Genomic DNA, 288,358 nt, shown 5'->3' with positions numbered 1-288,358 from the left:
AACCAACTATAGGTCCATAGAGTTATTTCTCTGCAGTGCTATTTTCTCTGATGGATCGGAAGGCTGTATGTTGCCTAGACCTGTGTTTCTCACATCCTTAGTTTTCCATGGAAATGCTGGTTAGTGCATCCTTCCCCCAGCTCACTACTGAGTAATGAGAGCTCCTAAGACAGACAGTGACAAGCTTCATTTAATTTCCTAATTATTGTGTCAACTTAACCAGAAGCGATATAATGAAGAGAATCTGATTTTACCCTGCTTCTTCCAGGTTTCAGTTGTTCAAGAAACACACAGAAGAAAACCTTAAATTGGCTCATGCAGGCAGTCTCCCCCCAACTTCTGTGATTAATCCTCACTGTCGTATCATTTTTGTCATGCCAGGGAGCTGTCAAGCCAGATACCACTAGCAGAAGGGACAACATTGTTGTTCAGGAATGATGATATAAAGTGTATTCTAACAACTACAGTGAAATGTTGCTAATGACAACTCAGTAAGAATGTTGACTGCTTCTAAATTCTAGAGTTATTTTGTCTTTTACACTAATACTATGCATTGCAAATAGATCTTTTAGCATTCAAATTAGCATCTACTTGAGTACAAACTTTAAGATGCTTGTGTTGACAATGGTATTTTCATAACAGCACTTGGTGTAGAGATCGGTTTGCACAGTACTTCTGAAAATATTAGAAGTCCAGCAATTCTAGAAAGTTACACACACTCTGCATAAGAGACTTGTCAAACTTCATTTATATGTTAAGCAAATGATCTCTTCATGGAAGAGATAAAATGACACTGAAGACTTCCCTGATTTTTATTTATTTATTTTTAAAACAATCTTCTCCAAATAATAAGGTTAAAGCTTCCAGGGTAACAGTTCTTCACAAAGAAGAACTATTTATTTTTCTATTTCTTCTCATGTGTTTCAGTGCCTAAAGGTACAAATTCATTCATCTCTAAAATCCATGCCATAAAAGCTTCACATATTTTGTTATTAAGAAATCACACCAAAAGGTCCATGCACATGATAAGACAATCATTTTGCACTGAACTTCTCATCCCTTAGTTTTTGCAAAGCAGATACCCAAAATTAATCATACCATATGGGCCAGCTGTTTCCTATCTTTTTCCTATCTGTATTCTCCACGTACACATGGAAAGACTTGTGCCTATTATGCATAAAGAGTTCTATTTTGTCCCAAACTTCATCCTCTTTGGAACATTTCTCACAGCAGATTACACAGTGGGAAGCCAGCTGGAAGCAACCAGAATTAAGTTTGACCTCCCAGCCCCTTACAGATTTCCCATGACTTTTCTGCTATACTAAAGTTTGCTTCTTTTACACAAACCAGCATCAATTTTGGATAACTGTCAACACTATAGCACCAGAACATAGATCACAGAAAATCATTAATAAGCTGATAGAAATATATTCAATATTGCACCTTCAGCTGACTTTAAGAGATTATCAATTCATGTCTATAAAATCTTTATTACCTACTAAAACATTAAAAGAAATACTTATACCTACTTTTGTAACAGCACTTGTGAAATAATTTTGCTTATTTCTACAACCATCAGGAACAGTATTAAGAGATGTAATGATGCAGTTCAGCTCCGTGGCAACTCTTTCACATAGTAAAGTCAAAAACTCAAGCATCATTCAGCCCCAAACTACAAGCTTCAAAATTTGGTTATGATTAACATAAGCATGAACGCAATTCCTTTTTTTTTAGCAAAATGAAGGGAAATACATTATGTGCATGAAATATATTGATTTACTTATGGAATAGCAATATTCTTTTAATTCCTATTCACTTACACTAAGTGCAATACATTTTTCTCAAAAACTAGGAAGACTAATCTTGCAAGAAGGATCTCCATTTATTTTTTTCCTCACCCAACTTCTTGCTAGCTTAAAATATAGGAATAGACTATAGAGTACCACAGTTGTATATCATGAGTTTATTACTAGTTTTTCCTAGCAATCCTGTCTACTCATTACTTGTAACCCAATGTTTTAGTAGGAGTAGAGGCTTCTTCTCAAGAACAGCCCTTCTTGTCTGGCTTCACCTGCTTTACATTACCCAAAAAACAGGTGCTGCTTTAGCTAAGTACTTACTGCTTGCAAACTAGCTCAGCAGCAATTTGAGAGTAGAGGAGGAGGAAACCTAAATTTGCATTCTTCCCTACTTCTTCCCACCCCCAACAAAATATTTACAAACCCTCAGTCTCCTTATAGTTATAATCATTTCACCAGTTTTCAGGAATAAAAATTGATATTCCCTTGCGGACAGCAGAATGCAGTGGGTGCTACCTTACCTTAAAAGGATAAGGATACAATTGTGGTTTGATTTTGGCTAAGAATCACCTAGAAGATGCAACAGCAGGAGGCATCCACAGAGCAGAGCTACTAGCAATATTGCAGATAATATGGGGAAATAAAATTAAGTAAACATGCTTCTCTGAAAGTTCAAGACCATGGTTTGGGTCCATTATTTCATCCTCTCTACACACTTACAGAGTAAGCGTCTTAATTAACATTAACATTATTAACATTATTCTTGTAACATAATAAAAGACACACATTTTAGCAGCTTTTATAGCAAATGCATCTAGGTTCATGCAAGGTAAACTTACCATATGTGTCATGATAGCTGGACATTGCAAAGCCAAGCTTTTCCCTTAGCAGCCACTCATTAACAACTGTTTTCTTCCCTTGTTGTCTGTGGAACCATAGCTGACTTCTGATGCAACAGTTTTTTCACATGCAGGAAGTGTAAAGTCTCACACCAGCTCTTCAATCTTAGGAACAGAGTTAAGTAACTTCATTTCACTCTCCTCAGAGTCCTCAAGAAGAACTTGAGTTTTCCTAGCATCTAGAACTAGAATCCAAGCCTGAGTTCAGACTCAGAGACACCTTCACAATCAAGATGAATCCTCCCATAAGCCTTGCAGTTTCTCTGAACTATATCTAGGAAGAACACCTGTTCAGAAACATCTCTTTATATGACCTTATCACTAGCACAAACATTACCACCATTCCTATAACCTTCTTTAACATCAATAACAAAAATAATATAACTAACTAACCAACCACTCTCTCCACAACACTAAGACCTCCTATGGGGACTCAAAGCTTCACTTCCTACAAAAGCCCTTTATTAATAACCAGTCACAGCTGTGTCTGACCTTTAATTGCCCCTGGCAGCTCTCCAGGTGCTAGGAGCTCACTATTTTTTAAATTATTTTGTGTGTCTGGTTAACTCTTCTAAGTTCAGGGATGGTTGTATCTTCCTCTCTCAAGGATTTATAAGTGAATTCTGTTATTTTGCTTTCAGCCTGGATAGAGGAATAATTTTGTGAAGAGAATGTATTTGAAAAAAAATGCAGCACAATTACAGAAAATTAACATAGGAAGTATTGAGCACCAAAAATTTTGCAGAACATAAGGAAAAAAAAGCTTCTATTGTTTTAATGTTAACTGTGTTGAAAAAGGAAAGACATGCCTGTAATCTACATCAATGTGTTCCAGAAATTCAGGCATGGTTTAAAATCTAAAGCAAGCAAATAAAAAAATATTATTATGAAACAATATGAATAATTCCTCTGTAAAATAATTTAAGTGGTGGAAATTACTCTAGAGAATAAGGCCACATTTTAAAGACATTATGAAATTACTAATTACAGGTTATTTTCATAAAATAAGTTGCCATGTTACCATTTGTTTTGCTTTGCTTTGGCTAATGGATAATAATTTCCTTATCACCTATTTTGTACTGCCTAATTTTATAGATTTCAGAAGGGCTATTTTTGTTTTGCCCTATTCTAAATGTGGTCTGAATCCTGCTTTTTTTTTTTTTTTTTTTTTTTTTTCCCCCCACTCAGTTGTACACGTTTCTTTTGCTGTTTTCTTGTTCTCAGCCCATTAGATCAGACATCTCTTTTCACTCACAGAAAAAGAAAACATCTGTCAGTGTTTGATTTTCTCATTGTCAATTTAATAAAAGTTGTATCTGCATCTTTCCTGATATAAGAAATGGAATGATTGTTCTAAATTTCTTTTGTTTATCTTCTCTATTTATTGCTGATTTTTCAGTACTCCATTATTAGTGCAATACTTAATATTTGGTACAAGGCCAAGCTAAATTGTGTGCCAGTATTGGCTTTTTTTTTTTTTTTTTTTTTTTTTTTTTTTTTAATCTTTGGCTAATGATCTTGTTAATGATTAATTGACTCAGAATCCCCTTCAGTATTATGGTTCATGTAGATCCAGTAGAACAAGTAAAATGAAAGCTCTGGACACCTGCCTGTAGACCCAGTGAAATAACTGAAACATTTAATTTCTTCTGCCATTCATCATCATCCACCAGCCTGCCTTGAATATAACAAATAAGGCTATTGCTTCTTGCATTGAATTTTTTTTTTTCTAACTAAAGCATTTTTTCTCCTGTTGTGTGTAGCAAAACCAAACAAAAACCCTACTGCATCTGATCTGCCTAGTAATTCCCAATTGTAGTAGTTCTGATTGTAGTTCCCAATTCTCATCAAAGATCCATTCAGAGCTCTGCAGTGCTTCTCTTCATTTATGTAAATGTGCTATATCTACACTGTCACCATTATGCTGAGTTCCACCATCAATTGTGCTAGCTCTGCACCTACACATGAACATGAATTTGTACACCAGGGAGACCAGACCTTCCTTGTTCTTGTCAAGCACATTTACTACCTTCTGGCATGCCGTTACAGCAAAGGTAGCTTGCAATGACAGGGAATTTTAGGTCTTTACTTAAATGTTGATGACATAACAGAATGAAAGCCCCAACATATTAGTCCTTTTCACCATGCTAGCAAAGATGATGGGAATAAAATATAAAAAAGGACTGAGGAATTATCAATGAACTCTGCACTTCACACTCAGGAATCCTGAATTTTTGTATTGTTTCAAGGAAATCTGAAGTCATCTATTCAACCTGGAACTACATCACGTTTGGATCAGGTGACAGGATTCATCTTGGGACTGGCTGCTCTTCAGAAGATTGTGGGAACAATTTCAGCCAGCTGTCTGCACCAGCAGTTCTGTCTCATGTGGGAAAAAATATTTCCCTTTTTCTCCTCAGGGAATCCTAAGAATTTCCTTGGATATTTACAACAGATGTTGTAAATATTAATGACTGATATCAATGGAAAGAAAAAAGAAGACTACAAATACACATGAATATCTACAGTACACCAAACTAAAACTACTCAAGCATTCTCTTTCATTAATAAATAAATAAATCCTGGAATTCACTTGCTGAAATGTTTATTTCTGATAACAAACATCAAAAGAAGTTGCAGGGTCTTATTTAGTTGTTCCTAAATGTTTTAGATTCAATTTTTGAAAAGCCTGGAAAAGCCTGGAATTGTCTTCTAGAAGAATTTGAATGCTATTGTGTCTCTCAAAAATACACAGTAAAATCATACTACCTCAAAACATGGTGAAAGATAAAAATGGCAATATACGTGGCTGACATCTAAGGTATGCTCCCTAACAGATTGTCTCTATATATGTCTGATTATGTGAGGAAAATTGATACTAATTAATACTAACGTCACAGGCATTACCTCTTACACTTGACTAACAGTAAATATCAAGGAGCTAGAGGAAACATACAAATAGTTAATAAAACGTGCAGTTTATATTTTTTTTACCTCCTTGTCATTGTCTCTTGGTCTCCATCTCTTCTTCCTGTGAAAAAAAAAAAAAAAAAAAAAGAAAAGATCTAAGCTGTGCAGTAAATCCTTCTGAAATAGAGTTGTTTGTGAGTGAGTACCTTTATAGTCTCTCCTGAGTATACTTCATAGGTGGTTACATTAGTTTCTAGATGAAATTCTGTTGTTCAGCAACTTCAGTGTGAGATATCAGAAATGCAGCCCATTTTCATGCTGATCCACACTCACAGGATATTTGGTACCTATTTAGGATGTCAACAATAGGAAGAGTGAAGCATGCAGGCTTGCAAAGGCTTGTCTGCTCTTCCTAACCAATGGCACAGCCATTGTCACAGTGATTTCTCAGAAGCCACTTATCCATCTTCACTGCATTTCTCCAGACATTTGTCTTCTATCAGCTGTCTTCTTAGACTTGTATCCTGATGGTCATACTCATTTGTGTTGAACAGATAAACTGATGGGGAACATGACATTTATAAAAGTGGTATCCATAACTACTGAATTCTTCAAACTCCCCTACAAAATCACTTTAGTAATTACAACTCAAGACTCTTTTACTTCTCCATTTCCTTTGCATGGCAATATAAAGAATGATTTACTTCATTTTTGTGGTTCTACCTGTTGATGTTCCCTCTGCTGCCTTTATTTGTCAAACTCTTCACAATTTTGCTTTGCAGAGTTGAAAATATCTTGTTTCCTGCAAATGCCTGCATTTTCTGCAGTACTGTTTGTTATTCTACTGACTTGTTCTTTCAGGCTGTTATATTTAAGACTGATGAGACATTCAGTCTCAGGCAAGAAGCTTTTAAAAAGTATACTGAGTTATACAGATAAATTAATTACCACAATTAAATGCTTGTATATATTTAGGAATGATTGTTGACTTTTCCCCCTAAGCACATTGTCTTTAATCAAAGACTGCAGAGGTGAAAATAATCAATTACTTGCTACCTACTTCTACTAAAAATGTCCTCATTTTTCAGACAGGTTAGCTGACTGACTACGAGATAATTTATTGTGCACACAATAGGTAAGCAGATACAAGCCACAAACTCACACTGGAAGAGGAAGTTTAGGGTAATTTCAGATGTTTCCTCGAATGTGAAAAAAAAAAAAAAAAAAAAAACACTTATAAAGTAAGAAGTTCATAGAATTAGAGTTTGTTTGCATGCCTAGATTGCTAGCTGCTTTTTAATTTGCAGCAAGCACAGCTATGTCCCTGAATGTGACTGCTATCACAACTCTAAAAGCATGTCTCTGCTACAGAGTTTAAATAAAATTAGAATAGCAGGCTATTTAAATATTAGCATGAAAATAAGATTATTTCAGGGGTTACTCTGTGTTACTGCTGCTGGGCTGTCTGAAACTTGTCTGGGAACTTCTGCTGCAAACTGCAGTGTCAACATGCCTTTAGTATGGAAAACGTTATATGCAGAGAATTTCAAGGAAAAAGGTGTATTTAACAAAACAAAAGCAAACAAAACCTCTGGGCAGCAATAAAGGATACTTGCTTAAATATTATTACAACTGTAAATTGTAAATCTGTCCCCAGATCTGTAAATCTGGTCCCTGGATCTGGTCCCCGGATCTGGTCCCCAGAATTTTTTCACCAGGAACACAATTCGACAGAGCGGTCAACTGTTTCTTTAGCTTTGAGGATGCTGAAATGGTCCCTGGCTTGAAAAAACAGCTCCTAGCCTGTCTCTAAAAATAGTTGCTTAGGGCTAAAATCTGAGTTCTCTTTCTGATACGTGAACATCCAGAGAAACTCATCCTCCCTTCTCAGTTGAATTCAGTGCTGCCTAGTCTCAAGATTTCCAGTACTCAGCTGGAAATTGGAGAGGAAAATGTTCATGTATACATAAGAATTGTACTCAAATGGCTGATTACACTTTTTCTTACAAGTTAACCAATGCTTACGCCTTTTAACTTTAAACCTGAGAAGCAAGAGGATGTTTCTGTTTCCCCTGGGGATAGTGTACTCTTCTGTGTTTTCCTTCTATACAAACAGTTCAAAATTTTAGAGTCATGTTGTCAGTCATACAGCCAAAAAACCTTGCACGGCATTACTTGTTTCCCCCCAAATAGATCAAGCCCTGAATGCAAGACCAGACAAGTAAATAATGCCAACAAGCAAAACTAACTTGTAAGTACATTACTTTTTAGCAGGTTTTTTTGGCAGCTTGTGGGGCTTAACTGTACTTCAGTGAGATGAGTATCTTCTGGTGTGAACTGAAATTATACCTCTATGCCACAATGTCTTTTTTTTTTTTTTTTTTGGGGGGGGGGGGGGGGGAGCGGAATTCCTTGCGGACACCTGAAGGAGTTGCAAAATAATAATAAAATAATAAAATTTAGGTAAACGAAAAGTACCTTCTCTGTTGTTGTTGTTTTCGTTTTCTTTTCTTTTCCATACAGTTTTAAAATGAAGGTCCCATTTTCTGGTCTTTGGCAGATTGTAAGCATGCCGGAACACTTCACATTACGTAGATCGCATTTGTCTGAAATGATAATATCGTACCTATAGTCTGCCACAGGCTGAAAAGTAGCCTATGCCTCAGGTACTGTTTTATGCCTTAGCTTTTGTCACTATATCCTCATAAGACTTCCAAAGGGAAATGAAATGATGCTATTTAGAAGAAACACCATCCAGAAGAAACTTCAGTTGTTAGGGCCTGAATTCTCACTGAAACCAAAGGCGGGTATAGCATCATAGAGTAGCCTGAGCTTCAAGGGTCCCATAAGGATCATCGAGTCCAACTCCTGGCACCACACAGGTCTACCCAAAAATTCCGACCACGTGACTAAGTGCACAGTTCAAACGTTTCTTAAACTCCGACAGGCTTGGTGCAGTGACTACTTCCCAGAGGAGCCTGTTCCAGTGTGCGACCACCATCTTAGTGAAGAACCTCTTCCTGATGTCTGGCCTAAAGCTCCCCTGCCTCAGCTTGACACCATTCCCGCAGGTCCTATCACTGGTGACTAAAGAGAGTAGATCAGCGCCTGCCTCTCCACTCTCCCTCGTGAGGAAACTGTAGACCGCGATGAGGTTTCCCCTCAGCCTCCTCTTTTCCAGGCTGAACAGGCCAAGTGACCTCAGCCACTCCTCATATGTCTTCCCCTCTAGGCCCTTCACCATCTTTGTAGCCCAGTATCTTCCTGACTTGAAGAAAGAGGCTTTCATCTATCCTGGGTTGTTTACTAATGCAGGAGCACGAAAGAGACGTATGTCCTTGTCTCTGAAGAGGAGGTGAAGGAACAGCTAGTGCAAGGAACACAAAAATCAGTTGTGCCAGACTATATGCGGTTGTATCTGAGCTGCTTGGAGACTGCAATCGTCTCCAAACTTCCAGATCTAGAGGAACATGCCTGTGGTATGGGGAGCATCTTGAGTCAGTACAGGTGAGGTATATAGTATCATGCTTCCAGGGGTAAGGAGAGTAATTTTCCAGGGCTGTCCAAATGTCGTCTTCTATTTGTGGCAAATTATCTAAAGCAAATTGATGTTGTCTCTTTAAGAACGTGCTCAAGCCCATTCTACACTAGGAATGTGGATATTGTTTGAGAATGCTTGGAAATGTAATTAAGGAGCAATGCTTATTTGAATGGATTTAGTAGTCTTTATGTGTTGTAGATAACATTTAGGATGTGTATATGGATTTTTGGAATCCCTTTAGGAATTAAGATTAAAAAATGAAACACTGATAATAAGTCTGATCTTCACAGTGCTATTGAAGTATTTCAGTTAAGCATCTGTCCTTGTTACAACTCTGTCAGCAGGCAGTAGCCCTCCACATGGCAGTTTGCTTCTGGTAAGAGCAGTCAAAGGACATTATTTTTAAAAGCAGGATAGCTAAAACTGAGAGGCTGTTCATAATGGTAGAGAGGGGAATGGATGGCCTACAGAAAATGTATTCTGGAGAGTCTTGGTGCTCCTGACGTAGTGCTGTTCTGTCACTGCATGACCTCATTCTGCTTTACAAGAGTGGTTTCAAATGAGTTGAAACTGCAGACGGCAGACACCCAGACGAATACATGTGGTGTCAGCTTCCTATGCCAGTGACTGCTTTACAGTAGCATATAGCTTTTCAGACTGCTCAGGTAAATATGTTGTTGTTTCAGTTGCAACTGTGAAGGTTACCACAGAAAACTTGTTTGGGAGCATTTCTGACAAGAGTGTAATAAACTCAACATTTTGGTTGATGGCTTAATAGGTTTTTCCTTTTCTTTGAAGCACTCAGGGCAACAATGAAATAGTGTTAATGCTCTACTTAAAAAGCACTTAGGAAGATAAATGGTGTCATGGTATCTCATTTCCTGCTGTGTTCTCTCACTTTTCCAGCAGTATGCTTATGCCAACATGACGACTGTCTAGCAGCTTTTAATGCTTGTCCATATGCATCTCAGTTATTTGCTGTATGCATTGTGAAATGATTTAAGTGACATGAGTTCCAGAGCAAGCAATTGCTGCACACCTTTCAAATTCTTTTGGTCACAAAGTGTGTTCAATGTAAGGACAAATAGCTACTTTATTCCTGACATAGCCAGAAATTATAGCTAAACCAGAAGTGCAAAAAGTCTGAGAAGTTGGAGGACAAAATGTGAATTCAAGACAGTTTCCCAGTATTTTAGAGACCCTGTACTTGATTTGTCTTCCACTCCATTGTGCTTGGAACCTTTTCCTTTAAGGTTTTTATGCACTGAGAAACACTTCAGTGTCTCTTAGTTAATTCAGTGAGTTGTGACAGCTACATTTTGCTGCCCTGAGCTTAGTTGTTCGATCCTAGTACCATAGGGCTTGCACTAGTCTACAGTAATAGGGCAAGGCTTTATCTTTAGTAGGAATGTGACTGCCCATAAGGGCTGTTAGCTGAGAACACTGATTACTCATAGATAACTTTCTCCTGTCATTTAGAGGAGGGAAAAAAAAAATAAATAATAATAATATGCCCCCCCCCCCCCCCAGTGGGTTTGACTGAGGCAGTTATTTCAATATGGAGCTTTTAAGAAACTAATGTTGCTTGGGAATGTGTTGTTTGGTATATAGGTGAAATCCAAGCCTGTTTTCCTCTCTGGGTGGATATGCATTTACAGGAGTAACTACAGCTATATTAACCACTTAACTTTTTCCTCTAATGACCCAGCAGTAGCAGGTCTTTGAAGCCTGAGTATGAAATGAGTTGTGTGGTATAAGAAGAAAGATTAGGCAATATCCTTACTGCATAAGCCTCTTTCTCTACTATTTGGTAAGGCCACAAAAGACTTGATTCTGCATCCCTGCAGAAACAAGCTCACAAACTCTTAAGTAGTCAACGGGCACGAGTCTGCTGGTCACTTGTCAGAGTGCATCACTGATGTTCAGTTGTCATTGCCATTTTGACCACCAGATGTCTACACCGAACTTAATAATGTAATGTAGCCTCAGAAAAAACATTTCTGGAAATAGCAGGAGGGTTAAGAGGCAGGGAAGGGAAGGAAAATGCAAACAGGTTGGGAAGGATTTTCTCCCAGACCTTGGGAGGCCTTAAGGCAGGGATGATTTTCAGGGCTTTCTTGTCATTGTCTTGTTACACAGTCCAGGACTAGATTCACGTGACCTCTATATGCTAAGGTGAGTAGGTCTCACTGTGCAAAGTGGGAGGAGAAAAGACCCTTAGGTTCACAATAACAATGTGAACCTTCTGGGGTTCATTTTTAACAATGTGGCCTTATGGGGTTATGGCTATTTAATCCATAGGTGGCAACATGTCTCTGTAGTTCACAGTGGTCCAGGGCAGAAGGGAGGGGTGTGTTGGAGATACTTGCATTTGGTGTTTGATTGTGATAAGGAAGCAGTTGGACTGAAGCAAAGGCTTGCTGTGATAGATTTATTCTTATCTCAAACTGATGCTTTCTATTTACTTTTAGTGAAAAGGAAGCAGGCCTGCTCGGACACTTCTTGCACAGCCAGTAGAAGACAGCCCTAAGATGTTTCAGCACTGGTGTGAGCCCCACTGCTCCATCTGCTTCACCAGCTCTTGTTATAGACACCAGTCCTGTGTTCACCATGCACTTGCTGAAATATGGAGCTGCACAGAATCATAACGATCAAGGTGAAGCTCATTTTGACTTCAAAGGGAATATGAAATGGGATGGGTAGTAGGCAGATGACAATCTTGTAGCAGCCAATCTTGTGCTGTTGCCTAAGCTGATTAATGTCTGTATTATTTTACAACCAGAGTATAGCAGTAATTTGTATTTAGGCTGTGGAATAGTTATTTGTCACTGTGTAATGAGATTCATGGTACTTCATGCTGTAGTGTGGGAAACTAGTCTAGTGTGACAGAGGAAGTATTGATAGATAAGGCATGGAATGCAGTGTGTGGTTGAGGGCTGGTAACAAAAGGATCACAGGATGACACTGGAGACCTTAGGTCTATCAACAAGTCATGGATGGTCAAAGTAATGAAAACCTGGGAGCAAACAATTTAAGGAGTTTCAAAGAGATCTGATAAAAGCTATGTAGTCTGTACCCTTTTAGTATTCTTTACATGTGAGCTTTGATGTGATGAAGACAACTGAAGAGCGAGATGCCTTACATGTCCTCTGGTGGACAGTAAAGGGGGAAGATGGTATATCATGCCTTTTTTGCCAAAGGATTTGACAGCTTGGAATAACTTCTTTCCCAGTTAAAGTCAATGACCTTTGAACGAACAGGTGTAGTTGAAAGTAAGCACAACAGCGGAGGGGATAAAGAATGAAGATTCTGGACAGCAGTTAGTGTCCTCAGAATTCTCTCTGGATTATAGGGAAATATGGTGCCCTGCACTGCAGGCAGTGTAATGTGGGCTCCATGGCCTTAACTGAGAACCCTCACAGAGTCATCAATGTCCCAGAGAAATCCTGGTGATGCTCTTTATGGTGACTGAAGAAGCAGCTTTTGTCTGAAAGACTTCTTTCTAGTCAAAAGTATTCTGTGAAAGTTGCTGGTGCAAAGATGTTCATCTGCCTGTTTTATGTTGTAAACATAAGCCTTTGAAAGGGAGCTGTTCACAGCTTAATTTTCTGTTCAGATAATCCTTAGGAGCTTGATGTTTAGTGTAGAATTGGAATGTTTAAAATGTCACATAGCCCTATCCTTTTCAGTGAGTAGAAAAGATTTTTGTCACAAGTGAAGCTTGACAGTTGTTGTTCTGTGTAATTTATTTTAGGAGCAGAAGAAAGAATGTACTGTAGGCAGCACAAAGGATTCATACAGTTCAATCTGCAAGATTCAAGAGTTTGCAGGCTATAAGTCATCCATCAAATATCTTTATCCTTTTTTCCTTATCCTCTTGCGTTTCAGGTGTCTGAGGTGTGTTCCTCCTTATCCTCTTGCATTTCAGGTGTCTGAGGTGTGTTCCTGAGAACCTGACTGTGATGGAGACTTTGGAGTTGTACCTGAAAAGACCTATGTTTCTTAGCGTAGAGAATAGCAGGTAAATGTCAAGTCTTTCACTAGTTAATAAAACTCTTCTCACTTGTAGAAATCAAAAGTCTAAAGAAATGTTTCAGAGTGGCAAGCATTCTGAATTCGTTACTTAATTTTAGCTTTGATTCAATAGAGCTGTTCTCATAGTTGTCTCAGAATCTCAGGAATAAAATGGGATTAGTACAGCAATGTGGCTGTCCACTGGAGATGACTGATGGGATTCTGACACCAAATGTGGTAGCTTCATTTCAAAGCGAAAAGTGAAACTGCCTTTTCTTAGAAAGCCACCTAATGAGAGCTATTTTTGTATGCAGTGAAAATACTGTGGTGATGGAAAAGTGTACTACTTTGTGGTGTTTGCTGAAGAAAACTAGAGTGAACTATTGCTTTTTTTTAATGACTAGCCTTAAAACTCCTCAGATCAGAGGTGTTAATTGAGTCTCCAATTTCAAGCAAGTCCAAGATCAAGCAGCACCCTATGGGGTTTAGTATTGCCCGAGTAATTTTTTTGAGCTAAATTAATAAAAATGTGAAGTTCATCTTGAATTTAAATTGATGCATATGCCCAGGTGGCTATATGGAACTTTTGGTGTAATTTTTCAGACATCTGGATCCTTAATGCTTTGATTTCTTCTTACTGCTTGGTGGTGGCTTCTTACTTCCTGATGGTGGACACTGAGATGAGTCTTGATGTATGTTCCAAGGAGCGTAGATTCCTTTGAAGGCTTTGTGTACCTCTGATATAACTTGAGGGCTTCAAGTGGAATAGCAGGTGAGATCAAGGCTGTGTATGCTGTCCTGTCATTTTACATCCATAGCTTTCTATCTGACTGGTACTTAGGCAGGAGATGCTAAGACAGCTCTGTTGCACTTCAGTGCTATGTCTTAGTAACCGACATTGGAGAAATCAATGTCTTATACATAGCTTTCTTTTCAACCTTGCAGGAAGTAAATCATACATATATCAAATCATATCTATACTAGGTCACTGTTAGGAGTCAAGCTGAAAAATATACCTTAAGCAGGTATCTGTATTAGTTACCTATTCAATTACATTAGCAGATTTTTGAGACTTTTTCATGTCTTCAACTACCAACTACTCCAAAGTTTTTTCATGGAACTGTATATCTGAAACATTTTTCTTCTTACAGATAAAAGTCCAGTGTTCTTAGAAAACATTTGAGTATTGGCTTCAAAACCTGTCTGCTTATTGCAATTTACGAAGTCAAGACAATTTAATTAAAAGGTAAGGTTGTGGTTTTTTTTCATACTAGAAGGAGCGCTTGCTGCTTTCATAACAGAAAGCCAAGATTCTCGCTGGGTCTTGGACACAGTCCTGCACTAAACATGTGGTCATTATGTTTCTGCCATTCATTATTTTTTTATATATATATTTTTTGATTCTTTGCATTTCGTGTAGTGCCTTCTTTCCACGTGGGAACTTTTCCTTATTCAAAGTCATTGATACAACACTGGACTTGTATGGTGGATGCTGCTTAATTATCTCAGTACTATATTATCCAACTTTAAACCTGACAAGCTATGTTAATACTTCAGTTAATTGCTCCCATGTCACATAAAAGTGGTTCCACTGCTTTGAATAAACATTTGATGTGGGTTGTTCCAGAAAGTGTTTTTTCAGAAATATTCACACTGACTGGTAGCTTTTTGTAATTTGTCTTTACTTCAGTTGTTGCAGAAACCAAGTAATATTGGACTGTTTCTGTTATAATTCTATTATCAAAATATGGGTGGGCAATTGCAGCCAACTCCACATGGCCATAATAGTTCGATAATTGGTAGTCCACATGATAGACGTGAAGTGTAGTAAGACTCGAGTTTTAGCCCTACAAAGTTAGTGATAGCAGATGATCTTTAAGGTCTCTTTGAATCCAAGCCATGATATGATTGTGGTGTATGTGCAGGATGGGAGCCCAATAAGGAAAAGATTAGTTAATGTTTTGCAAGATCTTTTCCCACAATACAGAGGGCAAAATAGCTATGGTCTTCTTGTTGGGGTAACCTCACAGGATTGAGGTCTGTTTCTTAATACACTTGTGAGGCCTTGACAGTAGCAGTGTCCCTTCAACTACAATTTAGCACATGTAAGATGCTATGAAAGACACTTGTAACTGCAGTACTTACAAAAGCTCTAGAAAATCAAAGCGGAATCCACTGGAAACCAGGTGTTAGTAGATGTCCTTGGAAGGGATTTTTGATTTCTTGCAAAAATGCAGCATAAAGAAAACTATGGTACTTGTCAAAAATCTTGTGGATTTGGAAGTGTGTTGTTTTATTCTACACATTCATTCTTGGGGAGCACGAACAAGTCATTCATTAGAAGATGAGCTTAGAGGATGAAGAGGATGAATGTCTTAAATAGTCTGGGCAGCCTGAGCACCTAATAGTGTTTTTTTGTTTGTTTGTTTTTTGTTTTTAATGTAGACTGCTCAGAAGCTATTAAATGCTTTGACTACAAAAATATTTATTTAGGAAAAATTTTGACTTCATAGGTCTCAGTCTTTGTGCTTTTGGAAATCTACTAGGAAGCATATTCAACTGCATCCTGAACTGCACCCTGTACTGCTCAACACCCTTGAAATATCACCACCTACAGAATAATAAAGTAGCAGGAGAAACCTGCACGCTGGATTGCCAGATTTTGTAATATGCTAATGAAATGAGGACTTGAGTAGAAAGAACTGTGAATTACTTGCTGAAAGATGTTGTCAAAGGGTTTTCCTTGTCATATCTTGCTAAAATGTTGTTTCTGTGAACAAGCTTCCAATAAAAAATAGAGTAGGGAAATGAATGTCCTGAAGCTACATAGCTGAGCTGAGTGTTTCAGCTGGGGCCCCAGGCTGAATGGTGTTATGAAATAGCAGAGGGCAAGGTACCAGCATGTTATGGAGGGACGTTTTTGCTCAAATATCTGTAATTACTAGGAAATTCTTGAACCATTTCTCAGTGCCAAGAAGAACTGTTTGGAAAGAGGGGTCAAGTTGCTAGTCAATATGGGGAAAGACCTCGGATGGGAGAGTGCACAGGTATGCTGTGAGCTGTTCAACACTGAATGTGTTGTCTCCTTGCATAGGCAGCATGTTCTGCATTTAAGTAGACTGAGCTGTGCTTACTATGGAAATGTATTTTGGTACATCCAAAATACAGGAGTCAGTGACACGATCTTAAAGCCCTCTCAAAATTAGTGATGATCTGGCTGGTAAGAAGGTGATGAGCTGCACTGGCTGTGCTTGCTGTGTACTCAGTCCAGCATCCTTGACATACATCTGTTATCTCGTTAAGACAGCTGTCATTGCCCCTCCTAGTGAAGATGAACTGCTTTAAATTAATGCCTAAGGCAAAACTGAGAGTAATTAGGGTAGAAGCTTTGTTTACATTGCTTCTCTCAGCAAAGAGATAAAGCATTCTGTGTGACCTGAAGGAAGTCAATGAGAACAAATTCTTTTGTCTTGAGGCATCCAAAGGGGCTAATGCTTTTGAGCATAATTTTAATTTTGGTTTTGAGAACTTGAAAATAGAAAGTAAAACTAACTTAGGCTGCTTTTCTTCAGCCTTAAAAAGGCTGAATAATGCAAGTATATTTAGAGGGGGGTTATGCTTAATGCTGCTCATTCTGTTGAAACTTGAAACACAAATACAGGACATCAGGCATCATCGTTCTGTAGAGGTAAGTATCCTCAACTGCTACAGAACTAGAGAGCAGTGATAAGAGATATCCTGAGTATTGTATTCAAATGGCTATTAACTGGGATAAAATGTCATAGAATGGTAGACTTGCTCATTGACATGAATACTTGCTCATACTTTAGTTTCCTTGATACTGTAATAAAGACCTTACTACTGTTTTCTAAGCTTTGTAGTGCCCTAGACTGTCTGTGCAACAGTTACCACTTTCAGGTATATGGCAGTGACTCCTAGAAATGGCATTCCAGCTGCTGTCTCCTTCTAAGCATTTACCTCCTTTAATACTAGATTATACCCAATCACAGATTTAAAGCCTGAAAGCATGGCTGCACATCTTCCTCATAGTAGGTCTGGGGCTAGTCAAAAGAATATGTGATCCTTATTCCCTACATATCTGGCAAATTAAGCACGATAGTGCATGGACAACTGATGGGAATGCTGCTGAAATTAGTTGTGGTCTTCTCTTTGCTTGGCATTTGGTAATGTCATATCCAGTCTTCCGTTTATAGCCATGAGATTTAAAATCCACAGTTTGATTAGTTAAGTTAATACTCATCAGAAATGCTGGAATGGCAGGTTGTAGGCAAACCATTTGTGTTTAATATTTGCAGTACTAGCTGTAATGCTAAGGGCTTTGTGCAAATTAACAGTGAGTTATGACCATCAAGGGGTTGAAATTAAGTCCCAGATATTCTAAAAATAAAATAAGATGACCTTTCCCATGCTTCTGAAAAACATTTATGTTCTGCTTTAAAAATTACTCCAAAAATTAAGTGCTTCCAGAGGTGTTGACTTTTCTTTTAATGTAGGTTTGAGCTATTTACTCAGTACTGTTATTTGAGCTGTTATTGGATGAATAAATGCTCTTTTTCTATCTGTAAAGGTCATAGTTATTTAGTCTACCATACAAGTCAAGAGAAATATTTCAATTCCAGTGTTACCTTCTAGATGACTTGAGGTGTATCTAAAACCAGTATTCCTGCATTGGCATTCACTGGTGAATGCAAGGTTTATACCACTTTACAACAGGAGCATTTTCTCTGCTCTGTACCCTCTAGAACCTTGAACTGGGCCTTCCACAGCTCTGCTTTGGTCAAGTGATGTTTCTAGTTGACCTTAGAGTCATATTGTACAACATTTCATCCAGTTGGATTGGTGCTCACAAACGGAATGTTGCCAGTGGCAGGCTTGCCTTGGAATCCTTTGTGTGGCACTTACAGTCAGGCACTGACTCTCTCAGATGAGACTATTGTCTTTGATTTTCTGGTTGGTGCTTGCAAAGCACTGAAAGGGGCTTATTTGTCTAGGCCCCACCTTATGAAGGAAGGCCAGTTCTCACTTCAGAAACACGATTTAATGGTTACTTTCCATTGTGTGTTTTGCTGGGCTTACACAACAGGCCATAGTTGCTCAGATTAATATATGGTTTTCTGAAATGATAGCAAAATGGTCCAAGATAGATAAAGTAAATGGGATATGGTATCTAGGGGAAACTGAAAGGAAGCTTTTTTTTTTTTTTTTTTTTTTTTTTTTCCAGAAGGGGAATAGGAAGTGTAGGTGAGGGCTAGCACCAGAGAACTCAAAGATTAGCATAGGAAGAAAAAAACGAAACTTTACTCATGAAAAACTCACACTTAGATGTGTGAAACAAAGGCAACCTGATGAGGTTTGTATTCCTCAGCTGTCCTAGCTAATTACAAGCCTATGAAATGTACTCACAGCATAAACAGGTTTTTTTCAACAGATTAGACCTAATTCATGTTAAACAGCTAATGGTTGAGGATTACTTGTTTCTCCAAATGGCAATTACTGTTACCACAGAAACTAACCTTTGCTGGAACTTTTTTCTTGATAAAAATATAGAAATAAGCTTGGCAGAAAAGAATCTGAGCAATGGAAGACAAAAGTAAAACATGCTTGAACAGAAACAAGTAAGTAAAGCTTCAATACAAGTTGTTCTTCTAAAACAGTTTTTGTAATGAACTAAAAGGCCATTTTCTTGCCTCTAAATGGCCTGTGTATGCTACCTGAAGAAAATGTGTAGAAAGCACCAGACAGGAAGATGGCTTTTTAGATCTACCCTTTGATTCTAATGACACCTGCTAGGTCTGTGATCCTTGAAGAACAAAGATGCATCTTAAACTACTGATTTCTTTGTTCACCCTTTGTTTAGCTCAGTGATGTACTAAACGTCAAATTATAGGAAAGCTCTATTTCCTGCTATAATGGCAAGTGACATGCAGAGGAAGCTGTATACTGCTATTTTGTTTACAATCTTAAACTCAGGTGTTTTTTTGTAACTCCAGATCATCCATCAAGCTTGCATTTTATAGATTCTTAGTTTAAAACTCCTTAAACTTCAAAATATATTTTTTTGTGCAAATAAGTTCTTGGTTAGTTTCCAGACATATTTGGCTACTGTCTAGACTTGCTTAAAAGGTGCCTTGCCAGAAGAATGAAAGTTAGACCAATAGACATGACTGGGATGCAAGTGTGGTTACAGCAAAGTGTTTGCTTTCTGATATGTTTTCCAGAGGGCTGGTCCAGTGCTGTGTCTTCTTACTTTCTTTCCACTGATGTCTTACTTTTCCAGTATTCAACCTGGCTGGCACAGATATTCAAGTACTAGTTCAGTCTGGTAAAAGGTTGAGGGTCTTGCAAGATAAGATAGTAGTAACTTCAGCCCCACCCATCAATAACATTTGAGTAAGAGGTAGAAAATCCCACTCCTGCTGTTGTCAAATTGTCTGGATTTACTTATTGGCTGTGCAGGAATTCATGCTGCAGACGAAGTCCAGCCCTCGGGTTAGCCACACTACACAGCTCCTTTCCAGACAGCAAGGCTTTTTTCCCAAACGTTGTTCTCTGCCTCCTTAACCTGATAAGATCTCCAAAGTCCCAGATGCTGTTTTTGTGGTCTTAAACTCATCCAGTATCCTGTTCTGAATATCACTGTTGCAGCTTAATAAAGTCAAATTCAGTGCTTACTGTGAGTGATTTCTTGTGTAATAAAACAAACTCCCTTACTTGAAATTTATGTTCCTGTACATATACTTCAATGCTTTCAGTTTACTTTGTTTTCACCAGAGGTGGGATTAAAAACAACCCTTTCTAATTGAGAATAAATGTATTAACCCTGGTTATCAGAGAGAAGTTTCTACTAAGAATCTCTTTCCTTTCTATTTCCTAGGATGGATAGAAACTAGTATTATTCCGGTCTGTCAAAATGGCTAATCTGAGCTGTTGAACTATCTCAGTTCTTGGGTAACTGGTAAAATATCAGCTCAAGGGCTGCTGGGAGTAGAAGAGACCAAAAATACATAAGGAAGACATGACTATTTTTGCAGCGCGATAAATGAGTCTGTAGTTCACTACATCAAGTGAAACAGGATAAGTAAATGAGAGTCAAAGGATGATTTAATAGTGCTTTTTTTTTTTTTTTTTTTTTTGGTATGTACTAGGGTTAGGACCACATGGTCATTTAATCTGTGTTAGGAAAGCAGCTCTGCTTCTGGCAAGTTCAGCACTGAACAAAGGCAGCAGCTTTCAGAAAAGGTGTAATTTAGGGTGCTCACCAGTCTCCTTAGTATTGTACAAAATGCTAAACCTTGGGAACATTACAAGCACTAAGCATAAGGACATGTCTTGCTTGTCAGCTGCTTCTTCTTCCCAGAGCAGTTTTTCCTGTTTGTGCTGTTTTTATTGGCGTTAGAGTTAAGGTTTAATTCCAAAACAGCAAGGAGCATAAATAATCTTTGGGTTCTTATCCTCACTCAATCCAGTGAAAGCATTCACTTAATGGAAGGCATTTACAAGCCACTGCATTCACAGTTTATATTGTTCTTCCAGTGCTGTTACTTAACTGATTCTGGAGGTGGTGATACATCTTTATCTTTTTCTTTTAACCACCCCCCAGCCAAAAAAAAATAAAAATAAAAATAAAAATAAAAATAAAAATAAAAATAAAAATAAAAATATAAAAATAAAAATAAAAATAAAAATAAAAATAAAAATAAAAATAAAAATAAAAATAAAAATAAAAATAAAAATAAAAATAATGGTGTGGTAGCTGCCCAAGTTCTCCAGTAAAAATCTCAGGCTCCTTTTTTATTAGCTATAACCAGCGCACAATGAAAAAAAAAGATGGCAAGCTAAAATGATTATGGTGAGATACATGTAGTTGCTGGTGTGCAAATCAGACCTCCAATGCATTGTCTTAGCGTGTCATATTGGGTGATTAGATGTATTAGTTCTATTAGGGCATAATATTAGAGGAGACATAAGGAAAGAGTTCAAGAATGTTAATAGATAGGTGTTTTTCCCCGATTACTCCATGTTGGTATAAGAAGAAAGCATGAGTATATTCGGTCTGACTGGGTTAGTAATGCGATGTTTTGAAAATGTGCCCTATTAAATGTATCTAGGGCAGAATCATTGCCCTTGTTTTGATTAATACTTTTCTCCTTTATTCATGGGCCTTAGCATCCTACTTTACAGAGACAAGCAAAGAACTACTTCAGTAAAATAGCTAATTTGATCACAACACAGTGATGAATCAATTTAATGAAGCAAAGAGCATCCAGCTTTAGAGAAGTCCTTATAGAAAATAAGTGCCAATAACAGGCCTGGTTTACACGCATTTCTTTTTTTTTTTTTTTTTTTTCTGTTATCAGTTGAGCTGGAGGGACATGATTAGCCTCTTATTATTGTATAAGTTGATGTTGTTAAACTAGTCCAAAATTTCTGAAAGGCTAATCATGAACACTCTTTTTCAAACAGGAATGGCAATTTCAACTTTGCATTAAAAAAGCTCTTTGTGTTTGCTGTCCTGTATTAGCATCCAAATAAGTTTGTATAGTGTTTACCCAAGATAAATATGAGCATTTGCCTTAACTGCACAAATCAGACATGGTGATGTAGAGTTAGCATGGACTGACAAGACATCACTATATTTCTGTTTTCTGAAACATCTTGAAATCTTTCTTTGTCATGCTTTTGAGATATTTCTTTTCATGGTTCCTTCTCCTATACTCCATGTAGCTAGATTCCATTGGAGGTATTTTCCTTGTATTTTCTGCTTGCCCTTGTGGTCTTGCATGTTTGAGGCAGGAAAGGTTCAATCCAAAAAGTCTGGGACATTTCTTAAATGCATTGGTTGTAAAGACATACATCATCACCATCAGTCTCACTGAGAGAGTGTTTTTGTTCCATTGTTGCTAAATGACATGATGACATGGAAGCCCCCTGACTGAACAATCTCTGCAGAAGGAGGTGAAAATATTTGCAGTGTGGTGGTTCTTGCACTGGTCTGTGACCAATAGGCAGAAATCAAATGTGTATGTTTTCAAAGGCTTGACAGCATCTACAGAAAGAGTTTTGTTTGGCTTTGTGTTTATGTTTTACTAGAGAGAGGACTTGCACATGACAAAGTTAAATTTGTGATTAAGTGTTGAAACAGTTTTACAGAAAAGTGTGCTTTGCTCATTAAGTCGAGACAAATTTATGGATGTGATGTCTTGTGCATGTTTGTAGCTTAGAAACAGAGGGATAGACCCTTTGCTCTTACAAATGATTGTAACATCATTATTTTAATGGAGTCAAGATCATTTATGTGAGCTGATCAGTCTCAAAATGTATTCACTGGAACTGTACCACCACCCCAAATGAGCATTTCTCTCCTCTTCCATTCCCATCTTGCTTGCACTACTGTTTGCATTTTGAGTTTCTCTGCTGTTTCCCTTCCCCACCTACAGCTGAGTATTGAAAAAAGCCTACAAATTGCATAAAACTTACCATACGTCTTGTTCCAAACCATCACCTGGAGGATGATTTAGAGACCTCAGAAAGAGCAGCATCATGGACACACTGAGAGTAATGAGATCAGAGCTGCATTGTTCTTTGCATTTTGATTGAGACTGCTCATTTATGGATGAAGGATTCAGCAGTAACAGAATTTGCACGACAGTTTTCCTGACTGTATCATTTCTGCCCGGAAGATGACACTGAGTGGAAAGCTTTCAAGGACAAAATGACTTCAGAACTTTTCTGAATATCTTATGTGAGAAAAAAAACTAGGAGTTAAAATTAGGTAATATTACACTGAGCAATATGTCCAGAACATTAAGAAACAGTCTTTGTTCTTCCTGTCAATAGTACCTGTTTGCATAGTAGCAGGACTTTGCTTCCTCTTTGTGAATGCTCAACATGTGTCTATTTTGACCATGTTACATATATATGTACCTATTTATAATGGCACTATACCTGCTGGGATGATGTAGAAATTTTACCTAATTGTTTTTTCATTCTTCAGCAGACCCAATTTGGCCTGAGATGAAGTCTGCTTTGCGTCAGTTTCACAGAGCAATTCTTTTCGGTTTCTTGGTGTGTGTTTAGGTCAAATTAAGTTAAGTAGGAAGCACAGATTTTTCACTTTTTTTTTTTCTTTTTTCTTTTTTTATTTTTTTCCCAACTGAATTGAGACTTTGGGGATTATGGAAGTCTGAGTTATTTATACATGTAAGTGGTGAAAAATCTGCATCCCCTATTCCTGCAAAAGTTTATCATTGGAGATATTACTGTTGAACACAAATTTTTACAAGTTGGTTTGGTGTCCTGCGCATGCTCAGTTTCAGCACCTCAGCTGCAGATAGCAGCAAAACGTTAGGTAGTATTATACATAGCAGACTTTGCATGGAGTTCATTAACTTTAGATTGGATTTGTCAGCTCCTGCTAGGTGACAAGCTTGAACTGAGCATGGTAGTTGGAACATAAGTGTCTATCATTGGTCTTTGCAAAGTTAATTAATTTTTTTAATTAGCTAATCTGACAAATTAATTTAACGTGTTGTTTTCATTTGATTTATGCTGTTTTAAACAAGTTGATATTCTGGTGTTTATTATCTAAATATTTCTGCAAGCTTTTAATGTTTTCTTCTATGAATAGCCTATGTCATGCCATGACTACTTTGATTATGGGGTCAGGTAGAGATACGTGAAATTATTTTTGATTATTTTGACTCTTCCTAAATGGAAGTAGGACACTATCTCACTCCTCACAATAATCACTCAAGGCATAGCAAGTAACTCAGTGCTAGCAGAGTTGTCCAAATAATTACAGTGCTCGAGTGACTTAAGTATTAATAATAACCCTGTCACAGCTTGACTGCAAAGAGTCGATCCTACAGTTTGAGGCTTCTGAGGAAAGAAAGGAACAGAAGCTAACCAAGGGAGAAAGAAAATGAATGCCCTGAAACTGTGAAAGGTGGTGTGCAATCAGGGCTCTAATAAGAAACAAGATAGCAAATATAGTGATCTCATTAAAATCATCAATTACCTCCCACCAGTCTCTTGGCGCTGCCATTCTACTTGCAATTTTGCCATCTGCTTCCTTTGAGCAGGAAAAAACAGTTATCTCTTCCTATCCTTCAGAGGTGGGGAAGGGAAGGAAGGATTTTCGCTAAGCCATTTCTCCACTTCCCCTGATTTTGTGACTTCCACCCTGCCACACCAAAGCATTTAGAAGCAACTTGGGAATAATTGCCCAGCTCTGGTGTCACTGCAGTATTTCTGTTAATTCAGTGCAGTCAATGGATCTCTGGATCACCCAAGGGTGTTTGTTAATTTGTAAGTTTAGGAAGTTATTGTCAAAAATGTAATGAGTTAAATCTCTATGTTTTCCAGGGCCAACAAGAAAATCATGGTTTCTCTGATCTTTCTGTGAAACACGGTAACTTCATATTAGAGAATTACTGTTATTCTTTCATTCAATATTTTTGTTTGTTTGTTTTCAGATACACCAACTAATTGAAATGGAAGAAGTGTTCTTCCTCATTGTTCAGTCTTTCAATTATATGATTTACTATGAAGATTCTTGTGTGAAAAAGCCCGTGTTTTCTTTCGAGGCATTGTTGGCATGGCTCTCTGGTGGTATGGTAAGAAATGTGCTTCCGGCCAAAAGCTCTCACAATAGCTGCTGCTTCTTCATTTGTTGCACTTACTTGGTTGTAGTAACATTAAAATAATGAGAAAAAAAATTAATCTGAATGTTGGCATGAACCTCTTTCTCCACTAAGTGTTTCTGTTTATTCTAAAGCCTTACAAGAGAACAGTTGGAACACTATTGCAAGCATGATTTGCGTGTTCTAAAATCAAAAACTGAAGGTTTCCATTACTGTTACTTGTTGTAATGCCTGTAGTGTTCAGAGAGACTCTGGGTCATGCCAAGGTCCCATCTACTCTGTCATCACTTTATCTTGTTTTAGAATTGGGCTTAGTGGCTGTGAGCCCTAGAGCTTGGGTGTGCTGTCCTCCAGTACCTCTTGCACAGTCAAATGATGTTATGTAATCTGGGGCAGATTATGATGTGCAAGTACCTTGCTTAACTGTAGAAATCTGGATTTCAGTTTAGAATTTGGGGTTTGGAAACAGTACACTACAAAACCTGAATGACTCTAGCAACGACTGCCTACATATAATAGCAACAGCTATTTATTATTTAAGATTTTACTGCAGCTATGGACAGAAAAGGCAAGTAAAGTCAAGGCTTTGGATTAGGAATTCTGAAAACAAGGACTGGATGACCACTTAATTGTTTATGAGTGTGTATTTTAAGTCTTGCAGGACTGGGAAAAAGACTCTTCCAGTTACTGAGTTGTAACGAGAATTGTTGCAGTTTGGAGCTATCTTGTTATTTTAAAGGTATAATGATAGAAAATTTTCAAGGATATTTCAAGAGCTCCATTTCTAGCTGGATCTTGCTCAAATTGCAGCAATCAGTTGAGGGTTTTTATCAGTAAAGCTTAATGCTTTCTGGTCAGCTTTCTGGTTAGCATGTTCTGAAGAGCGGGGATCACAAAGTTCTTGCTTTTTCCAAGGCTGAGATGAGGGCTTGTAAAAGTAACAAAATTGTTATTGCTTTTTGCTGGGTACATGTTAGACATCTTGATGAAAGTGCAGCAAGCTTCCCGGTGGGGTTTGCTGTTACTAAAAGATAGCATTTGCTCTAGTAGAGCTTTCAAAGCTACAGTGCTAAACATGGGGCTCCCTGTTTTCTATTTTGCTGGGGGTATTTCAGCACTTTTCTCTTTTTAATTAAATACCTGGGTCACACTTGGAATCAGAAATAGGTTTCATGGTAAGCAGAACTGAAGAACTTTGTTGCTAAATGTTGCAGGAGCTATGCCGTTAAGGTGAAGTAGTAGCTGCAGAGGCAGATGGTTTCTGATATTTTTTCTTGGTTATCACTGGGATGTTGTTAGTGCAGGATTTCAGTTTAGAGATTTCTTCTGGTTTCAGGCTATACAGGCTGAAATGCCTTGGTTGCGGCAGCCTGTAAGGCCAAAGGATAACACTTAACAAAGTGGTCTTTATTATAATTAATTTGGTACAATCTCTTGGACCATCTTTAAGGTCACAGGGCTGCAGGTATGCATAGAGATTGGTGTTAGGTTTTTCCTCTTTCTGAAATGAGATGGAACTGAATGTTTCAGGTGGGCTGTGTGCAGACTGGCCAGGTTGGTTAAAGGATATTAGTTTAAAGGACAGGGTTAGGTTTTATTTCAGGAACTGAGGAACCTTGCTTAGGCACAGAAAAGCTTCCACTAGAAATATGTAGAAATTGTGGGCTCAGTGTTTATATTTAAGTGGTGAAAGGTTTGTGTTGATAGAATTGACTGTGCTGTAATTAAAACTGAATCAGGTAAGGGTTAAGGTTTAACTTGAAATTTAAGGTTTGGGTCCACATGCTGATTTGGACCAGAATTAGGATGAGTGGCATTAACCACACCGTTATTTTGTAAGTCAGAAAAACAGCGGCAACAAAATTAGGAAATAATAGAGGCTTTCAACATTTGAGACCAAGGAGAGACATTGCTTCTCATTTGACATAAGACATGATAAACATGTCTGTCATAGGCTAGACTCCAGCTAATGTACGATAACTCCCTGGCACAGAGGGATCAGTTCCCTTCTTCCTTTGTATTGTTGTGCTGCATGGACTGTGCATGGTATGCCTTAACTGCCAGGTTGACATTTACACTCTTTCCAAACTGTACAAACTGTAGGATTTGTACAGATGTTCTTCCCCCCTTTTTATTTCCTTTTTATTTATTTGTTTTTTCCCTCCTTATTCTGGGAAGGATAAGGATGAGAATTTGTTTCGTGTCTGCTGGATTCAGTCAGAGATTGCTTTTTAATGGAGAAGCTGAGTCAAGGATGGACAGCTGCATTTTGTTACATCCTGAGATTTTCTCCCTCACCCTGAGATTTCCTCCTGACGTGTAGTTGCTGTGGAGGAGGATGTTTGCATCTGAGCAAACAGGACATAAACCTGGACATTGCGTGGGTGTTGCTGGCATTTTTCTCTGCTATTTTGTCATCTGTGGGCAATTTGCTCTGGAAGAAAAAAAAAAAAAAAAAAAAAAAAAAAAAAAAGGTACTGCTGAAAAATAAAGAAGTTAAAAACAGTTATCGGGAAAAGAAAAAAAAAAAAAAACAACATCAGGTGTTCTCAGAGGAAAACTGAACCACTCTGAAACAAAGAATTTCTGTCCCCTATACAGATTTCTTCACAATGATGTATTTTTTTGAGAGGCAAATTTCAGATCTGTTTATGTTAAAGAGAATTGGGAAGAAGGGTTGGTTGCAAAGTAAAAAAATTCTCTGCTACTGAGCGGTGGATTTGGGCAATATTCTCAACATCCAAGTCCTCTTCTAAATGTGGTTCCAAATTATACTTTTCAGCACTAGCACCCAAACCCACAAGGTATTTTTTGTCTTTCGTGGAAGACTTGCAAGAGTCAGGCAAAGTGTTTGAGCTGTAACTTCCATCATACCACACTTCTTTTTAATTGTGTACTTCTTAATTGTGAGCCAGGGTTGCTGATGGGCTCCTAAATGGAATTAAATGCCCCAGAATGAGTCTGCATTCTTTTCATATCTGCAATTCCTCCACAGGAAAAGCTGCTAGTAAAATTCTGCAGGGAATGAAGAGAACAAATCTTTAAATTTTCCTATCTGGAAAAGAGGACGAAATGTAAGGCTTCCTGTGTCATTAAATTGGATACTTCAGGATTTCCTCTTGTCACACTTAGCATCCACCTTAGGCAGTTTGCTTTAACAAGCTCTGGAAACCCTAAAATTGAGGTGGAAATAGCAATTATGTCCAGAAGTGGAAGTTAGCATATTCCCTGATTATTTTTAGATTTGCTTTTAAAGTTCACCAGCTTAAACAACACTGGGGAAAAAATGCAGGGGAAATCTTCTTAAGTTCAGTTAAATATTTGAAGAAAGAAAATCCCGTTTTTTTTATGCTTGATATACAAGGAAATGGAAATATATGTCCTCTCACGCTTAGAATGTTTATTTTCACCGTCCCAGAAAAGGCATCAATTGAATGCATTAATGTGAATTGACTGGGTGATTTATTAACTGCACTGGCCTGCAACCAGACCTATTTTTCCCCCTGTTACAGGTTACATTAGGCATTGGGTCAGTCTTGGTTGTAACCTGGGCAGTCTGGCAAGATGTGCTCAACTCCTACTGCAGATGTGCTTCTCATCCCCACCTCAGACTGACAAATGAGCCCTCTCCCGTTGATCTGAGTAGTCCTGGACTTGCCCTTTATGCTGCTCATTTCTGGGGACCTTCGGTCAATGTGAAGTGGTCAGGGCATAACTCTCTGACTGTGCCTCTGTCTGCCACCTGAGCCAGTAAGCAGTGACGCAGCTGTGGCTTCTCTCTGCATCTAGAGGTATTGTGGGCGCATATCTAAGGGATGTTCTTCAGTGCATCAGCTAACACAGTAAAATGAAGTGAAACACACTGAAAAATGCAGATACTGACTTCTCTTTCTGAGCCATTAAAGAAATTTCTGTAGATGAGACTAGTAAGGAAGTGGCAAATGTTGAAAGAAAGATAGCTGCTGCTGTGGCAGGGCAGAAGGTGCAAGCTAGTATTGGTAAGTATCTAATAAAGGTACATATCAGATAACTTTGGTCAGAGCTAGGCTGAAACATGCATACTTCTTGCGATTCATGTTCCTAGCAATTATCAGTAACGATGTGTTGAAGCGCTATATTTTTCCCTTACAACTTTTCAATTTTAATTGTACAAGTACAGAAAAGGAAAATATTTATACTCAAGCAGCTGTCAGGTTCCTCTTGACTACTGTGTTAGAAGTCAAATGTCTGCTCTACAGGAATGGGCATAGTAGATGGTGTGGCAATTACTGTGTCAGCTGAGGTGCTAGAAACCAGCTGATGATCTGCTTTTCCAGATTTAATGTTTTTTCTCAGGGCATCTTTCAAGATGTCACTTTGAAGACATTGCACAATTACTGTTATCAAACCATTTATCTGTTTCTTAATGTGTGTGTTGATGCCTGGAAGCACAAGAACCTAATGCTTCCTATATTTAAAACAAAAACTGGCAGAGAATGTTGTAATAGAAGAAAGATGCTAGGAATCCAAGTGACAAAGCAAAACAGTGGAGAGAAAGAGCCCAAATGATTTGAAGGTAGCTGTGCAGAATTTGGCTTTTTATTCCTTTGGGTAAAGGAGCATTCTGGTGCTATCCCCAAACCAGCAAGGGATGTGTATGGTGTACCTTGTTCTGCCTTGTTCTTACAGAAGGCAGAAAATGATTGGGATGAAAAAATAGACCGTGTTCTTGTTGCAGTCTCTATCTGATGTTGGGCAAGTTGTGCTAATATTGTAGGTGTTCAGTGAAGACCCACTTGCATTTGCTAGATGCCTGAGCAAATATTCTGAGGTCTGAATGACAGCTGTGGAGGACAGTCACAGCTGAAAGCTAGTGGATATGCTCTGTCTAAACTACTAAAAGAGCAGTAACAAGTTCTCCAAAGAAAAAGCACAGACACTTCACTTTGGATGCTGAAACAAGTGTGTTTATCAAATACCTAATATATATATGTATGTATATCTAATATCTCAAAGCTACCACTGTGCTTTGGCTCCTAAACTATAAAATATTTTTATGAACATGAAATGATTAATGATTATGGACCAGCTGGTTGGTGTGGTGCTCATGCTATCAGAAAGATGGCAAGAAAATGGACACCTCAATATTCAAAGCAGATTTTGTAATGGTGGGCAGAAAAGCAGACCTGATTCCATGTACTGCAAAAATTACTATTAGGAAAAGAATATATATATATATCATATATATATAAAATATATATATTTATATATATATATTAAAGAGAAATATTCTGTGCACTGAACATGGCAAAGAAAATAACCCAGATTTGTGACATCAAGTAGGATTATGGTACATATAAAGAGAGGCCATACTGAAGTATTAGGGGTGGTCCACTTGTAACCTTCCCTGATTTTTCTGACTTTGTGTGATTCCAACAAAATTAGGAAAGAGTATGTTGTACTCTGAGTGCCAGTTAGGTATGAGCAAACCACCATTTGCAGATGAAACCTTTCCCCTGAATTGTGGGATAATAAATGTAGCTAGATGCACCCTGTAACAGATTTTGCTACAAATAGAGATGCTGTTCTTTCTATTCCCAGATCTGCTTATTAATTACAGGTGTATTTCCTTTCCCTGTGCTCCTTATCATCTTATTTTTGACTGATGATCTGTGGAGACTTCATATGCATGAGTCCATGTGTCAGGAAGGAGAAGGCTTTATCATAGCCAGGTATGTGAACTTATTTTCCCTACTTTCTGAGCACATCCAGGAAGCGTTCTTTTCACTGTGGGAGGATCAGTCTGGGACAACTACTCCGTCTCTACGTTGACAAAATAAGTCAAAGCCCATCCCTGATGTCTAAACAAGCCTGAGATTTAACCAGAAAACCTACCAACTATTAATCCTGGGGAGATGAGAACCTGATTTCAAACACCACAAATGGTATAGAATAGCAGTCTTGAGTGCAGGGCAGAACTCCTAAGGCACAAGTATTCCATACACTGAGGACTGCAACCCATGAGCTGTTTGGAGGGTGGGGAAATATTTCAGTTTTCCTTTGAAGGAAAGTTGATGACTTGAGCCTTGAGATCTTGAAGGTGGTGGTTGGATGAGTTCAAGGTAAACTTGGCCTAGAAACCTTGTCAGAAGTTGAACAGAGGCTGCAGTAATCCCTATTTTTGAGGTCATTGCTACAGTGCAGGGAACTACACTGCTACAGTACATGGGAAATTCCTTGTACTGCCTTCCTTCTTAGTGTTTTCTCAGACCTAAATATTCACCAGCCAATGCTGTCCAGAGTGAGATTTATATACTCAGTAATTTGCTGTTGAGAGTGTCATACATTCTTTTGAGTAAAGCTAGCTCTCATTAGCTTCTCTGAAAATCAAGCCCATTAATATATATATATATATATAATATTTTTTCTTAAGCATTTACCTTAAGGTCTAATGTAGAATGTCATTACGAGAATTACAGTATCATGTCCATCAGTTTGAAAAATGTATTGTGTAGAAATTTTCTTTCTTTTAATTGCTTGATGTTGAAATAGAAAATATATATCATCTCTCAAAGATCTGAACCTTTGGGCTATTGTGCACAAAGTGAGCACAAAAGCATTAGCACACATTTGGAGCAAATGAAAATTTCATTATTCAAAGTATAGGCTTTCTGTGGGGCCTCTTACTGAGGAGATAAATATTTAGATCATTTGTGAGGAAAGTCGCAAAAAAGAGTACAGAACATATATTTGATTTGCAGGGTAAGGAAGTAGGCTTGTTAAAACTGTGCTGATTTATGTGCTTGCTTATTTTTTGCAAATGAGTTGGTCTGAACTGCCTGGAAAGACTCTACAGAGGGTATCAGTCTTGCAGCTCAGCCCTGGCTGTCATTACAGGAACACCTACAGATCAGCTACTCAGCAGTGCCCAGGCTGAGTTGCAGAAACCGCTTCCCAGGCAGTGGGAGGGTAATTATGCTTCCAGCTGAGGCAAAAACTCCAGCCGAGATCAGTGCCCCTTCTGCATATTCTTAGATATGAGAGATGTCACAGTGGCACTGCATGTCCGCAAGCTTGAAAAGAGCCCCTGATTCAAGGAGCTGGCAGCTCAAGGAAACAAAACAGGTTGGTGCGTGAATCGCTGGCCCAGGCTGACACAGGCAACACGAAGGGTAGGGAGTTGAAGCAAGACGTTGCAGCTTGCCTGCCCATCATACTCCATCTTCCAGTGACCAGGGGATTGTAACCTATGAATGCATCCTGCATGCCATGACTGTTCCTGTAAACAAGGCTGAGACAAGTCATGCTTTTCACAGCGAGGACGAGTTTTCAGCATTCTTTAGACCACATGGGATTGAAACATGTTGCATAGATGAGGAAAGCACCAAGCGCAAAATCACTTACTGTTCAAGACATGACACCTCTGGTTAAACTGCTCTGTCATGTTGGAAGGAGGTTCCAGGTTTTGCATGTGAATCAGCAGACTGAGCTGACTTTGTGTGCAGAAGTGCAATGTATGGAGTCCCATCTCTTTTCCTGTGTGCATGTGTGGTACAAGGCTTCCCTGTGATACTGTTGGGCTGGTGCTGAACAGCCCAGATCATGAGAAGACACTTTTCAAAAAGCAGCTATAGAATGTAGCAGGGACCGCAGAGGTGATGAATAATACTGGGGGTATTTTCCACTGAAATATTCTTTCCACTCTTGTGTTCCTTCTTTTTTTTCCTGCCCTTTTGAGAAGGCTTTATCATTGGAGTTGAATGCCCTGTACATTTTGTTGATGTTCTGGCATGGATATCAGTGTGTACACGTTAGTATCTAGTGCTTGAGTTCTCCAACAGTAAAACTGAGATGATTATCTCTACTTTTCCCAAGTACCATTCTAAAGAACTTTAAGAATTTGAATGCACCTTGCTGGAAAACAAAACAAAACAAAACAAAATAAGCAAACAAAAAATAAACAAACAACAACACAAAAAAAAAAAAAAAAAAAAAAAAGCTTTTTAATTGTCAAGTGGTGACTTTCAGCCTGTGGTTTCTGGATACCCAAAGGTTTTTGAGATCTTTGTGCCTGCTTTGTGCCTGCTTCATGAAAGGTAGCTAAGGAAAGGCAGCGTCTTGTCAGTAGGGTTAATTTGACATTAGGAGCGAGGCACCTACACGGTTCAACATGTTTGGACTTAGTCAAGGAAGCATATGATGGAAGCATATGACCTTTGAATTTGATTATGTATCTTGTGTGCACTTTCATGCATGAAAATTACTCTCTTTCTTGTAGTAATACTTGGTGCAGAATCATTTTCGTGTTAGTAAGGCTAGTGTGATTATGTACATGTTATAGTGGAAATTTTGGCTAATGAGAAGCCTGGGCTTTTACGGACAACGGAAGAATAAAAGGTACACCAGGGAGGATGGGAAGTATGTACAAAGGCAGGAATGGATGGAGTAAGAGGGGTTCTGAACCCTCAAGGTTTGTGCACATGGGACAGGGTCTTTGGGCTGCCCATTATTTACATAGGCCACAGGTGCTTTGCAAAAGTGTATGTGCATGTGTGTTTGCCTTTGGGAAGACAATAAAGCAGCTGTCTACAGACAGTCCCATGCCTGAGTGCATAATGACCCTTTCAGGCCCCTAATCTGTGCCTGGCAGTGGCTAGTTCCACTTGCACGAGAGGAAAAGCTGTGAACTCAACTGTAGAGAACCGCAGGCCACCTTTCTCACAATGGCATGATCTTCCGCCCCCACAGAACCCAGGGAAGGCTAACCACATTAAGGCAGTGACTTGTGATATGATACAATTAGAGCTGGCTTTTCACCTTTGCTGATGTAACTGTTGTGATGGGGATTTGACTGCTTGTTTAAGAAAAGTTTCTGTGTGACAGCATTTCTCAGTGCCATCAGTATTACAGTAGGTTGACTATCACGTACCAAGAGTTCCACTGGGGGTGGTTGACTGACAATAAGCAGTGAGTAAAAGCAATTAAAAGTTTCATAATGTTTTCCGTGTGTCTTTTGGAAATAGGGAACCCAGAAGGACTCACAGTTTCAGTGTTCAGGACCAGTTCTCATCAGCTCCCCTCACAAATAGTGTAGCTCTCTCGGGATAAAGAATGTGACTTTAGCTACAAAACAATCTTTGTGAAAAAATATGTACCATTTATTCAGTACTTTAGAAAGACTATTAAGTGTTGAGGAGTTGTTGAATTCACATTAGTGTTGTAGTACATGGTTCTGAGTAACAGCATCTGTTTGATTTTCTACTTTGCGCTGCTAACATGCTCAGCATGTTTCTCATTAATGGATTTTCTTTTCTTTTTCTAGCTGTACTTACATTCTTATTTGCCCACCATGCATGACAAGTTTATAAACCACCCACAGGGTGTTGAAAGAATTGACTCCTTTTTTTCCTCTTTCTTCATAGGGCTTTTTGTGAGCTTTTGGGGCTTGTTAGGTAATGTGGTTTTACCTTTGTGAGGAAATTGTCTTTGGTAACTTTTCCCACATACAGGTGAGCTGTGTGAGCTGATAAAATTAGCATACAGAGGAAAATATGCCACAGGTCCACAGTTTCTAGCCTGACTGCTGCACGGAATTCACAGAACAATAGAAAAAAAATCACAGAGGGAAAATTGAGAGCAGTGGGAAGAAGAGCTTTGAGCTTCCCATGATGTTTTGTAGCGCCAGTAATGCCCAGATGTGAAGAGAGAGCCTCAGTGTTGTGTCTGCATGGGGGTCAGCAAAGCGGCTCTGGCAGAGACAAAATAACAGCTCTCATCTGAGACAATACGGACCTTGTTCCTTGCAGGAGTTCGTGCAGTGTGGAGGCAACTGTAAAGAGCCTAGTGGAAGGATGTGCTCATGTCATGCTTCCTTTTTCTGGTGAGAAATGCAGCCTTCCTGCAGCCTCTGTGCTCCTGCTGAGCCTGGTACCATATTTCACAGGGCAATCACAGCATCTCCAGAAATTAACCACCTCTCTGCTCTCCTGGCAGTGTGTTACTAATGCTGTGATGCTTCCCAGCAATGGGCACAGCACCAGTTCCTGTCTGCACAGCTGATTTCCTAAGGCTCAGCTTGCTGAAGAGTACCGTGGTACAAGGTGACTTGAGAACTAGTTTTAGAGTTGGGTGGCATCTTCTCTCACCTGAGAAGAAGAACCTCATGCTTGGTCCATCTGTGTCTCTCTCTGTCCCTGTCATTTTCCTTTTCTCCACATTGTTTGTTTAGCAACCCCGAGTGATGCATCTGCTGGCCAAACTCCAAAGCATTTTGAAAATCCATTGGAAATCCAGCTTATCCATGTGTAAATATACCAGTGTGTAAGAGTGGTAAAGGGAAGACAACATGATTTTCTCCAAGTCTTAACCCTGACAGATCAGTATCTTTTTTTTTCCCGTGTTGCTCACTTTAAAAAAAAAAAATGAAGATTTCTCATGTGCTATGTCACATAATCCTATCCGCCAAGAACTTTGCCTCATAACAGTAGCAACTATAAATGCATAGGAAATAAGTGCTGCAGATCTTGTCAGAGAAACCTCTCCTGATCTGTTAAAGAAAGATAGGTCTGTGAGGCAGATAATTAAAAGCCTGTTCTGGTGTCCAAGGTAGGCAATGGGAAGGCTTAACTGTTCATTAGAACTTTAACATCTACCGTTAAGTCTGTAGAGCAGCAAAATGTATTGTGTTTTGTGATTTTTGACTTGGAGCTAAAGGATTATTTTTTTTTTAAACCAGTCTTCACAGATCATGTGAGGCTTCCAAAAGTCTACTACAAGGCAAAACTCCTTTTGCCAGCTCGTTTTTTTTTTTGTGCTTGTGGGACAAATAATAAAATGGAATGGGCCATATTGATATGCCTACTTCAGTGACTATAGGGACAGTTAAATATACAATTGATTTTAACTGTGTATTTCTAAGCAGTTTAAGAATGGAAAGCTTACTGCATCCTGCTCTGCAATTATTATATTTTTCCAGATAGCTGCTGTGTCAGGAATGAGATGGACTCAATTTTAAGGCTTCAGGTTGATCTTAGCCACAAAGTATTCTGCTATTCAGAAGCCTGTGTGGAATCTAAGTCATATCTGGCATGACTTTACTGACTCACGTAGATTTAAAGCAGGCATTAGTTGGCCTCCAAGCATTTTAAAGCAGATAGGAGGACATCAGACTGAAGATATTGTGATAAAGCACATTAATATGTATATATAGCTCCAGTGCTTTAATTTTCCTTCCCTGAAAAATGCTTCTGTCTTTTCCACTTTATTTCATCCTATCTCTGTTTCTATGGATGTCAACAGCACAGTGCAATATAGGCAGAAATATCATATGCATACAATTTTGATGGGAGGAATTGTGATGTAGTTTACAAGCCAGTGGCATATAATACAGTCACAAGTCCAGTGTTTGGCATTCCTTCCCTGTTGCTTTTACTGGCAGAAAATACATAATCCACATACGAGCTTCTGTAATTGCAGGAAAGAGGACAGCAGTATGCTGTAATGTCTTTGAATATCTTAGTACTCTGTGTCTGTTACCCTTACTGACACCATGAAGTCTGACTAGTCTAGCCTTTAAAAGTGCAAGTAACTGATGAAACTTCACTATCCTTTAAAGAAAGTCAACACTTCAAAGTCTGCTTTAGGAGACGCGGGGAACGTGTTTAATCAGAGATACTATCTTAACACTTCTTGAGTAAGAACATATTACATGCTTTGTTTTTCTCTGCCTTGTGAATCTGAAATACCCAGACTATTTCCAGAGCTGCTTTTCACCCTCTGATGACGCGAATCAAGGTGGTAGAAATATTCCCTTTTCCCTCTTTCGGAGTTTCAGTTTAAGAAGTTAACTGGTTATTCATCAAATTCAAATCCAATGGACTGAGTGAGTGTACTGTATACACAGTAACTTAGCTTGTTGCTCATGCATAGATTTAAAAAATGAAGGCCATACTGCGTATTATGCCTAAATTGCTTTCTCATTGCTAAAGATGAAGCTGACGTTTTACTAAAATGAATCTGATCATGCTACAGTTTTACACCATGCTCTCCTTTATGGTCAGGGTGTTGTCTACCACTCTGCTTACAAAACATTGTAGAAGAATATAACCTATTATTTCACAAGAAGGATTGGTGCATCTGTCTAATTTAATTAGATACATCCTGCACCCATTTACTCAGCTGAGATTTTCTGTTCGCAACTCTGGATGTGGTTATTTTGAAGAGCAGCAAAAGAAGTCATGATTATGCCCTTCTGGCCTGGAATGCTGTTCTTTGAGGATAAGGGACAGCATGACATTTAAGACCTCGGGAAACTTAAATGCTGTGTGTTCTCTGCTCACGCTGCTTAGTACTTTCTTACTCAGAGACAAACTGAGTTGCTGTCACTGCAAATGCCATGCCACCTCATGTTTGGGGAGTTGTTTACTTCTTGCATCTATTCACAGCCTGCAATACAAGCCTACATTTATCCCTTCTATACTGTTTGAAAATGTACTTTTAAATGCATCATATGTGTGAATATTCTTATTTTTTCAGACAGGACTGAGCGTTGTTGAAAATTTAGCCTCATCAGATTAAAAGTTTGAATGAATAGCCACCAAAAAAAAAAATCCCTGTCAAACTTTGGTGCTGTCATGCACCACTTCACAGCCTTTGTTTTCTATTTGGGATTCTCATCTATTTGTAATGCAGAATTTTAACTTCTAAATTTAGTCCAACAAATCACAAATGCTATTAAATTAATGTTTATTCTTTACTTTCAATCATGATTTCTTAATTTCTCTTTAAGAAAACCAAATTACACAGACAGTTTGAAAGATAGACCAGAATTCTGTTTTGAGAAGATAGTGTTGACAGATCAGCCTGCATGTGCAACCTAAGTATTGCAATATCCACATAGGCTATGAAAACGACTAGCCAAATATTATTAGATGAAGCAGTATTTATTCACTGAAAGAGGTTTTCTGACTTGCAAGTAAATCACCAAATATCGGAGTTTTGCTTCAAGTCTTTCCACAGTTTTCTGATGATTGTTTGGATTATTTTGAAAGTATAAATAGCTGGCTTCTTTTCCTAACTGATGTTTTAAATTTTTGCAGAATGAGAAGTGTGAAAATGGGGAAAAACATGATTGTCATTTGCAAATACTAATAAGATCAGCAGATTAGTAGCACAACCATGGGCCAAGATGATTTGAGAATATATTTTCCCCTTTGTAACAAATTGGAATTAAAATGTGGTTTACCTTCTCAGAAATCAGCCAGGCAAAACACTGAGAAAAACAGCAAGTCCTTCTCTAGAGAGAATCATTCAAATCATCAATTTGTAACAAAATACCTGAGTTTTAACGAAACATGCATAATGAATTAGGCAAAATAATTGCCCAGTTCTAGGAACAAAGAGTCTGCCAAATAATATATATGTGGAGTTGGAATTTATGTAGAGAATTAATCTCAGTACAAGCAAATGGACTTTTTCATTTTTCCCCATTAATCTGCCAGTATCTTGCAGACAAATAAACTCTTTTTCAAGTATGACTATGCTTTTTAACCTGAGATGTTTCCTTTTCATATTGACCCACAAAATCCACTACTGTAAGTAAATGTAAGACATTAACTTTCTGCTTATACACAATAAGCATGTTAAAATCTTGATTTAGTTCACAGAAAAAAAAAAAAAAAAAGAAGAAAAGAAAAACAAAACAAAACAAAATACGGTTTTGACAAAATTTTCCTGCATTTCAGTTTTTGTTCAAGACAGCAATTTCAGAGAATAAAATATTTTTTTTTTTATGGCTAGAGAAACACTTTTGACCATGCAGTTTGTCTTTGTCTGTATAGGCTGCATAACTTTATCTCAAGGCTGTATGACTTAATCATAATTTAATCATTCATTTATCAGCCCTAGTGGTGTCTGATTGAGCTAAATTGGAGCATGGCTTGAAAAGCTGTGGAGGAACAGCCTCTCTGGAGGGGCTGAAGTAAAGCAGAGCAAACTGCCAAGACTGTGAGTTGCCAGGGAGCTGAAGGCAATCAGGCAGTGGGTAAAATTGACCAGGGACTTGGCTCCCAGTTTGAGGCATTGGCTGGGCTGGGCAGGTAGGTCTTTTGTTAGTTTCTTGTAAAAATCCATCATTTTGACTGAAGTATTTGCATATCAGCATCAAATTCAGCCACCAAAACCTGTTATGGCTTGTGTCCAGCAGTTATTATTCCTATAACAAAAATCATAGAATCATTAAGGTTGGACAAGACCTCCAAGATCATCTGGTCCAACTATCAACCTACCACCAATGTCACCAAGCCATGTCCCCAAGCACCATGTCCAGCCTCTCCTTCAACACCCCCAGGGACGGTGACTGCTCCACCTCCCTGGGCAACCCGTCCCAACGCCTGACTGCTCTTTCCATGAAGAAATGTCTCCAAACACAAGTGATTTGGGTAGAATAACTTTAAAATGTAAAATCACCTCTTGTTTTCTTTTTACTTCTTTTTTTTCTTTCTTTCTTTTTTTTTTCTTTTTTTTTTTTTTCTTCTTTTGGATAATGAAATTCCCTCTCTGCTCTCTGAAAATGTGCTATGTTCTTGCTGCACGTGACCACCAGTCTGCTCAGCTGCAGTTCTTTAAACTACTGTGTGTGATGGTAAGTCACGTTGGGTGTGAGATAGGTTGCAGAGCCAGCTCTACCACCTCCTCACTGCTGAAAAGGCATAAAACATCTCAAAGACAAAATTTTATTGCTATTTTTGTCCTCTTCTTGACCATGGAATTACCTGAGTAGATGTCTGGGCAGTGGTAGCTAGGGGCACGTAGAGGTGCTTCTTGCTGCATAGACATTGACAAGCATCAGAGCCATAAAGTAATACGTATGGCACCAAAATCCTAGCTTAACTCCCTCCCCCCGTTGCCTTTGAATGTGCAGGCATTTCCTTATGTCATTTTACCTGCTGCATCAATTTCCACAGCTCCTAGCTTGTGGTTTGCCTTACACTTGTCTTTCCTCTTCTTCTATTCATTTAATGCAAATTTTAGCAAGCCAATTATTTTTAGCCAGTCTGACTTTCTTTGCTGAAAATGGACTTGTGCTTTTGGGTAGTGAGTTGAGTGTTTGTAAGTGACTATTACCATTATTTTCCTGTTTTCTTTTTTGAAACAGGTACAATTAAAACAGTAATATCTCTGGTATGTGTCTGGACTTCAGTATATGAAGATCTTGAATGTTGTGGCATATGCATGAAGGTTATTCAGGCTGTGAAATGTTCTTATGTATCTTTTACTGTGAAAAATATCCTTGATGAGTACTTTCTGTGTATGTCTTTGGGGGTGTCATTTTTCATTTGTTTTTTGTTGTTTGCCTTGAATTTTGGAAAGGATGCAGCTCTTCTGCCTGAGTTGCCCACTTTATTGGATCCTTTCCATAATCCCAAGCTCTTTCTGTGAAATCAGCTTCACTCTATCTGTACTTTATAAGACTAAGTGGCAGGGTTTCCATCAGAATGCCTCACTCATTTTCTTTGGTCTGTGTGTTTGGTGAAAAGTTCTTTGTTTAAATGAAATACAATCTATCACAGAAATGAAGTTCTGTCATGTACCATGTACTAGTAACCCCCTGTCTCTTGATTGGTTTTGTCTGATTTGCTGCTGGTAGGTATCTATTTGTTCCAATGAAACAGAAGTCAGCTTTAAAAGTAGTGAGCAAAATGAGTCAGAGCAGGTTTCAATAAAAACAGCTCATTATTATTTGGATTTTGTCCTATGCATAAAGAAACAGGATATAGCCAATAGCCTGCCCTGCTGGGTCTTTTTGCCTTTTGGCCTCTGAAATGTAACGGCTGCAGAGATGACTGGTGTCAGCTAATGAGCTTTACTGGCAGTCAGAGCTCAAATGGGAAAGAGAATTTGCTTTTTGCACCTGTGAGATTGTGTTTGGATCCATGCATGCACATACAGGAGGTCTTTTGCTGGCAGCACATTTGGACATGAATGTGCATGTGTTATTATGTTGGTAACTGACTATAATGAGTAACTATTTGACATTTAGTTTTTAATAGGTTATTGTGATGGCAAACAGCTGCAAGAAAGATACAGAAGTGCACACAGCACTTGTCTAGCTGAAACACCATAGAGCTTATTATCAATATTCTTCCAGGTATGTGAGTGGTTCCTAGCCAGGACAAAGGAGCTGTTTCTTTCCTCCTTCTGTCCTGCACTATACTGCTTGGTGTGTAAATTTGTTGACTGTTACAGATTCCTCTAGCGTTAAAGGAAATACCTAAATACATAAATGGACTGTCACCTGAATGTTTATGGAGGTAGGATGGTAGATTGTAATGTCTGTTTCGGAGAAGACACCTGTGCAGCATGTAACTGAATCTTGACAGAGATAGATCCTAACAAGAGCTATCGCATTACTAATCTTCATTTAATAAAAAGGCCTAAGCTTTTCTAAAAGCTTATTATCTGGGTACGTTAAGTGACATGGCTTGTATCTTCTTTTTGTCATCATCTTCTCTGTAGCAATTGTGTGACAATTGCATATGTTGTTGGCTATGAGGACTGTTTTTGAGAAAGGGGTTTAAAAATCAATAAGGGCAGCTTACAAAGCCAGGCTTCAGTGGAATATGTTTTTCTTTTGAGGTTAAGAACTTGTAAAGATACAGATATTGTCCAATGATCACTTAAAGCAGAACTTTTAAATTTTAATTAAGGAAACAAAAGCAAGCAATGCAAAAGCAAACAGAATACAGTGATAGCCTCACCAGGGATTTTAAGACATTTATTAATGCATAATTTGCTTTACTCCCTTGATATTCTGCTGTTTTGGGATCATTTAATTTTAATGACCTGTTTTTTTCATGATTCCACAGTTGTGTTTACTTTTCTTGTCAGTTTAATTCTACAAATTAGTTTTGTTTGTTTGTTTTAATTTTATTTTTTAACAGCAGCTTATTTTCTATAACATTGTCTTTACCTTATGGCACAAATTTTATCTGTTTGCTTTGTATTCTCAGCAGAATGGGAAAGCAGTGAACACTTAAGTGGAGCACCATGAATTTCTTGATTATGTTTCCAGATTTACAGGGTGTTTGGTAAGTGGTTTTGAACCATCTTATTACAAATGCCCATGACAGGTTCTATTTATGTTTTAAATGAGACGTACAATGAAATATTCAGGTTTTGGAAGTAGACAAAATGGTCCTTTAATTCTTAGCAGTATAGTGATGAGTCAAATATTAATTAATATTGACAGTATTAATATTAATTAATATTAACAGTACATCTACAGACATCACACATGATACCTTTTACTAGGCAACATACAGATGCCTAATGAGAAACAGCCCTTGCACCCAAAAGATCGCAATGGAAGGCAACAGGTAAATAGTGAAGAGAATACCAGAGGTATAAAGCCCAAAGCAGCACATCGGTGTAGTCTGTCCTGAGTGTGCAGAAAGGAGAAATATTGAGAAATCTTGTTTGTTTCTACTTGAAAAATGAAGAAGCACTGTGTTCTTTTTATTTGCCTTTTGGATTTTGAGCTCTTAAATGTGCTTTTGGAACTTCATCCAGATCCAGGAAAAGTGCAAAGCAGAATGTTTTTATTTCGAGTGTAAGAGATGTGGCATATTAAGGATTGAGGATTGACCTGGTGTATCACTCCTCCCACATCTCTTGTTACTTGTCTGTTACTGTGGAGCAATGACAGTGCTGCTGAAAAACAATACATGTGCGCACCAAACAAATGGCAAACGGTGTGAGTTGCCATCTGTGGCATCTGCTGGTGTCTGATGCTCCTGCAGTCCCCTGGGCAAAAGAAATGAAAGTTGTTCTTGTCGCGTTAAGGGGTGTAGCTGATTAACCGTTACGGGCCCGGTCAGATTCAGGGGACTGAACCAGTCGGACATTCACCAAAAACACATTAACCGCCTGGGGGTCCAGTCAGACATTCACCATCAACGCATTAACGGCCTGGGGGTCCGTTCAGACATTCACCAAAAACGCATTAACCATCTGGGGGTCCGTTCGGACATTCACCAAAAATGCATTAACCGCCTGGGGGTCTGGTTAGATTCAGAACACTGAACTATCACGGATAACCACCCTCACCCTCGTTGCACTCAATGAGAGTTATCACAATGCAATCAAGTATGGTTTATTACAGCAACAGATAATCAGGTTCTTTTGGATTGCCGGCGATAGTGACTGTCTGCAAAGCAAGCTAGTATGCATAAAATACACAGGTGTTATAGGTGTTATAGGTGTTGCAGATGTTATAGATGTTGTAGGTGTTTACAGGTGTTATAGATGTTACAGATGTTATAGATGTTATAGGTGTTATAGGTGTTTACAGATGTTACAGGTGTTATAGATGTTATAGATGTTATAGATGTTATAGATGTTATAGGTGCGCAGCCTAGAAATAAACGCGTTAAAAGGATCAAAGACTCTATAGAGATTTATAAGCAAGTATTCAGATCTCACCCAAAGGCGTCCCAATGGGGGGGGAAGAGAGGCTCAGCCCGTCGACTGATCCCAGGAGTCAGGAGGTCCTAAGGATGTTGTCCTCGGGATGGTATCTCCCCTGACGGTGGTATCTTCCCTAACATCCCTTCTCTCTTGGGCCAATTTATATTATTTTCTATCTTTTAGGTGGAGCTTGAGTGGCTCTAGTCAAGCATATCTTAGTTATGATTGGTGTAAAGTTTTCCTGTCTCCGTTTAAAGCAATAGGCTCCGAGAAATTCAGAGCGCATGCTCAGTGAGGGGTGGTCGCACCTTGGAGGCGGGTAGCTTTTGGGATGGAGGTGTGTTTTGGTATTATAATGATATTATAATGAGCAAAAAGTACACTAGGGTACAGCATTTGTCAAAACATGACAGGTCTTTGGCTTAGGGTGGCAAAAAGTGCAGCTTTGTGCACAAGAACAATCGAGGCCCCATCTGATTACAGAGCCTAGCCGTGGTGTCTCCACTCCACTCTACGCTCCGTGCTGTTCCTTAGAGCTAGCACACCAAGTTTCCCCAGCGCGATAGCATCTAAGGCTGGGAGCCTAGGGAACGCTCAGATAAAGCAGTTATGCCCTACCCTGAAAGCCTCTTCAATGCTGTACCTTTTCCTTAAAAATGTGAATGTTAGTTTTATTTTCCTAGTTACTTCAGGCATTTACACCACAGTTCTCTCAGCAGAATTTTGCTGTCAATCTGTACAACTGTACCTTGTAAGCTAAAGAAAGCAGTCAGTACCAGCTTCATGGAAACCTTTGTTACTGCCCATCTTTGTGTAAGGTCTAGAGTATGGGATAGAAGAACATTTCTAATACTGCATGAAGCAGTTTGTTACAGATGAGGACTGAAGAAAATGGCCAAAAATGCAGTTGGAGCCCTTGGCTGAACTATGGGGAGAGATGTTTTCCTTTCGTTTATGGAGCCAGGGTGCTGACAGCTTTAGAAGCACATGCCCAGAGAGATGAAACATTCATTATTTTCTCAGTGGAGAGGGGAGAAAAGAGGAAAAATAAAAGCAGACCCCAAGAGTGCTACCAAGTAGGAGATTAGAGTTATTTCTATGTGTCATCTGCTAGTCTGGCACATGTGGTTGAAGACTTGATTTCTTGTTAATCAAATAGCCAGGAAGGGCTGATAGCAGTTATCAGGTCCTGAACACCTGTAAGCATTGTCTAGTAGATCGGAGCAGAAATACTTCTCTGGAGGATTTTGTTCAGTCCTCAGAAAAGGCAAGTTTCTTTAAGCTCTTCTAAAGGTCTCTCTTCACCATGGCAGTCCCTGTCTGAAAATCTGGAAGAGCCCTGGTGTTGAGCAACAGTTTGGGAATGAGGCCTGGGGAGGAGACACAAGGTGCTTCACCTTTGGTGAACTCCCTGCTTCACCCCAACCATCCTCTTCTACAGCATGTCCAGAGGGCAGAAGGAGGGAGTGTATGGTGAGGGGAAAAGAGGGGTTGCATGGGAACCAAAACTTAGGGGATTGTTAACAAATGGGAATTACTTCTAGGCAGTGCTGGGTAAGAGAGGGATGTGTATCATGCTACTGGCTGTTTGGTGGCAACCAGAATAATTTGCTATCAATAGAACAGCCAGTGATCCTCTGTTTAGACTCCAACAGCTGTTGGAAAGCTCAGTATTTGCATACTGAGAGTGTTTGTTAAACCACAGCACAGAAAGGGTAAACCACATATGCTCACTGGCTTTCAGAAATTTCTCTATTAAAACTGTGAAGTGATAGCATAGCAGTAGGAAATCTTTGTTCCTCTTTTTATTCTCCACATTCACAGAAAATATCTCTAAGGTCATCTTCAAGACTGTAGGCTCTAAGCTAGCTCCCTGCCGACAGAGTGGCAAATAATCAGTTTTTGTAGTTTTCAGTCATTTTTTTCTGGTTCTCAGCTGCTGCAGCAGATTCAGACCAGAGTGCTATACAGTGTTTAAATGCCAGAATGTATACAGTGTTTAGTTCTGTTTAATTCAAAATGATATAACAAACATTTTGATTCATCCCTGGAAACTGAAGTTTTCCTAATGCTAAGCCTAAAGTACACTGTCATGAGAAAGCAGGAGGCTAGAGAATTGTGATCATGGCTGCTATTTCCATGCCTTGCTCATCTGAGAAGTTATGGGTTGACAGATGTGGTATCTTTTCCCAGTCATTAGGGACTTTTCTTTCTCTCGATGCAGAGTGATTTCTATAATTCACATACAAAATAAGGAAGGTGGTGGACTGTTTTTTTTTACTCTCATGCAAGTTGTCAGCTCAGATTTCCTTATCTCTGGCTATACAGCTACTTTATGAGCCATCATCACCAATGTGCTCTGTGTAACTGAGCACCTGCAAGCAGTATATGGGAGATATTTAGTAGCTTTTTAGTATTAGTATCACTTTATTTTCTGAAGAACAGTCCACAGAGTTTCACGTTCAATCAGATCGATGGCTGTATCAGAAGAAAGCAGTTGAGGCATGGTAAAGAAGAAAAGTTCTCAGGTGAAAGATAGGCCAGGAGGATTCTGCCACAGGCTTGCAACCACTTTGTACCATTCACCCAATGTTGGCAATGGAAATTAAAATATTCTCTCTGGCACAATCAGCACAGACAGAGGACTTGGCTGTAGCAGTTAGAGACAGCCACAAGGAGTAATTTCCTTAAGCTGAGTACCACTTATGGTCAAGATGAGCACGCCCGTCACTGATGGACAGAGAACTCACTAAATGAGTTGTCTGCTAAAGGAATCCTGAAGTGAGAACATCAGAGGAGCTTTCAGAAGACAGGTCTTCCTTTCTGTCTAGCATACCACCACAGACAAGTGAAAACTGCAGGAACTGTAACTGACAGAACCAGTTTGCTGTCACTGAAGATGGCAAGAAGAGGGGAAAGAATATTGCAATCAGTTATAGACTCATAGGCTGCAAGTCCTGCCATTGCAGAAGTGGAATGGAAGAAGTTCTGGCTTCAGTTGCAGTGGTGATGTTGGACTTCTATTCCTGTGAAGGACAGCATAGTGTGAATTTATGTCAAGATTTTCAAAAGCAACTTGTGGGTAGGCAGTCTCCACAGTTTAAGAGCCTGCTGCAAGTATCTAAACCAATGCTGAGGGAAAAAAACACCTAAGCATGTTTAACAGTTAAAATTAAAAAAATAAATAAATAATGGGTTTGCACTGTCATGGATGTGAACTTCTTCATCATGAATCATGTCAATAAAACTGTGGCAAATTCATGTTTACAGGACTCAGAATTTGGCAATTACAGAGCAATTTCTTAAAGAGGTGTAAAGAGTTTTCTTCACCATTCTATTTGATTTAGCAGAATTTACCTAGAAAACTGCTAATGTGACAGAAATTCCTTGGCCTTTTTATGTAATTCAGTACTTGAGATGTGATTTATTCTACAATAATCTGTGTCATTTGATATGTAATATCACACAGTTTAGGAAGAAAATAATATCCATTACTATGCACAATGGACTATGGAGAATCATGTTTGATCCAGTAAGTACACTTCAGTCTTGCTTGGTTTTCTCTAGTGTGTTATCAAAATTAGCAGTAAATCTACTTTCATATGAATGCTGAGAAGAAGGAGAAATGTATTACATTGCTTTTGGACTGCCTTTGGATCCTGAGTTCTTGAGGTTCATGAAGACTGCCTACAATTTCATTTTTGGATGGGAATGGAAAAAGGTTTTGGTAGCATCTATTTTCTTTCTTTTTTACTTGCATGGACTGTTGAAAAATACACTTGGTGTCTTAGCTCCCAGTTTTCCTATATCCTCTCTTTGAAGTCTTTCCTGTCTTTTTGACTTTTTCCATAACCAAATGGAGTTTCTTGTTTGCAGTTACAGGGTCTTTAACTGCAGCCTACCTCGTCACAGACCTGTGTCATTACAGTTTTCTCAACACTTCTAGCCTCACCTCTTGTGCTTCTTTCATATTTTAAAGCTGTTTGGTTTGCACTTTGTAAATATGAACATCTGCCAAATGCCTTCCCTCTGCAAAACATCTTATCCCAGAAACCATTTCCCTCTTTTATGCTTAATGCCAGTCCCTTTGTGCTCAGTTGCTTGTGTTATCTTCTGCATTGTTTCCTGTTCTTTATTCTTCATCCAGTCTTCATTTTGAAGTTAATGTCCCAATAGAGGTGAGTCACTACAAATAGGAGAGCTGAAATCCATCAAGTCCAAACCTGCCAACTCCTTCCATTATGGCAAAGCAAGGCTCACTAAACTGTACCTGATCTCACCCACTGGGGTAGGACTTTAGACTCTAATGTGTGTGCATTCATTTAGACTTGTCTCAGCTTTCTGCCTGTTATATATCTCTGCGTACATGCAGAAATTTAAGGTTAGCTTAGCCACTCCTTTTCTATACCCTCCTCCCCCCCCCAAATAAATACGTTTTTTACAGATCTTGAAAGCCGATATCATCTTTTGCTTGAATGCTCGTCTCTCTGTGAAAGACATTTAAGATTTTAATATTTCTCAGGAAACAAATGTGTCCAGTGTAACCTATTTACAGTGATTTCCTTCATATCATAGTCTTTTTACTTCAAAAAAATAAAGCACTATAAAACATAATCACCCCAGTACAGTTTATACTTGGTTCCTTTTTCTTTTACTTCACAGATATGAGCAGGGGCAGAGCTGCACCAGAACAGAGGCAAGCCATGACACAAGGATGATGGCAGGGGAGGACCTCCCTGACAGGGGCACAACCCCACGCCAGCAATCAAGAAGAGCAGAGCTGGTCCAGTCCAGGGTCAGCCACAAACTGGAGACCTCCAGAGCAGCCTATAGCAATGAGGGAGGTCTGAAGTCAAGCCAAGAGGCCAAACCAGTGAAGCAAGGTCAGCAAAGCCAGGTATGACATAGCACAATTTCAGCACTGCTCAGACAGAGGCCTGGGCCTGAATTTACATGTGATTTCAGAGTGATTAGTTTGAGGTCGTTTGTACCTCACAAAATGCCACTAGGTTTTGGGAGGGAGGATTTCTTGTGTTTCTGTAGGGACATTATTACCCTGATCACACTTCATCTTTTTCATTAAAATAGAAACTGAGGCAATACAATATGTTTAGTATTTTATGCATACCTCTGTCATCTACTTACTTCTGTAAGGTACCTCTGATTCCAATCCAGTGCTTGTGTTAACATGACCTTTTTCCCATTCTGTGTAATTTCTTTTTAATGACAATAGAGGGCTCTTAACACAACCAATTTTGATTTCATATTATGTATCATAGGGAATGTTTTCTTTTGAACCTGTACTACCATCTCTTCCAGTAATTACTAAATCCCTTATACTTCTTTATTCCTGTATTTTTCCAAAGAGATGTTTTGAGTTCTACCTGTTTGTTGAAGTTTTGTTGAATATGAATGCAGTACAAATGTTTGTTCTGTGGAAGGATTCCCACTACTGGGGATCTAAGTTCAAATATCAGCAGTTTATTATTCTGTCTAAAGGGTCATACCCATGGAATTATAGAGGAAGAGAAATAAACTTAATAGCCTCAGTTTCTAGAGCCTGTATAGCAGTACCAAATTTGGTGACAACTTTGTTTTATAGCGGGTTTACTATGGCATATTACACATCTAGTTAGTATATAAAAATCAAGTAAAAACACATAGATCTTAATAATAATTAAAAAAAACGCCATTCATTTGAACAAGTCAGTCCATTTGCACTCAGACTCTACTGTTTAAATGCTATCAGGCCCAAATTTAGGTGAAGAAATATATTTACAGATTTTAGTTAGGGATTTGGATTGGATGACTTGGATTTCCAAGTTATTTAACAATATTTGAGGCACTTAGCTAAAAGCAGAGTAGTACAAGAAGAAGCATGGATGGAATTTAGGCTCAAAAAGATGATGAATATGTGGGGATTGTAAGTGAGTAGGAATAATGTGTTCAGGAACAGGTTTTCATACCCTACATGCAGGGTGTAAAAACACACTAGACTCTGGAAACTTAGTACCTTACTTGTGACAAAAGATAATTGATTTTAACTCATTTTGAAAGTGGAAGGCGTATACTTATTTGTTTTTCATTGATTAAATTATAACTGTATCAGTAGTGCTTTGAGGTCTGTGGTCTTCTGAGCTGTGGGTTGTAACTCACAAATGCTTCTGGTTCCAAGGACAGCGGATTGCAAAGACAAGCAAGTACTGCCAAGATCTCTGTACTGATCTTATATAATAAAAATAAGAGCGTAACTAAGTACCAGATACTCTTGCTTTTGAATCAGTCACTTAGTGCTGATGAAAAAGTCAATTGGGTATGTCCTGAAAAGTCTGCTTGTGAGCATTCTGGGCATGTACAGTAGAAGAAGAAGAAACCTAGGTCTGCTCCTGCATTTATTGAAATAAATCAGTTGTTAGAACACCTCTTGCCTTGAACAGATATAAAAAAGACTTGGAGAGGGTTAAGGTAGGTCAGATTCTAAACCTGTCCTAAATAGCTGCTAATGTGGGCTTTCCTGTGTTCACAAAATGAGAGGAAATAAGAGCATCTCTTGAATACAACTCAGAATGGTAAGCCTTGGATTTTTATGGTTAAACTCTCAGCTACCAATTGAAGGTACCTTGATGTCTAAATGGCTGTATGGTTTTGAATCACATAACCAAATAGGTGGACTTCTCACTATTGCTACTGGAATCACAACAACAAAAAAGAAAGAGAGGAAAAAACAGTAAATGAAATAATTATCTAATCATGGCAAGAATCATCAGGAATCTGGAGGATGAGATCTCTTCAGTGACATTGGATTACAATTATGCATTTTAATTAGAGGAAATGGGGAAAACGTTGATGGCTGTATTTTCAACTACGAAGTGTACTCCTAGCAAAATTGGAATACCTCATGAAATCCTGTCAGCTTGTACAAATTTCTCTGCCTTTTCTCTATATCCTTTCAGTTCCTCCCCCACAGGCTAATTACTTCATAAGGAACTGTTTGCAGAATGAAATGTTGCTTTTAAAAATACATTTTTTCTTTCACCATTTTGCATTTTATGTTATGCATAGTTCAGTGTCAGTGGGATGTTTTTGTTGCAGCATTCAGAGAACATTCTGAAATTCAGATTTAAAAAAGTAAACTTTATAGTTTATAAAAAACTTTAAAGACTATAAGTCTTTAAAGCTTAACTTCTGCTTTTAGCACAGGTGCGTGTCTAGGGAAGGCAAACCATTAAATGGATTATACTTCAGCATCCTTGCATAAAAGTGAAATGCTAAGGCTGTCTTGAGAATCACCACCTTGAGCCAGACAAACACCTGGGGACATTTTTATGCCTTCCTGGCATTTATTTTGAGCACGTTTTTCAGTGGGATGAATGCAAGCATACACATATATAAATATATTCTCAACAGTTTGATGAATCATTCAGAAGCACATGAAGATACAGGTTAGAAGGGACCTCTGGAAGTCATTTGATCCTTAGCTTTAATCAGAAAACATCTTTGGCAAAAGCTTTTGGGGAAAGAAAAAAAATACTGCAAAAAGAAATTGTCTCAATTATTAGCATATTAAATGTCACTCTACAACCAACACATGACATGACCTGCATGTCATGAAGCAGCCAACAGGGTTTATCCATTTAATTTGATTTTTAAAGAGCACAGTTTTACATGACAAAATACATGATTCAAATTGTATTTCTTGTTGCGGTGAAACAATCTATCTTTCAGAGATTTGGTAGTTGTTCAGATCTAGAACCCAAAAGCAGAACAGATTATATTATCAGACCCTGGATATTTTTCACCAGAAATCTCTGCATTTGAATCGCATATATATGAGCTGTGCCATAAGCAAATGACAGTCCAGATAGAGCCGTATATGGTTTAGCTTTTTGCATAAGAATGGGGAGACATAGCTATAAACTTCAGGAATCCAGACAAGCCAAACTTGGACAGGTAAAATGGGTCTCATTTTCTTAATGTACAAGTGAAGGAAAAAGGACTGGATGGAAGAGATGCAGGAGCTGTGGAATACCTAGGATTCCATAAACCCTTTGTAATAGGGTTTTCAACAGAGCACAGCAGGGCAAGGCATCCATATTTTATTAGATCCTTTGAAAACGCCAGCCTAGCTATAACACATTGTAAACAAAAAACTGCAAAATCAGAGTTCTTGCTGTGGCTTTTTCACACATTACTTCTTGGATATTTTCCTTATTTTATGGTAGCTCAAAAAGGTACAAAGTTTGTGGCAGCACACCTTGAGAAGTTGTCAGTTTTCCTTGACTCTGTAAATCTGTCAGGATTGGAAAGGTACTCCAGTTTACTTGAAGGACTGCAGTTAGATGAACAAGGATGCCTCCTAAGCACTAGGAAATGACCTTACTTGGTAATTGGTACCCAGAAATCCTCACAGGCTAACACACGGTGATGATCTAATCTTGTGGCAGATCTGCGAAGGCTGATCCTTCCCCTAACCTGCATGCCTCCTCGATTTCAGGAGCCTCACTGAGATGCTTCTGGGGTTCCTTTTGTATGTGTCGAGCTCTGTCAGACTGAAGAGGCCCTAACACCATTTTCTCTCCTGCTACTATTAAGTATGATTTATACCCCCCAAATGATAAACAAAACCAAATTGAGATAACCGTAAAAAACATAACACAAATGCCATTTTTCATCATTTATTTCTCAAATTTTCACTCCTATTTATTTCCCAAGCTGCAACAACAATTAATATCACAGAATTAACAAGAAGGAAGGAACCAGAAAAGTGAGTGAAGAGAATGTGACTGAAGATGCTTTTGCCATTTGGAAGGGACTGGTTGGTGTTCAGAAAGTCCAAGTGGAAGTAATATGAGTACAACCACATGAAGACCTAGGAACAGGTAAGCTAGGTTCAAAATTTCAGACTGTATCTCCAATATTTGAGTTACTAAGTGTAATGGAATAACAAATTGACAAGTTCTAGAAACAGGCTTATGCTTCACCGAAGCACCTAAAAGCATAGTACCAAGAGTCCATTGCTAAACAGAAACAGAGTACAGTAAATCAGTAAGTGGATTTATTGGATTAGTTTGGCTTTTAGTGGAGGACTTTTTTTATAAATTTCATTAGGAGGTGTTTTGGCCTACAGATAAACATATTTCTTAATGCAACAGTAAATAAATATATTCTAAGGGAATAGTTTGGTCTGGGTGCCGCGAGGACCAGGTGCTCCCCACAGAGGCTGAGGGGTGTTGTGGGGCTGGCAGGGCAGGCTTCTCACCAGCCAGGGCCTTTCCCACTGCCCCCAGTCAGGGAGCTGGATGTGAAGCCAGGTTTGGCTGAGAGTCCATGTCATCAGAGAAGTTTATGGTAATGAGGCAGGTCTGAGATCAGGCTGGGAAGTCAATCTGCAGGTTGGGGTTAGTGCCTGGACTGCTCGGGCCCATGCTAGGCCCAGGCAGTGCTGCGATGCAGTGAGTGCCATGGTTTCAGTGAAGGATGAACACTGGCAGTGTCAGAGCAGCTCCTGGTGTTGGCTGTGGTGTCCCCACATCTGTCTGAGAGCCTTTCTTCAGGGTCACCATTAGGAAGGGGGATGCCTTTGGCTGCATGGCTTGGAGCTGTCCTGAGCCCCAGCAGTCAAAACCCATGGAAGGGGCATGTGCTCAGGGCCCTGCCAAGTCTCATGATCCCCACCGCTATCCAGCTCCATGGTCTAGCTGGATGCTACACTAGCAGTGATATTTTTGTTGTCTGATATCAGAAGAAAGTTGTAGACATTAGTAACAACTAGCCTTACAAGCTGAAATGTTACCATAAATATTGTTCAAACAACTCCGTTTTGGCCACTCTGAGAAATTCATAGAAGCAAATGAAGGAATGTTCTCCTCTCCATTGGTGAGTGTGGTATAATTGTGTCAGGGTACTGGGCATTGGTGGTATAATTGTGTCAGGGTACATAATTACATAGTTCTCTTTTTCCCTTACTTTGCAATAAAGGGAAGGTAATCCCATTTTAATCAGGTCTTTGCTGCAACTCAGTTCAAGAGCGGTGAGTCATCACTCACTGCAGGGGGGTTGTCCCTGGCTTAAGCTGTTGACAAAGAAGGCTGAATTTTGCTTTCTTCTTGTATTAAAGTTCAGGTAGTATGCAAGTTGCTTATCTTTTTCCAAACAGAAACACCTTGACATTTTTTATTTTGTTAGAAATCCCTTACAAAACAGGAATTTCACATCCCAGTAAAGAAATTCTGCTAGGCATGAGTCTTTTAGAGAGTTCATAGCATGTTTCACTTAATCTCATCATTGCAGGGCTCTTCGAGATCCTCCATCATCAAATCTTGCTGGTTATTCATCCAATTTCCTTTCCGAACTGGCTTCCCCTCCACTTTAGCATGTTGACAATCTTGATCCTGGGGTGTCTGGTAGGTGGCAGCTGGCAAAATGGCATTGCTTTGGCCTCGCTGGGAATAGATGTCCCTGTGAATGATCTTCCTAGAGCAGAGCTGAAATTTAAAGGCTGCCTGAAAGCCTCTGCGAAAGTTTTCATTAAAGAAACCATAGATGATGGGGTTGATGCTGCTGTTGAAAAAGGCCAGCCAGTGAGCAAAAGGATAGATATAAATGTTGATGATCTGCAACTGGACATCTGACAGGTTGGCGTAGTCTGAGAGCATCATCAGAGTCCACAGGGGAAGCCAAGACAGGGTGAAAAGCAAAGCTACGATAATGAGCATTTTGATGACTTTTTGTTTCTTCTTAGACACGCTGTGTCGCTGCTCCTGGCTGTGCTTTCCCACTGTGGGCATTGCTGTGTTAAAGAGAGCAATGCCTATCCTAGCATACATGATAACAATGAGCAACAGGGGAGCAAGATAGATGTTGGCAAACAGAACCGTTGTATAGATCTTTCTCATTCCTGCATTAGGCCAGTTCTCCCGGCACCAATATACAGGGCGGGTTTTATTGCCATAGCCAAGGATCACCCTGAAATGCTTCTCTTCTTGTACCTGCAACATGACTGCAGAAGGACACATGATTGTGATGGCCAGAATCCAGATGACTGTTATAATAATGATTGCAGTTGAGATGGTCAGCTTCTGTTTAAATGGATAAACAATGCATCGAAACCTGCAGCAAAGACACCCAGGGGCATATATGGAGAAGATGTTTAGAGAAAGCTTAATTAAACAGGCAAATAAATTGTTTAAAAATCGCTTTTTTTTTTTTTTTAGAAGTATGGGTGGAATCATCCTGCATAAACCAGTGGAGTTGCATTTAATTGTTCCATTTAAGTATTTTGTTGAGAAAAACAATCTAAAAAAAAAAAAAGTCAAATTTATTGTTAAAATTTCTTTGCTATGATCTGTCTCCTTATCAGCCTGCTGCTGCTGCTTCAGGTAACTGTGACAGCAGGTACCAGTGCTTCTGTTATCTTTTCTATTAGCTTAGTAGCTGGGGAGCTAACCAACTCTAGGCAGCCAGGTATAGCCCAGGCGTACCATTTTTAAGAGATACCTGTTGAGGAACAAATTGCTGTGACTGCTCTTTAGACTTTGGCACACTTTTTTATTTATTTTTTTTACTTTTCTTTTCTAGATTTAGGAGCTAAACCAATTTAATCTATTGCAGGGTTGCATGAATTAATGAATCCACCTCAGTATGATCGTGTGGCCTGAGGAAGATGGAAGTGACAGTTTGCCATTTCTGCATCATCTTACCTGTCTACAGCAATTGCAACCAGAGTGAAGACAGAGGCAGAGACAGAGATTCCTTGGACCATCCCACTCATCTTGCAAACCATGCTCCCAAATGGCCATCCTGGAAGGAAACAGGCTATTGAAATTGCCTCCATTTCATTGCAGCACTTTTCTTATATGCATAAAAGGAAATTTTTGCCCCAGAACTAATACATTTATTTTGCTTTGGCAGGACATAGTAGGAGTTAGTGAGTCAAAAGTTATGTAAAAAAATGCTTTGCCAGATGCCTAGGTAAGTTTCTGATGTCCCAAAAAGCAGCAAAACAATATGTTGCTTTTCAACATCACATTAAAACAGGATGTCAAGATAAGAAAGGGGCTTGACCACTACAGTTGATTGCTCTCTTCATGTGGCTCATTGCATCCACTGAGTCTTCCTAACATATAACCTAGTTGTGGGATAATCCATTGCTAAAGATCCTGGTTGTGGAAATCAGCAAGGACAGCCCCAGTCAGAAGGTATGTTAGAAGTTTGTCTTCCTCACCTGTTCCATCTCCTAACTTGAAATGCCTATGGAACTCCCTCAGAAATGGTAGCATGCAAGTGGGGCTACTGATTTCTCAGTTTAAGGTGAGCTTCATGCTTTGTCACTAAACACATTGCATAGTGAACCCCTTGAGCCCAACCTGCAAAATGAAGGCTTCACATTTCCCCCTAGCTTTCTCACTGGGGTTTCTATTCTGAATGCCAGGGACAGAATAAAAGAGCAATTTGTATTGGTCACTGTCACATGCACTTAACACTTGGGTTCCTCAGGGAGGACTCAGAAATTAAGGCAAATACCCCTCAAGCCCTTTTTGCTATATGGTGTGAACTGGCATACCTGCAATGATGTTGTCCAGGAGGGTGGTGGGCATACAGAAGATTCCCACTAGTAAATCACTGACAGCCAGGTTTAAGATGAAAAGATTTGTGACTGTACGCATGTGTTTACTCCGCAGAACAATATAGCAAACCACTCCGTTGCCAACCATACAAAGCAGGAAGATTAAGAGGTATGAGATGATGAAGACAGCTGCCACTGAAGGCTGATGAAGGTAGAAGTCCACGTAGGAGACGTTGCCTTCAAAGTAGAGGTACTTGTATGTCCCATTATAACTCAGCAGGTGAGGCCAATCAAATGAAGAATTTAAGTCCATTTTCTTACTCATGTTGTAATGTTCCTAGAAAGATATTTTTGAAAAGGTCATTATAGTATGTTTGAAATGGATTTGAGGAAATGTGACTACTTTGGAAATGCAGTGTGCTGAAATTCATGCAAAGCTGTATGTATACTCATCTCTCTGCACCTTACTTTAATGGTCCACGTTCTGCATCCCCATCTTCCCCAGATACTATTAGTTTGATTTTTACAATGCAGGCATATAAAAATGAACAGTAAGACTACTAAAGTTTTTTTTTTTTTTTTTTTTTTTTTTTTTTTTTTTTTCTTTCTGCAATCTCCATAAATGAAGTCCTTCCCTTCACAAAGAAGAAGAAAGTCAGACAGGATGTAAACAAGCCTATTGTGATGTGTCAAGTAAACAAAGAAACAACCTAAGCAGTTTATTTTAAGGAGAAAAAAAAAATCAGAATTCTTGAGAAATCCATTTATTCAACAGCTTGAGTAATCTAATGCTTAGGGGACAGTGAGGCTGCTGAGCCATTAAGAACAGTAATTAAATTAAAGCTTTCAGAAGGCACCAACTTTCTGCCTGAATGTATCCAAACCCAATCCCATTTAACTGAAAAGAAGATGTTTATGTGTACAACTGATATTAGGCCACAAGTGATTTTGCTTTCCTGCTTACAATCTATGTAGATCAGGAGAAAAGTTGGGAAACACAGAATACTACTGTGCTTAAAATGTACTGAAGCATAAGATCTGTTTTCTAGCTCTGTTGCTGAATTTGTATCATTTGGGGGAATTCATTATCTCTTCATGTTGTGGTTTAATCATTAAAAAGCCTGGGTAATACTTTTCCCACATTAGGTATTCACTCTGTAAAGAAAATATCTTATTAGATTCAAGTATTACATTGCAGTTGGCAAAATCTACAGGCTTTTTCTTGGAGACACTTATTTTGAGGTCTGAACTCTCTTGAAATTGGTATCTTCTCTGTTTCAAGCCATAAGTATCTATATCTTTTGTGTTGTAGTAGCAATGTTTTTACTGGTGGGATGGTTCAAAGATAAGGGGTACAAGACCGCTTGGTATTGGTGCAAGAATCACTTTATCAGATACAGAATTTGTGTGCCTTGAACTTACTAACTTCCAAACATAACTCACTGAACTTAACTTTGTAGGCTACAAACTATTTTCTTGCCTTGTAAAACCTATAGCTCTACATGACACTGCACCAAAATTCTAAATCAAGTCTTAACCATGGCAAACTTTTAATGTGTTTATTATATATATGGCATAGAAATTGTATCAGCCTCCAGTAACAAGTCAGCACTGGCTTCTTGATGTTTACAGTTGTCACCAGGTAACATAACTTGCAAGAAGCATTTGAATATATTTTTCCATATTTATTTTATCTGCCAGAGGGAGATTTTGAAACTTAGGTAAAGGGAGCAGGGAAAATGATCACGTTTCCATCTGCTGATGGCTTTTGGATGGCACTTAATTAAAATGGGTTCTGGGGTTACGTTTCTTAAATAGGTGTATTTATATAGATACCTAAAGGGGCAGAAGGAAGGAACTGTCCCTGACTTAAAAGAATAGCAAAACTAACTCCTGGCAAAAGGCACCAAATTAATGTGTGGGAGCAGGTAAGTTCAGAACACTTCCCAAAATCTTCAGTATAAATGGCATTTAAATTGAGGCACAAGGATCCAAATCCTGATGAGGTTGTACATAAGGGAAGCAAAGTGCTGACTTTATCTCTTTTCTTATGAAAGAAAATTCAGAGCTGGCCCTTTTTTGTGCAACTATGGTTTCAGCTGCCTCCCTAGATTCCAAACGCTGAAGGTGGTTTTCCAGTATTTATGGAGTAACAAAAGAAGGTGATGTTCTACTGTCATTTCTAGTAGAGCAGCCCTCTCCCCAGAAAAAGAAAATGAGTGTTAGGTAATGTTGCCAAAAAGATGGGATATTTTTCTTCATTCTTCTTGCTGGGTTTTACTTAAAGACTTTCTAATTAAGATTCCGTCTCTGCCTGCTTTTCCCTGGTATATTTATTCACATCTGTTTGCCAGGACAGTATTGCAGTTTTTGTGTGTGTGTTGTGTTTTTTTTTTTAAATATATATTTTGCTTGTCAATGAAATTCAGCCACATCAAAACCTCTGTAAGTGCTTTACTTCCAGTAGGAAGTGCAGTGAAAAAAAAATATTTATTCTGGTATGCCCCATGTTTGGAACAAACAGAGTAGTGGAGAAAAAAAAAAAAAAAAAAAAAAAAAAACAATTTTATCGTATCTTCTGTCTTTTTAGAAGTCAGTAACAATACAATGCTTACAGTGGGTCTGTATTTTTATATATTCTTTATATATTTTAACAAATCAGTATATAGAAACTAGTCATACTAGTTGTGTGTTCTCTTTGGCTGCTCTTATGCAGAAAGACTGTATTTTTGATTTTTTTTTTTTTAATTTCAAAATAGTTTCAAAACAAATGAAAATATTTTTATTCAAATATTTAACGTACCTGATGTTTTAACTAGCCAGAGATCAGAGTCAGCTACTGTAGAAGGTTTATTAATGTCAATTTTATTATTCACTTAAGAAAGCAGTTACTAATGAATTTGCATACAAACATGCCCAAGATGAACAGTGAGAGCAGAATTCAAAAATAAACATTAGGCAATAGCTTACACCATTCATTTAGTCACAGATTTGGAGCTGTGCTTTATAAATCTCAGGAGATGCTATGTCACTGAAATCCCATTTAAAGCTCAGCATCTCTTGTGCTCCCTTTTGGCTCCCGACAAGAAATAGATTTATTGTTGCTCACTTTGCTCCTCTACCCCAGACAGCTTCTTAGGGTAGTAAAGTGCAGGAGGCCAAGCTCTCCGTACCCAGGGAGATGATGGAGATGACAGTCTGGATGAGAGGCAGTGGTTATAATATGTGCTTCCTTCACCAGGAAAGGCAGTGGAGTGACCTTTCTGCTTGGCATGGCTATTCTGGGTGAGGCCCAAACACGTACCGGCAATCTAAAATGCCAGCATTTGGCCTGTAGCTCTAAGTCATTTATAAGGCTGCCATCAACGGTATTAATCAAGTTAAAAATGCAAGGGTTCTTGGGTTCAGCCACTGTTATCCACTGTCTATTGCTGAGAATAAGTAAGAGTTTGGTTTAACAGTGGAGGTGTAATAGTTACGGAGCAGACGGTGCCATAATCTGACACTTGGTATTTGTTTGGAGCAAACAAAGCAACAGATGAAGGTCCTGTAGACTAATTGCTCCATTTCACATAGTAAATACAAAAGTGTGAGAAAATGGGAGTTCTACTCTACACGGAGCAAGCACGAGACTAGTAGGTGTCACACACAGCTTTTGGGTTTGGCAAACAGTAGCTATCCAATCTCAACCAAAAGTTTGGAAACAGTCAGGCCCCTTGTCCATTCCCATCTAACAAAAATAGATGTGTGTTTGGCTTCTTTTTTTTGTTGTTTTCTCTGAGGTTCTTTGGTCTTGGGAATGCAAAACCTTGAGGGTCATTCCTATGCAGTGGCAGGATTTTAATGAATTCAATTGAATTCCGTTCATTAATACAACTGAAATTATCCCTTTTCATATTAAAAGCATAATTTTAGAATACTTTAGATATTAATTATTCTTTGGATGCTTTTCATGGATTTGGTCTCTTTTTGACAATGTGTTTATAAAGCAACCACTTTCAATCTTTTCAGTAAGGAACTCTGGAATAGTTTTTGTTTGTAACTGGTGAACGAGAAATTGCAAACAACCTCAAGGCACAATTGGAGTTGTGCCTATTTGTCTTACAGAGACTGATTACACAAATGAAACTTTGTACCACTGAAGCTGTACCAAATACAATGAACTTGCCATACAAATACTGTGTCTTACAGGAGATGGCAAAATACACAAATTTTTATTATATTGAAGCTGAGGGGGATAGGATTGGCTGAAAGAAGAAATGAAGGTAGTGCATTGTGTTTTAACAAGCTAAACAGACAGTGATAAATAATTGAGCGAGGTACAGAAGATAGCAGCACAAGTCATCTAAGAAAAGGGAAAAAGTAATGTAATGCATAAATATCATATGATGATAAATAAAAGCAATTTGCTTCCACATGGTAATTTGATAAGGGCACGGCCTCAGTACTTTATTTAATACGCCAGAGGAAAATCTGCAAAAAAATAAAGCAAGAGCCTCAACTATTGAAAAACTGCCCACGCATTGTTTTTAAAACATGCTAGAGTGATAACACTAGTGAAATGTCAATAACGTCCATAGACAAATATGCAGGATTAAGTCTGTGCAACCAGGAGAGTCTTATGCCATCAAATATGGAAAATTAATTTTCCTGTGTAACAATAACAATTCAAGGTAATTATGAAGTCAGTGTAATTACTTTTATGTTGACCACACAAGAATTCCGGCAACCATGGGAGCCAGCCAATACTGTTTCACTTCTGTGTACAACCATTTGTTTCTGTTATCCTAATTTGTGCATGTGTGAAATCTCATCACAGAATCCTCTGAGGGCTTAGAAGAGGAAAAAATGATAAGGAAACACTGAAGAACTTAAAGACAGACATTATGGAAAAAGAAAATGTACTGTGGTAAGTGCTAAAAAAAAGTGTTGTGTCTTTGTCCAGAGCTATACACTTAGTGATGGGTTAACTGCAGAAATTTCCTGGAGACCTTTTTCCTGGAAAATGAGAGCATCTCTGTTCTGCTGAAAAATGAGAAAGTCCTTTCAAAATACAGACACTGTGGGATGGCCAAAAAAAAAAAAAAAGAAAAAAAAAAAAGCACCTCATTCTATAAACACATTGAAAACAAAGGTAAGATTAGTGCACAGATTATCCTATACATCAGTGGATCAGAAGTGTTACTCACAGAAGTCCAAACTGTTCTTGCCTATAAAAAACATGAGAAGGCCAATTACGGACATTATTAGTAGTGAGAATGGCAAATGGTCATAAAATCTTTGCCTTTATGACAAAAGATGTTTGGAGTAGGGGGAAAGACACCTATCAAGGCAATAGCAAGGAACAAGGTCTAATCGCCAACCAGTCACTTTGGCAGCATGTTACCATTTCATATGGAAAAAAGCCTAAGTTCAAAAAGCTGTTCAACAAGGGTAACTTACAGAGCAGTATTCAGTGAAGGAAAAAAAAAAAAAGTGAACAACCAGTTGCATGTCAATACTAGGTACAAGGATCTATGGTTTGTAGGAAGTTACTAGCTGAAAGTCAGGCAGTAGCAGCATGATACTGTAAAACAAGTACTCTATAGAGCATAAGTGTGACAATAGGTGACTAAACACAGGATTCCTTTGGTGTTGTTGATTACCTATGGCTCACTTGATCTGTTGCATGTAGATTTGGTCAATTTAATTCAATGCAGACTTGGACCAAGTGGAGGAAGTCTGGAAGAAAGCTACATAAAAGATCGAGGGGCTCAAAAGTACAACAGAGTGAAACAGTGGAAGTTATAGGGCCATTTCATCTAAAGAAAAATATTTACAAAGGGATATCACCACATCGTTTCATTTTATTAATGGCTTCAGAAGCACTTCATAGCATCTTACATTTCAAAAAGGTTGGATGTGAAGGGCATGTATCTGCAATACATTGTAAGCACGACTCGTCTTTCCCTTCTCTTTCAAAAGGAAGAAGTCCTCAACAACTGACCAAGTTCCAGCATGCAACGGGCAAAGTGCAGAAACTGTTCCCGATAAAACAGAGCATCTGGATTTGCCAAGTTAAATGGCACAAGTGTCTTTATCAAGAAAAGATTTCATTACAGAGTACAATTATTTTCTTGGAACTTGTTACAAAGTATGTTTTAACTTGATATTGCACTTAATGTCATTTTCCTCTACAAGCAGAAACGCTTAGTCTGTACTAATTCATAAATACCTTAGTCTTAATTCATAAATACCCTTAGAGTTTGTACATGCAATTCCAAATAGAGTCCTCTGGAAGTTAACATTTCCTTAACTTTTTCATACATCTTAATTTCACGGTCATTTGTACAAAATACGTATGATTTTATCTCAAATTACATACTGAGTATGTCACAAGGAAAGGGCAGGCTTTCAGCTAAGAAAAAAGCTGTGATAGAGAAGACTAAAACCACCAAGTTACAGAAAATTAATTGAATCTTACTGCCATATACTTCCAAATGAGAAATTTGTTTCTCATTGCATAAGTGGACAATTCCTGGGAGACATATCAAGCTTGAGATTGCATGCAGAGCTCTAATGAATGGGCTTGAACTGTCTGTCTTCTCCTAACAGTCATCTGGGAAATCTGAGTTGGGACCAAAGGAAATATTTTGTCAAAGATTTATTGGGTTTGCTGTTTTTTTTCCTTAGCGTTGTTTTTCATCTTACTTTTTCTTGCCCTAATTACAAAGAGCAATGCTACCAGTAGGAGTGCCGTAATAGACAAAACAACTTAATTGCCAATTACTCATCCACTTAGGCAAGGATTATAAAACCCTTTGCCGAAAACCCAAATTCAAATGCAAATCAAAAGGATGGTATAGCAGGTGAGGCATTCACAGCAAGTTTGTTGTGTGTCTTGAGCACATCAAATTTTCACTTTTTCAAGTTTCTAGCATTCAAATACTGCACAGCTTAAATAAAATTACTTTTTCATTGCTACACTAAATGAAGAATATGAATGCTGAAAATCTGCCATAGGAAAGCCTTGCTCTAACCAACCGTTTTCTGCCTTTTGCTATAAGGTGACCTAAGGCACCCATGTGCATTCCCTTTAAACATACTTGTGACTTCCACCACTTTGCCCAGAAAGATTCCAGATGTGAAGTTCCCAGTTAGAGTACAGGTCAAACCTGGGATAAAAGCTGGTCAGTTAACTTGTTTGGCTTTTTTATCCATCATGAAGCTGCATGCCATGCCACACAGCAGATAACAGGGACTCTTAGGATAAACACAGATATGGTGACAGGGCTTTTGTGTTAGCTGATATGGTTCTTGGTTACACAGTAAAATGTGATCACTTAATGCTTTGATAGCAAAGGCACACAGAGAAAGTATTTTCTGTGTACATGTTATATTTGATGGCTGTACATTACTTGTCCATCAATTCACGTATGGTAGAGTTTAGTTGAGCTAAGTTTAACTGTTGCTTCTCATATCTCTGTTGCTTAATGCTTAGTCAGCCTTTAAGGTTCGGAGTTTGTAGTGTTTCCTCTTGATGTCTCACAGGTTGTTTTACATTTGAACTAAAACCTCAGCCAACTGTTCCCCAAAACAAGATTAAAGAAAGATTTCCCCCATGCAGGCACATTTATCCAGCCACTTTACTAAGAAGCCTAACAAGTCCTGAGATATATTAGCTCCCTTATACTTGGAAATGACTTTTGTCATTTTCTCAACTGTTCCCTTAAGACCACTCATATCCCCAGTCTCAGTCTTGAATTTATTTGCAGCCTCTTTGCAACTAAGGAGTCTTTTTACCCTTAGTCCTCTCCACTATCAGCAGGATGAGAAAAAAGGATGACACTACCACTACTGTCAGCAGCACAGGAGAAAAAAACAAAAAAAAAACAGGTAAGCACTCATTAAGTAAACTGCAGGGAAACCACATAACCCATTCAGTACAGGACATAGCTTGCTTAGGATAAACACGACTTATGCCCAAGCCCTACATTGATAGCTAGGGAGTCAGAAGCCTAGCACATATGGGAGAGAATATGCCTAAGAGATGCAAAATAACTAATTGAAAGCTATCAGTTTGTATTGAGGCCAAGTTAAAGCACACACTTGGTGTGTTTTCTGTTATGCCATGATAGCATTCTCATCCTCTTGATGCAGTGTTATACAGAAAACAAGGATTTTAAAAATAGACCTTTGTAAGTTCCTGCAGTTTACCTGGTGCTTAGTACAAACACCTCTCTCACTCAAGAGATGACCCCTTCAGAGGAGTTTCCACCACCCCCAGCTGTTATCTAGGACTACCAAGAGGGGTGTTGGACTTACTATATGAATGGAATGAAGGTAATTCAAATCATGACTGCAGAAAGCAAGAAGTGTACACACTCCTTACCTTTGCTCAGAGACGTGCATTTAGTAGAGACGTAATGAGATTCTCATTAAATTCAGTGGGTCTTTGGGGCTCTTAACAGAAAGTGCTGCAGAAAAAGACTAATATAGCAAGAGCAACATTCTCTGTGATCACCAGTGCACACATAGCAACCAAGTGCAGTTGTGTTAACAGTGTTGTGACAACAGGTAGCAAGCCTTTCTGATTGATCTCTTCTCCTTAGCTAAGAAGAACTGATCAGAGCTGTCCACTGCTCCTGCAAGTCAAACATAACATGCTTGGTGCCACCTGAATATTTCCCTCACAACTTGCTCTATTTGCCACATTTTTGTTAAGACATTACTTGAACTTAGAAGAGGGAAATAAGTCCCTCAAACACACTGGTAGAGAAGCTTTTGATAAAATAAAACTATTTTAAGTCCTCCTGAGGTCTAAGCAGCTTCCCATCCATGACGGGAAATTGGCTACAGAACCCAGTAAAAGTAGCCTGAACCAGTCTGAGCTCTTTCACTGGAAAGAGACTCCTGTGAACACTTAACAGTGAGTGTTTTAAATTAAGCTATACTAACAGATGAATACTCACCTCTAGGCTTTTTGCAATACTATGTTGCTACTGTCAGGAGATGTGCCTCCTAAATAACCAACTGTCAGGCACAGCAGCTGACTTGTAACATCCCCAGACCTTCCATATGGCCTGAATGGTAAGCACAAGGCTGAATCATCTCATCTTATGTGCTGGTTGAGGCCTATTCCTTGCTCCTTCAGCCTATCAAATTCCTTATTTCCCAGCTCATAACAGAGTGACTGTGTTGCAGTTGAAAGACAGAGGTTCTAGTTCTGCCTCACATTTGATTATGAAATTATGAACTGTGTCCAAAACATTGTGTTTGATGATGTGGGGCTTGACATACCAGCACAGAGCAATCTTCCCTATTTCCGAGCATACAGCTTTCTCCAGTTGACAGTGTGCTTCCTAGATGTATTGAAGGCAGATTTCTCTTGCAGCCAAGTTTCACTGGTCCATGCAATGACATGGTACTCAAAGTGAAGCCTTTGGCCAGTAAAAAGGTTAACTACGCAGTTCAGTAGTCTAAGAAATGAAAAGCAATTTGTTCTACAAGTTTTTCAGCTGTCCATGTCCAATACTACTTTTTCCTGATGAGTTTTTCTGCTGATACATTGTAGTAAAAAAAACTCGGGATCTGATTGACAGCTGACAAGTTCCTCTTCCTCTAGCAAACAATGTAAAAAGCAGTGTTAAGTCACAAACCCTTACTCTGTGCAAACAAATTAAGAGGTTTAAGCTCAAAAATAGTGCTTGGGGCAGCTTTCTAAAGTGCTGTGTTGAATCCAAAGATACAAGCTTTTAAAACTAAACAGGATAGTGCTTATTATAAAACAAAAGCCTTGGACAATAGAAGTTAGCCATATTTATTACATCAGCTCATACCTGGCTTGTTGTAAGACACAGCTTGAAAAGATGCAAAAGGCACTTTTTTAAAAACATATGTACTTTCCCATAAAATTAGTTTCTAGCTGGAATTTTAGAAGTGGAATGAAGCATCTTATCCTTCTCCACCTGCTTTATTCCCACCCAAGAACATGTGAGCTGCCAGTCAGCAGTCTGAACCAAAGCAATACTAATACAAATAGCACATCATCTTGGTGCCCTGCCCCATATTATATCTGTACTTATTTTAAAAAACAAGCAAGAGCTGTAATTGATTTAAATCTCCTTTTGCATAGATGTGCTGTTGCATGATATAAGGTAGATAATGAAAGCACACAGAGCCCTGTATCGGGAATATATTCCTTTCTTCCCTGTAGCTGAAAGACCTATCTAAATACAATACTCATGTAGGTGGTCTAATTAGTCTACCTGCAACAAACACATAGTTCATTTACAAATCTGCAGAACAGGCAAGAATTGAAGTCATCCTACACCTTCTCAGTGCTAACAGTTGGCTTTCAGTTAGCAAACCAACACATACGTCTTACCAGTTACTGTGAATAGTCACTGATAGATTAAACACCTGAATCATTCAGTGACTTGCTCTAATCCTTTGAATCCATTTATTCCTTCAAACACCACACAGTAAATTGCCTCAGTGAAAATAGGTACCAGAAACCACCAACAGATATACCTAATCCAAGTTAATCATGCAGGTGATTGGAGCTCCCCCTTTGAGCTCTAAAACTGTTGATTACGTTTTGCAACTGTACTGAGGACTCCATCGGAATTAGCTTGAGCTCACAGACAGAATCCTCTCTACCTCTTAAAATAATTTTATCTGAGGAGTGATAACTGAAACTGAAATATAACAATTGCTTCTGCTTCACAAAAGAATAAATTGATCCTGTAAAAAGGCAGAGTTAAAAAAAAAAAAAAAAAAAAAAAAAAAGATTCCCTCCCCCTGCCAAAGACTGAGTTTTCCATATCCTTTTGCACACTTGATGTTCACTCTGAATGCAGTTACACTGGTAGCACTAACAGCAGTGCAGCATGGACAAGTGCAGGTAGAACAACCAGAAAACTTGCTCCAATATACTATAGCAGGCATGCAGCAACTTCATTCACAGCAAAGTAATTGTACCTGATTCCTGGCATCGAGAGTGACTAGACTCAGCACAGCAATTGTGAGCTAGCAGCACTGACAATTGCCCTGTGAAATATTTTCAGCCCTTTAAAACTGTCAGATATAGCCGGTCAGGGAAAATAACAGGTCCAGTTATACAAATGGCTTTAACTGCTGACCTTCTTCCCCAGGGGTGCTGTTAGTGGGAGCAGGCTTTTCTCCATAAAGCCCCAGAGCTGTGCACAAGGGTTAAGTGGCTGCCACATGTAGGTATACACTTCCAGCAGCAGCTACACAGATGCTCCCCCTGCCCAGCCATCCCTGCTGGGGGTGGTGTTGGCATCCCCCACCTCCCTTTTGAGGCACAGAGCTGTTGGTGTCAGATCTCCACTGTCAAGCTCTGTACTCCAGCGTCCCAGTGCTGACCAGTACAAACTGGTCAGGATGGCTGCATCACCCTCCCTGGCACCAACTGAGGCAGGCACCACCAGCAGCCCCACGCAGCCCGTGCCCTGTCCCCACCTCAGGCAGCAGCATCAGCGTTCCCCTGCACACACACACAAGACCTGTTGCTCCCACAGCGCTGGCAGCTCCACCTCAGCTCCCAGCTGAGCAGAGGGGAACATCCCAGCCCGAGTCCCAGCCAGCCCCCTGCCCAGGATCCCCCACTTACAGCAGGGAAAGCTCTGCAGCAGCCACCGGTGCAGAGCTGCGAGGAGAAAGGCTGCAGCCTCACAGCAGAGAGGGAACAGCCCCGGCAGTGCCTGGCAGATGCAGGGAGGAGGCAGAGAGAGAAGGAGGGACTGGAGAGAACAGCCCAAAGCCAGGCTGCTGAGCCCTGGGGCCGTCACCTGCAGCCATCCATACCCCAGGGCAGAGGGAGTGCCTGCTTGGCACGTCAGGGCTGTGCTTCTTTATAGAGCCTCCTCCTGTTCTTTTTAGGCATCATTTCCCCTTGGAAAGCTCTTTAGCAGAGCTGGGGCTAACAATTGTCTCCCCAGGAGACACCTAACTCTACCACCCCCAGCCATCACACCTGAGGGGGCAGCAGCAATCTCTGAGCCATCTCTGATGCACTGAGCGCTCCTCAGCACAGCACCACACAGGCTCCTGTTCTACATGCTGAGCTCCAACATCTAGATCAACATCCCTCCCGAGATAAGGCAGGGTTAGCTTTTAAATCAAGAGTGGAAAATTGGGGGAAAGAATAACCTGTACTGTCCTGGTCAAACTTCGCACTTTGGGAGTCCAAAGTAAGTCACAGGAAGACCAAGGAGTGCTCTGATCTAGCCTTTACTCTCTACACATAGAGCGAGAAATCCACCTCCAGGGTTCTGGCTTAGTCTTGGGGTAAAAGTCCTTACTCTGCTGTTAACTTTCAGGGGGTTCCTGGAGTGCCACACTGGGGACAGGTAATAGAAAGCTGCCCTTTACACTGTACTCAGCTGAAGTGGATAATAGAAGCCTTGCCAGAGGTCTGGAAAATAAGGATCACTACTAAAATCCATTACCAAAATAAAAGTAGAACACTTCTGAGATCAATCACAATGACAAAAACTATCAGGCATATACCCAGCAGCTCTGACATCTCCCTGGTGGCTTCCTGGCAGTGCATGGGTGACATGAGCTGGCAGCATGCTCAGGACCGAAGGATGAGGTGGAAACATCATCCCAGTTTAGGAAGGGTCAAAGCATCCTCTGTGCAGCAATGCACAGTGAGGGCGAGCAGCAAGAAACGTGTGTGTTAAATGTGCTGCTGACACCCTGCACACAGTGGTCTTTGTGATACATGCCATAAGATCTCTGTGGCGAGTTCAGTCCTCTTTTCTTTCCTGATGGTAGGAAAGCACAGGCTACAGACTGAATGCTCATCACCTGACTTGCTTGCTTTCCCTCAAGGCAATCAACAACAGTTGAAATGAGAGGGAACCATTTCAATCAGTAAGAGGGGACAGCTGGTCAAGGAAGACCCTTTTTCAGCTTTCCCAGATGCCAGGCCCACCTCAAGCTCCAGGCTGACGCGATTTGCAGCCAGTGACATAGTTGGCTGCAGCAGAAGTGAGAATGTCTCTGAGAAGTTTGCCTGGTGTTTATGTTTTATTATATGCCTCAGGATAGATACCTTGTGAGGCTTGTGACTTGAGGAGTCCCATCTAACCTGAGGAAGAAAATATTTCCCCTGAAATTTGAAAGACCTCTTTCAAAAGAAGCCTGTTCCATTAGGAAAAAATAGAAGCATCCCTCTCCAGCTGTAAGTGCTGTTTTGTGTGTGTGTGTAACTCAGATGTGCCACTCTCAGGTTGGTGTCCTGGGTGAGGTGCTCACACGCGATGGTGTGAATGAATATTTGCTGTCTGTTCCTCAGAGTGGCTCATAAAGGGTTGATGCATTACAGAGCTACCTTGTGATCTAATTTCTTCTCCTAATCTGAAAACCTTTGTGTTGTTAAGGGGAAGTTGCCATGCAGGACACAAAGTATGCTCGGGTTTGCAGTTACTGAGGTGGCTTTGTGTTTGCTGGTCCTGAAGCAGCCTGGGACATTGCTGTTGCATGGGATGTGGTTGCAGATGCTCTTGATATCCTTAGAGGATAACTGTCTTCCCTTCTTGGGATATTAGAGCAATGGTTCCCAAAATAAATCCAGCTCAGGGTAAGTGCTTTATTTTTGTTTTTATTTTTATTTTTCCCAATACCAGTGTGTGCACACACACTTCAGCTGGGGTGCTTTCGGTCTGCCACCAGACCCATTAGAGGGGGTTGCCTGTCCCCTCCAGCACAGTGTCCCAGGCATGTATGCAATCAGTGCGTGTTGTGTGAGGGATGGGCGAGAGAATGGGATGTCACTGGCAGATGAAATCATAAAAATGGTTTCAGGCTTCATACTGAGCGTGAGGCCATGATTTAAGTTATAGCAGAGATTTGTGACTGCTTAGTCTGGGAGCTCATCGGGAAGAAATGTCAGGAAGTAAGGAAACTCAGGGATTACAAACCCACCAAAATCAGGAGTGATTATTAACTCAGCAGGATCTTAGGACAACACGACAGGAAGTATTTCTGATAGAGGTGTGGTGGCTTTGAGAGTTCCCCAGGATATTAGAAAGGACTTGAGGTGCGATAGTGTGTATTACTCAAAACTCACGCATCCAGGAAAGGTGAATTTAAAATCAAACTCACAGAGGTATTGCTGAAGGACTGAATGAGGACACTCTTTGTAGGAGAGAAACTGTAAGGAGCTCCCTGTTGTGCAGACTGTATGGCACATGCCGAGACACAATCCCAGTTTTCTGTGTTGTTCAGTCTCAGAAGGAAAGAGTGGGAAACACAGTGAAGATATTTACCTCCAAGAAAATATTGAAAAAGTACATGTTGGGTATAAGCTGGCAATGAGCAAATTTAGTAGGAAATTGGAAGTCTTTTCCATGGGAAAAACAGAAGCCTTAAGTACCCGAAGTGAGACTCTTGGGAAGCCGTCGTGGCATGGGGATATTTGGTGGGTGTCAGCAAACAGACTCTGACCTGTACAGGTGAAAAAGAGCTCGTAGTGGAAAGGTTTGTTTGAATGATATTTCAAAACCTGGAATGGCCGGCTCTTAAACTCTGTATGGCCTCACTGCCCTTTCTCTCCATCTTTTATTAGATGAGAATTTGCAAGGAAACTCTAAGAGGGATGATGCAGTACATGTAGCAAAGTGAGTCCAGAAGTTCAGGCAGGCTCAGCAGTGCGTGTACACGTGTTCAGGATGTAAGATGTGGGACTATTTCAGAACAGCCAAGTTCAATCTGAGAGCCTTTAGACCTTCAGCATTTTCCTTCATTACCCTGTTGTGACATTATGCTGGACAGCCTTGAAAAAAGGATTTGAGCTATAGGGATTTCAGTAGGCGGTAGATTTCAGCTACTGTCTCAGAGGCGTGTGGACCTGGATGCTTCTAAGCATGTGTCAACATGTAGCATTAAAAAAAGCAGCCAGGCTGTTAAGGTGTTAGGTGTTCCTTCATTCCTGCCTTTGTGTCTTGCAACAAAAGATACTTTATTTGCTCATCAAGGCTTAGAGGGGAATGACCACATTGAGTTTCTACACATAACCCCACTTCAAGCAGACCAACACTAGTCCGTAGGTTGTACATCTTTCTCTTGTTTGCAGAATGGACACATCCTTCTCTGAGGGATGTGTCTTGTTCTCCCTTAGTACAAAACTTGACAAAAATTCAAGGCCAGAAATGGGCAGCACCTGGAGACTCCCTCTGTGGGGACACCCCCGTGGGTTCCATCTGTGCTCTGTTGGTGGGCCATCAGCAATCGCTGCTTGGCAGCTTCAGGTGGTGGCAATTAATTTGAGACCTGATTCCTGTCCCCCCTGCAGGAAGATGAGCAGATGCAGCCAGGTCTGGAGCTCCCGCAGGAGTTGTTGGAGTCCCCTGGGAAGAGTAGGAGGCCCTGGTGCTCCCAAGCGTTGAATGAAATGCCTTGGTGGTTACTTTTCCTTAACCTATTGCTTAGCCATGGTGTTTAAGCGGTTGTTTGCAGGTCCCCTGCTTGTTACTGACTGCCTACAGCTCAGGTGTAAAGTTGGAGCTGAGATTAAAGTTGGAGGCTTTGATCCTGAGTTGCATGCTGACTCTCAGCGCCTTTCTCTCCCTGCAGGAGATGCAAGGTGCTGCTGCTCCCCGTCCGTGTGTGTGACCCTGCTGCCTCTCAGCTGCTGGGTGCTCACCAGGAGCCCACAATGGTCGTGGTGCCCATGATGGTCGTGGTGCCCACGATGGCCATGGTGCAGCTGCTGTGTTGCCCAGCCGCAGGCTGGTGCCAGCACAGCCCCAGGGCATAGCTGTATTGTGGGGCTGGGGCAGCTGCCCCTTTGGGGTCCACTGGGCTTCGGGTCCCCCACGGCCCCAGAGGTGTCCCTAGCACAGCCCCCGCAGTGGGACAGGCCCTGCTCACTGCTCTCTTCACATGCAGGTTTTGGCACGGATCCTCTCAGCTCCTGTGGGTGGATCAGGAGGCGCTGCTTGGCTTGTGGGGGCTGGCAGCTCCCAGCAGAAGCCAGGAGCTCCTGTCCTTTGCAGCCTGCTACAGCCATAAAGATGCTGCAGAGGCCTTGTGCGCCTTCCTGCCCAGTGTATGAGCCCTTCGTGATGCTGCAATCTAGCCAGGGGCTCTTGGCTCGGCTCTGTGCTGCAGGAGGGCATGGAACGGGAGGGAAGGAGACCCTGTCCCTGGGCCTGGCCCCAGAACTTGAAGGTTTCCCTGGGGCTGGCACCTGCCTGGTGGAGAGGGGCCTGAGGACTGTCCCCCCAGCACCTTCCTTCGGGGTCTTTCTTCTCCCAGAACAAACACTGTGTTTGTTTCTTCTTCACAGCTTTCAGAGCTGGCTGTGGGGAGGACGGACACCCAGATGGCTGGGGCCTCTTGTGGGCACTGCTCATTGCTGTTTTGTGCTGTTAACTTTGCTGATCAGATGGGTTTTTGCACCAGAATCCCCTCTCATCAGCTCTTCTAAGTAAAACAGGGCTTTTCTGTTCCCCTGCTCTCACTCCTCCCTCCTTTCTCGTGTGTGGTGTGCTGCAGGGCCGTGGGGCAGGAGCTTCTCCCTCAGAGGCTGCACGGAGCACGGCTTCTGCCCTGAGCATCTCCAGCTCCAGGTACTTACAGTCCATGCTTGTGGAAGCGCTCTGGGCTGTGGACAAGGTCGTAAATCAATTGCTGTCATAACCAAAATATTAATATTGAATGTCCTAGTTGTGCACTGTATGGATATTGACAAATAAATTTGTGTTTATTGATCAGCTCACCCTGGGCAAGTGCAGCTCACTGTGCCTCTGGTTCCTGGACAGCTCCAGCCCTGGAACCCCAGCTCATGGAAGTCTCCAGCCCTGGGTGTCTCCTGGATGTCTCCAGGTAATTACAGCTTGTGCTTGTTACAACAGCCTGGGCTTTAGGCCAGTTTGTTAATCAATCGGTAATGCGAGTGTGAGAATTTAATTTCATGGTGGTACGCTGCCTAGGTATTGACTAATTGGTTTTCACTGTATTTATTGGTTAATTAGCCCTGGACATATCTGTCTCCCTGTATCTCCCCCTTGTGGATGGCTCCAGCTTGTTAGCAGCTCCAGCAGGCTTTCTGCTGTAGATAAATAAACACAGCTCATGCTTGTTAGCCCAATCTGGGCTTTAGATGAGGTCATATATCAATCACTTTTGTAACTTGAATATTAATATTGAATGGTGCAGTTGTGGTTTGTACAGACATGGATTAACCTAGTTTGTATTGATCTGTTAGTCCTGGACATGGCTACAGTTGGTGGACATGTCCAGCCCTTGATGTGTTCAGTTTGTGCTTGTTGCAACAAGGGCTTTAGACAAGGTTGTAAATCAATCACTGTCACAGTCTTAACACTGCACGTGTTGTGTTTGTATGGTGTAAAGTACAGACTTTGGTACATGGTTTGTGTTTTTTCTTCAATGAGCTTTTTGTGTCTACAGTTCATGGATGGCTCCAGCCCTGGTTGTCTCCCAGATATTTTCAGCTTGTTCCAGGTCGATATCTTCCAGCTGTCTCCAGCTTATTGCTGTTTCCAGCCCCATATCTCTTGGATCTTTCCAGCCCTTGAAGTCTCCTGGCTATCTACAGCTTGTTTCTGGCTCAAGCTCTTTAGAACTTGTGCTTGTTTATTATTATTATTTTTTTTAAGTGCTCTTTTGACAAAGCTATAAATCAACAAGTCATAATTTGAATACTAATATGAACTGTCATAGTTTTCCAGAAATTGCCTAAATATTGCACAATTAAGGGGGTAACCATTCTGCATGGGGTACAATGAATGAGCAGTGGAAAGGGAAAAGCACCATTTTGCCCAGAGACTATTTTGAACACTTCGGCCTGGTGTGTGCTAGCATCCCAGACTTTGGGGACTGTCACGACTGGACCCCCCCCTCCATACACCCAGCCCACCCCCCTCCCAAGTCTCCTCCAACCCACCCTCGAAGCCCCCCAGCCCCTGGGGTGCAAAGTTTGCCCCAGAAACAGCCGACATGGTCTCCCTTCCTGAGCCCAACCACACAGAAACTGGTCCATGCTGCACACTCCAAACCGAATCACCCGTTCTCCATCTCTGAGCCCCACAACCGGCCAAACGAGGCCGTTCTGAGCCCCCCAGCCATGGCACTGGGTCGGTGCATTGGGAACACGGAGGTGGGCCTGTAGCAAAGGCTGGCACATAGCCAGCACTGTGCCTCTAAGCCCCCGACCAGCCGAATGGGCCCTGTCCCCACCCCACACACGGGACTCTGGCTCTGTGATGTAGGCACCAGGGGGACTGTGGGGGGCTGCAGGGACCCCCACACCCCAGCTCCCACCTGCATGCATCTGCCCTGCCTGCATGGCTGGCCCCAGAACAGCTGACATGGGCTCCAGCCATAAGCCCAACCTACAGCAGCTGTGCTATGTGCCCAGCCCCAAACACACAGCTTGGTCTGTTTCTCTGAGCACCAAAACAACCGAAATGGACCTGGTTCTGAATCCCCAAAATGTGTGATTTCGCTTTCGTTCTCAATACCACGCAGCATCACACTGAGCCTGTTACAAAGGTTCGAGAAGGCACAACTTGGTCTCCATTTTGAGTCAAAAAATGATCCTGGTTTGAAGCCCCTAAAAGACAGTACTTAGTTTTCAAATTTGATCCCCAAAACAGGCCAAATGAGCCTGGTTCTGAGTCCCCAAAATGTAGCATTTAGCCTTCATTTGCAAGTTCCCATTGAGCCTGCTATAAAGGCTGAAGGGTGCACAACTGGTCTCCACTTTGAGCCAACAAATGATCCTGTTTCGAAGCTCCCAACAAATAGGACTTAGTCTCCATTTCTGAGCCCCCACGAAGTAGGACTTAGTCTTTTTTTTCAGTCCCCTGCAGCAGCTCTCTGAGCCTGTTATAAAGGCTGCAGAATGCATGACTTAGTCTCCATTTTGAACCACCAAGTGAGTCTGGTTTGAAGCCTCCAACATGTCGGACTTAGTCTTCATTTCTGAGCCTCAAAACTGGCCAAATGAACCTAGTTCTGAGTCCCAGGAAAGGAGGACTTAGTCTTTCTTTTTCAAGGCCACACCTGCCACCACCACCCCCCCTCCCACAGGCCCCACTGTGAGCCTGTTATAAAGGCTGAATGATGTGTGACGGAGCCTCCATTTTGAGTCCCAACAGTGGCCAAATGAGCCTGGTTCTGAGTTCCCCAAAAATGTAGGACTTAGTTTTTGGTTTTGAGCTTCCACTGAGCCTTTTGCAAAGGCTGAAGACTACACAATTTTTGTCTCCATTTTGAGTGCCAAGGGTGGTTGATAGAGCCTGTTTTTGAGTCCTTCAGAAACACGTGCAACTTAAATTTCCATTTCAAGCCCCTAAATTAACCAGTTTTGAAGCCCCCAAACCACAGGACTTGGTCTGTTTCTGAGCCTCCAAAGCAGCAAAATAGCCTGGATCTGAACCCCAAAAACGTAGGGCTTAGTCTCTATCTCCAAGCCCCCACAGCAGCCTGTGAGCCTGCTGCAAAGGCTGAGAGCTGCGGGGGCTAAGCCGCCATTTTGAGCCTTTTTCAGTTGAAACTGTATTTCTGGCAGTGCGAGGCATCGGTTGGAGGCACGCTGGGAAACACTTCCTTCCTTCAGGAGCTGAGACACCTCAACCTGAAGGAGAACTCATGCCTCTTTAATCTGCTGCTGCTACTTTAATTGTAATTGACTTAATCACACCACAGTTCATTCTGATTCAGGTACAGGATGTGATTTCTCTCTCAGAAAAGTCTTACAAAATTGAAATGCTCGTTGGGGGAAAAAACAGAATCCTACCTGGAGAGATGGAGGGACCTGGGGTTAGAAATACAAGGCAGGCTGAGCTAATTCAGCTCCTCAGACATTCAGCTGAAAACATTTCCAGCTTCTCCTGCCCATTTTTCTGAGCAGCCCTAGCAAACTTCAAAACAAACACAAATATAGGGCTTGTCTCTGGTATGTGTACTTGCAAAATGTAATTTCAAAGCTAAATACTGACATCTTACCTTATTTTTTTTTTCCCCCAGCTGAACATCCAGAAAGTATGTTGTCTTTAAAGAGTGAAGGATTATCCTCATTCGTAGTTCCAACATCCAATGTCCCTGCAGGCATGGTCCGTGCTCCTGTGCTCATCGTGACTGATCATCAAATACTGACAAGGCTTTCAGGTAGAATTTATACCAGAAGTGTCATTCTACACATTTAGGAGCAGTCACCCCCAGTAACAATAGTGCCAGTTCTTTTTGAAACCATTTCTCCAGAAAGAAAAACTGGGATTCTTTCCTCAGTGTCTTCACAATATTAGGAAGATTTTCATTTCTTGTTCTTTTAAGTGTGATTTGGGTGCTTTATGAAAGTTAATATATGTCTTTAAAAGTAATGGATAGTCTGTAAGCAATATCTCAATACTTGTATGACAACTAAGCATGTTAGTGAGGATACAGGCACACAGTGCAGAGCAATCGTATTTTATTGTAGCATTTGAAAGGGAACCTCCATCCAGTATCACAGGCTGCACTAATTACATGTTGATTTCATAGTTGTTTTCACCTGCATGTACCATGCCTTCCTTACAAACCAACCCACAGTGCCACATCAGCAGGTAAGATCTAACAGTTCTTCTTCTTCTTATATATTATTATTATATTATAAGATAATATTATTATCTTATTATTATATATTATAATACCTTATTATTTCTGCTTTGAGGGAGTGGTGCAAAGGCAAATGTAAAGGTATTGACCCTTCATACATGTGGCCAAGGGGAATAAACACCTCACAAGGACAGGCTAACCACAAACTGCAGAGGACATGTGATCCAGCAGCCTGGCAAGTGGGAATCGTGGTCTTTTGAAGTGTCACAGTTCTGAACAAGTAACACCTCAGTACGTTTTTCTTCCACTAGTTTGTGGCATGGCAGTCACAGAGCAGTCTCCATGAAAAGGAAATATGCTGATTTGTATTCTGGAGAAATCCTCTAAATTGATCGAAACCGACTGCTCAGTCACCAGTCCTGTTCTCTCCTAGATCATTTAAGCAAGTCAGCTTGTCCCAGAACAGGAATTTGCTGTAACTCATAGCAGATGGAGTTCAAATGTGGCACTGTGTGACAGGAACATGCCAGAGTTCATGGAATTGATTCAAAGGAGAAAGCAGCCAGCAGCAGACCTGTTATTATTCACCTTTCTTCTTTTGTGTTCCAGTTTGGTCGATGCAACATTCAATTTCGCACCCACTATGAACTTCCCTTTCCCAATGAGGGCTGGCACCTCATCCCTCACAATGTCAGATCCTCTGCTTGATCCTTGCTGCTCCATCCTCAGGGAGATCACAGCCTCGTAGTGCCTCTCTGTTCTATCCCCCAGTGCATATATCTTGGAGAGGAAGAATATTTATTATGTTCTTGGGCACTTACTGTACAACATCATAGCTTATTTGTGTGTCCAGCTTGCTGGCTGCCTGCATGGGGCAATAAGAGGGGATGAATGCATCTGAACACTCCACGGAGCTCAGCAGAAATGGAATGTGTAGAGGATGAGATGAGGGTGTGTGTCCTCAGGAGGACAGGCTGGAGGAAGGTCTCAAGAAGAGGTCAGGAGATAGCCAGAGCTGTAAAAGGCATTTTGTAGCACCCAAAAAGGAAAGGCTAAGGCTCCTGTACATCCATTTTTGGCCTTAAACGTGCTTTTCATTTCACGTCCGAGAATCCTTTATGTGCCTGTGACTGCAGAGGCCTGGGTGAGCTGCATATATGTATCTGAAACTTTACTTTTAATAGCATTGCTTTTAGTTTCTCCTTGATGGCGACTTGTTCCCCTTCCTAAGTGCGTCAAGAGTCTTTGGAAACATTTGAAAGTGTTTAATATATTCTGAATGGCAGGGGAGATTAAGCAAGCCACTCAGGACTTTCAAAATGTGTTTACTTTGACTCAGAAAGCACTCTGATTTTAAAGAAATTTCCTCTTCTGTTGTCAGTGATTTTTAGTAGTACCCTTTTCCCAAGTCACAGGAACCTGAAAGTGTGTCAAATATAACTGCCAGAGAAAGACACGGTGAAGGCAATTGCTTTTCCTCAGAAAAGAAGCATGAACTTCCACAGTGGACACTGAAATACCTTGAGCCACTTGCACTGAGGTAAAATTTGTGGAGTACATAGTATAAAACAACTGTGCAATGAGAACTCAGTTCTGCACGTTCAGTTTTGTTAATTGTAAATAACGGAAATTTTGTAACAGGTTGTGAGGACACAACACATGGAGCAGAAAGACCATCAGGGAACAAACCACCTGATGCTTTCTTTGCTCATAGAGTTGTTCTTTAAGGAAGAACTAATCTTTGAGAAGGACTATCTCGAAGCATTCCTTTCTGACCACAGCCAGAATGAAGATGTTCCTAGTGCCTGTTCCTAGGAACTAGGTTTCTGAGGAACTAAAAGGGCAGCTTCAACCTGTGGCTTGAAGTTGAGTCTTAGAGTTGGGCTGTCTTTGAGTTTTTGTGTGAAGAGTCCTAAGTGTCTCCTAGAGGTGCTCTTTTCTGGGGTCTGGCAATCTGGCAGTGGCTTGGGACAAACTGAGCATAGGAAGCCCTGTGTATTACTTGCCTTAAACTCTGCAGAGCTGGTAAAGTAATTTGGGATTGGTGCAAGAATGTGAGAGTTCCTCTTGTACCCTGCTGAGGGCAACCATAGTGTAGAAGACTTGCTGTTTGGGTACAGGACCCAAGTAATGTGAAACACCCCAAATGTATATCGTTTACTTAAGTAAGCAATGAGAATTTGATTTCAGGAGCATCTGTGTAATCATCCTTATCTCAACCATATGTAATCTGAACATTCAATGCAAAGCAGTCATCCTGAAATGAGCTGAGACTTCCCCACAGAGTAAGTCACTTTTCTTCCTTTGTGTGTGTGTACACAGATTGATCACCCCTCTGATTTCAAAGGTGTTTCTCCTTTTACTTACAATGTGAAGCAAGGGTAAAATAACAGACTGAAATATCCTGCATTGAACCCCACAGAAAAGGTACATCTGTGAAATGAATACCAGGTGTCAAACAGAAAAGGCTTCTACTCTTTCTGAAGTACTGCCTGCCTCTTCTTTGACAGTATCTCAGGCATTATATCTCCACTCCTGTCATGTGTTCTGGTGTGTGGCTCCCGGTGACCCCTTTGTAACCCATACACCCTGGTTTGAAATTTGGCTCAGCATGAGGGCAGCCAAATTCTTTTAAAATTGTGAGCAACTCTGTGTGCTGTAAGCGTCACTGATGTGTGGGTTTTTGGCTCGACCCCCAAGGAAACAGTTTGTGGAAAAGCCTGAGAAGCCCCCCCCCACCCTGGACTAATTGATGCATCTCTCAGTGAAATGCACAGCATCTGTGTGGGCTGAAAAAAACGGGACAAGAATAAAATGCAGTCTCCTCCCCCATTTTTTTTTTTTTTAATCAAGTTTACTCGAGTACTGTGTGCAGTTCTGGGCACCACGGTACAAAAAGGACATTAAACTGTTGGAGAGTGTCCAGAGGAGGGCGACAAAGATGGTGAAGGGCCGAGAGGGGAAAAGGTATGAGGAGCAGCTGAGGTCACACTTATAGTCTTGGGGCATCAACCACCTCTCTGGGAAGTCTATTCTAGTGTTTGACAACGTTAAGTGGTAAATAAATTTGTCCTAATGTCCAGTCTGAACCTCCTCTGGTGCAGCTTTGTGCCATTCCTGTGCATCCTGTTATCAGTTAGCAGGGAGAAGAGCACCTCCCTCTCTGCTTCACCTTCTCAGGAAGTTGTGGAGAGCAATGAGGTCATGAAAACAAGTGGCTTAAGAAGCCAGTTTCTCTGGTGTCTATGTAGCGATTAAGATCTCCCTTATCAAACTAGTTTTACTCTAGAAGTTCTAGTTTGGATTTGCTTTTCTTGAAAATGGGCAACTGGAAATGGAGAAAAATGTTCATAAGTCTCTTAGGACAATCCCAAAATGACCTACTTCAAGCAGTGAAACCAGAGCATGGGGTACTATGAAGACAAGGCAGCTTTCCTTCCTTAACCTTCAGTGTGATGCTGTTGGACTATGTGCCTTCCCACAGATACAAAAACCCATGGAGCATCCCCACTTGCCCCTGTATCACACCATCTGCTGGTCACAGAGAAGTTGTGACGTTAGGTAATGCTAACTATACATGGAAGCCTGTACTTGTCAAGTGAGAAACAGCAATTATATCAAAGGATGCGTTCTTGCAGATATATGGTATCAAAACTGCTTAAAGACAGATGGACCAGAAGGCTAGAACATGCACCTGTACTAAAATAACATGGGTGAGGTTTTTGTTTTGTTTTGTTTTTTAAGTCTTCAGTGGCTGGCTGCTGAAGTCCTCTCATCTACTCAGAAAACATTTCTAGCTAAAGGAGAGGAGAGCAGATGCCTCCTGTTCAGCAGATGCAGAATCTCTTAGATACCATTCCTCATAAAGCAAAGCCCAAGGTGTTACATGTTCCTGAGAAAAGTGTTGGAGCTGCTATCCGGACATATACACACGTACCAGGAAGACTCTGGATCACAGAATATTCACTCCTTCCTTTCCCCCAATTTCCCTGCTTATTCCTCCGCAATGGTAAAAACAGGACATATTTTTAAAAATAAAAATTGTAAATCTTTTTCAATTTTTAATTTTCAAGGGAGTGAAGCTTTGGGATGTAAGTGTTCCTTCATTTTGCAAAAGGCAAAGTAATGAAAAAAAAAAAAAAAGACCCTTCCATATGAAGCAAACCAAAGAAAGATTTGTTATGTTAAAGATTTTATTGCTACGTGCTCCCCAATACAACAAACAGGATCAGTAGTGTACACTTTAATGAAAGTGAAATTAGCTTGGTAGAAAAGAAAGCAAAAAGGTACAAGGATTATCTACACCCACATTGTATATATGTAGAAGATAAAGACAGAGAAAGAATTTGACATTTGGGAAATTTCCAAGGAATAAAACACACCCTATTTGTCTGTTTGAGGCTCAGGGATTGTCTGCACAATCTGTTTAATACTAATTTCTTTGACCTTCAAAAGCCTTGCAGAAAGGTAGCAGCAATTCTTTAGAGGTGTTGGGTCAATACTGTAGTGGATTAGATTATGCACATCACAATACAAGATGCGTCTTGCATGGCGACCCTATACTCCCCTGAACAGGATTCATCTACTTAAAAGTTTCATTTACCTTAGAAGTCTTCTGACAACAGTTTTCATCCTTACTTAATCGTAGTGATTCTGCATAATCACTACAGAAGTTTATTTCCAGAATTTAGCCTTTGGAGTCCTACTATTTTATAGGATGTTAGAGGTTCACAATCACTGTCCTTATAAATGGGTCAATCATGAGGACCTTTTATGGGGAGCCAAAAATTGCACATGAATCTTTCATAGCCTATTTAGAAATTAAAGATGCCTGTAACAAAAAAAAAATAATAAAATGTCATAAGACTTTTTTTTTTTTTTAAAGAATAAGATCAACAATTTCTCTACAGTAGTTTAGTTAGCTTAAATTTCTGTTCTATCCGTATGACATAGCATGTACAGGTATCTAGTTACATCTCTCTATTTTATCTTGGCAAAAAGAATAGTCAACTGCCCTTAGTGTAAATATTTAGTACATAAAATACTATCAAGAATTCAACTTTTAATAAATATCTTTAGTTCTCAATCCTATATACAAGTACTTTACAGCAACACACAGGAGAGAGTGTGATTGGGTGGACTGTGAACAAGATGGTTATTGACATAAATTACTAGTACATTATTGCAGTCAGATGCATTGTGGTTGTGGAGATTTTGAGGTGAACCATGCTGAAAAATAAATATCTCTCTCACCTTTAAATCAATGCTTCCAGTAGGCAAAAAAAAAAATCTATTTTAAGTCTTGCCACAGCTATTTCTTATTAGTGCCTATTCTACCACTGTGATGCTTTTTCAGCTTCATAAAAAACAACCGGATCATCTGGAAAACACAACTCATTTTTGACTTGTGAATATTACAGTACTTACAGTATATACATGGTTTCCTACACTGGTCTGACCTCGTAGGCAAAAGGAGACCAAAGGGACAGCACTGCTACTCCTAAACTGAAGCAGTGCCTGCTCAGCATGGGCCATGGGTGTCAGTGTTCATTTCACAGGCACATACAATTGTTTTCCCAACCTGTGACTAGAATTACACTAAAATTTCTAAATCTACTTTTAATGGGCAGGTGGCAATAAGTAGACTCGTACCTTGAGGATCACACTTTTTTTCCCCCTATTTCCAAAGAAAGCATCACATTGTTGACATTAATAAAAACCAAACTCTTTCCTAGTTTCAGTAGATGTAATTCATATGAAAATGGAACTCCTCCTTTTATGACAATGCTGCTTAAAAAATCAACTTATGGAATGTAAATAAGGCAGTACTCAATGGCAGGCACCTAGCAATTGTCCAGAATGTAACATAGGTAAACAGTTGTCTGACAGCACAAAACTCTTAAAAATAATACTGATTTTCTGCAATATACAGTATTTACACAACAGCTGCAAATTTGCTCATACAATATCCATTTATATAGATAAATTAGCAAAACAAGTCTTATGGATTCGGTTGTTCCATTGCAAAAGTATTTTGTATAGTGTAAACGTTTGGTACCTCTTGTAGTGGGGCGTTTTCTATATGTGTTTAAAAACAAAAATAATGAGGTGAGTGCTGACATCAGGGCCGCTTTCCCTGTACTAGAACTTGACCAATGCCCTCAGCAACTTTTGCTCACTGTTAGGAATATTCTTTGGTGCTTTCCTCCAACGCATTCACGCTACCCAGATGACGCAGGATGGGAGGAGGATGGGAGCGACTAGAAAGTGAACCAGCACTTCTTGTTCTTTGTATTTACAAGGAAATGAGTTGATGATCTGCAGCGTCCTGCTCGTGGAAAGCAGCATGCACCATAGTGTCCAGAAGTAAAGAACTGAAACACAAAGCCAAACAAAGCCTCTTTCTGCTACTATCCTCCACGTGGCATTCACGTTCATCTTTCCACAGTGGAGGACCTCGAAGGCCATCTCTTGTCAACCTGCTTCTCACCCTTCCGTGAGGTTCTCAATGAAGAAGGAGCACCCACCATGGTGTTATTAAGTGGCACCACAGGAACTGCTGCTGCCAAAGCAAGGGCGTTACGAGGGCCAAGACTGCTGCTGTTGGCAGGTGGCTGATGTAGCAAAGCAAACAGCCTAGAAGTCTTGCTTGCCTCAGGAACTCTCCATCGCGGAAACTCAGCACCTTTAGGCTTAGTGTTTGATGGGGAGATGCGTGTATCTGTGTCCTCTTCTGCAAAGCGAAGCCTGCCAAGAGAACTTCGCCCAGGCAGGAGCTCTGCATAGCGGGGCACTGACGGCGTTGGCATCACCAAAGCCCTAGGCAGGTCACTGTGATCGAACAGCGCTTCCTCTTCAGTCTCAGCAGCCTCGGTAAGGAATGGAGGTGGGAGGGTGCTGCTGCGCTTGCTGCAGGACTCACAGCAGAGCTTGTTGTAGCCAGGGATGGAACAGTACCGTGCAAGCACTTCCATCTGACAGAAGATAGATTTGTCTCCCATACAGGGTTCATCTGCAAAACAAATCCAATGCTGATTACAAACCCAGCACCGAAGAGTGCCTGGACGGAATTTAGATGGGCATTGATAAAGTTCTGCCCATGTTTCCAAAATGATGGGCTAGTCTGAGATGCTTCATCCATCAAAGAACTCACCAACCCCATCCCCTAAAACTAACCCAACCCCTTCAAAGAGGCCTAGCTGGGAACAACAACAACAACAAAAAATCATTGTTCACTCCGAAAATGCTGGATTCTGTGCACACCAGTCATGAGGAGAGGAAAGTCATGCTCTATTTCTGGAGGGCCACAGACAGCAATTTCCAATGATAACCTAATAACTCCCAAATACTCTACACTAGTTGTCATTCTACCCAGCCCAACTCACCTTCCCTTCTAGCCTAAGGACATTGCATATCAACAACATTAAAAACAATTAAATTTTCCCTTAAATAAATCCCAAGCAGTAACTCCTGGAGATGCCTTTTATATGATCTATTAAAATAAAATGTTAGATACATTTCTTAGTTTTTCAGTTCCTAAACATAACTAGAGAACCAATGGAAAGCTCTTAACAGAAGTTCAGATGCCTTCAAGTTGTGCGTGGCATTCCTTTCAGCCAGAGGAAAAGATTTTAAAGAAGTCAAAGATGTACTGGAGGGTCTCAAAAATGTCAATGTTTCTTTGAGCGTTTGCTGGATATTTGTATTTGACACATAGAAATGCAGTGGTCATTGCAAGAATATGAAAAAGGAAAAATAAGGCTTTTATATTTAGCTAAGAGCACATCTGTATCCGGTCTTTTAAATGTACAAATTTTATGTTCTTAACCTGTTGTACCAGTACCTAAATCTGGTGCTGAGGCTCTAGCAGCAGTTCAGAAGCAGACCAGGAACATAGGAATGTGTAATACGTCACAGGACAGAAAACCAGCACTGAGGACAAGTGAGTTGCTCAGTGCATCCAGTAACTATTCAAATACTTTTGGAAGAGACCAGCAAAACAAAACATTCCCATTAACAGAATTTTCCTAAGATATCACAGTTTACTTGAAATAGTATTGATGGATTTTACTTAAAATAGAAGCATGCAAAATTATAATGTAAAAGGCCAAAAGCTAACCCCAACGATTGAGAGTATCTGTTCCATGTCTAGTCCTCAATTCATAGTTAGCAATTATGGAGTCAACATTTTAACGAGCAACAGATGCCATGTTTTGCCACTTATTAAGCTCTGAAATTAAATTAGCTTTCTGTCCTGTGATATTTTCTCACTGGTGTACAGATGCTGTCTCACCACATGTCAACAGTACGTTAGGCAACCGAGTTTTCCTATTTTAAAATATTAACTGTAGCCCAACCCCTCAATCAGTGTAAATCAGCTTAATTCCACTGAATTCAGTAAAATTACACACATCAGTGGGCTCGCGGGATGTTGTTTATAAATAGCAAATTATATGACTTCAGCACATAATATAATTTTTTTCCTTGCTCCTAGTCCTGATGTGCTTCCTTGGACGGGTGTTTATTGGTTCTTGACAAACCTAGCATTAAATCTGCAGCTTTGCCTGGGAACGTATGTAGTCCATGGAGGCACTATAAGACTATTTTCAGCAGGAATTAGCATGGGAAATTCAAGGGCTGTATTCATAATTCATCTAAACTAGAAAAACTAATATTGAAACACAAATCTTTGCATCATATGTAAAGTAATAATTACGCCTTCATGGAAATGAAAGCACCTTATCTGGAAAATTATGGCAGTCACCTTATTAACGCACTGTGATTTATATCAATATATAAGTGAAAGCAAACATTGTGACCTAAAATGACAAACAAATCAAAAATTATTTTTGCCATTCCATAAATGCATCTTATTTAGTCCTGTTCTCTCATGGCTATTTTTTCTGGTATTGGTTTGCAATGCTTTAGATTTTGTGACTCACATGGTAGTGCAAAGATTTGGTTTTATACTTATCTACTTTCCGTAAATATAATCTTGGAGCTAGATACTCACATAATCCATTTTTTTTAATTTTATTATTTTTTAGGTTAATTCTGCACAACCTAGTCAACCATTTCCTATTCAGTACTGAAGTGCTTGTATCCTTCTGCTGATGTTCACGGTAAAAATTCTCCTTTTCACAATTTGTTACTTGCTTCACGGTAGCTAAGAGTAGAAGACACAAGAAAGTGTATCGGCTCCCTAGGGAATTTTTAGAAGATGAAACTACTAGAATAGAATTTAAATTAACTCAAATTTTTCACATTAGATTCTAGATTTGACATATCTCTTAAAAAAGGCATCACCTTGACTGTACATCCAATGGGATGTTTGCTGACAGCATCCCATTGAGAAATCTTGCTTTGAGCTGGAAGTTGGTATTTAGGCTCTAAAATTTAAAACAGGAGGTGGGTACTTCTGCATGCATACCATATCACATCTGGCAAAGTAGGGCTTCCTCAAACAGAGTTCTTACATGAAGCTCATCAGTTCGTGTCAGTACCACAAGACCAGTTTTTTAATTTGGGACAGATAAAAAGGAAATTTGATGATAACATTTGCACAGCCACAGAAACATGACTGCTGCTCAGATTACTGCTATGGACCTGAAGAGTAAAATCTTGCCTCCGTTTTCCTTCTAGTCATAGAGAGTTAAGAAGAGTAAGTGAAATATCTATGGGAGGTGTCCTCATTTTTCTACACTACAAAACTCAGCTCCACTGAGGAAGAGCTGGTGACTCTTCTGTATGCAGACATGAAATGAAAAAGAAAAGCTTTAACATAACATAAAAGGAATCACTCCAGCTATGAAAAATGTCCATCCCAGCTCCATTAAGATGAAATTCTCAGCAACTGTGCATTTATACGGTAAATCACTGGTCAAAAACACGTAATATAGACTAATGTTTTGCTAAGTCTAAAGCCCTGAAAATCAAAATAATAACCCAGGCTATACAGACTTAAAAATAAAGGTCTACCACACATTACATAAAGGGTTTATCTACATAAATGTTACAGAACACTATTTATATATTAGCTGCATTCCCCCAAAACATAGAGTGTGGTAGAAACCACATCAGAAGAGTGTGGCAAAAAAGATAGACTACTTGGTCTGAAAGAATACTGGCAGCTACTTAGTGCAGAGGTTGAAAATCCCAGTGCTTGGTAAAAGTTATGGCCCTAATCCCTGAGCAAAGTAGAGAGGTTTGTGCTCAAAGAGGAGAGTCTGGCTGAGGAATAAAATGCACAGGGCCCCTGTGGTTTTTTCAAAAGGATGAAGGACTTGGCTGGATGCAGCTGTACATGCCCTTGTAGTTAGCAGCATTTTCATAAAGCCCACATTGTGCTGTAGGTTTGCTACAGCAAGGCCAGGTAGATCATTGCATTTCCCTGGCCATTACTTCTTTTTTTAACAGCTATTGCAATGTGTGCTATGTCCTCTCTCTTGAGGAAATGAACCTAGGGCTTCAGAACCCTGTAAAGCACCCCCAGTGCCTACATGTGACCACAGAAATCCTTCATTCACCAGGGCATGTGAGATGGGGTCCATATTAAGTATCCAAAAAAATAAAAGTAAGTATTAACCAAGGTGATTCAACTGCAATTTGTAGAGGGTCTGTACAAGACCATCTATTGCTTACATTCCATATTAGTGAATCCTAGGTGTTGCAGGTCAGTGGCACTGAGTATTGCTGTGGGAAAACATAATACTCACATGGAGAAAAAAGACTGAATGATACTTAATTTTGAATGGCTGGAATTTAACAGTCTATTACAGAAAATCCCAGGTGATACTTAAAGAACAAATTCTTTAAGCTAATGCTTAAAGCACAAGATCAAATTTACCTGAATAGTTTTTGAAGATGTAACCCTTATTTCTTTTAGTTTTGGAAATGTTTCTATCACCAGTGAATAATCAGTCCTTAATAAAATTTGTTTCTAAAGTCACAGATAATGATTTGCTCCCACCTAGTGGACCCACCATTTCTTAACAGTTCATCGGTCTGAGAATTATTTTCTCCTGAGTTCCTTCACTAGCAATAGCAGCAGAGAAAAAGAGCAAAGTAGAAACTTTTACCAGACTTGTGGCAAGCAGTTAAATTCAATCTGTGGGAGAGCATACTGCATGTTCTAAGAACTCTTACTCTAAAGAGTTACTAAATTACTAAATACTAATTACTAAAGATTTTTTTTCTACCAGCCAGTGGTCAAAGTATTAGGACTATCATGAGAGATTGAAAAAAACAAATAAATTGTATTATATTTTCATTTCCTTTCAATTGGCAGGGTTGTAAAACTCTTCCTGTGATCTGAAGGTCAAGCAGGGTCTTCTTTGGATTGACCTTCACCTTTGGCCCAATTTTTGCAAATGCAACTTAGGCTAACATATCTAAATGCCCTTATTTCAGCATGTTTACAAGAGAGAACAACCCTGGTGTGTGAGAAACACCAAACCCCCTGGAGTTAAGGTATCAATAATAGTCTGGACAACAGGGTGCCTCTAGCTGGAAAACAGCAGGGCAATCTCGAGTGAATGATGCATTATCTAGAATGCAAGAAGTGAATGGTGTTGTGTGGTTGTCACCTGACAGTGTAGGGTCTTTAAAATATGCCACAGTACAAACTTGGTGTGTACACTACGTCATTATAAGCATGGGCTCTGCCTTGTCTTCGAAACCTGTACATAGAAAGTTCACCAAGTAAAACTAAAGCTTTAGGTAGGATTAAATACAGGTCTAGTATTTTTCATTGGAATTTAATGAGTATGAAAAGTCTTAACCATCTCTATCCCAGAAAACTGCTATGCCCTGACATGCTGCCCTGAGACAGGGACTGTTACCCTCATCTGATGCAGTCATATTAAGTTGTTTGCTTACCATTACAGGGAGCGAGTTTACAAGTCCTCACTGATTCTGGCTTTTCTCCATCACAATGGTCACCAGCACGGCATAGGATCTGCCGGGTCTCAGTGCCCTCCCCACAAGTCACAGAACACTATGAGACAGACACAAGACAATTCAGGATATTTCACAGCAACGTGCAATAGTTAATGTGTATAAAATAGCCCAAGGCTGTCTTTCACATTAGGCTATACATTCCAGTAGCTTGTTTTGAAAGCAGGCTTTAGCGAAGGGTGGCATAATGGAAAAATAAGCAAAGAAAGAGGATGGTATTTTCTGCAGTTCTTCCTTTCTGTAATGTTAAATTTATTATTAGAGCATATTATGAATTTTTCTACTTCGTCTTCTTATAGCCAATTCCTGATCTTGACAGTATAACAGAAAGAGAACACAAAGGGCATGGAATTCTAACTCGGTACCTGCTGAGTTAGCTGTAAAGTTCGGCTGTTTGTTCCAAAGACATCACAACAATACTGACAATTGCAGAAACTTTTAGATTCTACCACAGTCCAAGTTGGTCAAACAAACAAACAAACAAAAAAAACTATCTATAAAGCTGTCCTCAGAGTTAGGGAAATACAAAGTTGGAAAGTTGGAGAAAAACAAAATTTCAATATTTGTTTATCAGGATTGTGTATCTAATATTGTGGATGTTTTCCATGTTGGTTTCTAGGATGGCATTATCTGCTGCCAAATTTCATGTCTTGGAGAACTCTGACAAAGTGCAGTCAGGAGCTTTCACCCCAGGCCCAGCTCTGACATTGGAGGCACGAGGTGTTAGCAGAGGTATGGTATTTGCTCGTGACTGCTGCTCACCTACCTCAGACCAGGGTCCAGCCTTCCACTGTGCGGGGCACGGTACACGGTTGCACGGCCTGCGACTCTCAGGGCGATCTCCACTGCAGTACTTGAAGTGGACAGAGCGATTTGCGCCATCATGGAGGGGTTGAATGCAACGCACAGTACGGATCTGGTAGCCTGAATTCCCACAGGTTTTTGTGCAGTATTCCCACTCATCTGCTGACCACCTGGGGTGTAAAAAGAACAAGATGCCATCAGAACTTTTACCCATTATCCAAACTGCTGCCAGCTCAGGCAGCCCTTAGAATGCAATTTTTTTTGGTGGTGAAACCACTCAGGTCAGTAACCAGTCTTACAAAGACAGGAAAAACATCCAGAACACAGGAGCTCCAATCTAGATAGCTATCGGATAGCATCCCAAATCTAACATGGGTTGATTTCCACACCTACCACAGAAGGCAATCGTTTGTATCTTATCTCTAAGACACACTTACAGAGGCTGTGTGCATTCCTGAAGATTGCACATTCTACGAATGGGCTTTGGCTTTTTACTGGCTTCACAGAAGCTGCGATGAACCATTTTGTTATCACTTTTCCTGCGGCACCCGTATTTGGTATACTGGAACCCTGGAACATATTTCAGAAAAGTCAGGAAAAACAGGTTCTTGTTAGATTTTTTTGACTTAAATATAAGTTTTATGTTCTATTAAATGGTTTTACATGACATATATTAACAAGGTATTTAAACATGCTCACAGTTTGTTCAGTTTTCAAGCACTACATTGTTGCAGAGTGCTCTGTGGATGTTGTTTAAAACATGGCACTAGGGTAGGTTTTCAAGGCCAAAAGGGACTGTTAAGACCCTTTAGTCTAACCTCTGCATTGCACATACAGATTTTGGCAAAGAGACAGTAGAAATTACCTCCTTATTGTCAAGTGGCAGGTCACTGACTAACAAGGGAATAAACCCATGTCCCAAATCTTATTTTAGTGTTCTTGCTGCTGGATGACATCACCCACTCATTTGCTGTACAAAAGTCTTAAAGTGACTTAGAAATTTACATTCCCCATTATTTGTATAGGAGTAGTGTGCATTCCATAAGTAAAGTGAACACTCAGTAGCATAAATGGCTGGGTTTGTACATCCAAAGAGGCTTTGGGTGCTGCATTTAAACACCTAAAAAGGACTTTTCTTTCTAGGCTGAAGCATTACACTTTTGAATAATCAGACACTTAAGATATTTTAAGATTGGCCACCCCAAATAACAAATAACAAGCTGTTTTTAAAAAGGAAGCCCAAGATTTTTAAAGCATTCACTTCCCCCACCTTCTACTCTTCTACTTTTGGTAATTTGTCATTTATTACTAGAATGTGCTACATCATCTGTTTACCTCCACCACAGGGTTTGGAGCACTGCGACCAACTCTTTAATGCCCACTCAAAAGTATCTATTTCCTCCTGTAGGACGTTGTTGCTGTTGATAGTTGGCACTGAATCCTCGTGAATGATGTATTTATAAGTCAGGCTAGATCTTGTGTCATTCTCCCGAGGAATGATCTATTAATAATCAAATGCAAACAGTGGTAGAAAACCAGAGCCATTATTTATTCTGTAGTGTAAAGAAACTATGGCCTTTTAAGGACACGTGGAAACTGCTGGTTAGCTAATTGGAAAAAAAAAAAAAAAAAAAAGTCTTCTTTTATCTTCACAGTTAGAGCTAACAATAGTAAAATCAACAGAGAGCTGTTTAAAATGAGATGCCTTTCTAAACTAGCTTTCTAGGCTGGCCAAGTAGGACACCATCATCTGGGATGAAACGATGCAGTGGCCCAGTCATCTACTTGGCAGGAGACCAGGGTTGGTCTCAAATACTGTTTGACGTGCAGTGACTTTTTTTGTCCACAGAAAGTGTCCCATTGAAGTCAGAGACCACAATATTTGGCTTGTGACTGATACTTTACCACTGCATGAACAGGCAGCAGTTTACAAGGGAGGGTAACAGCTAGTGAGGAAAGGATTTCAGCCTGCCAGCTGACTCCTCAGCATATGTCTTTCTGACAGGCGTTAACACAGCAAAGTTTGTCTCAGCACAATCTCTGTGCTGACTGTGCACTTTTACAAAAGACAAAACCACCATGTTCCCACTGCTTGACATACAACCTACCAGCACAACCACTGCATCATGCAAAGGCCCATCAGTGTGAAGAGTTTCTATGTCATCTTCTATGTTGTATTCCCACTCCACACCCAGGTCGATGAAAGATCGGGATCTGGCTTCCTCCCCTTTCCCATTCAGAATATAGTGTCCTGTAGCCTGGTTCTTAATTGCTGAAAGGATTGAAAAGAGTGGCAGTCGTGCCTTCCATCATAGCGTCTGCAATCGTAGTGGCTTATGTGAAACTTGATCGGAGATATTACAGAAAGCTTTTTACAAAAAACATACAAACAAACACTAGGAAATGCTATAGATGCATTCTCAGAAAAAGGCCCTCCAAGACCATCTCATTTAGCCTCCAAATTCCACTCTGATGATAGACACATTTGCATGTTTGATTCGATTTTAGACCTCCTTATCCATATGAGTTAGATACAGATACAGAGCTAGAGATGGACTGAAAAACTTCTTCCTGTGTAATAATACGCACATTTTCCATATTGGTTTAGTTCCCAGGAAGCACGGGTAGTAGCAAGAAACTCAGGTCAAATCTTCAGAGTTTCCCTTCCTCCACATTTGCATAAGACCAAACCAGCATCACTGGGAATACACACCTCAGGAGACTCTAAGTGCATTCCTTATATTCCTCGGGTTATAAAAATGACAGCTTTTTTCTGTATTTCACTGTCTTTTGCAGATGTATTTAAGTACCAGATGCTAAAATCAGTAAGCAAAGAGCTGAGGCATTTGAACCCCTGGGAAACTTACTGGTTTTGGGTTCCTGCAATACACCTTGGAAGTCATGTAGTGTGCAGGTTATTATTGCACTCTGATGACAAGCCATTACATCAGAAATCTGAGAGGTGGGCTCTCATTTTTTCTTTTGCAGATCACCATAGAACATGATAAAATATATGCAGAAATCTCACATGTTCCTATGATTAATCAAAATGCAGGAGTTCTGCAGTACCTAGTTGGAAGTGTGATGAAACTACTTACTGCCAAATCAAAGCTATCCCCTGAAAGGTATGAGAAGGCTGTGCTTGGTCCACACAAATATCTTGGACCTCAAAAGCCAGGAGTTTTTCTCTGACATTAGCACAGCCAAAACTATTGTCTCTTCTTTTTATTTTTTATTCTTTTTTCTTCTTCTTCTTTTTTTTTTTTTTAGTAACTGACTTAACTTTGCCTAAAGAGTTTAAAATTCGGACAGTGCCTTCGCACAAAAAGAGCTGGCTAAAAGAATGTTAGAAGCAATGAATGATCTCACCCCTCTAGTGTAAGCTAAAACTCCCTTAAGCATTAGGAAGTGGTAAGTAGCAAGACACAAGCTGATTAACAACAATATGGTATTTCTTACATAAGAAAAATCTCAAATGAAAGGGACTGCAATTATATGACAAGTTCTCCAGTCTTTCTTTCCATTAAAAATGCTGTTGCTTACAATCTGCAGCAAATAAGAATAATTAAAGATAGTGAATTTCATCATTCACAAAACAGAATGCATCTTTTTTTTTTTTTTTTTTTTTTTTTTTTACTCTGGCAGCGCCTGTTTAAATTTGAGCGATGACAGTCTTTTATTAGTAAGCATGCAAATTGGATCAGTTTAATATTTTGAAGAATTCAGATGAGAATTAAATTTGATTGCTAAGCTTATGCTGTTGAACTCAGTCCTTAACATGCAATTCTGAATGCACATATTTACCCTAAATACTTTAATTTGGTTATCTCATTTCTCAGGTTCTTTTGCATGACTGCCCCATGCTTCTCATCATGCCTCAAAGCCAAACCTGAGGAGAGAAACACTTACCAAGAAAGTGAGGAGAAGCCTCGTCTTCTTGGATAAACACATGTCGAGCACCAGGAGGGATATCAAACATCTTAAGGTACCCTTTGGCATGTGTAGTAGTCAATGGAGAAAGCAGAGGAGGAAATAAAAAGTAATAGCCATGGTTAGGAGTGCTCTACATCATCCAGCTTCTACTTGCAGAAGAGGGCATCCATCAACTGAGAAGCAGTGCCACAGAGAAACTGATCAAATAGTTTTGTAACATGTTTGGCAAGACTTCCTTGTGCTTTTCCTCTTTCAGGGAGAAAAGAGAAACCAGTTACAAATCTATTTGTCGCTGGATTAGCTACTCTCCTATAGGCCATAATGATTAACAATTCAGGCAAAAATATGTTTCCTATGTTTCTGAGCATACAAAGGAGAAAAACAAGATTATTTTTTTTCCAGATCACCCATCAGCCAGACTGTTAGATTTGAATTTATTTACTGTACTGTTACATGTTTATGTCTTAAGTGTGCCTATTTACTTCTGAGACATCAACGACTCTGAAGAAAGTTGGATGTAGTACAGAGTGTATTATTGCTACACTTAAGGAAGGCCTTGTCTATGTGGAAGTTCATTGCTGACAACTGTGAAATGTAAAATGAATCAAATCAAGTATTACTGCTGAGGTGAAAGGGCTGAACTCAACTCTCTATAGCTAAGAGTATGAAACAGTTCCCAAAGACAAGAATTCCTATTTTCAATTTTAATTATTTATCAGTCCAAACCACAAGTAATTAGTGTGATGTTAAACACGTACTACGGTAATTTAGGAAGACTAAAATCTGTCTTCAGAACCCGTCAACAGGCACTTCTACTTAAAGTTTTAAAGAAGAGCTACACAGGTACCAAAATGAATGTATAATTAATTGGATGTAAGGATGTGAAACTCTGAGTTCATAGCATTTTCATATTCCTCTATTTTCCCTATAACACCTGCATATTTAATTATGATAAATCTTCTTGGATCCATTTTTAAAGAGCTGAATAAGTTTTTCCTCTGATTTGTACTCCACAATCCAATTTCCTGCTACCAAAGCAGTGTAGATGTGACAAGACTTGTAGTATTTGTGCATTGCAAACAGAAGATTTAGCATTTAAGTAACTGTTTCATCTGAGGGATTCTAAGACTAACCAATAAATGTGTAGTTTGCCATGCGTCTGACATAGGACTGCTGCTTGGCTTGCTAACCAAAGAAAAGAAAATGAAGAACTATGAGTGTGTAAAATCATGGTCTTGGCTGATGAGTGAATGCAAAAGCAGCATTTGCTGACTTTTTTACTGACCATTTTTTGAGCATATGAAACAAAACTTTTGCCTGATTTTGTGTTATCTATCAACATCTAGATGAAGATGAGAACTATAGCAAGAACTCTCGAGTTGCCATGGATGTCGCTCTTTCTGCAAGCACATGAAACTTACCCAGAGTATTTTTAGACTCCTTTGTTTCAGAAAGGGAAATATTGCGAGCTCCTTTGGGCAATGTAAATGCTCCTCTTGTCTTCCCTTAAATAGAACGTCTGTAATTAGTGTTATGGGAGCCAAGCCCTGTTATTTCATTGACTACATTGTCAGCCAGATGGTCTTAACAAATATAAAATAGCACTTACGTTCTGTGTTCAAAGGCATTTAAAGCAGTATTAGACACATCTAGCAAATTTTAATAGTCAATGAAAATTAGACCAGTGAAAATTCAGATAGGTGATTTTAAGTTGGATACTTGCAGATTTCATTTTCCAGAAACTTGAATTCTTTTTGGCATCTCTTGCTTAAATGTTTTCCTGTTGGAAGAGGTCAATTAGTCCTTTTAATGACTAGATTGCCAAAGTTACCATAAAACAATAAACATTTCACAAACACTTTCATCACTTTCATTAACATTTGGAAGTGGCTGATCAACAGCAGTCTTTCCTGAACCATATCCTAGCACTGTCTGTCACTTTGAATTGTAGTGCTTTCCAGGCACTGAGAACATTGTGAAAACATCCAGTCACACACTATCACCCCATAAGACAATGCAGTATTACTCAGGGCCCCCAGGCAAAAATGCTGAGACAGAGCATGATGAGGTCAATAGAACATTTTGCCCTCTGCTGGCCTGTCATTTGCCCTGTTATCTCCCAGGCAGTAAGCCAAACCACAGGCGTAGGTACACTGACTGCAAGCTGTGAGCTGCAAACCACTGCTATAGAAAATAGAAACCAGACTCATTGGAGAAAGCTCTTCCTGGACTGGATCCGAAGTTGTGACACGAATATTCCCTCTGCCCCCCAAACTACATTTTCATTTTTCTTAGTGAAAAAGATTAGAAACACACTTATAAGGCTGAGCACTTATTTCTCCTGATTACAGGAGGTGTTTTGTTTTGTTTTCAGAAAAGCATAGTAACTCCCAGCTCAAGAAATACACAGGTCTATACATGAGGCTTAAGTTATAGTCTTAAATTTGAGTAATTCTTACATTATTCTGTGTCTAATGCATCAGTCCCCCTGTCATCCCTTTCAGAAAGGTTCTCTACTGGCTCTGATAATTACAATCAGTAACATTTTTCCAGTTGGTTTGTAATAATTACTAAGTATTTTCTGCAGAATATTTCATATATTTTATTTCCATTCACACAATAACTTGTCTTTGTCCAAGTTTAGTTTGGTTGCTCACTTACTGTCCAAAATTAGTTACCAATGCTGCAGCAAAGCTTTCTTCATGGCAGCAGTTACCAGCCTCTGAACTGTTAAAGAAGATATTCACACTATCTGTCCCTAAGCCTTTCTCCACTCTGTCTTAAAGCACTTAGTTCTATCAAACAGGTATTACTGAAATAGCACCAAGTCATACATACTCATATCCCTGAGTAGCTTCCCTACACTGAAATAAAAGCAATAATAGGAAAGTCCTGAAATGCAAAATATTCTCAGCGAAATATACAAGATAATGCTGCCCTGGCTTAACAAATAAATGACTAAATTTAAATTTCCGAGGAAGTCCAAGGAGATCTTAAATAATTATTGATGAGATGTGCTGCAATGTACTCCAGTCTAGTCTGAGCATTTTAACCAGCACATTCTTAGTTCAGAGCTGACTGAATGCTTTTATATGTTTCACTGGATGTCAGTTATACAACTCAAAAGATGACAGAAATGAGGGTTTCTTCCAAAATATTTTTATATTTGGTTCAGAATTAAGTTGAACTTATTTTTCATTTGTTTATTTAACTAAAAGTCTGTAATTTGTGATGACTAATTTGATATGAGGATCTACATGTTCGTATGCAAACAAGTTCTTAAAACTTGAGTTTAGGTTTGAAAATAAAAACTTGTGAAAAGCTTCAAAGGGAAAAAAAGTATTTCCTCTAGTCATCCTACATACAAAGTATGTTACACTTAGCATCAAGTAAAGTACCTTGATTTCTTCTGAATTGCACTGTTAAGAAGAATAGTTCATTTTTGTTTGGCAGAACTTGGTGTATCCCCACTTAACACAAACATTGTCTGTTTGGGCTTCAGCATTTACAAAGAACTAAACATGTTCTGCCTGGTGAGTGTTTCTGGATACACCAGACTTTCAAACTTTCTTCTAATTAGTCCTTCAAAAGACAGAAACATTCCAGTGTTTTAAAAGTTTAAAAGAACTAAATTTATAGGCAAGAAAATGCTATTCCTACCAAGCTTTTTGGGAGTGCGGGTAAAGGTTCCTTTCACAGTTCGGCAATGAGAGTTATCTCCGCCACAGACACCACACTTATCTTCAGCCTTATTGGAGCCAATTTCCTTGTCACAACCCACCTTCTGCAGAAAGAAGAGCAAAAAGAGACATGGCTTTATTGTAGGCTGTAAGTTTTTGTTATAGAGGGAGCAATCTCAAAATCAATGCATTCAGGAACTCGCCACCCAACACTGATCTATTTTATTTAAACACAAATTACTTGAAAACCTGGTGCCGCATGATGGTTTCCTAGGTGAAGAACAAGAATTGATTGTCATGTTATATCCACTCTACGTCAAGACTAGGAAAGATGGGAAAGATGGAAAAAAATATCTTTTCAGACAGGAAACTTAAGTGTAAATGAGGCAAATGAAACCATTAGTTGAAGAAAAGTGGAGTATTTGCATGGAACAGATTCATGCCACTGCTCTAATTTAATTTAAATTTCAAGTAATAATGAGGAATGTGATGCTGCAAATATTTAATTTCAAAACATCTGCAAAGTCTATCTCTGCACTATTTACAGAGTTCTGATTGCTGCTAGACAGAGTTGTTAGGTAACAGCACAGTTCAAATTCAGTGACAGTCTTGGGAAGGTGCCACTCACCACGCATTCTCCACGAACACAAATGCTGTAGGGATCTTTATAGGAACAGCGAGTCCCATCATGTGCCAGCTGTTTCATATAAGCAACATCTCCTGTTTCTTTGGATTGGCAGTACAGGTGGCATCTCTTATTAGCTGCATAGCAGAGAAACAGAAGTAACTGCATAAGTTAACAGAAACCCAGATGAGCTTCAGAAAAACATCCCACTAAAGGCAGACAGAGAATAAGACAGAAAGGACCTTAAACAGACAGATGTGGGGAAAAACAAACAAACAGCAAGTTGCTTTTCTCTGAACTATGGGCCTATCGCTTTGAGATATTCTCAAAGAAATCAGTTCCCTTCCAAAGAGGCTCCTAGAATTGCATTCTCCAATACTCCGCATGTAGCTTCCACTTTGATCTTATTGGGAACAGGGCTGAATTTAGGAAATGATATCATATGAAAAGAACAGAGGGTATGGGTCTTTTAACTTTCTTTAGCCTTTTTGGAAGATACCAGCTGAATGTCGCTATCTGAATCTGACTCCCTAGACAAGCATATAAAGGGTTTCTCTGGAGATACCTGAGGAAAAAATGTCAGCAACTCAAAGCAGCTCTGAAACACCTTTCAGTGAGCTAAGAAACTTTGTGCTTGAGTTGTCCTCATTACTCAACGTAGTTACTGGGTTCAATTAGAGTTAGGAGTGAAGAATCAGGCTCTGGCTGCTGGACCCATACAAGAGTGGGAAAATACTACGAAAGGACTTCTCCAGTAGTGCCATTAGAACAAAATACTACTTCTGGTGCAAATTACTAGTAGTGGTAGCATTCATGTTTTGCACTCAAACAGACAAACAGCTGCATGGGAGAGAGGGCAGGAAGAGTCTTTCAGGGCCTGAGCACAGCTTTCTACACTTGGCCCCAACAGTCATGGGCATTAAATGCAATGAGCACCCATCAACTATTCCAGCAGCTGCAAGCCTCAGCTTTCACACTGTGTTCTTACTAGGAAGAGGATGAAAGTTAGGGGAAGCTACCTGTGCTAGGGTTGGAGAAAGTACAGAAGTTTCAAAAATTTCTTTCTGGGCCATTCTTTTTTCCCACTTTTTAGTCTCAGCTATGCTCGCTCATACCCCAGCTATTTCCAGTCTCTGCATGGTGACTGGAACGAGACTGCCACAAGCTCTGCAAGATTTGAGGACTGACTTGTAATAAACACAGAAAAACAGAACTTACAGTCGGGGTGTTCGTATGGCAGCCAGTGGTGTTTGCTGTTCTGATACTCAAAGTGGGAGTTGCGTTGCTGACACTGCTGCGCTCTGAAGTCCTCAAAGTGCTTTGGACACTCTTCCGTATTGCAGAGTTGAAACTCAAAATTGACACCAGCACAATCTTCACCTCCATTAATTGGCCTGTGAGGAGAAAACATTCAAGAGATTCTAAAACCCTCTGAACATTACTTCTTTTTTTTTCCTTCTACCTTAAAGTGAAATTCACACTCAATTGTAAGTAACAATTCAAAAAAAAGGGAGTGTGAACTGACAGAAATGGAAACAGAGCAGTTACACTGCACGGATATGCACTTGCAATGTGACCTCCATGTTTGCCCAAACATCCCAAAGGCACGTGCTGAAATGCAGTAGCAATGCATGTGCACATGTATGCTGCCAATTGTTGATTTACAATTAGGGATCATCTAACAGTTTATCCTGCAGCTTGCTGAGCTTGCACACTATGTTCTCTTCACTCTTACACATCAGCTAAATCCTTCACGGGATGTTTTTCCACAGGCTTTCCTCTGGAAATTCTTGAATTCTCCAAAAATGATCCTGGCTCCCTGCAAAAAGCCATGTTTCAAGGGGCTTGAACAGAACGTGAAGTTTGGCAGACTCCATCCCAAAACATAAATGCCATTTCAGCCAACACCTACAATGATTACCAATCAATGTAACTACCACCAAGACAGAAGACCTACATTGGATTGTTGCACTGGCGTGTTCGGAAACGAACTCCAGTTCCACAGGTTCGTGAACAGGATCCGAATTTTGTCCAGGGTCCCCAGTTGCCATCCTGCTTCAACTGGTTAGCATTCTTCCACATGCAGTGACCTTTGTAGCACCACTGAGAGAAATCGGGCAAGGAAAACAGAAACCAAAACAAATGTATAATCACAGTAATGTTAAAAGTCCGCAGAGGTGAGCTCATGGGGCTAGGAAGGGATGCCTCAGAAAACAGATGGCAAACAGAGACTTTCCTGGGGACAAAGTGGGTGAGGGTCTCTGTACTCTGGGCCCTGCAGTGCCTGATCCCCCTCCTCAATAAGCAGCGCTGCCACACCTGAGCCTGTATCCTTTCACCGGCAGATGCACAAAACATGTTATACTCTTTTCACTTGATTTAAATAATTCTTTGCTTCGTTTGAGTTGCTACCATCTTTTTAAAGGAATTTTCATGTTCTCACTATTGTATCACAGGATGAAGTTCTTGATGAGGATTAGTAGTTTTTTTATTTTACTTTTTTTCCTAATACTGGTCAAATAAAACACTCATGCAAATAAGCTGGAACAGAGGGCTAGTCACTGGGCAGGGTATTTTTTTGCTGCTGGCTAGGGCATATCCAGATAGTATAAGTGGCTCTGTTTTACAAGGAATTTGTTAAACAAACATTTGCTTGAGTATAATTGTATAATTAAAAATGAATTAGCAGCAGGACATTCACTAATGGGGATATTAAAAGGCAAAAATAAAAACTAATCCTAAGTCTACACAAACATTTAGCCACAGGATGTCTGGACCACAAACACTAAGAAGAGTTTGGGATTAAATACTCCTATCCTACAGTGACAGCATCATTTGCTGCCAGGGATTCTTAATGGTGCTTTATGGGCACTTTGCAGATGGGAGAAGAATCAGAAAAAAACAAAACAAAACAAACAAACAAAAAAAAAACATAACTAAAAGGCCACAGTAGAGGATGGGAGTGGGCTACACCTGAACTAAGGGCTCAGTGTCCTCAAACTCCAAGATTTAGTCTGTATTACAACCAGATCTGAACAGTTCACAGAACACCACGGTGGGAAAGCACAGCTCCTGCTTTTCCCTTCCTCTGGCTCCACCCAGGGGATGCTGGCCTATTTCCTATTTTCCCTTCAACCCGAATGAATGCAGTTGATTTTGTTACTTTTACTACAAACACAGCAAAAATACAGTACTCACTTTCCCAGGGGCACATTCTGTCCCATCGAGTGGAGGCCCTTTCTTAGTCTTACAGAAGTACGGGTTATCTGGATGGCTGCACCACAACTGCTTGCATGGGTCAAACGTTCGGAACTGAAATGGAGAACATTTATGAGATGAAACTCAAAATTAGGTTACTGATACGTTTTGGATAAGGGTTCAATATCTACTACAGCTATCAGTAAGTAAATTATCTTCAGAAGGGGAATGGTAGTGCTTATTCCCTGCATCCCCTGGTCCTGAACTGGTAAGAAGATGGAAGGAGGAGGCCTCCAAAGTGGGAGGAAGATGATTTTTTTCCCTTCTTCCTCGGGATCACAGGCTTCATGCCACAAGTCTGTGTCTTGTCGACTGTGCTGCTGTCTACCTGACCATTAAACCAAATGGCTCAGATGATTGGGTTTCACCCATAAATCTCTCTCTCCTCCTTGTATATCTGTTTAAACTACTACATTAACTGCTCTTCAACTGTGAGAAAATGCATATTTTGCAGCTATTACATAAGGCCAAACACCAACTTGCTGAATGAATGTTTGTCTTCACAATGACTGCCCTGGACATACCGCTGTGCACATTTTATAGCCAACACCAAAATCAAAGCGGCACTGTTCGTCCATGGAATAATTGATGCCTGGCAGCTCAGGAAGCTTGGGCCAATCGTGTTCAAAAGGGTCATCGAGAAGACAGTCATAGGAGCTGTGGAAAAATGCACAGGAAAAAAATGCAAGAAAATAATAATCACTTTTTTAATCAGTAAGATTGAAGTATTTTTTCTTAGATGTCAATATTGGCAATATTCCTTTACTCTAACCTGTTTTCTGTCCTATTTATATATGGATATTATTCTCTGAAGTGCAGACAGTCCCTTCTGTAAAAATATTGCCTTGCACAACGTGACTGGGCACTGGATAGGAAGATCCAACAGCAAAATCCCCACATTTGCTAGTGGAGCAGCATCTTAGTTCAGTACATATGGAATTTGTGCTTTATTTTCCTGTCACCAGAGGCAGAAAACAAACACTTCCAGTTTTTAGTGCCAAAATCTCTCAGTGTGCTCTGTTTCTCAGCATGCTTCTGCACGAGTCCAAATACAAGGCCTAACACAAAGCCTGCTGGAGTCAAAGGGAGCCTTTCCACTGACTTCATGGGGCTTTGAAGCAGGACAGTAGTCTGAAACAGGCCCTGAAATCTACGGTATACTGCTGTTGCAGTTAGTCACAAGGAAGCCTACTGGAATGCCTTTGAATGCTGAATCCCTGTCTGGAAGCAGAGAGCAGCCCCCATCAGAGGATCCCATTCCCCAGTATCAGAAGCCCCCGTATCAGTGTGTTTATAACAAGGGGCTTCACAGACAGAGGTCCCATTTATGACAGCTGTGTCTGCTCCTGGTGGGCCTCTCTTCTTTGCCATCTAATGGAGGGCCCCTCACTGGCCCCACATCCCAGGGAACTGCATAGACTTCCGTTCCCTTTAGTAAAACAACTAGATGAGTGCTGACAGGTCCTTACTGTATGTATCTTTTGAGTTCTTGGCCGCTGCATCTGGACCAGTGGTAACGATGAAAGGCAGCCTGCACCAAGGGAGCCATAACGCTCCCCATTGCTGTCTCATCCCCACATCTGTTCCCTTGACCATCGTGCTCCATTCCTAGTCTGAAACAAAGAATGGGTATAAGAGCTCCAGTAGTTTCTGCTTTGCAAATGGTAAAACAGCTGTAAAGAAAACAGTTTCTCATGCACACGTAATCATTCAAAATGAAATTGTTCTCTGCGTTCTAAAGATAGCACCCGCATTTCAAACAGATCTTCTTTGATGCCAAACTATAAGGACTCGCTGAACACTCTTCCATTTATACTTCATTTTATTTGTTAATACCAGAAATGAACTACTAGATGGTGATTTCTGCTTCCATTTCAGATAAAGGAAAACAACACTTCTGCTATTAGATATCAGTTCATTCAGACATTGAACTGTTTGTGTTAGTATACTCACTTATCTAAAGCACCTATTTATACTTAGAACTAATGTGGTTATCATGTTGTACATCCAAAGAGCTAATTAGGTTAACACATTAAATTTTGAAGTGTGTATCTGGTGCAGCTTAACATGGAAATGACTTGGTCATCTCAAATTCATCTAAGTTCCTCCTAAGTTCCTCCAGTTTCAACACTGGCAGAAAAAAAAAAAACACAACAGTGAACTGAACAAGTACCTGCACTAATTAAGGAAGACAAAAAAGTAGAACCTCAGTGCTTGACATTAATTCACCCAGCAGCTAACAGAGATCTTTGCTTGATCAGTTATTCCCATTTTATCATTCTTTACAAAGTGCCAAATTAACACATCAGTACAGACGTTTTAAAATTAAACCACTTCAAATAAAAAGAAGATGGAACACCATTTTGCTGGTAATCTAATTCTATAATTTAGACTTACACGTGACCAGTTTCATGAGCAACAACAAAAGCTGACGAAAAGCCATCTTCATGGTTGAGAGTGCAGCTTCGAACCGGGTGACACATGCCAGTAACAGGAGCATACCCTATTGAGAGAAACCATGTCTGATTCTTTTACCCATTACATTTATTTTAAACTAGACACCTCAATAAATTTATTACCTGAGAAGAACCTAGAATTCTTTTTCTTTGTAAATTTTTCCTCTGTCTTTGCAATTACTGTCTGCAATTATTGGCTCTGCAATTACTGACAAGCTAGGTTTGGTTCTGCAAATTATCTGGATTACCTCACGTACTCATGCTCTTATCACCAAAAATGTACAGGATTCCTGTTCAATTAAACATTACAGCATTAGGCTGTTTTGATTGGTTGGTTGGTTGGTAGATTTTTTGTTTGTTTGTTTGCATGTGTTCATAGTAGTACCTTCATTTGCATTCTGCTTCGTGCATATTGCGTACCTTTTCCTCAGTAAAAGATGAGATCTTTCTGAAGACAGGGAATTCTGCCTAACATCTCATCCTAACCAGTTTCACTCCAGGCATGCTAGTCCAGATCTGAGGGCAGACTCAGCACCCTTGCCTCATCCTGAAAGGTGAAGTGACTGAACACAGACATTTAAGACATCTCCAGCTGGACAGCCAGAACACGGTACATTTTTCATAAAACTATGTGGAGAAGCAGAAATGTACATCAAACAGTAAGGGTTCACCAGCATAAAACTGAAAAGACTTCTTGCTAAAGGGCATTTCTGACTGAAAACATGTCACTCTTACCATGTGCTAAGCAAAGACTGGTAAACTTTGGACATTTGACCTGAACGTACTACTGGTACCATATTAAATTATATATACTACGCTGCTTCTCCATGACTGGATAATGAATTGTGGCCTTTTCTTCTGAGACAAGTTGCAGGATTTGAGTCAAAGGCACAGAAGATAGGCACAGCAAGCACTAAAGGGGACTGTGGTAGCTGGCAGAAGGAATGGAACCAAAGAACCATTTGCAGCGCTGGAGCTGGGCATGTGGCTGAGGCACCAGGAGGAGCTGCAGGATTTCATTATGACAATCTCTGTGGACTGACACAGCGAACATGAGAGAGGAAGCAGAACTGCTAGTGGGCTTGTGGAAACTGAGGCATTAAAGACAGAGGGCCTGTTTGACTGTCTAATACTACGTTTATTGTGGTGGAGGCCATTACACTTAGCTGGACAGCTTTGTTTCAGAAATTGCTCAATTTTCTAATCCTCTTTTCCACCTGCAAGCAAAGTAAGAAGCACACAAAACCACAATGTCTCAGTTAAGAGCAACCCTTGGTCCTACCGCAGACCACAGCACAAGTGATGAAATTGCTTGTTTGGTTTGGTTTGGATATACGAGGTGCATATTCTGCACTGTAACTATGTAAAAAACAAGGAAATAAAAAAGGGACCAGTTTGCAGAGCTGCACAGAACAGCAACATTTCAGAAGCCTCATCCTGACTCCTATTTTTCTGCACTGACAAGTCACACTGAATTTCTTTCCCATTATCCTTAGTTCCTTGAGTCATAAGGACTAGTGCAGTATCAAACTATCTGGTACACTGTTGTAACAAAATAAAAGCAAAGTGGAATGCAAAGTGTATTGAGAGTTCCTAATATTCCCTGCATGCACTCACAAAACCACAAATTGTTTGATGAAAGTAAACAGCTATTTACTTACATCTGTAAGGTAAGAAACGCCTGCTGCTGCAGTTAGGTATAAACAGCAAGGTCTACCATGGCAAGGACTACTTGATTTTGAAAAAGTATGTAAAATGAAATAGAGGAAATAATTTCTCTCCAGAACACAGTAATGAGTACATGCTTACATGCTATGTGGGCCTTTCCTAAAGTTAGGATAGGAAACTGAAAGTTACTGAGTACATGCTTTCCTGAACAGGACCAAGTTTCAATATATAGTTTTAAAATGGAACACTTAAGTACTTGCTGAGCCAATGCCAATATTCCTTATTGTCTCAAGATCATATAACAATGCAATTTTATTATTTTTTTCTCCTTTTTTTTTTGGACAGGCACTAGACAAAGAAAAAAAAAGAAACAACAACAAAGCAAACCAAAAAAAAAAAAAAAAGCTCCAGGTCAGCAGTGTTACCTTGCATACCAGCAGGCCCAAAATCTTGCCTGGTCAAAAAGATGGCATGATCGTGGTGCTCCGAATGATTGGGGTCTGACTTCTGCTGCTGATACGCCCAGCGACAAACATTTTCCAGGCTTCTCGAGGGATTTCCCCTTTCAATCAAGCTAATGGACTGAAAAAGAAACACATTAGATCCGGGAGCTCCTAAAGGTAGGAAATTCAGGCAAGTTTTGATTTTCTTGGAGCACCAAACAGGTTTCTATTTCTTCTTCCCTATTTCCCTATCACTCTAACCAATGGTAGTCCTCTATCCTATGAGAAAAGACAAAACAAACAAAACAACAACAACAAAAAACAAGTACAGCTGGACATTGATCTATAACACAGAACTGATATTCCTTCTTGGCCTCATTGTCTTTGATCCCCAGGCAGAGCCAAAGGGGTGTGCATATGTAATAGTGCATCTTTAGGATATTTTTTTGAGGACAATATAATGAGTATTTACATCATCTACAAACTAATGGCCTTTCTGTGTATGGCCTGTAACGTGCAGGAGAAAAACACAACATGATGTTAGCATTGAATAAGGACATTTTTATTTCCTTTGTTGGGACTTGCTTACATTTTTGACTGCCAGAAGACAACATGACTCGTTTGAGTTAAATGAGAGCACAGTGACAACATACACAGCCTGTATGGAGGAAGTGAATAATATAAACACAGAGGACAATGCCTCACAACTGGTGCAAAACCCTGTAGCGCCAGCAAATCTGTACTGATTAACACAGATTAACCATCTGGTTCTGTGAGATTTTTGCTACAGAGCATGCTTACAAGCTCAGTAGTTGAAAAGGAAGTGACCGAATTTAATTACAAGACCAACATCATATTGGTCTTTTGCCTTGCCCAAGTTCAAGGTCTGAGTTAAGTGGAAGGGATATGCAGCAGTAGCACTAAACAGCACTAGCAATTTTCTCTCATCCTGAACAACTTAACAAGCATTTGTTTGAAAACTCTCTGAATGTATTTTACCAACAAAATAACATTGTTGTACAAGTACTATCCAGGGCAAAAAGCAGGGGAGTGTGCTATGACCCAGTAAAAGGAGTGTACACAACGAGAAAAGGAGATGGTTTCCCTAGCAGCCTGCTTGCAGGTGTGGCACCAGCAAGTTGTATTGGTCAGTCAAGATGATTGCTTCTACTAAACTGACTTCACTACCTAAGGTAATTCTTCCTGACGGTAGAATTCAGGTTGCAAGCCCAAGCAGGCTGAGCTCTGCCAGGAGTGGGGCTGCAGTGGGTCAAGGTGCTCCCCACCTCCTCTCAGCCCATCCTTCAATAGCATCATCAGGGGCACATCAGCAGGACAGATCCAATCACTGCAACCTTGCATTTAAATTTAAACACAGATACTTAGTGACATTACAAAAGGAATACACTGGAAAAGTGTTCCATCTGACTGAATCTATCTAATATGACAAATATTTGGTTGCTGCAGTCTTTCAGCTTCTATGTGATAAATCAGCTGCAAATTGACTCTGCAGCCGGTTGTGCACCTGCATTACAGAAGGGACACCAATAATCAATCTCAGGTATAAGGGCACAAGCATATTTAGCACATGCCAAACAGGGAAGGCAGTTCTCTGCAACCAGTGGTTCAGTAGACCTCTGTCTCTGCACTTGTTCACATAGTTCCCATGGACTATGGTTACAAAGAAGGTAAATGTGAAGAACTGGGTCAGAGGCTTGCTTACCTTTGCGTACCCCAACATGATCATTCGGACCAATACAACATTTATATGAACACCCAGGGATTCATCATGGTAAATTTCATTCACCTGAGAAAATAAAAGGAAAACTTGAAAAAATCACCAATGATAGGGAATCTTCCAAGGCCATGTATCTGTCATTTCAAGTGCTTATATTACTACAGTCTTCTCAGAGAAGGATTCAAGACTGAAATCGTTTCCATGCAGTAAGAAATGTAGGCTACCCTTCCCGTCATCATATACCCCCTCACTGAGAAGTTTCTGAAGCATGTTTCAAGACTCCTCTCAAATATAATGGCCTTTGGAGCAGGGCCAATTGAAGAGTTGTTTGGGAAAAGAGAGACCTCAAACCCTGAAAATACTTATCTCAACACTCAATTTCATTTGTTTGATAAACATAATGAGGGAAATTAAGCTATTCCTGAAAGCAAGGTTATAGCAATGTGTTCATAGTCACTGAGGGATTTAAAAGCAGATAAGAGTTTGTTTTAACAACAGATAAAGCCATCACCATCCAGCCCGCATGGTCACCACCTCTGCTATGCCATCTGGCCACTGTAACTCTGGATGAATTCCCAATCCTGTTTCTATTTGCTTCGTCAACCATTTGTCTCTCTTCAATCAGTTTAAACACATGGGATGAGTATTTTAGTGGGAAGAATGAGAGCATATTTTTCATTTTGTAAAAGACTCTGCTGCCAGTAGCTCTCACTCAAGGAAATATGCCATTAACTTGAGCATAGGTTTGTCCTCAGAAAATACTTGAGGATTTGACTTTGAGCCATTTTTGCATTCTGAAGCTCTGGAATATTCAGACAATGACACGATCAATGAGGCTCCATTTCTGCACACATGTAGGCATGTGTTTAGCTTTAAAGATTTGAATAATACTCCTGATTCTAAATCAGTCTTAAAATTAATGGGCAAAGTGTTTCCAAATCCCAGAAATGCTTTGGAAGTTCTCATCTGAAAGTTTTACAGTCAACAGCGTTGCCAGAGACATAAACCCTGTAGTATACCTCACAGAGTAATGATATCTCCAAATACGCTTGATTTGTGCAAGTCAACACATTCCATTTAAAAAGTTCACCAACTGCATGAAAGCATGTAACATTTATGGGACCTGGAAAGACTTAGTACAATAAAAACAACTGCTAGCCTGAGAAAACACCCATACATAAGACAACCTCATGAGACATCAAAACTTATCCTCAAGGGCTGCAGAAAACACACAGGAAAGAGCAAAATTAAAAGCTCACAAGGTTCCCCCACAAAAAAGTCCATGGCACTGCACCAAACTAGGTTTGCAGAGGTCTACAATAAGACCTGTACACATCATTTAAAGACAGAATTTTGCTTTCAATGTTTTCAGTCTGGTTTCCAAATTAAATAAAGATTATACAGTAATTTCCTGTTAGTTCTAGTGTCTCAATAAATTTTGGCCCTTTCCAGTAACAGTTGCAAATAAAGATCTCAAAGAAATCAAATATGTAGGAGTTTCTGAAAATAAGCAGCTGATTGGAAATAACAATGCTAGTCCTGCTCCTATGGAAGCAAAGGCTGCATATCCTTTATCACACACACATGTGGAAGCCCAGATGATGCACAAGCACAGGAGCTCCTGATTTCTTCTAGCATGAGAGAAGCTTATATCCCATTAGAGAGCACAGCCATAGGACAGAAATCCAGAGGTAACATGGCAGTTCCACTGCTCCCTGAACAGATGAAATTTTTCACTGTGTTGTTTTGAAGACTTTAAGAAGCAGCTAATACTCATGCCCTATTTTTTAAAGATAAATTAGTACAAATGTAACCACATAATTTTAAAAAGAGTATTTGTAGAAATTTTTTTTTTTTTTTTAAAAAAAGAAACAGAATTGTGCAGATGGGCCAGAAATTGTTCTTCTTGAGGACCTTCTTTGTGCCTGGGAAGGTGAGAAATGTCCTTACACCAGAGTATAAATTAGGGGACAAAAACATCTGCAGTTCATCACTGAAGTTACTTATTTCCATCAAAACAAAATAAATATTATATGATGGGTAATTGGTGAAAAATAAATACCACTGTTCAGAGTAAGGATGGTATATTTGAGCAGTATTTAGAGGTTATTTTTTTTTTAGTCATGCTAAACAGAACTTTCCCCTTCCCCTCAGGGAAAAAGGTCATTCTGAGTTGTCCAGACTGTGGGACCTGGCACAATGACTTCAGTCCATGGTTTTAAAAAATGCAATCCCTTTTAGGACCAACCAAGAACAGACTGTCAGCAGGATAGTTTTACAAGAAATGAGCACATAACTTAGACTGCCTGCCTTGTGAAGCAATTATACCAAAGTTCAATTATTCATCTCATATTTTCTCCTCAGTAATGCAATATTGTTGCTCCCACCAAAGTTTATGTCAGAAAAACGTTTACAATTTCCCTTGTGCCAAGAAGCAACAAGCTCCCCAGGAGTTACTTTCATAGAGACATAAAGGGTCCAGGAATTGACCTGAAGATTCAAGTTTTCTTCAAGATTTCTCCACAACACCTTTTGTTTTACACCTCTCCCTGTGGACTGCTTCAGAAGGGTCCACCACAGGATTCCCATGAGGAAGCAGCAAGTTCATATATACTCTTGTGACCTAGATACAGGAAATTTTGGAAACCTGCAAACTTGCTAGAAGGCCACAAATCAAAATAAGCGCTGAAAAGTGTCAGTGTAGACTGCAGCACTTTCAGATTGTTGTAATTGCATCTACACTGTGGTTATACTGGCAAAACAAATTACATTCCAAGGTACTGGTACTGGTACAAAATGCATATATAAATCACGCCCCAGGAAACTTGATTTGTCTGATGTGAACTTGGGAAACACATCACAGATGTCCAACTGGCCATTCAGCCTCTGGTGTAGTATTTATGAGAAAAAAAAAAACAGTTAGACTGAATTCAACAGTAATATACACATCAAGAAGTAAATCAGCGCTCTCACTGGGACAGCAGTGACAGCTGGAAGACTCCACATACAAAGTGGGTTAGTATCTGTTTACTGAGTGGATAAATAATTATTCAAGCAGACAAAATAAATGCACCTGGCAATGAACCCTACAGCTGCAGCAGAGAGCACTGGAAAAGGAAGATAACCACAAACCAAGGGACTTGAGGGTTTCTGTGGAAACTCACCTATGTTGACACAGTACCTGTGTCATGGGTGACCCCACATTCCCAAACTGATGTACTCATAAAACAGCAAAGGTGAAATTAAAGACACACCCGAGCCAGACTGTGCTCCCTAAAAGAAATGTGTCTGGATTCTTACTTGACATAGAAATTGCTGCCTCTTGACCTACAGCCAACCAACATTCCCTGGTTACATTGGGTGATTCCTCTGAGTACCTCCTGCAGCACAAGCTCGTTCAAGGTAGCTGGCCTTTCAAATTTGGGACAGACAGAAAGCTGCAGCTGCACAGCAGCTTTTGTGCAGGTACCTGTGTGACATGATTTAGGTGTTCTTGCTCCAGCAGGGGGACTGGACTAGATGATCTTTCAAGGTCCCTTCCAATCCCTAATATTCTGAGATTCTGTGATACCATGCAGTTCCTTTTTGGGGTTGCCCATGGACTGACCTCCATGGTCTGCAGGTGGGGGCTGTAAGCTAATCCACAGCAATCTGCTGGTATTTTCCTGCCTCTGCTCACTCACAGCAAGCTCTTCTCTGCTTACAACAGATCTTTCATTTGACTGTCCTTGGGTTTTGGAGACCGTAAAGCCTCAGTGACTCTGTTTCTGCCTTGATTAAACTACTTACATTTCTAACTTGTGCAGAGGAAAGTGCGTTTTTTTTTATTAGCATTCTACACTGAAGGAGAGTCGAGTATTTATGAATGTAATGATCAATACCATCATCTGCTGTACTGTTTGCATCACTGGAAAGAAAATGTCTTGAAAATAAAGTCCATATTGGTCTACAGACCATCCACAGGTACAAACCACTAGATGAAAAGGCAAGGAATGAGCTGAGCTCTTTTGGTACACTTTTGCATGCCATTATACTTTAAATTAGATTAAAACTAACAAACTAATCATGCCATTATACTTTAAATTAGATTAAAACTAACAAACTAATAATACATAGAAGAAGTGAGTATGTAATGGTTGCATTCTATAGAAATAGCTCTCTAGCTAGTAACCTTGACACACACTGAGGTAAGTTAGAACCCTGCTGAAACTGTTTCTGTTAATGCTCATGGTTCTACGACTAGAAGGTGTGGGACTTTGAAAGAGGCTGTCTTAGCCTCTTTAGTCCTGTAATGATGGGAGAGGGCCTGAGACATTCTCAAAGCCACCCAATTTAGCTCCACAGTGTGTAACCCAACAGCTGGATGTCAAACAAGAGCAAGGACTCTCAAACTCCTAAGAAAATGTCAGTATCTACAAAACAGGCTATTTGCCCATAAAGAATATCCTTCAGTGCTCACCATGATGTGGAAATGTGAGGAAATAAAGCAGAGAGATTCTTCTGAACTGTGCCTCTCTAGCACACCTGTTTTCCAAAGAAAGCCAGATTGGGAGATGACAGTTCAAAGGTTTCAAATGAGAGAACAGAAGCTGCCTCCTCCCCGTTCTCCTCTTCCAACTCAACACCCAACCCACAGCCTGGTCAGCAGTGAGACTCCTGCTGTGAGATTTTTGTAGGTATCCAGGTTCTAGAAACACTCAGATGCATAGGTCTGCAATACAGATAAGCCTCCTGGAATGTCACTCAGCAAAGGCAAAAGAATGGGCAGGAACAGTGATCAACTTGGGCTTTTCTGGCAACCTTTCCCTTATGATTATTTTCCCAGCCTTTATTTTGTATAACATTTTTCTTCTCATTTCTTGTTTTCCCTGTGTGCTGTTTAAGTCTTCTAACAAAGTTGTTAAAATCTTGACAGAAATGACTAGATAGTCATTACATCTAAAAAAGGTAACAGTCTTTACTGTAATTGAACTACAGCTTCTCATGGATGAAGTGTTTCAGCTTGCACCTGCTCTGTATGACACGTACTCCAGTAGATGGAGCCATTGATGTATAAGAAAAGCATTTCAGTTCAGTTTATCAGTTCAGCTGTTTACAAAGCTAAATGATTTAAGAGTAAAAAGCCAATATTCTGAAATCCTCCTTAATGAAGTTTTACCACAGACAGGAAAAACAATTGAACAGATTATTTTCTGGAATTCATCTCCTCCCAACAATGCAGTGCTTTGATACATGCAAAGAACAAACATAAAGACAATGCTTTACAATACTTCAGCAATCAACAACTAGAATTAATAACTAGAATTAATTAGTTGGCCAACAACTAGAATTAAGACACAGAGGAGATGCCAACTTCAAAATACAATACTCAATGATTGCTTATTTCAAGATTCCTTTCCCAGTAAAAGAAAGATAAGACAATTGCTCAAAAATCATGTTTGTGTTGATATTCCATGAGATATGTGGTAAAAAAACACAATTCCCTGCAAAGTACTGTATCAAGGATATTTTGTTGCTCACAGGAATCATAACTTTTCATCTCAAACTTTCTGGATTCAAGTGTTAACTTACTTCCACGTTTGCCAAAACTGCATTAACTCCCATTTCACATTCTTCAGCAATATAAATTATCTGTGCAGTTTAGTGTAGTCACAAGTTACTGCTCAGGGAAAATCTGGAATTAGCATTTCTGAAATGCTGCGAGTAAGAACAGTCCAGCAGATCTGCACAGAAAAATGCTGCAGATTACCTGCTACTTGATGCATGCTGTACTCAGTTGCCAGCATTAGCTCTTGTTTCCACACTGAACTGCAAAGAAAAGAATGAGCCCTGATCTGACTTTTCTCCTTTATCTGAGATAATAACATCCAGGCAAGTGATCATGTTAGAAACTAGAGAAAATCAGAAGAGATCTCTCAATTAATGTGTTTGGGCCCCACTTCTAGCCAGGCTGAATGAGAAAGACACTAAAATTCATGGTCATCCTATTCCTATTTTAAAACATCTAAGTGAGATAAAGTGGATAGATCAAAAGCTGCAGGTATAGTGTGTGCATGGAGAACTATGGCAGAAGGTTTAGACATACCTGGCACTGTCTTCCTGATGAAGTTAATCATAAAGCTCCTATTGACTTCAGAAGTGAGCACTAAGCAGTCCTGACATTCACCTCCTTGAAATACTATTTGCACCAGAACTGAAATCAAATGTGGACATTTTTTCTGTGCTCAATTAGCAGTGTTAATGGGCAACAATCTAGAGGTATTATTTAGGAAGAAGGGATTTCAGATCTAACAAAACCAATGTTAAAACCCTCCAGCTTACAAAGATATGGCCTGGCTCTGGAGGGATCCACTGAGTCAAGGGAGGCTGCCTGGCTCTGGGGCATGACTAGGGTGGGGGAACAAAAGGAGAGAGGGAGGAAGGAGAGCAAGGGGACAGTCTCGGTCCTGCAGTACCCCATTTCCCACTCCTCTGCCCATCTTTGCTCTATTTGCTTTCCCCCTGCAGATTCTCCAAGGGATGCACGACTGGGGATTATGAATGGTGCCAATGCTATGGCAGGGTTTGGGAAACAGAGCCTAGAACCCCTCACATGCTCCTGGTAAAGGTAAGAGCAAGAAAATAAATGTCAGTTGTGTCACCTCAAGAATTCAGCTGAAACTGCTCAGTACTGGCCAGGCCACAGAGCTAACAAAAACAACTCCAGGGCAATGACATTCTCTCAAGTGGGTGATTTAGCCACCAGCCCTTCTGGAAAGCAGGCTGTAAGTGACTTCAACAGTTTATGTTGTGAGATAATGGTACAGCTTCACCTACAAGCTAGACACCACACTAGATTTTTTTGTTTTGGAGTAGATGAGCCCACTGGGGCTTCTGACTTCCAGCTCTGTCCCTTAACAGCTGTTTTAGATGCATCTCTGATGCTGGCTTTTCCTCCCTGTTTCTAAAGCCAGGAGTACACATAAATATTGAATACAGGGAAACATTTCAGGCATTTCTTTAGCTTAAACTGAACCTCTGGCTCTGGAGCTCCCCGTGACATCTCAAGACCATGCAGTTCTTGGTTCTCAGCAAGCCACCTCTGGCACAGAGAGCAGTGTAGTTGTGTCAGCATGGCACTGCGCTCAGGATAACCAGTTGTGGCACAGGGTTGAATGAATGCAATTAATACTGCTTTTTTGCACTTGAGCTAAATAGTGTTACCTTTGCTGCCTGTGCATACTATTTTGAAGCTGATCTGGAGCTAATCTTGCACATACTGCATTACATATGGCAAAACAGCCCTTAATTTCCCTGCTTGGGAAGGCAAGTTAGACTCAGCAAGTTACCATCAGCCTTGCAAAATCCCCAAGAATGCTAGTAACATCACAAATTGTCTTCCTCCTCCCTTCCTATTTCTAGGAATAGTAAAAGATACAAGTTCAAATATGCAAAGTTCAGACCTTGAAACTTAACACTGCTAAATCCAAACCTAAACAATCTGAACCCAAAAGTCGGGTTCATTTATGTCATGCAAATTCAGCTGTGCTGAATTGTATCTGTTGATGTCAGCAGTGCAGCACTGGACTGCAACAGCTGCAGTCCGAGTGGCTGATGATCTTCTAGGAACAAGCAAAGGCTTGCTCATGTGCTTTCTAATTCCCTCAAGCCTAAAAAAGAAGCTTCTGCTAGCAACAAAGACACACAGTTACTAGACACGCATTCACAGCCACCAAAGCCTTGCTGTCAATTTCCTTCTGTCTCAGCGGTAATCCACAGAGCAGCCCAGGTTCAGCGGCTTGTTTCTCCTCAAAGATCTTAACACTCAGCTTCCTAACACACCCGAGTCAAAAGCCTTCTGTGTGCATGTCAGGGGAATGGAGGAAGTTATGATTGAATGCCTTGGGCTCCAAAACCAAATGCACAGACACTACTCAACAGACCCTTTTCATCAAATCAAGATTCTACAGCATCCATTTGCTTATTGTTAGAGAGCAACTCCTTACGCATGCTGAAATACCACTAAAACACTTAAGCTCCCAATTAGAGAAACAGTAGGAAAGGCGTCAGTCTGAACAAAGCGCCAGGTTGTAAACTTAGCAGACTGAATTCTGTTTTTCTGTTACAATGTGTGTGTTATGTCTGGAGTTTCTTATTCTAGATTTATAGCAGAGTATAATTCTATACAGAGTTGTTACAGTTCTACACAGAGTTTCACTGGAAAAGATATCAGCTGGTTTAAATTCTTACCAAGGAGATTTTTTTTTCCTGTCAAATTCTATGGATTAGATTTTTAAATTGCTAGTTGTCATTTTGGGAGCTCAAAAGGTGGAGCAGATTTTCAAAGGTGCTCTTGGAAAACTGAGACAGGACTGTGACAGGTGCCTGGTGTTGAGAACTGTTTTTTAAATGCACCTGGCTCTAAACATCTAAAAGGTAAATGGGGTCTTAATAACAGCGTAACTATAGGAACACTCCGATCCTGGCCCTACACTTCCTCCCCAGTATTTGAGAGATTTCCTCTGCACCTAGGCAGCACAGTTTTTCACACATGTAGGATTTGTGTTGTTGGCAGCACAGTTCATTATGAAGAGAGAGCTTATTTAGATGACTGAGGAGCTTATAAAGGGAGCCAAGAGACATTCTCTAGATACTGCAGTTCATTTTCAGTCTGAAACACAAGAGGTAACATTTTCAGCCTCAGCTTTCCATGCTTCAGCAGCAGCAATATGACACAACCATTGCATAGTGCACTAAAATGGGAGCTGTAAAGCTGCTCAAGGCAGGACATATTACAATACAAGCCATGTGAATCAAAGCTTGGACCAAAGGGAGAGGGCATGGGAGAGAAGTAACGCCTTGACTATTCTGAGTGCAGTGTTATCATTTCTCTTTTACACGAGGTCTACTGCGAAGGTGGTGTCCAAATCTAGCACATAGTGCAGAGTCTTGCCACTTGCTTTCTAATCACTTCATATTGTCACCAATCTCACCTCTTTCATGAACTTGTTAGGAGGAGATTTTCCCCTGGCCTGATTAGTGCAATGGGGTTGAGCATGTTATCCCGACAATCACCAGTCATCCCTCACATAATTCAGGCTTAAAAGAACTAAGTGAGAGGGTGAACCTCAGTTACTCTTTTTATGTGCAAGAACCAAAGAGAAGCTTCAGTGCCTGCCATGGCAGTCAAAATAGTATTAAGTTTGGAGCAATTAAATAAATAGCAGAAAATGTGTCAGAAAAAATTTATCAGCACTAGCATATGAACTAACCATAAAACAAGGAGTGAAGGCCAAATTCACGTTGGCTGTACCTCCAGAAGTGGAATGATGTGTACTAAGGAGAGGTGAGATTGTTCTTTTTTGATAAGGGAGAGTAGGTTTTTCTGATGCTTTGCACTAGTGAAAGGATTTAATTCTCTAATTCAGGAATGATGGTGGCTGGTGTGACGCAGAGGAAAGAGGATTTGTATGCCTTAAGAAATCATTTTGAAGTGACTTCCAGAAATAAAACGGTGAGTGAAAAAAACCCACATTGATTAATTTATATATTGATCAAATCATTATTAATTGTAAACCTGGTTTCCAAATCCTGTCTTTATCTTTTCTTCTTTCCTGGAAAACCTTATGACCCTCATAGCTTCTAAGATGGATCCATACACATCTGACATTGACATGCATTAAGGAAAGGCCACCTGTTGCAAGGGATTACACATCTCCCTTTATATTCATTTCATATATATATATTTTAGATTTCCTAAGATGGAAAAAACAGATAACATGAAAGCTTGAGCAATTCTAGTGTTCAGTGCCGGTATACTACGTGACTTCTAATGTACAATGTGAACTGTGCTCTTCTGTATTGTGCATTTCCATAGAATCTGATAGTATCTTGCCACTAATTTTACAGCCTGAGATGTATATCTAGACAAAAAAATATTGCTAACTATAGGATTCACTATAAACTAACTATAGGATTCACTATAAAAGAGTTCTGTGAGTTTGTTTCTTTAGATTTTATTTGGAGTTTCTATTCATATTGCCACAGCATTTAAGCAAAAGACTTAACTAGAGGGTTTGCTTTCTTTTTAAAGTGCCATTTATTATTTAGAACAGTTCCTTGTTCTGCATGTTTATTCTTTAACCAGGTTTTCCTTCAAAACCGTGCTGCAGCAGAAGCTAGGAATTATTAAGGATATTAGAAGACCTCTTTCTTCCCACTGGTTTTCAACTATATCCTCTCACTGTATAAGTACAGTAGGAATAGACTCATGTCCAGAAGTCCTAATCCAGGTCTTTCACACAAAGTCCCCCTGAAACCAATGGCAATTTGTCAGACAAGTACATCTTTGCTATAGTTTTGTTGACTTTGAGTCAACAGGATAATTAAAGGTAAAAACCTTCAAAAACTTTAAAATAGTTTTGCAAGTTTACACTACTACTTTTTGAACTAGTAGTATTAGCAGAAGCAACAGCACTGTTAGTACAGTGATATGTGTAAGTTGACATATTCCAATTTAAAATCTTTTACTACTGTAAAATCATTAAATATTATACAAAGACCTAGTAGTAGATCTTTTTAAACAAAAAGTTTGCAGAACCTTCCTGCGTGAATAATCTCTCCTGGCAACACCTCCCCCACAAAGGCAATCTCATAGGATGCCAAAACTCTAATCCCCAAGGCATCTCCTGAAGAAATGGAGCCCAAACGCATGGTGTCACTGCCCTAGTTCTCTCGCTTTCCTCTGCTTGGGCAGTAAGAATGAAAATAAAATACTCAGGAGCACTGAACACTCCTGACATGTCTGCTTGGCCTGCTCCCAGAAAATCTAATTTACAGAATAAACATCTTGCTATCTGGAGTTCCTAAATGGCAGCGGACGTGGCTCATGTGCTAGAGAATATTCACACCCTCTTGTTTAGCCAAGGAGCAGAGAAAGAGTGTGAGAATAGAAGCTGTCTTGTGATGATGACTGCCTGCTAGATATCATTGCTGTGTTTATAACACAACTAACACAGGAGTTAACTAAGCTTGTAGAAGCCAAGAGCGTACCAGTTTAATCACTATCATGAACTCCTTCCAAGCGCACTCAAAAACACAGAGAATTTTGGCCAGTATGAGCTCACATCACCCAGAGGGCATCTATCAACCAAAACCTTTTATTGGGAGTGGCAATTCTATGCCTCATGTATGGGACAATATCTGCCATCATCCAACGAACCAGACATTTTTCTGTTTGGACTTGAGGTTTGGGAGAGGATATGGGCATGTTTCTGTTCTTAAATGACCCTCCTTTTTTTTAACCAAACCTCTTCTGCCAAAAGCATCAACAGAACTGTTAGTACCTGCCCTCTTTAGTTTTGTATAATCAAATTTTATGAAGGAAGGAGAATGTGACACAGCACATTACATGTTAAAAGGATACATACTAATAAGTCTCACAGAACTCATCAAGCTTTAGCTTAAAGAGAGTCTGTTTGCACACCTTGAGTTGTCGTGGTTTAAGTGTATGGGTTAGTGGAATTATTCCGTGTGACTCTGTAAGATGTACAAAGGACTCTGCTTTCACTGAGGGTCAAAGTTGACAAATTCTTGGAATTATCCTAGAATGTGCCCTAGAAAACTGATGAGCATCTTGAGAAGAAAGAAGCAAATCCAAGAGCAGACAAATTTATCATCTTTATATAGGTATCAAGCATGGTCTCCTGGATATTCCTGCAAGAATTTTAAAAAGCCTTTAACATTTCAAAACAAACAGTGCAGCACTGTGGAAGATACTCACTATGTTCATGAGGGTGAGGAGGTAGTTTTGAACATGTTCTTTGCCATGGAACCGGACGACAGAGTCGTCCACACCTAGCAGCACCTCAATGTTGTAGTCGTCATCTCCTGCATGCCTGCGTCGTCTCAGGGTTTCATTCAGTTGCTGCTCTACACTGCTGTACAGGGAACTCAGGTCTCCAAGGCCCCCAAGAAGAGACTCTACAATGAAATAGCAAGATATAAACATCTACTCCAATTCCACTTCAGAAACATCCCCCCGTATAACATCCTCGCCTCTACAGTCACCACTTTGGAAAAATAGATCAGGAAGTTGGAAGAGGAGAGATTATTCTAGGTGCTTACAGGTAGGGGAAATCATCAGAGACACAATGAAAAATATCAATCACCATATGGTTCTATAATTTACTGCACAGTTCATTTCCAGCATAAAAACCATCCTTAAGTACAAGTTAGACCACATGCTTTACTTCCTAACCCAGAATTTCTCCCTTCCTTTTCTGCAACACATCAGGCATGTGTTAGAGTGCCTGTGCAATACTTAACTTGTGGCCTTAGCGTCCTCACACCCAATCCCTCAAACATCTAAGCAAGAATTTATCTTTTTTTTTTCTTTTTTCTTTTTTTTTTCTTTCTAATAGTGTTTTAAAAAGTAGATGTTTGAAAATCCTATCCCGTGAATATAAGAAGAATCCCTTGAAGACGTGGATCAATGGGCAGAGTTAAGATGAATAATTTTGAATTGGCTTTTAAGGGGATATATTTAGTTTCTTGTATCTGAAGACTCAAAAGCTATTTCTTCCCCTCAGCACAATACAGCAAAACATTATCATGGATTTTTGTCAGGAAAAAGTCACAGCTGTAGGCTGCTTAATTCTTCCAAAAACCAAGCCAACACATCAACAGGCTCTAGGCAATAAACAACAATAAAGATGTCTGTTTGGAACATCTTACATTGCAAATCTTTAGCTAAATACTGCAGTCCTCACTAGGAGTTGCATTATTCTTGAGTCTCTGGCTCTGCGACAGAGTCAGAAAGCATCACCGTTCCCCCAGGTCTTCCATTCAGGAGAAACAGACAATCCAGCCCTTAAACACACAGAGATCTTACAGCTTTATGAACCCTGCAAAAGCAACTAGCTTCAAAAACACTGAAAGGAGAAGAAGGTTTTGCTGTCCACTAACATTGACTTGTATCAGAAGGGGGCATTTCCCCAAATGATGGCACAGCTTTCAAGCCCTATTTCTCTACACTGGAGCTGATGAAAGGCAAGGTTGCAAGTATGTGAAGTAGACCTTCACACGCTTTCCAGCAAGGCTCCCAGTAAACTGCATGCAGGTTTTGCTTATGGAAGGACAGCTGGACCAGGGCCAATGTTGCAAAATGTGCTGGGTGGCCACGATGAAATTTGTAATTCATCCTGAGCAGATTCAACAGCCAGCTCAATTAGCTGGGCAGCCTCTCCCTCCCAGGTACCACAGTGGTTCACAGCAACACATAAATAACTCTCCCCAAACCCCACATCAAATAGCAAGGTTGTCCCCAGTTGTTTTCAGAAGCTTAGCCCGTCACTGTGGGTGAGAGACCGGGTCTGCAAACAGCTTTACAATTCAACCACAAGTCCTCACACACTCAAGAATGCAAACCCTGTGATAGCACACAAGTGGGAAATTCATAGACAAGCTCCAATTCTAAAAATTGCTGCAGCTGGCAAAGCTGTGGAGCGCAGTGTCCAACGGAAATATACCAGCAATGTCATCATATCACTACACCCGCAGCATGAATGGAATAGCTTGAGATCACTTCAGAAAGAACCAACTATCTGCGCTGTGCAGCACCTTGGGATTGGCTGTCACTTCCCTTACTAAATAGGTGGTTTTGTGGTTCAAAGAAAGAGGAGAATCTCTTTTTTGTGTACGTGTGAGTGGGCAGGAGGAGCCAGAAAGGATTTCTCCCCCCCTACACTCTAACATGGAGCTACTTGGTGCACACAGAAGGTACACTTAATATGCCAACATTTTCCATATACGTATCCAGAGAATTTTTTCATGTGCAATCCTAACAAAGCAAGAAAAAATAAACTCACTCTAGGAAGAAATCTATTGACCTTCTTTGGTCCAGATTTGGGGGAAAAAAAAGTACCAGACACGTTTTGAAGCACTGAGCCTCCTGCCCCCTAAAATGCAACTTGCATACTTCTTTGTATTGAAGACCCCAGTCTCCCTCTAACTGGGCTGTGGTAAAAACAACCAACCAACAAACACCATTTCACTCACCCTGGCATGCAGCATTTTCCATGAAATGCACCAGGGCTTTTCTGGATATCAAGCAGTACCCACACTCTCTACATTTTTTTCTGGTGCTAACTGGTTTTTAACTTTTTGTCTACTACTCCTGACGCTCGGTTGTCCAGTACTCCTTAACAGAGAACTGCTAACGAAGCACAACAACTGCCAGCTTTAAAGCTGATCTGAGCTACTTATCAGCCAATAATTAATTAGCCTCATCCTCTGAGCTGCCATTCCTCACATCTGTGCTGGGAAGCAAGGCTGGAAAAGATTCTTCACTGAGAGGGTGGTCGGGCGTTGGAACAGGCTCCCCAGGGAATTGGTCACAGCACCGAGCCTGCTGGAGTTCAAAAAGCATTTCGACAACACTCTCAAACACATGGTCTGATTTTTGGGTGGTCCTGCATGGAGCCAGGAGCTGGAATCAATGATCCTTGTGGGTTCCTTGCAGCTTGGGATATTCTATGGTTCACTGATTTCATAAGTCATCTCCCTGAACATGCTCACTTTAAAGTGCTGTACCCTCTCTGAAAAACCCCGGCTAGTAAAAGTGATTTATCTGTTCTCTCGTTTGCCTAGTTTCCATAGTCTAGCACTCCAGTGACTTAAGAGTTAAACAACCAGATAAAAACCCAGTTTATACATACTAAGGATAGCCCTGTTTACAAATGCTGCAACCTGCATCTGTTGCCAAACACTGTAGAGACTGTAAAGGCAAATAGGATGATGGCATGACACGAGGGCGACAGCACAAAGTGAGAAGATGCCTGTGTTCCCATAACCCACTCATTAAATCTACTCTGTTATTCATGATTCAGCTGAGTACTAGTGCACTTGTGGAAATTTTAAAAGAGCTCTCAGACTTGGTGAAGCTTTGCGTGGGACTGAAGACTGTTTGAAATACCCCAATCAACAGGAAGTGTTTTACCGTAATTGGATCATTCATTCTGGCTAATTCTAAAAAGCTATAGCAGACACAAAGGGAAGGAGGGTCACTAGACATCCTTTGTGAGCAGCACAGAAAGTGTCCTCAGATATGTCCTGTTCAGGAGACGGCACTGTTATTCTTAGAAATACAAAACATACGCATGTAATTTGGAACCTCCCAGGCAGGTGGACGCAGACAAACACATCACATTTTTGTGTCTGATCTGCTCTACAGAAAGCAGAAAGGTTGTCCAAGTTATTCACATTTGGTCTGTGCATTGCATTGTGCCAAATGAGACCCGTGACAAAGCCAAAACCTGTGTTTGCAGTAAAGTTTTAGTGAAAACCATCTTTTATCTCCTCTCAGTATTACTGAGAGCTTCCCTACATTGGAAAGGTGACTTTTTTAGAAGGCCACAGCCCCTCTGATTCACAGTTCTTTGAAAAATTTTGATGTAAATGTCATTATGAAAGCTTCAGGAGGAGGAAACATTATGGAAAAATGTTAATAGAGCTGTTTACTCTGCAGTATGATTGCTACAGCCAGGGAAGACCTCAGCATTCTCCATTCAGTTCTTTCTGTAGGTACTAACAAGTACTGGCAATTCAAGGGCAGAGTTCAGCCTGAAGGCTTCTTGCACAAATCTTGATTAATGCAGAAACAAGATTGTTGTCTGTGGCTCAGCAAAGCTTTCACAGAGCCCCCATCAGTACTGCAATAAATAGCAAACACAACCACCTCTTTCCTTTCTAACCCCTTCTCCACAAACACAAAAGATAGCTACACTGCAGGGAGCACATCATCTGCATAGATCTAACCAGGGGTGGTTTTGGCATTGAGATAAAACAGTTAACACGTAGCGTAGCCCGGTAGATTTGCTAGCCAAGTGCTAGGGGAGTGCCTTTGGACCCCCCCCCCCCTCCCCACCTGCCCTTAGGAGCTGCTGTCAACAGCTAACGCAGAAATAAATCTTTCCTAACAAAACTCTTCCAGAGCACAGAGCAGGTAATTCAGACACAGTGAAGTGGGAGAAATAACCCCCCTTATTACGATGAGCGGGGAGTGGGAAGAGATCACAGCAATTCTTACTGAAATGAGTTATTTAGATTAATCATTTGAAGACAAAGGTCCTCTGCAGGTTAATCTACAAAGCCTACCGGGCAGCTTTGAATGCATTGTCTAGCACACTGAGGAGGCAGGGCTGTTGCTGGATGGCAATTCTTTGTTACGCACAGAGGAAACTAGTCTGTTTGTTTGCAGATTTGTGCTAGACAGACTAATCCTTCCTAATCTCATTCTGGAATTAGCTGGTTCATTATCTCTTCCTTTTTTTATTCTGCTAGTCACCTGCGTCTTTTACTTCATGACTTTACCTGTCAGGAAAAGATTAGTCCATGCTCTTTCACCAAGTGAAATGGTTACGTAAACATTTGGGTAGCAAGACAAAACATACAAGATTGTATGCACATGTGCAGGTGTGCATTTTTATTTTATTTTATTTTTTCCACAGGACACATCAAAGCCTGTCTACCATGCATCATGCAGCAAAAATGAGGAGAGCAAAGAATGACATCTTTCTCCAGTCCAGCTGGGGTTTCTCTGCCAAGAAAAGGCAGGAGGAGTTCTGTGGATGTAGCGAATGAAGTAGTGGAAATGGAACAAGAACACACCAGAAGGGAATCACCCCCACATGCTTTGTCATCGCATTTTATTGAAAACCGCGGCTGCTAGCCTCACCTTGTGCCACCTCTAGAGACTTGGAACCATGCTGCTGGAATCAGAAGGTAAGTTTCTGTCAAGCACACATATATCTACAGAGCCTCTCTTTGATCCCAGATGGGTGTGTTCAAAAAGACAACTCCTTTGCAGACCAGTGAAGTCTGCCTCCCTTCCAGATCCTCTTTCAGAAACACCGAACACTTAACATAAACACCTACGTCAAGTCAGGCTCAACTGTACCCCTCCTGAATGCTCTCCCATATTGAAAATAACATATATTCTGGGTCACAGAAAGAAACTGTTCACTTTTTCCTAGAGCATAACTTAGAAGAGTGAAACTATAGCTGTGTCCCTACTATATTAATTAAAGCTGTGATCTGCCCAAGTCCAATTTAATGAATGCTGTTATCAGTCAAACCTCTCTATACCTAAAGAGAACCCGAAGAGTTTTTCAAATGGAAGGTTCTTACAATATTATTTTATACTTTAAAATATGTGGGCTGAATTCTATGATACTTGCACTGCCTGGCAATGCCACTGAAATCAGCAGCATTTCTTTTACGTATCTGTGTACATACGTTCCTTATATATACTTGTTTAAGGAATAACAAGACACAGCTGGAATCACACACATTTCGCTTGGTGAAGTTGAGCTGAGTGTGACATACCAACACTTCACTCATTTTGAACCAGTACTAGAGACCTCAGCTAGCTGAGGCAAGAGAAAGAAAGCTTGAGCTGGACATGGTCAGATTGAGTGGGCAAGACTGTCATAACTTAACAGTGACCTACACCATTTAGGCATAGGTTTAATGCTTAGTATTAATAGCAGTGCTTTTAAAAGGAAAAGAGAATGAGCAGAGAAGAAAGAATTGCATTTCAGTGAGGATCCTAAGCATGAAAACAGTGATCAACATAGATGAGATCTAAGGAGAGAAAGGAAGTATGAGTGAAGATGCAACGGAGAGATCGGGGTCCTGCAAACATCTCAGTGAGGTTCTTCTGAGTTTGGTGAAGGCCCAGCAGTGGTGCCAGAGGAGGAGAGCTGTACGTCAGGGCACACTGGTAAAATTGTGTGTAAGGCCAGTGTGTGAGCTCCCATTGTGTCCCCACACCCACTGCTGCACAGCAGGTATGTGGGCCACACATTTAGACTCTAGGAGCAGGACGATGTCATGGAGTCAGCCATAAGTTTGAATTTCTTTCTGCCAAAATATTACAACCTACTGACAAATTTAGGAGAAGCAAGCACTCGCTTGTCTAATTTACCTTTTCCTGAAAATACACTTGGCAGCAGAGTATAGGAGGCTCCACAAATTCATAATGAAAATAATAAGAAATCAGTTTGGAACAAATTGGGATCAATGTATATCCCTTCTTAACAGGTGTGTTAACACATAAAATGTCCCCCAAGACAGCTGTATTCTGTAGCAACAGCAACAACAAAAAAACATCCATTCATTATGCTATTTTCAAAGAAAGGAAACCAGGCCAACTCATAATATCATTTCTAAAGTTGCATTAAGTAGCCATTGCACATTTTTCTACTTGTTAAGGGCTGGACAACAGCCCTTAATATTTGCATGATTGCTTTCTCCCCTAGTTAGAGTTTCTTGAAACTCTGTATTTCCTTCAGCTCTCAAAACCTTTGCTAGCAGGGTGGAGACAGGCATTCACACTTAATTTTTTCTCTGACCCTTTTTCCCTGTCTCAATGCTCGAATCTTTCAGGCTGCTACAGAGCTTAGTCAAGTGCATTATTTTTCTCTGTTGAACTTCGGTGCGTCTGCAGGAAGGACAAAAACAGCTACAGCTTCTGGCTGACTTTGAGGGAAGGCCTTCAGTATCTTTGACCAACATGTCAAAAACAAACAAACAAACAAAGGTAAAACCAGGGCTTGATCACTGAAGAAACAAGATGAAGATAACCTTTCACCATCTTGATCTTAGAGCGAGGTCAGTAAGAGGGAGATCTGATGATTGAAAAGCTCAGGTTGGAAAGGCCCTCTGGAGGCCACTCCGTCCAGCCTGTTGCTCAAAGCAGGGACAAATTCACAGTTCCAGCAGGCTGCCCAGAGACTCATCCAGGCAGTTTTGAAACTCTTGGTGGATGGAGGTTCCAGCACCTCTCTGGGCCCTGATCCAGGGAACCACCCTCCCAGGGAACAATTTTTTCATAATATCTACTCTGATTTCCTGTGTTCCAGCTTGTGCTTCTTGCCTCTTGTTCTTTTGTTACCCATTTCTGAGACGTCTTCCATATATATAACCCCTGTACCTAATGTTATTTCCAATTATTTACACATCAGTTGTCTTTTTCCAGGGGTCTATACAGCACTCAGACACGAGTGCCTTCAAGACATAAAAAAGTTGTCATGAAAAAGTTATTCAGTAGCTTCAAACCTATTAAAGACTGAGATTTTATCTAGATTTCAGCTATGCTGCATGTACAACAGATTGTCTTCAGCAACTTGGTTTATACAAAAGCTCAGCTCCCATTTAAATGCACCAGTGAAACTCAGTCTGATTTAGAAGAATTTCAAGTATTACAGTGGATTTTTAACAGTTGCAAAACACACTTCGCTGACTACTTGGTTTGTTCCCTACCAACTACCTCTACAGAAAAATCTAAGATGTTGGTACCTTCCAAAGACCTGATGCTTTAGACAGGGAACAAGAGATACCAGGAGGTGATGGCTCATCTGGGAATACAAGAATACCAGCTGGCTTCTGCAGAAAGTTTACCAAATAATTACCATGAGAAACAGCAGGCTGCTTATTTATAACAATTTATAACAATATATGCACTTCAGTCAATCTATGAAAGCCCATGATTTTTCTGCTTGTTAAGGCTTATCTTGAAGTTTGCCTTTTGAAAAGCCAGGGAACAAAAGAATCGTCACTTGGGTCAAATGCTGGTTCCAAAATAATTATGATTTCTAACTTATTTCCCCAGGAACTATGTAAAAATTATTTTATTTTTTGTGGCACTGCTGCTATACTCCATTTAATAGGGATCAGTGCTTGCAAAAGAAACCACCCAGATTGTCATGTGGAAAATATTATGGAAGGATGTTCTCATGAGATTCTGGGATGTGCTGAAAGTTGTGTGCTTTGATTTATTAGGTCCTTCAAAAAAAGTTCTATCAAGTTAACCACGCTCCCTTACCTTTTCTTGAAGAGTTGCATGAAATCACCTATTACTCTAGAAGAGTTAGAATGACTTTCTAACAATATCACAACCATTCTTTTCACATGCAAAGAGCCCATCTGTAAGCATCACTGCCCTGAACCCCCCTTCCCACACAAAACGCAAACACTGGGACTTGCAAACTTGACAGAGAGCCAGTTCCTTAATTTTGTTATTGTCTTTTTGGAATGTGTGTGCAAGTTTGTTGCTACTCTTCACTGCTTAATTGTTGCCAAAACTTTTGCTTGTTTGTTTTTGGGGGGCTCAGCTAAAGCGAGAGTTTGTATCTGCAACAAGTATTACCAAGCAAGCCAGACAAAAGAACTACATGGTAGCGTATGTGCTTCTAGAAGCCAATGGACACCCTGCAGGGTGTCCCTCTATGTTATGTCACAATAAATACTGTTGATTAAATTTTGATAACACTTAAACAAAAGCAGTTCTATTACTGCAGAAACATAGTGCGGAGGTACGGAGCAGAGAGAACCAGATTTAACCTTTTTCTTAAGGGAGACATAATCATTGCTCGAACATTTAAAAAAAAAAAAAAACAATGCAGAACAAAGCACAAGTCATTCCTCCTCTTCTCTGAAGACTTCTGTAAATTTGTTGGAAGAAGACCGATGGGCCTAGTAGAAAAGCAAGCTATCTGAAAATTACCTGGATGTGACTCCCAGTTGTGCTGCTCTGTCAACCACCCAACAAAACCAATGGGAAGCTCATACCACGTTCAGTCAATTCTGAATAGTACTGTTCAGGCAGGTGTTCAAAGGCATCTAAAACAAGTTGCAGTGGGAGCTAGGTATTTATCTGGCTTTTTTAAGTCCTACCCAAATAAACATGAAATGGTCATAATTGCCAGGCACTCTCAGATCATCAGGCTAAGAAGGTACATGGGTGAGATTTCCACTGTTTCCTGCTTTTCAGAGCTGCTGTCAGCACCACGTTAGACATGGCTGGGAAGAGAGACAGGTGCTGAAAAGTCTTAGAAGAGCAATGGGATTTTTCTTCATCGGAGGTCGATTTGTGCATGAATGACAGACCAAGTCTGAGAGGCACCAAGACGTAGAGGATAGTGAAGAAAACAGAGCTCCTGTGGGACCACCAAGGTGAGAACCTTTTCAATTAAAAAAAATGGCTTGAAATGCTCAACTTGCAACGGTCATGGTCTTATTGTCTGCACTGTGATAGGTGTAAAGATCTGTGCACAAAAATCAGCAGGTGAGAGCTGCGGCCCTATAGTAAATATAGCCCAGAATCTTTAAACACATAATTCCTCCAGGCTTTTTGGCTACTTTTTGACTGAAATTATATTAAATTCAAAAGTGAAGTAAAAACCCAGGGAAAGGCAAATACAAAAAATACAAATTACAAAATACTTATCTCTTAAAAAGAATGTGAATTTATTTGCATCCCAAAGCCTAACAGAGCCAAGAGGTACTGGAAATATATTTACATAAGATAATCTTCATATGAGGGTATCCAAAGGGATGGTGAAAATAAAAAGCTGGTCACACAGCACAAACACAAAAATAGCCTGAAAATACCAAAAACCTACAAAACCATAGGTATCACTTTACAGACTAAATAATACAGTGCTTAAATATTAACTGAAGATATTTAGGAGTTAAAGAATTAAGAAGAAAAACTCAGTAACATTGCCAACAAGATGCCAAGAAAATGAAGGCAGAGGAAAGCAAAATTAAAGAAATGACCATGCATCAGCTGTTCTTTCTACTGTATGTTATACACCTTGTATGTATCAAAGTGAGCATCTAACAATGTGACAAGCAAGGTTTGTTGATAGATGTCACATCTTGTAAAGCAAGCTAGCAGAACTGAAAAATCCTGACAGCAAGCTTTTTGAAACAGAAGCAACAAGAGTACTCATTCAAGAGTACATGCTGGAAACAATTGTTCTGAGTTTGATAATACTCAGATCTTCAGATTGCATGACAGGAAATGGAATTGGCATTTGTGGACCATTAGCAGAGGAGAAAGATGCTAGGGCATTTCTTAACAAAAATGGAGTGATAGGTAATTTAGAGCTCTTAGGAGTGAGGAGAGCCTAGGGGAAGTCTCGGAGAAAGAAACATCAACAAAATGGAAGAAAGACCTCCCAGCCTACAGGACGACTGCTTACACTTCCAAGCTAATGGTGACCCTAGTCTGAAGAACTATCCTCTGAAATAAAAATAGCAGCTAATAGGTTCATACACAACTCCACTTGCACAGTACATTAACCACAGTGAGGAACTAAGGAAAAAAGAGAAAAAAATCCTGTGAATTCATATTCATTCTGGTTATCTTCCAACTTCCTCTGATGACTAAGTGAGCTGCCCCTTGGAGCACCAGCTCTGTTTATACCCTCTTCAGTGGGATCCTTAGAGTGACAATGGCTCAGAGAATTACAAACAAATGGGAATTAAAGGCAGGTCTGAATCTCTGGGTTGCAGAATTATTCATTAACTGCATGAGCTCAATGGGCCACAAACACAAATTATCATCTTACTTTATTGTTAGACTTCAAAGAGAAACGGAAATGAAAGTGCTGACTGACTCCATAAAATACTTGCTTCTTTGGTACCTTAGTAAATCTAGTTTCAGAATTCCAGGAAGGAAGGAAGATTTCCTGCACTATATTCCTTGTAAGCTCTGCAGAGTCAGCATTGCCCTGACACAACAGGAATCATACCATCAGTGAAAATGTTTCTTAGCACTTGTTTACTTGACAGATTGATGCCAGCAGCACACTTAGGAGGCCATGCAGAACCACCAAATTCTGTATATATTTGAATTTGTTTAGAGCCAGCTTGGGATACATCTTCCAATGCAATCTGTTAGAATTTTACCCCCTAATTTTCTTGTCATCAACTCCCTACTTGGCACAAGGGTTTGCTAGAAATGTAGGTTATCCTTACCTGACAGCAAATATACACAAAACAAAGCTAGAAATTAAATGGGATTAAGGAAGCTATAATTAAGTATGTCTCAGTTTGAGTCAATTTTTAACTGTTTGTTTTCTGTCCTGTGACCAGAAACTGGTAATACCAAAATCAAAAGAAGAACTTTCTCCAGTAGTGAGTACTCTAGAACCAGATGGTGTGAGTTTGCTAGAGCAAGCTTACGCTTGATATGCTAACATTGCAACAGTTCTGTGTTCAGATGATTCCTGGTGAAAGCAATTTTAGATTCATCTGTGAACTTGCTATGCCATGGGACTTAGAAAGCATAAAAGAAGTGTTGCTAGAAATGCAAATGTCATTGTGAGGCTGTAGCACTTACAATCATACTAAGATAAGAAGCAGCTAGAAAACATTTGTGGGTGAGGGGTGCTGGCAGGCACAGTGCTATCGTAAATAATTGGATGTAAAAGTTATGGAATAAACCTGTAGCCTTTAGCTTGCAGAGCCAGAGTGAGTCTGGTTCATGTAAAGCAAGCAGGAGGCATACATCTGAGGCATGCCAACTTGAAAGACAGGAGTTGTTTTTAGAAAAGAATGAGGTCCATGGCATGTGCCAGATCTGCACCAAAGAATGCCTATGAGATCATTTCTCAAAAGGCCTTCCTTCCATAGTCCTGACATGATATAAACTGTTTTGGTATTTACGCATGCTGGAAACTCCTTCAATACATTTTACAGCTTTAAGTAAAAACAGCTGTCACCACTCTGAATCTGCTGTTAGAAAATACCACAAAGACACACACACACAGCACTATGCAGGCTCTCCGACTTGCAAAAAAATAAAAAATAAAGTGCCACAGGTGCACTGGGATGTGAAATAGAAGTCTACTCAGATACCTCAGGGTTTAGCAAAATGCTGTTAAAAAAATGCCGCATAAGTCTCAGAATCAAACTGAGCTCAATGTGAACATGCTGCCAGTCTTTGCTCAAGGACCGTTGGCTTCTGCTTTGGCAATCAGATGCTTAAGAGCACAGTAAAGACACTCTCCATATCCACTACCTCAGCAAAGAGGAGAAGTAATGCTAAAAATCCACAGCCTACTTTCTGTATAGCCCTGTGGCCTAGGGAATACATTAGCACCTTGCCTTGCCAGCACTAACACGAGATCACAGCTCTGCATTAGCTTAACACGGACCTCAGGACTTGTCTGGCCTTGCCCTGGCTCATCTGCTCTTGACCTTATTTTTAGCTTGGTTTTAGCTGTGACAACGCACTGCCCATCAACAGATGACTGCTGCCTGGTTTGTCTAATGGCGACATTAAAGCTATCCAAATAGCCTGATGATTAATGGATAAATTGTTTTAGCTTCAACTTACCCCTTCACTGTTACTATAAAGACTTATTCTATATATAGAAAAAAGCTAACAAATCAAAGTGATCATGGGATAACGATATCTGCAGACCTGTACCAAAGAGTTAGAGGCAGACTGCTTGACAACCTGTATCAGTGACATCAAGAGGGCCCATGACCAACAAGGAAAAAAAATCCACCATCAGCAGCAGAGGCCTCCAAGTAAGGAGCTCACACCACTGCAACTCAGAGCAGCGAAACACAGCAAGGGGGAGAAAAGCAGCAAAAAAGGGGGCAGATGTTTGCAGGCTTCCATGTATTAGTTTTAGCTGCATTTTTTAAATAATTGGGTAATTTGAATTGCACATGGTAGTAGGATTGTTACTGTATTTGAAGTAACAGCTGTATTTTGACCAGGTTGTTAAAACATTAATTGGACTAACAGTAATTTTCAATTGTTTTGTACCCACACAGAAAGTGTATTCTGCTTGCCCATCATGATAACCTGAAAGAGAAGTAGAGCTACAATGCCTGGGCACAGAGTCAACAGCGACAGAACAAACTGCTAATGGAGAAAGGTTCTCCCATCTTCCTGAAGGAACAGCAGGATCCTTCCAGTCACCTTCCAGAAAAGTAGCTTCCCCATTTAAAAGCTTAGCAACAAACTCCTGCTCTCCAAAAAAGAAGCTCTGACTAAAGAAGAGATTTATCCACCAACAAATCCCACAGCAATTATCCCTAGGAGAGGAAACAGTAGTTCATTTTAGTTTCCTTCATCAGAGAATGAGGTAAGGAAAATATATATGTAGTTTTGCTAGTCAAACTTTGGTGTCATTTTGAGTAGGCATTCAGTGCACACTGGACTATGGCAGGCAGGCTGTTGGCATTGCCTAGCGGAGCTGGCAGCTAATATATTTAACTTGCACAAATGACCTCAGAGCAAGAAATGAAACTGAAGACTTGAATCAGGACAGATCAGGGGACATGAGAGGACTTTCTGGATGAGCTATAACCTCTCTGAAGCAGTAAGAACTGCTTATTTATTATTCGACGTTGCTTAAGTCAAAATGACATTTATTCTCTTTTATTTCAACCACGGAATGTTCGATTTTCTTGTAAACTCAACTCACTGTTGAGGCTAACCTGACACATCCATGAAAGGACACGAGGTAGCCCTATGAGGACTGATCGCCACTGCTGCTTTAGACCTCCCACTGATCACTTCCAAGGTCACTACAGGCAGTGGCAGTTCTAAACCTCTTATGTGACAGAAGGCAGCAATAATAGAAAAATTTTGCCATCAGGTTAAAACAAGAATCAAAAAAGCAGTAAATCCTATTTATAAATAGATAGCTGCAGGTGGCATGAAAAGGGGAAAAGCAAAAATCAGAAAAACAAGCCAACCGATTCCTTAGTCATAAAAGCCTAACACAATTCTTCTTGGAATAGACTTTCTTCGTGATTTTTCCTTATGTATCATTTTCCCTCATTAATGGGGCTCTTACATCTTCCCTTTTGTTGGACATCTAACTGCTTTGGTTGTTCATTTCGCTTCGATGAAGCGGGTGATGTATTTATATACAGTTGCTTAGTTTGAAATGCTTTGAAAGGAATTTGCTTCTAAACATGTGGAACCTGTTATTGCAACAGTAAATGTGTAACAGGAGCCTGGCGTGGCCTGTGCTCATCTGTACTCCCAACCACAGTCATTATCTGGACTGAGAAGCTCACTGTCTACTGTCAACAACAATTACATTCTAATCATCTCTTTATCTGCCTTAAGCCTCTGAAAGTCTGCAAAGCCTGCTACAGTGGCCAGACAGAACAGCAAGACATCAGCTCCATTTGATAGGGCCTTCTTTGGAATGGGGAGGAGCGCCTTGCCAAAAGCAGGGAAGCAGTAAATAGACAAATTACTCTCATGGAAGGTGCTGAGCTTGGTAACTAACTAGAGGGCCTTGTATATGCCACCAACGTGCAATTGAATGGTCTACCTGAAAGTAAATAGCTCAGAATCTGTGCCGTGACCAGCTTCCTAAATTACATAAAGTCATTGTAATGGGAGCCTGTCAGTTTGCCCCTTGCAAGGGGAAAGCTCTCTCATCAGCTCAGGAAAAAGTCTGTGTCATTTTCCAGGACAGCTTTTGTACTCTCTTGCCTACAGAGAAGCAGAAGGAATGATTCCCTCACTAAAATGCTTCAATAGAAGAGCTCCATGGCTATGCCTTACTAACACGGACTGAGCCAAAATTTCTATCCAGCTGGAGAGGAGAGCTGTGAAAAGCTGAAGATGATGCAGCTAAGCTTTTCCATTAATGTAATTACCAACAGTGAAAACACATCATAAAAATCCAAGGAAAAAATGTCAGTTGTGAAAAGGTGGGGCACGGTAACCTGCTACTTCAAAAATGCTGAAGTACAAGAACATTTCACACGGCAACACACTGGAAAACCCAGAATATACTTTTTCTTTTTTTTTTTTTCTGTATAAGAGACAAACACATTTCTCAGTAACTTGCACTGCTCTAAGTTCTCTTGAACCTCTGAGTCCAAACAAACCACTCACACCACAAGGTTTTAAGAAATGACCTGCAAGTGCTGAGCATTCTCTGCTCTGCTGCAATAGCAACCTTTCTCTGATCCCTTATCCACCTGTACAGATAGAGCTATGAAGCCTGGGCAATGCAGTTGGAGGACACTGGCTGTAGTAGACCTTCAGTTTGATGCAATGAAACACCTGAAGTCTGAATGAGAATGAGAAGTGGAAGAGAGAAGAGATGAAGCTCTGTCAAAATGCCAAAGCTAGAAGCTTTGCAAATAAAGAAATGAAAGATTTCTCAACTTACTGGGATCAAAATAAGTTCTTCTTAGCTCCTGCATATTCATGTGTCCGCACAACAGCTATAGAAGGAATAGCTAGGCCTGTTTCCCTTCTGAACTAAAGGAACCTCTTTACAGGTATAAAAAGGAAAATTATTCTTCAACATCCTCAGTATCTCTTCTGATGTGGCTACAACAGATGGAGGGCTGCAAATTTTTCTTCAGACCATATCCAGGCATCAGCTGATACTGACCCAGACACACAGACATGACACTCATCTTTCTTTCTTACAGAAAGGCTGATTTGTCTGCAAGGGTAGCTTGGGTAGATTAGGTCATACATGTAAGGTCTTGGTCAGAATAAATGAGTGTCGCTGTGTATTATTATACTTCATATTTTGTTTCAGAAGATATATTTAATGTTGGCTTTTTAACAAATCGGCACTAGCAGAAGTGATATCATATTAAAAATGAGGTCGAATACGTGATATCCATGCAGACAGCCTACATGGTTATCCAGCAGTGTAGGAGGTAATCATACCACAGATTAGGAAAAAATACCATGTTTGACCAATAATTTTCCACTTTCATCACACTTCAGATTTAGACTTCGTTCTTGTGCTAGTGAAATCGATGAAAAGGATTCAGCTTCAATTCTAAGAGAAACTGTTTACTCTTAAGAAAAATAAGAATGAGAAAAACATTCAGCTAAATCTGAGGAGCTGAAAGGACAAAATATTGAACCTAAATACTGAAAAAGATTTTCTCATAATTTATGGTAATATGGACCACAGGAGCATTAAGCAAGCACTGTGGGTTGGCTTAACACCTTCTTGCATTCTTATTTTAAAATGCAACTTGACCAGGGCTTAAAGTTACACTCAGGTAAATGTTGCAAACAGTGCTTTTAACTGCTGCATTCAAGTCATGGTGAATGAAAAAGTTATTCTAAAAGCAAGATACAATAACAACTAAGGAGACAAAGTTAAAATGCTAAAGCATTTCTGCTACAGATAAAAACTGCTAATCATACTCAGTCGCTAATTTATTAAAAAGACAGGAAAGGCAAGAAAAAGCCGTAACATCCATTTGACAAACTATAAAACAATGGCATGGGAAGTGCATTATAGGGTTTTATTCAATATCTCTCCTCTTCAATCTTTGTCCCTTTTTCCTTGCTTTTCAGTTAATTCTATAAAAAATGTTGAGACACCACTTCGTGTGCCTTGCTGGGAAACTCCAGGTCACAGATGGGCACTTCCTGCCTCAGCAATGAACCTCATCTCCCGAAGCTAGATGTGCCACTGCTTTACCAATCACAGCCCCACGACAGAGCGTTTTTCCAGAGGACATTTCAGGGAACAGCACTCACTTCATGACTCCAAGCACGCTTTAGTGCAGCCAAAAGCCAAGGAGGTGAACATAATGGGCAGACTCAGCTGTTAGATGGCTTATGCAGAGATAAACATTTAAAGGAGACAGAAGACAGGAATTCACAGTATTCAGTTGGATAAAAGGAATAACTGAGTGTACGACTGGAAAAGAATGTGGGAGAATATTATGGGCCCGTATTACCAAAACAAAGAGAACTTCAAACACCTTTCTGATGATACCATGAGTCACAAATTACTCCAGTGTTCAACAATGGGTCATTTCCTTCCAGTGCCTTACTACCTAGTTACTTGTTAATGTAGCTGAAAGCATAATTGTCCTGAATTGTTCAGTTGTCACTAAGTGGATTCCAGCCTTCTGACATTACAAAGCCCAACAGCTGTTTTCTGGAGTCTGGCCTTTCCACCAGCCCATGCACCTGCAGTGATACCAGCTGAAGTCCAAGGCAAGGTTCCTCCACTGCTAGCAACCAACTGCCAGACAGCATCAGAAGCCAGCATTTAGATAAAGGTTTGTATGCGTGACAGGTTGCTGAAGGGACACAAAGCTGTTTGCTCCAAGCATGTACCCCAGCAGATTACAACAGATTGCAACTGGGGATGATCTTGGCAAAGGGTTCCCAGCAGCAGCTGGAGCGTGGCAATTTCTGTTTTAAAGTCCCCAGCAAACCCTGATTTTGGCAAATGTTAAAGGCTGTGGATCTACTTGACAGCCTGGTAACTTCCATGTAAAGACTCCTGATGTGTTTGGATGACAGATCAAAACACACAGGGGCTACCTAAGATACAAAGTGGTGCATTTCAACATCTGAACCATCTTATCTTCTAGTAAGTGCTGCACATCATCATCGCATCGTAACAAAGAAACTACATAAAGGAAGTTATCTTTCTTAAACAGCACCATCTAATACACACACACACCTGTATACACAATACATATATAGAGATATGTTAGAATATAATGTTTAGATATTAAGGTGTACAAAATGGAGATTTTGAGGATGGTTTCATTTGCCCACCAACCCCTATGTCAATCTGAAATACTTTTTTTTATTATTATTTTTATTTTTATGTAACTTGTACACAAAAACTGTCTGGAATGATTTAGACTGAATCATTTTTCAACAGCAACTGTAAGGTTTGATTTGGTAAAAAATATATGAGGTGGGGGATTATATGTATATTCCAGATAGCCTTTCTGGCTTTTGGAAAGTTCTGATTCTTCATTACAAACTAACATCCAATGTCACACATACACACTAATGCAGATTTTGTGAAACCATGGCACGTCAATCAAAGCCTCCCCAAGAGATTAATTCTCTGTAAGAGAAAACTTGAAAACTGTAAGGGCTAAAAAGGGGAGGGAGCTCTCCTGAATTAGAAGCCAGTTGTCAATCTCACAATTCCTAATGAAGCAGAACCTCTCCTGCCCAACTATGGCTATAATTATATACACTGCGACCCAACAGTGCTATACTTACAAAAAGCATACAGTTTGACGTTACATACATACTGATGTCCCAGTATGGTCAGTAAGGAAAGAGCAAATAGGCAGCTTATGAATTTTAATTTTGATTGTAATACTACAAAACTGGTTTACAAAAAGAAGAGAATCCCCCATTAGCCTTCTTGTTTCCTTTCAGGGAAGGGAAAAATCTGCAAGGCCCAAAACACCATGGCCTCAGCAACTGGAACAGAAATTATTTCATTATGGATTCATTACTCTTCGATACTTTCCTTTTTTCATATAGATTCTTACACAAAGAGGCACTTTTTTTTTTTTTCTTTCCATCTCACCAAATTCCTATTAGTGAGCCAACCTTGACTGTACCTCGCACAGATGTATTATGAATATAACTCCCACTGTTTCCACACAGGATATTTTGATCATTCCCTTCTCTTTCCCCCCAACCCAATCCCATCCAAAATAGCACAGAGCCATAAATTCTCCCGTTCTGACCTCCATCTCTTTCTGGCCTGAAAGACAGTACCATCTCCGTTTGCTTGAAAAAGCAATAACTAAACTGAGTTTTTCAGATAAGTTCATTTCTGCACTGCGTGTGCTGTCCAACAGTGAAGGGGAAGTATGCTGAAAACACATTCTGTATGAGATTACTATACACATTGTTAACTTTTTATGCTCAGAACTGATTTTCTGCCTCCTGACACTTGCAGTTTGATTTTAAGACTGCTCGGATAACACCATACCTTTCCAACAGTTACATTCAAATTAACATTGAGGGAATCTCACCCTAATGCGTGAGTATCCACAGTGCCATTTATTTGTGGAATGGCATTTAAGAAACATTTCTTGCCCTGTATACCTCTTAAATAGCACTCCCTCTGTGTGAAGCTGTTCTTTGAAGCCAAGGAATTTCCCTATTAAAGGAGAGTTGCCAACTCTCCCTCTTTGGCAAGAAGGGTCCCATTCTTGCGCCTCTCTCGATTTCCTGTACAGTATGCTTTAATGAGCGCTGCAGTCTGGTGGAAAGCTAACAAAGACAGTGAAAAAAAAATCAATAATAATAATAATAATGGATAACCTGAGATGGGAGAAGATTTAGGAAGAGTTTTCCATGGAATATACAATGAGTCTGACTAGACATATGACAAAAAGGGACAACTCGCCACAAATGACTAAATGCTACAGAGAAAAAAGTCCCAGTGTGCAAACTGCTTGGGGTGGGCAGGGGTGAAGAAGGGAAACAAAGATGGCTAACACATCACAAGAGCTGTTTCAAAGTGTACAGAAATGATGTCTTGGTCTTAAGTATATACGTTTCACTTTATCAGATGATCTGGTAACAGTTCTAAACTGAATGAGGCTGGTTGAGATGTCCAAGTCATATCAAGGTGAAGACTCCTGAGGATTATCTCTGATTTGCAGGAACAGGAGGTCCACATTTGACCACGTTTTACAGTCAAATTTGGTGCTGAATTTTTAGTCTTCGTTTTGCCAGTTTTAGACACATAAAAGGAACTCTTAAGCTAATGTTAATCAGTAACTTTTCATATTTTTTAAACAAAATTACAAAGAAAAACTACTTAGTCAAATATTATTTGTCTTGCAGAAATACTTCACAAATACGAGCTACAAAGACAATCCGAGGCACCAAAAGAAATTAACGGCATGGTTTATGGAAAGCTGAAGCAGGTGTTGGAAGAGAACACAAGGTATTTAGAGGATAGTTTCTTTCTGCACAGCCAAATATCCTGATAGCTTGCGCAACTGAGTTACATCATTGGACATGTTTAGCAGTACAGCAAAAAGTCCTGATAAATTTTGTGGTTAGTAAAGCACGGTGTCACACATAAAGTGACAAAAAGCCATGTGTCACATGTAAAAGTAATAGAAGACGTGTAGAGAAATCTAACAACATACATTGATTAGGCAGATACTGGCAGCTGACATTCACTGCTGATAATTACAGAGTAGCTCAGAGGAGAAAAGTGAACACAGTGAACACATATGCACAGGAGTGACCTGTGTATAGCCAAAAAGAAGCTTGAGCATCAGGTACTTGGTCCACACACCCACACTGCAGCTGGTTGGATGTAATTGCCCAGAGCACAGATGTAGGACTCTCACTACCAGTCACTTCACTGGGCAGCTCTTCCCCCATTCAGCAGCACTACTTGCTTTTAAGAGCACTCCACCTTTCGACTCATACTGGAACTTGGAGACCTGATCTATCAAAATGCAACAGCTGACTATTCCATCCCCGCCCCTCACCTTCCAAGTGCTGACACGGGCTCTGCCTCGTTGCCTTTCCAGACTCTGAGCCATCTCAGATATAGTCCCCTACTGCATTTGCAGAGACCACTGCAAAAGCAAGAATCTTACCTTGCACTTTATCCCATCTAACAAGTATCTACACTGTCACTTCCAACAAGAGCATGCTTCTTTTTCAACTGTCCAGCAGTGAAATTGAGGAAGAAAAAGCAGAGTTGTGCCTCTCCTAGTACATTTAACAGTGATGTCAATCAGTCGCTTTTTCACAAGGGTTTAGAGAAACACAGAAATAGAAAAGCCTTTTAATTTGCACACACATATACTCTTCTCTAGGAATTCTTCTGGGAATGTTAGCCCAGTTTTTAATCTTCAATTAAATTCTAAATAATAGACTGGTATATGAAAAATCTCCTGTGTTTCCAGGCAGTTGCATATTAACGTAGATGCAAGCAATGGACTGTCAAACCATATACCATAAAGGTGGCCTATATTTGGAGTGATGAGCAATGTTAGATTTAAAAGTGAACTGAGATTCTAAGTTACAGGAAACTCAATTTTTTCTGTTTTGATTTAAAAGTTACTTTAATAAGTGGTAATTCTTGATCTTGGAAAATATTTACCTTGAGTGAGTAAGGCAGATAATGAACTTAAAAAGGTCCATATGACATTTCTGCTCTTTGTTTTGAAGAATTCACATAATTTCAGCACTGTCATCCACAAATCCAGACTCCAGCTTGGATTCAATTACTGACACAAAAACAAGTTTATCCCTACTCTGGATTCAGATTTGATAGTGCGGTTGCACTAGATCCCCAAAGGAAGATGGCAGCATGAGTAACGTAAGAGTAACAACCAAAGCCAGAAGAAAACTGTTTAAAATGATGAAACAACAGAATCAGACAATGTAGCAGATGCGTAAAAGTGGCATAATTGCAAAAAATACCAATTAAGAAAAAAATCTAAGTGTTGATCACAGATAGTAGTCCTCTTTTCCTTGCCACATGGAAGTTTAACCATTTTTCAAAATTCCACTGGCATAAATATAAAGCAAATGCTCCAACTATAAACTATCACTGAATGCTGTTGAACTCTGGTTCCTGCTTTTTTTCCATGAATGCACTGTAAGTTAGCATTCCAAGACTAACAAATGTCTCCAAATCCAAGCTATTTTCCAAACACCATGATACTGTCCAAAATAATGGCAAAAATGTGTATGAAGCCATTCTCCTCGAATGCTACATAAAAAGAGGAAAGGGGTGCACCAACAAAACATGCTCATCTGCACATGCAAGGTATTGGGTTTAATCAAGACAACAAAAAAGCTTCAGTAAACAACTAAGCAAAAACATTATTCTATTTCTGAACTGAAAAACAATATCAAAATCAGCTCTCAGCTATGCCAGCTGAAATTCGATGTAACCATTAGTGAGAAAGGCAGTGCAATTTGGAGGACCTGGGACTCAGGCAGTTTGGATTGGGTTTTAAGCTCTGCCACTGATTGCGGAGCAGTCTCTCCCTGACCTCGGATATCAACTTACCCGCTTCTAAAGTTGGGGTAATAATTTGCAGTGTCCTTGAAAATCCTGCCCCAAGTGTAATTATTATAACAATCCTAAATTAACCCTTTTAGAAGGTGGTGAGAGCAGCTTATTTTGTCTCAAGGAAGTGAACGGTTTCATGGAGGCTCTTTTTGTCCAACTTGTTGTCCAGCTTTTCCAAGGAAAAATGGAAAAGAGAGTTTCCTTTTATAAAGAAAAAAGAGACCTAATACGGAACAGGGAACACTTGCTAAGAGGAAAATGACTGAAGCCTTTTCCTTGTCGAGACAGCTCCCTGCCCAGCAAAGGAATTGGCTTTCCTTCTAGGAAGCTGGCTTTCCTTACTTCAGAAAGCCAGCTACTGCCTCGGTTTCCCTCACATTAGAGCCAGAATCCTGTCTTTCCCCCTTGCAGTAGCTTGAAATGGGCCAGGAAACTGTTCGCTTAATGTAGAAAATGGAAAAGAGGGCAAATGTCCACCTCCTAAGGGAGAGACAGATGTTTTTGGCTTGAGGATAACGTACCAAGACCATTGTACTGCTTAGAAGAAGACCAGATCTCAGTCACTGGACGTGTGCTTTTTTTTTTTTTTCTTGTAAAGTCACTCAACAAAATCTTCCTACTACTGCTGTCTCTCATTTCACCAACACCCCCGGCTCACTCGAGTCCCGGAGGTTCACACACACACATACCTGCCTCTCCATTCTCTGGGTTGATATGCTACTGCTAAGCCAGCAGTATCAATAGGGACTGGGGTTGGGATAGGACGGTACATTTGTTAAACACTAAGACACTTGAGGTCCAAAGGTCCCTGCTATTTATGCCAAACGAGTAAAATCTCAGTCTTCTGATTTATTGTGTGAATACATTTATGAACACCTGTGTGTGTGGACAAACACTTGTTCTCTATAGGGCATTCTGTCCCTAAAAGGGACCTTAAGGACTTGAGGCAAGTAGAGCATAGAGATACAAGCTGCTGGAACGTGCCCCCGGCTACCAGAGTGTTACAAAAACTGTGTGATGCCCACAAGGTATGGGGATAAACAAAGAGGGTTCGAAATGCTCTACTGGGTGACATGCTGACAGCCTGTAATGACAGCTGTTAGTATTCCTCATGGTGCGAGTCAGATGGAGGTGTGTTTTTATCGAGTAACTTAAAGCACTTATGTTTAGATATTTAGAAAACCTGATTTCAGTGGCACACAAACGTCGTTGCAAAATCATTCCACATGCTTAAGTTCTTTCACACTGTTTCTAAAGTTATTGCAGTCTGTTCAGACTGTGATGCGGAATAATGGTGAAAAGCGGATAAAATAGGGAAATATATAATTGCACACTACCTGACAGAACACTTGAGTGAGAAACAAACAAACAATAAAAACAAATAAACAAACAAGAAAACAAACAAACAAAAAGAATTTACAGGACCTGTAAACATCATGCTTTTGCTTCACCAAGTGTTACTTGCTTTGAGTAAAAGGCAAACCCAGTGACTGTTTTGTGAGACTCGAGACAAAACTTGGAACATGTTGTAGTCTCCTTGTGAAGAAAGGTTTTCTGGCTATCTGCGGGATGACACCACAGTAAACACAGAGATGAGCAGAAGCAACCTCTATGTTCAATTGGAAATAGATTTCCATTTTGTAATTCTCACCTATGAGCCCTCAAGACAAACTTAATTCTGGAGGTAATTGCTTATTGATCTTCCCTCTTAGGAGATAATCCCCAAACAAACGTTATTTGTACATCTAACAAATTAAGGATTAACCTTCAAGCAATGAAATAATTCCACAAATCAATAGGTCATTTCTCTTAGGTTAATGAAAGACAGAAAGAATCAAGGAGACAAAAGCTAACATGAAGCAGCAGAAATTTTAAAACTTCATCCAAACAGCAAGCAGCAGTCAGGGTAGCCTTGTCCACAGAAGTCTATCTTCTGTCTTAGTAACACAACACTTTACATTTCTTCTTGACTGTAACACAAAGAGCTTTAAAGAACAAAAAGAATAAAATACCTTCTCCTACAGACGTTGTAGAAATTCTGAACACCAGAGAAAAGGAAGAAGAGTTCAGAAGCCTATTTGTACTCATTACCATCAGGCTTCAATTTGTTCCTGCTATAATTCTGAGTCCAGTGACTACTGTAAGCAATCCCCAAGTCCTCTTCTCCAAAGCTGCTTCCTGTCAAGGCAGCGCAGCCTGTACATGTGGTTGTACATGTGGTTGGCCCAGTCTAGGTGCAGGTTTTGTCTTTTGCCTTTGTTGCACTTGATGAAGTTTCCTGCAGCCCAATTCTCCAGCCTGTCTGGAGCCCCCGTAAGAGTAACGGATCCCCTTGCTTGGTGTCCCTCTGAATTTACTGAAGCTGATTTCTCTACCATCACCCCAGCAGTGTCTACAATACCTTTCTCTAAGAATCTCCACTGGACTTTGTATAGGCTCATAATGATAAAGTACAATGTCCTAGTCTGAAAGAATGGCTTCTACTGTTCAGTACAACACCAGTCACTATAATGTACTCTGGTATACTGGTTGCATTTGTGACATCTATTAAGTATATTCCATTTGTTCCTCTTACCTTTGACATCAACATTATTGTGGGAAGTAAGTGGTATACATGTACATTTAGTAAATACCAAATGAAATGGGAAAAAAAAATGAAATGAGATGAACAACTACTTGGGAATTTTTTTTTTAATTTTTTTTTTGTGACTTGAGATATCCTACTCTCTTGATGGTACATACCTTAAACAGGATTTCTTTTCACCGTTATAATGCTATTTTCAATTCCCTTTCAGTATTTCAAACATTTTAAACTCAGACTCATGTATTTCATCAGTTGTATCACAACAGTTTTTTCCATCCAGTCTAAGTCCAATTTTAGAAAATCAGTACATTGCCAGTTCAGTGTCTTACTATGGAAGGAATTAAGTCAACAAAGTGAGGTCATTCTAAGTCAAAGGGAAGTTACCCACAAATCATACTATGTATATTCACTATCAAACCTTCTAATTTTTTAAAACTAAATAATTAGTTTGCGTTCTTAAGCCCCAGCTCTTCATTCATTCATTCAGAATCACAGAATTTCTAGGTTGGAAGAGACCTCAAGATCATCGAGTCCAACTTCTGATCTAACACTAACAAGTCCTCCACTAAACCATATCCCTAAGCTCTACATCTAAACGTCTTTTAAAGACCTCCAGGGATGGTGACTCAACTACTTCCCTGGGCAGCCCATTCCAATGCCTAACAACCCTTTCGGTAAAGAAGTTCTTCCTAACATCCAACCTAAAACTCCCCTGGTGCAACTTTAGCCCATTCCCCCTCGTCCTGTCACCAGGCACATGGGAGAACAGACCAACCCCCACCTCATTCATTCTAATAAAACTCCTCCCATGTTAACAGACACTCTTACAAGGGCCATACAAATCTATACTGGGAGCTGCGCACATCAAGATATTCATTTATACCTGGACAAGGTAATAGACAGCAAGGCAACAAAGTTTTCTGATTCCTAAAGCAGTCACATCTAAAGCTAAATGAAGAACTTACATGGATTGCAAAATACAGAGTTATTAGGAAATGCTGACAGCTGAGAATAAACTCAGTGAAACATGCACACACAGTGTCATTACCTATGGTGTCTCAGAAAAGGGACGCTAAACCCAATGCATAGAGTTCTCTGAAAATGACTTTGATCAACTGAGAATGTGAAAACACACCAATTGTTACAAAAAGGCACAGAAGCAAACCACGATTGCCACTGCACAAACCCACACCCTGGGCACTGCACACAGGCATCCATCTGTACTGCCATCTCCAGGGATGAAAAGCTGTGAAGAGACAGCGGCAGCCACAGGTAAGGAACTGCTTGCAAACTGAGATAAACTAAACTATTTTCCTCTGGACTGGTAAAGAGATAATGAGGAGTGACAAGCAAGATCAATATAATAATATTCTCCTAACACAGGAAATCAGATGGATCAAATGAAATGGACAGGTAGCAGGATTAAAATGAGCAAAAGTGCTCCACAGCATCTAATTGAATTGTTTAAGTCATCATTGCATGAAAAGGTCAGAAGGAATTAAACAAATTAAGGTAGGAACGATCCAGGGGTGGCTGGCATATATGGCACCCTGGAAAACCTAACACTGCTGAAGGATCCAAGGATGGCTTCATCTGAATGCTATTCCTATGCACTGTCTTTCCATCAGCTCCTGGCCAATGTCATGGACAGGTTACTGAACTGAAAAGCTGTTTAACTCTGGATGGACAATCTTCTGTTCCTGTAAATACATGATTCAGTGTATGTTACTCTATCACCGTGAACGCCCAGCTTCATCAATGTTTTCCAGTTGTAGCCACTATGGTTCAGCAGTTCTTCCATATTAAGCAAAAAAAAAAAAAAAAGGATTTTTTTTATATTAATGCAGACTTCTTAGGCTTTAAAAATGAAGGAAGGGCAGCTCGAGATAGAACTCTGGGTTTACAAGGAGCACTACATCTGATGAACAGCTGTGAATGAACCTGGCATGGCAAAGATTCAAGAATACAACTGCTTAGCTTTTTAAGTCCTATAGATAAAGCCAATGAATAACCTGAGGGAGACAATGCTTTTCTCCACTGCTTCCTCCCTCTTCCCCCTCAAATGCCACAAGTTATTCTTTACACAGGAACAAACATTAAGGCATCCTAACTATGTGGTATTAAAACGCCTGGCCAAGAAACAGAGATTTGGTTTTTAGTGCCTATTGAATTTCTTTCACTACCAGCAATTAGCCTGGAGAAGGAAAGAGAATCCATCTGCTCGCTGCAGTGCTACTAAGAAGTTCCTAATAACGATGCAGATGTTTCCAAATAGAAAGTGGATGGGATGCCCAGATGTCTTTCATTGTCATATTTTTCCAAGCAGCCTGACAAATCTCAGATGTAAAAAATAAATATGAATGATGCGTCTGTCTCGCCAGCAAAAATAAAAAGCATGTTTGACACAAAAAGCAAACAAAGCAAGAAGAGGTCAGAGCTTCACCGGTCTCTGTCCAATTAAGTTAGCACATAATCAGCCACCGAAATGTTGCATGGCATTACGAGAACTGAACTGCTGGTCACTTTGATACCAAATTCCTTTAATTGATTTATTTCACCTTGTGTTCCCTATTAATGAGCAACTGTTAACTACAGGAAGACGTCTTTTTTTTTTTTTTTCCTCTAGTAGTTAATGTTCTGAGCATCAGAAATTTGGAATCTCTCAAGTGCTGGACGTAATGAGAATATATCATTATTCATTCTTGGCAGGGAAACTCTGCAAACTGATTAAGAAAGAGAACTTGAAACAAACTGAGAGTCAACCCCATGAAAGCAAATTGAGAAATACCATTAAAATAGCAAAGCACAGATATAAAGGCATCTGTTTGCAAATTCACTTGTGATTAGTGATAACATAATAATAATAAAAAAAGCCATTTATTTGGCTTTGGAAGAACCTAAGCAGAACAGAGTTATACAGCACTGCCAAGGACAAATAGTTATTGTAGTTAATTACATAGTTTTTGAATACTTAATGAACGTTGGTTAAAACTGAGAGTTTAAAAAAAAAAAAAAAGTGAACTGGGTTTCTGTCTGCGTCACAGCTCTAAGAAAGAAATCAACAAAAGTTCTGATGCTATTAATTATACAACCTGTGATGATATTAAATACACTGTATTTTCAACCCACCAAGCATTCTGAGCATACTTAAATATATTTTTCAAGGAATTTTCAAAACAGCTTTTGCCACAGATCAAATTAAAGCAACAGACACACCTCAAAGTAATCTCAGTCTAGAAGTACCAGGTCAATTTTCCAGAAATGCCAAACTGAGCTTTGGTGAAAAATAAAGGAAGCTAAAACAGGTTACCGGGAGAAAACACCAGGTGAGAATGAAACACCGTGAGGAAAATTTACAAGCGTGCTATAGCTGGCACCTGAAATTCGGATCAGCTCTGTACCAACACTGCTTCCATATAAAAAGGGTCATGTGTGTAAAGAGAGCAACAGACATTACTTACAATCTGGAGAAAATCAAGTGTGTGACATTTGACTCTCCCAAATACATGGGTGCAAAGGACCAAGTATTTTGGACATATGCATCAGGAAATGTTCAACAACATGATTAAGTTAAGCTGGATATGTGTACTCAATGTTACAAGAAAACCTGGAAGATATTGATGTTGACTTTAACCCTTGAAAGCTCGGGAAGCAGTTTGACTTAACCTGAATACTTTTCCCCCTATGGCATGGAGTATTTTCCAAGCAGAAGGAAGCTTGCTAACCATCCTTGGCAGGTGTCCCCAGACTCTACTAGCTCAGGTATTGCTGGCAGAGGCAGCAGCACCCAGCTCTGGCCTGGATGGCTCGTGCAACCCAGCTTGGCTGGCTTGCATATAAGGTTTTCAAGTAGGCTGTGGTACACACACCGCAGTTCGTACATACCGTTGAGGAAATAAAAAACTCCAGTTCTGCTCCAGGATTGCTTCAAAAAGAACTGGTCTTGCAGAAAAAAATGCTGAAGGCCTCCTTTCCATTCTAAGCAAGTTACAGAAAATGAAGATGCTTTATACAGGTACTTGAAAAAGATGTAAATGAAAAATAGGGACAAAAAAAGTATCAATTACTAAATGCATTTTATATTCTAAAAAGGTAACATTGACTTGATTTAAAATGTATTCTTTGTTGTGTTTTCAACTACTTTCAGTTGCGAACATCCTAAGTTCCCAAATTCTCAAAAAAATGATATTGTTACTTTCACGATTTTTTTTCAGTGATCCAAAATCTTCCCTATGGGAAAATCACTTCTTAACAACCTAAACTTCAAAAACATGTTAATAAAGTGGCAATTATTTCTTTTATTCGAGCTTCTTTGGGAAACTGGCTTCTCTGGGACTCATTCTTTGCTCTCCCTTGAGAAGCTTTCCCGGTTAACTCCCCCACGTCAAAACATGACAATAAATGTCCCAATCACCCTGTCACTATGCAGCACTAAGTAGTGAGAGCAGAACAGCTCTAGGCAGCAGGGTGAAGACCAGATCCATCCTTGAAGTAACCGAGCCTATGCATGTCATTGCCAGTTCCTGCTATGAAAAGTTTGTGAAGAATCAGACTTTATTCAGCTATCTGAAAAAGAGAGGGACAGAAAGACCGGCTTTGCTTCTGACAGGACAGTTGTGGGTTTTTTTTGTGTTTTTTTTTTTTTTTTTTTTTGTTTGTTTTTGTTTTGTTTTGTTTTGTTTTTTTCTTTTTCTTTAAGGGACAAACCACCTCAAAACCACAACTTCCTCAGGGCCAGTCATCGTTCTTGGCAACGTTGGCCTTTTTTTTTTTTTTATTCTTTCTTTCCAGCAAGGACTGCAATATTCATCCAGATATTCATTCAGATATTCATTCATGGAGAACCACTGTGGTTCTCCTCACGCCACTTTCCCAAGGAACCTCGTCAGCAGCAGCTGCTGTTCCCCAGAGCCTTCTCTAATCTATGTGCTTTGATATCTCTTTCTCAAAAGGGCTGAGCTGCTAGGAGAGGCAGAGTTGGTATGACTCAGCATGCCCTGCCAGACAAAGGAGCCTTCGATTTTGAGAACATTTGCTCCCAGCACTTCTGTATTGGCTGGGCATGCAAGCCCTTAGCCAGAACTGTTGTTGTCCTGCACATGCTGAGTAGCAGTCTGGCCAGTTTTGCATGGTAGGTGGACGGTGTCTCCTACATATCTGGTTCGAATTGGGCCCTAAAGGCTTTTCCTGAATCATTAGCTCATTCCCACTTGGTCAATTGTTGCAGACACAAATGGTGGACTGCCGGAACCAACATCCTAAAAAGTAAAATCCCTGAGTATCTGTTTGTGTGGATCCTCTCAATTACAAGGATAACTAACACTTTGCACAAATTTGAAACACATTCCAGAAGAGATGGAATCAAAGGAAACAGTATCTACTACATTAGTAAACTATTACCACCTTTACATAAAAGGGAAAAACAAACCCAAAAACTTCAGGCCAACATGATTAATAAGATGCTCCAAGGCAGGAAACAGCCACAAACCTGTCTCTGACCGTCACACCATTCTTTGACTTTCAAAAATAATTAACAGAGTTACTACCTGTTCTTTAACATTACTAACAGGTTTATCATTGAGGAAGTAAAAGCCCAACTACATTTTTTCCTGAACAAAAGCACTTTCTATTACTTATTCCTACCATCAAGGCAACAAACAACCATGTTATATGGAGGTCTCAAATGCTTTTGAATACACAGGTCACACTAATTTGGACCACTGCATTTAATTCTGTAAGACAATTTCATTAACACAGGACTATGGCAAATGGTTACCCTTTTTAGCTTAGCTGCTCCATGATTCACAGTCTACTGGCAGCCTTTACAAAGACACAAGCAGAATTTCTCCTGCTGTCCGTTAGGATAAAAGCAGCAAGCAAAAACAAAGTTTTATTCGGGAAAAATATCCAAACTGTTCTGGTCCTGCAGCAAGTAAAAAGTTAGGTAAAGAGCCAGAATCCGTCCAATTTTAGCAATAGCTGATCAGTTCCCAAGCAGAAACAGACACCAGAGCAGCTGTCCATGCACTGAAGTTAAGAAAGACCAGAAACAAGGTCTTGAAGGTTTATGTCCATTGGGTCTATGGAACTGTTTGAAGTGGATGAGGAGGTGCACCACCTCACACTTAGATAGCTATGCTTTAATACACAGCATGTTCTCTGTACACTTTCTTGTAAAAGAAGGTGGGGAGAAAAAGAGCATTTAAAGGTATACAAAAGGCCTGGGTTAGATTAAGACATGTTTAAGAACTGAGCAAGATTTTTTTTGGCAGTGCGCCTATCCCAACACACCCCAGAGAACCGTGCAATGGAGAAGCACATGGGAGTCCTTCACACTTCCCCTGCTCCCAGAGCACGGCTGGTGCCAACCTGGCCCCGCAGTACTTCGTCTGTCCTTTGGTCTGGCCCAGCTAAACGAGCCCCTCAGTGCAGCCCGTACCCACATCGCACCCTTCCCTGCTCCCCCTGGAGGATAAAAGTACATGAATCCAAGGTGCCTGGTTAGGTAGGCCAGGCAGAAATATGGGAGAAGAAGGAAAATCTTACTGTTCCTTGCCACCTCATGGACTGAGTTGTTTGCCATTAACAACAGAAGCGAGAGCTTTTCCTTGTACAAGTCATGCATGAGCAAATACTCGAGTATGAGAAAGGCCTCTGAACTGTGTCACGTGCTAAGTGGGCACAATTATTCTTTCTCGACTTACAGAGGGCGATAAGAAAGGGTCAGAAAAGTGAGCGTCAACTCTACCTTCATTAGTCTCAGGAGTCATTTAGCTACTTTATCTTGGCCTGGGATAAACCTGCTCTCTGGCATGCATGTCACTAACTTTGCAGCTAAAGCAGCCTGTGTTTTATCTGTGGGAAGTGCTGAGATTCCAAAGGATACAAACAGCCCCACCGAGACATACCAGAGCCTTCACTTGCATCTCTCCCGAAATGTTCTCATTTTTCCAGGGAATTTTTAAAAAATGGCACTGCCAGTCATACTAGAAAGGAAAGCACACAAACAGAAAGCTTTCCTTAGCTATTCCTAACAGCACAAGCCAATAAACCTCTTCCTCACGCACCCTGCTTTCTTCCCAAACCACACAGTATTTGATGGAGTCTAACCCAGATTTCCCACAGGTCAGCCCCTCCCCGTCATTACCGCAGGAGAAGCCAACTTCCCTCAGATAGCAATTTTCTCTTTTCCAACTCAAACTGCAGACTCAGACTTGTGTGTCTTTCAGTAACCTCCAGAATCCTATCTTGACATTCTTATCCCATGTTATTGGAATACTCAGAAGAATTATTAGACAAGGCATTCTGGAAAAAAATAAATAAATTAAAAAACACTGTTTTCACAGCAAACAACAGCTGGGTCATGCTGTTACTTCGTTATGTTTTACTGTTGCATTTTGGAAAGATTTACGTATTTCTGTAAACCAGAAATGGATCTGAAGAAACTCAGTCCACTGGGAGCAAAATTAACTGCGAGGATGTTCTCACGTTAGTCGTTTCTGTGTGCATTCCGATCAGCTTCAGTTGCCCAATGCTGTGTCACCCCGCATAAGACAAACAAGATTACTTACTCATCTACATAGTGCTTTAGAAGAACAAACAGAAGCAGTCAGTGAACTCTGAAGGGCATCGATGCTAAACACACAGTACTGCAAGAATTACTGCGCTTGAACCCCATGTGGCTTGAACCCCATGAGGAAACCGGAGGAAAGGTTCTACCGAAAGGAGGAGCATTGGCTGCCAGCCAGTCTCTGGGAACCTTCAAAATTGCTCAAAGTACACCTGAGATCAGTTTTCCTTCTTATGCAACATGACGATGTAATATCCAGAAATTTTTGGAGATTTTAACTGAAGTTGCCTAGTTTCCCCTAGGTTTGGATTCTTACCTATGTCTGTATTTCTAAAATCTTTGTAGAATATACTGAGGAACAAACCAGCTGACATGAGATATCTCACAATGGGAAAAAATGCAGTAACTCCATAAACTTCAGAGGGAAAAAATCCAGCACTGGTCATGTGGTATGAAAAGTACAATTTTGTATTGCACTACAAAATGCTATATTCTCATTATTTGTCCCATAAAAGACATAGGCTGAAAAATCGACCTGCAGAACGCAGACTGATTAAAAAAGAGCATTTTCTTTAGGTGAAGGAGAGTGTCTTGGTGCTTTCATAGGATCCCGTTTCAGTACTAAATTTGTATGATGCACATGTAAAACACATAAACAAGCACAAGCCCCCGCGAGCTGTAGGAGGATTCATTTCCTCATGTTCCTGACCTCTAATTCACATAAACTCATCTTGATAAGGCAGCCCTTCTGCTTCCAATTAGCGTGTTTTCTCAGGCAATGACTGTCCGGGTACATATGCTGAGGTTCAGTGAAGCTCCTCCTTTTTAACCCAGTTGTAGAGCTCGAGGTGAAGGGCTGGGGAAGGGCAGATGACTGGCTGGAGCTGGCAGAACAAATCCCACATACACCACTGGGTAGCCCGACCCTCACCCCCCTGTTCTCATTGTTATCTTACCTAGCCAACTTCAAAGCATTTTTAACTCTCCCATGTGCATCTTTCTTATCAAACTCAATTGAAACAAGCTACTTTGCATCTGAACTAGGGAACTCGGTTCTGCAGTGCTGTCCAGCACTTGGAGTTTATCTATATCAATATTATCCTTTCCTTCGTAAGGGTGGTCCTTACTTTGGTGTGACTTCACCTTAGAAATTGCTGTGAGAATATCATCTGTAATCCAAACAGGCTCCCCTCGCATGGGAACTGTTGTTTACAGGATATTTAAAAAAACTCTGCTGTCCATTACCACCACCATTTGTCAAATGTTATCTTCTTCCTGTGTAATTTGGGTGCATGTGTAATTTTTATTGGGAAGCTGCACAATCCTCGGAATGGCTGCATGTACTGATCTTTCTCTTTTTTCATTTTTCCCTTCATACAGATTTGTGTGTGCTTTACTATTCTGGCTTTGGGTGCCTGTGGTGGGAATCAAGCCTTTATCCTTGGTTTTATTTAAGAATAATTTTCCTTTGTTATTGCCAAGAACTGAAGACGACTTAAACAGATGGATGTCCCTACTCCCATCGTCAGGAGGTAAGCGTAACCTCCCTCAGAGAGACAGAGTATATAAGTCACTTTCTAGCACCTTTTGATCCATTCCTGCTCAAGTTTTTTTTTCTCAAAAAAGTTTTACAAGCTTTTATTCAGCTCTGAAAAGTCTGGGTTTTCTTTCACTCATACACATTTCAGAGCAAACAGGATAAAGCCTGCACAGCAGAGACCAGGGATCGTATATCTATTTATAATTTTCTTAATTATCTTGCTACCTTGAAAGGTCTCTTTCCCCAAGCTGTGCATGGCTCTGATCCTCTTTGTCACAGCCTTGCTGACAAGCAGAGCGGCAGCTCTAAAGCAGGGCACTTAATTAATATAATTTCTTGAATGTACCTGGAATACGATTTCAATACATCTCACTACGTCTTATCAATCTTTAAAAAATGAGGAAAAATATGTATAGTACATGTTTCTATTCCTTGCTTTGCCACAAATCTCCTGTTTGGTTACAGTAGATAATTTTCTCTGCGAGTTAGCTACTACCTACATGTACAAATATTTTTCATCCCTGCTAATGTATCATTATAATTAAAGCAAATGCTTTATGTATATTAACACAATCTTTAATGTATAGCAATTGTTCAATCAATTTTGAAAAGGCAAGGCTGGACGGTGACTATACCAGGAAACATCCAGCTACCTCACTGCGTACTGAACTTCTAGACAGTGATAATTTCTTCTCAAAAACTTGTTGTTGGATGATAGGTCGTGAATATTAGTCATAATTAGGGAAACTCCAACTACATATTAGGGGAAAAATTGTAATGAGGGTAACCAAACACTGGAACAGGAGCCTGGATAGGTTTTGGCATCTCCTTCTTGGGAGATTTTTTTTTTTTTTTTTAAAAAGAAACAATTACTGAGCTGCTATGCCTTGATCCTATGAACTTTTGAGCTACAGAGGACAAACAGATAAATGCACCAGGGAAACTGAGAGGCATCTCAGAAGACAGCATCTAATGAACAGCCTACAAACAAGCACCTTAATTTTCCTCCATTCACGTCAGAAACTTTGGATGTTCACGTAAAGCAAGAACTGTTTTTGTTTATTTGTTGATTTTTTTTTAATTTATTTTTTTTAAGCTAGGTGTAAATAGCCTGCACACATGAAGACACGAGTGTTCATCACTGAACTCTGGCAACAGGATGCTAAATTGCAGTGCCCACCACATTAGTGGAAATACACCAAGTCCACTAGCTCAGCCTGAGAGGAAAAACATCTCACTAACTCAACTCTGCACCCAACTGTCTGGTTTCCCTATGTGTCTCTGATGACAGATACCATTAAAAAAGAGGAAAAAACAGGAAATACTAAATCCAAGACACTTTCCAAGAACAAGATGAATCCCAAATTCCATCTGAGGACAAGTGGGCCAAGCCCAACTGTAAACTTTGAGGACACAGAAAGCAGGTCTGAAGCCTAATCAAGGGCTAGACACCCATACCTCAGTATGAAAGCATACAGAGGATGGACATCCTGGGTCATAATCACCAGGAGCATTCTGGGTTGAGACCAAAGCAATGGTGGCTCTGTAGAACCCACTCAGCTTCTTAGTTGTATTTGCACTTAGCAGTTGACTCCACATTTGTACCAACACTGATATCCATGCAAGTGAGGTTAAATCTACTTCAGGTTATGCTTAAGCAGAATGAGACTACACTTCTGTCTGCAGTGCAAACACACCCACTCAAACCCTTGGAGAGGGCTCTAATTCCATTGCAGACAAAGGTATTACTTGTCTACTTCTATTTCTAGATGTGCTTGATGCTTTTTTCATTATTTTTCCTCCCACTCTTCCTCCTCCATAGATCCTCTCTCTTTTTCCCCCCACGTATTGTAAATACATCCATCACCATTACTCATTTTCCTTTGTACCACATGGTGCTGCTCCTGTTTGAAAAACTACTTTGTTGACTACCTTTCCCTTTGATTAAGCCAACTGTTACCTGAGCAGCTCTGGTTAAAGAGAAAGGATGTCTTCAGATGAAGATATACAGAGGTTATTGCCACCAATACCGCTTACAGAAGAATTCTTACATGGTAACATGTTACAAACAAAACGTGTTGCACTGAGTCTCCACAGAAATCACTTCCATCTTTCCCATTATTGTGCTACAAGCTTGTGTTGTGTGCTGTGCAGTATCTAAAATATCCTCCATCAGAACACAGGTCATGAGAAATTCTGCTAAGAAAGGCTTCAGACACCTTCTGGCACAACGGTTCTAAGAATTTCTAATGTGCCTGGGGAAGTGCTCAGGGAGGTCTCTGAAGCAAGCAATAGTCTTCCTATTCTTTTACCTTCTTTTCCAGGGTCTCATTCCCCAGCAACCAGGAGCAATTCCCAAATCATTTCTTCCTCCTACATGTTTCCCACCTGGGACAAAGACACTTGAACCCAGTGCCATGGCAACCCCATCAGCCACACAAGCACTTTGGTTCTTTAGGGAAAATGAAAATTCTGAAAGGAAGCTGGAAGATAAAGGCTCCTATTCCTTGTTTCCCACTGTTAGGAAGTAATTACAAAAATACTTTAATCTGAAGTGCTCTCTGGGTGAATAGGTTGTCATTTAAAAAAATACTACAATGTGAAAGGGAAAATAAAATTGGAAAACTTTGAGCACATTAACATGCTGTGTAAATTCCAAGCTAAAAGGTTGGTTGTCATCATTATACTATATAAAAAGAAAGTGCATGGAAAAAATAATAAATGAATGAACAGGAGGAAAGATAAATCAAACTCTTTGTGATCAGCTCAAATAGAATATGATCCAAAACCTGCCTCATCAGCCCACTGACGTAAATCTGAGTCTTCTCACTGACTCCACTGGACTTGGATCAGGCTTTTACATTCTTGAGAAATACGATTTGGATTTTATTTTTCCCATAATCCTGATCCTGATTCAGAAGAGCTTGCAAAGAAGGCCTCCTGTGTGCAAATTTGATTCTAGTTCTTCAGTTCTTTGCTTGTTTCTATTGTTTCTTGAATGCTTTCAAGGAACAAGGTTAATGATCGCACATCTCAGTGATGTTTGTCAGCTTATTAAGAAAGGAGGGCAGATTCTATTCATCCTGTCCAGACAGAATGATATCATTATTATGCTTTCAAAGCCTTCCAGCTCAGGTCTGTCCAGAGAGCAGTTCTTTCCATTCCTAAGTGAAACAGTATTTGGTGATAAAATCTTAAAAGATTTATTTAAATAACGTTTTAACATGACAGTCTCATATATTCCTGTTGTTTTGTTTTGTTTTTTTCAGTTTTGTATGCATAGCTTGCTCCCCCTCTTCCCCCCTGAACCTTCACCCCTCTACGTAAAATTTTTTATCTTTGTTTATTTTTGCCCTTAAGAATAAGTGTTTTTTCTTTAACAAACATTATTTGGGAATAACACTCATGACGTGAACACTGATCTTGAGTACCTGTAGTATTCAACTAAAATGAGAATCACAGATGTTCAGTATCTTTAGGATCAAGACTTATATTACTGGGGAAGTGGAGCTCACAAAATGTCATCCCAGGGCAATCTAATATGGAAAAGCCGTTAAGAGACAATCAGGCATATTTACACCCATGAAGAACTCTAGAGATCATCCTGCTCTATGATAGGATTTCCAGACTATACCTAACCAGACGCTCATCTCAAATGCTTAAAAACAAATTTCAAGTGCCTTTAAAAAAAGTTTCAGAAGCCATACTCCCTCCTACTGGTCCAGCAGACTTCTTACTGAGCATCAGCACTCACACAGCAAGCAGAACATTTTCTGCTCCCCAGCGACCCTGCCAAGTAACCAAATGCTAGAGCAGAACGTGTGCTTGGTGGCATCCTGCAAGCTGCTGCCCCACAAGGTACGTCTGCATTAACCAAGTCACAGAGCTTTCCGTATGGCTGATACAGGATATCAACTACTTACGTATTTTCAGAAACAGTGTGGAGCCTTGCACAAACCACCTTCAAGATAAAGTACCAGACATGGATAATGCCAACGTAGTCATATTTAGGAACAGAATTATTCTCTAAGCAGCTTATTCATTTCAACTTAAGAGTAACCGGTAAGTTAAAGATGGTAACCCATTATAGCTCAAACTACACGTAGGAGCTGCCCCTTTTTCCACCTGCCAGAGTAATGGATGGTCAGAGGCTGCTGGCTGTGGAAATCATACCTCTTCCTCTCTTTGTTTGTCATCTTTGTCATTTATCTCCTTTTCTAAAGCTGAAAAGATTCATTAAGATTCTGGGCTATAAAGTCCCCACTGTCAATAAATGCATTTCTGGGATGCCTTTTTCCCCTAGCACAAGCCAGAGGAAAGCATGCTACATTAAATGGAAATTTCTGTGAAACTCAGAAATCCACATATTCCTTCTAAACCTAATTAGGAGGTCCTCTGCAGTCTCAGCAGCCTGTCTCAACTCATTGTCACTAGCTGTAAGCATGTACTTCTTCATTCATATTCTGCTACCAGGTGCACGGTAGTTGATTCTACGTCCCTTCTGAACACTGATACAAATTTTCAGTCATTTTCTCAAATTCAAACAAAAAAAAAACACAGGACGGTACATGTATTCTGCATATATGGTATGGAAATTCTTGTTCCAGGTCAAGATTACATTAAACATTATAAACTGACCAGTTTATACATGGTTTTCTGTGTAACTCATGTGATCCAGTTGTTCGCAAGGAAGAATAGTTAAGCCTCTTTCCTATTCCCAGGGGAGAAATCCACTTGATGTTTCTTGATGCTGTATCACTTCCTCCCATATTAAAGTGGTTTTCAACGGCTAGAACTTCCCAGGGGAGGCCTTGGCTACCATCCTGCTGAAGAGGAAAAGCTTCCGCTGTCCAGCAGCACTAACCAGAATTAACTGGCTCAGAATTTCAAAGCAGCAAACTGGCGCACCCAGTGCAGTGGAGACTACAGGTACCAATTCATTTTGATTTTTTTTTTGTACTTATGTTAACACGAACTGTTGGGGTCATCCTACTAAATTCCATGTGAGTGCCTTCATTGCCTCACATTAGCAGAAGGAAAATCAGGCTCTGAGAAATAAAGCAGGAAAAAATCCATTGAATTAGCAGACAGATTATCCATGAAATAAAAATAAACACTCCATGAAATAGAAATAAAACACTCCTGCCACCAGGCTGTCAAAAAATGGAGAAATTATCCACATTTCCCTGATCTCACAGGGTGAGGGTGTAGGCAAATGGGGCATTTTCTAAGCATAAAACAACAACAAAACCTGCCTGCCATATGGCAGATAAACATCATTCCTTAAACCTGTGAGTTAATGCAGTTAATTGAAAACGATCACTCCACAAAGCAAACGATGAAAACAACACAGTGGTGCACAGCAGCCATCATTCCCTGAAGAGGCTATAGATAGCCATGGATACGGTAAGTTGGAATCAGCACCGGGTGCTGCTTCGAGGGTAAGATTACTTTGCTGCCTAAGGGGGAAGGCTAACCCCACAGTATCCAATAGCTTGAGGCATCCTAATATCTTCTCCAGAAAGCCAGATTTATGGTTCCCACCTTTCCAAGAAAGCTCACTGAAATTTTATCACAAATAATCGTAATAAAAACAGGAAAGAGAGGTAGATAGATCATACATGTCTATCTGTTTCTAAGAGGACACAGTACACGAACTGATAAAAACTCCGCTACATTGCAATCACTGCTAATATCTTGATCTTAAGCTGGTAATATTTTTGACTTAGAATTCCTAACCCCATTCTATCTGTTTGTTTGAAAAACCATCCAACAAACTCCCAAATGTTATAAAATCCTGCAGGAATACCAGATGTCTTGTGAGACTGAAAGCCTCTTCTGTATAGCTGGGGTTGAAAGCTTTTATGGTAATAGTATCTTACAAATAAAACTGACTTCTTTTAGAGGGAACACAATGCAGTATATCCTATTTCATTGTGGTAGAGGGATTTTACACAATGTTTCCCACTTCACTGATAACAACAATTTTATGTACTTTTTTATCTTAATATCTAGTTTGTTGAGTCATCTGTCATCTATTACTAAAACTTGGATTCTCATCTGTGTTGGCTAAAGATGCGGCTGAACTTCTAAACCGCCAGCAGACTGTACTCTTCATTTCTGCCTCTGGCCTGAGTGGAGGACAGAGGCAGGAGAGATCGAGAAAGATTTTCATGAATCTGTATGAGCTAGACTGATTAAACACGGCTGTTTCACAGTGGTATAATATGCAGATGTATTTCCTGAACTCAAATGTGCGTAAAAGCTCTAAGCTGTCAAAAGTAAGTTAGAAAGATTTCCTGTGAACTTGAGTAATGTTTACTAATTATTTAGTTAGAAGAGCTGCTATGTTAACCCATCATGTGGGCCACGCATTTCCTCGGGCTCCACAGGCTTCAGCAGCTTGCTTTTACCTTGGTATTTGCATCTCAAAGAAGCATTTTGAAGACATAAGGGTAAAGCCAATATAACTTACTGCTTTCTTGTGCCTACTCCCTGCCAAGATGGAACTACCAAACAACAGTGTAGACGAGGATCCAGTTTACCTTATACAACTAAGGATAACAGTGTAATAAGGATCAGTCTTGGCACTATTGGGAATAGCTATAACTGGGTATAGCTAGTAATTATGAAAGGTGGTTAAAAGCAGAGAAATCATTCCAGCCAAAAAGAAACCAGAAGGGAAAATTTGGCAGCCTCCATCTAACATCTTTCAATGAAAACCAGGAAAGATTGAACAGACTTGCAGTTTTCACAGCAGACTGGAAAGTGGCTTACATCCTGGCACCATGAAAAGGAGACCTTTAGACAGATCTGAAAATTACAGATCAGTGGAAGCTCACCTCTAGAAGAAAACTTATTTAACACATAAGACACCCTCTTGGGAGAAAGTTCAAGATACCAATAGCAACTGAAACACCTACAGCATTCTCACAAAAGCCCAGGCATATAATTCTCTTATCTATGCCAGGATTAGCAAGGGAGTCAGCATTCTTATACATGGACTGTCGAGAGGTTCTCTGACCACTTTGGATCTGCAAATGAGCTGTGTAGGAAGTACACTGAACTGTCTGGCAGGGCAAAAATCAAGGGGAGTTTTTCTGTGTATATTACCGATTAGAAAGGATGCTAAAAGTCTACTATAAAGACACTTTACCAAGACTTGCAAGCTTGTTCTAGCTCACAGGGACAGGTAAGGACATGATGTTTTCAGTCAGCTCACAGTAAAGGAATTGATCGGTAAAACTGACATTGTGGTGGATTCTGTACACATAGAAACTAAAAAGTCCATATAACATTGGTTCTTTGGTAGTGGAAATTCCTTTGCGTTAGGTCAAGCGTTACCTGGGAATATAACTTTTCGGAATGGAATAGTCTGGGTGTCTTAGAGGAACAGAGCTCTTTTAAAATATTTTAAAATAGATCTGCTATAAGGCACCCCCCCACTCTCCCCACTCCCCTTTTCCTACCCCAATAAGCTGCGTGTTCTACAGGACTGGGCCATACCTTGACATCACCAGGCACTTTCACCTAGGTATAGTTACGTGTGTGAGTCATCCAGGAATCTGTGGCTGTTACTTCTAGGAACTTCAAATTCAAAACACATCAATCAACAAGTCAGTTGCAAACACAGTGGTAGGCAAGTGGGCGAACAAAAGTTTTCCTTGGTTTTGCATTACAAATTATAGGAGAAAGGGGAGGGAAGAGAATATCTTGCAGATGGCCAGGAAGCAAATGCTAATATATCAGTCACAGAAAGAATGACAAAGTGATAGCTTTGGTGGAGCTCCCTCATCAGAAGACTTTACATCAGGCAAGCTGAAATACAGAAACATTTGTGTAGTACATCAGTAAAGCACCTACCAGAATTTACCACGAACACAGACTGCTGGATCATACCATAATCGAAGGTTTCAGCTTGTTCATTTTTGCCAGGAGCGAACAAGTTGGTAGCCCAGGATCTGCACCGCCCAGCTCTCTACAGCACCAACCAGGCTTCAGAGTGCTCCCAGAAACATCACGCTGCACTCAGCTGTTTCAGTACAAGACTGACAAGCCTTGTACTCCAGTGGCAGACACAAGCAACTCTTCTCTCCTATCCTCCATTTCCATCTGAAGCAAAAAGCTGTACCTTTTTCAGAATCATCTGGTGGCATAGCAAGTTCCCTTAGTCTGGGAAGCATGTCTATGTATCTTGATCAAGTTCTGCTTCATTTCATGATGCTTCTTTTTCACTGAATGCCCTCCAGATATCCACATCTGCCTTTGTGGTTCTTGGCTCCCCTTGCCAAGAAAGGCTCTGTTATGTACTGCATAGATCTTTTCCAGACAAATGCTAAAATAACAACGCTGAGCATCATAGAAACAGATCTCCTTTGCCAAAGGATGGAATAAAGTGATCCACAAGGAACAGCCTGAACTTCTTGATCACCAAGAAATCAGCTACAGACACAAGGCTTTGACACTAAGAGGATCACGACTAGTCACAAAAAGGTAGCTGCTGTTCTTAAGTGCTCCCAGAGACCAAACAAGAGAAAATGAAAAAAAAAAAAAAAAAAAAAAAACAAAAAAAAACAGAAAGCATTAAGACCCTCAAGACACTGACTGCATGCCAAACAACATTCAGAGACTCTCAGGCAGGACTCATCATTCACTGTCTCCTTAATCTACATATATTATGAATCACGATTTACAAATTCTTCCACAGAGCTGTGAATACTTTGCCTCAGCTATCACATGTTCCAGTTAACCTTCCTCATGTCACAGCTACCTGAAATTTGCAAAGGCTTCTGTGAGTTCAAAGCATGTACAAATAAAGCCTGTGAGCACATTAAAAATTGTAGAGGAACAAGATGTTGTGTTGACCAAAGCAGACCCAGAAGCTCCATCATCAAAAACATACTGTGGTGTGACCGGTCTGACTCTGCAAGCCTAACCGACAAGGTGGTTTCAAGGTAGAAACGTAGCACTGAACCCATTGTCATTGTAAAAGCTTTTTTGGCATCGTTCAGTCAATCATATGACAGAGGTGCATAAGCAATGTTTGAATGACCTCATTTGGGTACCAAAAGCAAAGTACCTTTGACAGCACAGAGCTCAGAGAAAAGCTAGGTCGATTAGCCTGCATGGTACAGACTGCTGCTGGTCTCCGGGCCTGCTGTGATATTGCCATGCCGTACCGCTGTCAGCAGCGTGGTCTTGCCTTCTGATGAGGTAACAGAAATGTTACGGGATTTTATTTGAAATAGCTGGCAATTCCTACCTCTTTTTCAGAAACAGGACTGCAAAAACACACCAAATAATTTAAGTCCCTAAGGACTGATGATGAGGAAGTGCTCACTACTCTCCATTTAATGTTTGTATCAAGTTCTAATTCTGGTGTTGTATTTGTTCTCAAACCCTTTTAAGTTGCAAGAACATATGAACACAAGGAAGTACAAAGAGGAATCTGAGAAGCTAAGAGATGCTGAAAGAAGGTAAACTACTGAAAGGAAGACAAGCTGCTCTTTAATCCATAGCATCAAAAAAATTCTACATTTACTACGCAATGCAATGGCTTGTAAGGATTTGTAGAAAATTAAAAAGGAAGGAAAAAACATGCAATGGAATGGATTGAACCACATGGTAATTATTCTCAGGTGGATCAACCATATGACCTTTAAGACCCAGCAGAACTCTTGGATATGTCAAAGGATATATTTGATCAAGACAATTGCTTTCAAACGGTATTAATTGCAGCCAGTAGTAGTAGGAAAACAGTTATCAGTCACTGGCACAATTTAGCTATGCTTGGAAATAAATAAGACCCAGATTTTAAACAGAAGTTGTACAGACAAGCAAGCCTTAATAACAACGTAGAATATTGAAGTCCTGTGAGTATTTCTATTAACACGTCATGTCCCACAACACCATAACAAATTAGGCAGAGCTCAGACTAGTTTCAGCTGAAATCTGTACAAACTTTGCCCTTGGCTTAAGGAGCAAAAAAAAACAACAAGCATTTTGCAGCATTTCTTGAAGAGAACACCACATGGCTAGGTTCTGACCTCCTAGATGCATGCACAAGTGCTGCTCTTGGCAGAGGAACTGTGTACCTGACACTGATGTCATATTTCATCAAAATATTTAAACACTGTCTTTTCAAACAGCTCGGTCAAAACTGCCTCTTTCAAAAGCTACAGTAGGCTACAGTTACCTGGAAGGGATTTGTAAACAAGCACACAGGTGTACTGTACCTTCTCTGTGGACATCGGGGAGCATATCAGCGGTGTGCTGCACTACAGCTGATCGCCTGTACACCATATGGATTCTTCCCTTTTCCTCTTCCATTTGTTTTCCTCTTTCCAAAGGCTCAATGAAGTATTCATCCTTATCAGTTCTTATCATTCCAGCCTGGTGAGGAAGAGAGAAAGCATACACATAAGTCACTTGAGAGCCCAAAGTCCTGGCCTGATGCTTTAAAAACAAATCTCAAGAGGAGTGAAGTATAAAACACTCAGCATATTCCTGTACTGTAAGAATCAAATTACTGCTGGGACCTTTGGTAGTTCCTCTGGACTCCTGGCCAGAGGCGATATCCTCTGCATTCTGATGCTGTTCATCTGCCTCAGGCCCATGTTCAGAGGCATTAAGTTAAAATCTTGTATGGGTATGATAGACATTACCCCTTCAAAAACACAACCAAGACCAAAGTCACATAGGAGTTTATCACTTGCACATTATACACAGTTAATTTGTAACCCATGTACAGTATGCTGAGCACTGTGTGCTGCAAATCCTGAACTCGGAGGTATTCTGAACCTCTCATGGCTCAGACCCTTCATTTTACTTAATTAAAATCAGTAGAAGCCATATGGTTTCCTACTTAAACACATATTGCTAGGTCCTGTAACCATGTAGCCATTGATGATCCTTCAGACTATTTTCTTTTTATGTCTTCCGCCTGAAAAAGCTGTGCAACAGGTTTACAGAGAAGGCAGATTGATCCTGGTGGTTACCACAATTACACTCAGAGTAGTCACACCTGCCTAAATCCAGTTTAAGGGAAAAGAGACTCAAGCTCAGGAGGGAAAATTTCTTTTCAGTATTTGAATATAAATCACAGTAAATAACGGAGAAAGAAATCTGGCAACACGCTCAAGGAAACAGTCACTTAGGAAACCCTTAGTAAAGGCCTTCAACTCTGAAGCTGTCTTGAAGAGCAGTACGACTGCACTCATTCCGACACAGCCAGTAAAAGTGGGAACATCACAAAGGGTGAAAATCAGGTACATAGCATTTGAAGAAATACAGTGGAAAACACCAATGGGATACACATTTTGAGCAATCTGCAAGCTGATTTCAAAGGTATTAACTTACAAAACATGAACCTGACTATAAAATGCAGCAGAGCAATTACTGACAATTACCCATCTGGCCTTATTTTTATACAATGCTGTTCTCCTCACAAGGAAATGATATAGGGATGGCTCTCAGGGCACTTCTCCTCCATCTCCACCAGATCCTCCTGACGTGTGTGCCTGTCCCTTTGTCAAGGGAGGGGACAGGAAGAGACGATTCTGCAGCCCTGTCCTTGTCCATTATGGCTGTTCCCTGCTGAGGGGCAGAGGAGGTGGCAGTGAGGGCAGAGTGGGACTGCAGGGTGCCAGAGTCATTTTCTGCACAAACTTACATAATTTGTCAGACATAAGTAGACAGAATTATGAAAGTATATAATAGCGCATTAAAATGAATATTTTAATCAAGGTATCCAAAATGGCACAAAGGGTATTGCACCACAAGCTTTCCATGCTCCGTGCCTTTTCTTACATCTGTGTACTTTTTCAGTCAATAAACTTCTTCAAATATTAGCTAAACTGCATAAATCTAAATACCATATTTTCCCTTTCTTTTCATTACATGAATAGCAATGAGAAGTGAGATCTTTGGTAGAAATAACTCAGGTTAGCATCACAAGTCAGTTTTTAATGTAAGTACACATAATTAGACTGGGAATTAACAAGGCTCCTTAGCATGTTAATGGCTTATTTGCTTGGCATTTCTCTAAGCAGAACTAAGTTTTGTATGCACAGTTGCTATGTTACTGATGTAAGACCTTATCTTAGCATAAAGACTTTTTGGTTAAAAAAAAAAAAAAAAGAGAGAAAAGAAGGAAAAAAGTGCTCTATGAAGCTGCTGCCTATGAGTTGAATGTAGTTCTATCCAAAGTCCTTGGTGAGGAAGTGAAGCTTGGCTTCACTTTCCAGCTTTAATGTATATACTTGTCATCTGCGTTAAATCTGCAGAGCCTACAATTGTATTTTTGAGAATGGGTGTGCCTTTCTGTGAAAGGAATATAAGGATAGTCTGCAAGCATCAAGTACAGTTTCCATTTTTACAGCTCTCCATAAAACACTCTGACAGACCTAAGACATTGCATACACCCCCCTCCCCTTAAGCTGCAAGTCATTATCTTCTACTGAAAAGGCTCCTACTAACTTCACAGATACTGGTAACCCTGCTGTATTAATATCAGATAGAAACAGTGGCTATTTTACAAGTCTAATTACTAATTAATACGAGAAGTACCCCAAGTGAACAACCTATTTCACTTAATCCTGCTAAACTAATCATGGTTCATGAGAAAAAAATGCAAATTGAAGAAGAATATACTTTGAGATTAACAGCATGCACAAAGATCCCTTTCCCTGCAAAGGCATCTGGCAGAAAAGACTAGCATCTAAATCTACAAAGCACAGGGCTGCTTGTTATCTGGCACAATTGCTGCAGCACACGATTTTTCTGTAGAAGATGCAGCGCAGTCTCTTTTGCCTTGGCACACATCTGGAATCACACACAAGATCAGGTCATGCCCCTTTTCCTCGCTAGATGCCACTTCAATCAAAGGGTAGAGGTTTCTTTTAGACTTTCTTTATTTTTTTAACCAGTTGTTAGAGATGAGTATTTATGCAGACAGACTGCTTATCTCTACCTGTTGTTCAGTCTCATGGAAGAGGATAACTCTATTAATTTCAGTGGACTGGAAATTCTTTGCAGAGCTTCAGGCCCACAATCACAAATGAACATGATGCAATTGCTCTGCAAAATTTGCAAATGGAGCTAAAAGGCCAGATTTCAGACTGGTCACCAGCAACGTGGGTTTCCTAGAGAACGATAACTCCCACAGATCCAGAGCAAGGCCAATGACCTGACCTCCAGTACAAGTCACAACCTCCCCCTGGCGCAGCAGAGAAGTTAATTAAAAATACACAGCGTCAAATGGCTCACAGAGGCTGAAGGCAGCATGCACAGACCATTTACCACATGCAGCGTTGTGCTTTTTGGAAGAACGGTGTTCCCCACAGTCCCAAGAGAGAAAGGAGGAATTACAGTGGAAAGCAGGCAATTGTGGCTTTGTCGTCAGAGGGCCAAACCTAAAGGGCTGAGGAAGGAAAACTGAATGTGGATTAAAAAAAAAAAAAAAAAAAGTTACATTAACAGGAACACATTTGGTTTTTATTCAACAACATAACTCACTGACTTTCTTCCTCATCCCTTCCACACTTCTCAGCCTTGTTTTATACTCTGCTTCATTTGCAGGCTTGATTTTTTATCACTTGTGTGAAAGTTCAATATGTTTTTTCATCTACTTTTGACTACAAAATTTACCCAGTTTTGAGATACTCATCCTTGCTGTGTTTTACTACTACAACAAACAGTGTAAATACTAACACGCTCTGTCTGACACTGAGTACACAGGAGTTAAAATTACTATCATGGCATTATGTTACACAGCACACTCCAACAGCCAACACATTTTTATAAATAACCTTTTTTTTTCCTTTCATTGGAAAATGAAACGTAGAACCAACAGGAACAGTTTTGGTCCATTTTAACAGCCTACACCAAAGTGTGAATGCAAAATCCAGCTTTCTTTCCATTCCATTTTTTTCTCCAAAATTTCATCAATAAAGAGTTTTAAGTTTTCCAAATGAATGGAGAAAGAGGGGCATAAGCAGGCATTACATTTCCAAGTGAATCTTCACTGTAAACTCTACTGTCAACCCAGCATTTCCTTCCCCACCAGCCAGAAAAGCAAGCAGGTGTTTAGAGCACATATTTTTAAAGGCTCACTTGGAGAAAAGATTGTGGTGGATTTTCAAGAAAGAAGTATGTAGTGGAATTTTTTTTTCCACAAAAGCACATTTATGGAGCAATACAGGAAAGCACAGTCTGAAATCTTGGAATGCTATTAATTTTACTACTTTTTCTTACAAATTAGTAATGTTCAACATTTCCATCAACCGAAGGATGCAGTTGGAAATCTGTGCTTCTGTGAAGTTTATCTAGAACTGTCCTCACTAGTCTAAACAAGAACACAACAAAGCTACCAAAAGCAAAAAGAAGCCTTTGTGGCACAGGGACTGAGAAGGCCTGGAAATAAACCCGCCTGTTCTCAGCACTACTTCAACCCTGACCGAGACTTGGGGAAGTGGATTAATTTCTCAGCCTTTTCCAGACTCACTTCTCCCGCTTTTAAAAGGGCAGCAAATACCCCTCCACTGAACGGTCCCACAGGGGAAACAGGCTCGAGTTCTGTTTAGCACCTTCTCTGCACCCCCACTGCTGCTTAATATCTATAATTTTGTCTTCAGCTGGCTCCTGACCAGTAACCCACATCATCCCTGCAACTCTCCTCGCCGCCCTCCCCAGTCCAGAAGTAATGGTGCATAGCGAACCGAGGGAAAGCCTTTCTGCCGAATTAAGCAGATGCAGGAGCAGGTCCCATCTGAGTTCGTAATAAAAGGTGCCTGGGAGCAAGGCCAAATCCAGTGTGGCACAGGCAGCCCACCCAGGAGGATTTCCCAGAGGACAGTAGAGGACATGTTCTTACTGGAAGATCCTGATAAAACAAAACCTGGAAAACTGGGGGATTTTTTTTCAAATGCAAAAAGACACAGACGATAATAATAAGGGAATTACAAATGATATAAAGCCTTGAGAAACTAGCCCACAAAGGCAGGTTAAATAAGGAGTCGCTGAGCCAAAATCAACAGCATTTAAGGGGGAACATGATTCTGTATAAATATGCATAGGGTATTAGCTGCAAGAGAGGAAAGAACCATTCATTCAGAGCAGTACAACAGAGAACTGTAGAGTGACCCTTAAGAATGGATACATTTAACTTCAATATTTGAGTAAACATTACGGGTGGGATTTTCAAAAGTATTTTAGGAAGTTAAATGCCCCATTTCTAGTGGTTTGCAAGGAGGGCAAGTCATTTAATTCTCAGGTGTGTTTTGAAAAGCCCACCCTCAAATGTCAGAAAGTGAAAGCATTTGTTCAGCAAGGCAGCCGAGTCACAGTATTGGCCATTATCAAATCAAGTGCTCCTAATACTCACTCCTGAGCTTTACCGGAGAGTAGGAAATGATTTGAGTTCTTAAAACCTACAGTGCATTTATTTTACAAAATAAACCTGTGACAGTATCCCCATCCCACCTATCATTTCAGGGTGAATACCTAGAGGTCAGTTCTTGGTGCCACTTCTTGACACTCACTTCTTGATGCCAGTCTCCGCTGCCCACCTCTGTTTGCAAGTTGGTTCTTTTTTTTTTTTTTTCTTCTAATTGTCTTCACCTACTGGAGAAATGGTGTTTCCAAAAATGAAAGCCACAGCTTTTTTTTTCCTCATGCAAATCCCCCTACAAAACACTCATTTGCCAAACTGCCCATGAAAAAAGTAGGACAAAAATTACGTTAAAAGTAGTGCCGTTATGTTAAAAGTAGTGCTAAGACCTCTATTGCTGCACTCATCAATAGCGTCTCATTGTTCCCACCTCCTGCCCTACCTGCATTGGTTCCCTGCCACCTCTCACTGAAATCTGTAAGTTCTTCCAAGGAGTTGCCTTCACGTGCTGTGTTGCTACACCGTCTAGCATGGAAGGATACCTGACCTGGTGTAGATGCTGATCTACACCAAATACACTACAGGCACACTGTCAATAGAAAACAAGTATTACAACCACCTGCGTATAAATACTTGGAAAGAGCACAGAATCTTTAATGGGAAACACCAAACAACTGAAATGATTCAAGGAGTCCATGTTTAGAGCAGATCCAAGTAGGCATACTGTGCTACCAGCCTCCATCGGATCTTCTAACTGCTTCAGCACGTACTGCTTTCTTGCTAATTCCACGTGCAGAGCATTTGGTGAACTGGGAATGTGAATGAAGGGAGGTCAGTACAAGGAGTCGAGCTCCAGGAGAGTCAAGCACCAGTTCACAGATTTTCCTGGATCTCATACAGCAGTGGCCACCGTGGGCTCCAAGGGAAAGAGCAGGGAAAGCAAAACACAACACGGTGCCTCTTCCCTAGAGAAACCCAGGAGCTTTCTAAGCAGGAACCCAGGCCTGATGCAATACCCCGTGCTGCAGGAGGTGAGCAGTTCCCTGGTAGCAGCAGGGCCAGCACAACCACAGCTATGCAGCGCTGGCCTGCCTGCATGCTCCTTCCAACTCCGTTTCCTTAGAGAGGCCGCACCACTTAACCTAAGCAGCAAGGAGCACTTAGAGGGGAGCAGGGTGACCGTACTGTGCTGCTCATCAGAAAACACCAGTGTATTGATCACCAAGAGCGTGAGCAGAGGTTTCAGTGACCAAGTGTCATATAAACCCCTCCTGGGAAAGAGTTCACTCTTGCTTTTTCTCTACAAGTCTCCAGCTAGAGCAGCTATTGGCGGCATTCCCATCCGGCCATGCTCAGCAGAGACAGCTGACTCCTGAAGGACATAAACCTGCAAGCTTTAGGTTTCAATCAGAAGGGCTCAAAGTTAGAGAAAAAAAATAATAAAAAAAAATAATATATATATATATATATATATATATATATATATTAAAGGATACAAGTGGGAGAAGTCTTCAATTTTTCAGTTTGGGCTGTAAAGGTTCAGGACGCATTTCCCAACACTGTTTGTAAATGAGTTGCTACTGGAAACTGAAGCCAGTATCACGGACATCTTCCTGCTCTGCTCTTGAGGAAGACATCTGGACACCAGCATCGTGATCACCAGGAGCACTACATACTTTCAGCCTCAGGGGTTTTTGTGCCGCCCACTTTGGTATCACTAACACTACATACTTTTAAGTAGAAAACGAATTCAGCTACAATGAACTGTAGCTGAATTCAAACCAGTTTAACTATTTTTCCATTGACTTTAAGGCCAGTGAATACATAATATATTGATCACTTTCAGTGAAGAATGCTTTCATCCTCATGTTTTTGTGGTTTTACTGTTATTTTCATGTATGAATCCACTTACCTCCACAATATTAGATTTCAGCTGTTATCTGTATTTTGAAAACCCTGGAGTTGCATGCATTTTTTCTAAGACATAACGAATCTGCCACAGCAAAGGTAATATACCATTTATGTTCTGAACTTGCCCCTAGTGCCTTTGTACTATGCAGAAGTAATTTTTAAAATGTTGACATGATACTCTGGGGAACAGAGGCATTAATTAGCAGCCGTTTCTCCCAGGCCAGATTTGAACAGTGAGGGAACTGAACACATAAGGCTGCCTTAAGAAAGCCAGAAATATAATATTGAAGTATTTACAGATTGTGACATGGCTGCTCCCAGACCAATGCGGCATGCGTGGGAGTCAAGTGTAGAGTAAGAGCACTGATATTGTCAAGCTGCTTTGAAAGGCTGTTCGCATTAGGTTTCTCTCTCCCCCTCTCCCTCTTTTCTTTCTCTCTCTTAATTTTTTTTTTTTTTTTTTTTTTTACTTAGGTGAGAAAGAAAAGATCACATTCTTAAATGTCCCTCTCAAGAACAGAGTATTTCTGACACTATACCTGCTCTCTGTGCTCAATTCAGACTTCTCTAACCAACTCCTTTGTCTCCAGGCTTGTTCGAGACTTAAAACCTCTATTTTTATTATATTTTTTTTTAATTATTATTTTGTCCTTTATCCTCTCCCTACTAGAAGCTAGGAGCAATATGTAAATATTCTTCTGGCAGTTAATTGGGATTACATCTTTAGTCAAAGTTTTTTACCAGTTGAGGACAAACAGCACTGCATTGTATTGGATACAGCAGGTCTAATAGATTAGAGTTAGCTCTGGAGACTGGATGCAAATACCTGTTCAGTGGTGCACTTGGTGCTCAAGTGGGTCTTCAGCAGATAAACATCAAATGCCACTCTCTTGTGATGATACTGAGTATACAAACACAAGCCATGCAATGCTGACTAGCTTCGTATTCCTCTGTATGAGCTCACACTCCTTGATTAAATGCTTTATTGTCTGCTTTCAACGGCTTTCACAAAGACCCAGAGCTTTGCACTATACTGAATACAGTGAACAGAGAGATAAAATCCTTCCTGGTATCCTAAAATCAAATGTTTACCTACTCAGTGTAGCTTTCTCACCACTATTATATAGGCTTTTAGCAAAATGGCAACTGCTCCAGCTGAATACACATTGCAGACCTACTTTATCTGTACCCGAGGCAGAAAACTTTGTGATCTAAAAAAGTCAGTCATCCAATATATAATTGATTACACTGCACCATGAGGGATACATGATCAATAGAGCTTCACTGTGTTTTGCTACATAACAATCTTCATTTGTATTACAGGCATCTTTTATCCAGCTTAGGATACTTATACTCTTCTGTAATATAAAGAGCAACTTAGAAATACCACATACTGTGTTCGTAGTGTGAAGATTTCAAAGAGGAGAGATTAAAAGCTTACAAAATTGAATTTTACCATCATGTTCAAGGCTCTGCTTTCATCTCTAAATGGAGTGGGCTGTCAATAATAAAAGAAGCAGATTAAAAAGCAGGTTGGAGTTGCTCAGCAGAAGGAGGCTGCCTGTATGAAGTCAGGCTGCGGTAACAGTCCTCGATAAGAAATGCTCAGACCATGAAGAAAAAGATCAAGCACAGGGATCTGAGGATGCAAAAGTCACCTTCCCTCTGGAGGAAAGTTTCAACTTTGGACCCTTCAGTAGCTTACAGTTGCAAATATGGAGTAATGAGAAGAAGCTACTCAGTTGGACTCTGCCTAGGAGGGAAGTGGAAATGAGAAGGTAACAGCTCTCACTGCAGCACACAGGGAAGCAGCCACGTGCAAAAGAGCCAGGACAGTTACCTTCCAGCCCAAGGACAGCTAAAAATTCAGTGGGAAAGGGGAAAACTGCCTGCACAATCAGCTTCCCCTGTTTTTGGGGAGACCATGTGTCGTGGTTCCGCTCGAGTGGGCAGCCGAGCTCCACCACAGCCACTCTCTCACTCCCCCTCCTCAAAGAGGAATGGGGAGAAAATATGTGAAAAGGGCTCAAGGATTGAGATAAGGACGAGAGAATCACGCAAGAATTATTGTAACGGGCAAAACAGACTCGGCATAAGGAGATAGTAAGATTTATTGCCTACAACTAACAAGCGAGAGAAGTGAGAAAACAAAGAAAAAAAACAAAAGCACCTTCCCCCCCCATCCACCCTCTTCCACCTCCTCCCCCCGAGCGGCGCAGGGGAACGGGGAATGGGGGTTATGATCAGTCTACAGCACTTCTTCTCTGCCGCTCCTTCTCGGTCACTCTCGTCCCCTGTGCTGTGGGGTCCCACCCACGGGATGCAGTCCTTGATGAACTGATCCGGCGTGGGCTTCCCACAGGAAGCAGCTCTTCCAGAACTGCCCCAGATATGGGTCCGTACCACGGGGTCCATCCCTCAGGAGAAAACTGCTCCAACCTGGCTCCCCTACGGGCAGCAGCTCCTGCCGGGTCACCTGCTCCTGCGTGGGCTCCTCTCCACGGGCTACAGGTCCGGCCCGGAATCTGCTCCGGCAGGGGTCTTCCACAGGCGGCAGCCTCCGTCGGTGCAGGGCCACCTGCTCCACCGTGGTCTCCTCCACGGGCTGCAGCGTGGAACCCTGCTCCACCGTGGTACTCCATGGGCTGCAGGGGGACATCCTGCTTCACCATGGTCCTCACCACAGGCCGCAGGGGACTTCTGCTCCGGCGCCTGGAGCACCTCTCCCCCTCCTTCTACACTGACCTTGGCACAAGGCTGTTCCTCGCTCCTCTCACTCTCCCGGCTGCTGTGTGGCGCAGCGTTTTTTCCCTGTCTTAAATATGCTCTCACAGAGGCGCAAAACAACATCGCTTATTGGCTCGGATCTGGAAAACAATGGGGCCCTTCCCAAACATGGGGCAGCTTCTAGATCTTTCTCACAGAAACCACCCCTATGGCTCCCTGCTACCAAAACCTTGCCACGTAAACCCACTACATTCCACCCCTCGCCTCTGTTAAAAGCATATTTAAGACTACTCACAACATACTCTTACTTTACAATTATCACAACAACCTTCACAAAATTCACTTAAATCAAAAAGAAAAAGAATTCACCACACCAAAATAAACATAACATCATCACAGCACCGACAAGGTGGACATTTTACACACACACACCACCCCTCGTCCCTTCACCACACTAACATCTCACAGTTACTGCTCTCTTAAATTCTTCACAACTTGTACATTCCTAACAATCATCCTGCACATATTTTTGCCCGTTACTTCTACTAACTATCATCCTTATCTCAAATTCCTCGAGCCCCACGTTGGGCGCCAAAAAAGACTGTCGTGGTTCCGCTCGAGTGGGCAGCCGAGCTCCACCACAGCCACTCTCTCACTCCCCCTCCTCAAAGAGGAATGGGGAGAAAATATGTGAAAAGGGCTCAAGGATTGAGATAAGGACGAGAGAATCACGCAAGAATTATTGTAACGGGCAAAACAGACTCGGCATAAGGAGATAGTAAGATTTATTGCCTACAACTAACAAGCGAGAGAAGTGAGAAAACAAAGAAAAAAAACAAAAGCACCTTCCCCCCCCATCCACCCTCTTCCACCTCCTCCCCCCGAGCGGCGCAGGGGAACGGGGAATGGGGGTTATGATCAGTCTACAGCACTTCTTCTCTGCCGCTCCTTCTCGGTCACTCTCGTCCCCTGTGCTGTGGGGTCCCACCCACGGGATGCAGTCCTTGATGAACTGATCCGGCGTGGGCTTCCCACAGGAAGCAGCTCTTCCAGAACTGCCCCAGATATGGGTCCGTACCACGGGGTCCATCCCTCAGGAGAAAACTGCTCCAACCTGGCTCCCCTACGGGCAGCAGCTCCTGCCGGGTCACCTGCTCCTGCGTGGGCTCCTCTCCACGGGCTACAGGTCCGGCCCGGAATCTGCTCCGGCAGGGGTCTTCCACAGGCGGCAGCCTCCGTCGGTGCAGGGCCACCTGCTCCACCGTGGTCTCCTCCACGGGCTGCAGCGTGGAACCCTGCTCCACCGTGGTACTCCATGGGCTGCAGGGGGACATCCTGCTTCACCATGGTCCTCACCACAGGCCGCAGGGGACTTCTGCTCCGGCGCCTGGAGCACCTCTCCCCCTCCTTCTACACTGACCTTGGCACAAGGCTGTTCCTCGCTCCTCTCACTCTCCCGGCTGCTGTGTGGCGCAGCGTTTTTTCCCTGTCTTAAATATGCTCTCACAGAGGCGCAAAACAACATCGCTTATTGGCTCGGATCTGGAAAACAATGGGGCCCTTCCCAAACATGGGGCAGCTTCTAGATCTTTCTCACAGAAACCACCCCTATGGCTCCCTGCTACCAAAACCTTGCCACGTAAACCCACTACATTAACCTTGCCACGTAAACCCACTACACTAAGGAAGATGACCCATCTGTTTGATTAAAAGAGTAAGATCTAAATCCAATGTGAGGATAGTAGTGGGGACATCAGGAAACACACTGACGTGTTGTCTGTAAAAAGTATGATAGGACTTTTGGAGCCCACAACTGTTCAGATCAATTGCCATCTGAGTGGGAGCAAAGGGACTATTAGCTACCCAAGGTCAGGAGAGTAGGGCCCAAATATTTATAGAACTGCCTAAGTACACACTTCACTGTTTGGCAAGCTTGCGTGACAGCTATCAAGTGTGCAGCTTGTCTTCAAGAGCTGACAAACCTGCTTAGGAGGCAGTTCCTCCATCATTCTGACATCTGTCCTTAAAAACAGGGGAAGGAAACTCTTCTTTCACATGACAAATACACAACCTCTTAGGCAGGGTATCAAGTCCATGCTACATATCAGCCCTCCTGTCTCACCTTGCATGCGTCTTACCTCCAAAAATCAAGGTGTTTCTTCAAGTAGAACAGTACAGGCAAACAGACTCTTCAGACATCCTCTCATTGAATGAGAGAGAAATATGACACCAACAAAAAGCAAGCCAAAGAAAGAATAAAGACAAATGTTGACATACTGCTCAAGCGTGCAAAAATACAAAAAAAAAGTATTACTCCTTCCCCATTCCCTCTGGAGATTTCTCCAAATCTTTATATTTTTTCCTTCAAAGCATTTGATGGGGTAGGAAGGACGCTTTATTTGTCTGAGAGAAGATGAGTATCATTCTCTTGTACGAGTGCCAACAGTGTTGCTATCTAGCAAAAAGGGACACTGCATATGCCAAGTCTAGTTTGCCTTCCACCAGCATCACCTAAGAGTAACCAAGCTGGAAACCCGACACTTCGGTTTCCTATGCAGTAAAACAAATGAATCCATCACTGTGCACATGCCCTAGAAACGAAACGCAGAAATATGCACAGCATTCATAAGTGTCAGAATTGGAACATCTGGATCTATTCTCACTTCGAGCCACAAATTGCTTGTTCGGCTCTTAACAAAATCTCTTAACACATTCTCCACACGTGATAAGTTAAATGAGTGCTGCTTGTGCCAACCCAAGTAGTTTGAGCTAGCGTCCTCATTTGTTTCACCTACCACTGATGCTGATGAAGCCAGAACCACAGCAGAAGGACTCAGAACAGTTGCACATATGGAACTCAATGAAAAGTGAACCAACACAAAGCTGCTACCTTAAAAATGCTTTCTTCTGACTACTGTATCCAAAAACTTGGAAAATGTTTCCAGGGCTCTCCCCCCACCCCTTTTATTTCTCCCTTTTTCCCGGTTGGACAATCGCAGGTGGCTGACAGCTCTATCCTGCCGCTAACTAAATAGAAGCCCTATTGAAAAGCATCAAGAGCTCTGTGTTCCCTCAATTTAATATCCCAGCACCCGCCAAGCAGACACTGCATCCTGCCAAGACAAACATATGGGACTTGGCAAAAGGGGAGGGGGGCAGTTTCTGGAGACAGCCCTCCAGTCTAAACTTCTTAAGGAGTCGATATAAACATGCTTTTATAAAAAAGGTGCTGCCTCGTCTAAAAACACAGATTCAGCGCAAAAACACTGCTACCTTTCACCCTCTCTGTTAGTTTAAGGTGTGTTCAGTTCAATGACTGTGCAAAACCTGCGTCACAGCTACCTGCTGCTCGCTTTTTTAATCCAAAGACGAAAACTTTTTGGAGCCGCACTGAACACTGGTTGATTTATTGGAAGAAAAATAAAAGCAAAGAAGGATGCTTTGCCTGCAGCACATTTCCCTTTGCCCGCCTCCACCAAAACAGAGCTACGGTAGGTGGGAATTGATTATAAGTTTCCTACATGTGTAGCTCTTCAATGCACTGTGCGGATATTATTTCTCATGCCACATGACATGCAGATTTTGTCAAGAATCAACTGATCCTCCAGGTTTCTTTAAGAACATTTAAGGTAAGAAGAGTGACATTTTCTAGAAATTTCTCCAGTTGCACAGTTCACCCAATGATGTCCCTCTTCAGTTCTCAAGTACTAACTGAAGTGTTATTTTCCAGAATGTCTTTGTGCACCACGAACACATCCATTTTGGTAAGAGCGCACAGCAAAACACATCACACCACATTACCTCGTGCTAGCTCAGCGTTACGACGAGTACAGGCGGTTGCCTCGTGGTATGTGGCCGGTGGTGTCTTCTTTGAGCCTCTGCTGTGGACAGGCACCTGATCTCAAAATTTGGGCAGACCAGCTAACCTGCAAACCTGAGAGGCCTACATGCACCCCTTGCTGTGCAGACAGGGACCCATATGCCCAGGCATGGAGACAGGCTGGGGAGGATGACATTTTGAGAAGCTTAAGGACATAAACACAGAAAGGTGCAACCGTTCACATAGATACATCAGGGCTACGCACACAACGTGGCAGGATAATTCCCCTGGCTTGTGAATTGACTCACTTCCCCTGGCTTCTGTCAGTGGGCATGACTCTAGATTCCTGCAAGGAGGCAGGAATTGGGCTGGGATTCTGACAAGTCCTCCTGGTGGATGTGGTGCTGATGGCTGGCCTTAGCTTTTTTGCAAGAGTCCCTTCTGTCTGCTTGGCCCATCACACCACAGCCATGCACCGCTGACCATGGGGAAAGGCCAACCAGCTCCTGACAAAAGCAGAGACAAAAAGCAGCAGGCATGAGGCACTGCAGTACAAGCAGGCCACTCCTGACACCAGCTTTTGATGGGGCAGTTCAGCAAGGTGCTTTACCTGATCATAGGTGCTGTATAAAAAATCACAACAAGTATCACACCTATTAAATAAACACAGGAGGACAAGCCACTAATCCTTGCTGGAATAGCTGCCTATCACTGACAGACACAGCCAAGTCCTGACACCACAGGAAAAGGGACACAAATTTTAGCTAAAGAATGTACCATACAAGTAAAACAGTAATAGCAATTTTAAAAATTCATATCAGAATAAATACTACCACTGAAGAAGACAGGCAAATAGAAGCACATTTGTATAGCACCATGGCTTCATTTATTAAACTAGCACAGAATCACATATAACTGATACCAAAAAACATGTCCATCATCTGCAAGGGCTAAAATCTGTGGCAGAATGCCTACAGATACATTTCTGACCACACAGATGTATTTTCCTGCTAGATAAAAGATTTTGTGGATAAAGCCTTTTTTCCCTTCCCAAAGTATCATTGTTTTGTAGTCACCATCTCCTAACACTCTTACAGCGCAAGTCATAAATCTCAGTTTGGTGAGACTTGTGTGGATAGTTGGAGTTAAGTAACTTAATGCATACACGAGTCCCATTACTTATGTACAAAATACATTTGGCAAAATAGCATATAGCTCCCCTTCTGTTCATAATGCTACTGGGATCTCCCTAATACCTACCTACCTACTTCTTGCTCTTTTTCCATTTATTTTACCTCTAGTCACTGCTTGCATAGATCAACATAGCTCTTTGTCAAAATAAAGTGAGAGCAATCAAATATCACACCTTTTATTCTATTTATGACATTGCTCAATAATTTAGACTGACTGATCCATATTACTGTACTGCAATGTACGGCCTTGATCTGATATGTTAGCTAGATACACAGCCTCACTCCTCCATGCTGATTGAGCAGGTCTTTCCATCAGACATTTGCTGGTGCAGGTGAAAACATGATGTACCGAGGTTGTGACAATACCACTAGAAATACACTGCCACCGCATGCAGTGGTTGTGAGCGGAGCAAGACAGACAGATCAAGGCGGTCTCCAAAGGAATTAGCGAGCCCAGGCGATGCAGCAGCACAGCCCAGTAAGTTTCCTACCTTGGTGAGGGCACGGGCTGGGCTGCCCCAGGGACTTGCAGCGGGTGGCACAGAGCTCAGGCTGCCACCCGTGCTCTGGCAGAGCCCACCCCTCAGGCATGTCAGGGGATCCAGGCCCCTGCCGAGGTCCGTCTTGCGGGGCTGGCAGGGAAGGGGGAAAGCCGTCCAAAAGGACATATTTCTCTTGCTGCACATCTTCTGCATGTTAAAGTATTTATGGCCTCTACATACTTGGCATATAAAAAAATACTACACATTAGAAGAATGCTGGAAAAAAGTAATATGGCAGTGCTCTGTACATTTTGAGAAACAGATGTTATTGATACAATAGCTGGGTGCCTACAGAGGGAGGGAAGGAGGAGGTTTGCACATGAAATCTGTTCGCACCATGGATGGGCCTCCAGTCCCCACATACCCCTCCGAGGCTTCCTGGGCTATAGGCAGGCAGTGAGGCAACACATCCACACTTGCTGGCTTCTTCAGGACTGACCCCTTTGAGCTATTTCTCATATAGCAACAGGAATTCAACAAGCAACTTTTCCTATTTCAACGATCAATGTGATATAAAAATCACTGTTATATCAAGTCTTATCTTTGCAGAACTCCTCGCAGTACATTTCAGAATTAAAGCGAGCTCTTGCATCATTTTGCTCTCGGTTCTTGAAGGCTACTAAATGCAGACAGCAAAGAGAAGGGTAAGATTTTTTAATTCAGATAGTTCATAGAGTAAGATAGCATTTCTTTTAAAGTATTGGAGATGCTTTTGAATCGAATTAAATATTCAAACAGTACCTGCCGCTCAGGTATCACGACAAGCTGAATTATTCAGTTAATCATTTAATAGTAGTTTTTCAAAAGCAAAAACATCTTCTGCAGCTACAAGGAAAAATATTACTTGTTCGACTGAATATCAGGATGAAAACTCAAAACCAGGATGAAAACATGGGAATATTTACTATCCTCTTACAAACAATGGACATGATTTAGGAATAAGAAATTAAGATAATTAAGATTTAAAGATGATAGGGGACCTGGAGCATCTTCCTTATGAGGAAAGGCTGAGAGACCTGGGTCTGTTCAGCCTGGAGAAATTAAGACTGAGAGGGGATCTCATCAATGTGTATAAATACCTGAGGTGGGGGGGACAGAGGGATTTGGCCAACCTCTTTTCAGTGGTTTGTGGGGACAGGACAAGGGGCAATGGCCACAAGACAGAGCGCAGGAAGTTCCGCACCAACGTGCAAAAGAACTTCTTCACGGTGAGGGTGACGGAGCACTGGAACAGGCTTCCCAGGGAGGTTGTGGAGTCTCCTTCTCTGGAGATATTCAAGGCCCGTCTGGATGCCTACCTGGGCAGCCTGCTGTAAGGAACCTGCTTTGGCAGCAGGGTTGGACCCGATGATCTTTCAAGGTCCCTTCCAACCCTTTCAATTCTGTGATTCTGTGATAGCATGCATACTAAAATACCAATGTCAAGCTGACCAGAAACAATATACTGATTTCCTTAACTAAAAGTGGAGTTCTTCCTGTGGTTAATAAACTAATTTTCAATAAATACATGTTATGTTCTTCATTTAAACACATCCAGGGCACTCTATGTAATCTGATAATGTAAACATCATTTTAAGTTTATAATCTAATTTAATGCTGTCCTGTGAAAAACTGCATAGACAAAAGCCATGCACAACTGACCATTTTGCAATTTAGTACAGAAGTAGGAAGTAGGAATAGGAGGAAGAGATCATTATCTCTGAACAGTCCATTGATAAAGCAAAGGAAGAAATAAAGACAGAGGACAGAGAATTGAGCTGCATGAATTTGGATCAGAATCATGCACATCTTTCATATCTGTTTTTAAAAATGAGATAATCATTCAGTGCCATGCCAAACAGGAATAGTAAGTTTGAACCAAGACAGGCGTGTCTCTAAACCCCACAGCTTGGTGCAATTGGAGGCCTTGGCTGCTGGTGAGAGTCTCTTGGCGATGCCTGTGACCTACCAGGCTGGACTGTAAAAATGAACTGATGTTCCCACAGAAATCTGCAACCACATTTAAAATGTATGCAGCTTAGAACTACTCCATGTCTATGTCTGCATCTGATGTGAGAGCAGAATCTTCCCACAATTTCTGCGTCCTTCTCTGCAGAACAGAAGCTCTCAACACTCTCACTGATGCATCGCTATAAGGAGCAAAACACATTCAGGAGATCCACAGAGCTAACCAATAGTCTGTTGAATTTGCACAGAAGAAAAGAAGATGGCAATATATTACTGGGTCATTGCGCAGGACTAAAATTAAGCTTTTTAGTCTCCTCTATAAACATACATAGGAAAATTCCTTTATGCTGAAATTTCTCATGCTTGGTTTTAATCCAAATGTTGGGTTTCTTTTTCCCCCCTTTCAAAAAGCCTAAGAAAAAAAATCAATGGAACTCCTTAAGAGTTATATGAAAGCAAAAAGAAAAAACAAACTTTGATTTTATGTGGAAAAATGTGTCTCTATTTTTTGTTCTTGGAAAGCCTACACAGATTCATTTTAACGGCGCAAAACTGGCATGCAAAATGCTTTGTCCTTAAAGAAGGAATTGTGGTTTTAAAATATCAGTTATTAAAAACTGAAAAGTATGCGTGGAACATGCTCAGCACAGTCAGGCATCTCCCTGAGCACAGCATATCTCTGTGGAAATATTTACGGAGCACAAATTTTTATCTTTGTGGCAAATACAGCTCTATGCTAGTACCTATTTTACGGTGAAAGGCTATTTGCAATGGCAAAATTCACTTCTGTGAAAGCAGCCTGAAGTAGGTGTATGACAACAGATGCTCAGGCCCATTGCGCCAGTAAGTTTTGTATGCGCGAGGTTGACAGTGCTTGCTGTAAATTTGGTGTTTTCTCCACTCCTGGAGTCATGGCATTACATAAGAGTCATAGCTTCCTTCAAAAAGTGGAAAGAAAAACAAAAAGCAAGGACATTTGATAGCTTTCAAAGAAGGAAATAAGAGCTCCAAATCAAGTGCTGAATACTCCAAAACTACAAAGAAAATGAAAAGAAAACCGTAATATTAACATCTCATGATCTGGAGAACAGAAATGGGGACACCTGAGGTCAGCAGCACACGCCTGTTACGGCACACACCAGCAATATTTGTCTGTCTGCTGCCTGTACGCATTAGCCAGGAATGATGCCACAGAGCTATCAGCAGGTACCAGCATCCCAGATGCACAGTAACACACAAATTACTGCAGCGAGCAATGCTGAGGGATCTGTGTGGTCCACCTGCCCACACAGCAGTCACGAGTGAGCTGACCAGGTCCTACACTGTCATTTCCCTCCCACCCCAGCTCTCATCTGGCAGCTCTCCTCCTGCACCCCATTACAGGCCGCTGCGCCTGCTGGCTGTCTAGGGAGGCTCAGAAGGAATGATGATGTGATTCAAACACACTCTTGTCACTGATATATGTGTTATCACATCAACGAGTGTCTGCCTGTTCTGCTGCTTAGCTGCACGTGTGTTTGCAGACCTGCAAATTTGTGCTTTTGCCTCTTCTTGAGAAAGCCCAAGTCATGCAATGAGTTTCACGTCACAGAGCATTCAACACCATGGAAGACAAAGCCATTTGAGGTGCTCCAACACTGACATCACATCTCTAATGTTCTAAGACATGAAGTATCTCAAGCCCTAACACACACCCAGCATGAATCCTAAGACCACACCTCCCACGTGGCACCCGTCAAATTCCAGCAGAAGGGTACTCCAGGTGACCTCACAGACCCCTCCTGACTCTTCTCTGCTGTATTTACTAAGTAGAAACTTATTTTTTTCATCATCTTCATTGATTTTAGAGATCTGCATTCTCATACAGAGACTTTCCTGTGGGCTGCTTTCTGCGCTGTTGGCTGTAGTTTCTCTACCCATGGATCTGTTTTCTTCTGTGGGTCATTTTCAGAAACAGTACAGAATAATAATTACATAGCTCTAGACTAGACTAAAGGTAATGAACTCTGATAACTCACATGCTCCTGAGAAAGTGGATAGATACTGGACAGCTTGGTTCAACCTTAACGATTTCCATTTCCACAAATATCAGCTTACACGGTTTGCTAATTTACGTTGTAAGGAGCACATAAATGAGCTTTGCAAAGCACTCGGCCTTTCACCAGGGTCAGCTTGGCTGCACTCGCTTGTCCTTTGCTACATGGGTCTCAGTGCTACTGGCAAGCTATCAACACAGATAAAGACTGTCCCTATATAAAAGGCTCTCCAAGATAATAGAAAATTTTGTCAAAACTAAGGTGAAATGCAGAGATCTCCTTAGACAGTTACTGTTTTTCTTAACCAAAGAGAAGAAACAGCAAATTGATGTATTTTTCTCTGAATGGAAATGCTCTGTTGATCAAAATCTAGAAAGTGCCATTTCAAAGTACTGAAATGCCAAAGCTAGCAATACTTACAACAGGCTCATTCTTTTCAATTGGTTCTACATCTTTTTGCAAAATAACACCATGCTAAAATCTCCCAAAGGAAAAGCAATTTTAGACATTAGCAATTTAGTCAGGTATGAAACATGAAATGCAAATGACTGATTTGTGTGAGGCTAGAAAGTTAATTTACTGCTGCACCGATACTGCTTTAAAAAAAAAAAGTCAATTTATTAAAGTTATCAAGCAGATTGCAAAAGTAGTCTGTGAAAACTAGGTATCAGTTATAAATCTAAGTGAAGCAAATATTTCGCCCCATTAACAAGAACAATAGTGTTTTAGTTTTATCCATCATTTCAAGAAACTCCCGATGAAGCACGGGGTCAGGAGGTCAAAGTGACTAACTTTTATTCCCATAACTCTTTCAGAGCCTGGATCAGAGAGTGACGACTAGAATTCCAGCCTGACCTTCCACATTAAGGTACGAACTTGTAATACAGATGACTAGTTCCTAGAGCAGACAAACTCATCTCGCCTGCTTTCCGCTTTTTCCTTTTTCTTTCAGTAATGCTGCATTGTATTTTCTGTCCTGTCTTGCTTCTTCTTGCCTTTGCAAACCTCAGACCATGCAGCTCTGAGGTCAAATTCCAGATACAAGTAAGTACGGTGCTGAATAAACAAGGAACATCAAAAAAAGGCATTACTGAATATGGCTTCTGTATCTCTACCCTGCAAAATGCAGTTTCAAATTCAGTACAAACACTACAGTTAGTAAGAACTTTGAGAGGTTACAAGGATTAAGTTTTGAGAACATTGACTATTTCAGTATCTATTTACCTTTTTTTTTTTTTTTTATTTTACTCAGACATACTTTACTGCATGTGATATGTGAAGGCAGAATGTGAATGAGTGCCCAATTCATGTGTACTATGCGTGTTATCAAGGGTCCACAGAAGTCACACAATCTGTTTTTTATTACTGAAACCATAAAAAAGGGTTGTACTTACTAATTTTAATAAGCTTGGGCTATTTTATAAACTGTTAGCTGTGAGTCTCCAGGAATAAAAAAAAATTAAAAAGCTTATGTTACTTTGGTAACAAAAAGCAAAAATCCAGAAAGGAAATTATTTGTCAAACTGCTTTAAAAACACTGTTTTGTGAAAATACATAGCCAAGACTAAAGGGTGTGATTCAGTAACAGCTACAAAACAGATATGCAGAGCAGCACCAGCCACTGGTGATTCGTTTCAGGCCATTTTTAACCACCTACACTAAGGACATTATCATTTAACTGAGCTCAGATGCACTCACTGGTACGTCTCCACCTCCCCAAATGTGGGTCTATCTTCTACATGCTAAATACAGAATGTAGTACTGGATACTCCTCCTTGTTTACTTTTGAGTAGGTCTTCATACGTTAAATAGAAGGTATCGCTCAAGCAGCAGTACCTAGAGCAGAGCAAATGCAAACACGGGCAATATGTAAATCCCCATTTTTCAGCTTCACAGCACGTTTCAGTCTGCCCTTGTAGTTACTGTTTCTGCTCTTATGTCTCATGAGATAGGACAAACTGGGGAGCATTATACTGACTTACACACAGCAGCTTGAGCCTCTAAATCTATTGTTTAGAATCTATCAATTACACTTAAAACTGCTCCACCTTAAGGAATATTTTTGCGAACTCAGAAGTAAACCAGAAGTAAAAGTCTAGAAGTTTTGGCAATCAAAGCTGGGACATTTTAGTTTAACAAAAAGTTGGAGCTTTTTCATGCACACTTTCTCCAGATTCATGTTCTTAAATCCCTTTCTAGAGCAGGTTATCTGAGGAAGACACCCCCATCTTCAGGATTATCAAAACCAGAGCATCTCCTTGTGCTGCAGCACACGAGCAATCCTTGGCCCATTTGGTGTCAACACTTCTGCCCATCCTGTGGCCAAGGTAAGAGTTGCATCACCTGGTGCAGCAACAGCTCATGCAGACATTTGCTCCCATCTGATTCTTCACTCAGACAAAGAGGCTTGCCAGTTTGTTATACACAGACCTGCTGGAACTGCAACTTTCTACAATCAGATGAAATGTTCTTCAAAGTCAGTTGAACAATTAGGCCTTTCTGTGCATTCCAGTCAAGGCTGTTTTCTAGTTTCCAACCTGCTTTCTTTTTTTCTCTGGTATCATAAAACACTTATTTTCACTCTCTTCAAATACACTTTCATGCAGGACATTACGTTCACTGCTGCTGCTATGGCAAAAGACATACAGAAAAGCCTAAAAAAAAGTCAATGGTAGTGCCTAAAAGACACAAAAATAAACAGGTTGGGCACCAGTCATCTTATCCACGCTTAATTGAAGGATGAGGAATTATGCAGAAACGTCAAATAGAAGGGAGTGATTCCACTTTCAGTCTTGCTTTCAATTATTTAATATGCTGCTGCTGCTTTGCTGACAGGACAATTGAGACCTTGTTTTATAAGACAAGTATCAAAACTCTGTTTTCAGTCTCCAAAAAGTGTCCTATATAGATGCTTCCTCATTATGAACCCCTTCCAAATAAAAAAAAAAAAAAAAAAAAAAGCTAAACCACCCTCACCTTTCTTGAATTGATATAGTTGAAGGGAGAAGACTGCAGAAGACCTCTGGAAACTGACTTCCTCCAAAACCTACAGAAAAGCACGATATGGTACTAACAAGACACTGAAAGCAAGCCTTTCCCCTGAATGTAGCAGAAGGAAAACACCTTGTTCCTAAGACACCAGGGAAGAAACGTCTTCCCTCTTCTCCTCTTAAGTGCAGCCAGGGCTGCAGATCCCACACAGACCAGGAGGTTGATTTTCAGCATGAAGCATTTATCCATAAAAATTCTCAATTCAGGTAGAAGAAAGGCTTATTGACCTTCCAAGTGGCTATTGCAGCTTACCAGTTAGGTGAGAAAAGAATCAGAACTTGTGCGGATTTGGAAAGAGGCTTTGCCCACAGGATAGGCTCTCTCTGCTAACAACCAAGAAAATCTCCTTTTTGTCTCCAGCTGCAAAGGGATTGCTGGTACCAAAACTTTTCTAACAGTTAAAATTGGGTGATCCTTTAACATGTGAAAAACACATTTGCTCTGCTAAGCCTCTAGGCATTTACTAAATGGAGTCATGCTTCAGGAAATAGGGTTGTCCCCCTTTGAGGTGCCAGCAGATGGTGAAGGCTTTCAGTTCTTATTAAGGTCAGCCACAGCAGAGCAGGGGCTCAGAAATGCAGTCAAAACATTTTAACAGACATTTATTACAATTTATGTGGACTTTATGAAACTTTTAAAAGACAAATGGAAAGGCAGCAATAGCAATTGTGAATATAAATCAAGGGAACCGATGCAGTGCGATAAAGGAAGCCCTATGTATTCACAAATGTTTTTTTCTGTCTGTTTCCCTTAATTTTTCTCCCAGACCCACAACACCTGTTTCACAAGCAGTCTTAGTCTCTAATCTTTTACGCTACTGTCAGTCTTCTGCACTGCTGGTGCACCTAACTTCCCGTGCAGTACAAGGATGAAAACAATCCTACCTGAAATGGAATCCTTCAGTAACACTTTGGGAAGGTATTCAAATAAAAAGGTCTTTCTCTAGATAAAGATATATTTGATACAGTCGCTTATGGATAAAACAACACATTCTTGCAAAAGATACAGGCAGAAGAGAGACAGCTGGGTTGGGCAGAAGCCCAACACCACCTCAAAACCTCAAAGTGTTGGTAACTTGAAGAGCAGTGTGCTGGAAGCTGTTCCCTTATTCATTCCAACCTTCTTTCATCCTGCAAGGAAGCATCTGCAGAAGGGACTCCCAGGAGGACAATATCCTTTCAGCCTGCCAAGGAAAAGGCACACGAATGCCAGCACCTTGTATACCACCATACCCTACATCACTCCATCCACAGCCCCACTCATTCTGGTGATCTTTCAGAGGGAGCTGGAGATGAAGGAAAGCAGCGGGCTGACTACATATGCAGTCTCTCAATACGGTCCCATGAGCAGTTTGCAGTTTTTATCCCTGCTATGTTCTGAGTTTTGCCCAGGATTGAAGAAAGGAGCTCCAGGTAAGGAAGAGAAAACAGGAAAGTTTGGAGGCAGCAGGCCAACAAGGCAGGATATTCCCAAGGCTGTTTTACTTCTGGAGCACATTTTTTCAGTCTAGTGCCATCGGAAGAACAGGGCAAACCTCAGACAACCTTGGCCCTCAGATCTCTGTGTCAAGCTCTGGGTCAGGAAAAATAATACAGAAGTCTTGTAACCACTGCTGCCCTGAGGTGACATGAAATACAGAGGCAAAAATATCATTTTGACCTAATTTAGTTATTTATTAGAATTTATCATCAATTCTGAAAAAAAAAAAAAAAAAAAAAAAAAAAAAAAAGTGCCTGGACAGTCATTCCTGCCATTTGCAGATGACTGCTCCCAAAGAAGCCTGGTGTGCCAAGGAATTATTTTAGTCCAGTAGGAAGAAAATACCACAGGTGAGCAAGCAGTTCCTGAAACACAGAACCTGCACAAGGCCATCATCAGGACATCACAATCTGCTGGCACAGAGGTGCTGACGGAAAGGTATTCTTGACACAGGACTATTTCCAAAAAGGTGTGTACTGGGTCTGGCTGGAATGTTAACTTTCCCGGCAGCAGCCCATTCAGTGCCGTACTCTGTACTTGTAGCTGGAACAGCAGTGTTATCACACCAGTGTTGTGTCTACTGCTGAGCAGCAGTGGCACAGCATTGGGCCTTTCTCTAACCCTCCTAGGGGGTGGGCAAAAAAGTGAGGAGAGAAACATCACTAGGGCAGCTGACCTAAACCAATCAAAGGGATATTCCATACCATGTGGTGTCACACTCAGCAATAAAAGGTGGAAACAGGAAGAAGAGGGGAGGGGTGGGCTCTCGTTGAGAAGACGTCGGTCCTCCTCCCGAACACCGGCTGCGTGCGTTGAGGCCTTGCTTCAAGGACGTGGTCAATCATCGCTCATTTGTGGGAAGTAGAGAGTAATTTCTTTCCTCTGCACTTCCATATCGCTTTCATTTATTTTGTTTGTTTGTTTTCCTCCCTTTTCCCCTTTCCCTTTTATTTCCCCTTAGTTAAATTGTTTAGTTCATGGTAGTCTTTATTTAATTATTATAATTATTTCCCTTTAATTAAATTATCCTTATCTCAACCCGTGAGTTGTTCTTTGCTTTACTTCTCCCCCTCCTTATCTAGGGGAGGGGGAGTGAGAGAGCGGTTGTGGGGTTTAGCTGCCCAGCACGGTAAAACCACCACAAGGTGCTGCAAGACACGCATGCAGTGGTGTCTGTGAACACGCATGTGTAGCCCTTGCCTGTTATACTCCCTGTTTCCACCCTGAATTGCACACACACCATGAAGGATCATCATAGCTTCCCAGCTATCTCATTTTGTGAGCAAAGTATGGGTCGTTCCTAACAGCAGTGCCTCTGACAGCAGCAGCATGCTCCAGCAGCCAAACGCTCCCACTGCAGCACTTGGGTCATTTGGCTGCAGCCTCCCTGCAGCGAGGAGATGTGTCCCTGAGTCCTGCTCTGTCACAGAAAGTAGCAGATGGCATGGGAAGACTACCCAAGCACACATCCTACAGTACCCTTCCATCGCTACTGGTACTGAGGAGGCTAGAAAGTCTCTTTTGGGATGCTAAAGCAAGCCACAGCTAAACCCTGAAAGCTTAAGTGAACCTCTGGAATATCTGCAATATCTGGAAGCAGCACAAGTAAGTCTCAACCCAACCTCACTTTTCAGCTATACACAAGCTAATCACAAATGACAGCAAAAGTTTATTTACTAGAGCGATCGATACTCATGGAATAAACACTGATGAAACGAGCACTGAATCTCACTTGGTTGCTACTCACAAAACAGGTTATTTAGAAAAGCAAATGCCATGTTGAGGAAACTCAAAATGGGGAGTTGAGGACCCTGACACTGATGTGATGCCAAAGTCAGCGCTGGTGAGGCCACCTCCATCACACCCACTGCTTCCTCCGGTGTGAGGTGCTCAGCACCCGCACACGCTCCACCTGGTCTCTGCAGAGTCGGGGGAAGTCCAGACTCTAGAGCAGACTCAGTGGTATTCTGAGGGTGAAATGAAGGGAGACTGTTTTTGTTTAATTATACAAAAATAATGGCAACTTTTTTTTTTTCCTTCTGCATAGCACGCATACCAAAAAAATGCTAGTATACGCATACTCTAAATGTAAGGGCAAAGGAGCAGTTTAGCAAAATTTATTTTCTGTCAAGTTTAGCTCAAGAAGGGCTGTAAAACCATAACTGTTCTGTAGGGACACACTGTTGGCATGCAAACTCAAAACTGTCCAAATTATGCACGGGAGATGTTTATTTTCACATATTCATAGTCACAAACAAGCATCCCTTTCATACCTTAACCGCCTTCTCGTCTCTGAGAGCCACTCTATCAGTGCAATGAAGAGTAAGTAAAGACAGATGATAAGAACGCAGTCATTCTGCTTTACAACACACGCAGCACCTCCAGACGGGTACACACAGAATTAAAATATATTTTAGACAGACTTCCTTCCCTTAATATGCCACATGGAAACATTCAAAAATAAACTAATAAACTAAGATAATAAAGGCTATTCCCAAGTTTTACTGCTACGCTGCCCTCAAATATCAAAAAGGTTTTTCTCTCTAAAATATTCATACATGCACATCTGCAAGCACGTGCCCACACATTCACCCTCAAACACTCCAGTAAGGAAGCTGGAAGTAAGCAGAAGGCACAAAGCAGACCCCACAGCCTTACTGGAACAGGGCAGGGGAATTGAGTGGGGAAGGAATTCAAGAACAATTAAAGCACCAAAAGATGGGAACGGAAATTGAGCAATACATTTGTACTTAAAATAGGATCTTTTCTGATAAAGCAATGAAGTTTCTCCCACAAGAAGTCTAGGAAGCACGCTTGTGATGTAATGCTTGTGTTCAATGTAAAAAACATGTAACGAAGCCTGGGATCTTGGTAACATATAAAGTGATTTTAATCAAAGCAGGCTGGGACAGTGCTTTAGAATTAAGACAGAGACATACACAATATTACCTAGTAGGTTTAAACACAGTTTAAAACTGCTATCTTGAACTTGTTCGTGTGGCTGAATGGACTACACTGAAGCCAAATACATATAGCATTAGCTGATGTATTCGGGCATGTTTTACCTGGCTAATAACATGGAAAGATTCATAAATACATTCCTTTCCAGAAGGACGTGCTGGTAAGTACGAAAAAGCTCCTTTCTCAATCAAAAATAACCTTAAGTACCATTAAAGCAGACAGCTTTGTAAAGTTGGCTGTTTTTAAGTGAGCACTGGGTTTTTCTTCCCCTTTTTCCTGCTCAAGCATCACTCACACCATGGCATAGCCGAAGAAGGAACTTCAAGCATTTAAGCTTTGGATAGCTCATAGAGAAGGCTGTCAAGACCCTTGGAAAAAAGAAATAGCAGTGTCAAGTACACTGCTGACACTAATACCAGTGCCCATATGACAGCGGTGCTGCACATGGACCCTGGCTTGGGCTCTGTAGGAACCACGTAGGCACCAGAGGCCCAGCGTTTTGTCAGGAATCACGAGGCCCCATTCTGAGCACGGAATGACTGAAGTTAAAGTGATGAGGGGAAGGACTGGGTTACTTCAAAGGTAACCTTCAACTATCCCACTCAGGTCTGCCTACAGTCCCAGATCTTGCTCTTTCCTTCTCCATCTAAGAAATCACACAGGAGAAGGCTACAGGAGATGGGGAAAAAAAAAAAAAACAACAACAACAACAACAAAAAAAACCTCAAATTTGTCTATGATCCCTTTCTCAGAAGGAATGTTTTTTTAAGGTTCTGATTCATCCTCCAAAGCTCAAGAGATCTGTGATCTCTCTGCAGTCCCCTCTCTCTTTGTCACGGCAGCAGTTCTCTCTGCTGCATCATCAGTTGGACAGACAGGGACCAGGGATGTGTAATATACTTCAGTGGTTTTTTTGCATTTTGGTTTTAACCTAATCTGCCCACGCTCCCATTTTTTTTTTTTTTTTCTTACGGGGGATTCTTCTCAGCACCTTTTGCAGAGGGCAGAGGAAGCAGACAGGGGTGCTTCTGCCCCTTTCCATGCAGGAGGAAAACAGCTCTTGTAGGAGGGATTTCTTCAGGTCAGTGAGACTGCCGGGCCTTTCGCTTTTGTGCTCCATTTTAAAAACACACGCCATCTTTTTCCATTTGGAAAACCTATTACCCAAACTGATCGCATATTTCCGTGCTATGAAAGATATTTGTGCAGCTCCTTATATCCTGGCCTAACTTGATCTGCATTAAGTCCATAGCAATACTACTGTATGTTGATTCAGTTTTTCCTATGACCACGCAATTCTTGGAACAACAGGGAGAGAGAACTGCAACCCATAGGAAAATGATCATTTCAGAGGAGGACTTAGCGGGTGAATCAGCCCTGAAAACATGAAGCATACAACAAAGTGGAAACTCTGAGCACAACCCTTTTTACTATGTACAGTAAGCACAGAGCATGGAGGTTTCCCCATTTCACCATCCTCGAACAGGCAGGCAGGAAGGTGGTATGAGCTTCCAAAACTACCTGCTGAAGCAAAGAGGTTAGTTAGCCTTGCACCTCCGAAAAAAAAAGAGCTTTCATTTTACTTGGGTTTGATTTTACTTTGGTATTAGGCTGAGGTAACAGTCCCAATGTACAGGGAGGTGAGGCGGAGAGGGATTCCTGGTGCTTGGAAAGCCTCAGGTCTCCTCCCCACTCTCTCATCTGGTTCTGTCTCTTTTTGCAGATGCTCTCCCAGCGATTCATGCATCTACCTACAGTATCACAGAATCACACAGAATCACAGAATTTTCTAGGTTGGAAGAGACCTCAAGGTCATCGAGTCCAACCTCTGACCTAACGCTAACAGTCCCCACTAAACCATATCCCTAAGCTCTACATCTAAACGTCTTTTAAAGACCTCCAGGGATGGTGACTCCACCACTTCCCTGGGCAGCCTGTTCCAGTGCCTCACAACCCTTTCAGTGAAGAAGTTCTTCCTAACATCTAACCTAAAACTCCCCTGGCTCAACTTTAGCCCATTCCCCCTCATCCTGTCACCAGGCACGTGGGAGAACAGGCCTCTATCATCCTGAGGACAATGCAGGCACTTATTTGGCATTTTCCTCCCACAGAAGAAAGTTCACAAAAATGAGTTCTGTTGAGGGCTTTGGAAGAAGAAAAAGGTACATCTTGCATGGGAAAAGGGAATTTGTTCTAAGCAAGAATGGGCCACCTGTAAGACAGGAGAGGATGACACACATGGGTTGAGTCAGATCCTATGTGAGGCAGAGGCAAACCCATTGTTGGCCCAAATCCAACCCCATTAGAAAAACTTGTAAAATCAAACAAGAAGTGAATGGAGCTTGAGAAAACACCAGCATAAACTCTGACTATATTACACATGGTAAGGATGAAGTACCAGCTTGTTTTGAGTGACAGCCTCAAGGAGACACAAACTAGGAATATAACAAATCTTCCACACTGTATTATTTGGCACTACATCAACATTTTACTTCCATCACTATCACTTCCCTTCTCTATACTCCTACCCTCAGTGTTTTATGCAAGAAGCCTTAAATCCTGAATGGACAACATGATGGCACTGCATTTTTCCAAGTTTCTGAACTTTGAGAAATCTTTTTTACTGGGGATTACTGTGTCTGAAAAGGCTGCATCAGCCTCTGGGAAGTGCTGCGTACTGGAGGGGTGACAGGGACGAGCTCCAAGCCCAGCCTGACGGCGACTGACTGAGACTACCAGACCACGGCCGTCAATCCGAAGAGGCAGCTGCAACGTATCAAGCCCAGTTAATAAGTCTGCAGGGCTGCCAAGTACAGCAAAATGTAAGTGGTAAGAACAGGCATGGCAGGTCAAGGGAGTTCACGGCAGGGATGTAATTACTGTGGGAAGCAGGTGATACAGCAGGTAGCACGAATGTAAAAACATGAAGTTGGGCTGACACTGCTGCCGTCTGCACGGAGCAGCGCACGGTTCCATCTCCCTGTAGCTGTTTGTTTTGTTTCCCTGTGTTTCATGCTCCCTGAAGGTGCCGGATTGCCAGATGTCCACTCAGCCACTGCGGAAGTGCACAGCTTCCCATGCTGCCCTCAGAGAGGAGAGACTGCTAGGAGAGACCTCGAGGGGCCTGGGGACGCATCCTGACCCTCCCGAGAGCACCCACACCCACGCCTCCCACCACATGCTCACTGCCATCATGCTGAGGCTCTGCACTCGAGGCGCTCCCATGATCCCAGCAGCAAACACAGCACACACAGCTCTGCTTGATGATGGGTCCCTAATAACATCCTTCTTAAAGACACTGGTATTAAGCAGAAGAACTTCCCACATGCTGTAACCAGATGCTCCTCGGTAATTCATTTGCCTCCAAAATGCTTTTCCAATATGCTGAGAGTAAAGGATCACCAGCTCCTAGAAAGCCAGTTCTTCATTTAGTAACGTAACCTCACCAGTGTGGAGGAAATCACGTTGAAACAATACATTAGTGCCAATACGTGAACAAGAAACCCGCCTTTACTCAAGACTTGGTGGAACAATGGGTAATAAAAAGCATTTGAAACAAATCAAAACACTGAAACTGCTTAGATCTAAGTATGCACTTAACCACCTGCCTTAACTTACGCATATTTTATGGGTTTCCCTGAATGAGACTTAAGTCTTTGTGCAAGTCTCTCTAGCCTGAATATCTCCAGCACATTTGCCAAAGGAAACCAACTGTGTGCATCTCTGCACATTCTTCCATTCAAATACTTCAAACACTTTAAAACCAGTAACGTAAAGAATGCCAAAACCACCAAGGGTAGGAAACTCTCATTAGCTTCCTTTCATGAAGGGTGAAATTCAGGCACAAAGTTAAAGACTAACATTTAAGTTGTTCCTCCTTTCAAGAGATCTGTGCTAGGGGACTGTAATGTCAAATATTCAAAACCAAACACTCAGGGTATACTGAGACTCCCAAAATACCAACAGCTAAACATGAACTTGCATAAAAGTATTGATTTGTAACAGCTTCAAAGACATACACAAGTTCCTTCATGCTTTGACATCCTCACAAAAAAGGGATGACAATAAGCGAGGAATTATCTGTCACAAATAATGACAGATCCTGACAGTTTGCCTGTCTTTAAGGATTCCCCCTGTTCAACAGCTGCACTTGAGAAGACAGGTAGACTACTGAAGACCTCCCATTTGCAAACAGTCATTCTTTCAAATGAGAGTATGCAGCCCTGGACCTGAAGGCTGACTGATAAAGCAAGTCAGATTTTGCTTGGTAGTCAACAATCAAAAATCTAGCATACTGTGTCTGGCCCTTTCATTTAAAGCAAGTAAGCTTAATGCTCAAGTAACAAAAGGAAGACATTCACACTTTTCTGGCATTACATAATAAAAATATAAGCTAGATCACAACTCAAACAAGTAGACATATGTCCATAAAGACAGATCCTATAGTGTAAGTGCAATCTAATGCATCACATACCAACAGCTGTTAGGATTTTGTTACAAAAGGAAGAAAGCTAATTGAGAAATTCAAGTCATTCTTTAAAACAAAAGGCAGAGACTTACTTAGAAGTCTCTGCTTTCTTATTTCTAAACATAAAGTCTGCTGTGTTCTCCTTATTTACAGTCTCAAACATCTGTAGTGGTTGTTTGAAGCTCATCATTGTCTGCATTTTCCACAGCAGCACTGTACCAGGCACAAGCAATATGTGAAACTGCCTTGTGTGAAATCTGCTTTGAACTGATTTACTTCCACCTGCTTTAACATCTTGCAATTATTTTCCCACTTTTCTAAACCACATGCTGCTCTAGAAACATACTTCCTTAGCAACAAAATTACAAGGCCAGAAACTTCAGTAACTCTTGAGCAGTTAACTACTCAAAACCCTTAAGCCCTTGTAGCATCTTAGAACAGGAAACTTACCGTGTAAATCAGACACCAGAAGGCTGCCCTGCATATGCTCACCTGGGAGCAGATTAACTTCAGCTACTCTGCTTGGGTGTATACATTAATTATTAATTACTAATTAATAAATTAATTACATTAAATTACTATTTTAAATTAGTAGAGATACACAAATCCCATTCCCACAGTTATCGAGATGAGAAGGCACCATTAATGCCGCCTGTCAAGCTGACTGGAATATATGAAGCTGTTTGTGACTGTGCACAATCTGATCTTTATAAGGAGGACAGAAGAGAAGATGCAGCTCAGATGTAAATAGGAGGGGTCGTGCGACTTGTGTAGGTGAGCTGGCCATAACCCTTTATAACCCTGGCTTCCCTTGCTAAATCCATGCCTGATGGGACAGACAGAAGAGCACCGAGGTGACATGTTGTACAGGCACTGAAAGGAAGGAAAAGCAGGCAGGAGACAGAATGAAAAACAGGAATGCAAGAATTGAAGAACTGTGAATGTGTGAGGGAAGGAGACACACCCGACAAGCGCTGTTTGGGTAAATGGAGCCTTCTTCCTGGCCCTGCCAAGCCCCTGCGGTGGTACATCCTTCCAGCGCTGCAACACGTTCTGCCTCTGCACATTTACTAAGCCAAAGCCAAATAAAGAAAAGGCAAAGGATCAACAAGTGGACTTAAGTCTAGGCTGCTGCCTGTGAAACTGATTTCATCATCTGCAGATCAAAGTTATTAAGAGCTTTTCTTCTTTTACCCTTCTCTGATAAGAGATCACAGGCTTCAGTTTCTCAAGCCCACAGAGCCAAAGGGTGCTGTTATTTTCAGCTGATGAATGTAAGAATGACACAAGAGTAAACTAGAAAAAGCATTAGGTTTTTCATCAACACTCTTCCCTTCCCAGTGCCAGATCACCAGTGCTGCACTACAACAGCACCATCTTAACTTCAAAAGGCTGCCACTGCAGAGCAAGCTTCATACAGAAGAGACAAAATTACTGCGGTGAGCTACAAACTACACAGTCCTCCTGACCTGAGACAAGCCAGGACTCCTCCAGGTGCTGTCTAGACTCTGGGAAGGATGATTTTGCTTGATGTCTGCAACTCAGTTACGAGTTTTGCTACAACTAGGGCAAATATTTGACAAACTCTATACATAGTTTGACAACAAGTACTGCTATTGTGATGAAAATAACTGGAGAAATATACCCTAGAAACCCGAGGAAACACCAGCTTTCTTAAACACAGCACTACCCTTACAACATCAAAGTTAGAATGAGCTTTACAAAGCCATCCATCCTGAGTTTTACCGACGGAAATTAAGAAGTGCTACTTTGCAGGGTTTCTTTTATTATTATACTTTGTCAGTCACATTTCATAACATTTGTCAGTTACTCACAAATACATTTTTTTCAACGCAGTAATGAAAACGAAGGGCGACTTCTACATGACTAATTAAGTGTTCTTTTGCTATGACAAGTGCATGCACATGCATGTGATTTTTGTAACAAAGTTATTTTCAAGGGATATTAAACAGATGTGAAGATAGGAATTTGCAAAACTTATGGCATGCAGATGACTTTTACTGCAAAAGCAGATATGTAAACTGCTTCATAACAAAAGTGTTCGTGTTTCTTGGTTTTTAAACCTAAGTTTAGATTCAGGAAGAGACATGGACAAAACCTTGCTCTACTGGTGTAAATGCCAGTAATTCTGTGTATTTGAAATCAAGGAATAAAAATTGAGCACTGCTGTGTTCCTCATAACCTCACACAGCTAGTGCTGACAGCAAACCCTAAACAATATGAAACTGAGCACTCTTTATGAAGTATAGGTTAATGCAATACATAATTTTGCCCAACTATAAGCAAGTGTCTTAAGAGCCATAATTAAAAATCTCCTCATGCACAAAATAAAATTTATCAGGGCTTTTGCTAACTGGTGGCAAGCCAAGTGCTCTTCATCTGTCACTGATAAGAAACTTGCTTTATAAGCTACACACCAAGTGAATTGCAACCATAGTGATTCCTTTTTCTTTTTCCCAAAAGGTAACAACCTAGCTGGCTACACTGGCAAGCATCTAAATTCCTCTGAAGTCGAAAATAAATCTTTCAAATAGACACATGGCCCTAGAATTTCTCACTGTTGTTCCAGTTTCTGTTAAGCCATATCATCTCACCCTTCACATCTTGAGGATACACTGAGGATCAAATATTCTAGCTTGGTTGAGAGAGGCATAGTACAGCAGCAGAGAAGCCAGAAATGCTAACTTCAAGCTATTTCTGCTAACCTTGGAGCTGATGGGAGAAAAAAAGCCAACAGAAATCCCATCAATCTTGAGGATTATTTATTTCACACACACTTGCTTAGAGCTCCTAAAGACTGCGACAACAGCTAGGTGAAGGAAGCAAGCAAAAGCTCTCCAAAAAAGATACTTTCCAGTACATGATCTGTTCTCATTACAGTTGCCCAAAACATAGAGCAGTAAAGCCACTGCAGCAGCTCTCTGCCAGCCCAGCAGCCCCCTGGCAGCAACGTGAAATGCAGCACAGCAGCTCAAGTGGCAGCTGAAGTCTGATCCTGGCAAGAGGGGTGCATAAGCAGGCAGGTCAGGGAGCAGTCCTAGCAACACAGTTTGCCACAGACAACTCACCATGTCTGTGCTCTGATGGTGGTTTCCAACCCTGCTGTGTGGTGGGTGGCTCAGGGGCTTGAAGAAGCCCGACAAAGACTGTACAGGACAGCTTGGGTTGAGATGACAAGAAACAACAGAGAGTCAGGAGCATTTATACACACTCCTCCTCAACAAAAAGCACATTTTCTCCTAGTTCAGTTCCTAATACATTGGAAAGCACCTGAGGGGCTTCTCCTGGGTGCTGTGGCAATATGACACACAACTCAGAAACCTCCTGCACTTTATTTAGGATCCTTTTGGTACCTGTTAGCTGCCTCTTAAATATGTGGAAGTTTGTGAAGACAGTAACTACCTCATTTCAGTTAACTGAAAGCACGCCACAAAGCAGCTTGTCAGCCACATGGCGATCTCTGCCGATGTTGCTGTACCCCTTAATCTAATTCCATTTAATCCAATTTGTTGTCTTAAAGTGCTCTGTCACTTAACGCAAGAACTTCATTCAGGATTACTGCTAAAATACAGCTCTCGGGCCAATGGTCTCATTCATCATGAGAGCTGCGTCTGAGGCTCTATCTGTCCAGGCAGATGTCTGCATGATCTCTGTAAACACAGCACACTGTCAACAGATTCCACTTAAAAAAAAAAACTGCCAGTAGCTGATAACCTCAGATGTAAACACCACCAGTTTTGTTTTGTTTTTCTTCAAGTAAGGAAAGTCAAGGAGTTTTGGTTGTGCATAGCCCTAAGTGTTGAATCAGGAGTTTAAGACATTTATGTGGATGCTCATACAGTGAGTGCTTTACCTGAAATAAATTATGTACAGCAGAGGCACGCTGCAGAAGCTGGGAGCTTTGCTAGCCAGCACTTATCATAAAATGGAATCAAATCATTAACAGCTCTGGCATGTGACAGGAAGGGGGAAACCTAGTTCCAAGAAGGGATTCTTGTTGCAGACTTGTTCATATGATTCCTCTCCTGAATAGCAGTAGAGTAACCACTACATTAATCTTCCTGGATGTTGCAGTCATGTTCCACCATTGCTCCTGCTACTTAAAGAGTACAAGGTAAGTATTGTTAGCCTTCTTTACCGCATGATTGAATTAACGAATGGTATGTGTACTCAATATATTCCCAGTCTTTCAATATGGGATTTGTGTACCAAGCCAGTCATTGCATCTGCTGAAGCCACAATCAAATATCACGCGTTTTTAACTAATGCGGCAGTCAGGCCGGCACAGTTTTGAGAACAAAACATTTATAGATGTGAACCAGTTGATTCTCATGATACCTTCAGAGAAAAACAGAACTGCATGTAAAAATAAATAAATAAATAAATAAATGTTTATTTTATTAATAAGCCCTTTCAAATTTCAATCAGTTGCTATTCTTGGGCTACAGGGCAGCATGCAAATTTGCTGCCCAAGAAGTAAACAGTGATGATTTCGACACCAGATTCTATGCTCACTCACCAAAAGATCTTATTTTAAATGTTAAAATACCTTCATTATTCATTTTCCCATTTGTAACACCTCATGAAAGTAAAAAGGAAAACCAACAAATAGCAGGTTTGATTTCTTTTCTCTCATCGCGCCAACATTATGGACTTCATTCAAACTCCAAGCAATTATCCCAGAGTAAAGCAAAAGACTACATGCATAAATGTATACTGAGGCATTTTCTAAGGGATTTAAGAAAGGAAGCTTTTAAAATGGTATCATTAGCGCTGTGTCCTCAAAAGCAATAAAAGCTGTGTGCAAAGTGCTAAAACACCTGACATGAACACCATTGAAGAAGCCTTACCAGACCATCACAATTGCTAATTGCAACAGAAGCTCCGGGGATGTCAGTTATGTCTCCCACGTATGCGCAGTTGGTCCACAGTGGCTCTCTTTTCCATAACCTCTCTGTAGCAGTTCTAGTCTGACTCGTGTTACCAGCATCGTTTCCATTTCCAGTTTCCACAGAGTCTTCATACCACTCCACTACCGCCTCGGGAGCCACTAAATGAGTGTTGGGTTTCAGCCGGAGATGGAATTCCCTTCCAAATGCAGTGACGTTAAAATACAGCTGTTTGGGGCTTTGGGATACCTCCCGCGTTGATCTTCTTTGATGGCTTGCAGAGAGTATATTGGAGATATAGCTTCCATCTGCATTGGTACTAATTGGAATCACTAACCCATACGGTCTTGGTCTGCTTTTTGGTAATTCTGCCAAGAGAAATACCCCAAAACAAACTACAATTAGAACAAGAACATGGAACGAGCCTTAAGACTGAATGCAGAGCTGCAGAAGTGTATGTCAACAGAGCAAAGAGTGATGCAAGGATGCAACAAGCTGTTAGTCAGACTGCCATGGGTAACATTCAAGCAGAAAACACTCCAGCAACAGCCAATTTATTATACAACATACAACTACTGAGTTTTTAGGCCTAACATCAAATGCAGTGCATGTTGGATCCCTCCTACTCATACCTCCACTTCCAGTATTCCCAGTTTAGGATTCCTGTTAGAGCTACTCTAAAGCACTCCACTGACAGGTTCAGCTGGAGACCAATACAAACCTTTGCATAATTTTTAAAACAACGGGAGCCAATGTCACCACACCAATGTGCATTAGATGATGTGCTAGATAGTTACTCTGGATATAAACCAACCAATCTAACGTAGGCGAATGGAAAATACACATAGCTGCTCTCTTTATTTACCACGCTCGAGCTTATAAGATCTTCACTTGGGTACCTTACAGCAAGGCCTTTAACACTTGGAACACATTAATTGTTATCATAAAAATGCTTTGCACAATCACATAAACACACAGAGGAGATGTAAGAAAGAAGTGTATTTACAGATCATCATGTTATCACAGTAATCATTAGACAGGAAGGACATTTCAACCTTAGGAAAAGCATGTGGACCATGCCAAGGTGGATGAACACAAGGAGCTGTGCCCAGGTACACACCTCAAATAAACACACACCACAGATGCTAGGATACACATTAAGCGCATGCAAAATATCCTCCATATGCCAAGTTTTTCAAGAAGCAGGTCTTTCATGACTCTATTTTCATAAAACTTGCAGAGAAAACCCTGAAATAATCATTTATATTTATCTGGGGATTTTCATGGGGTTTAGGTTTGCTTAACAGCCAAAGAAGAGGCAGCAACCCTTTTGAAATCTCTTGTAAGAAATTCCCTGCAACTCCATCATACACCTTAAATGGACTTGTTTGCCCCTGCATTGACACCTCTGTTAAGACACTCAAAATCAAGGGGCATGTTTGGTATATAACTGCAATTCGTGTACACATTTATGCAGTCCCAGAAAATTGGAACACAGACAAGAATCCAGTAGGTATCACATATTGCCGATAAATTATATCAGTTAGCAGTAGTAAAAGCAGCAACTTTTCCCTCTGTAGATCTCCTCTAATAAATCTCCATACCCAGCAACTTGCTATTGCCCTTCCTCTTTGCATAACTTGAGCAATGGAGTTCAAAAGCAGCAGATGAGCTTTTTTTTTTTTTTTAAGTTACAAATTTCTATCTAAATCTTGCATCTTCCTGCAATACACAAAAGCTATAAAAACAGCAGAACAACTCTTGTCGTCTGCCTAAAGAAATCCTAAGGTAATACTATAGTAGCTCAAGGGCATGACCCTCAGCTAAGGCAATGTGCCCTAAACACAGGGTATGTTTCCAAGGATAGGGCATTGCTGTAATTACCTCTGATCACTCTCCTATCATTTTGGCCTGATTACTACAGGTCAAATCAAGATTCCTATCTAATTAGCAGCAACAGTAGCTGACTTGTAAACTTTCCACTGGGTTCTGAATTTGCCTACGTGTATATAATATATGTAAATACAATACTTAAGAAAAAAAGGGGGGAAAAAAGCCCCTTTCTGTCTTTCTGTGTAGTCCCTTACCACATCATCCTGAAAATAGCATTCTTAGTGCTTAAGAGAAATCTCTTTTGGTCAGAGAAAGGTCTTCTGCTGTTATCGCTTATCATGCATCAGGGGACACACACATGTTTCCCATTGTCCTAAGGTAATTTTACACCACTGTAAAACAAGTTTATCTTTTCTGTGAGACCTTTGTAACCTGGGATTAATCAGGATATTCGGTGTCCGATATTCACGCTGTAAAAGGAGAAGGAGACATTCCCAGGCCAGGCCAAGCTGTGGACCAAAATGTTGCTGAAAGCTGCACCAAAGCTGAAGTCTTACTACATTTTATTATACTACGTCAGAGTGAAAAAGACATTCAGGACAGAATTATTCCCTAGATCTTCTTCTCCTGAGAGAAGTAGCTAAAGCAGTATTAGAGTGATACTACTGATACCTTCTGTATTACAGAACTCCAGGATTGAATAGCTCAGAGGGTACCAAAAAGTACCACTGAGAATTCCTCCAATAAATATAACAAAATGAATTAAATTTTATCCATTCCCAGAGTGAATTGCACTTGAACTGAAAATTAATAGATAAAAAGTTCAGTACCTAATTCATCTCTCCCAGAAGCAGTGGCTGCTCATTTTAAGAGACTTTTGTAGTAAAACATTTCCAACAGCTTCATATGGCTGTTTTTTCTCCAGTTTCCTTTTGTTCCAGTTATTGAGGGACTTGACAAAAAGATAATGTGTAGTTACAGTGGAAGGTATAGACATATATATTTCTGTGCTATGAGAATCTTTATATAACATATAAATACTATATCCCAGGTGAGAGGAAAGTTCTTTATCATTTTTAAGTTTCTTGTTCTGAAAACTTACTCTGTGTCCCACTGCTAGCAGTAACGGTGTGTTTCTCAGTAGCAGTGAACTCAGCCTTTTTTTTTGCCATACTCCTACAAGATTAGGTTCTAAAACTGGTATCCTAATTAGGATATTATCCTTAGGATAATTCCCATTTTAATCACTGGGAATACTGAGTCGGGCTTGCTAACCCTCCTCCTTAGAGATGGTACCAAATTAAAACTCTACACTCATTTTTTATTAATTAGACATCAGGCCAAAAGCAGGAGACAGAGCCGCTGGGTTGTATATCCTAACTGGGTCAAAGCTAAAATCCAGATCCTCACACTCCCTGAGCTTCAGTGATGAGATTTCATTCACAGACTGACATTACTGCTTTTACCTCACTGAGATTCTTCACAGTTTTTCTTCCTTTTCCCCCCCTTCTCAAAGTAGGGCATACAATGCCAGAGACCACAGTTCCAGTGATCAAATTCTTTGTTCACTGTACAATTCAGAAGTTGCTTTGCACATCTTGCAGCAGTATCCACAGATTTCTTCTTGCAGGGGCACAAAAAAAAAAAAAAAAAAAAAGATATTTTTGCTAATAACAAGAACGGACAGCTAGCCACAAGAAGGTAGGAACAAAGGGTGGAAAATAAGAATTGTCAAGCTTTTGAGTCAGCAAAAGCCCTGTCCAGAGTCTCTAAACACAAAGCTAGAAAAAGAAATGCTTTTTGTTCAAAGGCAATTAAAATTAAATGTGACATGACTGAAGACATCTAAAATCCTCCACTGACTTCTATTACTCTTTTTTCCACAGACTCTATGGTCTTAGGAAACTCTATGCCAGCTGTAGGTGTTCCCTTTCCTTTGCTAAAATTTCAGTCACTCTCTACGGCTAATTCAGAATTTACAGGAATGACTGGAGAAGAACACAGAGAAACAGAAAAAGCACTTAACCTCAAGTTTTCTTCCTTTTTTCATCTGGCTTTTAACTGCTGTTCCAGTTGCACAATGTTTAAATTGAAAGGAAACACTTGTGAAAGAACATCACATTCTTTCATTGTGTGCCAAAACATAATTAGTTAGAGAATGCCTCTGAAGAAGTCTATCCATAATTTTTTCCCCCAAATACACATGAAACTGAAGAATTAACACCACTGGCTCACAGTAGTTGTCTCTGCACTGTAAAACTGCTGGATAATTGAGGTTCAAAGCCCTTTTTTTTTTTTTTTTTTTTTTAAATCAACTGTATTTAGAAGAGCAATTTTTGGCAAAAGATTTTTGAAGTACATTGATCAAAAATTGTGCATTTGGATGTCAACAGCAGAATTCCAAATTCATAAATATCCACTTAAGCAAGATTTCAAAAGCATAGTCTAAATAGAAATCAGTGGAATCAGCAGAAAAGCAGGAATTTCTGAAACTCCAGACAAATTATTTCCATGTCTAGACTCAGCTACACAACTTTGAAGACATTACTTCTCTTCTTTTAACAAATACTGAAATGCCATTTAACATTCATTATTCGGATGGGGTTTTTGCTCACACTGCATGCAAATAAGTGTAGATAACTGGACTCTCCATGTTCCAGCCTTCTGCACTGCAGAGGACCAGGTGCCACAAAGGAAGTAATTTTCTGATTGTAGGGGCTCCTTCACCCATTACCTGTGAATTCAGGTCCACTAACTCAAGTGCTGGCAGCATAATTTTTTTTTCCAAACATTTTCTGTGCTGTGGCAATGAGATGAATTGCTATGTTCAGTAACTACCTGCCACATCACATTGCTAGGATATATTTCAATCACAAATAGCAATGCGTAAACCCACAAAATTATATCAAAAGCACAACTGTTTTGGCAAAGATGATGCTGTGGCTGGGCACTGCACAAGGAAACAAATGTGCAGGAACTCCTGATAACACTGGGCTGCATGCCAAGACCCAGACTCGCCCAGACTGACAAGATGATGATGAGACAGCAACCGTCAGCTTCCAGAGCTCCCTTTTCTTTTGGAGGATCCATCTGAACATGGGTTGTAGAGTCAGGAAGATCAGCAACCTTGGCAAAAAGCTTGGAGCTAACCTAACACCTCAAGAGCATTGCTGCACCTTCATCTTCTGAATGCAATTCAAAAACTTTGTTGCAATCGGATGACTGGATGTCAAAACCATTCAGCTTTCCAACAGAAGCACTGGGACATAAAATACTACCCGCTACTGCAGGAGTTAAAAGGGCAGTACATAAGTGAAAAGACTGTCATGAGTTCCTGTGTTTTGAGAGATTACCCTTCCATTCCACAGATAACCATAATGGGATGAGCACAGAGCTGCTTCAATTACTTAGCCAAATGCTGCTCAATAACAAGAAAGGATGGTGCTGTAACAAAACCAGACAATTCCAGCAGGGGTTTCATCATCAGCCTTCATCCTTGGTTGGTGGTTTCCAGAAATGAAGTAGTTGTTCTGGTCCCTCTCTTCAAACGACCAGAATCAATCCCAAGCTATCGTTCACTCTGTATTTGACTGCCTTTAGGTGGCAGAAATGTCCAAATAAAAAGACAGACAAAGGGGGAGGATGGACTTCTAGAGGATTTTCCCACAGTTTTGCACTTAAACAGGGATGAAGCTATGCAGCATACATCGGTGCTAGACATTGCGAGTTGGATGAATAAAAGCAAGGGACTGCAAGAATCCAGGCTCACATGGCATACACTTCTCTTTGGTGTCCTCATTCCTTTCCTTCACTGTCAACTTGTCCCAGGAATACAGGCAACTCAAGAAATTCTTCACGATGTTTTCACAGCAAAGTCCCTTGGCACAACACCAGTGAGCTTCTTTTATCCAGGCTCCGGGGCAGCCTGGCCCTACTTTTTCCAGGTTAGACATCAGAGAGTTTTCTTCCAAAAGCAGCACAGAGCAGTGCTGAGGCTCTGCTGTGTGGGAGGCTGAGAGGCACGAAAAGTGAAGAGGTAGCACCACCCTGAGTGCCAGCATCTTCAGGGCTTACTATTTCACCAGTGACAACAGTAAGGTTTCCTCTTGACAGTTTCCAGGCATTTGCAGTACATTATGCATTAATGCAGTTAATTAAGCTCGGGTAACTCCCTATCTATATAATACATTCTGTACTAGCTTAAAAAAAAAAAATCCTATACGCTTTAATTTGTCCTAAGTGACTTTCCAGGCTACAAAAAAAGATTAGCTGCTGACAGCAGCCAGCCCTGGGCCAAATCAAAATATACAACACCAATGCAAAGTGACACTTAATAGGGACTTAAAAGTAGGACGGCCCATTTGGAGGCAATCCTAATGCAGTAGTCATTAAACCTCTAAACTGAGTAGGCCATGCTTTTTCAATCAGAATTTACAGGATAAAACATTACTTTAAATATTAACAGTTAAAAAACACAAAGCAGAGGACATATCCCAATGTCTGTGTCTACTAGACAGTTCTGCTTTCAAAATATACATTTTCCCTCAGCAAAATGTTATCAATGGCTCAAAAGCCAGTGCTAGTCATAGGCAACCTGGTCTTGGTAAGACACAGAACTCTCCACCACGCTGGACTGGACAAAAAGCCACCAAGATGCCGTGCAGTTGTGCTGAGGAGACACAGCAAGCTCTCCCTTGCTAGGCACCAACCAACACTGAGACCCATCCTAAGGAGGCCCTGTGATGCTGAACCACACCAGGGGATATTTGAGTCCACAGACCTGTGGATCTGTGAGCAGACAGACCCTCCAGCCCACGTCCATCCCATCTTCAGCTGCCCCTCCTCAGGCAGAGGAGGGTGAGATCACATCAACTGCATGGGCTCCGCTGCGCCCTGAGAGCTGTGCCCAGAGCCTGTCCCACTGGCAGCATGCAGCCCTGTCCCTGTCCCTGGGGAGCTTTGTCTGTGGGCCTGATTCATCCTCTGCTGTGCAACATCACCTCTCTCCCGTGGTTCCTGCATGCCTCAAAGGTTCCCAGACTACAGCAACACTGGGACCGTGAAAGAAAGAAAAGACTCAAAGGGAAAAAAGTACTTTTCCAGGTTAAAGAATTTCATCTGATGTACTGTATAATTTAAAAGATGCATTCCTGTATAGCTTATGGTTTCTGAAATTCAAATACAATCCATTTCTCATGGAAACGACCAGAAATAAAACACAGGATCAGCATACCACTGGAAAAAAAGTTTGTTTGCCAGCTAGGTTTAAATGTACCTAACTGTCTCAACTCCCATTATTCACTGATCACAGTGGAAATCAACCTAAGCCCGTAAGGAAAACGGTGCCAGAACTGAAATTGAGACAAAACCTCCAGAATTTAGACAAATACTTGAAACTCTTTTCTGAGCAAAACCTCAGATCAAAACCTGAACCGAAACCTCAAAATTGGAAGTCTGATGGCAACTGGAAATAGAATTGCGTAAGGTCCCTTCCCACGGCTACCGCTCCTCTCATTGAAAAGCTCCAGAGCACTGTAAAGACACTAGTGCTTGACAACAACTCTGGCCAAATGCTGAAGAGGCTCCTTGCACAACCAGGGAAACTACAGGGCAGGTGAAATGGCACACCCTCACTCTGACACTCAGAGAGAGAACACTGACTGCGGCATCGTTCCATAACCTCTTCCATCCCAAACAGCACTAAATTATCTGTTAGTTTAAATCAACACAGATTTACAACAATTTCATTGTGTGCACGTGCTCCTAATTATACGAAGCTTCCTGTTTGTTTTTTGTTTGTTTGTATGAAAGAGTCAGGCTTAAAATTGCAATACGAAGTACCCCATGGGCACTGATGAGCACGTTTCATTTCAGTACCCTCATTCATCATGGATGTCAAAGCCGATGCTACGCTTCCTTACGTGTGTATCAGTTTATAAAGCAACTACCACCATCGATCGGGCTTGCAGCCAGCACACTCTGCCATTAACAAAATACACAGAGACCTCGGCATGAAACAAATTTTTCCCAACTAAAGGATGAATGCTTCCAGTACAGAAGAAAAGTGGTACAAAGACTTGGACTGCCCTGGCCAAATGGAGTAGACATTTCCTCCTTGATTCAGAAAGACAGAAATGAAAACAGTGTCTGACCCAGAGCGCCATGGCATTCAGAGAACTAGTTTAAGCATGCTGAAATTCTGAACTTTTGTTGTTTTCTTTTTAAAAAGGGAAGCATGGAGTTATTGGGATGCAAAAGCTTGTAATGAGAGGCATGCGAATTCAAGTCATGCCACAGCAGTGTGAAACTACAAATGCTCCTGGGTGGTAATGGTGTGGGGATACACAAGGGAATGCTTGCCTGCATACAGATCATTTCTCCAGAAAATCTACTAGTTTGTTGAGTTTACTTTTTTCATATTTTTTTCAATAACAGCAATAATAGTTAAAAAGACTTACCTATTTGGATCTGTTGCTCTTTACTAGCCTGCAGAAGAGAAGAGACACATGCACAAAGTCGTTAGTGTGATTACAATGCAACGTGTGACAGATGAATGGTTCTAGAAGGCTGAAAAATTATTTGCTTTGCATTGCACCATTTTTTGCAATTCTACTTTTGGTTTTCAGGGATGGCACTTTTCCTCAGCCGAACAAACAGCTGTTTCCACCAATATACTAACAGAGCCCTTCATAAGTCTAGCATAAATCGAGCAGCTAAGGAATCCTGATTCTGAATGAGCCATTCTATCTACCGTGCCGCCAAGTAAGTTCGGTGGCCAAAAAAAGATTTTAAGGTCATTACAGGGGACAAGTCCTGCGGGGCAGCAGGGCAGGCGTGTTGACACTTCTCCTTCGGCGCTTTGCCAGGGGAGTGAGAAAGCCAACAGCAGGGACGGGGCCACCAGCGTGGGCCCGGGGCTCGGCGAGCTGTCCCCGGAGCTCCGGTGAGCAGGGGACGAGCTGCTCTCTGCAGCGCTGGGGATGCTCCGCTCCGAGCTGGCTGCCGGAGAGCCGGGGAGCGCGCTGCGCACGGCGGAGGAAGGGAAAAGCCGCGCTCAGGACGAGAGAAGGGACAGAGCGGGCAGGAAGCGCTCCCCAGCGGCCCCTCCGGGCCGGGGCTGCCGGAGGGACCCCGGGGTGCGGGCAGAGCCCGGGAGGGGAGCGAAGCGCCGGAGCCCGACGGCGTCCCCCGGCTCTCCGCCGCCCGGCTCGGCTGGGCACGGCTCGGCTGGCCGCCCCGCCGCCACTCACCTGCCGGCCGGCTGCAGCGCGGAGCCCCAGGAGCGCGGCTGCCGCTACCCACAGGGGCAGGAGCACCATCACGAGCCGGCGGCCCGCCGCCCGGCGCGCTCTTCCCCCTCCGGCCGCCTCCTCGCTGTCCGCGCCGCTTCCCCTCCTTCCCCTCTCGCCCCCGGCTCCCGCCTCGGCCGGCCCCCGGCGGCAGCCGGGCGGGTTGGGCTGGGCTGGGCTGGGCTGGGCGCTGCGGGCCCGCGCCGCCTCCTGTTGCTCGCTGCGCCCTGCCTGCGCCGCGCATCGCGACCTGCGGCGCTAATAAAGCCGCACCGGCCCCCGAGCGCGGCTCCGCCTTCGGCGCAGCCCCGCACACCCACGGCGGGGCCCAGAGCCCCGGCTCGGCTCGGCTCGGCCCCGGGCTGCACCTGAGGCGGGCGGGCCCCGGCCGCGCTCCGCTCCCCCTCCGGCAGCGCCGCTGAGGAGCGGGACCCCCCCCCCCCCGGCCCCACAAAACTCGGCACAGCCCGCATGGACAGCGAGCCCCAAGGGGAAACGGGCCAAAAGCTCGACAAGCGGCTTGTCTTTGTAAGGAGCCAAGGTGAAACGTCCCTGTGGTACTCGAAAGGAGGACTGAAATTTGCCAGACTCAGGATTATCTCCTGCAGCTAGAGATGGGTAACACGGGAACAGCTGGATCCAAATTAAAATCGTCCTGTTCTGACAGACTTTTAGGATAACAAGTCCCATTTCCTACTCATGGGAAACTCATGACTGACCAAAGTGAGCCTGCTGGCCTCCAGCTAGCACAAACTATCTGAAGGTTTTCGGAATAAATGTGTGAAAGCCTAACCATAATAATCATCTATTTTAAATCGAGCTGCTTGTCAGAATCCATCACATCTACATGAGAAAGCAAGTACTGGTTCTCCTAAACCCAAGTTGCCTCATAGCAGCATGTAAGAGAGCCAGACCTGCAGCCTTTGACTAATTCAAGCCTGTGCCAGGCTGTGGAGCAGCCCTGCTGCCCCAGAGAAAACAGTTCCCCAACTGCACCCACTTTTCTCATTCAGGAAACAAAACAAAACCAATTTTCCAAGAAAGTGGAAATCTAATGCCTGTTATTACCGAGACCATTTCTGTACACAAGGAAATAAGGAAACGCACAGCAGCCTGCTGCAATCAGCCCACTGTAACTGGGCACATGCACACTGCACAAGAGCCACTTTTTGGAAAGACCACAATCAGAAAGCTGAGATCCTGTAAATGCCAGCTACGTAATTATCCATTAAAATTGTCAGTCACAACTGACAGTTCAGAAATGCCAAGCTAATGCTTTCTTTCCTCCACAACATTATGTGCCATTCCCTTAACACACGGCTGTTTGACATTTTATTTCCCTCATTGATGTTAGTTATGTGACCTCAGGCCTTACTCATTGTACATTATTCAAACCCTGAAAACCACTGCATTGATTTCCTTGTGGGTTTATCTGCACCACAACATACCTGAGTGCTTTGCAAGCCGTCCATTTTCTGTGGTGAATTTAAGGACCAGCACAATCTATTTTGCAGTTAGGCTAATTACAGGAGCAATTCCCGACTGGATCTCTTTCTCCCATTTTATCTAGCAATCTGAAGTTCCAAGCCAAGTTCTTTCTGACAGTTTTACAAATGCACAAGGTCAGGTTCCCCATAGTGGGGAATACCTGTGAGGAACTGGTGAGGGTGATGCCTTCTGCAGGAGAACCAGTTCTGATTGCTCCCTGTCACCCAGGCACTGGACGGGGCACTGCTGAGCAGAAAGCTGCGACACAGTGCACACCAACAGCCAAACTTCAGGCATTTTGTAATGTGATCCTAAACATGGTCTTTCAATAAAGTTGGGTGTCCTAGGTGGTTTCACTTGCCTTTCTCAATTAGCTAAAAACATTTCTAAATACCAAAGAAATATAAAAATACATCAAAGACAGATCTGGAGACCAGAGCAGATATTCTGTTCTGCTGTTTTTGAGAGCAAAGAACCAAGGTTTGACAGACTTATAATAGAGCAACAATAAGGTGTTAAAATGACATCTTATCAGGTATCTCTAATATGAAATAAGACTGAGTATCACAAATATACTAACGTAAATCAACTTCCCAAAATTGTCTTAATTTGTTAAAGACATTTTTCATCTCTAACAGCACAGTTGGGACATACCATTATCAAAGAAATCATATATTAGACGAAGTATACATAAATACATACATTTTTTGTGTATGTGTGCACATAAATATTTGCATCTTAAAAATCCGTTATGTATTTGCAGTTCTAAAATTCTTCCTGCTAACACTACATCAGATAGGCTTTCTGTGTTTGTGCAGTTTCTGTGGATGCACTGCACTTACAGTTACAAATATTATATGAATCTGAGATTAAGCTCTGAAGCAAAGAGGAACAGAAAACTAAAAAGTTTTGTATGGGGCCAGATTCTGGAGCGTGAAGAGCACAGCAATATTTGAATAGCAAGAATAATATTTATGGGAGCAAGCACTCAATGCTGAAGTAAAATGTGGTATTACCTGATTAAAATGGCTCCAGGACATGGTTTCTATGAAATCTCCTCGCTTCTCACAGCAGAAGAGCCTGCAACAAAACAATTTCAAAGCAAGTTTTACTTGGAACATTAACTCAAACAGAGAAACCTTAAAGAACAATATTCCCTATATGAAACCAAGAAATGAACCATAGTTTTTTCACTCCTGTTTAATATCAACTTTCAAATATTAACATATTTTGAGACAAGCCCCTGGTAAACCTGAGTATAACATCTGTGAATAAATCCATAACCTAGACAAATCACTTTCTCTTCACTGAGCATGTACTCACATGTTGTCTAATATTCTGTTTTGCAGTGACATTTCCTGAAATTTAGGAATGAAGTTCTTCTCCACATTATAATTTATTGACTTTCTGACCTACTATGTTCTTTGCCAGTCTGTAAGTTGATGACCTCTCTCAATAGTGGCCAGTTTGGAAAGCATTAATTCTATTCTTTCCAAGATAGACATATTACTAAAAATTAGCCAGGGATAAAACAAGCTGCTTATTTAAGATGACAGAGACATCTACTTTGAATGTCTGTTTTAGAAAGCTAAAAATATTTTCTAAGCATTGCGCAGATGGTTGCCTATTTCCATAGGAGTAGCAGGCCACGGAGGACATCTTTCTAGAGCAAATGTTAGAGCTAGAGCTGGCTGGTTCAGAAAAAAGGCACAAGATCATCTAGAGAAGGTAGTTACAGTTTCATTTCCCTTCTTTGTCTCCTGCCACAACCTGAAGATCACAACTCTTACACAATGCTCGGACTTTTCTCTTTCGTTTCATCTTTACCATTAAAAGCAGTGTTTGCTCTTAACATCCAAATACCAGCTCTGCTGAAATTCAGCTTTTTTGTCAAAGTCTAATTTGGGTTCTCCTTTACTCTGAGGCATGTCCTGATCTACGTGTAACAAAGGGCACGATCCTCAGTGAGTCAGGGAGACAAGCCCCAGACTGTGCTCCCATTGAACCAGAGTACCTGTGCAACTCCTCTGTAGCCTGCACCAGGGTAAGTGCTGTGGGCAGAGCTGGCCACAGGCAATGGACTGCAGAGCGTGCAGGAGGGCACCCTCTTTGGCTTGTGCTCATTCCCAAGGTTCCTCATGGCTCTCAGCCTGCAATTCTCTCACCGAGAAAAGCTGTAGCCCTCCTCAGTAAGACTGCACCCCTCGTGCTTATAAGCTCAGTGTTAGTGTGGATTAATTTTTCCTCCCTAAGCTCAACAACGACCTCATCAGATTTTCAGTCTGCTAAAAGTTTGCTTAATGAAAAGTAGAGTTTATTTTTACTTTTTTCAAACTAGAGACACAGGAGGCCTAAAGCGCAATCTCAAAACCTAAGGCAGTATAAATCACTTTCTTAGAACAGGATACATCTGAAAAGAACGCCTGCGCCTCATTTTTAAAATACGTTACTATTTGCATTTCAGTAATGCCTGAGGTCCTATTCATGGGCTGGAGCCCCATTGTAACAGGCATTGTGAGTGCACACAATAAAAAGGCCACGCACAAAGACCTTTCAGTCTAAGGACTGTAGTCATACTACTGCAAAAAAAAAATACAAACCCCAAAAGCCAGGGGTGTACAAGAACAAAATTTTAAGTTCTTATACAGAAACCCATCTCTTGCTGCAGGTTTGTACAATTAGTCTTACAACTGTCCTCATGCAGCAGGGTCTCAGCTGCAGCTGATGTATCTTTTTCTGCTCTGCAGGCAATTTGTCAGGATCATTCAGACAACAAAGGTGCCAGAAGCAGCTCCAGACCTTGTCACTACCATCACACAGGAGTGTTAATATTGACATTAAATTCCAAAAGACTACCTCCTCTCTGGCTCCTTGACATGACAACCCTAGTCATGCAGCCCACAGCTGCAAGAGCCATTTTTGCTGAGATGCCACATTTAATATTACAGCCTAAAGTGCCACCCAACCACTCCTGTGCTTTGATTTCCAAAACTGCACAAGAAGCTTTTTTGGATATTACACTTTTCATCTGTTTACCAGGGTGTCAGACAAGAATTGCCAGACAGCACTTGAAATGGAAGCACTTTATAAATGAAAATGGCTATAGTTTCCCCTTCATGGTGCATTACATTTGGGAATATTAAACCATGCAACTGTATTTAATTGTTTTAAATACACTATTAATCTAGCAGATTGTTAAATGAAGAAGCATAGTAGACCTATTATTTTTAACAAAGCAGCGTAAGATTTACAGTCAAGATTTAACCACAGGACATAGGAAACTGGAGAGAAAAATGTAAGACATGAAAATTACAGTTGTAAAATATGTTATGAAAAATAAAAAGTAGTAGAAGCATAAGAGGCAGTACTTGTGACAACTTCATATACTAGACACATTCCATAAAATTGTTCCTATTTTAAGGTGGTTCATTTTCAAGTGATGTGTGCCAAACAAAATGCAATTAAAACCGCCTCAAATCCTCAAAAGAAATGAATAAACAAATACCCATAAATCACGCTAAAAACAATCAGACCAAACCTTCAATGGCCTGTGGTATTGATACAGAAACCTGTGGTTCTGGTGTTGCAAGAGGTTCCTGGAAGCGCTGAGGCAGTGACCCTCACAAGTTGCATAGACTCCGATAGGGCCAAAGGCCCATTAAATACTTCTGCTTAAGTTAAGTCCTCAGAAGAAAATACAGATGGAAAATACTTTATCATCCTGTACAGTTAGTGCATTTAATATGTGGTTTGCATGTGCTCTGCCTTAAAAACCCTAGCGAATTGCCCATACATAAGGATTTTTCTTACTTAAATTATACCTGTATGCTGGAGGTACGGAAACTGTTGTGTGTTATCCATGCTTATTTTCATTAGCATTTTTCTGGTTGTGGAAATTCCCGATTTATGATTTTATACATACTCCCTTGTGGACAGCGGGGAGCTGTGTAATCTCCTTGTGTATATAGACACATGATATACACATATAGTGCTCAGCCCCACTGGCTGGATGCACTAAGATGGACACTCACACAACTCTCGGTAATTTTTCCACTGACATGAGAGAAATAGCAGTTATTGGCTTCTGGGAATCAGCCCTCCAGGGTCTTAAAAAGGGATTATATTTTACAGAGGTTGCTCTCCCGCCCCCCTGCCCCCCCTCGTTTCCCCTTCATATATTCAATTGACTGAGCAGAACAGTGCCTTCTACTGGCAAGTGCACAGCCTGAGGACTTAAGTAACGCAGCAAATGTCCAATCCATTCCTTGAAATCTCCATTGCAAAATGTGAGAGATGCTATAACTCTTATGACCACAGAGTGGCTGTTCTTTCCATACCATTTATTGTAAGTGAAAGTGTGACAGCATGTTTAAGTTTCTGGAATTGTCAAAGTAAACCTTTCTGCTAGGGCAGCCAACCAGGCTCGAGGAACTGGATTTCAGTAACATTTAATTCCCAGGGCTTCATAACCAATGAAGGTCATAAGTAATGAAAAGTATGACAAATGTTGCAGTCCTAAGATAAGCCTTTAGGCACTAACATTCATTATTTCTGTAGCCAAGCACTGCCCCAAAAGACATATATTGAGTATATGAAAATACTAGTATTTTTAAGCAAAAGTGATTAGCAGCATTTTACAAAAACAGCACATAAAACAATCACTGGACAGAACAAGGAATACATTCTCAGTATAGGAGCAGGTAAAGATAAACTTGCCATAAGAAGAGAGAGGACAGAGAAGGGGAAGACATGAAAGGGTTTAAAGTCCTCTAAGAATTCTGTGAAAAGCAGTGCCATCAATGCTAGTTTACTACAGAAGAAAATTATGCTGGGAGATGTTCTTTGAGTGCTGCGTCTACCCTGCCACAGAGATACATCCCAATTTTAAATCTCCTTATGGGCAAGAGATTTACAGACAATCCCTCAAATGTCTCTTTCTTTCAAGAAATTTGTGTACAGCTGAAGCAACTGTGCTGAATACAGTGCTGGCCCTTCCCTAGCCATTACCAATAATCAACATAAGACTTGTTCCCACTGAAGAAGGAAGATACTCACCTACCTACCATGCTGCTGAGAAGAGTGACTGCAGCTTCTCATTTTACACAACTTTATACTTATCATTTGTGGACGTCCATGTAATTTATTTTGAATCAATCCCAAACCCTAAAAGCACACACTGCATAAATTTAATTTGTGGCAGGCCAGACATGCTGTTGATTGACAACAAGGATACCGTAACACCTTCCAATAAAGGCCATATACTCCATCAAGCCCCTTGATTCGTGAGTAATCCCATAAAGCCATAAGATTAGCCAGAATATAGCCAGACCAGCATCTTGCCTTATTGCATGTACCCCTTCTGTTGGCTTCATGAACTCAGCACTCTTTCCTTGTAACTTGTTAACAAGTGCTTTGGTTTCAGTCACATTCTTACAGAAATTTTGGAGGAGATGGGTAGCTGCACAGAGAGAAGTGAATAATTTTTCAGTACTCTGACTCCTTTTCTGCCATGGATTCACACACACACACAAAAAGTTTCCATAAGGAGAGACGGAGGGTTCACACTTAGGCATTCCCCTACCTCTCAGAAACACAATGATGATTCTAGCTTTTCACCCTAAAACCAGATAAGACAAAAGCAGCACCACAGAAATAATAAAATGAAATATAAAAATCAATAATATCTTGTTGAAAGACTGTTCCTAAACCAAGCCACTGAGAATTTCTGATTCAGCTCTAATTTGAAGCTGCCTACGCCAAAGCGTTATGATGTTATCTTACTACCTCACAAAACACTACAAGTCAGTCATGTCAGTAGTTTTTGTTATTTCCATTTCCTTGATTCTATTACAAAAGGTCATTCTATGTCATAAGAATAAAAATAACAGCTTGAGGATGGTTGCCAGTAGTGCCTTCTTTTGTAAGCATTTTAATAATGACCACAGTTGGAACCCAAGAGACACCACTGTTCCTGTAAACTGCCAATAGCTCAAAGGGCATTTTAACTAGGACCATGTGAAATTTCAGGCTATCTCCCGTCCCCTACACATCAGCTTCAGAGTATATTATGCCAGCACTTATAAAGAAAAGAGGCAAGTACTTTATGCTGCTACCTTTGCATTGAATGCATTTTGCATCTTAGTTGTTCTCTCTAAAGCTGAAAGAAAATTAGAATAAGCTCCAAGTCAGTTTTAACTCTTTTCTATTAATTCTCCCCACAGTTAGGATGAATGATTCCATATACAACCTCCACGTAGACTCAGCGTATAAAGTACTCACCTAGAGTGAATGTCAAATTGCCTGCAGTTCTGGGGAGGGCTGCTAGAGCTCTGAAGAGCTAGCACATTTTCAGTGTTAAGTGATTCAGACAACTGTCCACTCGCTGCATGGTGGCGGTGTTGGGTAGCTGACACCTGGAACAGTGTGAAGTTTGTAAATGCATACTCAGGACAAAGTCATCTTTCTCATCAGGTGCTTTAAATGCTTAAGGTTAGTTTCCATTAAAGAACCACCCCACTTCTTCCCAGCGTTCAGTAGGCAGGAGCTGTGTTACTGCACATACATATGCCATTCATCCCATCAATATCACACACAAACTACTTTCATCTGTTAATCATTTGAACTACAATTCTCTCCAGAAGGAATCACTGAGAAAACGAGGAATTAAAATCTCCTTCAGTCAAGTATCGCATCTAAAGCACTTATCTATGCCATCATACATACTCAAGTCAATAACACCAGTAAAAAGCCGAACCACGATCCTGTGATAACGAGTGTGGAAAATAAAGGAGCTGTCACTATGGATACAATGGCAGAAGCAGATGAATACTGTTATTTCTGGACAACCCCAGTTCTAGATGAAAGCAGGAAAACTGTCTAGTAAAATAAATATAACAAAACCACAGGACAAAGTTCTTGCTGTAAATCTTGTAGATATTGACCCATACAATAGGTTTCACATACAAGAACACAGCCTGGATCAAAACCGGATGAAAAATTAAAAAGAGAAGAAAGGCTTCAGAGCTGTTAGCACATCTGGCCACTTCTAGCAGAATCTAGGCATAAATTCGAAACAGCATATCAGAGTAAATACTTTTGTATACATTGTTGGCATAGGAGAACCTTCAGTAATATAGGTAGGTTCAAGCAGAAAGTTGAAATGCAAGTATTATTTTTACAGTGTGTACGTGTTGCATATACACACCTATCTAATCACTTTCTTGTTAACTCTTTTAATTGACAGAAGATACTAGTAAGCTTCTGTTTTCAATGAACATATGCGACTACATTGGAAATACATAATTTTTATTCAGAAAGCCTCACGCAGGCTCTAAAACTGCTAGAACTTTCTAGGTGTTGTTACTAAAGAGTTTGCGAAGACTACCGAAGTTCAACACTCTTAAATCTTGATGAGTTTTACTTTTAAATTTGCAGTGGAGACGAGTCTTTCTGAAAGTTCTTCTTGAATCATTATGACTGAAATATGGAATGAGTGTTCATATTTACTGCTTAGCAGTCTATTTGTAATAATAACGGGCCTTAAGCCAGAAGTACTGCCCCTACTACTGGTTGATTTATTGGATTTTTTTTCCTCTCTAATATAGGCAGGCTTATAATAGGACAAGAAAATGCTATTTTGCACTTGGAATTTTTCATCATTGTTGTTTTTGTGCCAACTTAGACATTGCACTGTGAATGTTATGTAGACCAGATGGTGAAGTCACAGTCCATCTCTAGCACTGTATTAGATGCATATTTTATCTAAATAGACAGTTTTATACACAAAATCACTGAACTCACTCTAGTACATATTCTACACTGCACACTGACCCCAGTGCACATGGAAGGCTAGCACAGGCAGGATTTTCAAAGAAGTTGAAAGAGGTTTGACCTCAGGCTCATTTAAGTGCCATACTCAGTTAGTGCTGAGGCCATCACGACAGAGACACCCAGCTTCCTTATGCCCTCCTGAAAATCCCAGCCATGAGCTTCCATTTCTTACACTGTGTAAGCAGATCATTCAAATTCATGGCACTTCATGGGAAAGTATACAAGTAGGCAAGTATTGCCACTTTAACTTGAATTTGCTGGGACACTTCCAAATCACTTCCATTTCCAGGAGGAATTAAAACAGGTGCTTTGTCTCTGCAAAGCAGCTTAAGCTAAAATCCTGATACCACTTGCTGCTCTCATATGGGGTCATGGTCGTTAAATATTTAAGCCAAAACAACAAGAAGTTGAGATGAGAGAGCAGCAATGTTTAAGCAAATAAACTTCAGCCTCTCTGGACTGCACTTCTCCACTTTCTCTTCATGAGGATCCAACTGCTTTAAGAGATCATCAAAAACACAAGGGACACCTCCAAATACTGTTTAAAAACCATGAGAACTGAGCTTCTGACCTTACCTAGGGTCGTCTTACCATGTCAAGGCTGGGGTTATTTCCAGGGCAGCATGTGAGAGCTTTCACTGCAGCTGCTTGAATAGTACTTTGCCTGTGGATTAATGGATGGCTTAGACTTCTCATTCTTACTAGCCTTTACAATTCAGGAGAACACACAGAGGATTTCTTCTGAAACAGCTGAAGTAAAAAGACAAAAGTAAGCTAACCTCCTGACCTGTAAAATAACCTTGTAGGGAAATCTATTCAGTATAGCTGCTCACTGTTTCTGGGAAAAGGAAGAGAAAGGCTTTGCAAGAGGAAACAATAACTTGTATACTGTTTAAGAGGGGAAACTACCACAGCAACCTGTTTCTAATGAATTTACATAGCATAGAGGCGAGAGTATATCCAACAAGGACCAAGCTGTGATAAAGAGTACTGCAAATAAGGATTTAACAGATTTAAAGCAAAGGACTTCAACTGTCCTTACTGGCATTTAAACCAAAGAAGCACTCCAGTGACATGCAGAAGCAGCTTTTTTGAAGACAAACTTCTTCCTTCATCAGTGGCCTTCTGTTTTTAAACCTCTATCTAATTAATATTTATTCACTTGAGTAGGTCCATAATAAATACTGCAAATAACATGCTTAAAGGAAAGTGAGAGCAGTTCAGGGTTCCTAAGGAACACAGAGCTCCCCACAAAATTTCGTTTTCTGAACCTCATATCTGTTCTGAGAGATATCATGAGATTAAAAAAAAAAAAAAAAACACACCAGAAAATTCTATTCACTGGCAATGTGATAGCAATGCAATTCAAAATGCAGGAACAGAAAATGGCAAATAAAAATATGGCAACATAACAACAACTGAACACGTGAGACCAAATGCCCCATATTTTGCCTCTGTGTGTCCAATAGCCAAGGAACACTGAATTAACAGAGCAAATTTATATAGAGAATGCTTTCCCAGCTGTCAGGCTGAGGAAAGGCAGTGAAAAGAGAGTGATTCTGAAGCAGCATTTGCACTTAAGTATGACATCTCACAGGCCCACCTGCCTGAACATCCACACTCTGGTGGGAGTGTAACGCTCAGGCAGAGGCAGTCAGTAGTTCATGTGCAAAGCACACACCAATATTTCAGCTCAATTTCTAAGCAATTTCTAGCAGAAGTTCTAATCCCATGTACCAAAGAAGAGGGATGTAAAGTATCTGAAAAAAAATAAACAAAAGGAGCTACAAAATCCAGTGTTCACCATCAAATCCAGATATAAAAACAGCGTTGTGCTGACAGTCAAACAGCATGAATACATTCTGAAGCATCTTTTTTAAATCAGATGATTGCTGTATGCAGATTTACTTGAATTATTCCCCTCCCCCCCTTCTGGATTTTTAAAGCGCAGCACATTCCCTTCCATATGATAACAATATGGAAAAACAACCCCCTCTACCCCCTCCTCAAAAAAAAAAGTTATTTACTCCATTTTACTCCATTAATTCGTTTTGCACACATTCATCCAGTCTGGATTACTTACTTTTATTGGCCTCTGGTTACAGGAAATGCCCTACAGCATTGTCTGACTCAGCAACATCCAACATAATTTAAAAAAAAAAATAATAAAAAATGGCAAAACATCTGAAGAATAAAAAAAAAACACACGTTTACTTATGTCAAATATAACTTCTAATAGGACATCATTCTATCAAGATCAGCAATAATTAAGGGGCATCAATCTGTCCTTTTTCCATCTTTATTTCACAAACAGCACTCAGACAGCAGGAAGTGATTACAAAGTCTGGGAGACTTACTGTTCAGGGGAGATCAAAAGCTAACATGTACCTGTTACTAATACACGAAAAGCTTGCTGGATCCTTACCTCCATAAACATTTCTCCATAAAATCCCATTCAGATCTTAAGTATTTCACAAGTGAAATCTCAATTTTGCAATACCTAAACAGTGCAGCATTTTTACCTGATGCCAAAGACATTAGTGCATTAGGCTTACAACTCACTAGACTTTATCTGCATTTCTTCCTAGCAGTTTCATTTAAGTTCAAGCAGTTTTGTTTAAGTTCAAAGCGCTACTAAAATAACTAGAAAGAAGAGACCTCACTTTTAAATGTAGCCCTAATCTCAAAAACTGTCTTGTAATGTTCTTATTTCTCCATTCTGCTGAGAGAACATGAGAGAAACAGGAGAGAAAAGAATGAATATAAATACAAGTAATTGCCCAAGCACTGGAACTAATCAAGCCTGATTTCCTGCAGGTTCACATCACATGCTTGCGTGTACTGATTGCAGCTTTTCCTTTGACTGTAAATGTAAAAAGGCTCTATCTCAAGTCCGTTCTTGTGTGCAGTTATGTGTGAACTTGCACAGCAGCCTTTCTCTTATACTGTGTCACTTGTAGAAACTTCATTATTTCTGATACCTGTATTGATTTATTAGATTCAGCTGGGTTCAGACAAAGAATTCAGAAATTGTGCAGAAACATGAATAAGCACGAGCTCAAAAGAAGCCCAAACATTCTTCAGTGTTTAGTGGACTTTCTTAAGTAATAATGAAGAAAGCATGATTAAATCATATTGCTACATTTAAAACTGTTTCCTCAGATGATTCTTTACCTCAGTTTCCCATATTAAATTTAATATCTTAGGTTTTCCAGTGTACATTCTTCAGTTTCTCTTCAGCTCCACATTCAGCCGAGCAGATTTTGACTTCAGGACAAATTATAGGAGGAGGTCCAAAACTCAAGTGTTGTATTCAGCCTCATTCAGATAAGCCCATCACCTAAGGAAATTAAAGACAACTTTACAATAATATCAGTAATTGCTGCCATCCATCTTTTTCACTCACTGCCATCATCATTCACCTAGATTTCCCTTGTCATCTCCAGAGCAATAACATAATGCCCTTTATTGAATATATGAGTCATCAGACTTTAAGAACTTGGATCCTTATTAGCAAAGAACTTCATCTTAAAGTAAAAAAATAATAAAAATAAATAAATAAATAAAATCTCAATGGCAGAAAAAGGGCTTAGCCTATCACTATTCTATATAAAATACCATAGGAAAGCTCTCATCTAATGATTCTTCTAAAGCATCAACAGCTTGCAACATGCACAATGATCCTTTGTCTATTCTATTTATTTGCTATTTGCTCCCTGCTGCTTTGTTGGAAGAGACATTTGCTATCATTGTGAAACATGGGTTTCATTCTACACTCTACTAGTACTCACCACTCACCAATTCTACATTCAAAACAGAACAAGTGCTGCCATGGTGAATTGAAATGCTACCAAATGCTTGATGTCTCTCTCAAGTTTTCTGCATTTAGGGAATAGTTTTTGCTGTGTTTCTATTTGTTCAAACAGAAATGAAACTAACTCAAACACACGGTGAGGCTGGAGGAAGAAGCTTACAAGGCATATAGACTTCAGAACCATCCAACTTCACTAGCACAAAACATAACCAAAAAAAAAAATCAGTGTTTCAGTGTTCCCCTAGTTGTTTTAGCTTGCTGTGGAAAATGCTTCTTAATTTTAGCAACACCAGGGGCTACTATGCTCCCTTTCACTTACTACTTACACAAACCACAGAGTAGGATACACCAGGCAAGTATCTAAGCCCTTCAGTCTTGTTCTTGCAACATAATAGCATCAGAGCAAACTTAGCTAATTAGATTGTCCAGCTCCAACTGCTGGCGCATGTTCAATACTACCCAGCAAGTGTATTGCAAAGAGACAAGAGATAATGAAGGAAGGGAGCAAGGACAGAAAGGGTTACAGACAGCCGGGCACATGGTGAAGGAAGAGAAAGACAAATATTTCAGTAGTCTGTTTAGTAGGGGGTGCGATCAGATACCTACTTGCTCAGCCAGGCAAAGCAAGAAGAGTTAGCGCTTCTGAGTGAAAGGGAACTGCTACCTGATGCATCCTTTTCATTCTGCATCAGAACAGAGGTCTTAGCTGGAAATAAAGAGAGCAGCTGCTGTAAAATTTCCTTGATGTATATAAAATAGCAAACAACATGCCTTTCAGTCATCTCAGTGTCAGCAAGTCTCACAGGACATGGTGTTTCTAACTGTCCTAGATGAAATACAAGCATAGACTTTCAAATTTACTTAAATAAAAATCAAAATACTTTCTGAACTTCAGGCTTATGCGTTACAACTTGAATATTTAAAACCCGTGATTGCAAAGCCTAAAAATCAAGCACATAGAATTCTAAAAGATGATGGGACATCTCAGTACATTTTAGTCTCAGTATGTTTTAGGTTATTTTTGAACCGTTTTGGCTCAAGCAACTGTGCATTTCACTGACTTCTCTTTTAAATTCAGTGGTACATTGTCCCCAGTCTTTTACAAATGGTAAAGAACTGCTTCTAAGTGTCCCAAGTACTCTCCCTCAACAGCTTTTTCTTCTTTCAGTAGTGATTTCTTCAATCCATTTTGTTTGCTTTTATTTCACAAAAGCCATGTCAAATTAATGGAGACCAATTCTGGAGGACCACATGGGAGCAGACAATGGAAGAAATTTGTATACCATCATTCTTAGACTCAAAGCCTTGAACCTAACGTCCTAAATCACATATTCTTCTCCTCCAGCTTAGATTACAAAAGTAAAAGGAATAACTATTATCACTTCGTTTTATATCATAAATACCATAGCTAGTTTTAATTCCCCTTGTAATTTGGCAAATGCTTGCAAAGTATTTGAGCTTACACACAGTCCTCCAAGGCAAAGGAAAACCATCAAGTGATATGCTGTCAAACAGTTAATTACCTCCAAAATCATAATTTCTATCTTCAGGTCAACTTTCTTATTATCAGCTGAATCTCTTTAATTGTTTCAGCTCCTAGAGCTCCCACTCATCTTGCTGTAGCACAGTTTGGAGAGACTTGTTCTGACAAATATTTGCTTTCCATATAAACATGCTGTAATTTACTCTCCTCTTGCTCTTATTTTGACAAGCCAAATTAATCCAATGTGTTAATTTGCTTGCTGTAAGGCCAGTTTTTCAAACATCAGCTAAGCCTCCTAACTGTTTGTTTGTTTGTTAAAAAATAAAAAAATAAAAAAAAGCAAAACAAAACACTCTTTTACTTGAAGTTGGAACCATCTGGGCTCTTGTCAGCACTGGAAACTACAGAATGTGCAGCAGTGGCTTGGTGAAGGTTTACCTGAAATTTAAAGAACAGATTCTCTGATGGAACTGCAGGTCTACACAGATCAGCATTCAAGCAAGAACCTTTTCCTTTTCAAGAGTTTTTCAAGAGTTTTCACACCATCTCATATACACACACAAAACAACAACAACAACAAAACACCTTAAAACTCCCTCATACACCTCAGCTTTTCAGTCTGAGATGACTGTCAATAGGTCTGCTAACTCTACTTTACAAATGGACTCTTTTGCTTCGTAATTCTTATGGGCTATCTCCGAGCTTTTTTCTGAGCCTGCTTTCACAATCTCTTTTCACAATTCACAATTTTCACTTTTTCACAATCTCTTGTGAAAGCAAACAAAAAAATCCAAGATATTATACATGCAACGGTGGAGCCCGGCTCTTTCCTGCATGTAGAGACAACGGAAATAGAGTGCACAAAGCATGAACAACGTGAACATCTATAAAAGTATCTGTACTTCATGGAATAACTAACAAGTGTCATGGTCATTGTCTCCCTTTCTTGCCTTGAATTTCTCCTGGTCTGTAAACCTCAGGGCATAACTAAAATAACACATTCATTGATTATGCCCTTTTGAATTGAGTTCATCCACTAGAATTAATATACAATGCAGACTTCCGCAAGACCATTATCTAGAGGTAAGAGTCCCATCACTTGGAGTCACCTCACCTCATCTCTCTTCCCCTTTATTCTTCCCTCTTCTATAACTACATGCATTTTCTGGAGAAACTGAGACATTAAATTATGCTTCTCCTGAAAGTTAATCCTGCTGCCTCCAAACACTTTATCTTTTCTTGAAAGTAAATATTTTTGGTTCCATATACAGATGGCCCTGATCCTGAAGTTTCCTGAGCACACACAGTTTTCTGACTGAAACCAGAAAGATGCCTCCTCTTTTCAATGCACAAGAATGAATGCAATGCAGCACTGTATCCAAGGTAGCTTCACGTTAACTCCATTTTAGGTAGAAGTCCAGCTGTAGCAACATAAAGACTAGATAAATCAGTCTGAGCTGAGGTTCAGACTCTGGTGCCGAGATTGCTCAGAGCATCACACTTATCCAGCTTAAAACTAGCTCAGGAATCTTTACAATACCTTGCAGTCAATTCTGTGACCACAGCTTATGCATTCCCTTCTAGACATACAAGGAATTTCTTATTACAGTGGTTTAGGGAAATAGACTACTAACCAGCCCCTTATGTCTTACAGATTGCTACAACATGCAAAAGTCGTGCAAAAAATGACTTTTGGTGGTGATTCACACGGGTTGGCATACTTCAAGCTTTATTTGAATCTCAGGATCTACTGAATCTGACACCTGAAAAGCAAATATAATAAAAACTGCAGGATTTTATCTATTTTGCTTTACAGCTGTGCAGAGCTACATATTTCATACGATTTACACAGCAAAACCACTCATCAGCCCAGGGCATTTAAAAGGTCTTCAAGTATTGGACCAAGTTTCTAAAAAAAGCTTTGCTAAGTTGAGACCATAAAGAAATCTGAATGCAGTATATATATGATTCGTGGTTTAATTGTGAATATTTTGTGTAGTTCTAGTTACTACCAACAAGTGGTGCAGGATAACATTTCATTTTACATAAACCAGATTCTGTAGAGATACGAAGAGTCAAATGTTCAAAGAATTTCTCTTACAAACAGATGAACTTGAAATTGTGCACACAGACTCCTCAGCCACCTTTGTATATCAAACTGAATCAGTAAATGTCTGATATACAAATACAACTTCTGCTAGTGTAAAAAGAATGATAAAATAAAAGGTCCAGATGCAAATTTGGCCTATGGCCAAGCAAATGATGCTATATGTTCAGCTGACCAGTGAAAATGGAAGAAGCAAACATTTTCATAGTTAACTAATATGCTGGCTTTGATAAGCTTGCCCAAAGACTAGTCTTGAGAACTGGCTGAAAAACAGATCATGAAATTTTGGGTTCCAAACATATGATGAGTACAAAATCAGCAGACAAATTTGTACACAACTGCTCACCTGAATACCGGACCATTATGACAAATGTCCCTTGCATCTGTTGAAACCTAGTGGTAAATTTCCACAGGATTTTGAATTTTACCTTGCTAGCAGAAACAATAGCAAAGTGTCCTTCCCCAAATTCTTTCCTGCTCCTATATAAATGTAATATTCCCATAGATGGCAACTTTGCATTTTTGTACAACTGAGAAAGCAGTAACCTGCAATTTAATGGGTCAGGAAACGAGGGCAAGAAAATCCTCATAAACTTCTCAAGGAATAAGTTTCTTCTCTCTCAAATGACAGAACTATCTCAGTAGGTTTGTAAAACATTGGTGGTATCTGCCTTGGGCTGGGAGAGAGCACCGGTACATCAGATTATAAGAAAGAAAGTCAGCTTTGTAAAAAATCATGAGCAGTAGACCATTTACCCTAATTTCAACCACATCTAAGATAAATAGGAACAAGATTCCACAACCTCTCTGGGCAACCTGTGCCTGTGCACTGTCATCCACACCGTTTATAAAAAATAAAAAGTGTTTCCTGATGTTCAGATAGACCCTCTTGTATTTCAGTTTGTGCCCATTGCCTCTTTTCTTATCACTGGTCATCACAGAAAAGAGCCTGGTTCCATCTTCTTCATACCATCCTTTCAGGTATTTATATACATTGGTAAGATCCCCCCAGCCTTCTCTTCATGCTAAGCAGTCTCTTATTTACCAACTCTGCATCTTCACATTTTGGTCGTTTTACCAAGGACGCAGTGACACAAGATGAGACACCACCTGGAACTTACCCTGTAAAAACAACAGAAATGCAGCTTTTGAATACTCTGGCTTGGGCAGCATTACAGTTTACCTCCAAAAGGAGCTGGTGTCTTTTCTTAATGATTTGGTTCATATGTACCACACGGCTTCTCCAGTCAGAAGCTCTGGCAAGGCACATGGGGATGATGTAAAAGTTACCTTCCTTGGTCTACTTTGCTAGGAGTCAGCTGTCTCCCTTTGATAAGGGGCAGAGTGGAAAGCAGTAAACAGGAACCTCTTAAACTCACCTCAGCAGGAGCTGGCAGAGGTCAAGAATCACAGTCCTGCTACTACTAAAGCCCTTCAATTACTGTCCAATGTGTGGACATATATAGCATATGTGTGAAGTGATTTAGTGGTTGCTCTGTTTTGCCTACTGAGTCACTGTTCTATATTTAACACCTTACTGTATAAAACACTTTGGGATACCTCAAGTATGACAGGCTCCATGCAAAATTAAATTCTACCTTAAATCTTCCTGGAAAAGCACCCCGCTCCCCAGTTCTTAGAGTACTAATTTTCTTCTCGTTGCTCAAATCCTCCTGTAGGCAAATACATTTTAATGGTTCAGAAGAGAGACCTGTGGTTCCTTCCTTTGCACCAAGGATTTGACTGTACTTTGACATGTTTGGTCTCCACCTGCATTTCACATAGTTACACTGTTCAGCTGCAGCAAATTACTCGGCTGCCAGTCAAAACCCCAAAGAAATGAAGTTATGGTTTGGCATCAAGATAAGTGGTGAACATAAAAAAACTGTGACAGTGTGCAGAAACACTATCCCTTCAACCAGCTACAGTAAAAAAGAAACCAGCATTGAAAATATCCTGAAATATTCTGGACTGACAATCACATTTGTCTAATAAAATATTTGTCTTTTTGCCCAAAATAGCCTCTAAAATAACTGAGGAATAAGAGCTGCCTTTATACCTCGTTGCTGGAAACCAAATTGAGCCCACTTGGTGGGGCCAGTCCAAAGACTGTAGCAGGCAACAGGAGGCTGTTAATAGCCCTGGACTTCGACTTACTTTCTTGATTGCTTTTAAGTGCTGACAGTGCAGTGATGTTTTATTCTCATTTTTATTTGTGCTGTAATATCATTCACAGTTCTCCTCTTGTCCCAGCCCAGCATATTTGCATTTTTTTCATCTAAGCTTCCACTGATGTTATCCATCTGCACTTGTTTGTATCCAGCTGGCCCTTGATAACTGCAACTGCCCACCCTGGATGAGTCAGCAACTCATCAGTTACATACTGCTCTTTTTCAGATTACTTTTCCAAGTATCCATGTGGTTATTTAGGTTAACACCACTATACCTAAACCAGAGCATTCAAATTTTGTATACCATTATACAGGAGGACAGAAGCTCAGGTAGTATAAACTAGCATAGTTCCTTAGAAAACAATGGGTTTCTACCAGGCAGTGTCTGACCTCTTCAAGGAGTTAAGAACCTTTAAGGGGTATTAAAGGTCTTTAGAATCCTAGAAAACAGTTAAAAAAAAAAAAAAAAAAGTTATTGCAGCTAGAAGAAACAACAGGAAAAGAGGCACTGAGTGAAAAGAAGTACAGGAGGAAAGAACACTTCTCCACTTCTCCGTAGGCCTTCAAAAAAGCTAACTTCTGGAAAACCTTCTGCTGATTGGTACAGCTGATTGGTACAAAGAAGACCTGGCCCTCTTGGCTTTCATCTCTTATTTAAAAGAATCTCTTTAAGGTGAGAAGGTTTCCTGCCAGTTACCATACAACCCAAAGTATATTTTTGTGAAATTATTATAGCAGAGTCCAAACCCTTCCTCTTCTTGGAGATTCACATTTTGCCTACCATCTGCCATTAGTAGAAGAAAGGTCTTTGTTTGTTTGTTTGTTTAATGAAAACATAGACTTCATACAGTCCTCTAAAAGGAATACTTCGTCTAGGAGTATATCTTACAAGGACAATATTAGTATCTAGGAAAATATTTTCCAGTATCTCCCAGTGACTGGAAAACTTCAAAACATATGTACTAAAACCCCAGAGCTCCAGCATTTGTCTAAGTAATGATTTTTGCCTTCAACATTTTGTGAAGGGAAAACTTACTTCTGTTCATTATTTTAAATTGGAGAGGTCTCTGTCTCACATTAAGGGTGGCTGTTATTGCATTCCTATTAATCTCTTTCCATACGCTACTGCCAACATTAATTCTTCATTCCTTCTCCTGGCCCTCTTTTTCACTATTTAACATTCATGCAGGCTCTTGTGTGGGCATTAAACTTGGACACAAAACACAGACGCACAAAATGATTCTCTAGATTGATTTTCTTTTTTCTAATCTGAGCTATTAGGGCAGACTCACGTCATGCAGAAGCCTCAAGCTAGCTAGAAGAGGTCACTCAACCACCTTAAACTCCTATGTAACTCCGGCACAAGTACCACACACTATAGATCTGTCACTATAGGCTAGATTTGAAAGTTCTTCATCTTCACATGGCCACCGGCTGTTAAGGAAAATCAACATATGGACAACTAAGACCTCTTGGAAATCTATTACATGTAAGCTAAATGACTGAAAAGTCCTTTTTTTCTCCCTAATTTACTACAGAAGCAGGATCTATTTTATTACTGTCTGTACATACGTGCTTCCTTAATACATCTTGATCTCCTCACACAATTTTAACCAAAATTTGGCAGATGAATAGAGATCTGCAAGATAACTAGGTTCTTGCAAATTTTGTAACATAGGCAGTAAGGTAAAGGAGAAAGACCAACTGTCCTGAAAGAAAAGCTGCAACATCACCTCACAGGGAAAGGAGTCCTAAAAACCTCCCAACCACTGGCAAAGCTTCAGTTCAAGCATCTTCTTAGCCTCCGAAATCAGTCACCAGTGAGACAAAAAATTTGTTAGAACACCAGGCTTGTGATGCTTGCAGAACTACTTAATTAATGATAAATTCACAGACAGAACAACTGGTGAGCCAGTTTTCCTGTGGTTGTGACTCATATGTTTATCCTCAAGCATTTGGCTGCATGTCCCTGATACAGAGTATGCTTCAAGGTAAACACTATGCTGAAATCTTACTGTATCCCTATTTATATATATATATTCTTACATATACATAAGTCTCCCTTTTTTGTTTCTACTTACAGGCTTAGTTATAACCTCTTCACAGAGAAAAACAACAGCCTACTTTAAGAAAAAAAAATCACTAAACTAAAAGTGGTGTGGTTGTTTAATGCAGATCCAGATGCAGATTTTAGAAACCCTCTAATTGGATTCTGGGGCACACCGCTGATTTTAAATATACTTTAGTTACTTCTTTTTATTTACTGTATCATATCCTTTAGTTACTGTATGCACTGATTGTACAGTGTAGTTTATAATGGGAGTTTATAAAACTTACTACACTGGTTTTCAAAATCACATTGAATCATCCTTCCTGAAAGAATTAGAATCATCAGTCTGCTTTTTCTTTAGAATTATAATGAAGATACTTGAATTACTGTTTGCATTTTAAAAACCCCAAAAGATAGCATTTGGATTTTAGTCACTAGAGGGAAGGATTTAATTTCAGTGAATGTCTGTAATCTTAAAAAATGAAGATGCAGGAGACCACATCAAGAGAATGGAATGCAAAAGTAACTCAACATATAATAGATTGTGCTGGGCTTTCCTGATCATCATGACTGAAGAATATAATTTTAGTGCTTTCAATAACCATATTTCTCAAGTGTTGTTAAAAGGAGCATTCAACTCTTCCCTACAATGTAGCTACTACATGAGGAAAAAGTATTATATTCCAGGCTAAATCCAGTGTAAAGCTGGAACCATCTCCCATAGTCGTATTTGAAAAGCTCAGGAATGAATTGAAAAAGAGGAGGGTCTGCTGCCTAGTGAGGTATCTGTCTGCTTTTCTCCTGAACAGCTGTGTTTCGTCTATGTAGCTGAATAATAGATAACAGAAGTCACTGTCCACTTAATTTAGCTCATCACTGCTGAATAGGAATGACTCTATACAAGTCTACTTCTCATACACTGCAAGCGACTCCCCAGAACTCTGCCTACAAATCTGTGTTCCTTAACATTTCTCCTGAATTTACCACCCAACAAAAAGAAAGGACAAGGATCTCCCCTTTACTGTCATTTTCACAAAACCTGCATGTTAGGTTCTGTTGATAAAAGACAGGCACAATTATTTTCTTACAACGTCCACATCGTTTCAGCATCTTTCTGCATCCTAATAGTACATGCGGTAAGGCCAAATCTTGTTTATGACAAAGACAACAGCTATAAACAACTCAAGTACTGCAGTCAAATGCTCAAAGGACATAAACTTACACTTCATCACTCATCTTCAGCCACTCTGTTTGTCCTGAAGCTTTCTTCCTTGGAAGATGAGACACTATTTTTAGCAGACTAAGTGAAAATATAGCTTAACTTCTTTAAACAACAACACAAACATAAAAAAGGGCCAGTGAAGGCCTTCTACTTGAACGATGCTACAAAGATTTCTTTCTCTATTTTCCACTCTACTCTAAAGCCTCGATATAAATTGTTTCTTCTTTAGATAGCAACATTAAGCCACATTAAATTTTGTCAAATCTAATGTATCTAATGTTGTTTCTTTTCCATGGAAGAAATCTATGTGTTTAAGAAACAATTTTTTTTTTAATTGCATCAACACACACACAAAACAAACAAACAAAAAATAACAAAATCACAACAACAAGGGATTCTCCCTCACATGCACTAACTGGGTGAACTTCCAGTCTCTCAACCACCTCTATGGATTTCAAGGCAACTGTCTGAATTTGGCTGAGAACAGAATTTAGGATCCAAGACTGAGGTTTCCTCAGCTATTTACTAAAATACACTTCTCTGAGCCATGACGTGTTTCCCATTTTTCCCCCATGCATACAAATAAATGATACCTACTTTGAGATACTGAAGAAGAAAAGAAAAATCTCCTTCGGTCATTGAATTAGGGACCTACATGAGATACAAGTTAGGTTTTCCCATTAGGGCTTTTATTCACTCCCAGGCATATGCCATCTCAGCAGGCCACCACAGACTAGACAGAAACATGAACTCCCTACTATCATACTGTTGATGTTGGCTGTCAGGCTACCATGAAACCAGCTCCACAGGAAAGTCTAATATTTGAACTTTTCACTCCTATTTCATTTTATTAGACAGCAGCGAAGGTTAGCTTTGTAAAAAAAAAAAAAAAGGCTGAGCTAAAAACTTGAAATGCTGGCATTTGGAATGTAGCATTTTTACCCTGCTCCTTATTAGAAATGGCCTTTCCAAACAGATCTGTTTTTTTTTTTTTTTTAATGATTATTTCTGATGGACAATTCTAAACTTGCTGAACACACAGGTAGAGGTCTCTGTTTTCTAGAGTGAAGCTGTAAGCATAAAAAGACTCCACACAGGACAAATCTCAGCATATTTTTCTGGACTTTACTGTAATTCATACTGTAATGCACAACTGAAGTGCAGAGCTGGCACTAACTTTTGGAGACTTGCATGACAATGGAAATTCAACTCCACTCCTCTGAACACTGGCTTGAAGAACCTAACCTACACACAATGTTGTTCATACGATGACATAATGTGCTCATTAAAGAGACATACACAGGTTCCCTGAAAGAAGGCCCCGTTTCGGAAGTAATAAAGAAAAGTGAATATTCATAACTACAGTTTGGGACAGTAGAAAGAAAGTTTACAACCAAGCTCTTTAACATATACTGTATTTCAAAATAGGCATCTAAAATCAGAAGTCACTTTTAATAATCTTTGGAGAGATGCTTAATGTTTCTACAATACAGTTTAGCCTAAGCACTGAGTATATTTTAGTGGAGCAATGATGCAAACCACATACAAAGAAACACTTCCCAAATGAAATCTACAGAGATTCTGTCTTGACTACTCAGATAAATGTTGAATAAGAGCCTGAACATAAATTTGTATTAAATACTAGAGGTATTCACCATAGACAGATGAAGGAAAGCAGGATGAATACTATCAACATGTGTTTACACTTACAAATATCCCAGGAGCAAAAGTACAAAAAAAAAATAAATCAATTAAGTCTTACTGACTTGAAATCTTGTCCTAGTGACTTTAGTGACTAGTGTCACTTTAGTGACTAGTGTCACCACCACAGTGTTTAAAACAGGAGCTCCAAATTGATCATATACATATGATCATATATAATATATATATATGATCATATAAATATATATATATATATATTATTTTTTTTTTCAAAAAAGAGTTGGATGTTTTTTCAGTTTCAATTCTGGTTAAAGGTTGCTCTTAGACTGAAATTCTAACTTAGGGCTACAATTTAGTGAGAAGGAGCTGCAATGAAAATGCAAATACAAACCTGCATGTCAGTAAGTGATATATTTTAATTAGGCATTATCCTATGCCTAAAGTTCTGATAAAATTTACAACTACCTTTCCAGGAAACTAGTTTTCATTACTTAAGTGCAAAGCTGGCCTGTCATTACCTCACATATATGCACTACAACATGCTCTGCATTTTAAAATAGGATGTGTCAAATACTCGAGATAAAATCACAATGTTGGGTGCAATCCAATCTATGAAGTGAAATTTACCACATTTACATTTAGTACTAAAACCATTACTTATGAAAATCCTAAATTGAAAACACTGCTTTAGAAAAGCGGGCATTAATTGTAGCAGTCGATTAGGGAGTCTTGGTAGGGTCTGCTTTTTGAAATGAATGGTCCTGGTTTACACTGCTGTGACAGCAAGACCCTTATGCTAACTCACAACAGGCATCATTCAGGAAGATCTGACAGCAGACTAAGGTCTTCTGGCTTACACCAACCATACAAAGGGGTGCACACAAACTTATGGGGACAATCGTTGACTTATGTCAACCAAATGTCCATGCATAGACCAGACATAAGCAACCAACTTGGTTTGCTAGTGTTAAGTACCTCACAATTTCCTATTGAAATTAATACAGAAAGATATGGTGCCAATCCTTTCGAAAACTTTTTCTACAAATCAGAGTCTAACTTTATTCTCCACAGGAGCTAAAGTTTCTTCACTTCTCACCAAACTAGAGATTATTTAAAGCACCTAATGCCCAGTGTGAAAGTGATTCAGCTGCTTCTGCAAATTGTGCCTTTAAAGGCACTCAATTATCCAGTCAATTATCAGAACAAAAGATAGGATGTTACAAGAGAGATATTTTGTCTCATGTCTCTCTGTGAGGGTGGTTCCAAAAACAGCACCAATGATAGCTGGAATTAATTTGGTCAAGATGGCGATAGTTTTCTGAAACTGGAAGAAGCCAAGAGAGGACAAAGGCATGTCTGATTACAATTCTGCCTGAAAAACTGCCAAATCTGTTACAAATCTTGTCCCTCGGGTTACTTATTCTGTAAAAACGGCAAAAAAAATGGCAAGTCAGATGCACTGCTTCTTTTTTATTGCTTCAGTCACAAATCAGAACTTCCTTCTCTCTCCTTCTGTTCTCCCTCCTTCCTTTCTCCTCTACCTTGGTCAGCAGCTGTATTGTACACAGGATAAGTTCCCAAAGCCAAGATTCTTCATTTTGGACTGGAAAAATAGTGTCTGCGCTCATTAATGAGACATTGAAAAACTTACCTGGTGACTTTGTGTGCATGTGACTTTCCTGCTGCATCCTGTTCCAGCATTACAAGAGCTATCGCTTAGCAATTCACCACAACAGAAGACATTCCTGTCCCTGGGGGAGAGGCTACTTGAAAGCCCTTTTGCATGTCTGGACATGAGATGCTTTTCACCCATTTTACAATCTGTTATGGAGAAAGGAAATAAATTGTTCAATAGTACAAACACCTACAGAAAATGTCACTTATTAATATAACCTGTGAATTCTGTTTTTTAGGAAGACGATGTATGTTATCATGCTTTCTGGGAAGCACTGAACCTGTGTGCTGCTGTTAGGCAGCACTAGGGTACGAAGAATTGGAAGTTGATGCAAGTCATGTTTAGACATAGAAGTGAAATGCAAGCAATCTACATAAGCAAAGGGAAAGCTGTAGAGATGCACTATCATCACAAACTTTCAACTTAGTAATTTTTAGTGGCTTTGAAAACTCCATCAATACATGACATTAGGCAAATTTATAAAAAATCATTTTCTTTTCTCAACTCTCGAGCACAAGAAGATTGCAAAACTTAATAACTTGGGAATAAGCAATGAAGCAGAGAATGCACTATTAAACTTGGCTTTCCTCAGAGACAAGATCTCCTGCTGTTTTATTCTTTTTCTTCTGTAATGGGAACATTCAAAACCAAACTGTATCAAATGAACACAAGTCAGTGATTTAACTCTAGACTTTTTGCTCTGTTCCTTAAGCTGTTATAATTCGGCAATGCCAAACTCCATCTTTTAAGAAGATGACCCTTAAGGGTTAGTTTTTGCCAAGTCAGTGCAAGTGCTCACCTCACCTCAGAACCAAAACTCAGGGAGGGCCAACAAAGAATCAAGAGCAGTCATCACAGGTGGAAAAAACATCCTTATACAGTCCTTATACAGTCACAGACACTTGGAAGATTCAGTCCAGTTCTCACCAAAACTGTGTTTCTATCATGAAAACTGTTACTGTAATTTGAACCAATTTGAAGGCAGTCTCTGAAGGGAAGTCAGTGACTGAATTGGAATGGATCCACTTCTAGTCTCTCTGCCCTAAGGAGAGGGAGAAACATTTTTAAGTTCAAGCAAACACTACAAAACAGAGCGACTAATTTAACTGTTGCAATCCTGCAACACACCAGTAGACTCACTTTAAAATACATTTAAAATTGAGTCTAAACACAAAAGTAGAAAAAGTAGCATAAGTATGGGAAGTAAGCAATAATTTCTCTAAATGCATTGGGTAAATTATAGCTTTGCCATATAAGAGGTAGAGCAAAGCGGTTCTACCTAAAAGGCCAAGCAGGGTTCAGTTTAAAGACCAGGCTGTTGACTTGAAGAAATGCTCCCTCCAGCCCATGTGTGATAGATTACTTCCCTCCCTGTCTAAGGTCTGGGCAGGGGTGAAGAAAAAGCTGCACACATTCACCAGCGTTACATGAGTAACAGTCTACAGCTCCATCGAACTGTTCTACAGCTCAATAAGAGGCTTGAGATTTCAGCTCAATGCGAGGAGTAGCCAGTGAAACAGACGTTTACGTTTTGCTTCCAGGTTCAAACTTGTCAGCATGGGGGAACAGCTCGTGCTGTTGAGTGCAGAGAGCTGAGTCAGCTACTAATTTCTGGACAAAACCCTTGTTGGAGATAAGAGACTCTATGCTTTCATTGTGGTACCGCAGAAGGGCAGTGTAACAAATTACTTCTGCCCTCAATCATATGTAGCATAACAACATTATCATTACAATTGCCAGGTGACATCTACTTTCACAGTGGCTTACTGAACGGCAAGCAGTAGATTTCAATGAAATAAGGTGGCTACTACATAGCCTAAGGTACTGCTGTGCATTTCATAGTAATATTTTGTAATAGGAGGGCCCTATACACTATGCAGAGATGCAAATGAGTATAATTATTTTTCATTTCATTTTTTTTTAAACCAAAGTACACAAATCTTTCCAAATACCTGCCATGATGCATCTGGTAGCCTCTCCTCTGTGTGTGTTTTTAGAAGTACTACTGCAAATGGGAAGGTACGTATTGCTGCATAACAAATAATTGCACCCTTTGGTTTCAAGACAAATTATAGCCATATGTTAGTTGCTGGCCTCCTGAATTGTTAATGGCATGTACCGGAAGGCCAAAAGAGATGAGAATCACTTAGACATAGCAAAACTTAGAGATGGTCTTCATGTTTCTTTCAGTCTGCTGGATACTTCTCAGGGTATAAGAACATTTCAAGTGCAAAGCTTAGCCTCAGGACAACACAGATGTTCTGAGCAACTTAAAGCATCCAGTTCTGATCAGTAATTAACTTACGTTCATCAGAAACCTACTTTAACATAGCAAAGATATATGAACACAGATTTAACCATGTCTGAAGAAAGCAACAGATGGTTATTCACCTGAATTAGCACCATGGTTGGAGGTGCGAGCCAAAACCATGCCTCTATTGTACAAGATACTGTATGTAAACAACTTAAAAGAGACACTCCTGGGCCTGCAAATCTTAGAGGTAAAATACACAGAAAAGAAAGAAACTGGAATTAGAGATGCACAGTTTAACTAAGTGATCTAGTGCCAGGGAGCTGGCATAGTAATCTAGCTCTCAATCCACATCCATCTGGTTTTCCAATTGCTGTTCCTCCAGAAAGGTGTCTTATCAGTAGAAAAAACAAGCATGTTCTTTTCTTTTCTTTTTTTTTCTTCTTGGAAGAGAATAGTCATTGGAAGTTCATGTACACAGGTCACTGAATAAAAGCAAATTACTCTGAGTTCAAGTGACTTTTCCTGAAATGTCACAGCAGCTCATTCTCGGAAACTACTGATAACAGGCTGACAGTGCAGGCATTGGGAAGAACTGAGTGTATCTACAGTAAAAGAAATACTGACCAACATTTCATCACACCATCTAAAGGAAAGTGAGCCTCAAAAGGCCACACTAGTTGCATAAGAGACTTAATGTCCACAGACTAGTAGTGAAGGAGCCACTGTCACATTCTGGTTGCTTTTGAAAGCAGAGCTCCAAACTATCAGAAATGATGAGAGGAACAATGATGTTATGATCCATCACTATACAACTTTGGAGAGGAAAACAGCCCTTCTTCCCAGCTCAAATGACCTGGGGAAATTCTTTAAAAAATTTTACATATTTCAGGGGACAAAAGAAGATATGTTATCTGAGCAAATGGTCTTCAAATGAAACGTGGACTCACATGGACAAAACTGAAACTACCTGGGCATTTCATGAAGCAGGCCTGATGTAACAATAAGGCAAATACACTAGGTTGCTTCAGGATGCTGGTTGTGATATGGAGAGAACTGCATTTGCAGAGGTTCATTCTAATCCCATGACAGATTTCAGCTCTGTTACTGTGCTACCCTGCTCTGCCTGGACCTCCCATTAAAGTTACTCGGATGAACCAAGCACACAGAGTGACCAAAATGCCAAACACAAAGAAAAGTCTGCTCTAAATAAAACACTTCAGCATACTTTAACCACTCACACTAACAAACCCAGATGTTCCCCCAAATTGGACCCTCACCGAGTACACCATCTTTCTATTCCTGTTTTAACTGTGGTTTACTACTTGGAACTGAGAAGTGGTTCGTTCTGAAGAATGTAGTCTTAAATGGAGACTGTGCATTTTTTTAAGTGTATGTTTCTGTTTGGAAAGAAAAGCTTCAGTAAATGAGGTGAGTCACATAATGGAGAAGCACTTATCAAATGGCTAAATTGATTAGACCACAGCACGAAAGAGCAACACAGCTGAAAATAGCCAACATGCAGAGTAAATAGGAAACCTCTTTGGGCTGTTTGACATTGTGGTCTGCTTGTGGAGCCAGTTAATAAACCTAGGGGCTGGGAATGCATTATCCAAACTCTGACCCCAGCTAAGTATAATTATTTGAACAATACAAATTGGAAAGAGACTTAATCTAAAATAGTTTTGCGTGAGATAAAAAAGGATTCATAGTTCATAAAGCACGTCCTCTGTAATGAACAGGCACTGCTTTCTCAAAAGCACTATAATCAGCAGCTTCAAGCTGCTCAGCAGCTTTTTCGTTCAAAGATGGTGCTATTTAACCTACTTGGCAGCATGCTACTTTTAAGCATAGCAATCTAAAGACATTATTACTTTTATCTGCACCTTTCTTCTTTCCCATATGTCTGTACATCAATTGTTTCAATCACTTCAAGCATTTTTAGAACAATATTTCCAGCATGTAATAAAATTGAGGAATCCCTCTATTAACTTGGTATGATTTCACAAATATATAGCTTATGTATAAAACAGTATTTATAGAAAATACAACATATTTTTTCTACCTAGCCTTAACATGTCAAAGTTTTGTCATGCAACTGCATAGTAAAAAGGCATTTGCTTAAACGTTTTAAGACAACCACTTAAAATGCACTCAACTTGGTATGTTTAAAACTGCATTCTACTCTTATTAACATTTTTATACCACTTTAACCCCATTAAATTCAGGACAGTTATTCCACTACTATGAAGTGATGGTGCCCACCTTTTTTCAGTTTGAGTTTCAAGTTCCAGGCTGCTGAATGGTTCATTTGCAGGACCACGTTATTTTAGGAAGAGGAAAAATCCAGTATGAACAAAAGACAATGAGAAAGTCAGGCACTCAGTCCACAGAAAACCGCTTCAGTTGCCCTATAACAGACAAAAGATAGGATTAGCAAAAGCTAAAGAAATTATCTGCAGCTGTACACCTTTCCCCAAGGCAGCATCTAAACCGCCTACAGGATATCCATTGAAACCATTTCTCACAGTTCAGAAAATCTGCAGTGGTTTCATGCTCTTACAGTCTTTTATTTCCTTCTTTACTTCTGATGTTGCAGTGATACAATCCTGCACTGAAATCAAGTGTCTGTTCTCCAATAGCAACCTTTTCCTTGTTCTACGATGAGCTCTTTTAGTCACAACAGCTATATCCTATAAAACAGTGCACCCAAGTATTTCAACACCTGTTAAAATCTATTGCTATGTTACCAGAGACAGACAAATTTATGGAAATGTTAGTCACAGAGAATAAGAAAAAAAAGTCTTGTCACATAGAATGCGACAAAGATACAATCTATATCATTGCATCCCACTGTGGTTTAAACTTTCCACAGTACAAAGAATTACATTCCACACTGGAACAAGAATTCTTCTAGTTCCATTCAATAATATATGTCTCAGTACTCCATCCTCCTTGACAGATTGGTTGAGTCTACTTTGCAATGGAGTTAAGCACTCAGTTCTTGATCTCATGCATATGAATAGATACTAAACATTGTCTTTGTTCTAAATCAGGAGACACAATGACTTCAAGCTAATACTCAAAAGATCTCTCTGGCCTCTGTATGAACAATTTCCTCTTTTACTTTCCCCCACTGCCTGCTGACACCAATGGATCTGAAGGCAAAGAAAGAAACATTTAAATATCACTTATTAGCAAGCATTCTGCAATCTGCTTTGACAAAAGGGCAGAGGTTAAGGGCCTAATGGTTGCTATATTTTCCCACTGCAAGAAACTAATTATTTGTATTTTTTAAAAGCTTGTGTTTGTTTTCATGTTGGTCAAAAGACAACAGTTCAGCCTGATACATGTGATCTGAAGAATCAAGAAGAAACAGACTGAAGAATCAAGCAGGTACCTTCCTTATTTAGAAAGTAAGAAATGGAACTTCTATGTTAAGTTTTGAATGAAAAACTGCTCTATCCAACAACCCTACATGGAAAGTCACTTGAATCTTCAAGTGGGTTTCAAAAGGATTAGTTACCTTTCCAGCTTTTATATTCATCTTTTTATTGCTCTCAGAATCACCATAAATCAACAGATGGATGTCATCAACGTATGCAGTATGTAAAACATCATAAAAACCTAGCTAATTTTGCAAGGAAGGAGGTGCCAGAAGACTAATACTACAGCCAGGGACACGGTTCCGGTACATCAGGAATCAGTTCCAGGGCACCACTCCAGGCTGTTCTAACTCCAAATGAGTGCTGTAAAACAAGTAATACATCAACTGTCTAAAATGCTTATCAGTGTCTGAAAATTGAGAAAGAACTGGAGAGTAAAATTTGCATATCACCTCATAACAATACCTTCTAATTTTGAGGGGGAAGCGATGGCAAAGATTATTTGAGAATTGTAGCTTTTAGTGTTATGAAAAAAGGGCCTGGTTTGATTCACTGCTATATGATTTATTGCCACACCTGGCAATATAGGGCTAAGGAATTTTATGGGCAAGGAAATGCCACTTGATGCTTTTATAATTAAAAAGAACAATGTTTAGATAGTTTACATGATGTGACAATTTTCTTTGTGAACATTTACTTAAAACCTTGTGCCAGGAACACTGAGGAGACTACATTCAAAATTAAAAAACATATTCCTTTGGACCCTCACTGCTATGATTTAAATCATCCTGAACAGTTCACAGAGACTAAGATAGGATTTTACATTCCCACTGCTCACCTCTATGAAATTATTAGAGGTAGAAAAGTTCTTTTTCAGAAATAGTAATGAGACCAAAGGTTTCTGAGCGTGTGTGTCCACGGAGGCTGATTTGCTCCAGGAAGATGAAATGTTTCACATATTTTATAATTGCATCTTAAAGCTGGAGGTTGAGAGGAAGTTAGCTACAGTAAGGGCGATACCTCCAAGTTAAGTCAAAAAAGCCAGGCTGAATTGTCCCAGTGGAACCTGCTTTGCACACAGCACCTTCAAAACTCCGTCCCCAACTGTAATTGTTAAGTCCCTGAAAACATAGCTACAAGATCTTTAGAAAATCTAACTGAATGTGCCAGAAAACCACATGCCACTGCTTAGGATCCAGTGACATAAGTACAATTTGCTACCATCCAAGTGCACAAATGCTATTTCCTTTGTCCTCTTGAATGAACCAAATTAAACAACAGAAACATTCCCTGATCACCACTAATCTAACTACCTATGAGTTTCTAGGTTTACCAATTGTTGTTTTATTCTCACAGGACAGTTTCTCCTGAGCCATACTTATTATTAGAGACAAAACCAGCCTGATGTTGCTGTAGAAAATAAGCCTAGAAATAGAGTGTAACAATTAACGTAATTAATGTAAACGACTAGATGTGTTAAACTAAGACTTAACAGAAAATTAAAATGTACGAGAATGAAGACTATTTCAACTCCATTCTGCCTAGATACTTTGTGGGAAAGAAGATAATAGCAGAGTATTATTTAGATTTTTGAGCATCCTTTGCTAAAGTCCTTCTTGAAGAAAAGCTGGAAAAAAGAGGAAGCAAGTAAGAGGTAAATTTTTTTAATGTGGTCAGAAGATAATAACAATTTTGTGATTTTTTGTGCTCTTTAATTTATCTGTTAAAAACCTGAAAGAAGATACTCAGCCAATACTGTTATTTTGTTATTTGGATGTGCAACGTAAAATAAGATTTCTGTTTAAAACAAGTCAGAGTAACTTGGAACTGTGAAATAACCCTCCACTATCAGCAGGAGGACAACTATCTGAAGACAAGGATATGTATCATACTGAAGAACTGCCATAACACAATTCTAAATCAATTTATTTAATTAGTTATGATATAAAAACCTAAGAACTACCTGGAGTAGATAAGACCAAGCTAGTGAACTCCTTAAATATATAAATGAAAGAGGAAATACCTGAAGAGGGAAAATGGACTCCTGAGAAAGCTGAACAGGCTGACTGGGAGAGGCAGAGAGCAAAGAAACACAATACTTACCTGATAAACTTGGAGAAGAAACATTTTTTTTCTTCAGAGGGAATGCAAGACCTTGACCTGTTTATGTTCATTCTCTGTTTCTTCAAAGAACTTTACAGTATCTTGCTTAGCTTTCTGTGAAGAGTAACAACTCATCGTGACACGATAACAATTTAATGCATTTAATTCAGCTTTTCTCTATTCCTCTGAACACTTAAATAACTTGTTTCTAAAATCAATGTTATATTCCCCTAGAGAATTCCCTAGCTTGTTTGTCCCCAGAAGAGAGACGCCCAAAAGAACAGATCACAAAAGAGTGGTTTCTAAAGGAAGGCACCCATTGAACTCTGGTTTATCCTTGAAAGGCTAAGAAGGTCTGTTTCTGTGCAAAAAGTCGGAGAGTTCACCACTTCAAATGTACAGAACTAAAGCAAAGCCAAAATAGTTTCTGCTATTACCTAAGCTTTTTTTTCTTTTTTAATGTTATTCTGCATATACATCTACCAGAGACAGCACAGCACTGAAAGGAATGAAGATGTGGGCTTTTTTTTTCTATGTATAAGCTCAGTTACATCACTTGCCTTTGCTGCACTAGCTTTCCTTTGCTGTTCTCTGTCTTGGTAAGCAGGCATGCAGAAGCGAGGCAGAGAATTCTTGTCCTGAGTGTGCACAGGTTTAACATCATTGGGTTCTTAATCACTGGTTCTTAATCACTGGTCCTTTGGATGCTTCTGTAATGGCCATTATAACAGTGAAAGACACTGGCACCTTCTGAGCAATTTTATGTCTGTGCTTACGATCGCTGCTTCTACAGAAGCATAGGCAGTGTTGGACCAACCTCATACTTCTGCTGTTGACAGAGGTGCTGTGGACTGTAAAGAACCTGAAACCAGAGTACTTATTAACAACGTTAATTGTTTAGCCAAGACAGTGTTTTATCTGGACAGAACTTGGCCCTTAAATTTTTGCAGGTTTGGGGAAAAATCCAGATTAACTGAAGCAGTTTGAGCTGTTAGACAGAATTCATGCTTCTAATTTCTATAATTCACAGTAATAGGCCTCTTTAGGTTTTCAATTTTTGGCTAAGTTCTTTTAATGAGACTCAAGTTGGATCTGTATAGGTCTCACATCTTAAAATATTTAAAAAAAAAACCACACCATATAGACATCTTATTAATTTTAAGGAGAAAGAAAAAAAGAAGAAAAAAAAAAAGCATTTGTTAAAACAACAAGCCCCAAAACTTGCATTAATATAACAAAAATGTAAACATTTGAAGGAAGATATACATTATCCTAATGAATATATCTTTTATATACTGTCAAAGCATCATCTTTCATCTGGGTTTTCCTATTAGGATGATGGGGAGGTGTGCTGAAGTGATAAGACTGTGGAGTTTACTCTGGATATATTAAGAATGCACACTGACCAAAAGCAATCAGTGAAGAATTTGACCAAACATTTAACTGACAATAAATCTTGAAAAGTTTGGCTAAGGAGCGATGTGCTTGGATGAAAAAGCGTGCATTCAATGCTGACTTTTGTGGAGGTCAATGGCAGAGAAATCTGTTTTTTAATGTCAGTTTTCAGAAAAGAAAATTATCTTAGTAAGCTGAAGAGTTGAGTGGAAAATTAGATCATCACAAAATCACAGCAGAGTCAAGATCTCTAGAGGTCCCTTCCAGCCTCTAGTCCAGCTCCATGTAGAATCATCTAGAGTCAGTTGCTCAGGACTTTGTCCAGTTCAGCTATGACAAGATGAATGAAAAAAAAATTAACACCCAATTCCACAGTTATGCTAAATAATCAGATACCTTGTGATCAATGCAGAAAATCAGAAAGAACTTATCAACAGGAGTAAAGCAAGGCAAAGCTTCAAGTTTAAGATCTGAAACCACGCTACTAAAAATCATTACAGTACTAACAACTGAATTTTCATGCTTCTCTTTGAAGGGTGTTTAAGAGCAGAGAATATCAAAGGGAACAGAAGCATCAGGGAGTGAAACATGAAAAGGCAGAGACATTTAATTAGAAAAGAATCAAAATGAGGAGATGAAAAGAAAAAGCCCAAGAAACACAAAAATTTATGATGGAGACAAGTGTTACTTCCAAAATGATTTCTACTGGAAATATTAAAACTTAATGTAAGTTTTCTGAATGGCCCCTACAGCATTATTTGTAACTCATGGGCAGAGTTTTCTTAAGTCTTCAACATCTGACTTCATTCAGATTCCACTAAAACACAGACATTGTCTCAGCAACTCCAGACCAAAAGAAATTAGAGAAGACAAAACAAACACAGGCACTACTGAACCCTGATACCTGAAAACTCTGAAATTTGCAATACTTTTCTCAGGGTCTGCTTATGGCAGCACTGACCTATTGAATTAATGTATTATATATGTCAGTAGCAGACTACTTTCATTCTCATCAGACTGGAAAGGACTCACTTGTTCTTAGTCATATATTATGTTTAGTTGCAACCTTATCCAGAGTGAGTGGAATATTTAATGAAAACATCCTGTCATTCAAACTGGGCGTTGCTTAAAGATTCAGAGCACTGTCACAGTTTCTATTAACTAAGCACTTCTACAACAGCAAAAGGAGGTTGGCATTGGGATTGCTATTTCTATAAAGATTTCAGTGTTTATGCTTTTAATGATTCACTCTCCTAACTAAATAAAAGCAACTCTTGTCGAGGTTCACTTGCAATCATGAACACTCAGAGCTGTATGTTAATATACTAGAGAACTCAGATAAAAGATAGTAATTTCTGTCAATTTTGGTTTCACGCTGTCAGTGAATGGATTCCTGACTGCTCCTGCATCTTTGTTTTCCTTCCCATTTTGGTGATTATTTCAGATATCCTTGCATTAGCTCTGCAAAACTAAGTTGAATTCCACTGGTAAAAATTCAAAGAGAAACAATATTGTGAGCAATTCCCCTCCTTTCTTTTCCTACCAAGGCCCTCTGTATTTTGAGTTACTCTGATAGCTGAATTTGGATTTAATCCACTTAACTTCAGTAAATTCTGGATTTTTTTTTTTCTTTTCCAGATCTACTGGCTTCCTCCACCCCGACTGAGATCACTATTACTACACATACTCTCATGCACTGGTATATCACTTTTTATATCACAGTGCATATGTTTTTGTATTGCCATAAACTAAAGGAAGACAGCCCAAGCCAGTCAGAAGACAAAGATAGCACAATCAATACAACAGTACACTATAGATCAACACTGCCTAGAGTTGCTGAGGCAGCTTTGCTGCTCCTACCTCTTTCCTTAACACAAGACACATTTGATTTTCTCTCATTTCTATCGTCAGCAACGATTTCTTCTCCTACTTTAATCATTTAAAAGAAAAGCTCTAATGCTTCCATCAATTCAGAACAAAAGAAAGCAGAGATAATCTGGCCACATTTGCTCTTCTCACAAGAAAGGCAGAAACCAAAAAACAGATTATTTCTTGTTGTGGAAGGACACAAGACAACTACTGTGCAGGGCCTGGGATGATGCCAGTAGCAGAGTCCCTTTGCAGCAGCTGACTGAAGCCTAAGGATGGAAAAGGGACAAAGATGAACATGCCCCGACTGTCCCACACTTTACAGAAGTATTTTACTATGTAACCTGCAAAGTGCTTTCTGTCCCAAGATAACATCCCTCCATGACTCCTCTACAGCAGCTGTAGGCAAACTTCATATATCCCATCCACAACTCCCAACTCACTAATAACACAAAATCACTTATATTAAACAATTTTTTAACTACTAGTCCTTTATTATCTCTAAGTCAGAATTAGCCAAGTGGAATCAAATAACTTGTTTTCCTAGTCCCCTGATAATGCTGGCTGTTACTAATGTTGTTCACAATATATTCTCCAGACAAAAGAAGGCAACCACTCTTCAGCACACATACCTTAGAATTAAACTTAGGATAAAGCTGAGATGTAACAGTCCTCAATAACACTACGTTACAGACATTGTTTGTAGCCATCAAATTATGTAGCCTGTCAGCAAATCTAACCTCAGCATTTCCTTTTATTCTATGATGCTTAAGTCAGCTCCTCAACATGCCTAAGATGTTTAGTGGGCATTTTTTCAAAGCCCACTGTCTTTTTACTATATCAGGTAACTCTTTGCTTTCATCACCTACGAAAGGATGAAAAAAAAAAAAAAAAAAAAAAAAAAAAGTAAGCAAGGATTGCTTTACGTGTATCACTCACATCCCATCTAGGATTTATCCTTTCCAGACCAGCTAGGTAATTACATGTTTAAATTCTCTTTCACCCACTCTTCCACAGTATTTATAAATCCTGCTCTCCTGGCTGTACCCCAGCAATACAGAACAGAAGTAGTCTCTACAGGTTTCGTTGCACTTCTCTTTTGTAACTCATTCTGTCACTTACTCCTCTTGGCCATGCTCTGGAAGTGAATTTAGACTCAGCCACAGTAATCACCTCAGAGCCTGGGTGGTCTGAGCATCAAAACACAGCTATGCATGGCTGTATGAGACATGAAAAAAATATTTTTCTATTAATACATAAATGACTCTGTCCTGATCGTTATTAGTACCAAAGAATTTCACTCTTTGTCTGACAGACAAAGCAGAAGTGACACCTCCATTTTTCCACTGTAACAATCCAATCATCAGCCTTACATTTTGACTGCTCCTGAAACGAGTTATTGTTCTGCATAAGTTAAGTAGGCTCCTGCTGTTGCTGTTTGTTAATTATTGTCAGTTTGTTTCTGGAAAAATATTGTGCTGTCCAACTATAAATGTATCAAAGAAGTGTTTTACTAAGGTCTCCCCATAGAATCAAATAATTTAATAAAGTAACAGACAGGAAGGATGAAAAAGAGCCCTTGGGGGGCTGATCAGCTTAGATAGAGCCAAGATCTTCACCAGTTTCAGCAGTTTAAAATTAGAACTTTCCAATTTTAAGGACGGCTGTACAATATTCTGAAATTTAGCACTTAATTGGAATTCCTTTTCCCAGGAGGCCAATTCCAGCCTGTTACTCTTTTTTCATACTACTGCTTTCTTTTAATAGGTCTAAATGTGCTCCTACTAAAAGCCCGGGCAAAACTCCAAAAGGGTTCTAACAATGAAGACGCAGACAAAATAAGAAACACCTTTAAGCAACCAACACGTTAAAAAATTTCTTTTTCCAAGAGATTCCTCTCTCTGATGTATTCTAAGATAAGGGATTGAGCTTGTTAGGTTTGGAAGATTCTTCACCATATTGCCTTTCAAAATAAATGGGGGAGTGGGGAGGGGCAGGCACAGAAAGGCAGAAGGATTTAACTCAGAAGAAGCCTGAGATGGTAAGAAAGATGGAAGTACCATAACAGAAGTTATCACACATAAATACCCTTTCTAGAATTTTTACTATTGTAAACGTATCATTTCCCCACCATTTGTGCTTCTCCCTTTCCACTTCTTTCTTGCAGCACCTGATTCTCATTTTTCTTCGGTCAGTTCCTTCAGTCTTCCATTCACACTCCATATGTTTCTTTCCTAGGCTTGTTCGTTGCCCTCTCTTCTCCACTTTTACCCTCTTTTGCCATCTTCTGCCATTAGATTATTACCTTCTCAATCTGTGTTACTCTAGTCATCCTCTTAACTGAAATTCAATACCCTTTCTGAACTGGAAAATAGACTTCCAAATGCATGGTATCTGGGTGGTTTTGAAGTTGGGCAGAAACACCTTCACATTTAGACAGTTCAGAGAGAGCATTATCATTTTGCACAGATAAGGCAGTGCTTTCAGTGGTGCCTACTGGTTTTGTTTTCCTTTACATTATCTAAATTAAACCGTGCAGTACGGAATGTCGGTGCGTGGAAATGATGTACACATTTGGAGTATGTTAAGTGATAGTATGAAAACAAAAATAAGGGAACATTGGCTTCTGGACACCCAAAGCCTCTGACTCAGGAGGGAGAATGGCTGATGTTCTCACACCATTGCTCCAAGGAGAGCAATCAATTCCTGGGATAGCAAGGTAGAAAGGAACATGGATAAGAGGAGGAATTGCCCAAATAAAATAAAAGATGAATTCAGTGCTTTTGCAAATAAAACTATCACAGTGCACGCAAATGTAAAAGAAAAGAAACTCCAAGGCAGAGCACAGAAAATGCCAAGCTAGAACTGACATAAGCCTGTAAGTGCAAACCACAGCATCCAACTTGATCACAGCTCCAAGATGCTCTGCCAAGAGCACCAGCTTTCCTGCTTGAACCAGGAAACTGGGCAGAACTGTGGAAACCATGTATGCATGACTTACTGCTTTCCCTTTTTCATTTCTGGAGTTATCTGCTAGTACAGGTATTGTGCTTTTGCATACCACGGAGGATTATCGCCTTCTCTCTCCACGCACTCTTCCCTTCCCACCAGTGAGAACCATTTCCTGAAATCCTGAGGCGGAAGATTTTTGCACTCTGATTCCATCTATTGACATTTCTTATATTTCTTCCTGGAACAAAGAGAAACATAGTCCATATATTAGAACTTACACAATTTTTAAACAGTAATGTCTCTGAAGCATGGTAGTATGTTTTCAGTTTGCTGAGCACAGCTCTGCTCTTAAACCCTAGTTTGGACTGAGGTATGGATATACCCAAAGTGTCTCACTCTGGCCTTTCAAAATATTTAAGTCAAGAAACTACTTGGCAGTTGTTTTGTCAGAGAAAAAAAAACAACAACCCTTTACAGTTTCTCCATCTCATTGTTTCACCTGGCAATTTCCCTTTTGACTTTGTTCCTTCTATCCTCCCACTCCCTGACCTGCCACTTCACAACTATTGCACGTGAACTGTCTAAATTTAAAGCATCTGTCTATTACAAGCAAGGAAAATATATTGAAATTAATGTTTTGTTTGGGAATTTTGTTTTTGTCTGTGGTAACCAATTACAAAATCATCTCCAACAAAAATACCTACTTGTGTTTTCTCCATTAAAATCAGTTGTATATTCCTCCAATGCAGAATGTAATGAAATAAGTCAGAAGTATGAGCCTATGAATCATTTCCAGCATGCTGGCCTTTCTCCTTTATGGAATTAGTTAAAATAATTGTATTTATTGATTCCTTAAAGCCTTTTGGTAATAAATGGGCTAATTCTGTGCTATGTCTTTCAGTTTTTATTACAATGATGTAAAACATCTTCTTTTTTCCATTTTGGAAGATTTGGGGATAGGCACTGAGTTAAGTACAAGAAAAGTAAAGAAAAAAAGAAGAAACAACTAAACAGAACACATCAATGCATAAAGCAGTTTTCTTGGCAATTTCTGTACGGTAATTCTATTTAAACTGGTAATTGATCATATGCTATCCGTACATGCTGCTTTTTAACAGTTAAGTGCATTTTAAAACAAATGCTATGGTCTCCAGTGACTTGCTGCTATACAAATCAAATCCATGGCTGCTGGCTACATGACAGGGAAATTCAAACCATGTGACAAGGCCTTTTCTACATTTTATTGCTTTTTTTTTTTTTTTTACCTTGAGTTTATATTATGTACCTCTCTGAAGTAAGTACAACTTGCCTTAGTATAAGAACTGTGTTTTGTCATCAACAGACTTCACCAATTTTTAAAATAATGTCATACATTTAATTTGATGAATTAGGATTGATGATAACTGGAATTACATATGAGCTAAGATGAGTAAAGAGTTCAACAGCACTGCATATTTGACAGACTCTCTTCATAAAACATAAGAAAACAGTAAGTATCGAAGTAATTGGTACATCTGTTAAGACACTCAGCTAGTCTACATCAAGAAAAATTCACTGACTTTAGTAGAGTGATGCTAGTATACATTACTTGATTATTTACATCATCGTTTTTGCTATTTGGGAAAGAATTGTTGCTGGGTTATTATTCTAGGTCTTTTATATGCTCATTTCTACAAAAATGCAAGAGTCCAATATTTTTCATCTTATTGTTACGCATTTTAATGTGACCTCGTAGCCTTCTATGAAGGCATCACCAGCTGGGTAGATGGGGGCAGAGCAGTGACTTTAGCAAGGCTTTTGATACTGTCTCCCATGACATCCTACTAGCAAAGCTGAGAAAGTGGGGGATAGATGAGTGGACGGCAAGATAGGTTGAGAACTGGCTGACTGGCCGAGCTCAGAGGGTGGTAATCGGTGGTGCAGAGTCTGGCTGGAGACCTGTGGCTAGTGGTGTTCCCCAGGGGTCGGTGCTGGGTCCAGTCTTGTTCAACATCTTCATCGACGACTTTGGTGAGGGAATAGTGTCCACCCTCAGCAAGTACGCCAATGATATAAAGCTGGGAGGAGTGGCCGACATGCCAGAAGGCTGTGCTGCCATTCAGCGAGACCTGGACCGGCTGGAGAGATGGGCAGAAAGAAACAAAATGAGGTTTAATAAGAGCAAGTGTAGAGTCCTGCACCTGGGAAGGAACAACCACATGTATCAGTAGAGGCTGGGGGACGACCAGCTGGAGAGGAGCTCTGAGGAGAAGGACCTGGGGGTCCTGGTGGACGACAGGTTGACCATGAGCCAGCACTGTGCCCTTGTGGCCAAGAGGGCTAATGGGATCCTGGCATGCATTAAAAGGAATGTGGCCAGCAGGTCAAGGGAGGTGATCCCCTCCCTCTACTCTGCCCTGGTCAGACCTCACCTGGAGTACTGTGGCCAGTTCTGGGCTCCCCGGCACAAAAAAGACAGGGATCTCTTGGAAAGAGTCCAGTGGAGGGCAACAAAGATGGAGCATCTCCCCTCTGAGGAAAGACTGAGAGACCTGGGCCTGTTCAGCCTTGAAAAGACTGAGAAGGGATCTTATTAATGTGACTGAGAAGGGATCTCATTAATGTTTACAAGTATCTTAAGTGTGGGAGACGGAGGGATTTGGCCAACCTCTTTTCAGTGGTTTGTGGGGTCAGGACTAGGGGCAATGGCCACAAAATGGAGCCCAGGAAGTTCCGCACCAACATGCAAAAGAACTTCTTCACGGTGAGGGTGACAGAGCACTGGAACAGGCTGCCCAGGGAGGTTGTGGAGTCTCCTTCTCTGGAGATATTTAAGGCCTGTGTGGATGCCTACCTGGGCAACCTGCTTTAGGCAACCTACTTTGGCAGGGGGGTTGGACCCAGTGATCTCTTGAGGTCACTTCCAACCCCTACAATTCTGTGATTATGTTATTTCTCAAGCATTTTCCACTTTGCCTGTAAAAGAATATGACTGAAACAACACTGTAGCTGAGAGCAAAAGCATTTCTGCTAAAATACATATTGACTTCAGCACAAGCTGAGATTATGCATCAGTGCTTGGAAGAAATTACTCTTGGCAGCTCCTGTAATATTTGGTACTGTTCCTAGCACCTCAGTGCCTGGGCTAATGTAATTAGAGGTCATGCAATCAGCAAAAGCACTTAGAAGAGAATGCACATGCTGCAGGTCAGACACAGAATGGACACCACAGCTTTCTAAAGGCACAGGAAGGTAGATAGAACCATGTAGCTTTAACATCTTGCAGGGAAATCTCAGACTTCCATGTTAAATGCAGACATTTGAAATCTGGCCATGGAAAGTGAGTCAAAAGCCCACAAGTCTGAGCCCCATGTTGACACAACAGGAACTGCTGTCTGGACTGACAGATGACACTAGGAACTGGAGCTAATGCCTGTTTTCAAGAGATCCTCCTTGTATCTCACTGCTTATTTGGAGGAACTAACACGTAATCACTCACCTGGGGTACAGAAGGAACACCAAGGGCTCACGTTATTATGTGAAAGACCCAGGGAAAATAAGACAATTAGCTAAGCAATGTAAACACAATTAGCATTCTAATTTCAAGTTCCCTGCTGAAGGCTTAGCAAAGTAACCGAACAAACACGGTGAACAAGTTTAAGTTTGTGAAACTCTGCATTTAAAAGGCATTGCAGGAGACAGAGCAACCAACCTTCAAACCCAGGGACTCACTGAAAGCAATTAGTTCAGCCAGCTGAAAAAAAAAATAAAAAATCTTTCACTCCCTCCATGTCCCAGAGCCTTTTCAACAGAGAGTCAGCATTGAGCAAGACTACTCAGAACTCTAGTCGCTCTAACAAAGAGCACTGTGGTGTTCACAAGTCCTTATCTACCTGGCCTCAAATAATTCCCCAAGCCACCAACTAGCTGGTGGTTACAGAACTGAAGGAGGGCTGATCCTGTTAGACTAGGTCAGCTGCCACTTTCTCAGAAGTCCTTCCAAGAAATTAGAGGGTACAACAGAGGCGAGTTAGCAGGAACATTACCTCCAGGAGATTTCTGTGAGAGAGCCAAACCGCTCTAGAGACTCCTGTAGAAATCACTACGGGAGATCCACAATGACCACGGGAGATGTCAGGACTTCTAGTGGCTCTGAGTGTGAGGCTCTCAGTCTAGGACATAAAAGTTTTATCTCCTTGTGATTTTAAGTCTTGCTATAACTGCTCCTGAAAGCTTGTTCAAAATGAATACTAGAGATTATTGATGTTTGGTCAGAAGCAGGAAACCTCCTTCTCTGAAACTGACCGGCAGCATTAAGGGACTAGCCTGTAGATTGTATAGCTGAGGCGCAGGAATTTGAACAAAAAGTGTTCTTACTGCCAAAGATCTCTTTATATACGAAGTCCCTGCTAGTGCTGTCCCATAACAAGTTCTCCTGCTAAGTCAGAGTGCTCGAAAGGAGATTGCCTCTGCCTGCAAGGAGATTTGCTGCAGTGCCCCTCGGGAAGCGTTTACTCCTCTTAGAAGGGCACATGAGTCATGTTTAAAGCTGTCATAAATTTGCTGTAACAAAATGGGATCCAGAAGGAACCGATTAATCACAAAATAAGCTTTATCGTAGAAAATATGGAACCATGAGTAACAGAGAAGTTTCCTTGGAGTCTGCATTTCTTCCCACCATCCAGACAGTTGAGCTACGTCATTCAGGAACAGCACTTAACTGAACTTCACCACACTGAAAAGACGATGACTTTCTGATTCTTATAATAACATATGTAACAGTGATTATTACTTTTTTTTTTTTTTAAAGAAAAAACAACTCCAAGCACTTAAACTTTTACCAACTTCCGGAAGATGAATCATCTCAAGGAAAATTACTGAAATTTAGAAGAGCAGCATCAGATGTCATAAGATCCCAAACACTGCATCACACTTACCCATCTAATCTTTTACTAAAAGTGATTTCTTGTTACCTTTAATACTACTGTTACACAAGCATCTAACCACACAGAAAATTTTCTCATACCAATCAGAGCAAGGTTTACACTTACAAATACCGTTTCTTGAGAGAGCTGCCTGAAGACCCTTATAGGATAAGTAGACTTTTTCTGCAAAGTTGCTCTTTTTCAGGTTTGACCAGCTCCCTAGTTGCTACTTTTGCATCTGTTTTTCATCTAAAAATAAAATTAGGGAAATGTACATTGATTAAAACTGTATTATCAAAAATACTGTGGCTTTTAAAAAATCTCCTTGTTTATAAATTAGCATTATTTAAGTATACACAGAATAACTCATTAAAAACCAACAACTTTATTTTCACAGTGATTGCCTTTTCATATCTAATGATTTTTCAAAATAAAATAAAATAAAATCTGCTTGTTTGGCAACACTTAAAATATCTGCCCCTTGAATTTCTCCTTATACCTTTCCTAATAAGGTCAAAGATGTGTTGAGAAGTTGCTTTGGATCTCCTCATGCAAGTTAGAAGCAAATCTGCAATAATTCCTAAAATTCACTGTATTACACTATATATTGTCTTAGTTTTGTTCACTGTCCAGTGATATATGCTGAGAAGTCTGTATGAAGTAAAGGCATTCAAGGTCAATTCATGCAAAGTGTATTATAAGAAATGAATGAATAAACACAAATTGTCTGAGCAACAGTAAGATTTCAAAAGCACCCTGTGTGAGCCGAACACTGATCCCACTGGCTTAAATGAGAGGAAGACTAGGCTGAGGTTGAGTGCTTTGGAAATCCCACCCATACTTCTTTACCATGACATCCAAATTTTGTGGGAAAAACATATCACAAATGCCTATCAAAACAAGAATAAAAGAATACATTCCATGTTACAAGGATGTAAGGAAAGAGATTTTTAAGTCTGAAAAGAAATAGGCATAACATAAATTTGGTTACCCAGATTGGAAGAAGGGTCAGATTTTTGTTTGTTTGTAATTGGTATTGTTTTTAAATGATGGATTCTGGAGAATATTAGAATTCATACCTGAATCTATGCTGAAAGTATTTTTGTAATTTGAAAGCCAAAAATATCCTACTGCCAAGACCTGTAAAATGCTTTAAAAAAAATAAAAGAGAGAGAGAGAGAGAGAGAGAGAAAAGAATGAAAGAAAAAAGAAAAAGCACCTTCCAAATGGAATTCACAATTCCCATGGGTAGGTGATCATCAGCTCCAATTAGTCCCTGGCAAAGGAGTCTGAGCAAGAGTGATAGACTCGATGCATCCAAAAATGTTTAGTCTAGACTAAACCACGCTGGAATTCTCCACAGACTAGACCTCAGCCCTCTGGATCCTGGACAGCCATCTATATTGGCTGCAAACAACAACACAGCCGGGATCCTATTCCAGACTTCACTCCCCCTCTCCCTATCTAGTCTTGCTGCTATTCTCCACCCCCCCCAAACACACCTTCTTAGGATGTCCAGGCAACAAGCTAAAAAGCTGTTGACTGTTGCAAGTATTGTAAGCCTGGTTAATGAGTATAGGTAATTCTCTCCTCTAATCATCTGTACAGTAAGCACGTGAGCCAAACTCAAAATAATAAAACCAGAAAAACATGTTCATCTGCTAGACAGCAGCCAGAATCGACTGTTGCCAAAAAGAAAAGAGTCTGGAGCTGCTCTTTATAAAATTTTGTCAGCACAATTAATTCTGAAATATGCTCTGAAAATGTGGAACATGGCCCATATGTCACAGCTTCTCTTGTGTATTTCAAGTCTTATTGAGAGGTTCTGCATATAAACTCAGTGCTTTCATCTACAAACCTTGCTTTCCCATGCAAAGGATTCAGCCAGTAGTTAAGAATTTCCTCCTTTCTCAAACTGTGGAATAAGGGCAGTTTCCTGAACAGAAATGATCCCCCTTAAGCGAAGAACTCCTTTACTGCCATCTTTTCAGCGACACACTTCTCAAGGACACCCTTGTGGCTCTGCAGATCCACAGAGGACTTGCTTTCAGCTCTGCAGGACCAGGCAGGCTCCTCTTCACTGCCAGTTTAGGGCAGCTGTGGCTGAACAAGAAGCCAGGTTAGTCTCTCGGACTCCTCAGAGCACAGTAACACAGTCTACTTTCTACCTTTCCTTACTTGGTATCTCAGTGATAGATTTTTCCCCTTAGTCTGATGTCTACCTGCAGCAACAATGAGATAATGGTGAAGATTTTTTTTTCTTTCTTTATGCTAGAAATTGGCCACTGGCATTAGCAAAGGTGATTTGGCATAAACAGCATATTTCCATTTAAGTCAGGAACAGTTTGCCTGTTCCTCCAGCAAAGCGAAGAAGTGACAAGCACATGTGAATACACAAAGTAAATAACAGTTATTTAGTCATGCTGCTTGAATCACACTAGACACAGCTCCAAGTTTTCCATTGCATTCTCCCATGATCCCAAGTCCAACTTAATGATCACCAAACTTTGCAGAAGTTCAGAGCTTGATTCAGGTCCAGATCTGAAATCTACAGCAGAAGCCCATCATCACCAAGTTTTCCTAAAAGAAAAGCCTATATTAACTTATTCTTCTTACTTAATTCTTGCCTCTGCAGGCACTTAAAATTTAAGAAATGAAAGGAGCAGAAACATAAAGAATTAGATCATCTTGTCATCCATTCCCTGCATTTTTGTTATGAAGGGCCATCCTGGCTGACTGTCCAAAAGCATTCAAAATAACCTGAAAAAGAGGAGAGTGCAGAGAAAGGACATCTGGAAGGCAGAAAGGAAGAGTAGCTTCAAAACGCAGCTTTTGGTAAAGCTCACATTCAAAACATCCAAAACGCAAAGGAAGAATGAACATTTCCCTGTGCTGGTCTAGCCAGCTGTAGAGAAGACTTCTCAGCCAGCTATTCAGGCGTGCTCAGTCCCATGTAAACAGTAGAACGACATCCAGCAGGAGGTATGGAGCAAGGAGCTTTCTGGAAAGCCACTGAAATGCCTACATGTTCACTGGAAATCTAACAAGTCCTTTGTGAACAAACCCAACAGAACAGTAGGAAAAAGAGCTCATTATTTCCTTTCCACTGAGATCAACCAGGTAGGTAAAACAGAACGGACAATTAGATCAGGCTGAGATATACGACTGACTCCAAACAAAGGACCTGGGGAGAACTGAGGGGTCTGGGAGACAAATCTGCCAGCCAAAATACCCAGAGATGAGCTGCTATCTAGCTTTTATCTATACCTACTCAGGACTCAGGAAGTTAATTTTCCTGTAAACTCCAAGAACGACCCAGTCTGATAAATAATCCCAGACTGGTGCTTTACACATCAGCAAGACTGTGCACTTCACAAAAAACAATGGTCAGAACCTTCTTGAAAAAGGATGGAAGGAAGGAGTAACAGCCAATATCACAAATTATACAACAGGAATAATCACTTAAATACCTGGTCAGCAGGCTGGTGGTTTTAACAGGAGTGTTAGGTCAGCGCTGAGCATTTTGGATTTTTTCCTTTGTGAGGCAACTGACATCATATTCGTTGGATACACATAATTAATTGTACCTGCACTATCCATGAATGTCATCTGTGATGATTTTCCAAGATTTTACATTACAGGAATCAGATTTTAAAACATAAACTGAAGTATCAGTAGGTTCTTAACAGTCTATATCTTTAAAGGAGCACAAACATTAGCTCTTACAAATGGGAGCTTTACATTTTCAGAAATAAACTAAACTGTTCTAAGCACTACTGTAACACTTTATTTATATCCACACTAAAGAAGCAATGAAAATAGTGTGGTTTTAGACAGACCAAATTTCAAAGCTACGTAAAATAAAACAAAACTAAACCACCGCACAAGAACAGCATTATGACCACAGTCTTATGAAAGAGCTTTGGGACTGAATAGGTGAAACTGCCTTTAACGAAAACAAACCAGTTGTGGTGATAGTAGCATAATGCTGCATGTCATTCTTGACCTGATTTCCTTAGGCTGCTTTCATTCTGCTGAAACATTCTGGATTGAATTACACCGAATAGAAATTATTCTTATTTACACACAGGTGAAATCTATTTATAAATCCGCAGAGTCTGAGGGTAAGACAATGCAGAACTTTCTGAAAGAATCCATTTGTTTTTTTAAATGGCACTTTTTTAACATATGAGGATATCTAATGTATAAAATATTTCTTCAACATGCTTAGTATTAAAGTATATGCTTGCACCCTGAATGTGAGCATTTTGAGAAGTTCAGTACTCCTATGCTATTCTAAGCTTTTCAAATTGAGACTCTGATTAATTATAGAAGTCGCAGGAAAACAAGCCTGAATCCAATTTCAGAATGTTGAATGGATGCACTGACTTACCTTACAGGAGGCATTTAACAGCTCATGTGAAAAAAGATGGTACCAGGTGGACCCAGAGGAATCACAGTTAAACAAGCAGCCATCTCTAATTACAGTATCACAGCAGTTACCCACCACTTTCTCTAGTGAAGCCAGACCAGATGTGTAGAGGAATTCTCCTGAGATTTCAGAGTCCTTGCTGGAAAAAAATACATCTTGAAACAATCAGACAAAGGACTACAACTCTGATGTAAAGATAACTATTGGCAAATTAAGTGTATTAGTTAAACAAACTTTCCTAAGGAAACAATATTTAGTTTGCTTAGACTTAAATGCTTATCCACTCACCCCAAGCCAGAACAGACAGCTTCTATAGATTAGCAGTTACCACATTTTTTAGGATAGGCTCTGACTTCTTTTTTGTACTAGCATTGTTCCCTGACTCCTGCTCACACCTACACTCACATAACCTATGGCTGGCCTTAAGCTTCTAAAACATCAGTTACCAATGTATGACTACTTAAAATGTCAAACAAATAAACAAACAACAAACAAACAAACAAAGCAAATGACCCTCTGCACCACTTTCTTTTCAAGCTGTCCTTGCCCAACTTCCCATCCTGTGTACTGGGAAGAAAATACTACACTTCTCATGGCTGCCTGAGAAGAAAGGACTTTTCAAGAGGGAGACAGAAAAGCTGGGAAGGGGAGGACATAGGCCAGCTGGAATTCCCCTGGAGCTCTCCAGCCTCCTCTGCAGCCTCTCTCCTCCTTTTCTCCATAAACTCTTCCCGCTCTGTCCAGGGCTGTCCAGTTCTTCCCTCTCTAGCTGTTTCAGAAATGGATAGAGTCCCTTAAAATTTGTACGCAAATTAGTGTACACACGAAAAATGATACTGGTATCCACGGTGCAGTATTGAAGTTGCACAGAAGACACTTTTCTAAATGTGTTTTTCATCCACGTGCTCCTCCCATTTGAAAACATTCAATAGCTGCCACTATAATGACAACGGAGTTGTGCCTAAATAGTCACACATTCATTCATACAGTATCTTGTACTTCATAGTTCTAGAAATAATACAGGTTACAGATCATCTTTTCATGTATATAAAGACTCCATTCAACATGTTTAGCTTTGTGGCTGCTGCAATAGGGGCAGGGTGTCAGGAAAGGCTGTCTTCACTATAGGCTAGGTGACCTTGGACAGGTCATTAAATTTGCGTACCTCACTTATCTGCCTATAAATGGAGAGACTTCTACCAAATTCAAAGAGACCTTTGTGAGACTGCTACATAGCTACTAAATGTAATATTAGTGTTACTGAATTGAAAGGATAAGAAGAGATCAATTTGCACATAAATCCTCCAAGCTCTCTACAACAGCATCAATCCTGAAGATGTACACAGAGTTCAAATAATTTAACAGCTGGAACCCATGTCAGCCAGAAAAGCCAAACCAAAATGGCAAAAAGCTCTTTTGAAGTCCAATGGAATTTAGGAAACCAGAAAGGCTACTCCTGTTATGCTTCCAAGTCTGTCAAAACCAGGGATTGTTCGAAATCCTGTTCACCAGTAATTTCCAGAATGATTTCTCACTGAATAGATTTATGTAAGTCTAATCCAGAGTGAATTCCTAAATTATAGCTTTATAATATATATAACAAAAATAAAAATAGCTTGAAATTCGCCAAAAGCTTTAGAATTGCATTTTCCATGAGTCAGCCTGAACATCCAGAACATCATGAATGACTGTTGTTGTGAAATGTTTAGAAACTTAAATTAAGATTTGCTGAAACTGGTCACATATTATTTAGTGAGGTTTCATGATTGGATGGCTCCATGCATTGCTAGGAGGAATGACGAGAGTCACATTTATCAAACAGCACAGTACTACAGCAGAAGGTTTTTTTATGGAGGTTTTTTTTTAAACAAGTATCCACATACACCAGCATACATACAAGGAACATCACTGGGATTTACCAGTGAAGAAATGATCATAGGTTCTCTCATATTTTTTGGACTAACATTTCCTAATGAAGATAACTCTTTACCTTTCCCTTCAGGTTTTCTTATGATAACATCTGCGTCATTCACACAGGCCTTGGAAGGGCCTTATTAGCTTCTTTGAACTTAAGACTTGCATGAATTTTCATCTTTCAGGACTGTAACTTCACCTATCTTCTTTACTAATATTCACTATAGTCTAGGCCTAGTATATTCTCTAGCAAAGAGGCTGCAACATCATTTCCTATATGTGTATCTTGAGAACAAGGCAAGACTGCTGGAACAATCATGTGAGATTACCCGAATAGCATATTGTCTAGGTCTAAGAGCTGATATTCTTTTTTTTTTTTTTTCTCCTGAAGCGAAAAGTCACTCAACAACTCTTTTTGTAAAAGAACTAATTTCCAGATTTTTGTATATATTTATCTTCATATGCCTGGCATGGAGCATAAAAAATTAAAAATTGGATTTTCTCTATAGCCCTGGCACAGCTTTTTTTTGTCCTAGCTCTGATTCAGAGCTACCACAGTCAGACAGCCTACATGCAGACAATAACATTAACTGTCTTATTTCAATAATATTTCCAAACATACAGAAACAAACAAACAAACAAAAAAACACGCAGATGAAGAGCCTTTCTCCCCTCTTCATCTAGTACAGAAACATTCTTGCTGTGAGGTTTGGATAAATGCCAGTTCTTTTTGATTAAAAACACAACCACTGACAACAACAGAAGAACTTTTAAAAGAAGAACTGTTATCTGACTATAGCTAGCAACACGCTGCATGCTAAACATTCTGGAAATGTACATCTTAGCAGCACTGCTATCTGATCTTTCTAAGTGATATTTTTGTGTCAACAATGTAGAAAATAGGGATTAAAGTATAGGTTTATTTTTTTTCTCACCAAGGATTCTCAAAATGGTATGCTCATCTAGCTATTTCTCCAAACTTCACATAAGCTTTCATTGCATTAAAAAATGAGAAGTCTTTTCATATATTTTCAAATATCTGTATTTTCTTACACAAGAGAAAACAGAGCTAAGTTGCCACTAGTTTAAAGTTGATTGTGGAGAGTCTCAATATATCCCAAACTGTGCAGTGAAACCAGTGTTTTAAGCCCTTTGTTTTTGACTTCAGGCAGCCTGGGCTTTTAAACAAAGAATTGTGACTTTAATACGTAACCATTAAAGGATCCATATTTTCATGGAAATCAAATGAGAGAGCTGCTGAAAGCTCTTGTCTGATTATTCAGATCTAACTGCACAGCTATGGAATATCATCCCTTCCCAAACTAGCACATCTAGTCTTATTTTCAATAAGAACTGACATGAGGGGTTCCGTCCTTGGGAAGATTAATTGGACTGATTGGTAGTAAGCAATAGCTGGTCATGATTTCCTCTACTTTCACTATGATTCCGATTTATTTTACTATTCCTAGTACTAGATATTCAAATCAACATTACTCAACAGCACACACCCAAGAAAAAACATTTCCTTTTTAAGAGCTGAGCAAGGTGAAATCTGTCAGTTTTTCTAATGACATCTTCTACAAGTTATAAATCAAACAGAGGGAAGAGTGACACCCAATGGATAGATGTATGAAGGAACTACCATTCTGAACCACATTCCATTTCCTTTCAGTATGGTTTAGATAGCTCTTCATTCTAAAACCACAACTCCAACCAACTGGTTTAATAAACAGATTAAATATTTTGAAGTCTAGCACATGTTGATCAAATCTTACTCTGCTGCTGGATAAAACATTAAAAGTTTGATTTCTAATACAGCTCCCCCCCAGTATTACCGTGAAATCCATTGCTAGCAAAAGATGATAAAGATACTATGGGGGAAGAGACAACACCTGTTTTGTACCTGCTTGATGTGTTCAGCTTACAAGGACACATTAACAAGATGTAATTTAAAATAAAGCAACCTTAGAGTGGCACTTCTATGCAGATGGCACCACAGCTACGTTCAGTCAAAAAAACCTTGATGTAGATTTTGTCTAGAGACAACATCCTTGGCATTGTTAACATCCCTAGTATCAGCAGGGGGATTAGTTCAGTAACTACATCCTAAACAAAATTGTGTCTGGAGATGCTTACCACCAAAAAAGAACATGCAGTTCTTTATTTGCATTTTTTTAAAGACAGATCATATTAAGTTCCTCGTGCCTGAAGGCGCTTTAAAGTTCAAGCTGATGCTTATAAAACTTGGCAGATTTACACCTCTGAAACCTGGCGCCTTGCAATGTGACAGCATGCACTTGACCCTTGCTGCTGCTGTACCCTACCCTACATTCACCAGAAGAGGAGGGGAGGGAGGGTAGATAACATTACAAGCCCAGTTATCTGTCTCTTTTTGTCTCTTCCAACTGCCAAACACAACGGGTGATTTCCACGATGTGGATACTCTATCATTAGAAAAACATCTTAAAGCTTCAAACAAATTTCACAAGACCACAAATATCTATCACCCGCTATCAATGCAGATAGAACAAGAAGTCACTGCCGATGAAGGTCTTGGGCATTCACTTCAGTGACTTCTGAGTAAGATTCTGAACTTTCCTTCAAACAATGACAGGCTCACGCAGCGTAGCCATTAACTTTCTTAATATATTTAAAGTATTTCCAGGGCTGAGGTTTATGGCTAGTTTAAAGCAGGCTGCAGACTCCTGATGACTCCTGCGATGCGGACCACATTGTTGTCAATATGCAAATACAAACCACAGTATCTGAACATCATTATACTGAGTATATATACAGGTTTGCATCTTGCAGCATACATCTGTATCTCCTTGAATGTATGGCTGATTGAAACGACTATTCATTGCAGTAAACAATAATTAATTCATTAAGAGCTGAATCTTGACCATGCCATTTTAGCAGCTGAACAGAGCTGCCTATTACGTGCATGGCAGGTACCCACACAGCAGGCTTGTCTGAGCTGGAGCACAACTTAATCTTAAGACTGTAAGACAGAGAAAAAACATCCCCCTTATGGTGAACCATTCCAACAGTCATCAAAACATCAATAAGGATGCAAACTATCTGTGAATAAGAAGCTGCCAGACTGAAGTCTCACTCACTCCCTTCTCTGATAGACTATTTCATTATTCCATATAGAAACCCAACAGAAATGGCATGTAACCTGTGCTTCATGCCAACACGGTTTTCTGTTTCCTTTTACTGCTGTGGAAACGCCAAACTACTAGGAAGTCTGTAGCCAAGCATCTCTTTCAATGCACTGAAATATAAAGCTCCCTCCTGTCTGAGAGTCATATGCCATGCATATGGATTCCTAACATACAGTGCCTCCAAAAATTAGTGCCAGATTCCATGCAATAAACACTCCCAGATGCAGAAGTCTCAGATGATACCATGAGAAATGAGAAGCAAACAAATGAAGAAGCCCACTGATGCCTCTTCATTAACAAATCTAGCAAAGCAACACACACAGGATAGCCTTAAACTACTACAGACCAATGCAGTGATGCAATTAACAGCTTTGCAACTGTGCACGCTATGTTTGTCAACACACAGCTAACTGCTTATCTCATGGATGCCAAGGGAAAATCCTGATAGCATTTTTTTTAATGTTATTCGCACCACAGAAATGTCAGTTCACTTATAAACTGGCTGATAATAAGAAATGAGATTTCTGACAGCCATGTAAACAGCAAGTCATGGATTTTATTTTATGTGAGTTAAAAAAAAAAAGTGGAGCTTTTTGTTTCTTCTGTTCTGTTTAAATCTATTCTGTAGTTTATAGGGTGCCTTAGCAGGAAAAAGGTCAGAGAAAATAAGATTTAATTCAGGGAACTGGTTCGTTCTCACAGAGCATTTTACAGAATGGAGCAGCAAAAAAAAATTGAATAGTAATTCTCAAAAGACAACTATGTAATATGCTTGCACTTGCTGATGAGTATCTCAAGAATCTAATCCTTTAGGAGGAAAAAATATTTTTTTTTTCTGGCTGAACTTAAGTGGCTATTAAGCACTATGGGATCCATCACTCAAAATGATATTTTTCACACTGATTTTGCTTCATTTAAAGCAAAGAATGCAAAGTATTTAATCTCTGTTGCACTAAATAACCTCATTTATTGTAAGATTTCCCAAGTTCATCAGCAAATTTCTTAACCCATATCTATGGCAATGCTAGTGAAAGCACTAACTCTTGCAAAACTATAATGCACTGGCTAAGAGGTAACCGAGTTTGCTCATATGCCTTTGCTTCAACCTTGAAGACCATGTCTGAATACTTACTAAGGGAGCAAGTACTTCCTATCATGTCATATTTCCCAACAACTCAAAGTTTATTCCACAAAGTGTGAACTTACCATATGGATTCCCTGTAAGAGAAGGACTTAATTTACAACAAGCCAGTGGAAATGAAATCAGAGTTCCCTATATTTCGTTGTTGCAAAAGGTAAGAAAAAGGCATCCATGCAGGATTCACTTACGGCTCAGAAATGGTCCTGGGGACAAGTCTCTTCCAACAACCTTCCCTAAGTTCTCCTGTGTTCTAGTAAAGGGCATAAGATTCTTTGACAGGGTTTAGCCATCAGTTCTTCCCTAAGACAGCTCAAGTACATGTTTGAGTTGGAGCACACATACATATTTTTTAACCTAAACAGGACACTTCCAACCATGCAGTATTTTTTGGCTTGTTTCCAGAAAAAAAACAAACTACCAGTCCATCCATACTCCTATTCCCACTCTTCTTTTGAACCTCCTGGTTCAGCTCATTCAAATTGAGAGGTGGAATCAAGGTCTCAAAGTTGTAATATATTTCATAAAAATTAACAGCTGATACAGCAGAGACCCTATTAATTCCCCAAGAAAAGCAAAGCTGGGTATTTTTTATTCTGCATGACACTCACCAATAAGCCAGTTGGCAAGTGATAGTTTCCAGATAAGCTACAGCATATGCCATCTCTCACTTAGATGGTACTGCAAAACAGATCATCAGATGTTGAAAAGGAGCAAAGTGGTAGGATATTGGTATGAGAAAAAGCAGGTGAGAGGGCAGAATGGCCATGCAGAATTTTGAGAATAAGCTGTGGGTTTTGCAGTGCTGGAACAATATGGGTAAACTGAAAAAGGGAAAATGTGGTGGGAGGGAGCTGTGAGGGACCACTGCATGTGTATGTCCAGATAATATTGGATACAAACCTTTATGAAATCGAGACTCATTAGCTTTGCTGCTCATTAACAACTTGTTTTGTATGGCAATTGAACACAGACTCAAAACTGTCCTCACCCATTATCTTCTACTGTTTATAAATATCAATCATTAAAAAATGCCTTAGTTAACCTTTGCAAGTTTTCCCCATGTTTTTTGTAAACAAGACTCCCCAGCTGGTCTCTTGATCACTTAGGACAGCAAAAAAAGACAGACAGGGTATGAAACAAGCACTGAGATCTTACAAGTGCAATTCTACTAAACAAAACAGGTGCTAAAAAAGAGTATTTGGTGGCTTCCTGTCTATGGAGTTTCTTGCAAGTTAAGATGATCAAACTGAATACAAACCAAATTTGTGTCCAACTACCAGGTCCTCAAACCACAGACTCAAATCCTCATGTTTGATTCCTGGTTGTAAACCAAAGGAAACTAATGATCACACCTTCCAGTAACGCTAACTGCAAGCCCACTGCTTTCACAGTACCCTCACTGTAATTCCTGAACAACTGCGGTTCTCTGGTGGGTTGCAGAGGTGCACCTGTCTGGAACTTTCTAATAATTCAGACTCAAGCCCTCAAGAAAAATTACAAACAAGATCACATTATTCCTAATTAAATTATGTGAATAAAATCAGTATTTTTGTCTGAACCAGAGATACCTTCAAGGCTTAGGTAAGTGCAGTGGCACTTCACAACTCCCTGTATGTTAAAGCTGATCTTCACTCTTAAGTGAGTTCCACAATGATTTTTATTTTTTATTTTTCAAAGTATAACAACTTAGGGCTTTCTTGCTGGTTTCCTTTAAAGGCAGATTCTTGCCTATGTCAAAAGAACTTGACTATCTTTTGTCTTCTTTTCAGTTTTAATATTTTTGAAGAAGGTTACGCAAGCGAACAAACAAAAGCCACACCAAAACCACTGTGATCTGCTTCCCCATGTAAACAAGGCAAATTCTGTAATTTTTCAAGACAGACACTTTAGCAGAGCAATCAGAACTACTGAAAAAAAAAAAGAAAGAAAGAAAAAACGAAAAGAAAAAAAAAAAAGAAAAAACACACCACTCTTAACTGTAAGTAACAGCTAAACAGTAAGAATGGGGAAGGAATCATTTGCACACCACTGCAGTTGCCAACCAAAAGCAAGAACACCGTGCTAGACTGCAAAGTACTGTGGTGAGACATAAATTTACACCCAGAACATGGGTTACACTAAGCTTATCCCTTAAGTGCTATACCTGACAAACGATATACAGTTGCTCAGCACAGGCCTCTGCCCTGCCAGGTGAGGTTTCACAGGATTTCTATATGAAGCAGCGCTCACCAAAGCCTTAGTACCAGAACAAGTTGTTCTGTGTTTCTGCAGCTCTTCATTCATTTCAGGGGATGACTTCTGATTTCAAAGAAAGTGAAGAATCAGGTTTGAATCTGTTTGATTTGCTCCTATAAATGCTGGCAGACAAAAATACTAGCATACCTGCGGAAGCACTCATCTCCCTAAAACTGGGACATCTCCAAGCCATTGTGTTCATTCAAAAGATATTCTTAATGTTCCCATTTGGAACCCAAAAAGACAGGCAAATATGTTCCATAATTGTAAAATGCTGAAGTTTCAGTACTGAGTGACTAAGGCACATTGGAAAAGTTTACAAATGAAACCAATTCTGCTCAGGTTTGCTAGCCATGCTTCCACACTGCTACCTTCTCCAAGAACTTCAACACATGGTAATGAAAGGAGATGAAGGAAAAACAACCTTGACCAAATTCAAAAAGCAATAAAAGAAGCTCCATTTTAACTATGTAATACCTGGAAAATATGCTTTATACTGGTATTTGACACAAACAGCTGTGACAATTAAGTGTTTGCTTATAGTTATGCAAATGCAGAAGTGCCATCCTGACTACTGATGCTTTTGAGAAAAAAGGTGAGCAATATATTGCCAGCATAGACAAAAACACCATACATGCACACACTCATCTGCCTTATTAAATTATTGCTGTACTCATCTCTGTGGAGTTGAGGCTTTCTAGGCCTAATGAACAAAAGCTTACAACAAAGATCAAAACAATTCTCCTTCTGCTTCTCCTGACAATTATGTAAGAAAGCAGCCAGCACATTGCATTGCATCTCATTCCAGAAGAACTTCTGTCTCCCAAAATATGAGATCCACAAAGCACTTCTCCCTCTTTGAATGAAACGGCAGATCAGAAAAGATCATCACAGCGTTCCCTTTCAGCCTCTTTTACTAAAAATGGTAAAGAGTAACTATGCAGGCTTCTTGGGTATGTTAGTCAGTGATGAGAAGAAAAAATAGTAGTCATTTCCTCACAACCTCCACTCAAACCCTGATGTGATTTTAAGCCTGTAGCTTCCTATTCTCCCCAGACAGATATGTCTGTACTGTTAGTAGAACCATTCCCCTTACAGTTTGGAGGATATTCAAATTCAGGAAAAACAAACCAGTTCTAGATTTCTAGTTATGATACTACTAAATCTGAATTTACTTTTGGTTTCTAAAAAAAGATGAACTTACTGCTGTTAAATTTATGTTCAGATACTGTTAATACCAAGAAAACCCTCTTATCTGAAAAAAAAAAAAAAAGATAGTTACTTTCTTAACTGAAAAATAAAGTAACAATTTAAAAGCAAACTAAGTGCTTTCAAACAGCGATGTCTTTTTTTGTTGTTGTTGTTTGTTGGAGAAAACATCAATTACTGACTGTACACGCATAAAAACAAACAAAGAATAACAGGCTTTTCAAGGTAACCTGACTTAAAGTTCTGGCAGTTTAATCTAAATCAGTACTGTGTCCTAGAGCTTAAAAGTGTGATTTTAAACAAGTTTCAGAAAACACAGTATACAAATACACTCTTAATTTTTTGGCTCTAGTCTTGCAAGCTTTCATGCATATTTATGAAGTTGTATGCATGGATAAATCACTCAGTTCAAGCCATCAGCCTGTGCAGAAGTCAGGAACTGCTCCATCAAAATGGAAATGATTGTTTAAGAGAATATCTTTCGGGCAGTTAAGATTGTGGAAAAGCATCTTTGTGAATTATGTGACGGGCAGGAGTCATGATCAAGCACTGCAAAGCCCAAGTCTGTACATGTCTCTTAACAAGGGAAACTTGTCTGTGGTGTGAGAGAGGCTCTCCAAGTAAGATTTAGCTGCAATAAATATGTGGAGTTCAGTTGCTTATCTTAGGTTGTCCAGACTTTAATAGCCTGGAAATACATAAACCAGTTTTGCAAGTTTTCAAGTGAAAATTCCAGTACTGGTTGTGTTTCAGCCTGGCTGGCAATCTCTCCAATACAGATTCTTTTATCTGTTTTAATAGCTTGAGTTTCAGCTGAAATCTGGAATTTTAAAAGCATATACAGACTTCTTAAATTTCTGATTTAAAATCATAAAGCACTTGGATTTGGGTGTGATTATAGTGGTGACAAGAAACACACAAAACTCATCTATTTACCAGTACTTGCTCCTGTCCCTATTTCTTTCCTTCCAACCTATGCTTCAAGACAGACGTATTTCTTTACCTTAACACTGTAGTGTTAGTTCCTACTATAAATACTTTCAACAAGCTGAAAATATATCATACTCCAAGACCTATCAACAGAACGACAATACTTTGAATACAGGTCTAATATAAACTGACAGAGCATTCTACGTTAAAATTTTTTAAGTATCCTTAAGGACAAAAATAAAAATTCCGCAAAATAGGATTCTAGTGGGTCAGAAGAAATGATTTCCAAATGATATGCTATCGTATTAAAATATTTAATTCCAATAACATACTTACCATACACCCTCTGTAGATTATAGACTGGTCAAACCGAAAGCTCTCATTTTCTTTCCTTCTGCTTAGATGCAGAGTTTCTTGTGAAGTGATTTCTGGTCAACAGAAGAAGTATTGTATATAAACTGATGCAAGAAATGTGATGAACTGAGGGAGTTCTTTACATACTTCTTGTACGCGCTTTTTGGTATTGGGCTCTTTTTTTCCGTGTAGAAACGAAGTTCACAGTGGAGATTTTTATTGCATTTGCTGTAGGGATAACATTAAGGTGTTTGGGTTTTGATGTTTATCCATTTAAATAAAGCATTCTCACACAGGATATCATTTTTCATTTTGAAACCTAAGCAGACAACAATTAAGAACAAAGGAAGATTTTCTGTTGCTAATCAGAGAGGAGTAGGAGAGAAAAAGCCATCTGGCGAAAAAAAAAAGAAAATAAAAAAAAGGCAGCATTAAAGTGCTTAGGGTAAACAGTGAATAAACCTATTTTATAAAATTAAACTGCAACTGGGGCAACTCTCACCTACCTGAGGCAATCTAGCAGGTAAGGCACAAGGAAAGAGGGAGGCACAAAATAGGACAACGTGGGCTTGAGTATTCGGAAGCAAACAAGATAAAATCATTACAGAGGGCTTATATTACAAAATCTATATGGCAAAGACTGTTTACATTCCTGAATATAATGCCCAGATTAAAAATATCAACTGTTAAAGAAACTGATGACCCTAGAGAGAAGAATTAGTGTTTTCTAATAGCCATTGATTTGAAGAGAATTTTAAAGGGGTGCTGCACTTATATGAAAGTAGAGATACTCATATGGCACAAAAATGTTATTGGCTGGGCCAGAAGGGCTTCTTCAGCAATAACAAATGCTTGGCAGCAAACAGCGGTGCACCACTCCAGGCATCAAAATGTAACTGTTAGCACATGCAACTGGGACAACCAGCACTTCCTACTGTATGTGAAAGGTACTGCTTGGAAGGTGTTGTTCTTGCTTTCTTTTTGAGACATACTGTCCTGAATTTTGAGTTTAGTACAGGAAACCGTCCTCAGAATGCTCTGCCCCTACTTGAAATACTTGTCGAGAATAAAGGTTTTCAAAAGATTTGGTTTAAAGATGTGGCAATGAACACCACACTGGAAATTAAGGGTTACAACTCATTTTTAAAAACCTGAATCTTATTTAGCTGTCCTACGTAAGCCCATTTGAAAATCCTGGAACCAACAACAGATGCCTAAAGCTCTTGCAAATGCCAGCACATAATGCTGGTTTGGCAGAACTGCAGGCAAACAATGTGAATTCAGGTCTTTCCCCAAGCTGCACAAGAAAGAAGGAAACTTGTGTTTGTTTACTTTTTTTAATTTTTTGTTTTGTTTTGTTTCCCTTTACTGCTGATATGTAGATTTTAGAAATCTAAAAGTGCATACCCGAAGATCCGATTGCTGAAAGGAGAGCAAACTCCACTGTTTGTTCTTACACTTGCAGTCAGTAGAAACAATTCTAACAATGAGGACATAGCAGCACAGACTTCACTGTGGTGCCTCCAGCACTTCAATCCCACCTGTACTTGCAGCGGAGGTACATGAATAGCCCAGGACCTTGCAGTACACAGACAAAAATCTTCTGGAAGTTAACCCTGTTTTCTGCTGTCACAAATTGCCTGGAGGTCCCAGTTTGACTCCTTTACTGAATGACATCTAGCAAGATACCCAAGAACAGGTATAGTGAAGGGAGACAGGAGAAACAATACTTTTTCCTCTTCCTTTCATTTGAATCCTAAAAATGCTATATTTAAGCAATGGAATCAGTATCTCAGCTTGATTTTATTAAGATATTATCATTATTTTTATTTTGTTAAAACAAGCATCTGAACTATTCCCCCTCAGGTGTCAGAATTGCTATGTTTTCTAGGTTGTCAATATCCAGCGTGGCATTTCTGGAGTAGTTCCAATAAAACCTCAATTTCACTGGACAAAATCTCCTCAGGAAGAAATGAATTCCTGCCCACAGCTGAGCCTTAGCTAAGACTTAGATCCCATACTGCATTTGTTTGTTTCACTTTCTAATAATTAATAACCTGATGTTTTGGTTTAGAAACCAAAACTCTAGAAAGCTGCAAATCATAAGGAAGAATACACTTCATGATGCTGATTTGTCCTTAACTTTTCTCTTTTACCACTCTTATGCCCATTTGTCAAACGGTAAGGTGCCTTCCAACTTCAGAGTGTACACATATCTCCTTTGGCCCTGCAAACTCCTTCCTCTGCTTACTGAGCTTGCAGCAGAGTTGTAGGCATTGAACAGTGCTGAGATTTAAAACCACATATCCAGAGATAAGGCTAGTATCTTCCAAACAAAAAGCACTGGTTTCCAAGAGAGGCCGCTGTCTCAGTATCACAGCTTTAATCTTTGAAAATTAAGATCTTGTTAAGTAGTAGGGACCAGGCAGATTCCTAGGATTTTCATCTGTGAATTGATTTTGGTTTTACTTTATTTTTGATAATACTTTAAGACTGCAAGGACAAAGGAATATTAGACTATCTTTCAAGAATTATTTTTAACAGGATTAATTCTACAGCAAAGATGTTGAAGGACTTATTATTTGTTATACACTTCCCATATGCAAAATTAGTTTGGGATAATTATAAAAATAATAACCTTTGCCTTAGATAAAGAGTGTCAATGAAAAATACACCAATGAAAAAGCTTAGTAAGTGAAACTCCATAGTAACTGGTTTTGCTTTTAGAATTACAAAGTTGACTTAGTGGACAAATCAAGAGACACATAACATTTTTAATGGTAAAATGCCTACAGCACCAGTAGCAGCTGAATCAATTTACCTATCCACAACTCAAACAGGCAGATTTGCCCATTTTATGCCTGCCACCAAGAGCAATGGCTTCCATTAGAGCCAGCAAAGGGTCCATGCCCATTCTTCACCCACTGTGAATGCAGACAGTCATTAGAAAATAATATAGAATTATAAAATCAATGAGAATGGTGCTACAGATGCCGAATGACAATATCAAGCTCAAAGATTTTAATGTTTCTGGTGTGCAAGCCGAGCTACTGGGTAGAAGACTAAGGCCTTACCAACCTATTCACAACCACAGATGGACTCAGGGTCATATGCAGAATGTATTTCAAGGGCTGATACACATCTCCCAGAAATTCCTTCTTGGTCCTCTATAAAGATCTGTATGGGTCATCACATCTTAGCCCCTCCTAATGGTGTCTTTTCAGCATATAACATAAAGAATGTCAATCATTATCACTATGTGAGCAATTTTGCTTGTATTTTTCCCCAGTAGAAAAATGATATTTGACTTATTGGGTTTGACAGCATTGCAACATCCATGAGAAAACAAACAAACAAACAACAAAAACAACAAAACCTGTATGTTTTTACCATATAAAATACATCGCAGGGAATTTTCATCTCTTGAACATTTCTGAACCCTCTTCCCAGTGGTCACCTCATGTTGGCTAATACCACAATGCAAGAGCAGAACAGTTTCACATCTTTATGTGCAGCAATAAGTTCACAGGAGAGGATACACATTCCTTAATTTGCTAATGGCCCATAATGCTTTCTTACTTGGCAAATTTTCTTCTTTCTCTGTGTTCTTACATTTACAAGGAGAATGACTGCTTTTTGCTTAAGCAAAGTCCAGCAGACTATACGCTGACTAAACCATTCACATTCAGCTGAATGGTCTGCAATGTTTTCTCCTCCCCAGGACAGTGCTTTCCACTGCTGAGATAAGATTAAAATAATAATAATAATAATAATACTGTATTGCATTGGAATGTAAAAATAAATTACCTCCTAAACTTATACCATAGAAAAGTTACTATCAGGGCATGCACTTCCCCTGTTTCTCTCATCTCTTCAAGACTGCAAGATTTTGGAATGATTTCAACAACAAACATTATAATAATGAAGTTGTCATACTGCAGAAGGAGAACCACTGAACTGATATGATAATGCTTACTCTCCTGTAGACTACTAAGATTATTACCAAAAGAATTTCTAATTATGTTGACAATATTCAGAGGTCATATAATATTAAGATATCGGCATTATTTTTCCTTTATAATTTCAACCATCCAAAAACAAGCACATGGCCAGTCCCACATGACTCATAATTTGTCAGTTTTGACTAGTCCATGAACAAATTTAGGACAAACACATACACCTACACTCTTCAGGGTACACTGAGAGATGAAAATCACAGACCGTGCTTTTTTTCATGATTCATGAAAAAGAGGTCAGTAGGAAAATAGAGTACTTTTTGACTCAGACTCTTCAAAAATCCATCAGCAACCAAAGATGTCCTGCAACGCAGAATCCAAGTATTCTCTTTATTGCAGAAATATGAATTAGTAGTCTTAACTGACCACGCAAAACAGTGCATTTCAACACAACAGCTAAAATCTTACTGTACCTTTGGAAAAAAATGTTTCAGCTTCAGACTTACTGGCCAGCTCCTTTCATCTCTGACCCAGAAGGCACAATGCCACGACGTGGTAGCTTCCAGAAAAAACTGCAGAAGCGATAAATCAGTCCATCAGGATTCCAGGAAAACACATTTTACTCAGTAAATAGTACCTTTTGCAAGCCTTCATTTAAAGTACAAAGCTGTCCCCTTTGAAAATACGTAGTATATACAAGTTATGCATGCATGCACCAAAAGAAGCGTTCAGAGGAACTTGCCAAGTTGCACTAGAAAATACATCTGACATAATTACTGAGCAAAGCCATCTTAAATTTATCTTAGCAGCATAGTGCGTAGAATACATCCAGTGTCTTCTCTGTGCGTAACCCTTCCACCTGCTTCTCATCTATCAGGGACTCTGTGTGTATTTGACAGTATAGGAAAGAATGAAGAGCAGCCAATGCAGGCCTTGTTTTCAGCTATCTTGGCAATCACAGCAAAAACCCAAGACCTCAAGAAATGTTCCTTTGTTACAATTTGAGGACCACTATTCATCTATAAAGCAGAAGATGGACTATGCAATAATCTCAGAATCTGTTTTACAAATCTATTCTTGCATATGTGAGCACCAAACAAAGTAGCAAAACAAAGATAATAAATTAACATTAACTGAAAAAAATCTCAATATAAGCATTTTCAAGATCTGAGTCAAGGAAATATGGGGTGGAAGAGACCAAACCTAGCCTTCTCACCCCATTGCATGCATGGCTCTCCCGAAAAAGATGTCTGTTCATCTGGTGAGCCCACGGCTCAGCTCAGTTGCAGCAGTGGATGTGGCAGAGCTATACGCTCCCACTTACCCACTGTGAGGCTGGGGGAAGAAGCAGGAAACTCATGGGGAACAACCGAACCTAAAGCCAGAGCTGCCCAGTATAACCTCCCTAAAAAAGCTTCGCCTGAAGTCATGATATGGCTCCAGGGCGTTCCTCTGGTCAGGACTGCTACAGAAATTCTACATAATCTGCCCCTTGTGCTTTAGAAGAGCCAACCTTCTCAACTCACATCCACTCCAAAAGGAAGTCTTGACTCCCACGTGATTTCACAGCTATAAAGCAACAAAATCACTGGCATAAATTTGATTGACGAGTAAAAAATCGTCTCTGTTAAGCAATGGGGCCCTTTAGACCAAGAGGTTAGCAGGACTATCCACTCACAAGTAAGCACTCAGCACTGTAGGTGCAATTTTCCACTGGAATACAGGTATTGTGTCCTCAGGGAGTAAAAGGAGCCTAATACACATCTTACGTGGTGCCTGGCAGCTGCTAGAAAGCACACAAGTATCAACTCTCACTGATGCAAATAGTTAGAGAGCACAGAAGGAAATGTAAATAAACAATCCTTGAAAAGCTACCCTAAATGCAGCAAAAAATTATATATATATATTTTATGCAGAAACTGCTGCCAATCCACAAGAGTTTCCCTTTCAGCAATTGCCAGGATAAATTTCCCCTTTGGGCAGACTGTCTGAAATCCGAGCCCATCATGAATGAGAATGTGCAGCTTTACTTTAGAGCACACTGAAAAGAAAAAAAGAAAAAAACACAAAAAAACAGAATTCTGTCCAGGGAAATTAATCATTCTCAGCACCTTTGCAGATACAGTCTATCCCTTTAGCGCTGACCTACATACTGTGCAGACTATGTTTCAAAACAATCTGACATTTAAATCAAATCTGCCTAACTTCCCGCTCCCTCCCTTCATTCCCAGTGCATGAATGACCGATTGACCGGCTGCCCTTCAAGCAACGTTACTTAGCAGTGCTCCAGGACACTCAGAGTCTCCTCTGGATTTTCTGCACCACAGTTAGGATTGTCCTGAACTGGAAACTCTAGCTATCCAGCGTGAAGTTTCAGACACACAGGACCTCTGTCCAGAGAGAACTCCTTGACTTCTGCTCAAGCAGAAGTAGTCTGCTAGCCATCTATTTTAAATAAATAAATAAATAAAATTCTGCCATCGGTGTTTTTCTTTACATAGACTGAATCCCAAACCATTTACCAGGCACAATTGATACTAAAAGACAGTTAATTTCAGAAAGTGTCTTATAACAAGCTGTGTAGTACCTTTTTTGAAAGCCCGCTTCTACTAATTTCAATTTAACTTATGCTAAGGACACTCACTTTAAAAAGGTAAAAAAGCATTGGCTGTACTTTACAAAACATTCACTTAGGAAGATACTTAGAGCTAAATAATTGTCATTACTATCAGATGAATGCAGCACTGCCCAAGCCCAGTTCTAATGAACATGACTGCAGGATCAGTGTGGTTGAAATGGACCAATGCAGGTCATCCAGTCTCTGCTCAAAGGTGGATCAACTAGAGCCTGTAGCTCAGGACCACGTGCAGTCAGGTTTTGAACCATGCATTAAGGTGGAGACTCCACACTCTTGAAGCAACCTGTTGTGAGAATGCTCAACATCATTTTTTATTTGTTTAAACAGAATTTTATGTATCTCGCTTTGCACCTCCATCACCATGCTGGTGATGCTATTCCTAACACAGCCCAGGATACTTCTTTGTTGCGAGTGTGCATCGCTGACTTAAGCGTAACTTGTTTTCATTACAAATTACCATGGAGATCAATGGAAGATATTAGGCAGGCTCTAATAAAACACATTCTGTTCACTTTTTGATAGAATTTATCAGTGTGATTTTGAATTGGCCCATTTTTTAGGGATACCGTGTCCCTATTTCAACTGGGGAGACACCACTGAAAGCCTCAGTCCTTCAGGCTTTGAGATTCTGAAGTGGGATCTCTAAAACAGAGATCCAAAAATAAGTTGCTCCTCCTAAAATACTGTATGATTACTCTTCAGTTTCATTGTAATAGTCTAACAGGTACTCATCACAGGGCCAAAAAAACCTTCACAAAGAGGAAACCAGATACCAAGTGAAGCAGAGATACAACCTTGTTTTCCAAAATCATTCTAGTTACCTAAAATAATAACCACATAGAGTACGTTAAGTAAGAAGAGGTTGATCCAGTTACATTTTCACCAGATAAAAACTGTACAAGTACAAGCAATATAGCTAGTAGTCTGGAATTAGCTGCATTGATCACTTCTGTAGCTTGTACCATGCTGTACTCATCTTATTAAAGTGCTATTCCCTGTAGAGAAATTAGATCTATACACTGGATTCTATTAGTTGTGAACGTATTATGGTGGTGCGCACACACTCATGATTTTTGGTTTGCTAAAATTGTGTTTTTCCTGCAAAAGCTCTGCATTAAATACCTCCAGTAACCATTTCCAGACCCCTTGGAGGAATACTGCTCCAGTTATCTCACCCACACCTCAGACAGAGACTACACCACTTCCCTTCTGTGTACAGCCCTGCATTTGTGCCTGAGAAGCGAAGGGGGTGAATGAGTCCCGTAGCCATGTACCACTCACCACCCAGACATTTTTCCTCTGCCACTTGGACAGCAGCCACCATATGAACCAGTCTCCCCTTCCAGCTGTTTGGGGGTTTCTGGGAACAAAGCCATCCACACCACGCTTGCCACCTGCATGGGTGGGCTAAGGAAGACATACCCTGTGCCTTTTTTTTCTTACTTCCTGCTGATCCTTAGGCAGTCTTAATTTATCTAACTAAAAGCTACTGCTACCAAGGCTTCTGGCATGAATTTCAAGTGAGGGACCATACCAGATGAGCCAGTAGTTCCTGCAAGGTGAGTCCACACACTTCAGCATGAGCTTATGTTCAATTAGACCAAATAACAAACTCAGGCTAATGCTCAAAACAATGGTGCCACACCTACCTGCTTTTGTATAGCTTCCTTCAGAACAGGGCTTGTGCAGAGAACTTCACCATGCAGCATAAAACTACTGCAAAACAAGAACAAATTTTCTGGTTAAACCAAAGCAGACATGATTAAGAAAACCTTTCCTGATGAACAGTAATAAGTAGAAGATAACAGGCACAGACCCAGGTTAACTAAACTAACAGAATGGCTGTTCTTGATTTCAGAGAATGGCAAGTATCAGCAGGTTTTGTTTTTTATTTTCAGTTTTTCAAACTAACACATAAAAAGGCTACTGCTTTAAAAAGCAAACACTATGCCTTAAGCGTTTTTTTAACAGTAACAGTGAAGCAGAACAAGCCTCAGTAATTTCTGTTCCAAACCAGCACATAACAGTACTTACAGCTCTGGTTATACCCACATATAGGGATGATATATCACAGCACATGAAGAGTCTTCTTTCATCTAGGAGTCTCTATGAATCGGACAGTAAAATTTAATATATTTATGTTTTAATACATGCCCACATGCAATGTGAAACAAATATCATCTTAGCAACAAGAAAAGCACAGAATTAGTGGGGAGAAAGGCACAGTCCTGGTAAATCACTTCTTTCTCCTTTCAAACAGTTAACTGCAAAATGTATAAAACTGAAGCACATAAAAATGGCATGTAGCAAACAGTAAAACATAATGGAAGTTTAACTGTTAAATGAATAATAACTCCAGCCAATGTGGCTATGATTTCATGCTTTTCCACTGTAAAAAAGAGGAATCTGTCCACATTTCATAACTCCAGAGGGAACGAGTTCCACATTTTCAGGATTGCACAGAGTAGGAAGCGAGTCACCCCCTCACTTGAGGCACTCATCACTGCAAGGAAAAACTAGTGTGCCACAGCTGCACTCCACCAGACTGCTTAAGATAGTGGCAACTTGGGAAACAGGAAAAAGTCACACCATGCCACAGTGCTAGGTCTAATGAAGAATATCTTTTCCAAAACACTTGTGCAGAAGTTGAATACAGCATTGCATGCCATGGCATAAATTATGGCTCTGCTTTTGGTTTTCCAGAACTGCCAGATGAAGCAACCCATATTATCATGGCTCAGATCCTCTTTTTTGCAGCCTCTTCACAGTGTAAATCCAGCTACTAGGCAACCACAAGTTAAACCTGATGAAGGAGTTGATCCGGCTGAAATATTTTCCACGAAACTTCTGTGAGGAGATGCAAGGAGACTGCAGGAACAAGAATGAGAAGACACAGTGATGCCACTACCTGCTTTCCTAGCAATGCTCCCAAATATTTGCATGCTCTTAGTGACACGAGGCTTGCTCAGAACAGCCAGGTCATTGCCATTTTTGGCTCTGGAGGCACACAGCTCTATCAGCATGGTGCTGCAGGGAACTAGAGGTCCAAAACTAGTTACCCTCCTTTCTGCTTTTATTACATTTTGTCATAGAAACACCTGTCTGCACTGGAAGTGCGCAATATCCACTTCTCACACCCCATTAAGCAGGACAAAAAGATGTATTGATGAAACTAAGACCTTGGAGAGAGTTTGTGCTTCAATACAGTTTAGTATCCTGCCAGCTCTTTTCACATGGGCAATGTGCTAAGGAAAGGATTTGCTCTAAATGACCACCAATGTCATTATTCAGAGAGAGAAGAGAATTCACAAATCTGGAGCCTGTGCCTATTGCTCCAGTCACCCAGACTCTCTCTCTCAGTTATAATTTTATTGTTCTTCTTTTTCTTCTGTTTTATTACACCACTGCTTTTGAATTTACTATGGAAAAATGCCTGTTCCTTTACTTTTAACTTTCAGAGATAACTGCTTAAAGGGTGAATTTTGCTTTATCCCAGGAGACTGTGTCCTTTCTTGTCCTCTAGCCTTCCACAAAAGGAAAGCATTAACTGAAGTCCTAGCAGTCAGACCAAGAGCAATGCTTTGGGAAAGCTATTTCATTCCTTTTGTTTAACTACTATTAAAAAAATGTGTGGTACACTCCATCTGCAGTCCCACAAGAAGTTGGTTTATTTGTTACTCTCTTCCAGATTTAGTAGAATGAAGAACATCTCTGTGGCAGCACAGTGTTATAAATCGGGAGATTTAGGGGGGTGAAAACACATGACTGCATAGACCTAGTGCATATCACAGATTCCTGAGTTGCTCAGTGAACATTTCAGAGAGCCACACCACTAGACCTTGATAAAAAGGATCTGCTGCAAAAAATGCTCCTAGTTGTGCAGACAGTGACCAAGCAGATAAAGCCTGAAAAGTATGATGTGCTATGTGTAACATGTGTTCTATTAAATAACCTAGGATGAAAGCATAATAAAATTAATTTCTATAAAACTTTATGATTTTAATAGTTTCAGTTACTAAGTTCAGTTTTCTGGAGACTTGGCAGCCTTTCCTGGAATAGAGGCTGTGACATCTGAAACCTCTTTTGTTTCTTTTCTTTTCTTTTTTTTTTTTTAAACATAGCTATTTGCAATTATTAATGAATACTGGCCAAAGATGATATTTAAAATTAACCCTGAGATCCTGGGACTGTCTGATGATCAAAAACCAAAGCAGGGTGCTTCAGTCTTCCAGACAGAGTACCATCTAATCCTGTTTTAATAACTGGATTTCACTGCATTAACATATTACATTGCATCAACCTATCGATTGCTGACAGACTCCAAGAGCACAACAGAAAGGATTCCTACTGCAATATTTCACAGGAATTTTCCACAGGCTTTATCAAAACATTTGTGTTTTCATTCTAGTGGTATCTGCACTCATATCTTTCTTTAATTACAAATTACCTGCTCTTTGCAGAGAGTCCAAGCACTTTTGACCTCACAAATGCAGAGCATTTTGATTAAAAAAAATAAATAAATAAAATAAAAAATAAAAATACACAGTGCTTCTACTTTTTTTTTTTTTTTTTTTTTTTTCCCCAGCAGTTCAGATGTCTGGAACAACTGCACATTCTAACACTTTTGAAAGGAGATTCTGCCTCATGTAATAGCTAAAGGAATGTTCCACTGTCATTGCTGGGGAGGATGCAGATGGCTTTAATGCATTAAAAAAAATATATAAAAAACGTTTTTTGATGGTTTTTGATGAAGTCACCTAAAAAACTCATGTTTGTGTTTGTGTTTTAACCTGCAGGCAATGCAGTTGTGCCTAAGCTACTTATAGCAGATCTCCCCAGCAGCAAAAGGGACCAAATGTTACATGGATTGTAACCAATAGAAATCCATTAAGAAACTGAGTTTTTAGCAAGGAAATTTTTGTTTTCCTAAGCCCTTCTTTAGTCAACAATGTCAAATAGGAGGTTAAAAGTGTTTTCGAGTATGCCATTAAGATTCACAGAACACTGTAATCAACTCAGCAGAGCATTCAGTGACTTGTTGCAAATGGCAGATTCTCAGGTATCTCAGTACAGGTCACGCAGCTCAGGCAGCCAGACTTGAGGGAACTGAGTACAAGGCTGGATTCAGCCCGCATGTGGGCCAGATTCAGCAAGGGCTCAAGGGTTGAGATAAGGACAGGGAGATCGCTCAACAGTTATCGTGACAGGCAAAACAGACTCAGAGTGGGGAGACAGTAAGATTTATTGCCTATTACTAACAAGCTAGAGAAGTAAGAAACAAAGGAAAAAAACCAAAAATGCCTTCCCTCCATCTACTGTGGTCTCCTCCATGGGCTGCAGCATGGAACCTTGCTCCACCGTGGTACACCATGGGCTGCAGGGGGACAGCCTGCTCCACCATGGTCCTCACCACAGGCCACAGGGGAACTTCTGCTCTGGTGCCTGGAGCACCCCTACCCTTCCTTCTTCACTGACCTTGGTGCCTACAAGGCTGTTCCTCTCTCTCTCCCAGCTGCTATTCCCAGCACTTTTTTCCCCTGTCTTAAATAGGTTCTCACAGAGATGCTAACAACATTGCTTACTGGCCCAGCTCTGGCCAGCGGCAGGGCCCTTACCTAACATGGGGCAGCTTCTGGATTCTTCTCACAGAAGCCACCCCTATGGCCCCCTGCTACCAAAAGCTTGCCACATACACCCACTACATTAAGTGCTGCCTACAAAGGAGAGGAGGTGAGAAGCCTGCAGTTTCCATCCTGCTTGAAAACTGTAGTCTCAGCATCCTACTTGGAGGAGCTTCTACACTCTATCTCTTGTCCTTGGCCTCTGGCATCAGCAGTACATTGAATATTTGGAATTTTTTCTTCATAATTATGTTATATGAAAAAGAAATGACTAATTTGATGATCTTTTGCAGCATGTAAACAAAGAAAGAAAAAAAACTCAGAATGACAAGTCACAGGGCTTCGAGTCTTCTACAAGCACTGGAAAATGCTTTTCAACATCCCACAAAAGACAAATAAAGAAGGACCAAAAGCTGTAAATATAACGATTTAAATACTTATTTTCTTCATAGCTCACCTAAAAGGGCAATCACAACAATAAAACAGAAAATAATATAGAAATCTTTATCCTATAGTATCCTGCAAATCTTGCGGGCATGCCTTTGTTTACTCAACACCATAAAATTTACTACATAGGCCATGTGTTGGCAACCTTTCAGGGAGCACCTTTGCTAAATATTCTAAAGTTATGAGGAGGTACTGGGTCTGAGAGTAACAGCAGCATGCATGAGAGAGGGGTAGACAGTGCCACAATCCATATTTGATTTGCCATTCAAGCTCCTGGTTCATGTTAGAGAAAAGCAGGACTGCTGACAGCTCACATGTTCGCAATACTTTTGATAAAAAGGGCCTTTTAGCGAGTAGCTGGGGATGTGGTTTTAGCAAAGACAAGCAAAGACATGGTTCTTCGTACTCAGAAGCAAACCTCCTTCAGGTTACCCAGTCCAAATAAAATACAAATAAATAGACTGCTGTGCAGAAGTCTCTCCCAAGTGTAGCAAAACAAAAACAAAAAAAAAAAAAAAAAAAAAAAAAAACGGTTTTTTTTTCAGGAGGCAGGGATATGAGATTGAGACTATACTAGGCATAGGCTACATAATCCAGCAAGGACAGTAATAACATCACTATGGGGCAAGGCTTCTGGCTGGCACAGAGAGTGCTACGCTGACTTCTATACAACTTTGTGCACTAGCATCCAACTACGGGCTGCTTTGGACTTGGATGCACAAAAACTTGATTCTGTAGCCCCCCAACAAAATTCCCACCACTTCACTGGGATTTTGCTTTGTGCAAGGAATGTGCAAAGTCTCCCAATGTCACTCTGTGGCTTTATGGAAAATTATTTATTCTCTTTGTGAACAGCCAGTCTGAATTTCTTAAGAAGCAGAGAAACAGATTATTTATATTAACTTGCAAATAAGCTCCATTAACCACCTGAAGACATAATGTGAGTGCAATTACTAAGAAGCAACCAACATCATCTCCCTCAGGTCTTGAAAGATTTTTGAAGATCCCCCCCACCAGCTCACAGCTCTGATCTAGCTCCATGACGGCTCACAACTAAAAGGCACTCTTTGACATAGTGCCAGGGGTGTGTGGGTAAAAGAGAGATATCAACAGAACTGGAATTAGCTCTGCTATGACTTTCCTCTAATTTCCAGCAATAAGATCAGGCCCTGTACTACTTGGCAAAGTGTGTTTCTGGGCACTGTGTGCCAAAGCATGGTGCCACCTGAGCTGGCCCCATATTAGCTGTTACAAAAATATCATTATCATAGTTTCCAGCTTTACTATAGCTGATTCTAAGAGCAGCTAAGTTTCCACATGACACAAATTATACTTTTTGTTCATGTATTGCCAGTCCTTGCAAACTGTACAATTGACAGCGTAAGTATTTAAGCAACTTTGAAAGGCATTATTTGCTGTAAATCGTTTAATGTTTTATGTCAGGTAATATACAAGTAGTTTGCATGGAAGAAGCTTGTATTTCCTATAGCCAAAGGCTGACAAGGAAATTACTATTTATAAATTGACAAGAGGCATTCTTCCTATATATCTGAGGAAAATCAGTACAATATAAAGACCAATCCCATAATACATACTATTGATACATGCCCAGCCTATATTGGAGCTGACCAAAAAATGAACATATATACCTCATTTCTGTCAGTTTGTGTCTTCAAGTTGCCTTTCATAACTTATTCCATACGCCCAAATCAAGTGAACATGCTGAGAAATATGAGAAAATAGAAAGGAAATTCAGCCTCAAAGAAACATAGAAACAAACTTTCCTATCAGACTCACATATGAGAGTTGTAGTGTTTTGCTTTTTCAACACTTTCCCTATCTGCTATCCTGGACACATCTGTTAAAAAATAAAAAATTAAAAAAAAAAAAAAAAAAACAACGCACACCTGAGGACTGAAGAAATCACTAAAGAGCACAGCCCTATTTGCAGTGAAAGAAAAATGCCTTACTCCTTTATAGCTGACCATGCTCTTCAAAGGTCACATTTCCAACAAACCTTGAACCTCTGGTTGACTCCACTTTTTGGAGGACGCTAAATAAGATCAAGAAATTTAGTTTTTTATATTAAAAGTGTTTAAGACAGCCCAACGTCCTATTAAAGGAAGTGGAAAACTGCTGACTTTGGATGAGATAAAACAGCAGTTTTCATCATGCCTCATTGCTGAGGAACATCTTGCAGTCATCAAACAGAGAGGGGAGGGAGACTTCATCCTTTGACTGCTCTGTCTGCCTTCAGAAGGCTTCAACTTCCTGTCCTAAACTGCTGTGTAGTCTCACATTCTTGTTTTGTTCCAGCCCTAATGTCTGCAGTGAAAAACTGGTTGCTGGCAGTTCTACCACAGGTGGAAGCACCACAGACCACACCTGAACAGCAACGTCAATGAGGATGTGATCCAGTATCGTATCTCAGGGAACATAAGCTGGGATCTTTCAGGTTGAAAGTTGTTACACAAATACACACTACTATGGCCAGTGCCTAATTTCAAATGGAACATATTTTTCTAAGTAACCGAATCACCAGGGAATGCTGGAATTAAATCAGAACATGAGATTCCTGTCATGTCTGCCAACCCTAGTAGCAATCGGACTGAGGGCCACATTTGGCATAGAGAAGGATTGTTTTTCAGGCTGATAATAGCACCACAGTGAAAAGTAAAATTGATCCATCAAATGAAAATCTGGCAATGGCTATTGTGGCCCTGGTAGAAAACAAAAGTCTTCATGGTCTGTGAATACAACACATGCTGAAAAAAGGCAAACAAGTTTATGCTTTATCCCATCTTGAGTTCTGACATTGAAAACAAAAGATCTCCCATGTTCTCATTTGAAGAGACAGAAGGGAAGAAAAAGGGCTGAAGAAGTAACATATAAACAAAATTGGGACCCGTTCTGATAATAGATGAATAATTGATTCAGAATTTGAGTATTCTGCAGAGATGAAAAGCATATGAGTTGGTAACCTAAGATTTAATTTATGACTTTTTACTGGCATACCGGCAATGACTGAAGAAGCCACACAATTTGCTACCATTGTACAACAGAGCATGTGAAATATTGCAAGGATAACATGCCCATTATTTCCTAGCTGGATGGCTGCATGCAGTGTTGTAGGAATCTGCATACAACCACAGTAGAAATTCATAATTGATTTTACAGTACTGTTTGAACATTGGTTTCTCCAGAAGCATGAAAAGAAAAGAACACGATACAGACATGCCCGGGTGGAAATCCTACAGTTTGGCTTACTATGAACTTGTAATATATGAAAATGAACTATAGAAAATGAGGTGTAGGTATGAGAAAGTATGGTTTAGGCAAACTCATTCTACTTTACATTTACGATGCATTAGGAGGATACATGCTGTAAGTTCTGGTGCTTCTTTCTTCTCATTGACACCTGTGTCTCAGTTTTAAGATGAGCCATTCCCAGAGGCCTCCTCCAGTCAGCCATCTTGCTTTGGAAACAAATGTCACAGTAAAAGATGCAGCACACTGCAGTTCATTTCCAGGTATGTTTGTAGCATTGGTGACATTAAACTGAATAAGGGCAGGCAGAGAAGTGCTGTATGGCTGGCTTACAGATATCATAGCCATGTGATCTCAGTTGTGTTGAGTTTCCAAGATGTGGAGTGCCAGATTTCCCTCTTGCATCTATCTTTGATCTACTTTAGACAGCTGAAAGCCTGACTGTGAAGTGTAGCAATGCTTAAGATACAGTTGTCACTGACAGTTTCTTCTTTTCATCTTGAAGTCCTAAGGCTTGAAAGTCCAAAGTCTAAAGTTTGAAGTGGGCGCTGTCAAAGCTACAAAACAACATTTTGATCTTGTTTTTCTCTTGCACAGTCAGGGCAATGCTAGATTCCACTGACATTTTGCCTTGTACAATTCTACATTCCCTTGGACATAAGGAAGGCATTGACTTCAGCTTTCAAAATATACAGATGGTGCTGCCCAAATGCTTCAGCCAAAGGCATTGTGAGGAAGAAAGCATAGATAAGTAATTCTGTTTCTTCATTCACATCCTAGCACAAGAAAAATGCACATCCAAACACACTAGGTCTTATTCTGGAACAGATTATTAACATCGTTTAAATATTCAGAAAGTGATACAGCACAAATGCTTTACAAAATGAGCTTAATGAAGATACATGTTTGGTCACAGTTGCTGCTAAGACTAGACTGGAAGGAATCCAAATAAACAGGAGGAAGTGAGAGCGTAAGTAAATTACAAGGAGATATCAAGAGCTTCTTCTGTAGAGAAGTCCCAGCCTTGAAATCCAAAATATTTAATCCTAACTATGAATGATGCTTCTAGACCAATGGGAGGTATCTATCAGTAGACACCTTGGAGTCTTTGTGGACCAACAAAGGGACATCGCACCTTTTCTGTGTCCATCTTGAATTGAAACTATGTTGTGCTTAACAGGCACATTAACCATAAACATTTCAGGGTTGGTACACAGAAAATTCTCTCTTGGAGTTAGACAATTTTCAGAATCAAGCAGAATGTTACTGAAATTTGTACAGATGGAGTGTAGCGTATCATGTGTGGAAGGACTGGGGTCTATCTTGTTAGACATAATAGGACTTCATTCATTATGGATGAAAAGATTCAGATCTTACAGATTCTTACTGTTATGTAAGATCAGTTTAGTTATAGTTTAGGCAAATTCACAGGACCTGCAGAATAGTAAATTAGACTATTGAGACATCCTAACTAGTGAATTTGAAAGAGCTGTTGGAGTATCTGTACACTTCCTCCTTACCTATGTTTCACATCGGTAAAACAAACAATTTTAATTGTAAAAAGTAATAAGCAGAAACTGGTGTTAGCTAATATAAAAATATTTGGGCTATCAATTCTTATCAAGGCATGAGCTGATCGCCATCCGGGATCAGAAAGAAATCCCTTCTGCTCCAACCCTGCCACAGCTATAGTATTAAATAATTAACAGTATTCTGAAGGAAAGAAGATTAGCACCTTGCTTTAAAGAATCCAGTGATATCTTCTGTCAGAAATGGGATATCAGGCCAGATGGACAATTATCTGCTCTACTAAGTTACAACTTCTGCTCTGAATAAAAAAGTGTTGTTCAACAGAAATTCTGAAATTTTACTGGGTTTGGTGCCATATGAATCACTAACCACTTTAACCACTGATATTAAGTGGTTTTATTATATTCTGTAGCTCCTGGGATATTTCAAAGTCAGAATCTCTTCTGTCATCCTCACTAATCACCACTGCCTAACTAGGGATCTCTGTCTGCCACAGTGAAGCAGTAGAAAGATTCCATAGGATGTATAGCCTTGGTATGAAGCCTTCAAAAATCTGTCTGGATTACAGCACAGTAATTTTGCAGTCCGTATGCTCCAAATAAAGAGCCTGAATTGTCTAACAGATAAACGTTGCTTTTTTTCTTTTCTCTCTCTTTTTTTTTTTTTTTTTTTTTTGAAACGAGATGCTCATGTCAAAGAACTTAAAGAGAATGAGAGAGCAAGTATTCAGCCCACATCAAATTATTTTGGCAACAAAAATGATGAAGAAAAACACAATAAAAATGCTGCAAAGAACTTTTCCAAATGTTTCTTTGAAAGAACTTGTACACAGCCAAGAAATGTTGGTTCCACACCAGACTCCTATGCCAATCTCTTCTTTCTTTCATTTCTTTTTATTTTCTAAAGATTTTACTGGCACCTTTGAATTTTTAAGTTATTATAAGATAGAGAGCATCCCTTGCCAGTGACATTTTGTCTGTAACTCTGAAAAGTTTTATTGTTTTCTCACCTTTCTAAAGTATTGTAGGGTGGGTGTAAGATCTTCGGACCTTGCATGATTTAACAGTTGTGGGACTCTACTAATAGTCTGATATGGCAGTGAAACTGTAAACAGCTTAATTGTCTACAGAGACTGCAAAGGAAGAATGGGCAGAAGTTACCCTGGTAGACAAGAAAAACATATTGCTGAAAGCCTCATGATTGCTCATCTGCACTGGATAATAAGGAAATCAACTGCAGGCCTGGTATCCAAACAAATATTAGAAATTGCTTTAAAATTTCAGATCTATATTTTTAAGATTGGCAGAAGGTTTGGTAAAGTTGATTCTTCTAAGCATCATCTTGCAGAAGTTACTGCCAATTGTCACCTATTTACATCACGTTGCATAAACTTTAGACAATTGAAAGGAGCAACTACAGGTTACAAAAAGGTAAAGTGAAACTAAACACTAACATGTTAAGTTTGCTTTTGTCTGCTTAAATTCTTCCTGAATGTTCATTTGCAGAACATGCAATGAAAATGATGTTTAATGGTTTTTTTGAACCTTACTAATACTATGGTTTATTAGAACGTGTTTGATTTTGTCCTAACAACACTCACCTTTCAGCTTGTATAGAATGGGACAGGAGTTTTCAAGCTGCATTTGATTCTGGGAAAACTATTTTCTGTTATTTAGCACAAAATAAATATCTGTGTCCTGCTATTTTATTTGAAAAAAAATGTTACCAGAAAAATGCTTGTTAAGTATTCAAATAATGTCACGTAACCCAAAACTTTACTGAGATTCTAGTGGGTTTGGAAACCTCCAAAGAGTTCTGGGTTCTATGTTGTTTATAGTAGGCTATAAAATGTACACAATACCAAGAAAGAAGTTGTGTTAACTTTTCTCCAATGTGTTAGATGAGTACAAGACAAGCAGAAATTCATTTCAGATAATGAAGTCACAGCACGCTGGATATGCACTTAACTATATCAACACAAACCAGTGCTGCTACCTTTTAGATGAGGGATGAGTTGCCATGGTGCATCTTTAAGATGGGGAATACCTGGGAGTCTTGTGACTCATTTTGTGATTTGTACAGCCAAAGCAAACCAAATGCAGAAAAAAAATACCTTGTCTACCACCCTTGAGCTACTGTATGCCAATTGCTTTTGGTAGTTGTGTTTACCAGTCTGTAAAGCCTGAGAAAACTGAGTATGCCTTGTTTGAAATTGTTAGCCATCCTACTTTACAGGATGGAAGACAACGTTCCCTTGAGACTGGACTCAAAGCAGTGGAATTCCCCTCCCTACCCCCAATTAATCGCAGAAGTGCAACAAAATGACATCTTTTAGGGTTAGGAAAAAATCTTTTTAACCAAACAAATCCTATTGTTTGTTTGAATCTTGCGGTTTCATGATTCTGGCTGGAGTTTGGGGACAGTAATAATACCGTAGGATCTAAATCAGTAAGTTGGCCTGTTTTGAGGTTGTTCTTGTGAGGGCTCTGCGAGGCCTCTAACCATAGATGCCTAGCAAATAGAGATGCCTATTGCAAAGCAGAAACTCTTTCACAAAATACCTCAAAGATTAAGAATGCTTTTATTAACACCCTATGTCCCAGTTTGAAGTCAGGCTCTCTCCACTATCAGAAATGACAGCACAGTTGCATAGTAATTGACAGAAACCACTCTAGAAGCCTCAATGTTGCAAGTTAATATGGTAATTGTATCAATTCAGCATCTATTAAAATCTAACTTCTAATTATGCAGTAACATAAACTTCTGAAACATACTGCATAAAACTTGCTGTTTACATATGATAATTTAATTGATTTACACAGGTTCTTCAGGCAAAACCACATAAGACCCTGAGCAAACTGATGCTTTTTGAATAGATTTTTTTTTTTTTAAGATATATTGTGTGCTTCACAAAATACATTTGCTAGTTCTACACAACTTTTAAAACACAGAAAAAGCCAAGTAAGTGTTTTAACCAGAGAAGATGTTTAGACTCAGCTCTTACTCCTCCTAAACAACAGCCTAGCTAATACCCACTTGGATGTAAAGTGGAAGCAGCACAAGCACCACTTTATCCAGGAATCGCATTATTTGCTTCTTTCGCTTTTATTACAGTTGTCCAAAACTGAAACTTTCTGGTTTGAAGCAAGCAAAATAGCCACTTCAATTCTAGTATTTGCATCCCCTTATATGTAGCTATTTCAGTATACACATAACACATGAATAAAGAAATCAGAAAATATTAGAAAATATTACCTAGTACAATCAAATACACTGGCTCTGGATCTACTAGTAGGGTACTGGAA

At 40.2% G+C, this 288,358-nt stretch overlaps 2 protein-coding genes across 2 annotated transcripts; both read right to left on the bottom strand.

Annotated features, from left to right (window-relative positions):
• Window positions 1-53,538: 53,538 nt before the first annotated feature.
• On the bottom strand, window positions 53,539-56,160 carry NPFFR2 (neuropeptide FF receptor 2; the record flags this gene model as incomplete). Its single annotated transcript, XM_084285674.1, has 3 exons — window positions 53,539-54,379; window positions 54,970-55,069; window positions 55,833-56,160. The coding sequence occupies 3 exons, from the start codon at window positions 56,158-56,160 to the stop codon at window positions 53,539-53,541; spliced, it is 1,269 nt and encodes a 422-aa protein (XP_084141800.1).
• Window positions 56,161-80,696: 24,536 nt separating this feature from the next.
• Window positions 80,697-222,853, bottom strand: ADAMTS3 (ADAM metallopeptidase with thrombospondin type 1 motif 3). The gene is made up of 28 exons (XM_084286119.1): window positions 222,827-222,853; window positions 221,589-221,688; window positions 220,343-220,508; window positions 219,252-219,352; window positions 217,760-217,918; window positions 215,618-215,751; window positions 210,355-210,418; window positions 207,020-207,047; window positions 198,690-199,096; window positions 162,531-162,687; window positions 118,734-118,933; window positions 106,958-107,041; window positions 105,217-105,373; window positions 103,065-103,170; window positions 102,137-102,280; window positions 101,192-101,324; window positions 100,608-100,721; window positions 99,367-99,512; window positions 98,628-98,803; window positions 97,413-97,546; window positions 96,765-96,888; window positions 93,081-93,161; window positions 91,280-91,443; window positions 90,507-90,672; window positions 89,609-89,741; window positions 89,134-89,341; window positions 88,290-88,407; window positions 80,697-83,424 (listed from the first exon to the last, which is right to left on the bottom strand). The coding sequence occupies exons 5-28, from the start codon at window positions 217,862-217,864 to the stop codon at window positions 82,847-82,849; spliced, it is 3,861 nt and encodes a 1,286-aa protein (XP_084142245.1). The 5' UTR covers window positions 217,865-217,918; window positions 219,252-219,352; window positions 220,343-220,508; window positions 221,589-221,688; window positions 222,827-222,853; the 3' UTR covers window positions 80,697-82,846.
• Window positions 222,854-288,358: the final 65,505 nt, after the last annotated feature.

Source organism: Netta rufina, assembly GCF_964035555.1.
Source record: "Netta rufina genome assembly, chromosome: 4".
NCBI lineage: Eukaryota > Metazoa > Chordata > Aves > Anseriformes > Anatidae > Netta > Netta rufina.
This window is presented reverse-complemented; position numbering and strand designations above follow the sequence as displayed.

Coding starts and splice junctions, on each gene's coding strand:
- ADAMTS3 (XM_084286119.1), bottom strand. CDS start 217,864: ATGAGAAGTCTAAGCCATCCATTAATCCACAGGCAAAGTACTATTCAA. Junction 102,281..103,064: donor GCTCATGAAACTGGTCACGT/GTAAGTCTAAAT, acceptor TCTTTGTTTCAG/ACTAGGAATGGAGCACGATG. Junction 97,547..98,627: donor GCCATACGAACACCCCGACT/GTAAGTTCTGTT, acceptor TCTGCTATGCAG/CTAATAAGAGATGCCACCTG.